A 280,154-nucleotide genomic window follows, 5' to 3' on the forward strand; every position below is an offset into this window, starting at 1 on the left:
CTCTTCCACCCCGGGGCACCTGACAGCCATCTCCCCTCCAGCATTCCCTATGAGCACGCCCGTTTGGGTGCTGGTTCCTGCTGCCTGCACCCAAGGCTGAGCTGCTGCGCGACAGCACACGAGGTCCTGTGACTGCTTGGGTTAAAAATAGGAGGCCCCAAATGTTTTGGTCCCAGCGCATCTCCTAGGGGCTGTAGTGGAGTTCAAGTGCCAGCATTCCCCCTGAGCCCCAAGGCCAGCGCACCTGAGACACCACCAGCACAGCCTCCTCTTCCTCCCGTACTCCAGCCCCACTCCCTTGCTCTCTCTGGGTGCTGGCATCCCTCCTGCTCTAACGGGCTGATGTCTCTTTGGGCAACACTGAAGCACAGCTGAGCGGAAGCCCTCCTCAGAAAGGGGATATATATATAGATAGATAGATATAGATGATATATCTGTATATTCCAGCCTCAGAGCCATGCTTCTAATATCCCATTTTCACTCTTCTGCCAGAAGAAAGCAAATTCCTTATGTTGGCTGTGCCGCAGTCTCACCCCCCCGCCTCAGCCAGCCCTGGCTGCCAGCCCCTGCAGGCAGACGGTGAATGCAAGGATCGCATCCCCTCCACACAACCCCTTCTGCTCCTGCATCCCCAGCGCCGGTCGGGCTGGACCAGGCACAGAACCCTAAGCAGATTGAAGATATTGCCCTGCACTGAGCACCATGGGACACCCCAAAAGACCCCCTGTGGGGGGGAAAGGTGACAGGTTAGCTACCACCGGGTCACCCTGAGTGACATCCATCAATCACTGCCAATAAGCTCTGTCTCAAAGCCACCGTCCCACACACAAACTGTCCATCAAGCATCACCTGCGTCAAGCCAAGCTGTACTTTAATTCTAATGCCTGTTAAGTGTTTTGGCTTTCAATTCCTGTGCAGCCCCATTCAGTTCAGCAGTGTTTCCCTGTCTAGACAGAACAATCTTGTTGTCAGTGTAACAGATTCACCCTGACATCCCATGGCACACAGCGATGCGGTTGCTGTTCTGGAGAAAGGATGAGAGCTAAGAAGCTCTTTCTCTTACAGTTTTGAAACATGATTCCCATCCATTCAACTTCAAACAAACACCGCAATAAATAATCCTGCTGTCTTTGATGTCATCCGTCTCTGTTAGGAGGCGGCACGGATGGAGAAAGGGGGAATAGCTCAGCATCTGTGCAATGCGGTGCCTCCCAGCGCTGCTTGCAGCCCTGTGAGGAAGGGATTCATTCCTGTCCTGCTCTACCTGCTCTGGCTCTCAGCTCCAGGCTGCAGAGTGAGGGCTGCAGTTTGGAGATCCTATGGCACCCTTCTGCAACACCGAGATCCCTGCTCCCAAACACAGACCTTGGCCACAGGACAAGCCTCAAGTCATTGTCAGGGAGATGCAGGCAGGGATCAGCAGCCTGAAAGAGACGTTAAACCAAACCAAAACTCGATTTCTACAGATCAGCTTTGACCCCAGGCCTCTGCCAGCATGGGAGACTGCAAATGAGAGACTGCAAATGCTTCTATTACGATTTAAAGAGCTCTTCTCCCCCGTGTGAGACTCGTGCACCCAGGGAAAGGGAAACCAGAGCAAGCGCTTGGCAATACTCCGTGTCTTGTTCACTCTGCTGCAGCCTATGGTGCTCAGAGACAAGAGGCCAACCAAACCAAAACCAGCACAGTTCCCCTTTTACTCCATCAGTGACCGGTCCTTGACACCTGCAGCAAAGGGACAAATACCCATTGGGGACCTTCCCATCTCCTCTCCCAGTAATACACAGCCCCAGCACTGAGCCCACTGGACACGCACACCATTGCACAGGAACAGAGGCTCCTCCATCACAAGAGCTCAGCCCCAAGGATGCCTCTTGGGGGTACTGGTGGTGAGGTGCGGGTGGAGAAGAGCCTGAATGTACCAAGAGGCACATGCACAGCACTGCAAAGGGCCGTATTACACAGCCGGGCTTATTCCCCTGATGCCTATGGACCCAGAAGCTGCCTGGTTCAAAGCAGACTCTATCAGCACGCTGACAGCAACATTTAATCCTAGCGCTAGAGCATCACACAGTAAATCAGCTGAAGCTGTACTATAGAGAAAGAGACACTTGCCTCTAAATATTCCAGCAGAACAATGCCTCTACTTGTTCAAACAGGAAAAATGGAATCAGGAAGCAAGGACTTGCTCTTTGCACGTCCAGCAGCACAATGGGGAGAGAGATGCTTCAGGCCACCTTCTGCATCATTTATAACCTCATGGAGTCATCCTTTCCTGACCTCCACAGAGGTGTTAACCCGCTCACAGGAGTAATCAGATGCTTCCCCCTGGTCTGCCCTGTAAGGAGAACCCTGCCGGCGTGCCTGCTTCTGTGCAAGAGCCAAAGCTGCTCCTGGCGCAGCCCCAGCACCTCCACCACCAGCCAGGAGCTGCAGCAGATGGGCCGGGGATCCAGAGAGACAAGGCAGGATCTCAGCATCCTGGGGACGTGCTGTTCAGAACCAAAGGACTGACTGTACCAAGGGAACAGCACTAGGAAAGCACAGGGAACAGCATAGAGGTATCGGCCCTTCCCTGGGTGCACTGAGAGCATCTGACACAAGGTTCTCCACAAGCACATAACCTGATGCCATAGGTGGCTGGAAAGCATCCTGCAGCAGCAGGTTCCACCTTGTGCTCTGTTCTTACCTAACAGCATCATTTCATCAGTATATGATACTTTATTAGTATATTTATAATGGTATTATTCTATCTCTTTATTTCAGTGAGAAGGTTTTGCCATGTCTGGGGTACCAGGAACTGCTCTTTTAGTCAATCCTGTATCTTGAGCTCCCTGGTGATGGAGAACAGAGCCAGCTTTCTGGGAATGCAGCTTCTCTCCTCACCCCCTCTGCCTGCACCAGTGCTGTTGATGCCCAGATGCATAATAAATGGGAGTTACAGCACCAGCAGTGTTCACTGTCCTCCTGGGATGTGTTAATGCAGGGGCTGAACTGCAGGTGGTGAAAAATGATGCACAAAAAGCCTCATTATCGCATCCGTAATAGCCCTGAAATGGCTGTGAGGGTTCTGTCAGTTCTCCTCCCCCTGGGTCATAAGGAGCCCTTCCCATCTGTCTGGCAGCAGGGCCCAGGTTCCTCACCAGAGCTGGTGGCCATCCAAGCACAGCGGGCACCTCAGCACCTCTGCTCTAAAGCAACCACCTCCAGGAGGGGCCACTGGTGTCAGGCATCAGGTTTTACTCCTATACCCTGCAATAGGTGGCCCATGCCTCGGCTTCCCACCTGTGTGAAGGAGCTGTGACATCTCCCACCCACCTCGGTAAAGATCCTTTGGTTTCAGCTCCTGTTGTGCGCTCACAGAGCTGCGTCAGGTCCTTCCCAACCCTGACCCATTCTGTGATCCTGGGTCAGCTCTCCAACACCAAACAGCTCAGCTCTCAATACAGGTTTGACTGAAGGAGCAAAGACCTGGGGCAGAACCTTCTCACCACGACATCGCTATGGGGAAAGGAGGAGGCAGCAGGCATTAACAGCGTGTCCCGTGTCACGATGGAGGCATTCAGCCACAACAGAGGGGCTGCACCTTTAAGCACTGAATCTCAGTTCCACTTTCCATGGCACCTGCACTGAAGGGATTTGATGACTCCCAGGAAATGCCAAGCCAGGAAGCTTTCAAGAGCTACTGAACTGCTCTTTTAAGAGGCAGGGGACACGCGCAACCAATCCAGTCTTCAAACTAATGATTTAATTTACCTTAGAAGCAAATCAGCATAAATTAATATCTCCCAGTAGTATAGCACAAGCATGTTGTATCTGGAGATGATGTTGATTAAATCATCAAGTGCCATAATCTTCCTACCTCAATAAGATGGGGAAAGGAAAAAACCACCCTAAAAACATAGACACAGCTTGTAAGCCACAGGAGGGAACTGCACATTCGTCTCCAAGCACTCCCCTTCCCCTCAGCAGAGCGTGCACACAAGACTTGCCACCCTGGAAGAAGCTGGTGTGGCGCTGAGAGGTACAACGAACCTGTGTGTTCAGAGCTGAGGAGATGCCAGGAGATGGAGGAGCTCAGGGGCAGTACAGGAGTTACACTGATGGCGTTTCACTCTGCAAGCGTACCTGAAGAAGTCGGATCTTTCTCAAGGTTATCTATCACCAAGGCCATTAGTCACACAGGCTGGAAATGGAAGTGCTTTAGATCCACCATGTGGGAGATGTGCCTTGGGAGAGCGGAGGGAAACAGAAGCCCATTTAGAACATCTTCCTCCCGCCTCCCCAGTGCCACATCTGCTTGTGCCTCCTCTTTTGCTCTATGCTGAAAGAGAGGACAAAGCCACCTGCCTTGATGAGTGCATCACCAGGACCTGCCTTGACTTCTCCCAACAGAGCTGTCACCCGCTGAGGGCGGCTTTCCAGACAAAGCCCGTTCCTGCATCCTTCTGCCAGGTACCCAGAGGCACTTCACATCCCTGCCTTTGTCTGCGGGCTGTTTGCACCGCAATGGAGTGCTCTGCAGCCCCCGGGCAGGGCACTCCAGAAGCACCCCCCCTTTCATTCAGAGCCAATTCAAAACCACAGTTGCGAGCTTGAAAGCTGCTCTGGAGGATAACAAAGGATCTTGTTGAGCTCGTGGCAGAAGAAAAGGGATCAAAGGCCAAAAGGGAGAATTCTTGCAACAGAAAGCTCACGAAAAAGGAACATTTATGAAAGAAGCGGATATTGTGCAGGAAGGGCAATGAGCAGAGGTGGGTTTATTGGCTTATTGGAAAGCTGGGGCAAGCAGGGAGCTTCTGCCCTCAGTGCTGAGCATGGGCTGCAGCAGCTGCAGTCCCCTGCCTCATAAATGGGATGGTCACTTGCCCTGGGTTATGCTCCTATTCCATTGTTCATCTCTGTGGTCCTGTGATGCTGCACAGTGATTCACAGAGCAGAGTTTCAAACTCAGACCCAAGCCCCTTTCTCACCCAGCAGCAATGCACAAAGCCTTACAATATAAAACTGGCTTCCATAAAATGATTTGGGTGGAGAAATATCATTTCAGAGCAATTCTTCACATCCTTCTGATGCAACTTTGCAGTAGAAATAACCTGTCCTGACCCTCTTCCTCCAGTGTCTCTGCCTTCCCTGCTGTGAACAGCATCTCCCTTCCGGGCTTTGTGACCTCCTCAGTTCAATTCAAAGGGCTCCTGAGAGGCTGGGGACTTCAGGACTGCTGAATGAAACATCTCCAAACACACAACTGCCACTTGTGTTCTGCAGGACCCCTGCTCCAGACACGGCTGACATTTTGACAGCACCGTCACAATCGTTTTCCCCCAGTCAATGCACCATTACCCAAAGTCCCATTTTTAGGTGGGCGAGAAAACCTCTCCCTCTGAGTAAACACCAGACAAACATCCACACACGGCATGGAATTACACGTCAGGCCACTCAATAGAAACAACTTGTCTGCCAGGAACAAGCCTGACAAATCCTTGCTACAGATGCCTTTCTCCCCCTACTTTAAACTGCACACGGAGTCCTCACAGTCTGGAGGAAGGGAGGGCTTTCCACCCATTGCTCATCCTGCCAGCACCATCACTCGTGCTTCACCCTCCTGCTGAGATGCTGCCTCTGGGAAGGCAGGTTTTGAGGAGATATAAAGGGAAAAGCGATGTGAAAAGCAGGCACAGATGCTGCTTTCCTTCTGCCTCACACACAGGGCTCCAGGGGCACTGGAGATCAAGCGCTGCATGCAAACACCACCTTGACCGTGTCTCCTGGCTGCGCAGACCCAGGAGGATGCTCAGCTCCTCAGTGACACCGGCCATCGGGTCACACCATTCTGCTGCTGCTCACTCGCAGCACCTCAGTCTTTTCTAAGGAGAAATCTCAGTTGAGGGGCTTGCTCATTACTGCAGCGCTGCTGACAAACCAGACCTGCAAGTGCCTGCTGCTTTGAATGCCTTGCTCCTCTGCCCAAGCTGGGGGCACGAAGTCTTTACAGCAGATCGAAGCCTAAAGGAAGCTTTTCTTCCTTCCTTCTGCAAGCCCTTAGCTCCATGGTGCCACAGGAAAGCTGAAGGTGGCAGGCAGAAAGCCTGTGATTCCCTAGCAAGATGGACTTCACTGTCTCTAGCTAGTGAGACCCACCTTGCAGGGACAGATCCTCCTTTCCAGGGAGCTCAGGGCCATCCTGAGCTGTCTCACACAAACTCCTGCTGGAATCTCTACAGACGCCATCGTTCCACACCTAACATCCTGCGGAAGCAAATGATTAACTGATCCCAGTGAGCTGCCATCTGATCATGGACAGCCCTGATGAACAGCCCAGCCCCGTGTTCTCCACCTCCTGCAAGGCAAAACAAACTCTTCCAATGGCTTATGCTGACACATCCCTACTGCAAAACTGCAACCAGCTTCTCATGGTTGACTACTAAAGGTAGGGGTAACTCATCCAGATGTCTTGGGTTCATCTGCCTTGGCCTGTCCAAGCTGGAAGAGAAGAGACAAGAAAGTAATGCTGAAGAGATTCCCGATGAGAGGTGTGGACGAAGTTCTGACACAGCTGAAGCCCTAGAGCAAAACCTTAAGGAAGGTTAAGTTGCCCTGAAGTCCAGAGAATAAGCTAAGTTATGGGAGGAGAAGGGTATTTCTGGCTGAGTAACAGACACCGCTCTCGGTCTTTGGTAGATCATTGCACATCTATGCCTCAGCCTCCCCCAGTGATCACTATGTTCTCATCCACTTGTCTCTATAGAAACCTTCGATATCTGCATATCAAAACCATTATAGGGGTAAAATCACTGCCAAGACAGGCAGCAGCAGGCACTGGATGCCCTTCACAGCACTGACCATGTGGGAAAGCAAGATGCTCTTGCACTGACCCTGGATTCTCCCCCCGCTTTCTGCTCAGCAGCAGTCAAGGTTCCCACAGCAACAGGAGATGCAGGAGGAAAATACTTTCCTGCATCTTAGTGCTTTTTAGTGGCTTGACATAAGAGTTTGTTTACAAATACGTCAACAGCATGTCTGTGTGGAACTGGGAATGAGAGCGGATGACAGCACAGTGAGCAAAGCACAGGGGTTGAGGAGATGAACCACGCAGCTTCCCCGAGCGAGGCGCAGATGCAGAGACCCGAGGGAGAATATGCAGGATCTCAGCATTAATCAACTCCATTGACCGAGCAAAGGAAACCCTTTTCACTAATGCAAACAGCCTCCTGGTTGCTGTCGGGGGGCTTGAGGAGCCTCTGCCTCCAAAACACCCACAAGCTGCATCCTTCTGTGTTCCCCTAAGGAAGAAAAGACCACAGCACCTGTAACGGCTGCTCCACTTCCCCACTGCTGCTCCATCAGCACAGCCACATAACCAGGCAGGAACAGGGACAATGCAGGAGACTGAGGTCTGCCCCTAAGCGACTCAAGAGGCTCATCAAAGCAGTGCAGGAGCACTGACACCGTGCTGCAGCATTTCCAGTGCCCTTTGCAACAACATCCCAAGAGACTTGAGCACCAAGCTTGGGCACTGAGTGGCATCTCAAGAGCTCACTCAACCAAGCCTTGCCAGAGGCTGGAGAGCAGCCCCTCCTGGGAGAGCCTGGTCTCCCTGTTGAGCAAGGTGAGCAGGCAGGTAGGTACAACTGTCCCTCCTCCACAGCACCCTGTTACCTCCGGCACATCAGAGGGCATCAAGGGACAAACCTCCCTCCATCATCATCCTCACGCAGTACGCAGAACCACACTCATCTTCGTCTGAGACACCGCGCTGGTCCAACAAGGTGTTTGGCAATAAGGATATCCAGAAGCAGGGAAACTGCTCACTATAATAAAATCCTTTTAAAAACAAGAGGAGTAGCAACACCTCAGGATTGCAGTAAATAAGCAACAATAGCACTGACACAGGGTGCTGTAACAAGGCACAGTCGGCTGGAAGGGCCATAAGGAGACTGACTCCCCTTGGCTGTAGCCATCAATTAGATCCCCATTACACGGAGGAAATGCACCCAGCAGAAGCACCCAACTGCTCTGTCACCCAGCCCAGGAATGTGACAGATACACCTCAGCTCTTCGGTGTAATTGAGATGAAGTGGCTGTCAGGTGCTCCGATGGAAAGGGAGAAACTCCTCTCTGCCCAGAGGCTTTGCAGATTAATACTTTTAGTTACATCAATCAACAGGAACTTGTTTGTGCCTTATGAAGGCTACAGCCAGTATTTAAGGTCGTTCACATCCATTACAAGGCAAGTCTACTGGTATGTTCCCCAAGGTCTTTAGCACTTGGGGAGCAAGGGCAGCCACATGCAGAAGACACTGTGACAAGCCAGTCCCAAACACGTGCTGCTGCATCCTTTATGCTCTCTGTGGCTCTCAAAGTATTTCAGAGCAAATTAAACCCTTGGACTCCTTTGAGCAAGTCAGCCTCAGAACAGAGAGGGGCCAAACCTTGCTACCTGCTCCAGAAACTCCTATTACACCAATCCCAGCCATTCCTTCCAAGAACAGCTCTCACAGATCCATCTTCCCACAAGCCCCACTTCCCTGGCCCAGACACACCCCAGCAGTGGTCCAGGGAAGAGAGCACCAACACAGCAGCTTTGCACCCCAGAATATCTGCTAAATACTCCCCTTCGCAGCACCTGGGAAGGACAAGCAAGCACTCACATCTCCTCAGACAGAAGGGATCCTCAGTGAGCAAAGCCCTGCAGTGGCATTGCCCCTTGTTGGATTGCCAGTGGGTTTTCCTCCTCAAAACAGCTATTTTGATGAAAGGGGAACCAAGTCAATAGTTTGGAATTCTATTAGGGGAGAACAAGGCCAATGGAATGAGCCAGGGCTGGTAACTACCCTGCCAGCTTCACCACGTTACTGCCCTGCCCTGCCCTGAACTGCAAAACTTCATACCTGGTACCAAACCAGACCTAATCAACACTCCAGTGCTGAAACACTATTATGGAGCATGCATTCTCGGGTCCCAAGTTACATGTGAAGCTCTTCTGCCATGTTTTACTGTCTTCAGGAGAGTCTTACAGCCAGGGCTTTAGTAATTCCTGAGGCCAGTGGATCCTGTGTTCGAGCTAATGTTGTGCAACTATATGATGTGATTTAGTATCGTCAGTATTCAGCCTTCCCCATTTCATGATGCCTCATGCTATATGAGGTTTGGAACATTGCTTTCCAATCACATCAGGAAAGTAGTCCTGTGACTATTATGCACCATTACTGAGATGCCAGTTATGGGCAAAAGGATATTTGTTCCCCATAATGAATAATTCTTCAATATGGGGAACCTGACATGACCAGCAGCTACCTTCACCTATTCGTTTCCAGAGAAATCAACTCATTGCCTATGAGACTTCCATATTTTTCCCCTAAAAACCCAACCAATCAAACCCAAAGCAACAACAGAACCTCACCAAAACCCTCCACCTACCTCTTCATTCAATAACTGAAACAGACCCGAAGCTGCATCCAGCTGTCCTGTGCCAACCACACATCAAACCCAGGTTAGTCAGGGCAATCAATCTGCTCCCTTCCGTCACCAATTTCAAACAGGATTTGAACCGTCCAGCAGAAACCTTGATTTAAAGACACCAATTTTAACCTTCATTTGCATTCGTATTTATTTTCATTAAAGATCACTGGCTTTCATTAACTGGGACAGCCATTACAATAGCAGAGATCTGTGGGCAGTCATCACTGTCAATACATTCATTCCCAGCTCAATAAAACCAAGGAACATTAATAAAGTGAAATGAGAAATGCGTGTTTCATCCCTATTCTGATTATTTTTTCCTCTCAAGATTAGGGGCAGAACACATGGATGCAAATTAGAATCAAATGAAATATGAAAAAGCTCAGGAATACAGGGCAACTGATAGGTTTCGTATTTAAGACTGATTAAATAGCTCAGTAGCTGCTTCCTATGGGTTAGATCTCCAGGTTCCAAAGCCCTAACCCCAATTGGCTTTGCTCAAAGCATTGCTATCTTACAAACAAAGGCTTCAGTAACTCTTTCCTTGTTGCTGTTTCTTGTTCCTACAAAAGGAATTGAGACACCATTGGAAAGATTTTGCATTGATGCCTTTTGCCACCTAAATGTTATTTACATCTTGGTCCCAAGGTTTCTCAGTGAGGTAATATCAACCCAAACAGTTCTCTACACCTATTAACAGGACTGTAACCAGCATCAGAGAAAAGCACTCCTGCATATAAAGGAGGGATGGAAATAACCAGCACTGGCTCCACTGTACTTAAGGCATTGCAAGATCATTGTGGCACCCCAAAAGCTTGAACTGATCTTAAAGGTGTTTCCCAGCTTCAGCTTCACATTAAAATAGTGGAATCAGCCGAGTGGATGAACCACGATGTTTTGGTGATGATGGGTTTTCAATAAAACACTGAAAAATTGAAACATTTCCTTTGTTTTCTAATACTGCAAAATACATTGAACTTTTCGTTTTAGACTTGGACAAACTGGAATTGGTAACAGCAAACCTTCGACACCCATTCAGATTGTCTTAAATCATTTAGTGTTTGCTATTTGCTTCTGGGGCACAAGAACCCAAAAGGTGTTTTCAGTTCTGAAAGAGGAAGAACCTCAGCTATTCACAAAGGCCACGGGAATTTCTTGCTCTTTTAGGCTTTAGTTTTCTGAATTCCCCAGAGATGCCCAAAACCTGCAAAGAATCAAGACTGCTGCTGGTAAATCACTTTATCCTTTTGAGCTCACGTGCTTTGTCTGGAATACTGTAATATGAGTCAATAACCAACTACAATTTAACGCTCAATAAGTCTAATTTGGCAGATGTTTCACCTGTCTTTAAAATTACTCCAAATGGGGGTTAAAACCATTTCTTAAATGTACTTTAAATGCTGTTCATAACGTGGATTAAACCTTTCCATACCTGTAGCAAAGACGCTTCTGTTCACTGAGGGTTTGAATTCTTGATGAGGCTGACGCTCAGCAGGCAAACAGCAGCCCCAAAAAGCCAATTTTCTCTTAGCATTTAAGCAAGACCTTGCCCATCTCCTCAACTAACTTGTCTCTATTTTCCAGCCAGTGGCAGGAAATCTTCATTTCCACAGCTGATGTCTGTGCTCTTGAACTCCACATGCGTCATCCTTGCCCCAACACATTTGGAGCATCTTTCTAGGATTAAAATGTACTGCTTCCCCAAGCGCACAATAAGGCACTGCAGTTTTATCACTTCCAGCCTTGTAAATGGCACAGGCCATTACAGAACAGCCTGCCTGAGAAAAACCAGGGTATGACATTCATGTACTTTGTTAGAGGAGACAGATCTACTTTTTATAGTGATCGACAGCAAGAGAAGACTTTGACAAAGAAACTAAGGATGAAGTAGCTTTTAAACAAAACACCTTCAGTTTAGTAGCAAATTTTGAGCAAAGCCTGTCACTCAGGACTGTCAAAAGCAGAAATCATAGTTCAAAGGTTGGTCCAGGTGTCCTGGGTCCAGCAGTAGGAGCCATTTTTCTCCTTCTTTGTAGCTGGTGCAGTGCTGCTTTCAACTTTCAGCCTGGGAACAACACTGATAACACTGATGGTTTTAGTTGGTGCTCAGTAATGTTTACTCTGACCAAGGACTTTTCAGTCTCATGCTCTGCCAGTGAGGAGGGGCACGGGAAGCCAGGAGGCAGCAGAAACACCTGCCCCAAACTAACCAAAGGGGTATTCCATCCCACAGCACGTCATGCCCAGGACAGAAACTGAGGGGAGGTACCCGAAAGGCCCAGATCGCTGCTCGGGTCGGGCTGGGTATCAGTCGGTGGGTGGTGAGCGATTGCATTGTGCATCACTTGTGTTTATTGTTTTCTTTTCCTTTTCCCCTTCTAGTTCTGTATTTTCTTCCCTTGTTATTTCTGTTATCATTATTCTTGGTGGTAGCAGTAGTGGGTTCGTGTTATACCTTAGTTACTGGACTGCTCTTATCTCAACCCATGGGATTTATTCTCTTTCGATTCTCCTCCCCATCCCTTGAGAGCAGGGGGGAAGAAGAGAGAGGAGCGAGCAGCTGTGTGGTTCTCAGTTACCAGCTGGGCTTAAACCTTGACACAGGGGCACTGGGGAACCTGGCAGTGGACAAGGAACTCTGGCAGAAGGAAGTTGTACAAACCTCAGGCACCCTCTATGTTGATCCAAGACCGGTGTGAAGAGTTTGAGATCAGGTTTGGCAACTTCCATGCTGAAGCAGTGCCCTCAATCAGTATCACTTCACCTAACCCCTCTCCTCAGTCACTACAACAGTACACTTCAATTTCCTCCTTCTCACCCTGACCGCTCACTGGCCTCATTCTTTCTCAGCTTGTTTTCTCCCACGTCAGCTTGCACGCTCCTTGATCATCTGCAACAACACAAGATGACTCCTCATGATGACAGGAACCTTCTCACCAGCTGAGGCTCCACAGGGGGGTTACAGAGGAGGGAAAAGGTGCAACAGTCCCACAGGTATTCGCCTCCAAGGTGTCCTAAATCCTGATTATGACATGAACCAGGAATGTGTGTCCCTCCCCATCTCCCCTTCCAACACCTGCAAGGTAAGACCACAGCTGATGGGAAGACAGGCTTTTGGCTGCAACAGCAGCTATTCTTTCCCTGCTTCTGACAAAGTATAGGTACGGTGAGCAGATGATGTTGATCCACATTAAGATGTGGTGTTGAAGCTATACAATTAAGCTTACACAATGTGCGTCTATCCCTTGCTTGGCTTGAACAGGGCTGCTGCACTTCTACACTTCTACCATTACTTTTAAAGTTACCCCACACCAGACATCACCACAGCAGCAGAGATCACCAGGCTGGCAAGGCATCATCCCAACACTGAACAAGCTGCTTCCCCAAACATATAGATTAATAAAATGATACAGGGAGGAAAGTAAATCCTGCTATTTACTTAGCACTTTTTATTATAAGAACTATGATGTTCGTTTTAAGGCTCAGTGACAAATCCCGTTTGGTACATCATCACCTTGTTAAAAACCTGTCACACGTGCAGAGAATGTGAAGTTACATTAAGTATGCTGTTAACTTGACAAAACACAGCCTGCTGCTTTCCACCTGACTAACGCTGCAGCAAAGGTGGCACATTTTGAAGGGGTGGGAAAGAGACACCCTCTCCTTTCCTCATCAAAGCTTCAGATCCAGTTGAAACTCTAAACACTGTAAAAATAGGTGCCTCAGCTGCAAAGGCAACACATCAGAAACTCAGCCATAACACTCCACTCCAGACCCACGTACATGCATCAGTTATCGGGATGTGACTGCCACCCAACTGCAGTAAAGGAAAAGAAATGGAAGCAGTCATTTCAAATACTCCATTTATCCACATAGGAAAGAAAGGCTCGACTGACACTGAACAAATCAAAAAATGCCTCACAGTGACACATGTTGAGAAAGCCAGAAATTACAGTTTCTTGTCCAGGAATCAAAAGGAGCACAAAGTTCTTTCGCACAGAAGGCAAAGATGTGACAGCACTGCCTGTGAGTGCACTGTGTCCTTTGTGCCAATGCAGTCACACATGGTATTGGTGGATTCAGTCATCAGCAAAAGACTGGGAATAATGAAGGAATGACAGAGTCAGATCTTTAAACATCTTGGGAGTACGTTTACATCATTACTTGAGTGTTTTCACTTGTGCTATTGGAGGGCAAGTGTAAACCCAGTTATCTTTAGTATTTAAAATACCCTTCAAAGGGAAACCTTTGTGTGGCATTTTAGGGAATGAAGATTTCAGCTACACACCAAGAGCATGTCAATGCTGCTTCCTACTTTGTAGCAGGCTCCTTTGGAAGATGCAACAGATCTGGTATCTTCTGTCAGCAGGATTCCAGCATAACCTGTTACTCTAAGTGTCCGTGAAGAAAGTGGAATTTATCTTTCATCTCTCTACATATGCGAGTGATTATACTCATCCATATAGTTCATACAGTCTCACTATCTGCAAAGTCCAGTCAATTAATCCTTTGGTTTACACTCATCTGCCTATTTCAGGTAACTGACTTCAGCAAACAGACATACTCTTTGCTTGTTCATTGAAGGGTTTTTTAATCTGAAGAGAAAGGGAAGCTTCTGATTAACTAAGTGTGGCTGCTTAACCACACTAAAATCAACTGGACTTGCAGCAGTTCTAAGCTGTTCACACTCTCCTAAAATAGCTTCAACACTCAAGTCTTTAAACAGTTCATCCAATAAAGCTGATGTCAGACACAAGGTATTATGGATGCATCTTAGCTGCAGCTGAAACCTGTGAAGATTAATCTCTTTTTGCTCAACATCCCAAGCCTTGAAGGATAACAAACCCAAAACCAGTACCTAACCGCAGGTCTTGACAAGCAAAGCTTCTTCCATGGTCTGATTCAAAACATAAATGCGACGTCTTCAACATACGAGTCCCATCTGCGCACCATGAAACAATGCTGAAAAAAGTATGAGGCAAAGTCTTCTTAAATAGCCCAACTATAAAGAAAGCATACAGAAGCTTGATGCAAAAATCCAGGTAAGAGTCCAGGGCAGTGCTTTTGTATCACTAAAGATTTAAGGACTACTGGGGATTATGTGGCCAGCCACAAACTGTCTTGTAAGAGGTCATGACAGTGTCCTCTGCTGCTGAGTGGACAGACTGCCATTCCCCATCAGAGGTTTAAAAAAGAAAAGACCAAGGAAGAGCAGAGTCATGCAGCCGATCGTCGACGAATGACAAAGACTCCTCGCTGCAGCTGTCCCAGATAGATTCTCATCTTTGTGCTGTCACTGGTTTTCCTCACCCAGATCTGCATGAAAAAAAAGGAGGGGAGGGAGGAATAAAGGCAGCAGGGAGATACATTGTGGGGAGAAAAAGGGAAAATCCACAGTAAGCAAGACACAAATAAGTCAAGGCATTCTTATCGTCAGATCTCTCTTACTCAGGGTGCCCAGGATGATTTAGCTTTATCCCTTCTCCCTCCACACAAGACATTTGTAACCTGAGTAGACAACCAAATAAGGTTTCCAACTTTATCACCTTAACTTCCTGCTCCAGTCATCAAGAAATACTACTCTTTCCAAGCATCACAAAATCACCAGAAAAGCAGGTTTCCTTCTGTTACAGTCAGCAACAGAACTCTGGCATTAAGCTTCACCTAATCAAGAAGTCCCTCTAGATCCACAGATCATAAAATTATCTACCCTGGGATTTGCCCAGACAAGTAACTATTAGTCAAATGCAAAGCTTATTCTGCTTTTGTTCAGTGAAGCATTTCTCACAGTATATGGAATAAATTGTATCTGAAGATAAAAAGGCCTTTTTCTTTTTAACACCTGCATGGAAGAAGTATTTTTGTTTCCAGTATTTCCTACTGCAAAAAATTATAAAGTGAATGTTGGCATGTGATGTGGGGATTTTTTAGATATATTCAGATCTACCCAGATACATTGGCTACAGGCCTGGCGCAGTAGATTTGATTTAACTCTATTTTAATTATAAATTGACTTCACCAACAGAAGCCCTTAACATATTTAGTATTTGCCTGCATTTGTACTTCAGTTATTTCCCCAGAGCAATCAAAATCCACAGTCACTGATAATCATCTCCCTACTGCAACACTCCCAAGACTTTGGTATGTTTTACTAACCAGAATTCCAGAACCTACAAACTCAGAGCAGCTGTACAGAACAACCACCATGTACAGTCTGACACTGTACTACTAAACCAACTGTCCCACTACAGAGTGGAATTAATGCAATGCTAATTAACAGATTACATTCCCCTCAGGTTTCAGGTAAGATGCTCCCAAAAGATGGAGTTTTCATGTAGTAAGTTAAAAGTGATAACTCTGATCCAATTAGGAGTACTACAGCTTTAACACATCCACATCCATTAGCACACCACTACTACTTTAGATAAATAATCAAGCATTGATCTTAACAACTGTTACTGCAAGGGGAACAGTTGTGGTACAAAGCATAGCCCATATGCAACCCATTTTGTTGAAAAGAAAGTATTTTCCCTTAGCTGCCAAAACAAATTAAAGTTACTTTACTGGCTGATGGAAGAGAAGTGCATTCAAGTCTAACATCTCTTTCCTTGAAGCATCTGGAATCTGGAAGCAAAGAAACTGTTCCCATTGCCTGACTGATGCACTGCTTGAGGACTGAGCTTCTCTTGTAGCCAGATTCGCATCAAGTTTGGGCACGCACCTCCCTTCACCTGCTCTTCTAAGCTTTAATCATTAGCCACAAGGCAATTGGCTCAGAGCAATGACTCACCTGCCCTAGCTCCCAAGTAGGTGATGAATGCTGCAGGTTTACAACACAAGTACTCAGGTTAAAGGAAGAATTTCCTCCACTTGTAACAACTAAATTTGGTGACAACGTTTTTCCTAACTCTCTTCTGAATTCCCAATGGAATATTTTATATTTTATTATTTTTGCATGAATAACTGTATGTTCTTGAAATAATGGAAATGGAACTGATGGAATGTAGTGCCAATGAAATGCAGCGCATCAGTTCTCCCCATTTTTCCTGCCTGCCAAACAACTACTTGCAAAAGTAGAAAGAGAGCAAGTCTCCTCCCATCTCAATTGCTCAGCTTGGTTTTATCTTGGATTTAGCTTCTTTACACACCAGCCAGCTACGCCTTTTCTGAAAGCAATACTGATTTAATCTTTGTCCTTACCTACCTGCCCACACTGACCCACCACACCTTTCCCCACTCCCATGAAAACCAAAGCAGCCCACTACCTCATTGGCACCCACAGAACTGATCACACAGCTGATCTTAGTGTTCTCTTTAGATTCCAGGTAAATGGCCTGGCTCTTGTGGTACCTGCAAAAAGAAAGAATAAAAAGCCCAAAGGAAACACACGAAACCATTAGTTGTCTAAAGACCAAGAAAAAAAACAAGTAGTCAGATTGATAAAGCTAGGATTCTACAAGCATTTGGATAGAGTAAATATGAAGTCTGTCTTTCCACACCACTTGCTCCATCTTCACAATGTAGCGGGTTGATTCTACACACACTTTGCATTTATATGATACTTTGAAATACATGAAGCTCTCAATTCACAGCCCATTCTATATGCAATTATTGAAAACAGATTTCACATTGAAAGAGGGGCAGAGCCCCAAACCCCAAGACAGGAGAACACTCACTGGCAATAAGCCCATGATTCAAGAGTTAATCAAACTGGCCTTTCACATTTCAGACAAAGAACAGATTTCAGAAGGCAACTCCATATTATGCCTGATAAGACAGAGCATATCACAGATGCTCAAAAGTTACCTACATTCCCCAACACTAAGTTACTAGTGCACCACCACCTAAACGAATTTACTCAATGAAGTCTCTGTATTGTTTAAACAGTAATACTGTTATATTTTGTGAAAACACCCCAAAATGTGAGTGATGTGTAATTGGCTCTGTAAGAAGCTGTATATACCTGCCATATAGGAGGAGGCTGTGTCTAAGCACATGCATTTTTGCCCCTGGTATGTATTTCTCTTGGTGTTGTTTTGTATAGAACAAAGGAAAAACTTTGAATCATTTGATTTCAATCGTGCCTTCTCCACAGACCACGTTTCTGGGAAGTGCTGCAAAGTGTGCTGGACAAAACTGCCCAGTCTCACTTTCTTCTGTTCCATAGGCAGAACTAATTACACTGAAACGAGCTCCATAATCAACAGAGCACCAAAATGCTTTATAGTTATAAAAGCAGATTTCCACCTTTACCCAAATGATGATGTGCTTCAGATTTAACTGAGCAATCCAAGTTGCAGAGTCACTGTACACATAACTACTCAGTATGCAACTCCCTGCAGTCTGATTGGCTTAAAGCCACATCAAATGCACAGATTTGCATAATCTTTACCATCATTCCTACAAAAACCATGCTGTAAATATGGAATTCTTCCAAAAGTTTATTCCACAATCTCTTCCTACTGGCTCATCTACTCACACTGTTTGCCAGTTACAAGAAGGATAGAGGCAGCTTTCAGTCTTCCAAACACACTAATTACAATGGGCCAGGTAAGGTAATGAAAAACACCCCAAATCCTGCTTCCTTAGACACCTGTGCCCAACCACAACCCCTTCTCCCTCATTTTAACAGAGAGGATGTCAGTGGGATTCAGGACAATGCAATAGCAACGATCATCCAAGCCAAAAATCTGTTTGCTGAGCCCAGATATCATTAATGCATCTTAAGGAATGGTTTAAACTACTACAAAACCCAGACCTCACTAAGACATAAAAGTCTCAGCCCAGCAGTGTCTTACACCATGCTGTGTGTGCTTAAGCAAGGAGAATTGATGAGCTTGATACCATCAGCACACAAGCTGCCGAGTGCAGAAGATACCACTGCAAACGACAACTCTCCAGTGTTATCTGTGCCTGCACAGTTAATGAAGTAATTCTTCCACTCAAAGCTGTGAATCCCAACGTTAATGCAGGATCTCACATTACAAGTTACAATCCCTCAGTATATGTGTTAGCTGTGGACAGCAGAGGCAAGGTAACAAGTTGGTTCGGCACTCTTTCATTGAAAAGCTGTATTGGGTGTCTCTGTGCACACAGAGATGGGTCAGCTGAAGGTACAGCAGCCTGGTCACCTCAGTTGCATGTTCTTGTCTCAGCCTTTTGCCATGTTTGCACATACAAGGGGTACAGAGGAGTGGAACTAAGGAGAATATTTCAGATGAAAAATGTAATGGAACTGAAGTTGGCTTTCAAGAGCAGGAAAATGCCAAACAACTCTTGCTTTTGCAGCAGATAAAATGCACTGCAATACTGAGGCAAGCGGAATAATTACACTTTCTGCTACAAAATAGTTTGGTGAAAGGCCAGGATTTTCAACTGCATCTCCCTCAGAAGATTGAAAGAAATCACTCTGCATCAGTGCACGCAGACAAAGCTAAAAGCAAAACGATAGTGAACTGTATTTCAGGATCTGTCGGGGGGCATGGAGCAAACTGAGGATAAAAACCCTGAAGTCGAATTTCACATCCATCTGAAACTCTCTAAACAAAGACTCCACTTTGGAAACATGGCTGTCAAATGTCCCTGCAAGACCTTGGCGAGCCCATTACTAGCCTTAAACATTCACTGTTTTGAGATAATGGCCCTTCATGGCTAACAGAAAGTAGTTGCTCCTGAGCTGTCAGCTTTATTATTGCTGGTGCACGGCAGCAACTACAGTCGTAATACACGTTAGTAAAAATTACCCTTCCATTATCAAGAGTTACTTCATTCTTTTAAATTACCAGCTACTTTGCACAAGTACTATTGCTATCAATCAAAAATAATCTAAGCAGGATTATTACAGCAAAAAAAAAGGTAAAATACTTATCTTAAACCAGCATAAGAAGAAGGCAGACAGGAAAGCTACTGACTGGAAATTCTGGTAGTGAGACCTCCCATGACAACTGAAGTCAGCAAGGTGAAAATAACTTATGTGGTTTATGTTCCAACTGCCTACCTTTCAGAGAGAGGTGATGTTACTGAGAGATTCATCTGGGCTTAGTGAAGCTGTCCCAGGTTTGAATTTGGTGTGAGTTTTACTGACAGGTTACTTCAGATTCCATCTTTCCTTTTCTTTTTAAACTAGATTAAGTTTTCACTTATGCAACACTTTTCAGTACTGCACATACTTAAAAGTTCTAAGGAACAGCTTAGTCATCTAAATGACTTTATGCACGCACACAAACGTATGAAAGCTAAAAAAGAACTTCATGAGTTTGTAAAACAAGCAGCCCGTTCAGTTCGTGTCTGCTTTATGCTTCATGAAGTTTAAGCTCCACGCAGCAGCTTCTCTCAGAGCTGTATACATTGAGCCCTTGATGAAACTTCACTATCAGAAGATTAGGAGAAGTTAAAACTGGCCAAATGCACAAGATGGCTGTTGTGTAGAAAACAAGCTTCACACCTGACACAGCCTGTGATAAAATTACAACCTTGTTGCTTCTTGTTTTGGGGTATTAGAACATAAGTTACAAATAAGCATACAACTTGCAAATGGCTTCCTGCTCAAGGAGTACTACATTGTCCCCTTGATGATCCAGTTTTGCATGTCTCGAGTTTAAAACCTACAAAGATTTCTCTGCAGAAATTAATATTTTCCTTGCATTTTGTGAGGCTTGCACAGCTATATGCCCATAACATTCCACAGAGCTAAATCCAGCCAGCAATTCTGAAGCTGCTTCTCCCATATGGGTTTGATCTTTAAAGGTTATTTGGATTTATTAGAAACATTTTTCATTCTGCTCAGCTGGTGCATGACATTTCTTCTGCCACCTCGTGGAACGATGGGCTGCTGTTCTACAAAACTGAGCAGGAGGACTGCAAATTCATCACTGTACCTGCAATCACAAAGTATCTGTATCACAGCTGAGTGGCTTCACTGCTGCATCGTGCCGCGTCTGCTGGTACCTCTCTTACCCAACATTAGGTTTGACAAAAACACTTCCCAAGCACCACTGGCTCCATGGAAAAGATTTAAGTGTCCTTTTTTTCAAGCCTGTAGTTATTCCTGAAAGTCTGTGAGGTCTAAACACTCCATTATCACTTCTGATTTACCAAAGTCACAATGGTTAGCCCTCAGAGGAAGTAGCTAGCCTCTGCCCAAGTGTTTTGTCCTTAACATTCTTTTATTAAAGCAATTTCTCTCTGCAGTCTGTGTCTCCTCACTACGCAACACTCAGACTGATAAACCAGAACTTACCATCTCTTATCATAGTAGAGTTTTCCATCTTCTATCCGGGCCTCAAACCGCTGTGCTGGAGACTCAGCTGGTGTAGCTGGGAGGTGTTCAGGAGAGGAGGGAGAGGCTGAGAACAGGAGAGAGACTGTTTAAAGACCACCACACAAGCAGCATAGCCGAGTGCAGAACTGCAATTAATAAAGTCATATTAAGCGGAAATAATAAGCCATAAACTCAAATTTTCCATCAGAAAAATATTCTCTATTAGGATGAATACTTCATCCCAACTCTGCCTTGAATATACAAATGATAAGTCACTGAAATGTAACATTTATCTGAACAAAATGTTGATAGAGAGATGATAGATATCCTTGCTTTTAATTCTCATCTATAGTAGTTACATAGGGTCAGACTTACTGAGGCAAGTCAGTACCACCGTCCTGAAACAGTCTAGAGACACATTCAGAGAGCTAAAGGCATGGAACCCAAAGTTCTCAACACCTCCAGCTACCTGACCAGCAGGCAAGCTGTCCAAATGCATCCAAATATAATGGAAACACCTCTTTACACACATTGTTCCACACCCAAATGTTTCAGCCACTAAAAGATACACATGCCTCCCTTCCCAACCCTGACAAGCTTCAGAACAGAAGAGACTTCACACAGCATCCATTTACTGCAGTAGCTGCACAAAGAACAGCAATTACACAGTCAAAACAATTATACAGTCAAATTCCACAGTCAGCAATTATATAGTCGAACAGCCTACAATATAGTTGTCTGTTCAACCGTGAACAAGTTCCAATGCAACTGCTAACTCACCTGGTCTCTTGGGTGACTTAAGCTACATGGAAAGAGAGCAAAGAAGTGTTAGAGATCTGATATGAGCCATACAAGTCTGCAGTTATAATTTCAGAAAGCCTTATTTTAAATGCCTTTTAAAATGTATCATTAAATGACATAACAAGAACAGCACGCTGTGAACAGCCAGAGGTGTAGATAATCAGTATCATGATACAAAAGGTCTGTAAACTTCAGAGGATTCAGATATTCCACTAAAGACAAAACCAAACCCATCTAACACTGTTTTTTAACATGATCCAACATTTCTCAGGGTACATGAAATACAGGAGATAAATCACTAGAGACACCTCAACAGCTGGCACAAAGCACATGCTCCACCACCATCTTCAAATACCTCTATTAGAAGAAATTAGATAAGCCTTAAAGTGGTTAGCAAGAAAGCAGTAAGTTAATCCAATCCAGAAAAACTATCAACTGCACTGGGTGCAGTTTGCTGAAGCATTGTGACAGTGGGGAGAAAAAGGAAAACAGGAAAAACCCACCCCACACCGAGGCCTGGAACAAAGGCAGCCTCTGATCATGAAGAGAAACACAGCAACATCAGCTCAGCCATGCGGAGGAAGAAGCTCCTTAATGCAGCTCATCATTTGGCTCAGACAAAAGGTAACATTTTTAGATGGCAGTCATTTTAATTAGGTTAATTAAACCTCTTGAAGCAAAAGGGAGGAGATACCATCTTGCTAAATCTTTATTGTTACTTCTGAAAGCCTACTGGGATGAAAAAGCCCCACATCTTCAGGAGGAACACAAACCAGAAAGCGCTGTTCTCTTCAGGAGAAGGCATTAGCTTTCTCTTTCAAAGAAAGAAACCCAAATCAGGCCATCAGCCCTACCTTGTTCAGTGTTCTCAGGTCCTCCATTATTTGCTCATCAGTCAACAAGTAATTTAGCTGAGGTATCCAGAATTAAGGTTCCCATAAGCTCTTGACAAGCAAGGTTAAAATTAAAGGTCAATGACATTCATTTCACTTGACTAAATGTAAGCCAAAAGGATTCCCTAAAGTTGCATACGATTGTAGCAAGTGTCATATTAGAGCTTTTTTAGTCATATGAGTTAATAAAAGTTCATCTCCACAGAGCTTCATATTTAGCAGCAAATAGAGTGCAAAATCATTTTAACTTATTCAGACATAACCATCAACGGAAAACCTTTAGTGCATTGACATTTCCTTTATGGAGGCATCATTACTAGTGTTTTCCATGCGTTTCCTCTTGCATTTCTGCAGAGAACAATGTGGGAGCTGGAACAGAACAGACTCGCTTCAGGTTTTGCCCAATTAAGCCAAATCCCACCCAAACCTGGGAAAAGGAACTTAGCACTTCACAACTCAGCATGCAGAAATAGAGAGCTAGGGAAAGAGGGGAAAGATCCACCAGAAAATAAGAGCCAGAAAATAAAGCCAGGTGTAAAACACATCCTTGTGTGGATGAGGATGAATAGGAGTCTACCACTGACCTGAAAACAAACCCAAAATCTCAGATCACAGAACTTACTGCATTTAGAGCCTTATTAGAGCTCTGCTGACATTTTGTGTACTTGCACACTCACATCTTCCTTCATTTGTCTGCTGCTCCTCTGTCACTTCCACACTAGGAGAACCTAAGTACACAGGAGGAAAACACCACCCAGCAGTGGACCCTCCCTCCAGCTTTAATCCACAGTGTTTCTTCAAAACAGCCCTTAAGTCAAAAGTTTTCAAAGTATTAAAGTTAACAATAGCTGGGCTGCATTTTAAGGCTTTTAGTTCTGATAAGACTTTAATCCTCCCCTCATTGAGGAAAGGCAGATGTTGTTTCATGCTGTGGCTGCTGTATCACGCTCCATTACGAAGTCATGTTCACTGGCAAACTCATTTATTTTGGATGAAATAGGGGCACTAATAGATTGATTTTGGGGTTTGCTGAAAGAGTGAACAGAATCTCCAACCAGAAAGAGGTTAATTAAAACTGGAGATGCTTGTGAGCACCCCACATGAATGGTAGAGTTCAAGGTGTGATACTGCCACTTTCTAAGTGGGAGTCACTCAGAAGTTGTAAGATAAGGTTTTCTTAATCTGATTTAAGCCATACAAGTTTGGAAGCTAATAATAAGCTTCTGAAAAGCAAATATCATTGCCTTCCTCTCCAGGTGAATTTAAAATACAAAGAGAAAAAGTGCCTAGCATCACAACGAAGCTAAAAACATACTTTCAGAAGCTAAGGAACATTTATTTCTAAGGAACATGCAGTAAAGGCAGCAGGATTACACATACGTGTTTCTCTCTTATGCATGATACATAAAAACAAGATGGATTTTCATCCTTCTTTATTCAAAGAACAAAGCTAGTAGTCCTTGCTTTTGCTATGCATCTCTCTGGATTAGAGATCTGAAGCCTTTATCAGTAATGGAAAAACTAGTTTGATATGACAAACATGAGCTTTCTGGCAAACATTCTGTCACATCTTGAAATGAGAAAAGCTTTGCCTCATGTGAAAAGCCATTTACTATCAATGGAATCCATTACCTCAGCATTTATGTATAATGCTCTTTTAAAGTTTTTCCTTTGTGAAAAGAATTGCCTGAAGAATCAAAAGTATTCTCACTAATAAAACAAATAATCTAATAAAATAAGTTATCTCATGGCACTGTGAAGTTTAAGGCAGGATACCAAGTGATCTCCAAAGACTGCTTGTGTTATAGTAGTTTATCACACATTATACAGGACAAATTGTGCTTCAGTATTTCCTGGATTAAAATCTGATCCAAGCACCTAATTTCGTTTTCCTTCCTGTACAAAACACCAGAGGTGCAGTACAACAGCCTCCAGTGGCGCTGTGAAAGGATATCAGGGGCAGGTTTCCTCCTCTTGTCTGGGATAGGAACTGGATCATTTGGTCGCCGCCTCAGTTTCCTTGTCATAATAGGCTTCACTTCCATTGAGTCTGTAGAGTAATGAAGTTGGAGAGCTGATAAGACCAAAGGGAAGGGACTAAAAAGCAGCAGCTTTCTACACAAGGCACTAGGAAAATAAATCTTTCCTCCTTCATACAGAAAACTGATTTTTTACTTCTGTGATAGCGTTCAGCATCCAGGCTGGAACTGCTGAAAGCAAACACAAGTTCTCCTTCACACTAGGTAACTGTTTCACACACTGCAATGCCACGGTTACAGTTCTCATTTACAGGCGTAGACAAAGAGCACAATGATGCTACAAGGATTCAGGGCAAATTTCTTTAAGGTTAAGTTGCTACTTGCTTTTGAACACATCATTTAAAAGGCAAAGCTCATGGAGTCCTTTGATAACAAAACTTGGACAGTTAATAGCATGGAAAACATTAGCTACAAATCCATTGCGCTTTTTCTTGTCTTCAAGCTGGAAAACCAGCTTTTTATCCAAGGAATACAGATAATTACTGCCTTCAAGCCTGAGACAAGTCTGCTGGAGTCATTTTAAACACAAATAATATTTCAATTCAGATAATCTGAAAATGTTTCAAATTATGATTAATGAAATGAAGCTAATTAATAGCATGCAGAGCAGCAGTTGACAGGAACTAAACTGTAGCATATGCACTGGGAAAGAAGAAAACATCTGTTTAACATTGGAACACAAGTCTCATCACCAAGTAATTATGTGAAATTACAGTTTGTCCAAATGTCTACAGGCAGTCTTAACTGAGCTACTTCAACCCTCACAAATCATTCCTTAATTTATGAAGATATCTTCAGTTGGCAACCAAGAGACCACATCTTAAATGTTAAACACATCATCTCACCTCTCTATGTGCTGAGAAGTATTTGCTCATCTTGAAATACACCTGAATCACATCCTAAGCAGCACTTAAGTCTATGAAGCCTCTTTGGCTCCCTCTAGGTGCTGAAACCTTGAGCAGATACATATGTTCAAAATACAGCAGATTGGTTTTTTTCCTTATGGCAAAGGTGAACAAGAATGACCACACTACACATCAAGGGAACAAAAGCCACAATAAAAGCTTTAAACAATAGTAAGACGAAATGCAACTAAGTGTATGCTAAAGGAAATCTGAACTCTAGGATTCTAACTTGAATTTGAAAAACACTGAACATGAACAGCCCTGCAAAACACTCACTTCGTTGAGTTGAACATAAACCACTCTCCCCATCTCTTAAGATCAACTTACAAGGGCCTAAGAAGAGGGGTTTAAAGCATGTACTCAAGGTGATACACAACCAAGTCAAGAAGGTTTTTTCCCCTTCTTAAAAACAAGTTTCAAATGAGTTGTCAAAGAGGTTCTCTGTATTGCTTAAAATGTGAATAAGGCAGAGATGTTTTCTTCTTTATCTCAGCATCCTGTATGTTGAAATTGTGACAAGTCAGCTGAAAGTCAGCACCAAGCAAGCTTTCAAAAAAGTCACAAAAAAAACCCTAGAGCTTGAATGTCTTACATTTACTAGTGACAATTTGCAGAACTTCAAGAGTCGAGAGATTCATCACAACCTTCTAAAGGAACTTTTGAAGAGTGACATCAACAGATTTAACCTAAAACACAGCCTTGCATGAGGCTTAAGAGTTAAGAACCACAGTATGTAATGCTCCAGAACGGCAGGCAACTATTGCAACCTAATGAAATTGCAGTGCTCCCCATAGTCACAGAAGAGCCTCTTCATTAAACTTCATTAAGTTTAATGGGTTTAAACTTAAACAGGTGAAGCTCAGGTTGGATATAAGGAAGAAGTTCTTTACTGTGAGAGTGGTGAGGCGCTAGAGAAGTGGTAAATGCTCCATCCCTGGCAGTATTCCAGGCCAGGTTGGACAGAGCTTTGGGTGACATGGTCTAGGGTGAATTGTCCCTGCCCATGGCAGGGGGCTGGAACTGGATGAACTTAAGGTCCTTTCCAACCCAAACCATTCTACGATTCTATGATTCATCAGGTTGCTAACTTGCATCCTTGCATATCCTGAGCTTCCATAGGTTCTAAAACCCATCAAGTCCACACCAGTCTCAGTAGTTTTATTTCCTAGCCTCCACTGCTTGTTCACACTGCACTTCTGCTAGTCTGGAAGGAAGGAGGTGAGAGAGGGCTACCATGCAGAAAATGCACTTCTTCTCCACAGTTACTTACCTGCCTTTTCCTAGAGCTGTATTTGATGAAACAGCTCATCTCTGCAGGACACATTTCCCTGAAGAGGATTAACCTGGTCCCCAAATCACACTACTAAATACTTCTTCCTCCTCAGTCTCCCTTTAACTCTGCAAATCCAAATCCTGATGTTAACAACTGACGGAGAAACTGAATTCCTTTAGACTTCGAGAACACTGGTATGCACATTTCCAAAGGCCAGATCTAGTCAAATTCTGATCTGGAGAACCTTTAAAGCCTTCACACTAGCTGTCCGTATAAACCAGCATTGCTACCCTGATATCTTTCTTTCCTAAGCAGTAGCAGAGTGGACAAGACAAAAGACAGAAGCCTCTCTGGTTTTTACCTCCTGTTAATTCCATGGTTAGCTTTTCATTCTCAATCATCTTCTTCTTCTCTTCCAACTCTGCAATCAGGTTTTCCTTAAGCTCAATTTTCTTATCTTCAAACTCCTTTGCTGCTGCCTTCTTTTCCTTGACATAATTCTTCTCCACCTGATCTGTCTAACACAAACCAAAAGAACAAAAAGGTTAACTAAGGAGCCACTGACAAGTTAATGATACCACAACAGCTTCCTTCAACTGCTGCATTGATTAGCTTTTCAGTTCAGAACCGTAACCAGTTCTAAAGATTATCTATATTCATAATCAACAGAAAACCATCTAAAAATTACTTAAGTGAGCAGGACTATATTGGCAAATGAATTATTTTAAGAAGAAAACATTTTGATGTTGTATAACGTAGAGCCTCTCACAGAGCTCTTCAGATTTATAAACAGCACTATCATTTATCACCTGAAACAAGCAACATGCACAGCCAGCACACAACAGCCCAAAAGCAAATAATGCTTTTCATTCGATTTTAATTAAAAAGTACAGAAATTACCCATGGTAATACCAGAAGTAGACTGTAATACACTGCAAGTGTAACAGTGATAGCTAGAGGAAGATTTAAGCCTTCTGGGAACTAGGTGATGAAAGAGGAGGTTGATACCTCTCCCATCTAGTTCACATTGATTTTGATAAATTAAGAGTACTTACTTCCAGCTGGAGGAATAGTTCTGAAAGACAAGACAGACATTATTTATTATCTTCAAAGAGGCACAAAATGACTTGCCTAACATTTTAAGTCATCGAATATCGCAGCCAAGAGCGGCAGTGAACCAATTCGGGTACATACTCATCCAACCTCTACTCTCACTTGGCAGTTTTAGGCTGAAAATAAAGTAACTATGAAAGAATTCCACAAAAATACGTTGCTAATTGAAGTTTTCTACTGATTGTCAAGCAGATTTGCAAAGCTTACACTGCAGTGTTCCATACTACTCAGTTTAGCTACTATTCCCAGCAGTACTAAGCAGATAGTCCATCTTTCTTGCAGTTTAATTACAATCAGTTATTACTAGATACAAACCCCACACACAGAAACTTGAATCATGGAGCTGAATGTGTGGCTGGGAAAAAAGTAAAATCATAGTTTAAGCCAACTGCATGAATTTCAGCAATGACCAGCTCAGAAATCATCCTGCAGCTGCTGGAAGATTCATCTACTCAACTCATGTCTCATTTCAGGCTGCATATCACTGAAGATTAAGTTCTAACACAGGGCAATGATTAGTTTAAGTCATACTTATGGATGAGGCAAATGAATTTCTGGTGTGAAACAGCCCTGCTATTGATGGATGTGCAACTCCTACCAACTTGAAATTAAGAAGGACGGGACCTTTCCCATGTTTCCTGGATAATGCCCAAAATAAATGCTTTCATTCAAGATTGTGGCAAGAAAAGCCAACTAAGGCACCTGATCAGTCCCCAAGGCACCATATTTCGCCAGCATATTAAGCTTTAGCAAAACCTGAACTAGTAAAAACTTCCATGAAGATCACAAGCTTCAGGCATCTTGGTGCTACTACAAAAGGCTGTAGTAGCAACACCATACTACCATGCCTGTTTACATATAACTTTAAAAACCAAGATCATAGATATCAAAGATGATAATGGCCAAATAAAAAAAAAAAAATCAAACTTTGTTTGCAAAAGGCTCTATAAATTGAGCATGGAAGCAGTATTATGGAGGTAATCATATACAGGTAAATCTGAATCTGTTGCTTTATATCTGTGAATTCTCAAACCAAACTCAACATCAAGCCCAAAACACACACAAACAAAAGAAAACGACAACCCAAGCAAACAAAACCAAAACAAACCCAAAAAAGCTCAACATGGGAAGAACCTAAGAGACGGTTCTTCCTGCAGTACCAGGCAGAAAGTGATCCTCACCTGCCCTCCTGTGGAAGAAACAAGGAGCTGCAGCACTGGTCTTTGCCAGCCAGAACTAAAAGTTAAGACTTAACTGCAAACTTGATCAAAATAACCCAATCTTGCAAGAACGCAGCTCAAGGACACCAGGAATTAATCTCAGAAGAGATATTTCTGTTAACAAAAAGTAGTTCAACTCACTTCAATTCCTCAAGCAAATATTTTACCATCACAGGTGCTTTTAGAAAGACATAATTGACACTACTCCAAGGTTGGAGTATGTTAGCTATCATAGAACTGCCATTGCCTCCCTGTCCTATTTACCAGAATAATGGCCCAGGCATTACAGGATTCATCCCTTTTTCTAAAGGAGGAACAGCTACATTTCCGATTTGTACTTAACAGCTTCTATAAAACGCCCTGCTTCAGTACCTGAGAAAAGAAGCTACTGGAAAGAGAACAAGAAAAATGGAGAGTGAGCAAATGGATCTGATTTCTATGCAATTTCTCTCCAGTAACACAATAAAGGCTACCCAGAAAGGCTGAGATTTAGGCACCTTAACTTAGGCCTTCACTCCTGAAACAGAGCAGAACACAAAGTGCAGGCAGCCCAGTCAATGGCACAGCTATACAGACTAACAGTTGCAGCAGCAGAACCTCTGCAGTCACTGTTCCAGGGCACAAACTCTGTCTTTGGGAAAGCATGTAGTCCTAACCTTCCATCCCGCACACTGAAAGAACAGCCCACCCGAAGGCTTTTGACAAGCTGCACAAAAGAGCAAGCTAAAGAGGGGGACTAAGTCAGGCACAGTGCCAGATAAAAACAAAATCACTGTACTTGTGCTTTTTCACATAAATGAAGACTAAAACTCCTTATCAAGCATTTAGGAAACAGTCAAACAATGCTGATGAAAGGTAAAAAACCCCATCAAGATAGATCCAGTGATGCTCTGTACACTCAAAAAGCCCTACGTTATACCCTCAGAAGCAGAATCACCCTTTGCTCCACTAAGTTCCTTTTCCTTGAAGGACAGAATCACCATGATTTTCCTTCAGGTGTTATAAAACCCATTACATTTGTGTACAGCATCTTAGAAGAAAATTCAGCTTACCCGCATTTCGTATCCTTTCTTTGTACTGCTGGTCCAACTTCTTCATTCTCTTCTGATATTCCTGAAGAGTACCTAGTTGAAATCAATTTGTTGGAAGCAATGTTACATTTTCTCAAGGGGCCATACACCACTTGAAACACAAATACTAATGTCTGGAATCAAGAAAACTAAAGTTCTAGCTTAACTTATGTTGATAAGCACATTCCCTGTTTTCTTGATTCAGAAAGTGAATTTTAAGAAATGCTTTAGTATACAGAGACTTAACTACAAGTGTTTACAGGGCAAAAGGATGAGAAGTGGCAGTCCAATATCTGAAAGGGACCCGCAAGGATGCTGGGGATGGACTCTTCATCAGGGACTGTAGGGACAGGACAAGGGGTAACGGGTTCAAACTTAAAACAGGGGAAGTTTAGATTGGATATAAGGAAGAAATTCTTTACTGTGAGGGTGGTGAGGCACTGGAATGGGTTGCCAAGGGAGGCTGTGAATGCTCCATCCTTGGCAGTGTTCAAGGCCAGGTTGGACAGAGCCTTGGGTGACATGGTTTAGTGTGAAGTGTCCCTGCCCATGGCAGGGGGTTGGAACTGGATGATCTTAGGGTCCTTTCCAACCCAGACCATTCTATGATATTTTCACTCAGCAGCATGAAGAGAGACACCATTCACTGAAGGATCCTGCTTACATCTTTCAACCCTCTCCTCCTTCTATGACCTTTGCAAAGTGCTGAGATAAGTTTAGAAATAAAAAAGCTCCCAACTTCAAAGCTCACCTTCCTGCAGTTGTTGTAACTGCCTCTTAAGAGATGCCAGTTTGTCCTGATACATCCTGCAAAGAGAGACAGCATGCAGCTTTACTCTGAGAAACAAGCACAGAGAGCTTATTTCACCGTTTAAGTTACAACATGTTTACATGGAATTAAAAACTTTTCTGGAGAACTTCAGGAAACAAATAACAACTACAAGAATACGATTCAAAAGAAAGGTTAACATTCTCTCTACAAACCCTGCCAACCCCACTGGCTTTACAATGTCCCCAACCAATTATTTTGGGAGCAGTTCAGGGTAAAATAGGATTTTACTTATTCATTTTTTTATGTTGACAACTAAAAGGACATTTAGATCTACAGATGCCAGAAACTTTACACCAGAATCAATCTGCCACTTTGTCAAGCCTTAATATTTTGTGTGTTAGCTCCCTACTTATAAAACAGAAGATGTTTCCTCACGTATGTCTTGACATTATAAGAGACCCCAAAGCCTATTCCTGGTGCTGTTGCAAACTTGTGTTTCCTTCACCACATACCCATGCTTTAATATAGGCCAAGTCTTCCTGATCTGTCTGAAAACATGCCTCTGCCAGCTAGCAAGAGCACAAAATACTGCAAATACACCTGAATACCAAGAGAAACTATTTCAAGTCTCCCAAAATCCCATCATCTTGGACAGCATTCTATTGTTTAAGAGGTTTTAATAGGCATCTTGCTTTTTGCTTGGCTTATATAAAGTAGATACGTTATTTTATTTAAAGGATCTGTCTGCAGCAGGATGCATTTGCAGCAAAACTCAGCTGCTCCCAGAAACTGCTGTTCCTGTATCCAAAACAGCAGCAGCACTTAGTTTCTTGAATACATATAGCACAGAGAAAGCAACTGAGAAGATACACAAGTATATGGACTCGTTAGCTATTGCATTGGGCTAGGCACTTAAAAACCCTAAATCTTGGCCCAAAACTTTGCAAAGTTGTATTAAAAATAAAACCCAAACCAAAACCCATCAACCAAATAAACAGATTACGTTACTTTTGATTACAATGGGTTACTTACTGTTCTTTCATTTCTACAAAGTCCTCTTCCTCATGCTTTGCCAGGTCGGTTTCACTGGCATCCTCAGTGTCTAAATGAGGTAAAGAAATGACTTGTTAAAAAAAAAAAAACCAAAGCAGTTTCATTTACAAACAAACAAACTCCTCAAACCTCAGGCAATTTAATCTCAAATACACAACCAGATAGGTGGGCCTCTGGAGAGGTGAATTCAGAAGTGAAATGAATCTTGTCTTTCCTGGAAGGTAACCAATCTAAATCCCCTGGTAGCTCTGCAATGAACTGTTACACTGAGTCTAAACTACTTCTGCTTAAGACAGTCTGGCAATTTCTTTGTGGTTTAAGACAGCAGGTTCTACATTAAGGCTCACACATGCAAATGTGAGACAGGAACAGTCTGAAGACTCTGAAAACCATTTCACAGGCTTCTTCCTATAGTTCCACCCAACATATCTGAAAGGCAATGACTGAAACAGCTGTAACTCATTCTGCATCTTGACCTGGACAAACATACTCCAACTAGATACTGTTAGGGTCGACCACAAAGGTCTCACTAAAGGTAACAAAGTGACTTGCTGGGACCTGAACTTGGCTTCTCAGCTACACATCACACAGAATTACTTCAACATTTATACACAAAGACAAGCACTACCATAAAGATAGCCCCAATTCTATGAATAGATAATATAAACTACAACCAAATTAGACCAGCATGGGACTGCTAGCTTTCTGCTATGCCTTCTCAGGCTTCTATTTATAAGACATGGATAGCCATGAATGAATTACTTTTCCTCCCGAAGGACAAATCTGTGCCTCCAGCTTGGAGAAGTTGTGGTAGGCAGGGTACAACTGTAAAGCCTGAACTACAGCTACATTCCCTACACACAGACAAGGGGGACTGGCCCCTTAAATCAAACCTTGCTTGGTTTTCTTTAAAGCTAGGAACAAATGGGTTTAAACTTATAAATATTATGATTCTACTTTATACACCAAAGATAAACCAAAAAGTTTTAGGTGCAAAACAAAAAAAAACACTTAAATGTCCAGATCACCATAAAGGACTTTGATTTATTCCCCATGGAGCTGCACACTGCTGTCCTTCAGAGAGATCAACAGGTCTGGCTCTGAGACCTCATTCCTGAATGTCCCAGACACGGAGGAGGACTGGCTGACAGAGCAGCAGGCACCTCCCAAGGGGGTTCTTCATCTCCCTTGTTATTTTATGCATCCCCCACCACAGGATACTCCGGGTTTTACTTCCATTCCCTCTTCTGCACCGCTGTCCTGGTTCTTCTACAAAGCCCCTCTTCCCTCTAACATCTTGCACTCCCTTCTCTGCACACCTTAACTGCCTCCTTTCCCCTTCCCACCACAGATACATCCCCAAGCTCCACATCCCGGACTTCTCCACCCCTGTTGTCCCACACCCCCAGTCCTGCCTTCTCAGCGCTCTCCCCTCCCTCACCTGGGAAACCGCTTCCATCCCACCTCTGCACCCGCTTTGCTGTTCTTCTCCTCCACAGGCAACCCCAGCAATCTAACCCTTCGCGTGCTTTCCAAACCGCTTCCCCGCCGCTCCCACACCCCGCCAGGGCACCACAGACCAACCCGCCGCGCTACCAACCCTCATCGGAGTCGCGGGCCCGAGCGCTCCGTTCGCCGTCCTCCTCCTCGGCGCTCTCCAGCTCCTCCTCCTCGTAGTAGTCGGGGCCGGGGGGCATGGCGGCAGCGGGCGCCCCAGGCGGGGCGGGGGCCGGCGGCGTGGAGGACACCAGCCCAGCCGCGCTCATAGCGACGGGACGAGGCCGCCGCCGCGGGGCCGGCGCTCTGGTAACGCCGCCACGGCCCGCGCCGACACTTCCGCTTCCGGGGCGCTGCAGACCGGCGAATGCGGCGGGCACCTAAGGCGGTCCTTAGGGGTTGGAGGGTGTGAAACTGGTGGAGACCCTGGTTCGAGACCGGGCCCGGCCGGCCGAGGGCTGACCCGCGCTCGCTGCGGGCTCTTGGTGCCAGGCTTCGGGATAACGGGGTTTTGCCCCGACCTCCGAGGCCGCGTTCTCCCGTTTTGCCACCAGGATGGCCCCATCTGCTATGAGAAACCGGTACTGCGGGATGCAGACCCCCGCCAAGGATAAGGACATTTAACTCCCCTCCTGCCAATTTCTTTTAATACAGCAATTAACTCCTGTGCCTCCGCTCTCTCAACAAAACCCCATCACCGTTCTGTGATCTCGTATTCACCAGGGGAAGTAGCAGCTTAATGCCAAGAAGCAGCAGCTTTTGCAGAAGCAGGAACAGGTTATCTCCCCGATGAGGCACTGCCACGTTTAAGGACCAAGATACAGATCCTGCGGGGAGATTCACACAGAGGAACTCTTCAAACCAGGATCGCACCCCATATGTAAATACCCCCCATTGATATTTCAGGCTGAATGTCTCATTTAGCCCATTTTCTGAAGATCTAAGTCACCAGGGAGGAACTCAGTAGCCTTGCTTCCTCCAGCAGAGCCATGCTGGAACTTCCCTTAACAGTTGTGAGGTGCCTTCCTCAAATGAACAACTTGCTCACTGAGACATTAGAAACACCTCACCAGGGAAAGAAAAGAGGGTTTATCTAAAGCAGGGCTGAGCTCAAAAGCATTGCCATGCTTTTACAGGCTCTCTGAACCAGGCGTTCAGCAGCTGCGAGGAGCTCCAGGTCACACTCCTTGTTCTGGAAAGACTCATAACACCACAGTGGAGGCACTTTGCTTCCCTGCAGCTTGCCCCAAAGATCTGTTTGCCCTGACTGATGATGCTTAACTCAGAACACTCTGCCAAGCATGGTCAAAACCACCTTGTTCAGGAGAAGAGGCCAAAAGCCAACACCACTGAGAGCATCTCCCAGCACTCAGTGTCCGATACAAAGCAAGCCTTCACCTTTCCCTTTGCTCAGGGCTGCCTGCAGCCAACGGGAGAACAGGAAAGGGAGTGGTGGCAGCTGCCACGTGGCATCAGTGAGCTGACTGGATGCCCACACTGCACCCAGTGCCCATGGGGTTGTCCTATCCCCACCTGGCTCCAATTGTTCAAATAACCTTCCCAAGTCATACAGTCAGTCACAGTTAAAACCAGCGATGGGACTGGCTAAAGCCCTCTCTCAAAACTAACCAGAGCCCTCTTAATGCTTTATAAACACTATTTGCCCCAGGTCATCCCCATTTCCTGCCTGCATCTCTTCCATCTTTCCAACAAAAGAACATGGAGCTGTTGGAGCAAGTCCAGAGGAGGCCACAAAGATGCTCCTGCAAGCCTGGTTCGCACCACTGTGGATACCAAACCAGTTGCAAGTGTGTCTGAACTAAGGCTGCCCTTGTGAGGTTAATTTACCCCACATGACACTGCCTCAGCACTCTGCAGAAGTTGATTTATCCCTTGAGAGCATTCCACCCCTCACACATCACATAAAGGACTGGTGTATTTACTAATGGGAGGGCACACAGGAATCCTTTGAACCGAAGGAGCTGTGTGCAGCCAGTGAGTAACAAACTGCACGCAGCTGCTGATGCAAAGGTTTTAGCTCATTCTGTGGTCAGAAATGGAACTGCAGTTGCTGCTGCTCCCTCTGGACTAATTCCTCATGTTTAATATTAGCCTTCTGGAGACACCCTCTACTGTCATCTCTCAGGCATCCAGTGGGAACCCAAGGGAGGAGGTTCAGCTTTAAGGAATGCCCTGTTTCCCTTACAAATGCAAAATCTTAACTGTCTACACCTCAACGAGCTATCAGGGGAAGTTGGAACTTCTCTGGCAAGCTGTTGTTCTTGGCTCATGTTTTCATCAAAGCTGGTTCTCTCATCCCAACTTGTTCATTGTTTTATATACATTCAGTCTGAAGAAAGATTCCTGCCTCCTGCTTTGTCAGCAGCAGCTATTCACAGAGCAGCTGACCCAGAAGTCACAGTCACTGTCTTTTTGCTTCCATTTGTAAGAAACAGAGAAATAAAAGTTACAAAGCTCAGCTTATAAACAGAGATCATGGCAGCTCATTTATTGTATAAATTAGATGACTGCAATGAGGAAACACGTAATACAGTACCTTGGCCTTTGAAGCACAGAATGTATACCAACACCCTTCGCCTGGAACACATAGCTTTCAAGTTTCTGTACCTTTAGTTTCAAAGGGCTGTATGATGATGGTGCTACGAGAATAGCTGTTAGAACCAAGTTAGTAGAGTGAGGTTGCATGAGGTGCTGATGGAAGATAAAGATCTGCTCCTTCAGTTTTGTTTAGCAAAAAAAGGCAAGCAATTAAAAAAGAACTAAAAGGGAATAAGCCACTGTGAGTCTCTAACAGCTATAAAGAACTGTTTGCTTCTAGATTCAGAGGCTGTAGAGGAGCACAGTCTGGCAGAAATAGCATTAAACCACCTTACCCTGTCTCTTCTTTGAGCTAAAACCAGACCTCTTAGCCAGTGCTAATGCTCCTTCTTCTCCTTTGAGGCTTTTCCTCCTGAAGGCAACACCACTAAGTCAGACCAGAGCTTTTGGGGTGGGACTTTTGTTACTAGGAGTCTCTGCCTGCTGGGATTCACCACAGCACCCACAGTCATTGCCGGAGCTCCCTTGACCCTCTTAGCAAGTATTTAAAGCCTCAGGAGCGGCCTTTTCACTGCGCCCACCACCACCCTTCACACACCTGGTGCTCCCAGAGGCCTCTCACACACCTGAGCACGCTGAAGGCCCCAATACCACCCCCCCCACACACAAACCGGCCCCTTTATAAGCCCGGACACCGCCCGCCGCAGACCCTGACGGGACTCTTCTGAGGCGCGCCCCCATCGCGGCCGTTAACAGCCGGCCCAGGACAAGCGGAGCGTGCGCAGGCGGCTAGGTCGAGTGCCGATCCCTCATCGATGCGGCGGTGCCACTCTGCCGCCTCCCCTGCGTAGCCGAGCGCTGATGGCTGCTCCCTCTCCTCCCCTCCCGCCCGCGGCGGGCAGGCCGTGGAGTCGATCGCCGAGTGGTTGGGCGCGCCTGGCAGGGGGAACCGCACCTCAGGCGGCGGCGGCGGGGCCGTGGCAGGAAGCGGCGGGACGGGCACAGCCCGGCGGGCGCGCTCCGTTCCGTTCCTGTTCCCTTCTGCTCTCCTCACGCCTCTCTCCGGACGTGTCCGCTGCCGCTGGCCGGCTCCAGGTGAGGCGCAGCGCGGAGGAAGCCGCGGACACCGGCTGACAGACGGGTCCCGCCGGGGAGGGTGGGGGGGACAGTGGCTTTTGGGGCTAAAGAACCACTTTGTTACTGCTGGGCTAGGGGGGGACCGGGTGTCCGGCGGTGCCTCACGGCGCAGCTCCCTCAGGGGTGTGCCCGCGATGGGGTCCCCCGGGGCTGCAGGCTGGGCATGGGGGGCAGCGGTGGTGGCTGCAGGACGAGCGGCTCCCTGCAGCGCTGTCCCGGGTTCGCTGAGCGCTCCGGGAGCGCTGTGGGAAGTTGGAGGTACCGGACAGCAGAGGGTAGACGTGAAGAGAGGGGGGGAAAGCGTTTCCTTCACCTGCAAGCGGGGGACACTGCCCCAGCTCGGATAAACGGCGTTTGTTCATTGGGGTTATCCCTCGGATGTGTTCCTGGGCGAGGCGTTTGAACGGCGCTGCTATCGGCCTAGTGAAACTCCAGCGCACAGGGGAGCGCGGTTGCTGTCAGCTTTCTTGAGGCTGAGTTGGAAGTAATTGCGTAGGTCTGGTGCTGGCAGATGTGTCTGTCCTTTTAATGACATCGAGAAGTGATTTGCTGTAGGTGCTGGATGTCATTTAGTAGTACTCATGTTTGTGTGGAAGGAGAAAGGAGGAGGACACTAGGCAAGTACTAAGCCCTTAGTATTTCGTTTCATATATATCTATATATCTTCGTGTCTTTCCCCAGGAACGTAAGCAGAATTAACTCCCTGATCCTATAGCTGATACTGCTCAAACGTAGTAGCCCCTGAGTAGTAGCTTTGAGGCTTTCCCTGGTCCCTTCCTCAGCCCGGGCAGAGCAGCTCGCTGTGGGGTTTGCTGTCCATAACCAGCGGCCTCCCTTGGGCTGTGCGCCAGCACTCGAACCCTGAGCCCACAGGTGTGTGAGGGCTCAGCTCAGCACACATCCAGTGCCAGCTGCCATGTTTGCTTACAAACAGCCGCGCAGGAGGTGCTGGTGTGGCCTCCTCGCAGGGGTTCACCCATAGGAGAGCTGTGCTCAGTTCCACTTTGTGGCCGAGAGGCTTTCGAGCCGCCCCCCGCCGTACAGGGCAGTGATCTGAAGCAGAAGCTGGGGGCTGTGGATGGATGTGGGACGCCCCTCACCTCTCCTGTGGAAGCTATTTTAATCACGCAGCCTCATTAAAAGTGAACTGGGTAAGAGCGCGGCAGGGCTGCAGTTTGTGTTGCTCCTGTTTGGGTGGGGGTAAGTGGGCTCCAGGCTCCAAGGTCTGTTTATGCATTTTCAATGGGTGTTTAAAATGCTGCAGTGTCATGTAGCTTATTTTGCTAGTGGTCATTAGTTTAATGTATCTTGTACTAGATTTATTGGTGCACACGTGTTGGTATTGCTGCATTGATAATGGGTTGTTTGTGAAGTAATGCACGACGCTTGTTCATCTCTGTTTATGTCTTGAAAACTATGTTGTTTCTGGTAGCTAGCTAATTCTGAGCTCCCAGGGCGTAATGTAACAATATAGAGTGCTTTAAATCTAAGTACCTGTTCACAAACCCTTCTTTAACATTGGAATTCATACAAATATCTGACAGATACCTTTTCTGCAGTCACAGTGAGGCTGCAGACTGTTAATGCCTGCATTAATGTGTGGTTTGTAGTTTGTCAAATCAAGTTTTCTTATGTGTAACTTCCTCTGGCATCTGATTCGAGGAAAACTTGAGCTAGGCTGTTTCCATCTTCCCAATAGGAGGCTTTTCAGGTTGCAAATGAATTCTTCTGTATGTGTATTCTTTACAGTGATTCTCTGTAAGTACTTTTGCTTTGTTTCATTCATTATCAGTTAAATAGGATCCTTGTGAGTCAACACTTCAAAATGAGCTATTTCTCCTTGCGTGCATTCTCAATATGGACCTTGTGTCAAGAGGCTTTTGCTGTTCAGTGTGCGTTGCAGGATGGGGTGGTTTCTCAACAGAAGTGGGCTCTCTCTCTTCTGACTCAAACCAGCTGCCTTAGAAGAAAACCTTGGTGTGTAGCTGGGCTGACAGAGGCTGCTGAGGAACCCCTGAGGTGGGCGGGAGAGGGGCAGAGCAGTGTCTGCTGCACAAGGGGTAGGGTCAGTGACTTTGGACCAGAAACACAGATTAGTTGTTTGCTCCATTTACGGGCTTTTGCTCCAGGTTGTTCTGCAGCCTCATGAAACGCTGCAGCGTTCAGGCTCTGAGAAATGACAGCGGAGGAGATGTTCATGAAATACTTTTCCATTTTACTTATTTGTTGATTGTACAGGAAAAAAACCTTAGTGTCTAAGGTTGATGTTTTTAAATAGAAAAGTGACCGTTTGCTCTAAAAGAGAGTTCAGATTCTTTCAGCAGCACCACTCTGTGGTTCAGGCACAGCATTTACAGCAAACTGTGTTTGAATAAAAGTACAAGTTTGATATCCCAGCTATTCAAATAGTAGATTTTTATAGAATTATACTTCAGCACGTGCTCAGCTTTTTTAACAGATGTGTTTTTACACAACAGAGGGGGGGAAATAGAAGAAGTAAACCTAAAAGAGTGTGTTTTAAGCTTACAATTTTCAAACTACTTCCTTATTTGAAGATCATTGATTGAACCAGCCTGATTTGATTGCCTCTGGCTTAGTGCTGTGTAATAAACATTGAGCAAGTGCATTTCACCTGCTTGTTCAGGAGTTCTTTGCAGGGCAGCTCAGGGAGTTTTCCTGACACTGTCTTGTTATCGCTCTATGAAATCGCTGGGTAGGTTTGTTTGACTTTGTTCATTGAAACATACTGTAGAAAGTATTGATCTGATAAAACTGGGGTTCCATGGATACTCTGGGTACGAAAGAGGAAATCTCTCTTCCTATTTTTCCATAGGTAGGACACATTCTGGTGTTTCACTTGGATTTGCTGCCTGCCTTCGCAGCACATGCAGCGCGATTGTACAGTGCACACTACCTAAAATCATCATGGGCATTGCACACCAGGAACTGTGATCTGTGTGAACCCCAGCTCCTGATTAATGAGCAGGACAGTTGAAATAGAAATTAAAGTAAATTAATTGGGTGTGGTCATCCAGCTCCTGAGCTCCTGAAGGAAGCTGGAAATCCCACTGCCCTCCTGGTTAGTTTTGATACTGTGGCAGCTTCTGTTGACTCTTTGTAAAGCTTCACTTAGCATCATTAAAGAGCAGTGCTTCTAACATGACATCTTCTCCTTATTCTGTAGAGCTATTACATCAGTTTTTTATTTCTACTTCCCATTGGAAATATGAAATTTTTATGTTTGCAGGCTAAGAACGTTGGGGTTGTTCAGCCTGGAGAAGAGAAGCTACATGGAGACCTCAGAGCAGCTTCCGGTGTCTGAAGGGGGCTACAAGGGTGCCAGAGAGGGGCTGTCCATCAGGGACTGTAGCAATAGGACAATGGGTGATGGGTTCAAACTTAAAAAGGGGAAGTTCAGGTTAAATATAAGGCAGAAGCTCTTCTCTGTGGGGGTGCTGAGGCTCTGGCACAGGGTGCCCAGAGAAGCTGTGGCTGCTCCATCCCTGGCAGTGTTCAAGGCTGGGTTAGACAGGGCTTGGAGCAAGCTGCTCTAGTGGAAGGTGTCCCTGCCTGTGACAGGGGGTTGGAACTGGATGATCTTAAGGTCCTTTCCAGCCCAAATCATTCTATGATTCTGTGTTGTAAAGGTCCATAGGTTTTGCTCTCAGATAGAAGTAGCCTGGAGTACTGCTGGTATTTGTTGGTTTGTTTTTTTTTCTTGAACTGAATGCAAAGAAGTCATTGAAATGAGGTGGGCTGGGTGGCTTGGGTAAGCTCATTCTTACTGAGGATGGCAAGGAATGCATTGGATTCAGGCAGTCTGAAAGTTGGCTTGTTTATATCCTCATCCTGGTGTTTGTGTTGCTCTTGCTGGACTTTCCCTTTGTGTCAAAAATTGTTTGTTTAATTTGTAAGGGCAGGGAAATTTCATATTTAATCTAGGCAGCTTACAAAACAAGTTTGTCTGAGCTGTTAATGAAGCACTTATGCCCTTGAACAGGTAATAGCTTGATGTGGATGTAATTACAGTTTTTTCCCCCACCTCGAATATTAGGTCAAAATGGACTCTGGTTTCTTTCGAATTTAATGAAGCCAATAGTGAAGTGGGAACGTGCAGTTGCATGTCTTCCTCCTGAGCTACAAAAGGCTTTCAAATAAGGACATTAAGTTCAAAATTAAGCTGAATTTCAGTCTGTCTTTCTGAACGTTAATATAATTAGGCATGGTTGGATAGTGGGGGTTAGTTGGGCAAAGCTAGAGAACATAACTCATTCAGCTGAACAAATCTTCATCAGGTTGCATTTAAAGTTTGCAACTAGTGAACCCCCCCATCTGCACCCCCTTTTTGCTGTCGCTCTGTTAATTCTGATGCTGGGTTGCCCAAGAGACCAAGTTATTCCTCAGAAGAAGGGCACCTGGTGACCTTGGCGTGCCGTGACTTTGATTCAGCACAAGCAGCAGTGGCTTTGGGAAGAGAGAGAAAGCTATTTGTCACTCTAAGAGTGGAGATGTTACCCCCAAAGTCCTGCATAAACTTCTCTGTAGGAAGCTATCCACTGTCTGCTGTGTTTCCCTATAGCCTGACATGCAAACTTGGGTTTGTTTTGGCGTTGTTTGGGTTTTTTACTTTTCTTACAAGCTCCTCTCCAGAATGGCTGTGATGCGAAGCGTGGCAAATGCCACGTTCCAGAGTAGCTGCTTTGCAGCACTGGGAGGAATGAATCTTGTATGTAGTGTACATATTTTCACAGACATTAAGCAGTTTAGATGAAAGGTGTTATGACTACCAGATATTATCATTTTATGAGCAGGATGTCATTATTAGATTGGAATTGATAAATGGGTGCCAAATTTTGTGCTTGGTGAGGCTGCTTCTGGAGGGATGCAAATAGTGTGCTTACTCCTACATTAAAGCTCTTTTTTCCACTTAATTTTAACTAAATGATCTGCAATTCTGGTACACAGAATCTGGCCTAAAATTGAGCAGATTTATTTGGGGTTGCCTTTGAATGCTGTGAGAGTTTAAGCCAGATTTACAGAATATAGTCACTGATGATTCATGTTGAGATGATGTTTTTCTTCCCTGTAATGGAACATATGGGACCACATAGCATATGGTGCTGCTGAAAATTGTTAAACGCAGAGCACTGATTTATTACACAGCAAAAAGGGTTTGGATTTTCAGTCTAACACTGAGCAGAAAGCTTTGTAAACAGCTCTGGCTGCTGTTGTGTGGTGGATGCACTCCTGTGTGCTAGTGGTAAATCTGCAAAGAATTCCTTTAAATGAATTAAATTGGGTTTCTTCCAAAAGTTGTGGATGTGCCCATTGCACTGGAGTGAGTATGGGAACTCACTGGGTGTTTCATTAAACGTCTAGATGGGGGGTTTTGTCTTTACGGGACTTCTGGAGGGGTTTTTGTGGTGAGGCAGGTGGAGGAAGAAAGCTTACACCTTGATCCTTCCAGCGCACAAGGGAAAGCAGTAAAGTGCAGGTACAGAGAGCATAAATACCTATTTCCTTGTGCTCTCCTGTGCTTCTTAACTATTCATCTTTTAGATGATGATAATCTCTTCAGAGCAGGCATCACTTCTGCTGTGGCTTTGTAGGTCTTACTGAAGCTCACAGGTGCTGTAGTAATATAGATAATAAACAGTTGTTCATAAGAGTACATTGAGTAAGCTTTATCAAAAAGGATTTAAGCAACAACAGGAACCTTCATTTAAATCTTAGAATGGGGTTTGTCTCTTTTTTCCTAGTAAAAACTTGACTGCAATTTATTTGTGAACACTAAAGCCCTGGTTAAAACAGATTTATGGCCAAATTTGGCGCTACTTTTCTTTCTCTTTAGGCCAAAGATACGTAATATCTGTAAGAAAGTGTGGAAACCCTCTCCTAACTTTCAGGTTTTTGCATAAAAATCAGATGAGTCTTATTTGCTTCTTTCTTTGTGACAATCTGCCTTTCAGTTCAGGGCTTCTGGTGTGTTTCTTGATGCTTCTTTTGACTGGTTCAGGTAAAGTTTATGCTGTATCCTTAAGGAAAAAAAGTATGTGACAGCATGAAAATGTGCTGTTATTTAATAAAAGGAAGTAGTATCTATTGCTGAGGGAATTAACTAATGACCTCTTGTTGCCATCGCCTTCAGGATCTTAGATCCTCCCTTCGCTTGCCTCATTCTTAGTCATAGATTGGAAAAGGAAAACAGGCTATTTTTTCTCCCCTCCCAACTCTTGAGCAGTTTCTCAACTTCAGATGAACTGATCATTGACCTAAAGCATGCAAATGAACTGAAATTGAGAAAATCCTCCCTTTCCACTTGCAGAACATTTTAGTCTCGAATGAATTTGAACTTATTTTTAATCTGAACGTTGGTTGTCATGTCAGTTTTAACTCCAAGCTTCTTTCTAAAGAAGGGGGGGAAAAACATTTCTTATCTGGCAAGTATGCGAGTGGCAGAGCAGATAAGATAATGGAGCCCTAAATGTGAGCTGGGATGGAAACAGTCTCTGTTAACAGGTCTCATCCGCTTTGCCCCAGTCAGGTGGTGCTTTACTGCATACTAATGCAACCAGTTTTGGCATCCTGGGGAGAATGCACTGAGTTTTCACTCTGCTGCTTCTGTTTTAAAAAGCCTGATCCTGAAGTGGGAAAGCCTCATGTTTTCCTACCCAGGAGTTTTTGGTCATTTGGGAAGCAGGCAGCCAAAACCAGGTGGGTTTTATGTACCCATAAAAAAACCTCAAACCACATTTTGCTGCTCCAGTGAGGAACAGAAATAAAAGAAACATTCCAACTCGTCGTCCCATTCAGGCAGCTGTTTCTTAGTTTCTTGCGTGCATTTCCGTGTGGTGTCTTTTCTCTGTGGAGGATCCCCTTGGAAGATAAGGAGCTTTCCATTTCCAGCTCTTCCCAGAGACTAAAAGATTCTGTTACAGTTGTAAAGGTCGTGTGTTTCAGCACTTTGATAATGGCCCAGGTAGGTGGGAGGTAGTAATGCAGGTATCTAAAACCAGAATAAATAACTACTGGAATAACGTTTTTAACCTCACAAAGTCTTATTTAACTTTTACTCTGCTTTTGCAATTTTCTGTGTTGTATTTTAGGGGGTTGCCTTGCCAGGAATATGCAATTTCAAATGAAGTTAGGCTCTTACAGAAGCACAGGAGAGGCTTTTTTTTGTTACAGAATCAATATTGGGCTTAGTATTTTGCTGCAGGAAATGTAGTCCAGGAGTTAGCCCTGCTGCAGGTGTTGGAAGCTGTAATGCAGAAAAGAACCTGCTTCTTTTTAGCGCTGTATTAATATGGAATAAATCAAAATACATTGAACTCATGCATTCGAGAGCTGGAGAAATTGCAAGTAAATGTGTGATAGCCAATAGCAGCAGTTCAGATCATAAAGGCTGACTAAAATGGTCCAAAATCAAGGTCTGTTGGGGACCTTTTCTGTGTTTCATGCTTCCAGCTGCATGTTACAGTGAGATTTCTGCCGGGCTGACTATGATCGTTTAGTGCCTCAGCATAAAGTAGCAGCAAGTTCCTGACCGAAGCTTGGTTCTTTTTCCTGCTACCTGAGTATTTTAGAGCAACACTGTGTATTTTTTTGAGCAATCTTCCTGTTTCTTGATGTGCTGAGCCCAAACCAGCCAGCGGTGGTCAGATGATGTTATGGTCTGCTCTGTTACACAGTTTGGATCGGATTCGGGCTCTGAAGACATCCAGAGAGGCAGAGGGACAAGAACCCCTGACTAGTGACATGTAAGCTGGTGGCTGGAGCCCCAGGCTACCAGTGCAGCTCTGCTGGTGTTTAAGGTCAGCTCCTTGCAAATATTTTAGGCAGGCTTATATTCAAATGCTATTTATAAGACCAGACTAATTTCTTTCTTCATAATGATGGCCTTTTGGCTGATGACAGAGCTGGAATCTGGAAGATCTGGATTCTGCATGGCACTAGTCAGCTGGGTATCCACAGGGAAGTCGTTTGCTAGCTTTTGCCTTAGTTTTTTATCTGTATTTAAATGAAAAGAGGAAAAAAAAAGGTTGAGTAATCCTTGCCTCACAAGGCTGTGAGAGCACAGTTAGTAGCCTCATGCTGTGAGATCTTTGGAAAACACTATAGGAATGTTCAAGGGGCTTATTATGGTTAAGGCCCTTGCAATGAGAGAACTGGTTATGCCTGGGTTATTGTTAGACCATTCATTAAGGAGCTTTAATAGCTTCAGCTGTGATAGGAGCTGTTCCTGGCTTCACCTGCAATTACCCTGGATAGATACAGGCTGCTGCAGTACTGGAGCACAGTGCTCTGGAGCAAAACTGGAGCATCTGCATTCATGTTGGAGTCTGCCTTGAGCATTTCATTTCTGCTTCATGGCTGGGTTTGCATGCAGGTCATGCTGCAGCCTGAGTGAATTTTGGCAGTTTAGCAGCATGATGATTACTTATTCTGCCACCAGTGAGCCCTTAGCGCCTTCTTGCCAAAAGAATAACTATATATTCAGCTGAAATTTCCCTGTGTATCTGCCTGGCTCTTTTAATCTGCCCTGTTTGCACTTTGTAAATTGAACTAAACATTAAAATACAGTAGGCAAGAGAAATGTTAGAGCACAGGATTAGAATCAACCATGTTGGAAAAGACCTTTAAGATCATCAAGTCCAACCTTTACCCCAGGACTCCAAATACACCACAAAACCATGTCACTAAAAGTGTATTAAAAGGTGTAAACCAAATGTTAAAAGCCTCTTAAGGTTTGGCGATGTTCAAGCTCTGGTTGTCTTTTGAGAAGCTGTGAAACTTCTCTGTGAATGCTCATGTCATAGTTGTTGAAACCTCCTTTGATGGTATCTTTATAAAGTATCTGTTAGAATTCGATCTCCTGGCGAGCAGTTAGGCAGGAAAAGGAGAAAAAAACCATTTTTAGGAAAGACACAGACTGGATATCGGGGTGTTCCAAAACTAAACCTTGTCATTAGCAGTGGTATCTCATTACACTTGTACTTGAAAGTCAAGATACAGCCTTGACAACTGAGGACTAAATCCAGCCATTTTCATTTGCCTTTGGCGTTTCCTGTCTTCATGATTGTATCAGTAAGTTGTTTTCTGTGTCTTGACAGATCTGAAATGTATTGACTGAAGGGAAAACACAAACTCTGGTTCCTGTTGAAACACAGGGCTTGAGGAGGTGGGGATCAGGGGTTTGGGAGCATGGTATCAATTGTGAATGAACAGGAATTTTAAGCTGACTTAGAACCAGCTGTTACTTTGGCCTCTGCTTCCTCCCACTGAGTTGGGTTGGCACAAACCTTTGTGCTATCAGAGTGTGATACAGGTGAGAAAACTGATCCAGCTGCAGAATAGCTACCTGTAGTAAAGGCAGAGGTCTGGGGTAGGGACCGATGGGGCTGGAAGGCAGAAGCTTCCTGCTGAGGAAGTAGGGGCAGCACCGCTCAATTACCCTGTGAGTAGTCTTTCTTAACAGAAATAAAGCACCTTCACAAAACCCACTGTGGAGTTTAAGTTAATGAGTAAACTGGCAAGTTTCACTTTCTGTTTCCTGTGCCTTAGTTGGGTCTAACAGCACTTGTGTCTTCCCCTGCACCTTGGAGCCCAAGGTGATGTGAATCACACTTAAAACATCTCCTTTCCCAGTGTTTTACCTTATTTTCTGACCAGTGTTTTAGGGAACCCACGTTTGGTGCTTTTCATTGTTTGCACATGCTTTGACTTTAAAATGGGTATTTAGATATGTGATACAAACAAGGAAAGACTTTGTGAGAGGCTGATGTATGTTGCTGTGTGTTAGTTGTTCAGTTATTTTTATAGCCCACATGTAACAATATCCCTGCCTTAAGAAGTCCTAGAAAACCCCAAGCAGAATGCTTGTCTCATAGGCGCTGAGAATACTGGCTGGAAGGTGATGCCGTGTAAGCAAACGGGTGTTGCCAGACACAAAGGTTTATTTCCTACCCAGATATGCAGTTATAAAATATCTGCTTATGGCACCCTATGACAGGAATCATGTGAAGGTGAAAAGTTATTTCTTAAGTCCTATTTGTTCTTGAGGTGTGAGAATTACTTGCAGTGTATAACCAAGAACCTACAATTAGACTGGGAAGCACCGATGCATATTAATTTTCTTCAAATGGACTGTTTCATTAATGGAAATGAGCAAAGTTTCTGTTTGCTTGCTTTCTTTTCAGCAGATCTTTAGTTGAGCCGAGCAGTACAGCAGCACAGAAACCTTCCCGAGCACTGCTGAGCTTCCAAAGCCATCCAGGGAACTGGAACCATGATGATGGCTTCTGGTGGCAGGGCCTCCCCATCCAAAGGGCATTTGCAGCTGCTGTTGGTGAAGTTGTGGGTAAAAGTCTCAAGGGTGCCTAGAGAGGAAGTCAAAGAACTTTCATGTTCATGATCTCTGTCTTCCTGGCTGCCTTAAACAAAAAGGACAGCTTCATTTGTGCCATCATTCATAAGTTAAGAACTCTTGTGAAGCTCAGCTGAGACTCTGGATGAAATTCCCTGTGCCTTTGTATTCCTGCAGCTCAGAAGCTGTGTGGGAGCTGGTGAGAGTGTGGATGTGAAGAGGTATCTTCATCTTGGCTGCCTGGCAGGAGGAACTTCCTAGTGCTGACGTCGCAGAACCACAAGTGTTTGCTAGTACTATTAGTAGAAGGGGGATGGAGGGTGGAATCTACCTCCCCTCAGCTGAGGTCTGACTTGAGAGGGCTGTGCAAAGCTCAGGATGACCTAATGGAACGAATAGCAGTCACAGGGGGTCTGTCCTGGTTGGAACAAGCAGCAGGAAGAGTGGTGGTTGGGTTGGTTTTTAAAAGCCAGGGTATTTAACCCTGGGTTTTTGCATTTTGGTGGTTAACTGGTGCCCATTCCCATGCAGTAAGGACGGTTTTGGTTATTGGTTGAGTATGTGGCACACCCTGCCCGGGCTGCTGGGCCCCATGGGGCTGTGTTCTCTCTGGAGGTGGGTTAACATGAGCTGTGTGACCTGGAGCCATCTCAGTGGGTTTCCAGTCGCTCTTTTTAGTGCCAGGGTATCAGTGGAGCACAAAGTCTTTTGAATAACTGTTGTGTGATTTATTCTGTCTTAGGGGGAAGCTGTATATGATGTAAAGGGGGGGTTATATTCCTGTATTGGTGTGTGCTGCCCCTTTGTTAGGGCAGCTCAGAGGAGAACACTGCCTTTTTACCTGAAGCTTCCAAAGATTTTGGAGGGTCTTTGCTGCTTTTGTATATCCCTCTCATGTCCAGAGCCACCTTTTGAGTGGGACATCTGCACAAGGGAGTTTTACTTCTGTATTTTCCTAGGTTTCCTGTGTTTTTTCTCCTTCACCCCCTATCCCTGTCCTCCTTTATGCTTCATGTTCAAAAACAAAGATCAAATACACCTCAAATGTTCTCCTTAAAAGGCTGCATGTTTGGAGGGGGTTGATCCCTGTGTGATGAACGTGCTGATGTTCTGCAGTGAGGTTTAATGACACATCTGGGTGGAGGGAGCAGACCTCAGAAACGAAAATTGCTTTTCTATTTTATGAGCAGTCAGGACACTTTGGCATGAAAAGCAAAATGGAAATGGAGTAAATTAATTGTCATTTTTTTCTCTCTTAACCACTTGTACCAGGAGCTTATTTTATGTAATTACTGGGGTGTGACTTTAAATCCTGGGCAGGACTTTGTGGCTTTTTTAACATCAAGTGCAGCTTCTGATGTTGCAATGAAGAAGGAAGTGAGTGTGTGTGCTTGGGGAGGGGGGGACAAAGCAGCACTTCTGCCTCGTTGCATAAGGTGGGAATTGCAGCTGCCTGGTTATTTTTAGCTCCCGACGATCTCATTGTCAATGTGAATCTTTTTGTCTTTGTTTTTTCTTTCAATCAGAATTTTTGGTAAATGGAGTTGTTGGTTACTCTTCTGAAGACTCTTTTTCATACCAAGATGCACTACACATCGATAACTTCTTCACCCCAATTTAATTCATTACACACAGAGGTCTTTTGAAAGCCCCAGAGGGGCAGGACTGTGTGATGCATTTCACAAGTATCTGTTTGCTGTTGATTTTTTACAGCTGTGCATCCATAGCTTAGAATATAAGCAGAGTAGGGGTCTCCAGGAAAGGGGAGAGCTTGTGGGTCTTGCAGCTGGAGAAACAGGAGCTTAATTAAAGGAAAAAAAGTAAAATTAATGGCTGGTTTTGATTATTTTTTATCCATTTCGATTGTTTATTATCCATTTTGATCAATGGATCTTAGTGATTTTTCACCCCCCCCACAAAAACATGCAACAACGTGTTCATAAGGACATTTTCATGGGTAGGAGGGAGAGGCAAAAGATAGCATCAGTTTCCATCAGCGTGTTTTCCAGTCACTGGCTGTAGTAGTGATTCAGTTTTGTTCAGTGGCTCATCCTGAAGAGGCACGTGCAGAATGTTTTCCATTTTAAGCTCTCCAGCACCCAGAGTCTGTTGTTTTTTGCCACAATGGGTGAGCTTTCCTTCCTGGGATCAGGTTTGCTGTGCTGGCCTGAGCTCTCCGCCCTCTGAAAGCTCTTGGTGTACTATCAGAACACGGAGGGAAGAAACTGTTCTAACCATTGAGCTCAGGGTTGCTGATCTGAAAATGCACTGTTTAACAAGTTTTCCTGGCTCCCTGCCTCTTCCACCCATGTTAGATGCTACCAGAACTCAGCATTCCCTAAGTGAAGTGCGCATCCATGTATTAGCATTAGTAGTGTCTATTCCAAGCTTGCTTAAAGAAAGCTTTTCATAGCTGGAAACCCTCTGCCTGCCACAGTAAGTACCACGAGTAGTGCACGTGTGTGTTTCTGTACCAGGTAGTATTCTTCAGCCTATGGTAACAAGAGGGAGCCTGGGATTCCCGAGTTGGCTCCTGGTGTTTGGATAGGCCCAGTTGTGTTGGTGCTGCTTGTGAGGAATAGCTGTGAACCCAGAAAGGCTTGTGAATGGCATTGGGAGTTCCTGTCTGTGTCTGCTGCTCTGTCACAACAGCTCTTCAATCTTCAATCAGAAGATGTGAAAGCTTTCTGTGTGCAGGGGAAGGTACCGTGCTATAGCTTTGGGTGTGAAGGAGCAGAGGTAGATGTGGCTCACGGTAACCTTTAATAGACAGTGCAGTGCTGGCGTGACAGTGAGATGCTGCCATATTATCATAGAATGGTTTGGGTTGGAAAGGACCTTAAGATCATCCAGTTACAACCCCCCTGCCATGGGCACTGGGGTACCATTTCCATCCTTATTTACTCTTACTGTGTTTTGGGATTACTTTAATGTCGCATTAAGCTGTCTCATGCTGTCTGACTGTGAAAGTCTGAACACTGACAATCTGGAGCAGGGTTTCTTCTCTCAGCTGAACAGGTACATTCAAGATGCTGTCTTTTCCTCTGTCAGTCTTGCTGGTTCTGCTGCTCTCACTGGCTTTGTCGTTCCTCAAGGATCATTTCATTCCCTGAGCTCATGTTAGGCTCCATCAGCCTCTGCAAATACGTTTGTGGTGGCTCTTTTGTGTCTTTGAGAAGAAGCTGCACTGAAATCTGTGTTTGATAGCAAATGAGAGGGACCTGATGGGGAATGCTTTCAATTACTGGCTGCATAAACCAGCTCTAGAAGGGCGTACAGGGCCAGGAAGCATTTCCAGGCCAATAAGTGCAGGAGTGTATGTAACAGTAGCTAAATTCCTAAATTGTAGCAATTCCAAACTCTTTTATAGTAATCTGGGCATCTTCCACTGTTTTCAGAAGCAGCTTTAAAATTGCATCCTCCCTCCTTAATTCTGTGCCAAATGATGCATTTGCTGAATTGAAACAGAAACCTCTGGTGGTTCAAAAGGGAATCTTGAACCCATGTGTAGGACTGGCACGTTTGTCTGCTGAAGTGTGTAACTTACAGCAGGTAGTTAAGCAGCTCTGCTGTCTGTCTTGGGACTGGCTTAACTCCAGATCCCAACCCCTCAAAGACTACTGCACAGCAGAGGACAAACCAAGCTTTGCTGTGCAATATGTGTGAATAGCTTCTGAGCACTGAAACATTGCTGGCCTGTAGTTTATTTTACGATGTATTTTGATTTGCTGTCACAAATGTGCTTCAGATGATTTCAATGGCCTTTCCTTTTTGTGCTGCTCATCTTGTTCCTCATCGTTAAAGTCCTTGTGCTCTGGCTGGCCCTGTTTTGGAAGACAGAACAGCCTTTTGAAGGACACTTTGGTTTCCGTGCAGCCTTTAGACTCTACCAGGTTTGTTTAGCATTTGTCTTGGGTTACCCTTTGAGATTTCCACAGCATTTGGTGTTTGTTTTGACTGTTCATTTATCTCACTTTTTTATAAGTCCTGGGTTTTGGTGATGGATGATAAGGATGGGAAGATTAGGATGTCCCTGGAGCCTCAACTTGGAGGGCTGCACTTCAAGGTGCAGGCTTGGATTCTTTTTCCGTTAGGCTTTGTGTCGAGCGTATGATTGAAAGGACTATAATGTGATGATAGAAACAAAATAAATGGTTAAATGGCTTACTTAGATGTGAAGTGCCATTGCTGCTTGAACTTCCCTTAAAGCTTCAGGGCATTGGCCCATCTTTGGTGACAAAATCCTCATAGTTCTTCTCCTGGTAGTGGTGGGGCTTCCTCTGCTCGCCTCACTTAGGAACTTCTAAGCTTGACACTGACGCTTCAGTTGCAGTTTTGAAACTATTTTACACTCTGCAGGTATAAACATCCCTGGTCATATTTACAGTGTAGTGGTTGGTTGATAAATACACCCATGGTGAGCTGTGGGGCGATTGCCTGCTGTGTTATTCTTAACATGCCATGGAAGTGCTTCTGTCTTCCTGAGTAACACTCATACAGCAATAATGTACATGAAATGTGTCTTAAAACACTTTTAAAATGCCAGTGCTCATATTCAGCTGTTGAGTGGAGTGAGGAATGATGCAGTGCTGAGAGTTGGTGGTCTTTGGATTGAGGGATTCGTGTGAATGCACTGGTTTTTGAAGAGCATTTTGAAGCTGTATGTTCTGCATGTGGATAATAGGGTGCCTGAGTGGTACTCTGTGGAGAAGACCAGCTTAAATCTACTTATTCACGCAGTACCAGCACAGGTCAAATCTTTGGGTCCTCCCTTTATCCAGACAAAATGAATATAGAGCTGCAGTGTAGGATTCCTGATGTCTGTTGGTGTCATTTATCCTAGACTTACTGAGCTCTTCCTGCATCTTGCAAGAGCCCCTCAGGGATGCTGTGCTGTGTGAGCACTGTCAGATGGAAATGACATTGGAGCAACCACATCACTAGATGGATTCTGCAGATGTTCTTCAGGTGGAACTTCTGTTTTGGTGGCTGACATCAATGTTACTGCTTGGAGGTAATGCCCAGCCTCAAACCTTCTTGGTTCTGGAAGACCAGTTCTAGTGAAGGGGGGGAGCATCCATAATTGTGCTTACAGTATAGGCACTTCTTGTACCAATACCAACTCTTCTGCATGCAGTTGAGGCTGGCATTTTGGTGAGCAGGCTTCCTGGAACAGCCACCTGTGAGCTCTGCTTCAGACTCCCAGAGATCTGTTTGACAGATCTTGGGTTTGTTCTGGTTTGTGTTTCAGTAGCATTTCCTGTAGCATAGCTTACAATCCGTTAGGGCAGGTTTTTGCCTCCCCATCCCATGTGCTTTCCTGTTGCTTTAGGGAATTTGGATTTGTGGGATAGTTTTGCAAAACAGGAGGGACCTGGGTTTTGAATGGATTTACATATGTAAAAGTTCTGGTTATAATACTGAGATTTTGTATCTTCATCTTGTCTATGTAGCACTAATTAGAGCTAGAAACAAGATCCTGGACATACTAATATAGAATCATAGATATGTTTGTATTGATATCTTTTCATTCTGCTTTGATACTGAATGAGGGCTGCTCTGCAAGTGAAGGCCACGTCATGTCTGAAAAGAGAAGAAATACTGATTCAGTTGGTACTCCTGCAGAACTAAACCCAGCTATGGATAACTGCAGTGCAGGGCTGCGCCTTTGTTACTACCAACTGTAGTGATCTGGCACTTCAGCACAAACCCTTAGTAAATATTTGTAAAGAATTCCAGCTACTTTATATCAGGTTAAACCCAGCGGATGAGGGTAAACGTCATCTTGAGGTATATCTCATGCTGGTGAGGAGGTTCTGTGAGTGCTGGCACAAGATCTGTGTGGTGTTACAGTCACCTTTATCAACTGATACAGAAGATTTGCTGATGCAGCTTTAAATAAAGTTTAGAATAAACTTTATAATGAGGTGAAAGCTTCTGTTTGCCTCTTTGAACTTGCTCTTACACTTCTCTTTACAGTGCTGCTGTGGTAATTAAACCCTTGTCAACAGCCAAGTACTAAGTAGTTCTCTTTGTCCTTGTTACTGCTAGTTCATTACAGTAGCATTAAAGACTATTCAAATGTAGTGCCACATTTAGCTAAGGAATATATATTAAAGTTCATGCTTGGAGAAATTCAGTGTAACTATTGCAGATAAATGGGGTCTGTCCCATCTTAGAATCATAGAATAGTTTGGGTTGGAAAGGACCTTAAGATCATCCAGTTCCAACCCCACTGCCATGGGCAGGGGCACCTCACACTAAACCATGTCACCCAAGGCCTTATCCAACCTGGCCTTGAACACCTCCAAGGATGGAGCATTCACAACCTCCCTGGGCAACCCATTCCAGTGCCTCACCACCCTCTCAGTAAAGAATTTCTTCCTTAGATCCAATCTAAACTTCCCCTGTTTCAGTTTGAACCCGTTACCCCTTGTCCTGTTGCTACAGTCCCTGATGAAGAGTCCCTCCCCAGCATCCTTGTAGGCCCCCTTCAGATACTGGAAAGCTGCTCTGAGGTCTGCACGCAGCCTTCTCTTCTCCAGGCTGAACAGCCCCAACTTTCTCAGCCTGTCTCCATACAGGAGGTGCTCCAGCCCCTGCTCATCCTCGTGGCCTCCTCTGGACTTGTTCCAACAGTTCCATGTCCTTTTTATGTTGAGGACACCAGAACTGCACACAATGCTCCAAGTGAGGTCTCACGAGAGCAGAGTAGAGGGGCAGGATCACCTCCTTTGACCTGCTGCTCGTGCTCCTTTTGATGCAGCCCAGGATACAGCCCAGGATCTTACTGGTGTCTTGTCTAATGCCTGGTCCATGGTTGTGCAGGAAGCTTGTGACTCAGAACTAAGTCTCAGTAAGACCAAACTCCCTCTTATGGATTATTATTTGGAGCAGCAAGTAGGTTTTTGTACTCAAATGTAACTCTGCAGCCACTCTGATGGTGAAGAGCAATTCATGTTATTCTGCTCAGTGCTCTGGTATGAGCAACTGTCCTTCCAAGCTCTTCAACCTGTTGGGATAGGGTGTTGCTGCTGTGTGGTGGATTTAAGCTCACTCCACTGACAGATGAGGATGTAACTTTCAGGTATTCTAAAAGGAGGTGGAATTTCTCTTTTGTCCTACTGGATTTTTATCGAGAGTCCTGGTAATTCAAGAAGGGCATCTTGCACACCCTCTGGCAGTGAGGCTGCTGCATTCAGTAACTCGAGGAGCCTGAAGGCTTATCTGGAAGCGTTATTAGTTTGCTACTTTCACACAGATGTTTGAGCTCTTGTTATTGTATTAGAAGTCAAACCCAAAAATGTGTCTCAGCTGGAAGTACACAGCCAGTGCTCCAACACAGTGTAACTGAGCCTTCATCGAAATCCTGTGTCTTCCCAGCTGACCATGGAGTAAAAGTGTTGGAATTGGTCAAAACAGCATAAAATAACTTCATAAAAGGTTGGGCTGGATCTTGAATTTGTGCCTGGCAAAAGACTCATCTCCTCAGTACCTACTAAAGCAAAACCAATCTTATGTTGTCAATGGAGTTGGATTCCTTCACTAGAAGGTAGTTTGACCTGACTTTTAAAGTCCTTATAGCTCTGTCTGACCAGCCTCAGACCTAGAACTTGAATAAAAACAGATTCTGCACATCCCAATTTCTCTCTTGTAGAAGGCAGTGGCAGACTGTTTGGAAAGCAAGAGAGGGAAACATCACTGGGTTGCTTTTAAGGTCAGGACAGCTTGGGGTTTACTGCTGAGGCCAATCTAGAGGCGGCTGCTGCTGTGGATGTGTCCTCGGAGGGGTTTCCATGGGGCTTGTCAAGCATCTCAGAGGAGGAGCAGAATGAACCAGCTCTGCAGCGTGAAGGATCTGGCTGTCAGCGGAGGAAATGAGCAGTGTCTCTGTGATAGGGGATGTGTGGGGACAGGGCAAGGAGTGTGCCTGTAGGAAACGAGACTTTCTAATGTAGGCTTTTGGAGTGGAAAGAAGCTGGAAGGTGAGAAGGAGCTTGGCCCTTCGTAGTGTTGGACAAACCAGGAGCTGTGGGCAGGGAGCTGAGATGATTTAAAGCTTGGGGAGGGACAGATGTGCTAAAAGATTACACAGTTAATGATGCAGTACTAAAAATGGAGGCAAGTGCTGTGGGGTGCTGTGGGATGTTTGCTTTCCTCCTTCAAAATGTCTTCAAATCCATTCATTTAAATCAGTTTTTCTTCCAGTCTCCTCTTTCCTTTCATGTATCCTGACAACGTTTATGTTGCATTCGGATTAAACTGGAATGTTTTCCCAATAGGATTTTTCCAGTTCTAAACTGCAGTCAGATGTTAAATATAATGTGCAGTTATTGATAGGAGTTATTTCTTCTCATTTGTGTGGGTGCATTACAGAGTCAGATCCCTGCTTCAGCCTTTGCCTGCCTAACTGGTTCCTAGAAAACACAGGGAATTTCCTATTGTGACTCATCTTACAAGTAGCAGATGCTTCGTGCTCTCAAACTGGTAGTTTCTGGACTCTCAATAAATACAGTTGAGTGTTGGAGACTCAAAAGCATATTGGATAGCCTTCATGATAACACAGTGCTCCTGCAGCTCCCTTTTTAACAAGGATGCTCAAGTGAGGTCTTCCTGAAGGTGTTTTCTTCCATTTCTGGGCTTTAGCACTATTGTGAAAGTGTGTTTCCACTTTGAAGTTTCATTTTCAGCCTCCTGTCAGCAGGGAGCAGCTCTGGTTTTAGCACTGAACAGGTCTGAGAGACAAGAGACCTTCCCCATCTTTTCTTTCTTTCTCTCTTTTCTTTTGCACCCTTTAACCGCAGGGGTTAAAGTGACTCTTGAGCCATAAGCCACTCACAAGCAATTCAAGCCCAAGTCCCTTATCAGAAGGAGATCGTGTCGCTGGCAGCAGGTCTGTGCTGCTCTGAAGTTTATGGGAGCTGCACATCTCAGGTACAGGAGAAGTGAGCCTGCGCGTGCTGTGCCATTGCCTCTGCAGGGCTGAAGAGCATCTTGTGCTGTAGCTTCACGTTCAGTGTGCTCATGTCAGAGTGAATCAGAGACAAGGAGCTGCTTGGGCTCCAGAAAGGAAGCTCCATCTTGTAGCAGAGATGGTGGGGATGCAGCCCTGGAACACATCCTCCCCAGTTCTGCCATGTGAAGAGGCAGAGTGAGAAGAGAGGGTGGAGGAGGAGAGGACGGAGGCGGTTTGAAGGGATATCTAAGGGAGTGGCTCTCTTGCAAGCTGAATGTGCAAGATACAGAGCCTAAGAATGGGTTCTTTTTCCAGCATTGTCCAAATAAAACTGGCCTACCTGTTTCTTTCAGTGTGGAGGCCTGGATTCCCATGCGGGCAGAGATACCACCTGGAGGCACACAAGGTGCTCCAGGGAAGCCCCTGAGTGTCAGTGGGGTGCTGTCATGTCCAGACCCAGTTTCAAATCCAAGAGAGCCATAAGGCTTGCCCTGTTCTGGGTTGAGCAAGGGTTGGCTTGCCAAGGCTAAAATGGAAAGCTTTGGAAAGCAGCTGAAGGGCAGGCAGCAGGGCTGTTAGGATGCAGGGCTCTGGTGATGCCCTTGCCTAGCTCCTTTGTGTAGGAGAAGCTATGAGACCTGGAGACACATGGCCTTCTCATGCTTAGGAAGTATTCCCTGAATTTGCTCCCGTGGTTATCCAGGACCCGTGGTATTTATCTTCCTGATATGTGTTATGAATGTATTTTAATGTGGGGCAGCTCAGGTTAGCAAGGTTGCCCATCCTTGTGCTAGTAGCTGATGTGGAGGTGGGCAGAAGAACATTGGCTGGGCTTTCTCAGCCACTGATGTTGAGTGCAGTGTTGTTGAAAGGGCAGCTCTTCTGTTCAGCAACACTAAGCGAGCACAGTGAGTACCTTATCTTCTCGAGCACACAGTGAAGTATCTAAGGAAGGGTGGAATTATGTTGTTACTTGATGGCTTCCATGTGAAACAGACATGTCCTTTTAAGTGCTTTTCCTACTACCAGTCCTGCTGAGTGGTGCCTCCTCTGGGCTGCAGAAATGGGCTTTTCCTGTAGCTGCAATAGAGGGAACAAGCAGCAGTTCTGGGTGGAAACTTGAGATTCTATGGTATATGTGTAGAATTCATGGTTGCCCTGATAATCCTTATTAAGGCATTCATTCTTATTATATTAGACCTAGTTATATATTTATAGTATATATACATTACTTAGGAAGACCCAGAAAGGAGTTTTTCCTCAGTCTTTGTGTTTAGAGGCTGCTTTCCCCATCACTGGGTGCTCCAGTACAGCCCTGACCATGGTACGAGCCCCTCTGAACTGAGTTAGGATTTTTGAGCTGGCAGTAAAACATTGAACTGTGTTGAATTTAGTAGTTAATGGTAGAATTTGTCCTTCTCTTAATTCCTGGCAATATGCCCCAGTGTGCAAAAACCCAGACTTCATTCATAGAGCACCTCAAAGATGTGCTTAAAATGAACCAGAACAAGCTAATGGGTGTTCCAAGCTAACCTGTGACTGAGAAGCTGTCCCTGATGGAACATCCTCATCCCTAGACACACAGTTATCCTCCAGTATTTCAGTGAGCTTTGAGTATCTTGCTAAATATAGGAATATGTATAGAAACATAACTGAACTATGATCTTTTGGCTGAGTTATGGGGTTGGATTCTTTCATTGTTTTGCTGCTACTGTGCCCTTCGGTTCATTATGCCTTAAATGCCGAATCCATAAAATAGGCCTGTTAATACATACATGAGGCAGCAAGAGCTAAAATAGGGCTGGAGCCTTCCAAAACCTGATAATTCCTTGATTTATTCATCAAGCAGGGAGCAGAACTGCTGAAAATTTGATCAGGTGCCAGCTCCTTCAGTAGCCACTCGAGTCAGAAACCTTTTTATAGCTGTGCTACATCTCTGAGCACTGTTGGGCTTAATGAATGTTTAAGACTCTGGAACAGAACATGTCATGGAAGGGAAAGCTTTTCTAAGGGAGCACAGGGAAGCAGGCAGGAGGCTTGCCAAGAGAAGGCAAAGGATGTACCAGCATTTGGGTAAGTTTGTGTCTATTCTCTCCCTTTAAAATATCCTCTTCATGTTGGGTTTAGAGGATTTCTGTTATTTGAGGTGTTCAGGTGATGGGTTGTGTGCAGAATCCTTCATGGGGACTTTTAAATAGCTAAAGGCAATTCTGGCATAAAAAAATACCCAGAATGGCCTTGATATGAGTATGGACCCCTCACAAAAGGCTTCTTTTCTGTGGTGTGAGTATGGCTAAAGGCTGATAAAATGGTCATGAAACTGCTCGGAGTCAGGCAGAGCATTTCCATATCTCCCACCTGCAAACCAAAATAGTACTTATATTGTCTCAAGGGTGAAGTGTGGGGACCCTTCTCTGGAAAACCGAGCATCTTGTGCATAAACCTGTTAGGAAAAAATACTCATTTTGGGATCCATGAACACTGTCGTTTTCCTGCACCAATGCCTTCAGTGCAATGTGTTATCAAGCAGCAGAAAACCTTTATCTTGTGGGCATGTTCGGTGCTGCTGTAGTGAGTTGTGTGATGTTCTGTATCAGTAGAAGACTGTATTTTCTTGTATTGAAAACTTGCTTAACAAAGGTACCAAGCACTCAAACCTTGTTCCTCTGCTCTTCCTCTTCGGCACATTCCCCCCAAAGTCTGAATTATGGATGGCAAAATATCAAATGGAAAAGAAACTAATCACAAGATAGGGATGTCTGTAGAGATGTTGGTATAAATTTAACATGGGGAAGGGAGAAATTGGATTATTTCTGAAGCATTTGCCTCAATATTATGAAGGGCGTGTTTTGTGGTTGTCTTAGATCCCTGTATCCCACACAGACCTATTTCTTAGGATTTTAAACTGTGATCCATACCCAAACAGGTGAAAGTCTGGCATCATGAACAGAGAGGAAAATGGAATGTGGGAATACAGGCGTTTTACCCAGCACTCAGATGGGAAAAGGACTTTGGTTTGACTTAATGGGAAGCAGAACTGGAAGAGACTGACAGAAATGCCTGACTTCTTCTGATTTAAGTCCAACACCATTGCCTGCAGGGGAGAGTACTCTTGGCAAAGAAGTTCCTAGTGATGAAAGCTTTACTGGGGCAGTTAAGCTTAGTTGTCTTTAGATAAAAACCTCATGTATTATTTAACCTCTATTCAGGCTCTTTTTTTTCCTCCTGGTTGAAAAGGTAACAAGTAGGGCATTGAGATCCTATCAGTGAATGAACTTTAGATGTTTTATTCAGCAAAAAGCCCATTTTGGTTTCTGTTAGAAAAGTTTAATGGCTTCATTGCATGAGATTTAAGATCGTTTTACTATACCGAGGTTCTTCTGCAACCTTCAAAGGCTGCTTTGTTTCCTGTTGCTGCCAAGGCAAGGTTTGTAGAAAAATGTACCAAAGGAGATTTTTTAATAGAAAATGGGCATTTTCCTGGCAAAAATCAGGCTCTGTTGTGTAGGCTTAAAATAAAGGATGTTCAGTCCTATCTGGTGGGCCTGATCTCCTGCAAAGACAGCCTGCCTACAGCTAAGCATGTAAATAAGCCATTTATAGCTAGGGCCTTGCTCACACAGTGATGTTAGCTTGCTATTTTACCTCAATATCCAAATAAACAAAGCTTTAAGTGCTCAAGTGATGTCTCTTGAAACCATGAGGCTACTCATAGCTACTCAAGTGGCTGTGTTTTAACCCAGAAGAAGGATGGAGCTAAGTCTGTGTGGTTTCTGTACACAGGGAACCTTGCAGCGTGTCTGCTCTTAGTCAAGCAAAGCTGATGCTGCAGGGCGAGGAGAAACAAGGTGCTGCAGTGTGGACCCATCCCTCTGGGGTGCAGCTGCTCCTCTCTGCTCAGCTCCACATCAGCATCACTTGGGAGAAAGTTGTGTAGCCTGTAGAGCACTGGGATGCTAAATCACAGCATCCCAGCCTGGTTTGGGTTAGAAGGGACCTTGAAGCTCATCCAGTTCCAACCCCCTGCCACGGGCAGGGACACCTTCCACTGGAGCAGCTTGCTCCAAGTCCTGTTCAACCTGGCTTGAACACTGCCAGGGATGGGGCAGACGCAGCTTCTCTGGGCACCCTGGGCCAGCGCCTCAGCACCCTCATAGAATCATAGAATAGTTTGGGTTGGAAAGGACCTTAAGATCATCCAGTTCCAACCCCCTGCCATGGGCAGGGACACCTCACACTAAACCATGTCACCCAAGGCTTCATCCAACCTGGCCTTGAACACCGCCAGGGATGGAGCATTCACAGCCTCCCTGGGCAACCCATTCCAGTGCCTCACCACCCTCTCAGTAAAGAATTTCTTCCTTAGATCCAATCTAAACTCCCCCTGTTTCAGTTTGAACCCGTTACCCCTTGTCCTGTCACTACAGTCCCTGATGAGTGTTTCAATGGTTTCCATTTCAAGAAGACATTATTTCTATCCTTTTAACTTTAGTGATGGTCAAATGTAGCTGTTTGCCACTGAGGACCAGTAAATGAGGCCCAGTACTGAGCTGAAGCCTTGCAGGGGACAGGATCTGTGAAACCCTGCCTTGTGTGTTACACTTTTACCTTGTTTTTTGATTTTAATGCTTTATCCATAGTAACCAAACTTCAGGCAATGACTCTTATTCCCAGACCATCCTTGGAATAAGTTTGACAGCTCCAAGGAGTGTTAGAAAGTGTAACTGGAACTTGTCCATGAGATGAAAACAAATCTACAAAAGGAAAAAGTGGCTTTTCCTTTCTTTGTGTATCTAAAAGCTGTTGCCCAGGGATTTGCCACGGAAATAATGAAGAAATGATCTGTTTCCTATCTTCAGTTGTTGGCAAATCTGAATGGGCTTTACAGCTTAAAATACACCTGGTTATAGCATCTGACTCCAGACTTCTCGTTAACCTGACCAGTAACAAAAACTGGGTTTGCCTATGGAGGGGGCAGAAGTAGATGACCTACAGTGGAGGTGCTCCTGGGTTTCTGCCCTAACCCTGGTCCTGGGCAGGCTGCAGTTGTCCCCTCACTGAGGTGGAAGTGTTCTCTGTTTTGACTGCCATTATCTGAGCTTTTAATTCTGAGCCTTGCACTCAGTATTCCAAGTCACTGAATTGATTACTTGAGAAGGTCTTGATTCTATATTCAGTCACAGGAACACTTTTTTTTATGTCCGTCTGAATTAACTGTTGTGTTTTGAAGTTCAAACTTGTCACTTTTTGGCTCTGTTCCTTGCTCTCTTCTCAGAAGGCAGAAGAAAGGGGACAGCCGTGTGTGCTCTTCCCTCATTTTGTTTAATGCATTATTACCTTTTCTACCTGTTCCCTGTGTAAGCTGGCTTTATTTTCAGTTTACCTTCATTCCCCTACATCTAATGCTTCTTTTTCTTTCTCTGCTTTATTTCTGCATCCTTTTTCATGTAGGATATTGTAGTTGGATAACACAATAGCTTTCATCCTTAATTTCTGTTGTGACATTAGGACTTTTGGCATGGCTTTCTGTCGTTGTATTTACGCATCCCACACTCCATTGGCCTTTCTGAGCGCCTCTGCACATGGAGCAGATGTTTGCAGCAAGCCCCAGGTCTTTTTCCTCTGTGGTTACAATTAATTTACAATTCTGCAGCGTGTGCAAGTAGCTGAAAATATTACTACAACTGTGTGTTACCTTGCGTCCGTGATAAGTGCATTTATCAGCTGCTGCTCTGATTCTGGCTCCCCTCAGATCTGAGCTACTCGAGCTGGACCTGCTTGGGTTTAACCTAATTTCATCACCTTTGCAATGAATGAATGTGACCTATACGTGACTGAAACCTATGTGGTGGGGGTAAATGTGATGTGTATACCTCTATGTCATTCCTATAGATGCCTACTCAAAAAATAGCAAACAACTAAATGGCTTTCTTGGTGGCAATTCACAATAGTGAATTATCATTAGAGCAAAAATAAACCTCGATCCTATCTTACAGCAGTTTCCCAGTGGGCTCTTCCTATGCAGTGTTGCCCCAGAAGCCTGGGTTTTGTTGCTGCTTAGTCATTGAACACACAGATTCCATCATCAGCTGCCAGTTCCTTGGCTGCTGCTCCTACAGAAATATAGATATTTCTAAATAGTTGCTTAGGTTATGATAGTTTTTCATTTTCTTTGATATCCTTTTTGTTGTATTTTCTTGCTTTAGTGATGTCTCTGACCTGAATTTCTCTTGTCTGTCCCTTCCTGCCCTCAGATGCCTGTGTAAATGTCTTGTCGTTGCCACCCAGAGCAGAGACCTCTACGGAGTGCTCCTTTGTCCCTGCAGCCACCCTCCCAAACGCTATCACCTCTTACTCTTGTGCAGATGTGCAATACTCTGCCTTGACTGGGGTTCTCTGGGTAGGTGTTGGGCCAGCAGTAAGTCTGACCTTCCCCTCATCACCCCTTTCTCTCACTGACTGTGTGAGTCTTCAGATGTCTTCATCAGGCAGCCCAGCCACCAGAAAGCTGAATTTAAGCCATGATAATAAGTTCTGGTTTTGATATCCAGTATCAGCATCAGTTTTTCAGTATCAGAAATGACAGCAAACAGAAATGCACTCCCTGCTTTTGCTAAAAGCTTCTCTAGTTGGTGCAGGAGGAGTGCTTTTTGCCTTATCTGTTATGTTCATAGCACATTGCACTACTGAAGCATCTCATAAAATACTCTGTTGCCATGGTGATCGACCTTCCCTTTGCCTAAAAGGACCCAGTAGGTCCTGGGAGACTGAGTCTCCTTTCTTTGCCTGTGAGAAGATGAGTCCCATCCCTTATTTTACCCTTATTTCTACCTTGTTTTCTTGAGAACAGCAACCAGGTTTTATTTACTGATCCTTTTCTTTACCATTCAGAAACATTAAATCTTAGTTGAAAGCTCAGCTGTGGGTCTGCCTGTACAGGAGGAGGCAGTGCTGGAACTTGCATTTTTTTATTTCACATGGGGAAAACCACATTTAATCATTTAAAATCAGAATCAGTGTCAGTTAAAACAGTGTATTGGTCCTCCCTGACTGCATGAAGAGTATGCTGAGGGGACAGGCACTTGCCAGCTTGTATCTCCTAGCCCAGGTGGCTGCTTCTTTTCTCTTCTGCCTCTGCTGGCATCCCTTGCGTTAGAACCAGCATCTTTGCCTGAGGAAGGCATGTGCAGCGTTGGCTGTTCAGCAGCTGAGTTGACTTCAAACATCCCATTCCATTGCCCAGTGAAGCAAACTCCTCCATCCTCCAGTTCTAGTGTAAAGCTTTTCTTAGTTAAAGCTGCTAAAAATGTGCATTAAAGCAGCATTAAGGGCCTGTTCTGACCCAAGAAAATGAGACTTATGGCTGAAACACAGACCTGGACCTCTCCATTATCCGGTTATTGAAAGAGTCTGGGTGCTGTCATTGTCATGAGGATGTTAAAATAGCACCAGAGAATGGTGGGACAATGTGCTGGGATGTCCTTTCAGTGTGACCCAAGGATTGCTTTATCTGCTAAAGCAAGATAGTTGCTTCAGTGCAGCAGTTTTACTCTGGAACTTGTAATTGATGTGCTTGACAATATACTGAGCTGTTGGGAGATTGTGTTTTTGTGTGATCTCCATTATTCTCTCCCAGCTGGTAAGGAGTGCTCATCATTCCTGGTTATATCCCTGGCTGAAAAGTGGCATCATTCACTGCAGGTTTTCTTTCTGCCTCAACAACCTGCTCTGCAAGTTGGAGAATAGAGGATTTCCAGCTTCAGGGTTGTCTTTGAGGCAATTCATGTACCCTGGTGTTTTATACACTAGCAGCCCATTAGCAACACAATTAGCTTCTCAGCTTACTTGTCCAGTACAAGCAATGAGGAAAAGGTGGTAACAGTATTGGTTATAGGAAAATACAGTTGTCCCCTGGAGGGGTGACTGCAGCACTCCAGAACTGAGCTGCCAGAGTCATCAATAACCACCCAGGAAGCTCCTCCTGGAGAGGAAATGAAGTGTGAGAAGGCTTCAGGATGAGGGATTGAGTTAATTATACTTTGATAAATGGGTGGCCAAAAATTGCCACTTTTCCTGAAGGCCTCAGTGACTGAAACCTGCTGGAGATGCTCTGGTAGGAGCTGCTTCAGCAGCGTTTGTCTGATGCTGAGGGTACTCAGGGATGAGTAAATCACTCCTGCTTGCAGGATTGAGGTCCTGTGGAAATAAATAGCTTGGAAAGACTGCATATATTTATACACTTTATACACTTGCTTGGGTTTATTCAGATCTTTAAGAGATGTAGGGTGATTTATCCCTGCATCATGCACCAAGCAGCTGTCAGCTTCCCTGAGCCTGGGAAATTCAGTGCCTATGGATGTGAAACAGTCTGTTGGATCCTTTCATTAGTGTAAAGCTGGATGCTCTTAGGGATGCTCTTAGTGTGCATGGTGCTGTTCATGAATGGTTTACTGGGTTATGGCAGATAAAAATGCATTTGGTACTCTCATGGTTCTATGATGAGTGCTGCATGTCAGTAATTGCTGTCATTGTGATGAGATGTTAAAATCATAGCACCAGAGCATGGTTTGGTGTGGAAGGGACCTGAAAGCTCATCCAGTTCCAACCCCCTGCCATGGGCAGGGACACCTTCCACTGGAGCAGCTTGCTCCAAGCCCCTGTGTCCAGCCTGGCCTTGAACACTGCCAGGGATGGGGCTTGATCCTTCAAAATGATCCTGAAGAAGAGGTATCAGCAAAAGAGCCATCTCAGAAGCACATTCGATGGCTGATAGAGCAAACTCTCTCTTCTCTTTGGGTGTTCAATATTAGCAGCACACTGCCTTTTCTTCTTCCTGGATTTTGAGCCATCCAGTGCTCTTTGCATAGAGGATAATCATTCTCTTCTTGTACAGAAGTTGATAATAAGGATGCTTTGGACATTAGACATCTGTATTTCACTTCTGTGTGTCTTTTTCTAGCCATAAAAAATACATATGCTATAAAAGAATCAACTTAGAAAACCAGTGGGTAACTCATGTAATATTAATGACTGCTTCTTTCTCAGCTGCTATGTGTTGGATTAAATTTGTCGTGTTTTAATAACAGTATTCCCTTGAAATTGATTTTTTATGGATTTTTCATGTTTAATTCCACTCTTGAAGCACACTTGGAACACCTGAAAGTGGATGTTTTTAGCAACGTGTGGAAGACATTGCTGTTGTACATGGCAATGGCTGCAGTTGTGCCTGTAAATAGGTCAGGAAGAGAACTGGATGTGCTGGAGTCGCTCTCACTGGGGGTGGACCAAGCTACAGTGATAAACCCGAGTAGACAAAAAGGCCATTTCCCTAAGTGTTATCTCTGGCTGGCACTAAGGGGCAGGAAGGAAGGAGCTCTGTAAAAGAAGTGTGTGGTAGGGAGGGATTCATGGGGCAAGGAAAGTGTAACCCAGTGAAGAGTGGACTTTTTGAGGGCAATCCAGTGGAGTGCTGGGGCTTCTGAAACCAGCAGCAGTGCGAGGTGAGGGTTCAGAAGCCGTTCTCTGTAAACACTGTCAATGGAGAGAGCAAACGTGATGCACTGTGCGACTCTAGAAATTAGGAGGTTGGGGGTTTTGATAATAAGCTTATACTGAAGATCCATGGATTTGCTTAGAGTCATGAAGAGCACGCATCCCTGTTGGCTTCCCCTGTCTCTTCAAACAGAAGGAAATCATTAAAATCACAGTTTGGTTTCTGGTGAGAGATGCTCTGACCCCTGTCTGCATCCATTCCCTTACTTACTGCTAAGGACCTTTTTGGCCGCTTCTGTTGTCTTCTATTGTCCAGAGGAGGCCATGAGGGTGATCAGGGGCTGGGTGATCAGGCTCCTGTACAAAGACAGGCTGGGAACACTGAGGTGTTCAGCCTGGAGGGAAACAGCATGGAGACCTCAGAGCAGTTTCTGGTGTCTGAAGGGAGCCACAAGGATGCTGGAGAGGGACTCTTCACTAGGGAGACTGTAGTGATAGGACAAGGGGTGATGGGTTCAAGCTGAAAGAGGAGAAGTTCACGTTAGATCTAAAGAAGTTCTTTACTATGAGGCTCTGGCACACGGTGCCCAGAGAAGCTGTGGCTGCCCCATCCCTGGCAGTGTTCAAGGCCAGGTTGGACAGGGCTTGGAGCAAGCTGCTCCAGTGGAAGGGGTCCCTGCCTGTGGCAGGGGGTTGGAACTGGATGATCTTAAGGTCCCTTCCCATGCAACCCATTCTATGATTCTACCATTTTATCGCAGTGTAGCTTCTGGAAAGCTACATTCAGAATCTGAGTTACATTTTCATGCAAAAAGAGAATAAACAGGTATTAAACAGAGAAGTACTGTTCCAAAGGCAGGCAGCTGGCATTGGGGCTGAAGCTATGTGGCTACACTAGGACATTGTGACACAGAGGATCTCCCTCATTCTTGCGCTTACACAATGAAATTGTTTCTTGCCCCAAATGATATCACAGGCTTTTCGTATCTAAATGTCCCTGCACTGAAACACACCTTTTCCTTGGGTAGCACCAAGTAGCAAAGTTACACATTAACCTGAATTAGTTAAATCTCTTCCCTGCAGTTTTTGATGTGCTCTAAGGAACAAATCAAAATCATGGCATCTAAGCTAAGGGTAGCTAAATTCTAGAATTAGAATTACATAGAATCATAGAATTACAGCAATTCTTCACTTTCTTGTTTGTGTTCAGAGTTACTGGAACAGTCACTTCCTGTGTTTCAGGAAAACTGAGCTTGAAATGGAGATGGAGACATGCTGCAGCCTCCTGACATGTTTACTATTGAAATAGTAAATGAAATAGTGATTATGTGATGGTCAAAAAATAAACTCTTTAGAGATACCCAAAAATAGCTTTCGACCACAAAATGGATACTGCTTTTTGAGAGCCATTACATTACTAGGTAGGAAACTCTGAGTGTGCTGGTGTCTCTTCAGGCTTTCATAAACAAATTTGATGACTTATTTTTGCCTCCAAGTAGCTCACAACATAATACTTACGAATTTCAGGTTGTCTGGAGCTGCCTGTCTCTTCAGCAACGTGATGAAGAGCCTGATAAAAACCCTGCAGAAAAGATCTGATGCAAGCAGGGAGGCAGTTTCCTCAATGTCATGACCCAGATGTGATGTTTCAGAGATGCTTTGATGAGAGGAGCTGATGGGGTTGCTATTTCTTGGTGTTGTGCTATTTGAGCTTGTGTTACATTCGGGTTTAAAATGATTCATGTCTCTTTCCTCCCTTCCAGAGGCACTGCTGAATTGTTTCAAGTGTGCCTTGATGAAATACTCGGAAATGTTGTTCAGAGCAAGAGAAGTGTTCTTTCCTTTTTTAACTACTCAACATTTGTATCATGACTTAAAGTGTTGAAACTTGTCAAACCTGAAAAACCCATAATAATACAGTCTAGGTTTTATGATGGTCTAAGAGATGTAATAGAATCATGGAATCACAGAGTGGTTTGGGTTGGAAAGGACCTTAAGATCATCCAGTTCCAACCCCCTGCCATGGGCCGGGAGACCTCACACTAGACCATGTCACCCAAGGCTCTGTCCAACAGTGTTAATTTTCATTTCTCCTTAAACGAAAAAAAGGGCATGCATATTTTCATTAAATTGCTTAAAATTTAACTGCAAAGGCATTGGGAAGCATCCCCCAGTGTCTCTTGCTGTGAAGTTTTGCTTTTTCATTACATACCTAAAGTGAAAATGATGCTATTTGACTTCTTAAATAAAGCCCAGGCTCTTGGGTAACTATTTTAGACACATTTCACAAAGAGAGAAGGTAAAGTTCTTGCCTTTTGCCTATAAGACACGTGTCCATGTACTAAGAGATACCAGTATGCCTTTTATTTCAGTTCATTCTTAAAGTGTCACTTGCAGACAACGTTTGGGAGGTATCAGCTTCTCTGATGTTTTTGGCTCTTCCAGTTGTGCCCATCACCTGAGGCTTTAACTCATTCATAGTTTCCTCATCGTTTTGGCATGAAAGTGGTTTGCTCACTTTTGAGTTCTGTGGGCATTAGGGCAATGCTGCCTGATACTGCCTTGTTAGGGGTGTTCCTTGAAGAGAAAAACCAAACCAACCCCTCAACTTGTGATCTATGGACAATAGCAAAGCAGGGCTGTTCCTGGCAGTAGTTTTGAAGCTCTGTTGGGGAACCTCTCTAAAAAGGCACAGGAATTTTGGACTGGAATAGTGTCTGACACCACATTTCCTTCTGTTTGTGCTGTTCCTATACAGTGAACATAGCAGGGAATGTTTCCAGTATCAGGTAATGAAAAATACTGGAGTTGTATAAAGCCCTTAGTGTGTTTGTTCATCCAGGGGCAAAAAGGCTCCACTGTTACAACATGGGGCATGTTATTGGGTAAGACTACTTTGGTTGTCAGGTTTCTTTACCTGCCTTCAGAGGTGTTTGTGGGTCAGAAGGGGTAGTTACTATAGGGAAAAATTACAGATACCCTTCTTAAGCTGGGTTTAATGCTTCAGAAGGGCTACACAGTGTTCAGAAGTAGGTGTGAGATGAAGATTTATGCTTGTGTTGACCTAAATGACTGTATCAGAAGCATCATAACTACGTCTCCTTGTCTTTGAAGAACCATTGAATGAAAATGTAAAAAGTAACACCTAAATGAAGCATTGCTATTTCCCAGGCTTTAAAATTCCATAGAGTTGCATGAAGCAAATTGCAGTAGGACCAACAGTGCTGGTCCTTATGGAAATGCTCATTGAGTTGTGCACTTTGGATCAGGTGCTGAGTAAAGATGGCAGTTTGCCTTTGAGCAGCAGGTTTGCTATCAGGGTGTTACCTCCGTTAGCTGCTAACCTGTGACACAGCTTATGTTCAGAAAGGATGTAAACTTGCTGGGACAGAAGCATGGTGTCAGGATTTGGGGGATCAGTGGTCGCAGCTCTTCATGGCACAGGCTGCTGCTTGCATTTGTATTGGGGTCGCTGGATTCCTGTGTGTGGTGTTTAGTTCCTAGGGTATATCCACAGCACAATTTGGAGTAATGCTACTCTTAGGAAGTATATGACACTTTCCCATAGGATGTTCATAAACAAGAACATAAACTAACTCTTTTTAATTGTAATTGCTATCTGGCTGCAGGTGAAGGTAGATCAGTGCTGTAAGTGCCACTAGTTCCTCTCTTCAGTGCTTGAGCATCATTCTGCAGCTACTGGAGCTTAATACATCAGCCATAAGGTCTTTTTGGAGGGCAAGGAGAAAGTGTATCGATGGTTTTGATGCATTTGCATTCTGCCAGGTCTTACAGTATCCCTAAACTTGCAGTTGCTGGTGTGTCTTTGCCAGTGGATGCAGCTGGTACTGATACCTTCAGAAGCCTGGCATGTTGCTTGACTTCATACTTGTAGGAATGTTACCTATGACCAAATTGTTTCTTGACTTTAAGCCCATTGGTTTTATGTTTTTAGGTTTTTAATGAGTTTATAATCTTCTCATTACATATAAGATGTAAATACTGGTCATAGAGGAGTTATAGATGGAACATTTCCTTTAAAACTACTGCTTTTAATGGGGGAAAAAAAGTTGCTTCAAGGAAGGTGTGTGTCTACAGCAAGACCTGCAAGTTATTAATTGAATTTCATATCCCAGGGGCACTGTGCACTGGGATCACCTTAGTCGGTAAAGGTCTGATTCAGGGGTTTTTATTGGCATGAGTAATCTCATTTGTTAACACTCCACGACCTGATGCTGGAGAGCACTGACTCAAAGTACGGCTGTGTCGGGATGATACTCCAAATGGAATGCTGAGCGCACAGCATTCTTGCAGTTCTTTGTAGAAGTTATAGGTAGTGAAGGGCTGTGATTGGTTCTATGATATCTGGATGCACAGACTGGTTTGGGTGGGAAGGGACCTTAAGATCATCCAGTTCCAGCCCCTCTACCATGGGTCGCTCGAGGCTCTGTCCAGCCTGGCCTTGAACACTGCCAGGGATGGAGCATTTACCACTTCTCTGGGCAGCCTGCTCCAGTGCCTCACCACCCTCACAGTGAAGAACTTCTTCCTTAGATCTAACCTGAGCCTCCCCTGTTTAGATTTAAACCCACCACCCATTAAATATTATTCAAATGTTAATAAAAATGGAGCATGGGATTGACTTGAACATTCTGGGAAGTGATTTGTTTGAAAAGCAGAGCAGAAAAAGTAAGGTTTGAGGAACTAGCAGGTGAGCTTCAGCTGCTAACCATGTATCTGGGCATCTTTTGTGCTTATGTTCCTGTTCTGTTATCCAGCTTTCCTAGCAGACTGTGTCCTGATTCCTGAACCTGCTCCCCCGGCTGCGTGCCCTTGGGGAGAGCGATCCTGATTTCTGCTGAGCGCTTCCAAATGCTCAAAACCTATTTTCTCTGCTGCTAAAGGTCACCTTCCCTTTCTGTTATGTACAAATTGGATCATTTGGCTTCTTAGCAATTGCAGAAAGGACATGAGAGGACTTGCTGCTTCCAGACCAAAGTGCAATCTTTTGTGAGTATCTTGGAATCGGTGGTTAATTTGAGCGAGCAAAGGCTGTACCATACACTGTCAGCTAACTTGTAAGTAGCTGGAATTAATATACCAGGTACGTGTATCTTGACTGGTTTAAGCATTAAAGTAAATGAAGTGTTAATATACTAGGAAAAAACATGTATGGTGCTTTGCTACATAGTGGTAGCTGGAAAAGTAATTCTTAGCAGTCAAAGAGCTAACAGAGAAGCTTAGAATACAGAGGTTGAAGAGTCTGGCTTCAAAAGCCAGAGTCCCACAGTGATGGGCTGCAGTCTGCATGCGAGGGAAGTAGCTGCAGAAGCACTTGGATGGAGGGGTTGGGTACAGCCATGTTAGCTGCCCAGATGTGGCTGTTAAAGGGAAGGGAAAAAGCTCCTGCTACTTAAAAACACACACACACACATCCCCCAAATCAAAGGAAAGAATATAAGCTCCTCTGTGAGGACTGCAGTGGAACTTGAGCATGTGCCTGCTTGGAGCTCAAATGGTTTCTTATTTGGGACAGCTTTTATCAGTTGAATTGATGGGATTATTTCCTTCTTAATGTTGTATTCCAGGTTTCTTTGTCGAGACTGAACTGAAGAAAGGGGATTCTGTGTTTGTTGTGCTTGGAAAAAAAGGATTTTGGTGTAAAATTATTCCCCCAAAATATCAATCTAAAAATGAAGGTGTGATTCGTGTTGCTGCTCCTATGAGTGGAATCTGCTGCCGTTCCACCCTACTTCCTGTAGCTTGTTTTTCTGCTTGAAGTGGAAAACTTTGGTCCTTGTTTTGGGAAGCTCCCTGGTGGTGTTAGGAACTCCAGTGAATTCTGTGTATTTCTGTAGGCATTTGAAACAGGCCCATGGTGCTGTGAGACACAAGTTAGGCTGTGTTTTACACACACTTGAGCTTCATGGGAGGGAAATGGAAATGCTTGTAGGGAATGGAAACTGTGCCATGTATGGAATCATTGAATCATAAAATGGTTTGGGTTGGAAAGGACCTTAAGATCATCCAGTTCCAACCCCCTGCCATGGGCAGGGATGCCTCACCCTAGACCGTGTCACCCAAGGTTCTGTCCAGCTTGGCCTTGAGCACTGCCAGGGATGGAGCAGCTACCACTTCTTTGGACAGCTTGTGCCAGTGGCTCAGCACCCTCACAGCAAAGAACTTCCTCCTTATATCTAACCTGAACTTCCCCTTGTCCAGTCTGAACCCATCACCCCTTGTCCTATCGCTACAGTCCCTGATGGAGAGCCCCTCTCCAGCGTCCTTGTAGCCCCCTTCAGATACTGGAAGGCTGCTCTGAGGTCTCCACGCAGCTTCTCTTCTCCAGGCTGAACAGCTCCAACTTTCTCAGCCTATAATGTCTTAGCTAACTGTGTGTTGAATGTGCTGTGGGCTACAGATGTGGAGCAGGTTCCTGGGTGTTTAGTGAACTTGATAAAGAAATACCTTGACTCTTCTGATACCGTGCTCTGTGAAGACATCTTGTTAGCAGCTGCAGAATTGGGCTCCTTTCTTCTCAAGTATAACTACCTTCTTATACGCGGATATAGCTTTAGGTCCATGGGATATTTGGAAATGTGAGTAATTCAGCTGCTCTTAGGGGCACTTCCAGTTATGTTTTGTTGCTTCCTTTGTATTCAGGTCAAGGTCTTTTCTGGTGTTACTAATACAGCACATGGAGGTCCTAATTGGTAGCAGGAGGATTTTTATACAAACCTATGCAGGCAAAGCAGGAATTCATTGTTTGTTAATGTGAGGGTTGCTTCTGAGTGAGGAGACTTTGCTCTTCTGTCAGCTGTTGGAAAAACACTTGTTTGCTGTAGCAGTGAGGCCTGTTACAGGGCTCAGTCTATGAGTGGTGCTCACAACACATCACTAGTGTGTCATTCCTCATTCCCTGCTGTACCTGCTTCCAGGCATGGCTGTCCCATACTCTCTACCTTCATTTTCTGGTGAAACTCCCATGATGAGACCTGCTGTCCTCTTGCCCCAGCCACTCAAAGCCTCACGTTATTGTGCTATTTAGAGTAAGTGAACAGTAGCGAATCTTTAAAACACCATGAGATGATGGCAGTGGGCCAGAACCATGGCAGAACCAGCACACTCCATCAAGAGGGCTTCACTGGATTTTGCTTCTGAGCTGCTGTGTTTGAAGGAGGGGAAAGGAGGGAGCAGTGAGGCAAACTGCTCCCAGCAGAGCTGCTGTGGTGGTTTAAGAACATAATCCCCTTGCACAGGTAGGGTTCAGTGCAGCATTTCACTCCTGCTTCGGGCACTTCTGTGCTGGGCAGGCCACAGGTTGCCTGGTCATTTCCCATAACAAACTGGATTTTCAAGTAAGTAGGGGTTTTGCTTTCATCTGCCTGTGCCATTACTGGGAAGCTGAGATGTTGCCATATAGATGTGTCTAACGTGACAGTGTTTTCCCAATTACAGCTGGTATAGTTGTAGGCCTTTAGGAAACTATTTGCTTTCTGTTTATCACAGTGTGTTCTTTAAGTCTTCATTAGAGAATCTTTCAAATATTCTTCTTAGTATCATTTCTGCTGCTGAATTTACTCTCAAGAATTTAGCTTGGTTTTCCTCTTGCAGTAGCTCAGAAATGGGGCACAAGCACTTTTTCCTCCAAGATGGGAATTTCTCACTAGGAATTGTGGATTGAGAGCTTTCATGTCGAGCTGAGCAGTTTGGGGCATCTCCAAATGGCATTGCCTGAACTAAATGCTGATCTCACAACTCTGAACACATTGAGTCACTCATCACTTCCATAGCTCACCACCAGTGTGATTAATGCTGTTCTCACTGGAGAAGATGCAGAGCCTCAAATGCTGCTTTAGGTGCTTTTGCAAGGATGAAGAGTAGAAATCAGGCTTCTGGTAGAAATTGTTTCTTGATGTGTTAATTCGGTAGTTTGGTGACTGAAAGAACTTGTTTGAATTGATCGTACCTTGACCTTGAGGTGCTTTTCTAGTGATAGTATTCGACTCCTGTAATGCTCTGCCATTATCATAGAATCCCAGCCTGATTTGGGTTGGAAGGGACCTTAAAGCTCCTCCGGCTCCAACCCCTGCCATGGGCAGGGACCCCTTTCACTGGAGCAGCTTGCTCCAAGCCCCTGTGTCCAACCTGGCCTTGAACACTGCCAGGGATGGGGCAGCCACAGCTTCTCTGGGCACCGTGTGCCAGCGCCTCAGCACCCTCGCAGGGAAGAGCTTCTGCCTAAGAGCTCATCTCAGTCTCCCCTCTGGCAAGTTCAAGCCATTCCCCTTGGCCTGTCCCTACAGGCCCTTGTCCCAAGCCCCTCTCCAGGTTTCCTGCAGCCCCTTTAGGCACTGGAGCTGCTCTGAGGTCTCCCTTTCAGGAGCCTTCTCTTCTCCAGGCTGACCCAGCCCAGCATTCTCAGCCTGGCTCCGGAGCAGAGCTGCTCCAGCCCTCACAGCATCTTCATTTAAACATCTTTGTTTCAGCCTTCACATACCTAGAAGAGAGTTGTAATATTAAGAACTTGTGACCTTGCCAGTGTGCCTCAGAGGGGTGGGATGTTTCACGCTGTGATGTGGTTGAGCAAAGGATTCCTAGTGTTGGTACCAAGAGGCACTGCAGGCGCTATGGCATCGTGTGGAGGGGTTGGTTCATGTCCAAATCAACAGGACTCAAGTTACTTTTGCTACTTTCCATCCTAGGTTTTCCTGATAACCATTACTGGGAAACAACAGCCCTGCTGAGATGATCTTCTTATCATATGGGCTCACTCTATGTGTCTCTCCTAACGGACCTTCTTACTAAGGGCATAGCTTTTAAGTATTGACACTTAAGTTTCCCATTTAAAATACTGATTTATCCTGGAACATTAGAGCTGCCCAGACTTTGTTTAAGGCAGAGAAGTTAATTTGGCTGGAGATGGATAAATTGTTTTCTTCATCAGTTTGGTTTTATTGCTCCAAAGCCAAATGCGTTTTTCACTCGCCTGAAGAACGCCAGACCTGAACTGCTGCATTCTTTGCCCTTTGCTGCAGGCATGGCGTAAATATAGCACCTTTGGGTGAGGCCAATCAACTGAGGATGAATAATCGTGTCGTTCATCTGGCTTTTGTTAGGAATTGAGATGGGGTTTTAAGCTTAACGTTGTAGAACTCTTTTTCTGGAGCTCTTCAAATAGCTTCTGAACAGCTCAGTGGGTGCTGTCCTGTGTGGAGAGCAGGAGACAAAAATACCTGGTTTTGGTCTTGTTGCCTCCTAGCAGGAAGACATCTGCTCATGTATTATTTCCTAATAAATGAGTTAACCTGTTTGTCATGAATTCACGATTTTGGCAATATAACTATTGCAGTGTACTTTCCTTGGAAGCATTCCTACTGTAGATGTGGCTGCATGATAACTACATCCGCTTTTCTCTGGGGGCAAGCTCATCTCAACTCTGTTTGAATCCAGTGAGAGGACAGCTCTGGCTGCTGGGGGTCCCTTGCTTACACCAGTAGGAATGAGTGAGTACAGTGAGTTGCCTCCTTAGCTGTGAGCAGTCTAAACCTGATCTCAGCTGATGGAGCTAACTGATTAACCTCCTTTGTCATCCTTTTCGTTGCTCATTCTCTCCCTGGTTCAATCCAGCAGTGTTTGAGAACCAGTGCTATGCCTTGTGTCCTGTTTTGTATGTCCTCAGGTACAACATGCTGAGCAAAGTGATAGACTCAGCTTTGTGAGGTTTGTCCGTCTTATAGGCAAAGTGTAGTCTGAGAGCAAACTTTCCTGCTCCTCCTATGTCTCAGGAAGTGTAAGAGTATGAAAGTCAAAGAACTTTGGCATTTAACCTCTTTTCCTGGTTTCCTATCATACAATGATATATAGTCCAAGGGCTACGGAACACTGGGAGTATATGCTTCACCTGAAAATACACCATTCACAGCCAGTACTCCTTTAAACTCTGCTTTCAAATGGCACCTTGAGAATTGATCTTTTGTAGCTGCAGTATTTGTGTGTATTACAAGATGTAAAACTTACTACTTTCTCTAAACTCTGGTACTTGTTTTCCTTTGCAGAATAAAAGAGTGCAGAGTCTGGAGGGACAGGAGAAAGAACAGGACGATGCTGCTGAGAGGAATCTGAGCCACAGAGCATGCTTCGTGCTGCGGGGACCCAGGTACGCTCCAGCCAGCAGAGCACCGTGCACCTCCAGGGAACCAAAGCTGGTTGTGCTTGGTACTTACCCTGAGCTAAGGAGACTGTCTCAGCAGCAGGCCAAAACTCTGCCCTGATTTGATTGTGCCATCTGAATGGCACTTGCAGTCTGAAACCTCCTAAAATAAGATTGCAAATAAATGAAATTTTGGGGATGAGTATTGAAAAGCTTTGTTCAGATGCAGCTCAGTGCTGCCTAGTTATATGCTTATGCTAAGAAAGATACCGAGGAGGTAAAGATCTGCCTTATGTGATGGAGTCTAGGATCTTTCAGAAGCAATGCTATGACCTGGGAGCCATCCCAATCCAGTCACACTGGAGCTATAGCTCTGAATAAATGGAAATCAAATGACTGTGAAGTGTTCCTGTGGAACAGAAGCTAACTCTTCTGCGAGCACCAGCTGGCAAGTGGGAGTAGAGAAACAAAGCAAACTGCAGAGAAAAGTAGGAGGGACAATGGTGGCAGTCTGAAAACTGACACATTAGGAGACCAGCATGAAGAATAACAAACTCGTGTCACAGGATGTTTTGCATGGCAACAGGACTCTTGTCTGCAAGTGGACTTTCGTGTAGCTGCAGCACTTGCTTCCTGTATGAGATAAAGAGCTGTTGTACTCTGAATGCATTTTAATCTCTCTATCTAAATTGGACTAATAATTAAAAAGAACCAGCTGAAGGAAACGATAGTGAATTCTATTGCTCCTGAAAGTGTTTCCTTTGATTTTGCAGTCTGAGGAATGAGAACAGAAACATGCCTAAAGGAAACGGATTAAAGGTGAACTTTTTCCCCAGGTGCTGAATGCTGTCTACAAACTATTTTGTCGATGAAGGAAGAAACTGATTGGGAATTGAAAGCACAAACTAGTTTGTGATCCTGTTCAACATGCGCAAAGGGGTGCCAAAGGACCCGGAAATAGCTGACCTCTTCTACAAAGATGATCCTGAAGAAATATTTGTGGGTTTACATGAAATTGGACATGGAAGTTTTGGAGCCGTTTACTTTGTAAGTATAGTTCTTGACCTCCTTTGTGGAAAACAAGAAAGCAGTGCACGTGTGTTTTGAGGGATAACCATACAGTTCCTTAATGTGCAATCTGGTAGTAATGATTCTAAACAGGAGGAAGGGGGTGCGTGTCCTGCTCTGGGGATTGATGACAGTGGCACTTCCAGATGTTGGAGCGACATGTCGGTGAAAGTATAATGTTAAATGTACTATGTGCGTAAGAGGATGGGGCTGTAGGACTTGCAATGCATGTTGAGCCACTCCATGAGAGGAGCAAGCAGGTTTTTAGATGGAGTAGGGAGGCACTAGCCAGTGTTTTCCAAAAGCAAACAGTTACGCTTTAGGGTAAAGGTGAAGTAGTGAAGCTGCCACCTTCATCATCCAGCTTTGGTGACCAGTTCCTCATGCTTCCAGGGGAAGCGCACGAGGTGGGTCAAAGATCCAGCCTCCCAACAGCTTACAACTGAGAAGCCACTATGGTTAGGTAGAATACTTGTGATTCCCCAGTGCTTCTCTTCCTCCTTTCCCTGGATGCTTTCTTTAACTGGTCCATGCCTTGAACACCTTGGAGTATTTAGCCAGACTGCAGCTCTCTGCAGTGCCCTTGCAGCACTGCATCCTCCAAGCCTGATGGTTATTGCAGTTATGCTTGTAGTAATCTTACTGTAGTAACACAGCAATTAGATGCATCACCACTTTCCTGTGATACATCCACACCTCTTTGCCACTGTTCAAAGCTTAAGCTTTCTTTCGTGTTGCAGGAAGCACTTGGCATCCAGTAAATTGTTCTTTGGTGTCTTATCCCAGAGTCCATTCTTTCACCTGAGGAAGGCCTCTAGCTCTACCCTGCTTTCTATGGGTCAGGCCAGAGCTCTTCTCTGGCATACTGGGATGCTGTCCACCTTTGGTTTGGTTTTCCTCCTTTTAAATGGCTTTTGTAGCCTGTCCTACATCTTGATTCTTATGCATCTTATACATCTAAGGCAGGGGCTGAGAATACGATCTCTGATCATCATGGCAAGATTACAGGGATCCTGATGTGCTTGGAATCAAAAGAGGAAAATAGGTTAAAAAAAAATCACCTTTGAAGGAACAGGGCTTTCTAAATCATCCAGAAGAATGGGGAAGAGGCATCAGATGCATACAAAGGGGCAGGGCAGGGATTATTATGCTGTTGCTGCATCTTGTTGCCCTTTCTCTTTAGATTGGTACTGACACTAGTATAAACAGCAGATACATAGATGCGTATCTTGTCACTGCTGTTGTGGATCGATGCGATTATTCTAGTATAAACTTCAATATAAGCTCCATTTTTGCAAGCTGTTTTGTTTTCCTGTGTGCTATTGCCAAGGCTTGGCGAGATGGTTTGAAATTGCCTGTGTTGCTTGAAAGAAATACCTCACATAGCAGAGAGCTAAGAAGGGAATACATTAGTCCTCAGAAAGTTTTAAAGCTGGTGATGACTTGCCTTGAAATCAACTAATTTCAGATTTGACTTCAGAAAAAGAGTTTTCCTCAAAGCCAACCTACTTATGTCCATGTTAGGGATACAGAAGAGTGATAAAGCAGATGAGGGCAGTGGAAAGGAGGTTTTGCAAGCAAAATGTGCTTGTTTTCTGCCAAGCTTTTCATTAAAGATCTACAAGTATGGCCAAAAGCACTTCAGCAGGTGGATATTTCTGTCAAGTGTGCTTGTACAGCCCTTTGAGTTATTTCAGCCAAGAGGATCCCAAGCATTTGGTACAGCAGGAAGTTCGCCCGCACCTATGAGAGCATGTAACAGCCAGAAATACTTGGAAATTCCTTTGGAATACCAGCATGAAGTCATCTATTTGAGTAAAATACTCCTGTTCTTTTAGATACTGAATCAAGATGGTGAGTGGTTGGGAAGGGTTTTGCCTTATCCAAAAGTTACTTGTTTTCAGCTTTCTCTAACTCATGTGGGGAGGAGTGTGCGCTGGCAACAGTGTGTTAACACCCTCTAGTAATTCCTGAGCTCTCTTGCTTCAGCCAACATCATTTTTCTTTGAAGTCACTGTATATATCATGAAATGTCTTCCATTAAGCCATTACTTGAAAGTGTAGTACTCATCCTCTCAAGCAGTTGAAAGAAGGATTTACCACATTTAGCTTCTGTTGTATTCTAAGCTTTTAACTGTCACTGTCTTTTTGTCCCCAGTATGGTGACAGATTGGAGGTACAGGGTTTTCAGCAGCTCTTTAAAGACTAAAACCTTCAAGTTTTCTGTCCCTAACATGCAGAAATGAGGGCAGTGCCAATCCAAGCAAGTAGAGCTCATTCTAAAACTGACTTTTCAGCCTTCTGTCATCATCCCTGTATCATCCAGGCTGTAGAAAAGTAGGATGATAGAGGCAAATTCATTGCAAAACTGAGATCTGCTGAAAGGAACGTTGCTTCTTTGAACTGAGATAAATCCCATAATGAGGCATCCTCTTGAAACTGAGAAGTCAAATAGCTGTGTAAGAATATCAGTGTTATACGAGGGTTTGGGATGAAATGGGGTCAAATGACTTTGATACACACCATATTATTTGTTTCTTTGGAAATCACTTTCCCAAAGGTTTATCTAAAACTGTATTTACTGCAATTCCAATAAAACTGTGCTTTGCATGTTCTCAGGATGCAAACCAATATTGCAGACCAAACTGGGCCTTGGTTTGGGTGTCAACACAGAGGTAGCAAGTGCAGTGAGGGCTGAGGGAGGAACAGTAGGTATGGACAGATGGGTAAAGTCAGGGAAAAGTGTCCTAACAGTTGACTGTTGAATCTTATCACAAGGAAGATGTCTCTGAAGTGGAGAAGCATGTGGGGATGCAAGGGAGGAGAAAACAGCCTGTGCTTGCCAAAGGCACAGCTTGCTCCATGGGAAGGACAAAAAAGAAAGTTCTTTCAATGTGTTTCTTTCTCCCTTTTCCAGGCTACAAATTCCCACACGAACGAGGTGGTGGCAGTCAAGAAAATGTCCTACAGTGGAAAGCAAACGAATGAGGTAAAGAGGAATGAAGACAATTGTGAATGCAGAGGCTGTTGTAACCATCATGTCAATCTGAACACTGAAATTAGCTGCGTATTTCATGTGACCGTGGCAGGACAGTGTTTTAATGGGGGAGTGTTGCTCTCTTCCATAGGAAGCACGGGGGGAAAATGAGTTGATGCAGATTTTGACAAGTAGTTCAGTTTAAGGCAGGGAAGGGGAATTCAGAATGCTGCTATGGTGGTTTATGCAGTAATAATTCCATTACTGAGTGCATTAATTGCTGCTGGAGCCATAACCACAGCTCTCCAACTGAAATGTTCAGCTGACTTGAAACGCTTTTCAGGATCTATGATCTAAAATTGCATAGACCTTGTATTCAGAGTATCAGGCTCACTTCAACTGTTGCTTGTTAGATGCTCCCCTTATTTTTATGTTGTGGTGCTTTGGACTTGAATTGCCCCTGTTCAGTCAGACTCTGTTGATATGCTGTGGGGAATGTGTTTCTTAAGAGCAAACAGGGATGTTTAAATTCATTTTTCCTTGCTTACCTCTTGGTCTCCCACATGAAGGTGTTAACACCCTCTAGTAATTCCTGAGCTCTCTTGCTTCACCCAACATCATTTTTCTTTGAAGTCACTATATATATCATGAAATGTCTTCCATTAAGCCATCCCTTGAAAGTATAGCACTCATCCTCTCAAGACTGCCAGTGGCTTTGTGCTGTGCTATATAAGGAAGAGAATAGAGGGAGTGGAAGAGTACCATAGGGATCCAGACAACTGATGTACAGTTGTGCTTTTGCAGCTCTGACTCGTACCATCTTCATGTTGTCAAATAGTTTTAGGGCTGCTTTTCAGACTGTACTACAGTGTGTTGTGTATGAGCATGTAGGGGGCTAAGCAGAGAATGTATTTATATCTTTCTGCCTTTCTGTTTTACTAGAAATGGCAGGATATCATCAAAGAAGTCAAGTTTCTACAACAGCTGAAGCACCCCAACACCATAGAGTATAAGGGCTGTTACCTGAAGGAGCATACAGCATGGGTGAGTGATGTGCCATTTGGAGGCCTTCATGAGCAGGAAATGCACAGCACAGCAATCAAATACTCAGCACACACAGTGCTTTTTGCGTGCAGCAGTAGTCATCCCATGCTGCCTGTAGTCCCTTTCATCTGAAGAAGCTTCCAGGGAATTTAAAGGGAGTAGATACTTAGGATACAGGAATAAATCCTGTCTTCTCTGAGGCTGGCCTCTGTGCTCCTGCAGATTAAATAAGTATTATGGGACATCTTTGCAGTATCTCACCACAAACTTGTCAGTGCCTAAACCTTTACAAGAATGTCTTTACAAGGTGGAATGTTTGGAGCATTTCATTTTGTTCATCACTTGTTGCATTTCTTGCAACTTCAGGTTTGATTTGCTGCTTCTGTTTGGCAGCCACTCAGGTAGTAACTGTTTAAGGGGCAGTGTCTACCCTGTTGTTTAAAAGCATGCTTTTTCTTGCAGCTGGTTATGGAGTACTGTTTGGGATCAGCTTCTGATTTGCTAGAGGGTAAGTTTTATATAGTCTTTGATTCTCTGTTTGCTGGTGCCCCTTCTGAGTATAGTGGGAGGCTGTTTTCTCACAGACTGGTATTGTGCAGATGGTAGAGGCAGTCTGTCTGCACTACTCCATTCTGTTGCTTGAATGCCTATGTTTGTGATACTGAGGGTAAGCTGAGACTTTCTCAGGAGGCCAGTGCTACGTGTAGTTGGCATGCACATTTATGTGTTGTAAAATGAAGGTGTGAATGTATATAGCTGTGTTCCTGTAATCTGTGCCTTCGAGATGACTGAACCAGACTGCCTGTTTTCGGAATATCCATAACAAAAACCTGCAGAGATCACTTTTGTCCTTGCCTTGCAGTTTGGAGGAATAATTACAGATGGGTTTATGGAACAAGAGACTGATACAATCTCAAAACTAGAACAGCAGCACCTGCAGAGGAACAGGGAATCTAAGCCAAACTAGTCCTCTTTGTGAGCCATATCTTTTGTATCAAAGATGTGGTCAGCCAAACACACGTGCTGATCATATTCAGGCATATATGGAAGCTTTGGGACATCTCTTTTATAGCTGGTAATCCTCATTTTTCTGGCTTTTGGTTACTGGGGGAAAGCCAGTGGGAAGTTTTCCTTTCCTAAGCATCAAATGTGAGCTTTTCAGATACATTGGCAAGCTGCACTTAGCCATACCTCCCGGTATTAACAGTTGGCCCTAGCAGGAATGTGAAGAAAACCTTGGTTTCCTATGACGTGAAATGCACAGGCTGTAGTAGACTTGAACTAATGGCCTTCAGGAAACTAGTCTGGTGATGATGCTCACCTCCTGGCTGCAAGCTTGGCAGGGTTTCTTCTCTTTAAAAGCACTTTCTCAATAAAAGATCACTCCTACTTATGACTTTTCTTAATCATTTTCCCCCTAGTTCACAAGAAACCACTTCAGGAAGTGGAGATTGCTGCCATCACCCACGGTGCCTTGCAGGGGCTGGCCTACCTGCACTCTCATTGCAAGATCCATAGGTGAGCCTAGAGCTTGGTGCTGCTCCGTGTCCTTCCATCTTCTCTTCTCTGGAGTCTGCAAATTGCTCTGCTGTGTTTAAGCAACTTTGGTAAAGGTTATTCTATCTAAAGTTTCTCTAATAGGCAAGTCAGTACTCTTAATGCTAGGGTAGATGTGTAGCTAAAAGCAGTTCTTAAGGAGTGTGGCTGTGTTTGTTTCAGTAATTGCATTTGGCTATATCTTGTGCTGAGTTCTCTTCCATGTTAGCAGTTTTTCTGTGCAGACGCTAGGAACAAAGCATACACCTGAATCTTGGCAGCAGACACTGACAGGAAAATATCCCCCTCAATCTGCCAAATAAAGAGGAATGATAAAGCTGGTCTGGTCTTAAAACTGGACATTGCGAGAAGCTTTACATGGGAGTAAGTAAAATGTTTTGCTTTTAGAAATCAGTCAATGAAAGCGTAAGTCAGAAGTAAAACCACCGTGGGAGGAATTGGAGCACACAGGTAGAAGATTCACACAGGAGGCTGCTCATGGAGGCAGTTCCCTGATTTGTCTTTCATAATGGGGTGTTTCTGAGGAGTTTGGCTGTATTTTTTTTAACTGCTATGTCAGTAATGTGGCACCTTGTCATTTTATGGGGTTTGTTAGTTTGTCTTTGGTTTGTTTGGGTTTTAGTCTGATTTGGGGTGTATTGGTGTGTCAGGGCCTTGTGGAATGCGTGAGAACCAGATTAGTGTAATGAGTGGGGGGGGTCATCAGAATCAGGCAACTTGAGACTAATTCATGGGGCTAAAGGCCTCTATAGGCAAGCTTGAGACAGAGAACTGGTATATCTGAGGCTGAGGTGAGGGATTTTGAGAGACACAAATTACTTGTCACTTGTTAGAATAACTATTTGGGGCATATTGACACATGGTTATGAAAGCATTTTTAAGTGAAACACTGATTTAAACACAAATGCCAATTTATAAAATTAAAATAAGATGATTTTTGAGCAGCCCTTTGTGATATCTGCCCTTATTTAGCAGGAAAGTACCTGGTCTGAAGTATCTTACATGCTTTCAAAGCGCATTGAATTGTTATCTATAGGAAATGACTCCCTGTATGGCCACTGAGAACTGTTTTTTCTCTATACTCATTAGGACTTTCTAACGTGTGTTGTAAATTCAGCTGCTTCACATCCTGAATGCTAGCTACTCTGTGGAACTTTCCTGTAGCATGCTTGCTGCATGTTGGAAACAAAGCTGGCTCTTTCCAACTGGAACAAGTCACTTCACTATTGCTGCTTGCAATGTAAGGACAGTCACTGCTAGAAGCACCATGCACATCTTTCCCATCTAGCAACTTTCCTTTCAAGGGGTTTCCTGCCTGTTAAAACTTGGTGAAATGGGATGGCAAGCCCTGTCTTTTAGGAAAAGAGGACCATTGAGAGATTCCTAGTTTCCTGATAGAAGTTATGCCTTAAAAAAGAAAGGTGAGAGTGCCCTTTTCTAGCTTCCTAGTTTGCTCAGCTGTGCTGATGGCAGCAGCTACAGAGACAAGGTCCAGCAGCACTAAGAAAAGTAAAGTTGAATGAGAAGGGCTCAAAGCTGGCAGCTGGGACAGCTTTGATCTCCCTGCCCCACAGCAAGGAAGGTGAAACGAGGACCTGGAATGGAGGGACACCTTGTGGAGATGCACGACAGAGCAAGGCTCTCAGCTCTCCTGAGCTCAGTTAGCTCCAACGTCACGCTCTGGAATGGCAAAGGATGAGGTTATGTTGTTTAATTGCAAGCACAAGACAAAGGAAAGTTAACAAGTATGTTTGCTGATACCCAGCGTGGCTGCTGAGTCCTTTGTAGATTGCTGTACAGTGGAGTTGATAGCAAAGGGGATGCCTGTGCTGTGTCTTTTGTACTTTTGAGGTGTTCATTCTTGCATATACAAGACACCTCTAGCTCTTGTCCTCCAGCAGAAGTGACAGATGCACAGACCCAAACCATGAAGACACGTCAGGATGTATTTGAGTAGCAGTAATTGCATAATGCTAGTTTTGAATGGGAGTGGGGGACTGCAGTTTCTTACACTGGTTGTGCTGCTGCTGTAGTGTGAGTACATGTCTGTCTCTGTGGCTCTCTTTGTCCCAGCTTTTCCTATCCTGTGTGCTGCCCTTTGGAGACAAAGGCACGTCACCAGGGTTTGTATTGTGTTAAAGTGTCTTTCAGCTTAGCTGTTCTTTCAGTCTATAGTGATACCCAATTTGTGTTGGAGGCACAAATCATCCTGCTTCAGGAGTTGTTTGATAATCCAGCATGGGCTCTTTCTCTGCAGCCCATACAAGACAGCTTTGGTTGCCTTCCCATTTATCCAGTTAGCTCACTTTACACAGGGTCACAGTACAAGTGCATTTGGCAATACACAGTAACTTGCTTGTGATCTTGAGGTCCGCTACTACTGATAAGTGCCTTTGGTGTTTAAGGACTTAAGTTGAATATCATATTTGTAAGTCTGCGTGGAGACCTCATAGCACCCTTCCAGTATCTGAAGGGGGCCTTTAAGGATGCTGGGGGAGGGACTCTTCATTAGGGACTGTAGTGACAGGACAAGGGGTAACGGGTTCAAACTGAAACAGGGGAAGTTTAGATTGGATATAAGGAAGAAATTCTTTAGTGAGAGGGTGGTGAGGCACTGGAATGGGTTGCCCAGGGAGGTTGTGAGTGCTCCATCCTTGGCAGTGTTCAAGGCCAGGTTGGACAGAGCCTTGGGTGGCATGGTTTAGTGTGAGGTGTCCCTGCCCATGGCAGGGGGGTTGGAACTGGATGATCTTAAGGTCCTTTCCAACCCTAACTATTCTATGATTCATACCAGAAATGAAATTAATCTTCATACCAGGTAAGAAAAGCTGATTTTTTTCTTTATGTATTTTTTGTATGAAGATCCATTGTATTTTTGGAAAAGATGGCAAAGAGACATTCCTGACTGTATGATGTATACAGCCTGGCTGACAGGAATCCCTTACATGTGTTCCATTTATGCTGAGGATCTGCTTTTGCAAAAGCCAATATCTTTCCCCATGTAAAGGCATCTGTGGTGTACCTCGTGTGCAGTTGTCCCTTTGGTGTTGAAGTGCTGTATCAGGTTCATAAGGAACTTTGACTATACTGTGATTTGCAGCTGGCAGTGTGTAGGTAACTTGAATTCCTTAAAGCAATCACTGTTCTGTGTCAGATGTTTTGGATACAACTGACAAGTTTGTCTCAGACTTTGAATAGGGGCATTGCCAAGTGCCTTGGAAGTGATGAGTTCACAGTTCTCAGCATTCCATGGGTAGCTAATTTGGAATTATCTCACTCACTGCTGGAATTGGCAGACTTCTGGTGCGGAATGTGTTGTGCCTTTTGTATTTTAGTAGTGTCATTCCTGTTAGTCTCTGAAAGGAGGGAATTACCTGAGAGCTCTAGGAAGGCTCATGCATCATTTGAAAGATGAAAACGACATCTGGTGCTTGTTGTTTAAGGGTGTTGCAACTGGGGATTAGGATACAGCTCTCCTGGATCTCAGGTTGAAGCCACAACCTTGCAACCATGGTTCATCTCTTCCTTCTGCCCTTCTCGGGTACAGCCAGGCTTCCATTCCCCAGACCCCGTGTATCTGATTTCTCCAGCTTTCTATAATATTAGACTTCTGAATATTCTCAGGTTCTTATGATTGAGAAGAAGTCAGTGGACTTCTCTGGGATTGAAAATCTTTGACTGTTATTCTACTGTAACCAGAAGTATACTTTTCTCTTTTCTTTTAAAGGGACATTAAAGCTGGAAATATTCTTCTAACAGAACCAGGTCAAGTGAAACTAGCTGATTTTGGGTCTGCATCTATAGTTTCCCCTGCCAACTCTTTTGTGGGAACGCCTTACTGGTGAGTCAAGCCTTCAGTACTTCACTCCTTTACAAGATTGCTCTCCCATTTCCAGTCTTTCCCAACCTGAAAATCGTATCTGGCATCGAAACTTTATTAACCAAGCGGATTTCTTAAAATCCCTGTGTCCAGCTCTTCAGGAAGCGTGTTCTTCCTCAGGGACCATGGGTAGAGGCTGTGCAGCACTTTGGAATGGCACCAGTTATCGTTTTGACTGGTATAATGCCATTGGCTTAAAAATCACTAACACGTACCATAGGTAGTGGAACTACGACATGGAGAAAGGGAATCCTGTTAATCTGGCACACTGGATCTACTGAGAATCATAGAAATCAGCTGGGTTGGGAAAAAACCTTAAGCTCATCAAGTCCACTCTTTACCCCAGCCCTGCCAAGGCCACCACTAACCCATGGCACTGAGGACCTCATCTCCACGGGGCGTGAACACTTGCAGGGATGGTGACTGCAGCCCTGCCCTGGGCAGCCTGTTCCAATGCCTGAGCACCCTTTGGGGCAGGAATTGTTCCTCAGTTCCATCTAAACCTGCCCTGTGCAGTTTGAGGCCGGTTCCTCTTGTCCTATTCCTTGTTACTTGGGAGAAGGGACCGACCCCACCTCACTACAACATCCTGGCAGGTAGCTGCAGACAGCAATAATACTCAAATTCTGTTTGGGAGAAACTTGCTCAAGGGTCACTGCAGTTGCTTGGCATTCCTCACATCGTGGACCAGCATAGCTTTATGCTCCATTTATTCTGTGGCAGATGCCCTGGGCACTGATGGGAGGTCACCAATTGCCTGAGCTCTGAACAAGCCCATTTGGCAGGAAGCCTCCTTCATCGTTGAAGAATAAAAGTGAAGAGGCTGTATTTTTGCAGCCTGGACCCCCTGCTTCTTTCTCCCCCATCCCATTATCCTGGACCACCGTATTTCCCCACTGTTCCAGGTTTCCCTGTTCCTTTCATAGCTACACACAGGCTGCATATATCTGCTGGAAAATTCTCCTGGTGTGCCAGTGGAAAACCCACCGTCTTTGGTGAGAGTACAAGTGATGCCTTTAGGCCTCTCCCTGCCCTTGCTGTCTGCCTGCAGGTACAATGCCTTTGAAATTGGCCTGGGTCTCCCATGTGCCAGCATGTGCTAACCCCAAGATGGTCAGGTTGGCCTCTTACTTTCCTTTCTTAAACTGCCTCTTGGAAGAGATGCTGGTGCTGGCAAGCCTTGTTCCATTTCGTCATGGCTTTACTCAGCTCCCTCCTGGCTCTTTAAGTTCTGCTGAAGATGATGAAACCAGCTCATTTGAAGTTATGTGCTGGGACTCACAGTTTGTACCCCCTAACCCCCATGTTTTGCTCTGTGCTTGGTAGGATGGCACCAGAGGTGATCCTTGCGATGGACGAGGGACAGTACGATGGAAAGGTGGATGTCTGGTCTCTTGGGATCACGTGTATTGAGTTGGGTGAGTAAATACTTGGATAATTCACTCTCTGCAGTATTGATTAAGAATCCTGAAAAAACTGAAGATTCTTATTCCTCATAGGTTTGTTTTGTTTTTTCTTCATAAAGCCTGACTTGGGAAGCACTGACAGTTGAGTTAAATCTTCTGCTCACTGGCAAATCATGAGCAAGTCAATGCTGCTGTGCTTTAATGTTAATCTAGTGTGCTTAGTTATTCCCGAAATAACTAGAGGATTCTAGTCTTGTGTGAGAGGAATCTGTGTATTTTCCAAGCTCGGTTTTGAGAAGGATGTTCCAGCTGTTGTGTCAAGGGCACTGCTGTCCTAAGACTTGTGTGTCACAAGGGCCCTACATTGATTTTTCAATTCCTTTTACTTCCCCACTCTCTGAAACCAAAGATCTTCCATCTCAGCTGAAAGTTTTGTGACATGAATCAATGTGAACAGGTTCTTTACATGAGAAGAAAAGCAGTGCAAAGGGCAAGTGATAGACATCCACATAACCTGAAACAGATGCAGATGTGAATAGCAGGTATAGAGAGCACACGTGTGCATTTTCAGTTTGACTATTGACATTGCATGTGCTGAGCAGGTTATATTCAGAAATAGGTTTGATATGGATTATACTTACCTCAACAGCAGTACATCAGGATCTTATTGTGAGGAAAGTGCACCAAAAATGGTATTTATAAAGGTTTAAGCAGCAGAAATACATATAACAAAGAGGGGAACATACAGAATGTTGACTCCAATATGGAGATGTAATGGTGCAGATGAGCAGTAACTTCCAGTGTTGTTTCATGTGCCAGCACTAGTGCCTTGCTGACACAGTCTGTATTTTGATTGGAAGAATACCAAAATCAGAAGTTTTAAACCTCTGTTCTTCCACAGGATGTTTATTTGTGTGTGTGTGTGTGTGTGTGTGTAGTTCAGGTGTGTTACAGCCTCTCAAGGAGTAAATTACAGTAGTAGAACAGATATTACACTACCCTATGTAGGCACTGAGTCTTGATAGCAGAATTTCAATGGCTCTTTTCCATCAAGAGCCTCAGAGCCATTTTATATAGTTGAGGGGTTTGCTTTTTAATATTGCCCTTTTGAGAAGTATTAAACTTCTTCTTTTGAAAGAACTTTAAACTTTGCCTTTGCATGAGTGCAAATCTGAATATGGAGTCAGGTAGCAGTGGGAGGAAATCTCTTACTGAGCACCACTTGGCTTTCTTTCAGTGCTGATGTCTTAATTTCTTGCATAGCCAAAAGTAGTGTTTAAAGAAAAGAAAATGTGGTGGTTTGCATGCATGCTGCAGGTCAAGGCCAAGTGATTGCTCTGGCCTGACGTGACCTTAGAAGTCCTGGCATCGTTGGCTGATGGGCATGACTGACCTTAGATGGGGAAAACCAGCCTTTCTGCATTTCTGTGTGAGCTCTGCTGCACCCCTGCAAGGTCAGGGGCTGGTAGGGACGTGGAAGGACTAGGAAGAAGTCAGTTAGGGGGAGTGGATGACACATCTGGCAAACTGCCCCACGTGCAGGTGACTGCCAATGCCAAATGAAACAGGCAGCCACTCTTACCCCTTAATTCAGATGCTATAGCAGCGCACCAGAGATCCAGAGGGATTAATACGTACATTTCCTAGCCCTGATGTGCTGTGTGTCTAAGCTCTGTTCTAGTCAGCTTCTGCTGAATTTACCACAGCAGCTCAGGTATGAAACGTTGCAGTTAAGGTAAAATTTACTGGAAACTTTTCCTTACAATTTGCATCCTGTTCTCCTTAGATTTCGTCATCCCCTCTTCAAGTGAATAGCAGCTTTCCTGCAGTGGTTGTCCTGGTCTAACCTAGAGTATTAAAATAATTAGCTTAAATGTGATGACAACAGTAATGAGCTACTCATTGATTTAGCAGTGATACCCTGCTTATACTTCCGTATCTTTCTCCTTTTCTTTCCAGACTGCCTTATCACACCTTTCTCTTCTCTTTCTAGCTGAAAGGAAGCCTCCACTTTTCAACATGAATGCAATGAGTGCCTTATATCATATAGCCCAGAACGATTCCCCTACGTTACAGTCTAATGAATGGTAAGAGAGCTATTACCAGATATTCTTTGTTTTATTTCCCTGAAAAAGCTCTGTGACACTCCGCATGATTAAAGTCTGACAAGAAAAGTGTTTGTTGCAGGATAGTGATTTGACTGCGTTCTCAGTAATGCTCTTGTGTAGGCAGGTTCAATTTTGACCTTCTGTCACTTTGGCTATGCTACAATCTAAATGTGTGGAGGTGTTAATTATGGGGCTGTAGATGCTGTAGGAATTACAATCTTCTTGGATGCATTAAACCAGCTGTAGCTCAGCATCAGCAAAGCTCCCAGCTGCACAAGATCCCTGACAGAATTGTTAGCATTGTAGTGCAGCTTAAATGTGGAGAGAAGGGAAGAGGGATGCAGATTATAGAGGTAATTAGATTTCTTTCTTTTTTTTCAGTGAGTGACTTCAAAAGTCATCAGAGCTCTGTGGCCAGTAAATGCTCCCCATGCTACAGGCTTGGTCCAGAATGGTACAAGGATGCTTTGTTATTGTGTGGGAGCCAAGGGGTTCCCTGATTCCTGTTCTCTGTGCCCAAGAGGGGAATGTAACTATGGAGTGATGCTTGGCAGAGTCTGCACGTGGCTTGAAGCAATAGCTCCTGACGAGGTGTGGAGTTCCCCCAGTTACACTGCTAGGCAGTGAAGCAGCATAATTATTTCATTGCTAATCATTTTCTCAAACCCACTCTGCTTCGGTTTCCTTATTTCATCATCTCTGTTTTGTCCATTCTTCAAGAGTCAAACAACTTGGTCTCACATCAGCACCCATGTTCTGTGCAGAATTTGCAACGCAGAGTAGAGGCAACTTGTGAATACAATGTGAGAATCATACTCTTGATTGCAAGCAGTTTGGGTAGATTCACCTGTTTGCTATCTGTGGCTTTGAGAACACAGGGAATAAGTAAGGTGCCTTTTATGCTCCTTCAGAGTTCAGTGGCACCTAGATCATCAGTTTTCTTTCTAGTTGGGATACTACCTCATATATAGCTTAAAGTCATGTTAAACTAGGCATTGTAGCAAGGTGCTGTAGCGAGTCAGGGTTACAAGCAGTGGGAAGCTTCTAGAGACTGGAGTGCTAAGGTAACAAACGTGTTTCTGGAGTTACCAACAACTTCAGTGCCATCTATTTTTAAGTAGTCAAAGTCAAATTGAAACCAGTGACTGGTATGCACAGTTCCTGCTTGCTTTTCAGTTTGTGGTTGGGGATAATTGGACATTCATGGTTGTTTCAACAGTCTTTAACTGGTGAGAGAACTGACGGCATCGACTTACTTGGAGTTTAGGGAAGTCCAGTCGATTTCTCTGCCCTAGAACTAAAGAACACATCAGTCCAGGTTTTTCTTTTGCTTTGCACTGATAAGTTTGTGTCTGTTCCAGCTCCTGAGCTGCTCTTTCATTTAGAACTTTTGTTTCCTTTATTTGTTTTGTTTCTTTTTGATTTACAGGTCAGACTCCTTTAGGGGATTTGTTGATTACTGCTTACAGAAAATACCTCAGGAAAGGCCATCATCCACAGATCTCTTACGGGTAACTTTTCATGTCTTTTCCAGAAAGTTGGAAAACAAACCTGTTTGTGTGCCAAAAGAGTTATAGAGATGGGGAACAAATACTTACCTTTTCCAAAAGAAAGATTGTTTGGCTTGCTTTCAGTTGAATCAAGAGAGTTTTGGGATCTTCTAAAGTGTATTTTGGGCTGAAGTAACTTCATTTCCTGACTTTGCCTGTTAGGGAAATCACAGTTGTCTTTATAACGTGATGCTTGAGTCAAACTACTGGGAAGACTGGAGCACCTCCCGTATGGAGACAGGCTGAGAAAGTTGGGGCTGTTCAGCCTGGAGAAGAGAAGGCTGCATGGAGACCTCAGAGCAGCCTTCCAGTATCTGAAGGGGGCCTACAAGGATGCTGGGGAGGGACTCTTCATCAGGGACTGTAGGGACAGGACAAGGGGTAACGGGTTAAAACTGAAACAGGGGAAGTTTAGATTGGATCTAAGGAAGAAATTCTTTACTGTGAGGGTGGTGAGGCACTGGAATGGGTTGCCCAGGGAGGTTGTGAATGCTCCATCCCTGGCAGTGTTCAAGGCCAGGTTGGACAGAGCCTTGGGTGCCATGGTTTAGTGTGAGGTGTCCCTGCCCATGGCAGGGGGGTTGGAACTGGATGATCTTAAGGTCCTTTCCAACCCTGACTATTCTATGATTCTAAGAGTAGAGGTAGGTTATGTGGTAGAACAGAGACACTCTGAATGAGGAGTTACTCGGGGTAGCAGCCCAACACCCTGCTCCTGTTACACCCCAGAGATCTGCAGAGCTGATACCTGTGTTAGAGAGCTTGCAAGCCTCATGGGATACTAGTGTGAGTAACAGAGGGTTTTAGCTGAAGGAAGGACCTGTCAGCATGAGGGGATAGAAGGACAATCCTGTACATACTTTACCCAAAAGTCTTATCAAGGACAAGCAGGTCCAGAACTGTGTTAGTTCAAGCTGTACAACAGAAGCGAATTCTAACCAATAGCTTTCTGTGAAGGCAGGATTGAGGAGTGTGTTTCCTCCTGCTTTGATGAAGGAGGTTTGACCAGCCTCTCTGCTACACTGAGCTGTTAGTAGGATGCCCTGAGTTGTGACTGTGCTGCGCTATGTGGTCTCTGGAAAAGCAGACAGAAATAAGGGATGAAACTGCAGGTGACCCCATTTGCAGGGCAGAGGGAGTGAGGAAACTAACTTGGTGCAGCCTGTGTGAAAGCCAAGACCCTTTTGGAGCAGTTACACACTTCGGTGTGCAGTAATGTAACTACTAACTTGCTAATGCTCCTTTCTATGTATTCTTTAACCCTGCTTACCTTCTCCAGTAAGGAAGAATGTTACTTTTCTCTTGTGTAACAGGCAATACTTGCTACCAAGCTTATATATAATTAAGCATTATTATAATTACATTATATATGTAATGTACTACAGGCTTTCTGTGTGGAAGTGATAGAAAACCCAAAAAGGCCTTTTAATTGCTACTTAAAGTCTAGACTTAACCAGGCTTCACAAGATGCCTGGGCAATAGCAGCTCTTCTGCAGAGCTGGTAGTACTTGGAGCACTGTGTTCCACACGAGCAGAGGATTGAGCTCTTAATAAAGATTTACAGATAGTGGCTGATTATTTAAAGGAACGTGGGTATTAGAGATGGGAAGAGACTTGATGAGTTAAGTTTATCTCCTGGCAATGCAGGATTGTGCTGTGTGGGGTGCTCTGAACTGCCCTATCCTGTCTTTTGGGGGCTTTTTATAGGGGTCTCTTTTGACAGCCGCAGGTGATGTTCAGGAAGGTTGTCTTGGCCCTTTTCTCTAGTAATGCTGATGTGAACATGATGAATTCTTTATTCAGACCTTTTGAGTATGTATCTTTTAATGATTCTCAGTTCAGCCCTTGGTTTTGCTCTATTCTTGTAAATCACTCATTTAGGCCCTTCTGATGCACTTTTTGGTTTAGTGGGGGTTTTGTCTATAGTTCCTCAGGCTACACGGGTGCTTCTGGCAGTACTCTGCAGATAGTGAGCTGGGACAGGCTGGCTCTGCTCTGCGCTGTTACAGGAGGAGGTTCTGATGCTGTGTTCTTTTGATCGCTGCCTGGTGCTCTAGTCCTGACTGATTTATTGGTTAGTGCCAACTGTAGATCCCTCCTCATATTATTAGTTACCAAACATACTCTGCATCTATCTTTTTGCATCGTGTGTTTCCGGGCATCACATTCTTTAAGCTTCTTTCTAGTCATGTAGCATTGTATTTCCATCTGTGTTTCTGGTCTCCATTTTCCAATGATTTTTTTTGTCCTAGATGCATTTTGAGCAATTCCTCTTGATTCATTAACATCCTGTAACTTGCTTCTGTTCTCTATTCACATTTCATATTTAACTGTTAAAAGTATCGCTAACAGTTTAGGTCTAGGTTAACATCTTCCCCTAATCAAACCACCATAAGCAAGAGTTGTTCATATCCCATTAATAGGTTCTTTACTGAACCAAATTAATTAGAATTTGGTTTGACAATAACTGTATGGTTTTGGAAAGTGCCTCGTACAGGTTCATAATAGCCAAGAGCATGTAGGAGGGGGGACCTGTGCTGGGACTGCCAAAGCTTTGTCAGTGGATCATGAACAAGTTCCAGTTGAAGTCATTTGGTTTCAGTTTACCTGAGAATCAGAGAATCATAGAATGGCTTGGGTTGGAAACAACCTTAAGATCATCCAGTTCCAACCCCCTGCCATGACGTATAGGAGCTGCTTATAACTCCAAGCGTTTTGTGTTAGGGAAAATCAGGAGGTGCCTTCCATGAGAAGGTGGGGATGTGTGAAATCCCATCCAGCCCCTTTTCCATCAGGCTTTAAGTGTTTCCTTTCTTTAAAATGGATGAGTGGCCCTGCTGTTCGTCTGCTTGCTGCATGGCGTGCTGCTGTTCCACACCAGCTAAACAGCAATCAGAGTTGCCTTAAACACCTGAGCAGAGGAATTGCTGCTTCCATTGGGCGTTTCGCTTCATTTCCACAGTAGGTTAGATTGCTGTTCGGTGTCTACCTGACAGCCTTTTCATGCTGATTCCTGTTCTAAGGCTACCATTCAGCCTTTGTTTTATGGCTTCTCTTGTTGCTCTTTCAGCTCAGTAAAATGCATTTTCATGGATGCTTCTGAGGCTCTTGAGGAGAGAACTCGAAGCCCTGTGCTCTTTACTGAACAGCGAGCTGTGCGCTCGCTTCTGTCCTTGCTTTAAGCCTGGACCACAGGGAATATTTAACACTCAGGCCTTCACTCTCCAGGTAAAGGCTGATGAACGAGCTCATTCGTACTCTCTCTTCAGCTCCTGGTGTATTTCTTGTCCTGTGATGCATTTGTGCTGTGGCACAGCACCAGCGTTCTGTTTGCTGGTTCTGCTTGCAACACCCTGACAATCCTCTGCCCAGCTAATAGGTTTGTGTTGTGGCTTTCAGGAATGATTCATTCATGTGGATTGGCAGCCTCTCTGCTCTCTAGGAACAGTGTGAGTTCACTGAAGGATATGATTTCATGAGTACCTTAGGTTGGAGCCTGTACAAACAATTGGGGCCGAGATCTTTAATCATGCATGTTCAGTCTTTTTAGTTGGTTTTAGGTGTTCAGAACAGTAGCCAAGATGTTCCCTCCTGCAGTAGCTCTCCCTAAAGCTTCTTAGATGAGAAGATTCATGATGGTTTTGCCCTCTGAGGGCTTCTCACTTGCATGCAGTAAATGGGGATAAAGCAAATTTGGGGGGGGGGGACGACACCTTTTCTTAAAGGGAACTGAATTTTAAATGGTGTGTTTGAAAATTAATCCCATTTCAATTCCCTGTCCTGGATGGAAACAGTCAGATGGTTGTAGTGAGATTAAAATGCGGTTTACATTTAAAAATCACAACCAAAAACTCTCACTAATGGTTTTCACTTTTAAAGTTAAAAGCAATTGTAACCCTTGCATGAAACACTTCTTTTTCTCCTCTTTTTTCTCAGCTTGCATGACATTCCCAAGGGATTTGTTTTAGTCACTCAGCCAACATAGGATCACAGAATGGTTTGGGTTGGAAAGGACCTGAAGATCATCCAATTCCAACCCCCTGCCATGGGCAGGGACACCTCACACTAGCCCGTGTCACCCAAGGCTCTGTCCAACCTGGTCTTGAACACCGCCAGGGATGGAGCATTCACCAGTTTCCATGTGGTTCATTCCAGTCTTGAGTAGTGTTTGAATATGAAGCAAATCCTCTTTCCAGTTAAATGAGTATTTACACTGTTAAAGAATACACATAACCAAGTAGACACTGCACATATAGGATGGATTTAAGTACAGGGTTGTTCATCCAAATGCATTACTGCTTTCTAAATATTATCTATAGTGAGATAAAGCTGAATACCTTTTTCTAATCATAAATAAGCTGTGGATTGTTGCTCTTTACAGAGAAATAAACGCTGATTTATCTGCACTGGGGAGCAGAAATGATTCGTTTTGTTTCTGTGTGAAATGATGTTTAGAACTCTGAGCTACAATTCAAACATCAACACCACCACTGCTAGCGAAAAGAAATGGCTAGAAAAGGCTAGCAGCCTTCCAGTATCTGAAGGGGGCCTACAAGGATGCTGGGGAGGGACTCTTCATCAGGGACTGTAGTGACAGGACAAGGGGTAACGGGTTCAAACTGAAACAGGGGAAGTTTAGATTGGATCTAAGGAAGAAATTCTTTACTGTGAGGGTGGTGAGGCACTGGAATGGGTTGCCCAGGGAGGCTGTGAATGCTCCATCCCTGGCAGTGTTCAAGGCCAGGTTGGATGAGGCCTTGGGTGCCATGGTTTAGTGTGGGGTGTCCCTGCCTATGGCAGGGGGGTTGGAACTGGATGATCTTAAGGTCCTTTCCAACCCTAACTGTTCTATGATTCTATGATTCTATGATTCTATGATTCTACAAGGGACGAGCTGTCCCCATTAGCAAAACAGTCTGAATTCATTTAAAAGCAAGAAATAAGCCTGTGGCAGAATACTTTCCATGCTTATTTACAAATCATTGCAAGATCATCAGCTCCTCCCTTTAGCTGCTTTGTACGCCAGACTCCTGGTCTTAGGTGGGCTGCATTCATGGAGTGGTTACTCCAGCTACTGTTGGATGTATCAGCTCCTCAACTGGAGGGATGACCACACGTTGAGGGTAGAAATGCTTTTCCCTGTCCTATGAGACCATGAGCACACAGAAGAGCTGTGAGGCCAAGTGGCCGGACGTGACCCTCCTGACCCTCTGCACGTGGGGTCCAGCTACTGAGGCTGTCTAGCAAAAGGCCATTGGAGCATGTACAGTCAGAGTAGAGAACAGCTTTTTCCCACCCTTTCTCTCTTTCATTGTTCATGTTTCTAGAAATGTGCAGAAGATGTTTGTGCTTTAAGGCTGTCTCACATGGTACACACTAGGCAGCATCCCCAACTCTACTGATACCATGTAGAAGATTGGCAAGTGTATGCTTGGGCTGTCTAATCAAGTCAGAGGTTAAATGGGAAAGCTGTGAGGCTTTCATACTCTATTGCCAGTTGTACAGTGCAAGGAGAATGTGTGTCATAGAGAACAGCTTTTAATTGTGTATTTTAATGCCATTGAAGAATTTATTGTTAAGTCTGCACCTAAAACCTGGGCTTAAAGTACATCCTTAGCAGTTCTATCCTTAGTACATCCTTAGCAGGATGTACTAGGAGTCAGGTAAGAACCTAACTTTAACTCTGCCTGCAAATTATACTTCAAGTTATATATAACTAAACCTTGCAGTCTTCTTACTGGTTTTATGTATGAATTGGGATAGATAGATGTAGGATAAATCTCTGCATGTAGCTTAGGCGGGTAGACTTGCATACTTAAGATTGATCCTTCTTTGTCCTTCACGTGTTTTGTTCATTCTAAAGTCCTTTGTAAAGTTTGAAGCGGCACCATCTTGTACCTACTATCATAAAATCATAGAATGGTTTGAGTTGGAAGGACCTTAAAGCTCATCTGATTCCATCCCCCTGCCACAGGCAGGGACCCCTTCCACTGGAGCAGCTTGCTTCTAGCCCCGGTGTCCAACCTGGCCTTGAACACTGCCAGCGATGAGGCAGCCACAGCTTCTCTGGGCACCCTGTGCCAGTGCCTCAGCACCCTCACAGGGAAGAGCTTCTGCCTAAGAGCTCATCTCAGTCTCCCCTCTGGCAGGTTAAAGCCATTCCCCCTTGGCCTATCAGTTGCTTCCAGTGAATGAACTCAGGAAGGGACAAATCAGCTGCATTGCCTGGAGAGCTCAGAAAACCTGACCCTGCTCCAAACTCTTCTACCTGAGACAGGAAAGTGAACTGGGGAGTCAGGAGTAGAGGGAGCTTGCAAAGGGTCGGCCAGGTCTCTGCCTCTCCATCCAGTACCCAGCTTCTCCATGTTCTCCTCTACACACACATGAGTTTCAAGCAGCAAACTGATTTTTGCCTTCACTTCTCTGTACTCTGCCTTTGGCTTCAGTTCTGTGCTTAAGAGATCTGAACCAAACATTCTGCAGCCCACTCTTCAAAACTCGGTGTGTAGCATGATCAGTTTGGTTATTTGATGTAGTGATGAGCACAGTCAGTGTACTCAGTGCTCAATGTGTTTGGGCTCTTTCTTCGTGAGTATTAGTAACTATTGAATATGAACAGCCCAATTACTGAACAGGAGCTGTCATGTCAGGTGTCTCAAGTCACTGTGTTCCTGTTTTGACATCAAACATACCTGTGCCATGTCTGAAGCGATGCGTTTTCCTTTCATTCAGCACGATTTTGTCCGCCGGGACCGACCACCGCGGGTGCTCATAGACCTCATCCAAAGGACAAAAGATGCGGTGCGTGAGCTGGACAACCTGCAGTACCGGAAAATGAAGAAGATCCTTTTCCAGGAGACCCGGAACGGGCCCCTGACTGAGTCTCAGGAAGAGGAGGAGGTACTTTGAGTTTGTTACCCCATTTGCACTGTTAGAAATAATCTCCAGGCAAGTGAGATGTTCCTTAATGAGGCAGAACAAGCACAGCCTAGGAGAGGCTGCAATCCGTGTTGTGTTGGAGTATCACCTGGATAGGCAAAGAGACAGCATAATCTGAGTTAATAGCCCTTTTACTCACTGTTAGCTGTACGTTTAATGGCAGCTTTGAAACTCTGGATGTTTTTCAAGTGGTGGCCTTTCTTCTGAAAGCTTTAGGGAAGAAACTCATCTGGAGGGAGCAGAAAGTGGCTCACAGCCTGTGTGAAGGAGGGTCTGCGACAGCCCGAGCTTTCCTTTCTCATAAGCACAGGCAAGGGCACTTGGTTACTATTTTTTCCCTTGCCATAACTTTACTGTAAGGTGATGGGTCTCTCAGGAGCTGAAAAGCAAATCACCAAAATAGCAAGACTTCTTTTCTTAAGTTCTTTAATGTTAAAGAAGAAGGTTAAAGATGTAAAATTTAGTTTCAGTTTAAATCTTGTAATAACCAGCCCACTTAATCAGTGTATGATAACTGACACTAACTGTGGCTTAGAGAAGGAAACCAGTCATTTTACAGTGTCACTTCATGCAGGCACGTTGGATAAATAAATCTGTGCCTGCTTCTCTACAGACAGAATTGACAGGCAAATTGATGCTTGTATTTCTTTCTGCTCAATATGGCCAGATAATATCCAGTGAGATGTCCGAGCTCAGCATATATTCAGGGACTTGGTTTTGAGGTTTGTGTAGGGCAGTTGTTCCTTTAAAGTTAAACTAGAGCTCTGGTTTAAGAGGTGGGTGAGCCTGGGTGTCAGATGGAGAAGGAGGGGACTGGCACTTAGCACTATCCTTCACTTTGGAGGAGATGCCCAGAAGGAGTAAGAACAGCAACCACTGTGATTAAAGCTACAAAGTGCTTCTGTTCTAACCCTCCAGATAGCCAACTTCTAAACCTCAAGCTGAGTTGTGGGATGGGAGGATAGGCAGACTTCTGCACTGAAACCTTCAAGCTTTCTCTACCCATGTGTGAAAAGCTGGGGGGGTGGTGACAGTATGAAAGCACAAGGGAATGGATTTCCCACTTGGTTGTTGATCCAAGCTCAACAGCTAAGTGGGATACATGTGGTAGTAGTTGACTTCAAGATGTATTTTCTTCTGTTCTTCCTGTCCCTGCCCCTCAAATAAGAGGGGGGAAAAGATATTGTATCTCCAGGAATTAACTCTAATGAAGCTCACGCTACTCTGCATGTGCACAGCATGCTCTGCACTGTTTTACCACCAAGCTTGTGTACCATGAAAGGTATGCTCATGTTTATCACTAACTTGGCAGTGAAAATGAAACATAGCACGTGCTTCAGTTACTACTTAATGGGTTAACAGAAGCTGCTGAGCTGCAAATGCGATGAAACAGTGCCTTTTTCTACTTCAGGCTTTCTAAGGTGGGAAAGGAGCATTACGAATCTGTAACACTTAAAACATTACTAATGCTTTCCTCAGAGCTCTTGCAAGAAACTTAAGGTCATTTGGAAAGGCTTCAAGTCAGGAAGCCAGTGTTAAGGTCGAACATGCCATCTCATCCCTGTCCTTTGTGCATATACACTCATCAATTACAGAGCCATATCCTCATCTTGGATGCTTGGTTATTTCTTCTGCAACTTCATATAAGCATCCTGGAAACACTTTAGTTCTCATGTGGCCGTGTTCTCTATAAAACAGTGCTCTTGGATTTGAAGTACTGTCACACAGGCTCTGGTGATCTGCTGATTGCTTCAAACATAATCACACAATCAAATTCAAATCTGTCAGTTTGAGCTTTCTGTCAGTCCCCAGTGAAATGAGTTCCCTCTTAAGTGATTTGTAATGTGATTCTCCCCAAGCTCACTCTGGAGGCCAGGACAGTCTGCGTGCAGTAGCAGGCCATTCATTTTGGTGAGTTGGAGCTATTTTGGGCCTGAAGGATGCTGAAGGATGGTTGGACTTCTCGGTCCTCACTGTGAATTCCTTGCAAGCCTCTTCAGTGCCACTAGTTAATCACAGAACTCCATAAATTCTCCTAAATCAGTCCAGATTAAGCGCATACTCTGGGAATACTGTACTTGTATGAGTATGCAACAAGAAGAGAAGCTGCTAACTTCTGATGTTTATCTGTACAATCAAAGCTATATATATTTACAACAGTTTCAATGCAGGCTCTTCTGAGTGAGCTGCTTAAAGGTGGATGAAGAATTTATCTTGGCTGAAAAGACAAGGCTAAAGGGGCTTTTAGCGTGACGAAATGTAATTGCTGACTGCTTGGGACATGGAGGTTAAAACCTCTACGCCTGTTAAGCACCATGTGCTATTTATCAAGTAAGAATCCAAATGGATTCATTGTCTTATGTGTTTTCTGGTGCACAAGATGTGTTGTAGCTTGTCCTGACTTGGAATATTGTTTTAATACAAACTTAAATCACTCCTTTTAATTATGAGACTCCTTCCACCAGCCATCCAGTATTCCTGGATCTCTCCTCTTCAAGCCAAAAGCTATGCCCAGACTTACTGATACATGGAAAAAACTGGCTTGAAGCCTGATGCAGTAAGATTACAGGGGAAAAGGCAAAAGCTAACTGTCCCACGTGGAGTATTTCATAACCCAAGCAGCATTGGGAAATGTGGTTGCTGAAATAATGACTTTTAACTCTGCAGAGTCACCTGTAAAAGAAGCTCTGGGCATTGCAGGCACGTGCTGGGCAGGTGATCTCCTGCAGTGTTTGTAACTGATGCCCCTTGTTTCATAGGACAGTGAGCATGGATCAAACCTGAGTAGGAAGATGGACAGTCTGGGCAGCAACCATTCCATCCCAAGTATGTCTGTGAGCACAGGCAGTCAGAGCAGCAGTGTGAGCAGCATGCAGGAGGTCCTGGATGAGAGCAGCCCCGAACTGGTCATGATGCATAGTGATGAGAGCACAATTAATTCCACTTCCTCCGTTGTCCATAAGAAGGTATGTTCTCTGGTGCTCTCTGTAGCTTCCTGTAGTCCCTGCTATTGCTTGTGTTGGCTCACCTGCATAGTGCCCAAGCATCAGTGTGTTGTGGTCTTGTGCTGAGCCATCTGCTGGGAGCAGGAGCTGGTGTTGGGCTTGCCAGAATCAAGTTCTGTGGTTGTTTTTTTCCTGTTTAAAAGCTAAACTCTGTTTAAATAACCTCTGAAAGTAAAACAGAGGTCACTAATGAAAGGTAGTGCTCTCAGTGTCTAGGCAGGGGTCGCACAGACTTACTGCATGCCTCCTTACCCAGCCCTGCATGTGCACTACTTCAGCTCTGCTTGTAACAACAGTCCTTGTTTCCTTGTGAGTGATTGTACTGTATTATGTAGTATGGTGACAAGTGCTTGTAGCAGCTAAGCTAACTGTTTGCCAGTCACAATGTATGATTAAAATCTCCTTGCACTTGGATTCCCCTCATGAGAAGTGGAAGTGTGCAGAGCTTTGGACCCTTCCCACGAGGTATGTTTTGGTCAAGTTCCACTCAGTGCCTTTCTGCTCGTTTGCTGCATGTTGTGATCTGTTGCCTTTCATTTCCTTAGTGCTAGATAGCAATCTGAAGTTGTCTAGTTGTAAGTTGGCATCTAATCTAAGGTCATTGGACTAAAATAGTTTTGGCTTGGCCTTAGCGGTGTCTTTGCTAGCGGGCAGTAAAATGTAAGTTGTTTGTGTGATTGCATATGCAAAGAGCCTCAGAGTGTACATGTGCTTTTTGCCAGAGGAATTCAAACATTCCAGCAGCAGGAAAAGTATGAATTTCTCATTTGTAAGGTTACAGTAAAACCTGGCTTTAACTAACAAGATATTTGGAAGCAATTTTTCCTCCTGAAACATTGTTTGTGTAATTGAATGTTGAAATGCTTAGAAAAGGGATTACTTTTTTACCAAAAGCTTCCCTTTCATATTTAAAGATCCTGGCAGATCAGCTGCATGCTTTTTTGGGCTTTACATCTTTCTAAATACACTTGTAATAGCATTTTCAGAGAAGACTTTATTTCCACCTGTCTGAAGAAAACAGTGTTGAGTCCAAACTGCCAGCCCGACACCATCCTAAATGAAGAGCAGTGCCACTGACTTGATGTTCTGGGTGATGGTAGCTGGAGCTCCTTCTCATTCTGTGTAGGCTTCAGAAACCCACATTCACTTTGATTTTACGTTGTTGAGTAGTCATATGCATTAAAATAGAAGCTTGCGGGACTGATTTACACAGGAGTCATGCATTGTGCTGTTTCTGAGTGCTCAGTATAGCACTGATCAGTGTCATGCCAGTTGATGAAAACAAAATGTGAGGCACTCCGATCAGACATAAATTGTATTTGGGAAAGAAGTAGAGTTCCTGCTTGTTTTAAGGGTAGTATTTTGCTCCATAGTGGTTGTATGACACTTCTAAAGTACAAATACAGGGAGATTTCTGAGGCTACAAACTCAGGCCTCTTCAGCTTCTGCGTAACTGCTGTTTTCTTGAGATTAATTGGACATGAGGAGGAAGTTCTTTACTGTGAGGGTGGTGAGGCACTGGAATGGGTTGCCCAGGGAGGTTGTGAATGCTCCATCCCTGGCGGTGTTCAAGGCCAGGTTGGATGAGGCCTTGGGTGCCATGGTTTAGTGTGGGGTGTCCCTGCCCATGGCAGGGGGGTTGGAACTGGATGATCTTAAGGTCCTTTCCAACCCAAACCATTCTGTGATTCTATGATTAAGATGTTCAGTTGAGGAAAATGCATCAACATGTCACCACATGGAAGCTTTTGTCAGCTGGTGTAAAAAAACAGGGTCTCCTGCACACTCGAAACTGAAGTATTGTGAAAGAAATCACCTGTGGATCTCTTAACACAGGTTTCTTAGGGTAATTTTGGGAGCACAGACCCCAGTTCTGCACTGATGGCCTTTACAAAACAGTTAACAGCTGGCTGTGATTACCAGTTCCTGCAGTGGAGCAGGTACCTTCTCAATTGGCAAATGTTACCTTCCAGTGTATGGATGTGTAGGGCAAATTTGGACTATGAGTAGCATGATATATTCCAGTCTGTAAATGTATTGTTTTAATTTAGTATGTGCTTTTTGTGTTTTATTTATTCTCTGTTACTTTGGGGAATGCCATTTTAAATGGAAAATTGCTTCATGTGTTTATTAACACGCATGAAAAGCCTAAAATCGGAGCAGGACACTTGAGGGGATTTAAATACACATACATCCCACTCTGGTTTTAAGGTGAGGGTTCTTATTCTGAAGACATTTCAATTTGTGCTTGCTTTAACTATGGTGGAGCTGCTCCACACAACTTGGTTTTGTTCTAGCAGGTGAGGAGCAGGGAGTTTGGTAGCACTCTGGAGCCTAATCCCAAACCAAATGGGAAGAACCTGAGGTTCAGGTTTAAGTTAAGCTTTTGATTTGTATTTAATCAGCCTTTAAAAGCTAAAAGGAAAACACTGATGCACATACTTAGTCAACTGTTTGCATTATGTGGGCGTATTGGTGATGATGCTTTGATTTTTGCCTGATGGAGAACAGTATTTGTGATAAATCATCCATGAAAAGCAGGTACAGCCTCACCCGTTCCACAATACAAGGCTTTGGGGCAGCAGTAATGCTCTATGTTTCTAAACTTGTACTTAGAATAAAGGTGATGCCCACCTATCAGCAGAGTAGAACTTGTAGATGGGAAGAAAAATCACTGGACAGAAAGAAAATACTCATAAGGCATAAGTGAATGTGTAGCTTTTTATATAACCTAGTTTATAGCTATGTCCTAAACTCCTGGGAGGAAAAGAATTGCTGTAATGCCTGCTGCTGTGGCAGGGAGCCTGCATCTTCCCTTTCTGGGATCCCAGCCCATCCTTAGGATGTTTCTTCAGGAGGATGCCTTACTCACCAGCAGGTTCTTTGCAGGAAATTCAGGTGCCCAGACTGAATGAGCTGTCCTCCTACCCTGCTCAAAGCTTTTCCTTGTCCCTTGGCAGGTTTCAGATTGGTGACCTCCTCCATGTAAGTCCCAATATGGTCAGTGTAAGAGCTCTGGTTTTCTAACATTTGTCTTCTGAAGACAGTTAACCATGCTCCTCCATCCAGGGATCATCTTTCCTATGGACAGACATTCTCATGTCCATCTCCTGTTGAGAGCTAATTCAGCTACACAGGTTGAGAACTGAAGAGTAGATGAAAGCTCTAATGCAAACCCAATTGTATCAGAGAGCAAAAAAACCAAAGACAAAACAAGGCAGGGACTTAATCTCCAAATACACTGTGCTTCGAAGACACATAACCCACCTTTAAAAGCTAGATAGGTATCAGTTAATTCATCTTAAAGTGAGGATGAAGATTTTGGCTCCCTAAGAGTATAGGCACCAGTTGATGCATCACAGGTAGCTTGCCATCTGCTTTGTTCAACTGCTGGTACATGCCAGTGGGTGTACAGGTGGCTTCCCAGAACTCCTGTTTTGTTGTCCTAAATGAATACGCCAAGTGGTAAGATTGAGAATTCTCCCCCATTGTGTCATTTTGTTTCCATAAAACTTTATACTACTAAAAAGGTCATTCTCCTTTACTCTAAACAGAGAGCCACTGTGGTATGGTTTTGTTCAAATGCAATACAGTCTTGTTGGAGTTACTTCGACATTACAATGATCACTACTTAAGAGGATGAAATTTAGGCAATAAAAATGTCAGGGAATCATAGAATAGTTAGGGTTGGACAGGACTTTAAGATCATCCAGTTCCAACCCACCTACCATGGGCAGGGACACCTCACACTAAACCAGGTCACCCAAGGCTCTGTCCAACCTGGCCTTGAACACCGCCAGGGATGGAGCATTCACAGCTGCCTTGGGCAACCCATTCCAGTGCCTCACCACCCTCTCAGTAAAGAATTTCTTCCTTAGATCCAATCTAAACTTCCCCTGTTTCAGTTTGAACCCGTTACCCCTTGTCCTGTCACTACAGTCCCTGATGAAGAGTCCCTCCCCAGCATCCTTGTAGGCCCCCTTCAGATACTGGAAGCTGCTCTGAGGTCTCCACGCAGCCTTCTCTTCTCCAGGCTGAACAGCCTCAACTTTCTCAGCCTGGCTCCATACAGGAGGTGCTCCAGTTGACAAGTTCCATGTCCTTTTTGTGTTGAGGACACCAGAACTGCACACAATACTCCAAGTGAGGTCTCACGAGAGCAGAGTAGAGGGGCAGGATCACCTCCTTGGACCTGCTGGTCACGCTCCTCTTGATGTTAGGGAATCCTCTGATTAAAATGTAGTTTAGAACAAAAAGATGGAAAGAGGATTTTCATAGAATGGTCTGTGTTGGAAAGGACCTTAAGATCATCCTGTTCCAATGCCCTGCCGTGGGCAGGGACACCTCACACTAGACCATGTCACCCAAGGCCCTGTCCAACCTGGCCCTGAACACTGCCAGGAATTACAGTTGATCATCACAAATTCTTGCCCGATGTCTGTCATACAAACATACTTCTGTAACAACTGTTGGGTGTTGAGTGACTTCCCAAACCCACTGAATCAACCTGCATGTGTCACCTATCACTGCTGTAGTTCATGTGCAGCACTTGCGCTGAGTTGGAGAGGACGCTAGCACAGCAGCTCTGCACAAGTTACAGCTGAGGCAAAGCTGAGGGTGTTTTCCTCTGTACCAACGCTTGTGATTCATACATGCAAAAGATGTTGTTTTTGTGAGATAGAAAGCAGATTTAGGTAATGACGTGGTGAGTTTTGGCTCACGTGTGCCAGCAGTGATGATCCTTCATGGACCTTCTGGAATGATGTCAAGCAGGCTGGTGACATGAAGCCTTTTCTTGAAACACTCCCAATACTTAGACCTCTCTGTAGATTATCCAGGCATTTAGTGCCATGTGTTAAAGTGAGCAATAGCACATTGTTGTTTTCCTTGCTCTTTAAATCCTTAGAAGGAAGGGATTTGCTGCAGTTCCGTTAAAGTCCTTACTATGGTTCAGAAATTGCCTTTCCTGCTTGTCTAGGAGACTGGCAGCCCTTTCCTGTTAGGGAATCCTCTTGTGTAAACAGTGTTTGTGATGGCTTTTCTTTGGTGTGCGTAACAGAAACTGCAGTGTGCAAATGAATGTTGCCTTTGAGGTGGAAGTTGAGATGTTTCAGCTTTGGGATAGTCCCATGTGGTCGGAGCTTGAGGTTGAGGTGTCTAAATCAGCTGCTGAAGATGATGGGACTCCTTCCTCTGCTTTGTTAACTTGTGTTTGATGCTCTGTCCATGCAAAGAGTCGCTGCAGCCATATGACAGTGTGATGTACTGAAAAAAATGTAAATATCAAATGCAATTTATAGATCTGTCTGCCTGGTTTTGCTGTGATGAAAGAGCCAAAATACTCACTGCTTTTCCCATAGGAAAACAAGCAACTCCTATGTACCTACTGAGATGTTTTCTGGTTGCTTCCGTAGCTTGCTTGTTGCAGTTGTCCTCTGAGCAGGTGCTGTATTCACCTAGGAGGTTTTGTTGAAGCAATGTGTTTGTGTGGGGTGGTTTCCCCACTAAAATTCCTTGGAACAAGCTACATCTTGCTCTGAAATGAAACCCCCCAATTCCCTGCTCAGTGTAATTATTGAGTGTTATCAGGAAGGAGTCTGGTCAGAATATCTTGAACATAAAATGAAAGTGCTGTTGGAACATGCTGTTAGTGTTGCTCTTACAAATGCACGGCAGTGGTGCTGAGCAGATCTTCCTCGAGTGCTGTGCTGAGGGCAGGACCTGGTGAAGGCCTTTTTCACCAACGAGGATGGAAAGATGTGGGGTAGAACTGGCATAGGACTCCAGGGAGGAAAATCCAGGTTCTTACTCTGTAGACTGACGCTGGGGCAAGACTCATGGGTTTGAGCATCTTCCATGTGCATTGGAAGATGCTCCAACAATGCTCCAGCAGTAGCCATTTAGATACTAGGTGGCAGCTTTTATATCCAGCTTTTAGATATCCAGGGATTAACTGCCACAGGAACAGGTTTTAGTTATTTGTTTATTTTAGCTTCTTAATCCACAGTGCATGCAGGGGCACATGGGGGTTTAACTGGCTTTGAGTGACTTGCTCTTTAGCATCACTTAAATAACTGGAAGCTCCCCCAGTGCTCTGATCAATGCCTAAAGGGATCTATGAGAAACCTGGAGAGGGGCTTTGGACAAGGGCCTGTAGGGCCAGGCCAAGGGGAATGGCTTTAACCTGCCCGAGGGGAGACTGAGATGAGCTCTTAGGCAGAAGCTCTTCCCTGTGAGGGTGCTGAGGCGCTGGCCCAGGGTGCCCAGAGAAGCTGTGGCTGCCCCATCCCTGGCAGTGTTCAAGGCCAGGTTGGACACAGGGGCTTGGGGCAAGCTGCTCCAGTGGAAGGGGTCCCTGCCCGCGGCAGGGGTTGGAGCTGAATGGGCTTTAAGGTCCCTTCCAACCCAAACCAGTCGGGGATTCTTTGGATGTGTGTGTCCAGGTGAGAAGCAGCTGGAAATTGAGGACAGTACAGAGGGAAGCAAGTGCCTGTGGAGAGGGAAAGGAGCATCAGTGTGACAGCAGTCATGGTAGAGATGCTCCTCCATATCAGCTGGTTTCTCACCATAGGGATTTCTGACCTCACTGATGTCTGCTGTGGCATGGCAGGGTGGCAAAGCTGCTTCTGCTCACCTGCAAACCCCCAGTGCACAGAGGCCACGAGGGCTGGTGACCCTTTGCCTTCTGACATAGGCACTCGCAGCCTTGATCGTGCACCTCTGGCAGCTGGAATCTTGATTTCATTCAGGGAGGATCTGGTTTTTGTCGCGTTGTTTTAGGAGCTTGAGGATGGGAGTCACGCAGCTGCATGTGGGAGATGTGCCACTGCTGGGTACCATTGCTGCTGCCCCATGGAGCCCACGCGGCTGGGCTGGCTGCGCGTGTCCAAAGGCTGCTCCATCCTTAAGGGGTAACCTGTGGGTGCGCTGACTTCTGGCAGTCACCATTTGAACCAGGAAGCTGGTGGTGGTGTTTTTCAGTGCCCTTTGTGGTCGGGGTCTCTCCTTTCTGTGCCCGGTGAGAGCTTTGTTCCGTTGCAGAGCTGGTTTGGCAGATGCAGAGCCGCTCCTCGCGCTGCTGTGCAGCGAGCAGGAGGCAGGTTGCACCGGGAACCGTGCCTGCTAAAACCTGGGAGCTGTTGCTTTAAAAGGGGGGAAAAGAATTAAATCCTTTGTGGGCTGTGGAGAGAAAGTGCTAGAACTGTGCAGGATCATGACTGGAAAGCAGGATCCCTGAGTGGTCACGGAGGCTTTCCTGGTGCTCTCCAGCCTGCCATGCGTTTAGCCAGAATGCTCGTCCTCCACAGCAGATAGCAAACAAGAGACAAAGAAACCCTACTGAGGACGAAGCACTCGGCAAAGGGAATGAGGCAGAATGTTGCTCTGGTGTTAAAAGGGAACAGCACCTTCTTTGCTAGACATGGGAATCACGTTTGTGCTGGGATCGCTCGCTTGCAGTGCTTGAACCCGACCTCTCCGAGGAGTCCGACCGCCCTGCATCGCTTCCCGCTTCTCCATCCTTTGGGGCTCTGCACCTATGTAACCCTGGAGGGTTAGAGCAGACCCAGAGCCCCACGCCAGCCCCAGCGAGGGACTCGGAAGCCTCCCGATCAGCTGACGTGCCGAGCCTGCAATGTGTTGCTTATTCATTTCGTACGGTGGGAGCTGCCGGGGCTAGCAGAGAGCTGAACTATGCCTCTCCAACCGCCGCGCTTGTGCAGACAGAGGGGTGAGAGCGAGGCAGCCGCCGCGGGAAGAGCACAGCCGGACTTTCTCCTTGTTTTTATCCGTTTCTGCAGGATCATGTATTTATAAGGGATGAGGTGGGCCACAGGGATCGCAGGCCTGAGGTGCGGCCTACCCAGTCAGTGCAGAATCAGGCCCTCCACTACCGGAACCGAGAGCGCTTTGCCACAATCAAATCAGCATCTTTGGTAAGCAGCCACCGCACCCCACCTCCCCTCATCCCCTCTCCCGCTGCAAACGGGTCAGCGATTCCCTGGCTTTCCTCTCCTAATATGTGCTCTTTCCCTGTTGTTGGCATAGCAACGAGATATTGCACTGAAAGATGCTTTAGCTCTGTGTGTGTGAGATGTAAAATGTGATATCTGTCTCGTTTCCCTGTGTGTTTCCAATACGCGCGAGAGAAGCCACCTTCCAGGGTGAAGTTGATATCTCCCCACCCTCCATACCCCTTCCCACTTATCCCTGTTTGTTAATGTGTTTATTTGCATGTGCATAAAGTGTGTCCCTGTGCTCGTGTGGAATCTGCTTCGGTGCCGTGGGGATGCAGATGCCGGTGGGGTTTGAAACAATGAGCTTGCTGCTGCTGCTGCCGCCTGGGTTTTCATTCATTCATTTCTTTCCAGCAGCTCTGGCTGCATTTTTGAGCTGGATCCCTAGGAAGGATCCCTGGGTTGGGATAAGGGAGCGGGCTGTGGGCTTACAAAGGGGGAGGAGGGGGATGGGGTGAATCCATCAGGATTTGTACTATTGCAAATGTGATTGCTGTGGATGCCTTTGTAGTAGGGAAAGGGGTGTGTGCCGGAAGAGTTAGTTGCCGTGCCGCCTCCCCTCGGCACGGGCTGCAGTCGGCGGCAGCCTTTCGGCAGGGAAAGGAGTGGAAAATGGCTTTTTAAAGCAAAAAGAGCTGTCATGGTCAATACTTGCGGGTGCTGGGATTAGAGGTCAGATGGACGGGGAGCGGCAGAAAGTACCCACGGCTCGGCCATGGCACTCGCTCAGTGCTATGACATCATCCCAGACCAACCCCGAAACTACACCAGCAAGCCCTCCCCTTCTTGTCTCACCCTGCCTCGGCGCTGGGGTGTTTCCTCCTCTACCACCATTTCTCCAGCCCCCAAAGCGCTGCCCGTGCCTCCATGCACCAGGCACGGTGTGTGCGTGGCTGTGAGCGGAGGGGAAAAGGCAGCGGCAGTGCCAGAAGCCCAGATTTTCCCTGTGTGGTTTTGCTGCTGATGCTGTGGCATTCGGGGGTCTGGGCAGAGGCTTCCATTTGAGTCCTGTCTTTTATTGCAGGTGTACTTCTGGGTTAGCTGCACCCTGAGTGCTCCTCAGGCTGCTGTCCCCTGCTCCCCCTTCCCTCCCCAGCTTAAAGAGTGACCTAGAAACGTGTGCATTAGAGGGCTTGGTGCAGCAGACCTGACACAGGCAGGATCCTTTGGCTCCTGGAGACCCCCTGCCTTGTGTGTGTGTGTATGTGTGTGTGCATACACCCAGTGCAGTGCCCACACTGCTGCCTGCACTGAGCAAAGAAGTGTCAGATCCAGTTAGGTTGACTGGAGGGAAGAAATGATGAATGACTCAAGTATTGCACTCCAAATAGATACACAATGGGATTGATAAGCAGATATGCGTGTTGAATACATTCATATTCTCTTATTCCATGTGGAAAGCTGCTGCACCTTCTCCCCTGCCTTCAGCAGCGGAGTCCATAGCTCCTGTTTTCCTTGAACATGTCTGCTTTGGTGGCTTGAAGGTGTTGCATGGCAAAGGCCCCCGGGGAGCTGATGGGAGGTGTTGCTGTGAAGGTACGGACTGTGAGGTCTTCCTGCACCTCTGAGCTCTGGGGAAGCCAGGTGATGTCCCAAGGTCACTCCTGAATCCCATGGCAGCCTCCTGTGGGGCTGGGACTGGGATTTAATTCCCTACACACTTGGACTTGCTACATCTGTTAGCTTCAGTGACCCAATACTGCTAAAGATAACCCTAATACAGGGTGGGGAAGATGGTTGGCTTCTTGGAGAACTTCTCTTTTGGGTTTCCATGGAACATGCTCTGATACGAAGCGTGTCTGGGATCGTGCTGGCGGGGCTTAGGGTGAGCAGTACATGCATAGCTTTGGGGGGAGAGGGGAATCCCACCCCTTAGCTCACTGTGTCAGCCAACAGGCCTTTGGAGAAGCACGTGGGGGGTATGTGTCATGTCAAAGCTCTGTTGTCCTCAGCCTGTGCTCACACATCCTCTTCCCAGTGTAGTGGGAAGTTCCACAGCACCACCTTGGTGTGCTCCAGGAGGTGTTACCACATCCGCAGGCTCTAAGGTTATGTGCTGGGGAAGAAGTTTTCCCTGTGTTTAGAACAGAAATGTTCCATTCGATGTCAGTGAACCTTGCGATGGGCCTTCCCTTTAATAACCTTTCATTCCCACCTCTTCGTGTGCCAAAATGGAAATCTGGGGGTGAGGGGAAGCTGATTTGAAACCTATTGCCCAGGAGATGAACACCACCGGGGTCTGTGCCTGGATTGAGTGCTGGTGTGGCTGGCTGACACTTTACCACCATGCATTCAATACTGGATGATGCTGGTGGACTTCTCCCATGCCTGCCCCCTTAGCACCCTTGGGGAGGTAAGGTCAGCCATGATACAAGAACCCAAATGTGTCTGGAATTTATAGGTGAGACCAGAAATTCAGGCTTTATTTACCTCTCTGTGTTAATTTACTCTTTCAACAGCATCTTGAAAAGAGTAATCCTGTAGGAATGTGAGCTCCAGAGCCCACAGTGTTCAAAGCTGAGCAAACCAGCATGGTCTGATGTTCCCAATGTTGTTGCTGCTGACCATCAGTTGGTTCCTCAGCAGCTGGGTGCTGCTTCCTGGCCACAGATAGGGTATGCAGTTGAGAGCATCCAGTGATTTGTGTGGCAGAGAATCAGAAAGTGGGAGTTCTGGCCCCAAATTCAATGGTATGAAGTAATATTTGGGTGGAAAAGCTGGTGTTTGTGGGCTTTGCTGAACAACCCCCCTCAACGTGAGAGCAGGGCAGGGCACTGAGGTTAGGGGCCGGGGCTGTGCGTGTTGCTATTCTTACTGGTGGAGTCCAGAGTCTTGGGCCCTTAAATCCTCGTTATTCCCCCTTAGATCAGGATGCTGCAGAGTGGGGAGAGGCTGCATTGCTGGAAGGATGCTCTCAACTCTGAAGCTGAGTCTCTTTCCAAAACCAAGCTTGAGTAGTTCCAGTGAGTGCAGGGGTCACAGGAGAACTCCATCAGAAGCTCTACACTGCACATGTCCCAGTGGTTTTTCAGTGTGATTCCACTGCCCTGTTGCTCTGCAAAAGCATCATGTGAATAATAAGGGAACCAGACAGAATTCCAGATGAAATAAGGTGGGAATGTTCTTGTCTTTCAGTGATGCTTTGGGGTTACTCCGGTTAAAACCAATGGTAGTGGCAAAATGAGCACATGTGGCTAAGAAAGGTGAAGGAGCTTACCTCTGCTCTTCAGTCAAGCAGCAGTTTTAATAACCACTCTTTTCTGGACCACCTTTCTCTGCTCTTTGTGCACACCAGTGTCTCCTCCCCTCTTATTCCTCCTTGGTTTATGGCACTCCTGTGGCACTGGTGATCATCACTCCCTGCATGTTTCTGCTGTTGCAGGGGAAGTTGCTGTCTGAAATGGAGATCAGGTACCTGCTACATCTCCATGTTGTTGTGCAGACTCTCACTGATCCACCCATTGTAAGCTAGAAACTAGAAATCTAAGCCTTGGAGCTTAAAGAGTTGTTGAGAAAGAAAGGTGCAAGTTCTTCTGCGTGGTAAGACTGCACCTATCAATGTTTTTAAGTGAAAAGTGTGTTGTAAATAAGTGCAGTTTCTGGTTGTCTTTCATGCTTTGACCCCTTCACTCCCCACCACCTCATGCGTTTCCTCAATGGCTGCTTTGGCAGTTCTCAAATGAAATGATCTCACAGTTAACGTTTCATAGGAAGATCAGGCAGGGTGGACTCTACCAAAGGCCTTGGCATCCTCTTTGACATCCACATGCCAGCAAGAGAATTATGTGATCTCCTCCAGGATCCACAAAGCCACATGTCTAGGTTGGTGTAAGCAGGCTGCTCTGCATGTGGCCCTGAAGAGGACACCAGAGCAGTCTGACTCCATAACCAGGTACATCCACTTGATGGCTGTGCTCTTGCACCCTCTCCTCCTGAAGCAGTGACAGTTTATTGCAGATGGTTGAGTTTCTCCCAATGGACTCCCCTGGCTGCTGCCTTTCAGTGTTCTGAAGGTACTGACTTGTTCTTTCTCATCTCAAAGTTCTTCTCTTGCTGTGAGAGGCTGCTGGAGGTGTCTCCCTCAGTGCTCTGCTTCATCCAGCCAAGAGGAGCTCAGTGTTTCATTTGAGTATGGAGAGGTGAGAATAACCATCCTATAGGCAAGAGGTCAGTATCCTGGTTAAACAGTGTAGGGAAAGGAGCTCTGAGGAGCTGCTGGTTTGGAGAAGCTAAACCCAACTTCCTTACGTAAAGCAAAACTCTCGGAGGGGTGGAAGGGAGGAAGTTTGGATTTTATGGCAAGTGAACTGCCTGTGGGAGTTGATTGGAAAAGACATCTCTCTTCTCAGTTCTCTGTGTGCCAAAGGCAGAGAGGTAAGAAGCTGAGAAGACGTCATACCTCAATAAAACCCCTTCTGTTTGGTACAGATATTTTGGGTCTGCTGATAACCTGATGGATTATTGCCTGCTGCAGATAGAGCTGCAGGAAACTGCAGGGTTCTGCTTCAGAGCATCCCAACATTTTCCTGGTGATGTGGACAACGAATGTGCAGTGAGCAATTCTGTTGTTGTCTTTCTTTTCCATGATAACCGCTGGGATTATGTTTGTGAAAGGCTTCATAAAGTTCCAAGTACCTTTGTCCAAGAACAAACCGGATCACTGGAACTTACCCACATGCTTTCTAACATGGTTGCTCAAGCTGTTCAGTCATTGGGAGCTTGGTCTTTACCTCCATAGTCCTTCCTCCATTCATGTGCTGCCATGCTCAGTCTCAAGTACTTCTGTGGCACTGAACTGCTCATATTCAGTCACTAAAGTTAATTTCTCCCAATTTCCTCCTTGCCCTGAGATCATCATTTGGAGACCTTGTCCCAGGAGATGGAGTTCTGAACAGTCTTGGTCTTCATTGGAGATAATGGTGATAAATGAGGTCCGTAGCTGTGCGTGCTGAATGCAGACATTACAGCTACACGATGCCCACCGAGTCTCCTGTTCTCCTTCTCGCCTCTTTGGGAATGAAATGCTGCTTTTGGTTTTCCTTTGGCTTTTTCATGTCCCAACTTCTTCTGTGACTGGCAAGTTTTACCAGCCCGTGTTGTAAAGAGTGATTGCATCCTATTGTTGGAGATAAATATCCCAGGCCAAGCGTGAAACCTTTCAAAGGTGGAATTCTTGTCATGGTAGGGATGAGCAGAACTGGAAGCGAGATACACACTTTGGAGCAGCCAAGGCCAGCAAGGGTAAAAGTTGAGTGATGTAAATAAAAGGTGCACATTCTAAATCTCATCAGAGGTGAGACCAAAGAGCAGAACGGCAAAGTCACTGGTGGGTTTGTACATTCAGCTTTTCATATGCTCTCGCTGTTTGCTTTGTTCTGCCAACGTCTTGGGATGGAGCGTGCCCTGCAGGAGGTCCCATGGCTCACAGAATGGCTGCAACATGCACATCCCAGGAGATCACATCCTGCTGCATGGTGCTGACTGCACCTCCATGTCCCTGACCAAGGCTGTTCTCTCCAAGTCGTGTCTCATTCAATATAGGAAACTGCATTTGTGGAATGCTGGGGGTTTGCCTTGTCCTGGATGACTTCTCAGAGGAGCTCTCATCACCTGGAAGCTTCTGGCAAAGAGCTTACTCTTGCTGAGCTTGACTGAAATGTGTGAGTTCAGGATAGGTGTCACTGGTTGAGCTACAGCAATACACAGGGCTACTGCTGGGCATGCTCTCTGCAGTCACTTCTACAACCTGACTTACCATGGTATCAGTCTTAGATCTGTTTGATTACCTTGTCTCAAGCATTTGAAGGCTGCTCTATCACCAGTTGCTGAGGTGTAGGTATGTATTTAACCCAGGTGCCTTCAAAATAACATCCCAGCATTCCGTGTACAAGGAGGATGTGATCAGTCCATGTTTGACTTTGCTGATGTGGTGAACCCACCGTCATCCCTTCCTGGTGCTGGAGTCAGACACAGCAGCACTGGAGTCAGGCTTTGGAGTCAGATGTTCCCTTTGCTCTCTGGGGTTGGCTTTGGAAGGGGCGGAGGGAAGACAGAGCCTGTCCACTTCAGTACCTTCATCCTTTCACGTCGTGTTTCTGCTCTGGGCTCCGGCTGTAATCTTGGTTGGAAACCATTTACTGTAAATTGCTGTTAATGTGTTTCAAGGTGAAGGCTCTTCCTCACCTCTCTTCACACTGCTCCCAAGTGCTGGTAGTCATGGGAGCTGAGGCAGGAGGCAGCATCTCAGCATGCAGCCTGCTTGGGTGAGCTTAGCTGCTGGAGCTCTTGATGGCTGCTTCCTGTCAGACACTGATCCCGAAGCTGCTGGTGAGTGTTGAGCTTGAGGTCTGTGGGTACATCCCATCCTGCATCTGAACCTCCAAGAGCTCTGACGAACAACCTTCCAATGCCTGTGGTAGGGGCCAGTTCCTTCTCTGGGCTCTCATGGAAGGCTTTTGCAGGTCTGTTGGTTCATAAAGCTTCAGTGATCACCCTCAAAGGGCTCAGCTCTTTGCTTCACACTCAAGTGTGAAAGGAGAGACCCACACAGAGTCAGGGGCTGCAGCTCCGCACATGTTCTATGGCTCCAGCTTTCGGCTCCCAGGACCATCGCACAGGAGATCAGATCTTTATACGTGAAGTTCCTGGCGCTGCATGAAAAAGAAAACCCAGTTTTGGCCCCTTTCCTTCTGGAATGGGAGCATTCCCGTTCAAAAGTCTGACCATTCTTGGCACAACTTAACCGGAATTTTTCCTTCCTTTCACAAGGCCGCACTTGAGCATGGAAATGAACATGGGAACTTGTGAGTTTGTTTCAGCTGAGCAGGGTTTAAAGCCTGCTTAAACCATCTGATCAGTCTTGTTGAGAGCACCCAGCTCCAGGGCGGTGTTCCCATGTTAGAAACCTTCCAATTCTGGTAGGGAAGGAGCTCAGCTGCCTTCCCCTTGGATTTTAAGAAGCCATTTTTTAGGAGGAATGCAGGGGATGGGTACTGAGGGACTGACTTGGAACTGTGGGAGGGGTCTTAGAATGGATGCAGGCTTTAAGTCCATGTCACCCTCAGGATGTGAGTCTGGGTCCGAAGAAGGTTGTCCAGCAGCCACCTCTGTTTCCAGATCTCCTCCGGTGTTTCCAGCAGTGGTCAGTAACCTGCTGCTTCCTTTAGTTGTACCAAACACACATGGAATCCTTGGGACAAGACAGGGGTAAAGATCAGGAGAGGGAAACTGCAGTGGCCTCGTGGGTGATGTTGAACAGCAGCACCCTGTGACACCTGGAACAGCTGGTTCCTAGGGTCTGGTTTGCAGGTAAGCAGTGGATATGGAGACACCGTGTCCGTGACGAAGGCCATGTAGCACTTGTCCCCCTTTTCCTACCATCAGGTTACAAGACAGATCCATGAGCATGAGCAGGAGAACGAGTTGCGGGAACAGATGTCAGGATATAAGCGGATGCGGCGCCAGCACCAGAAGCAGCTGATCGCCCTGGAGAACAAGTTGAAGGCCGAGATGGACGAGCACCGCCTCAAGCTGCAGAAGGAGGTGGAGACCCATGCCAACAACTCGTCCATTGAGCTGGAGAAGCTGGCCAAGAAGCAAGTGGCTGTGATGGAGAAAGAGGTGAGGAGGCTCCTTAAGCGTACATGAAGGCAGGGGGAGAGGGGTGACCCAGGGCTCTAAGAGAAGGCAGTGGAAGTACTGCTTAAAGCTCCCTGCATGGTCACTGTGTGGAGCTGCCTTGGCCAGTTTTGTGCAGGAGCTTCCCAGCTCCAAGCCTCGTGGCTCCATGGGCATTGACTGATGCTGCAGCCAAGTGATGGCTAAAAGAGACTGACAGGCCCTGTGGGGACCTTGGAGGGAGCTGCTGCCTCCTGGCTGAGGACAGGTCAAAGCTTGGTGCTGTTACTGGGCCTGTTTAAAACTCAGCGTGTGAATCCATATGGTAAAGCAGTGGGGTTTCACCCTCTGGGCTGGTTTTGGTGCAGAGAGGTAAGAAGCATGAGAGAACTCTTAAAGGGACTGGAGCACCTCCCGTATGGAGACAGGCTGAGAAAGTTGGGGCTGTTCAGCCTGGAGAAGAGAAGGCTGCGTGGAGACCTCAGAGCAGCTTCCAGTGTCTGAAGGGGGCCTATAGGGATGCTGGGGATGGACTCTTCATCAGGGACTGTAGTGACAGGACAAGGGGTAACGGGTTCAAACTGAAACAGGGGAAGTTTAGATTGGATCTAAGGAAGAAATTCTTTACTGTGAGGGTGGTGAGGCACTGGAATGGGTTGCCCAGGGAGGTTGTGAATGCTCCATCCTTGGCGGTGTTCAAGGCCAGGTTGGACAGAGCCTTGGGTGCCATGGTTTAGTGTGGGGTGTCCCTGCCCATGGCAGGGGGTTGGAACTGATGATCTTAAGGTGCTTTCCAACCCAAACTGTTCTGTGATTCTGTGATTATGGGGGTTTTGTGCAAGCAGCTTTCATGTGGCTTTGTCTAGCACAGTGCTGGGAGAATGGCAGCCCATAAAGCACCACAGAGCACTGATTTGGGCTGGATTCCTGACCTGCTTCCTCACCCTTTGTGGTTTCTTCTTCTTTTCCCCCCTCTCTCTGTGCCTTGCAGGCAAAGGCAGCTGCAGCAGATGAAAAGAAATTCCAGCAACAGATTTTGGCTCAGCAAAAGAAAGACCTGGCGACCTTTTTAGAAAGTCAGAAGAAGCAATACAAGCTTTGCAAGGAGAAGATTAAAGAGGCAAGAAGCCATCATTTCCAGGGCTGCCGGGGTGTGGAATGAACATGAACCAGCCTTTCCTTCTGATAAACCTGGGCCAGCCCAGGGGTTTAAGGGACACTGTCAGGCTTGGAAGCAGATTTAGGTTCCTAAACCAGTCCATGAGTGTGTGCTGGAGGTGCCTTCACACCCTGCTGTAGAGCCAGAGCTTTGGAACCAAGGGAAAATGGGACTTCACGGAATTCTTCCTCCTCTTTTTCCTCATCTGTTTTTGGGGGGTTTGGGGCTTTTCTGCTCAAGCTGGAAGTGCAGAGCACCCATTCAGGTGCCATTTGTTTAATGGTCACTTACAGGAATCAGACAAAGTAGTAATTAAGTTTGTAGCTTATCTGTCCAAAACTGCATCACTAAAGTGCAGCATCCCAGCACACACAAACCACTTGCTGTTCAGAGCATAAAGGTGGGCAAATGAACAGCAAGGAGCCCCAATAGAGAACTGAGCATGAGTCCTGGTGAAATAAAGCTGAAGCCCAACTGGGCTCCTGCATAGAACAGGGGCAGAGAAGGGAGGGGAGCCCTGGGGTCTGACCCAGCCTCTTTCCTGGACAACCAGAGGGTGTTGATGCTGTTTTGCTGCTGCCCCTGGGATGTTTAATGGCCACTTCCTCCTCCTCCTCTTGCATTCGAACACAGCTGTGGAGGCAGCAGGGCTGGGCATGGCCAGGGATGAGTCTGCTTCTGCTGGTACCTGGTGGTGTAGTTGGGGTTTTAGTGTCCTTTCATGACCAGAGGAGAGGCAGTGAGCGAAGGTCTCAGTCCTGTGTCATTGATCCTAAGGGAAGTCTTTTTATTGTGGCAGGAAATGAATGAGGACCACAGCACGCCGAAGAAAGAGAAGCAGGAAAGGATATCCAAACACAAGGAGAACCTGCAGCACACACAGGCTGAAGAGGAGGCCCATCTTCTCAGCCAGCAGAGACTCTACTACGACAAAAACTGCCGTTTCTTCAAGAGAAAAACCATGCTCAAGAGGCACGAGATGGAGCAGCAGAACATTCGGGAAGTAAGGCACTCCTCCCTCCCTTCCCCGGGCACTGCGTCAAGGGGTTTAGCTTCATGGCTGCAAAGCATGGGCATTAGGTTCTGGGGGGATCCTTCTGTCACAGCCCAGAGCACTTTGTGCCATGGGGGCTGCCACCCGTGGGGAATGGCTGGGAAGGTACCATGGGATGGAGTTCTGCTTGGTGGCTGAAGAGGACTAACACAGGTGAACGTGTGCTGAACCAGTGACAGTGTTAAGGGTGCAGGAGGAAGGGCTACAAGTGTCAGAAGTACCAGTTCAGTCCTGTGTGTCTGCATCTGTCACCCTCGGATAATGAGATCTTCCTTTTCCACTGGGCTCTGCTCCAGTTGCTGCACAGAATGGGGATAGCTTCTAATGGGAAGCCGTTCATCATCCTGCTTTTCCTCATCGGTTATTCCCCCTTGCCTCAGAGGCTGCCTGCAGTCAGAGGCCTCCTTGGAGAAGGAATTGTCGCTTGTAGTGACATCCCCATAGTGTCTCAGTTCTTCATTAATGTTGGGTTTGGATAAAGACTGTTCTAGTGAAGGCTGAGGATGAGCGAGTGGTCACGAGCCTCTCATGATCATGTACTTGGTCTGCCACCATCCCATTTGCCTGCATACACCTGACACTGCCTTGTGTTTTACCTGCTGGGAGCTTTGCTGCCCTTGGCTTCAGCTGGGCCTGGGGCTGCTTTGCAAATCCCATCCTGACATCAGCTCAGACACCCTGAAAATGAAGGACTCTGAAAAGTCAGATTTGGGCACCCTTCCCACAGCGCGTGGCAGGGATGAGAACAGAATGCAGGTACCTAACATGTGCTTTAACCAGGAAACACTCCCCTGAGCTCCTGCATTGAAGCTCTTCAAAGAGACCTGATGTTCACAATGATCCAAGTGTTTATTTCCTGAAAGTAACACCCCTACTGACCTGTTCCAGCTGGATCAGACACCTGAAGTAAATCACAGCATCCCAGCCTGGTTTGGGTTGGAAGGGACCTTAAAGCTCCTCCAGCTCCAACCCCTGCCACAGGCAGGGACCCCTTCCACTGGAGCAGCTTGCTCCAAGCCCCTGTGTCCAACCTGGCCTTGAACACTGCCAGGGATGGGGCAGCCACAGCTTCTCTGGGCACCCTGGGCCAGCGCCTCAGCACCCTCACAGGGAAGAGCTTCTGCCTAAGAGCTCATCTCAGTCTCCCCTCTGGCAGGTTAAAGCCATTCCCCTTGGCCTGGCCCTGCAGGCCCTGATAAACCCCAAACCCTTTTGAAAGCCTTCTTTTTTTCTTGCTGTTTTAAGCAATCCCAGAAGTTCTTTTAGTGCAAGTGGAAAAGTGTTCCGAGGGCAGTGCCCCTGTTTGTTCCCCGTGTGTGAGCAGACACAGTGTTCCCATAGAGATTGGCACGCGAGAGGCTGCTGCCCTGCCATAGGTGAAGGCACACATGCCGTATCTCTCCCCATGGGCTGCCTGTCTTGTGTGCCTCTGTGTGAGCAGGGATCCATTCCAGCACACCAGCAGGTCTGATTTATGATCCAAGGTGGTGTTTTGCTTGAAAGAAACGTGTGCAACATCCTCATAGCTGAGAATAGAGACAAGACCTGGCCCTGTCTCCTTCCCTGCCCTCCTCCCTAAACCTCTCACAGGCACAACAGCCACACGGGCTGAAGAGCCTGCTTGCAGGTGCTGTTGATGCTGAGGGTTACACCAGGATGACAACGTGCAAGCAGCAACGCGGAGTAATTACACCTTTGTTAGCTTCTACTCATTAGACTGAGGCAGCACGGGGCCTTCGCTGTGCTGGGCACTGTGTGTGTGCGAGGCCTGTCCTGTGTCACTGTATGAATACATGGTTTGTGAACACTTCCAGGGATGCTGATCCCACCACTGCCCTCATCCTTGGCTTGGAAGGAAGGGTTTCCTTACCCCATGTGGTGAGCTGGGGCTCTTCACCTCCGCTTTGGCCATTCCAGTTCAAGTGATAGGAGGGAAGCCTCATCTCCAGCGCCTCGCAGGGGTGATTTACAGCAGGCAGCCAGGAGCCCCCAGACAAATACATGATCCACACAGGATGTGTGTGTTAATGACTGCTGACCCCCAGCAGTCACAGAGGGCTCATGTGTGGTCCCAGTGCCACCTGCTGGGGACTCCCTGGGGCAGCCAGGAGCTGGTTACAGGGATACAGGGATGGATGGATGGATGGATGGATGGATGATACAATTAACCAGGTTGGAAAAGACCTTTAAGCTCATCAAGTCCACTCTTTACCCCAGCCCTGCCAAGGCCACCACTAACCCATGGCACTGAGGCCTCGTCTCCACGGGGTGTGAACACTTGCAGGGACGGTGCCTGCAGCCCTGCCCTGGGCAGCCTGTTCCAATGCCTGAGCACCCTCTGGGGCAGGAATTGTTCCTCGGCTCCATCTAAACCTGCCCTGGTGCAGCTTGAGGCCGGTTCCTCTTGTCCTACTGCTTGGGATGGATGGATGGATGGATGGGTGGTCATTTACCATTCCCATCGTGCTGCTGGGTTTGTTTCCCCATGGCACATGGAAGCCCTTGGTGTTGTCTGGACACCAGCTTCACAAACGCCACCACTGCCCCTCGGGGCAGGGGGAATCACTGCTGAGCTCTCTCCGTGTTGTGCTGTGTGCAGGAGCTGAACAAGAAGCGGACGCAGAAGGAGATGGAGCACGCCATGCTGATCCGGCACGACGAGTCCACGCGCGAGCTGGAGTACCGGCAGCTGCACACGCTGCAGAAGCTGCGCATGGACCTCATCCGGCTGCAGCACCAGACTGAGCTCGAGAACCAGCTGGAATACAACAAGCGGCGGGAGCGGGAGCTGCACAGGAAGCATTTCATGGAGCTCCGGCAGCAACCAAAGAACCTGAAGGTGCTGGAAGCTTTCCTTCCCCCTCTGCCAGCCCCTGTGCCTGCTGCCTCCTGCCTGGCATCCCTCTCCTTTGCACAGGGCCTCTCTGGGAGGAAGTTGTGAGCTGTTAGCACAAAGCTCGCTGAGGACTTTCAAGTGCTGTGCTAATTGAGGCTGCTGGGTATAAATAGGCTCATCCCCAGCAGATGGTTCAGTGCTTGCTTCTGATGAGCTGAGTTTTCCTCAGGCGCTGCTGGTATCAGCCTATAAACCTTGATAGGGAATGGGGCTGGGGGATGCTTCCTGCTTTCAAAGGGAAAGAGAGCATGGGTGTGCTGAGCGCTGTGCTCTGTCCCAGTCTGGCTCCAGGTGGATTAGAGCCCTCTGAGCTGCTTGTTGTGGGGATGTCTGTGCCTCCTGTGAACATCCCAAAGGCACACTGCTTCTGTTCACTTGTCTCCCCCTTGCTGGCTGTCAGCTCCACACCCTCTGTGTAGCCCAGGGCTGAGGTGGGGAGACAGCAAAACGGGAGGCTTTGGGGAAGGGAACACTTTTGGAAGGCAGGAGGCAGGGTGATGGGCTGGGAACCAACCCAGCTGCTGGGATGTCCGGTAACCTCTCCATTCCCAAAGCTCTTCACACCGTTCCTTCCTTGGCAGGCTATGGAAATGCAGATCAAAAAGCAGTTCCAGGACACATGCAAAGTGCAGACGAAGCAGTACAAAGCACTGAAGAATCACCAGCTGGAAGTAACTCCAAAGAGTGAGCACAAGACAATTCTGAAGAGTCTGAAGGACGAGCAGACGAGGAAGCTCGCCATCCTGGCCGAGCAGTACGAGCAGAGCATCAACGAGATGATGGCCTCACAGGCGGTAGGTGCAGCATCCTGGGCAGGGAGGTCTGATGGAGGTGGGTACAGTCAATCCATCGCTCCTTGCAGCACATGGTGTGGTTGGATTGGTAACAACTGCTTCATAGTGCATCAGGACACGCTTTCCCCCTTGTAACAAGCACCTCACAGAACATACATCCATTCCCAGCTGGGGATTTAGGATTGGCTCTGCTCTGAGGCTCCTGCCTCTGTGTGTGTAGTAGCTGCTGTTATGAAGCCCTTGCTGCTGTCCTGTACTGCCACCAGCACCAGAGGCTGTTGAGAAGGAAGGGGCACTCTGAGAAGGCAGAGCTGCGTGTCCCTGCTGTCAGAGCAGGGAAGTTACAAGTGGCGATTCCAATGTTGTTTTCCCAACGCTCCTACAGCTGCGGCTGGATGAGGCCCAAGAAGCAGAATGCCAAGCCCTGAGACTGCAACTCCAGCAGGAGATGGAGCTGCTCAACGCGTATCAGAGCAAAATCAAGATGCAGACAGAAGCACAGCACGAAAGAGAGCTCCAGAAGCTGGAGCAGCGAGTGTCGCTGCGCAGGGCGCATCTCGAGCAGAAGGTACAGTCTGGGGGTGCCTGGCTGTGGACGTGGGGTCGGGGTGGTTGTGCTGTGCTAAGGGGCTGCTGCCTCTGCTTCCTGCAGATCGAGGAGGAGCTGGCAGCCCTGCAGAAGGAACGCAGCGAGAGGATCAAGTTTCTCTTGGAAAGGCAGGAGCGAGAGATTGAGACGTTTGACATGGAGAGCTTGCGGATGGGCTTTGGGAATTTGGTCATGTTAGAATATCCCAAGGAGGACTATAGATGAGATTAGATTGCTTTATGCCATTGGAAAAAAACCACACACACAAAAAGACAACAAAAAAGAGGTAAAACCAAGTAAGGAGCAAACTTGCAAACCCAACATTCCCCATGTCACCGGGAGTGCTCTCTCTCTTTCTGTCTCTCTTCCTGACATCGTGTCGGACTTAGTGCCTGTATCTCCTTCCGCCACCGGGGCCCGTGTCCCAGCCCGGTGCAGGACAGCTCCTGGTGGTTCTTCTCCATAGTATGTCCCAGTATTGATGTCTCTGTGCAATGATTCAAAATGTGACAATTTTAATGGCAAAAAAAAAGCAAAAAAACCCACAAAAAAAAGGCTATCACCCCCCCCACCCCCCCCAAGTGGATGTTTGTTGCTTCTGAGCAATCACTCATTTTACCACCAAGCGATGAAAGTACAAGCAAAAAAGCACCCAACTCGATTCTAATGGCAAGCTCCAAGCCCAGGGGGAGAGAGACAAATCCGCAGCCTTACCTGAACCAGCTGCTGCATAATTTAATTTTAGTCTTTATTTTTTTGGTATTTATTCATCAGGAATAATTAAATAATAAAAATTTTATTAAAGATTGAAAAAAAAAAAAAAAAAGATTTGATACATTTTACAGGACAAGGAAACCACACAAAACCTTAACTCCTGCTGTACATATCAGTGGTGACATTGAGACTTGGGGCACGGGACGGGGGGGGTAGGGGGCAGACGTGGTGATTTTTAGCAGCACCGAGGCGGGGACGGGGCCTCGCTCCTCGGCATCAGCTCTTTGATTGTATCATAAATCCTTTTCTGCTGTCGCAGAGAATGGGAATTGACACTTACAAAAGGAGCCCACAGGATTCCCGGTAGCACAAATTGGGCTTTGTCAAATCGTGTATTTTGTGTATAGAAGGAAAAAATTTAAGGAGAGCTTTTACTTATTTTCATATTGTATTTTAACTGGGTCTCTGATCAGAACTTTTTTTACTTCTTTCCCCCTTTTCCCCTCTTCCGCTCCCAGCGCTCGGGGCTCGCCCCCGTCCTCTCGGCTCATCCCCAGCCCCTTTCTGTTCTCTGCTTTACTTTTGGCTTTCTTTGCTTTAGTTCTTGGGTTTTCTTTCTTTGTCCCTGCCCCCAGCCCACCCCCCAACCCCCCTGATCTTGGTCACGAATCTTGCATTCTCCACACTTTCAAACTGTGTATTTTCTTACAATAAAAAGAGAAAAAACCAAGGCTTTACTTCTTTTGCATGCACTTTAAGAATAAAAGAGAAGAAAATGAAACAAAAAAACACCCCCCCAGCGCCCCCATTTTTCAGGTTCCGAGGAAGAGCATGAATTAACTGTCAGAGCTTTTACTTATATTTGTAAATAAAAGTGTTCATCACAACGTGTGCCTGTGTCATTGTGGGGCCCGGCCCAGCGCCATGGATGGATGGATGGTGGGAGTGCAGGGAGGTCACCCCCCCACCACGCGGGTGTCCCAACCCCAACCCTGCTGTTCCAGGCTTGGCCCAGGATGGATGAGCTGATGGGCCCCTGCTGCCTGATCCCCTTGGTCATGGGGATGCTGGGCTGGAGCAGGCGGGGATGTTTCCCATCCGGATTACCTGGTTTAATGGCTGGGTTGAGAAGCTGCCTTGGGGCAGCACCCAAGCCCCTTCCTCAGTTTGAGACTCGCTTCCTTTGAGGAAGGGACCAGTTTAAAGCTTTTAGCTCCATGAAGTAGAATTATCACAGAATCCCAGCCTGGTTTGTGTTGGAGGGGACCTTAAAGCTCCTCCAGCTCCAACCCCTGCCACAGGCAGGGACCCCTTCCACTGGAGCAGCTTGCTCCAAGCCCCTGTGTCCAACCTGGCCTTGAACACTGCCAGGGATGGGGCAGCCACAGCTTCTCTGGGAATTACACTGGCCTCATGTTTTAACCTTTCAAAGATGCCAGACTGGACCAAAGGCTCGTTTTCCACTTCAGGCACTCAGGAGGCACCACCAGGCCTCACTGCTGGAGCACCAGGAGGACAACCAGGATGCTGGAGCCTGGCTGCAGGTCAGTAAAGCTGGTGGAGCCTCTTCAGTGGTGCTGTGGGCTCCCGTTGGGTGACGAGGCCTCCGGTTCTGCACCCATGTGGGACAGCCCAGGGGTCACCTCTGCACATGGAGGGGCTCTGCTGCAGCAGCCCAGGCCCATCAGCTGCAGAGGTTCAAGGCTGGTGACAGAAGGTTCTCGGGATCAGTCACCCTGCTGATGAGTTACAGCAGCTTCAGTAGCACCCTGAGAGGTGCCCTCTCTGCAGCTGCAAAGCCAGCCTGCTCTGTTTGCTGTCACAGCAACCTGAGCCTTGAGGTGAGTGGATTTAAATGGATTTAAACAGGGTAAGTTGTTGGATAGGACACGTGCTGAATAGGACGTGGCTGCTCAGGGCTGCACTCCTCCAGACCACACTGCCAGGAGGGTGCACCACCACTCCCTACACCAGGAGGAAAGGAACGGTGACACCAAGCTGCTCCCGTCCACCCCCAAGACAACAACCACACCGTCCACCTTGGTACGTTTTTAATTGCACTGTGAGCAAACAGCACATTGACATTGGGTCACAACACAACTCCAACAAAGGAAGTGGTCTCTCAGCTTCGAGTGGCAACAGAGAACAGAAGGCAGTGCTACAGATCAGCTTAGCTGCACCTTCACTACTTCAGTGGTTCACTGCAGTGGAGGCACTGGCCAAAGGCTTGAGGGTAAAAGGAATACAAGAAAGAACTGAGGGTTTCCCTTAGCCTGACACCTCCTCTCCTGGAAAAGGGAGACTACGCCACCAGCACCACCCCAGAAGTGGTTCTGTACCCACACCACCTTCAGTACAGCAGGGACACTAACGCAGGTCTGGCTTCCCTTGAGCAGGTCAGCCTGCGGGTGGTGGCCCTTACAGTGACCACCTGGACGTGCGGGAGCCAGCAGAAGCACAGCACGGGCCTGGAGCAGGCTCAGGCAGGACAGGGGCAGGTTACAGCTCCAGTAAGGGGAGCAGTTAGGTTCAATCCACTAACGAAACACAACTACAGCCACGCACTCCGACCAGCCCGGTCTCTGGGGTGCTGCACAGTGCTTCCTCACCGCCCCGCGCCCTACTTGCCCGAGAGCTGCTCGTACAGCTTGGGCACGCAGTCATCCCACTCGGCCTGGTAGCACGTGCCAGCCACTGGCACCCCCAGCTCGTACCTGCTGCGGAAAGAGGCCACCTTGAACTTGCCTCGCTTGTCCCCGGAGCGGTTGGAGAGGATGGGCTCGTTGCAGGACAGCGGCTTCGGCTGCTCGTACACCAGCCACACGTAGTGGTGCAGCCCTGCGGGGAGCACACAGTGTTACCCCTGCCATGCACCTGCGATTCCCGGGGCCAGGGCTGCTCTGAAGTGACCTCAGGGGTGCTGGGGAATGGATGCCTGCATTCCCCAGGCTTGAAACGCAGCCTGAGTACGCTGTAACTGTGATGGCCTTGACCACCACCAGGCCCCATGACCACGTGCAGCCACAAGCTGTGCCGTGTGGGCCATTCCTGCAGCATGGCATGTGCCAAGCAGGCAGCCAGTTTCCTGCAGAGCTCCCACCCTCCTCTCTGCATCTGATCCATGCAGCACCACTGTGCCTGGAACATGGGAACTGCCACATGGAAGTACCAACCTGTCCCTTTGGGAGGTCCGGAGCCGACGTAATCGGACAGCACAGTCCCACTGCTCACGTTGTTGCCTTTCATGTTGGTCACCAGGAAGTGATGCCATTCCCTGGAAGGAGAATGGCAAAAACCAGTGAGGCAGCATCACAGCCCCAGCAAGACCCTTCACTGCCCCAAGCTGCTGCTTCTCTGCAGTCAGCACAGGGTAACTGCAGCTGAAGAGCTGCCACTCCTCCTTTGCCAATCCCAGAGATACCAGTCCCAGAGCAGGGTCTGTCCTCCTGCTCTGCGGCTGTGTGATACCCAGAGCCTGGCTTGAGAAGGGTGAGCTGGCCCCAGGTTTAAGCCTGCACTGCCACCCCAGACAGCCCTAATTCTAACTCGCACACATGCCAAATTAAAGCAAGCAGACGATGCTGTGCTTCTCTAAGCTACCACAGACCTTCAACCACCCCTGCAAAAGCAGCTGCTCCTCCCCATGCTGTCCCTGTCTCAAGGACAGATACAAGGGCACGGACTCACTGCTGCACCTTAGGTGGAGCACGTTCCTGACCCCCTGCTCAGACCAACAGGGATGCTCCACTTTCCCCAGTCACCCCAGGGAGCTGCCCCGTCCCCGTTACCTGAACTTTGGGTCCTCCCTACTCTGGGTCTGTGAGAACCAGGGTGTAAAGCTTTCTGGGGATCGCAGCCATCCCACTCAATGCTGGTGCGGCGATTCTGCACCTGGAGGGACGCCAGCGTTAGCAGGAGCAGCCAGCTCCACTGCACGCACGTCCGCCCATCGCAGGCACCTGCACCCGCGCAGTTCAAGGCCGTCCGTACCAGCTCACGCCCAGCTTATCCGAGCCGCCGGGATTTCTCCCGCAGCACGGAGCGGGGCCGGACCGCGCCGCCCCCCTACAAGAGCCGGCAGCACCGCTCAGCACCGCTCTATGACTCCCGCACCTGGTGAGGCTCCCACAGGAGCTGCCAGAGCGGACACCCAAGAGGCCCGGCCGCCTCCCGCCATTTCGCCGCGCCCCCTGCGCCACAGGCCGGGCCCTCACCTGAGTGGGCGTGAGCACCTTGCCCAGCTCGTCTATCTCCACGGAGCCATACTTGACCCGCAACGGCTGCGCCGGCCTTCTGCTCCACCTCGGTGAGGCTCAGCGGCCCGCTCCACAGCTCCAGGTCCACGGGCATGGCTCCGACGGCACCGCGCTGCGCTCCGCGCACTATGCCCCGCCGCCCGGCCCCCCGCTCCCATTGGCGGAGGCGCCTCCACGCTCCTCTCCCATTGGTGGAGACGCTCCGAGAGCCGTTCGCCAGCTCCAGCTGTTAGGGCGCCCCCAGGCGGTGCCGCCCGGTGTTGGCGCAGGGCGGGAGGGGCCGAGCTCTGCTGCGTGAACCTGTGTTAATTAGGTTATTAATGATGAGGTGCGGAGCTGGTCGTGTTGTGCCCTCCCCAGGCGGTCCTGGGGGAACCTGAGGACACAGCCCTTGCTGTGGGGCTCAGAGAAGTAATCTGTGCATTGCCACACAGAAGTTGCAGTGGTAACACCAGGCAGCACCATTGGGGTCACTTGGCATCGGTTAGCACAGAAACCTACACGGGGACGATTTCTCCTCATGCATCCACCGCTTTCATTTAGCAGCACTCTGGCTGTGCTGTGTCACCTTCACATCAAGGGACACCTTTAAACATGAAAGCAGTCGATCTTTCCTGGTTGCCTGTTTCCTTGGAGCCCCTCCAGCTGCACAGCAGCTCATCCTTCACCCTTTCCACCTGCTTCCTCCTCCCCATCCTTCCTGCTCTGCTTCTATCCAGTTTTGCCTTAACCTGCTGCCTGCCCCTTTTTTAACCCCATCCGCAAGAACCACACAGTTTGTGGCGTGGCTCACAGCCATTTACCGCTGTGCTTCCTGCTCCCGTTGCTCTTGGGGTGTCTCTAAGCAGTTGAATTATGGCAGATCCTCTGGGTGGAGGGTTTCGCTTACTACCTCTGCGTCGGTTTGCTGTGGAAGCACCATCCTCCTCGTGTTAACCATCCCCGACCATGGGGCTGCGCCCGCGGCCATAACCCGGCTCCCCGGGCAGGAGAACCGGCCCCGGGCCGCCCTGAGGGGGGTACCCAAGATGGCGGGCGTGGCCGGGGGGCGCCCAAGATGGCGGCCTCTAAGATGGCGGGCTGGGGCGGCGGGGTCTTATCGAGGACCCCGTTCCCCGGGCAGCGGAGACGGAGGCGGGCGGGCCCGTCCGGAGCTGCCCGCCTTCTTCCCCTGCCTGCTCGCCGGAGCGGAGGCCAGAGAGCGCCGCCTCCCCGAAGCGGGAGGCTCCTTGCGTCGGCGATGCGGTTCCCCGGCAGGACACCGCCAGCGCGGTTCTTCCTCGCCCTTTGTGTGTGGAGGCTGGTGCCGCGCCGGGACGCCACAGGTAGCGGGGACTGAGGGGAAGAGAGCTGCGAGCGCTGGGCGGTGGCCATGACAGCCCTTACCTCAGCCCGGCACGCACCTGCGGGGAGCTCCGCGGCTGGCCCCGGTGCGGGTTTCTGGGTTTAAAAAGTACTATTTTGGTGCATAAAATAACACCATTCCCGTTGGAAACAAGCGGGGCAGATGCTGAGGGGGGTGGTGGAAGGGGGGACTGCTGCAGGGGGTCCTGGTGCCATTTGGCAGGGGAAGGTAGGAGAGGTGAAAGGGGGATATCAACAGTTCCTCAGTTTCCCATCAGTTTTCCAACAGTTTCCCATCTTCCTCATCACCGATATTGGGGTGGATTTTGTCTCCTTTCCGGAGCCTGAGCTCTGCAGGGATGCGGCTACGTGGGCAAATGTTCCCCAAAACATGGACCAAGCGTGGCCATTGCTGTTCACGATGTTGGTGCTCGAGCGCTGCTCTCCTTTGGGTCGCTGTTGGCCTCCTGTGTGTCAGAAATGCTTTGTTCTTGCTTTCCTGTTGGGTGTTTTAAGCTGTGTCCCTCCTCTTGATCCTGTCTACAATGAATATTTGTAGTTGCCAAATGGACATTGGGGATAGTTTGGCAGCAGGGCCCCCATCAAGCACCTCAGATGGTTGGTGTATATCACAGAGACCTGGATAGATACCACGTCTTTGTGTGTATATATATACAGGTCTTTGCCTATAATATATGTCATATATATATACACACAGGTCTTTGCGTATAATATGCATCATATATATATGTACAGGTCTTTGTGTATAATATAATATGTATATGTACAGGTCTTTGTGTATCATATATATCATTTATATATATACAGGTCTTTGCGTATAATATATATCATATATATATACAGGTCTTCGTGTATAATATATATCATATATATATATATAAAAAAGATAGATATAGATACATACAGGTCTTTGCTGGCAGAAGGGGGCTTTGCCAGTTCCCTACATCCCTAATGCTGTCCCTTCTGTTTTGCAGGAACAGAGGAAGTGGTCTTCGGGAAGGTTGGAGGAAGCATCCTCCTTTTGTGCCGCAATGTCTCCAAAGAAGCCACCGAGGTGCTGTGGTTCCAAGGGGATCCACGCTCTTTCCCCCCACTCTTCTCCTCAAGGGTCGCCTTCCCCCCGGATGTCCGCTTCTCCCTGGTTGACAACAGCTCTCTGAGCATCACAGAGCTGCGTGCGCAGGATGAAGGCAACTACACCTGCAAGGAGGTGCTGAACAAGACAGATCATGAGCACAGGGTCCAGCTCCTGGTAGCCAGTAAGTTTGTCCTGCGTCTCTAGTGCCCTCCCCTCAGTCCCGCAGGAGCCCACATTCATTTGCAGTGCTGGAAAAGCAATGTCACGTAGGGCAAGGTGGCCACATCGTGCAAAACCTGTGGACAGGCTGGTACTGCTCAGTTACAGGTTCACTCACAAGCACCAAGATGTGTATCTAAAAGGTCTGTCAAGGATCAGTTGTGTGTGATGCTGAGGATGAAGCGCCAGCAGTGAAGTCTTCACTGTGTCTCTTCAGTTCCTTCCTTGTTGGTGATGATGAACTAATTTTTGGACAGATCTTTCATATCCTGTACTTGGTCCTGTGCCTCAGAACATGGCTGACTTGAGCCTTCATGTATCTTAGGATGGGGGCTGCTGCTCACTGCCTTAGAGACTGTTTGAAATCGGTGTGCTGTGCTGTTCATTTCCGTGGGAGAATGGAGGGACCTCAGCTCAGAAGTTGTCTGTGCCAAGTCTGACAGCGCAGCCTTCCGAATTTGATGGAAACACCCCATTCCTTAAATTTACTGCTGGGAGCGTGCCAGCGCAGGCCATTCTTTCAGCCTTTTGGTCCTGGTGTTTTGGTGCTCTCTCCCATCTCTGTTTCGTTCGGTCATTCCCTTCGAACCCTTCACAAGCACAGGCTGGAGAGCTCTCAAGTCACTTACATTGCACACTGCTGGTGCAGGACTGTTATCCTCCTTGGATGCCTCATCTCTTCTGTGCAACAGCCCCATCCAGATTAGGAGGTCCTGTGGCTGGTGCTATTCTTGGACCCTTCACCAAGTCGAACCAGCTGTGAGCTGGGCTCTAAGCTGATGCCCTCTGTACCAGCCGAGTCCATGTTACAGGGTTGAGGAGAGCAAAGGGCTGTTGTCAGTTTGCTTGTTTTGGTGACACTCTGTGCTCTCTCAGCACCTTCCTTTCATGCTGGGCTTCCCGTCAACGCCTGCTGTCTGTGAGAGGTGTTTTCTGTTTGCATTCAGGGTGTTCCTTCCTCCTCGGTGTTTGTAAAAGTTGTGCCTGTTCTGTACAGAGTCAAGCACGGAAAGGTCACGTTCATTCCTGTGTCAAGGCACTTGCAGATGAGCTTTGCAGGGTCACAGAGAGCTGCAGTGAAGGATCCAAAGCCCAGGCTGCTTCAGAGAATGTATATATGTAGGCACACTCCCCCTAGCCCTCAATCTGGAGCACTGGTGCCAAACCCACATGAGCAAAAGATACCTGTGGCATGCCAAGTGTTGGTGCTGCCTCTGAGCTTCATTGATTCGCCTGGAATTAATGTGTAAATTCATTTCCAAAGGTGATCTGGGACACTGGTGTGCCCTGAAATAGGCAAGAGAGGTGTTTCTGGTGGGGCTTTAGATCAGCAGAAGCAGCATCCGCAAACGCTGGAGGTTGAAGCTTCTCAGCCGTCTCATGGGTTGTACTAAAAGTTCTCTGTTTGCTCAGCACTGCATTTAAAACCCCCACAAGCAGCAGAGTGAACGTTCTAGCAACACAACAAAGGTCCAGCCCTGCCTTGAGCTGCTGATCTATGTTTGTTCTGTACGGGAAGCACATGGTGTGGTGCAATTGCATGCCTCCAAGGGATTCCTTGGTATGGTTGTATCCAATGTGATACAATCTGCTGTGGGCTTTTCTGTGGGCATGAGATCCTTTCTGCTGGTGTTTTGTGAGGGTTTTTGGTTGAGGGAGGTTGGAAGGGTTTAGGTTTTATGGTTTATTAATGCTTTGGGAACAGATCTCTGTTAGCATTTAGGCACTGGATTTGTACTGGAAGAGCCTGGGAGTCCAGGATGTAAAGCACCTTCCTCCTGTGCTGTGTCTGCCTCTCAAAGTGGAGCAGTTTGTGGTGGTTCAGGCTGACACGTTGCTGTTGTTATCCACAACCAGGGTTTGGGGTTGGTTGTGACCTTCCCCAGAGCTGAGACAGAGGAAGTGGTGTCGAGAAATTCCTTGCCAAAGCTGGATGGTTTCAAAGATTATACGAGCTGTGTGTCTATAGTTCCTGCAAAGCCAAGCCCCAGGAAGGTATGAGTGGAGCTCACCGGGGGTTTTGCCATGATGGTGACTTGTTTTCTTTGTCATTTGAAAGTCACTTGTATAAATGCTCCACAAAATAAATCCCAGGCATCCCTCTGACACCTCCTGTGTGGGGCTGAGCTCTCAGTGGTGTCTGCTTGGATCAGGTAAGCCAGCCACAGGGGCACAGTGTGCTACTGCTGCCTGGATCAGAGTCCAGAATCCCTGTGGCTGTTAAACGGCCACGTGTGTCTGTCTGAGCATGGGTGTGTGCCTGTGAAACCATCCCATGGGAGACACTCAGGAGACACTCCTGCTGCATAAAGCCCTGCTTTGCCTGAGGGCTTGCTCTTGGGTTTCTATTGGCTTCTGACCTGCTCCTGACACCGTGCCCTGGTTCCTGTATTTAAATAACAAACACAGTCGTTGGGGTGATGAGGTGGCTCTGGCACAAGGCCAGTGGTGACTTACACTGCTTCTGTTCTCTGCTGGAGTTTGTCCCCGCTGCTGTAGCGTGGTGTGGGCACAGAGTGTGCTGCATGGATGAGCAATACCATGTGGCAGTGACAGTGGTGGTGGGCAGGAGCAGAGCACACTTGCTTTGGCTTCAGTGGCACATATCTGTGGCCCTGCAAGCTGGAGTCACCCTGTGGGCAGAGCATCTTGTACACCAGGAACAGCCTCTTCCTTCCGCATGGACTGCGCGTGCTGGGGAAGTGCTCCAGCTTGGAGCTGGTGGCTCTGAGGAGCTGGTGGCTTGTCCCTGAGCAAGAGCCGTGATGCTTTCCATGTTCCCTTGAGAAATCTTAATGCTGGTCTCAGTGATGGGGACAGGTAGAGCCTTGTTCTAAAGCAGTGTGAATCGGTGTCACCCCTTTGTAGCTCAGGCATGAGGACCAAGGGCAGGGTGGAGATTTGGTTCTCCCACTGTGTTTTTAGGTGCTTATCTTGTGCTTTAGGTGCTCCATTGGATAAAGCTGTGGCAATGATCTTTTTCCTCCCTGTGCGATAGTCCCTCAAGGCTTGGCTGTGGCTGCTGTGACAGCCCTTGCTTGGTCACTGTTGGCTCTCATTCAGAGCTGTGCTCCCCTGGGGCTGTGGAACACAGGTCAGGGAGAAGATAAGCAGAGAAACCAGGAAGGTTTTCAAGGGGAATGATGTCAAACACCAGCACCTGGGGGAGTTCCAGCCCCTGAGACACCAAGAGCTGTGACCTGAAAGTGTCTCTAACCACGTGCTGTCCTTTTTGATAGATCCACCACAGTCAACCCCAAAGTGCTGGGCTGAGACCTCCTCGTCGGGGCTGATGCTGCAGCTGGTTTGCAGCTGGCCGGGGGGGTATCCCCACCCCACCCTGCACTGGAGAGAAGAGGGACAGGACCTGGAGAACTCGAGCTGGGTCCTCAGCTCCACGAGCTCCTCAGACACCCACGTGGAAACGCTCAACAGCTCCCACCTCTCCCACCGCAAAGTGTTCAAGTGTGTGGGGAGCCACGTGGTCGGGCAGGAGCAGCCCACATGCACTGTGGAGATAAGTGAGTTCTCTTGCCCACCTTAATGACCATTCATGAGCCTGCTGATGGTGGGGCTGGCGGGAGCCCTGGTCATCCTCTGCCTTCCAGAGCACTAAAGCAGGGCTCAGGCAAGAGAGGCTTGCAGTCACTTGCCTGCTGCAGGGGGAGATGCTAACAGAGTAGCAGGGCTGGGCTTGTGCAGAGGTGACTGCCTGAGGCATGGAGGTCCTGCAGCTGAGATCCATCAGGGCACAGATACATCAGGGCACAGGTGAGTTGTGTTTTGGGTACATCTTCAGGGGCTGAATCGCCCCACATGAAGCTCTTCACCTGTGCAAGCACTGTGTGAAAGCGGGAGGTGGTTTTACTGCCTTGCTCAGCTTGACATTAAGTTTGGTAAGGCTGGGCTTAGGGGAGGAAGGTCATGGATGTCTCCAGACCCCCATCAGGCATCTGAGGGATCTGACTAAAGCTGCTTTGGAAAACCTGAGCTGTATTTATCCTCCTTTGTCAGAGCTACACAAAAGCTCTGCTGATCCCAAGGAACAATCCTGGGCTGCCTTTCTCCTCTCTGCTGTCTTCCCACTGGCAGATATAAATCTGTATATCCCACTGGGGATACAAAGATGGGTGTCAGAAAAGCAGTGTGAAATTGCTCAGATTGTCCTTGGGAGGCTGCTGCAGTCCTGTGAGTGACCTGAATGCCAGACCCTCAGTGCTCAACCCCAGACTCCTGCCTGACCTCCTCCTGTTAATGATTATCCATCAGTTAGATGCTGATTGCTCCTTCTGTTAAACTCCTCCATTCCCTCCCTGACTCTTTCCTTGTTCCTCTTCCCCTGGGGCTGCTCAGAGATCCCTTCACTGGAATCAGATCCCCCAAAGACCTGCTTTGTGGGTGACAGCGTGACCCTGACGTGCCGAGTGACCGAGGGCACCCCATCAGCGAGGCTCACGTGGCTGCGGGGCATCACCCAGCCAGAGGCAGAGATCCAGCCCGGAGGCAGGTACCTCATCACCCAGGAAGGCAACGTGTCCCGCCTCACCATCCAGAACTGCTCCCAGGCCACCGATGGGGGCTGCTACGTCTGCAAGGCTCAGAACCCTGTGGGGCTGAGGGAGCTCTTCGTCTGCCTCACAGTGAAGCGTGAGTGGGGATTGTGGGGACACAGCTCACTGGGGCCGTTTGCCACTAGAGTCTTCTTTGCATCCTTTGATGTATGGAGCCGTCCTTTGATGCTTTCCATGCTCTTGTGGCAAGTGTTGATGCAGGACTGGCTCCCTTCAGCCCACGGTGAAAAGGACCAATTCCCCTCACCTCAGAGTAATGGGCCTGAGAGATACATCCTTGATCCCTCCTGGGGGTTGAGAGCTCAGAGGAGCACCTCCAAGAGCCAAGCTACTTGAGGTGCAGTGGGCAGGGGTTGATTTGCTGTCACTAAATGTATGTGGGCACAAAACCAGTGGCTGCACTGGTCACTTCTTTCTGAGTCAATGAAGCTTGAGTGGCTGAAACCCTCACCCTTTGTGCTGGGGTGGGAAATGGGAGCTGAGACAGCACCGGGATCTGCCCTGGTACTTGTACTGAAAATGCCTCATCTATCCGTGTCCCTGACAAGCTGACCTCCTGTGTCTCCTCTCCACAGAGCCAGTGAACATTGTTGGGGTCGTGGGTGCTGTGGTGGTCCTGTCCCTGCTGGCTGTCCTCACTGTCACCGGGGTTGTCTTGTACTACAGTCCCCTGCTGTGCCTCAGAGGTAGGAGCTCTGCTCTGCACAGGGAGAGGGTTGGTCTGGTTTTATCCCCAGCCTGCTTGTCCTTTCTGGTGTGCTGGAGTGAGCCACTGATGATCACCCCAGCCCTTGGGCCTCACCCTGCTCCTGGTCAAAACCCCGTCGGATGGGTTTGAAACAGAAGCTGTGTTCCCCTCACCTTCTCCAGGGAGCTGTACTGTGATGGGCCTTCTCCCCTTTCCTTGTGACCCCTCTGATGCTCTCGTTGCATACATGGGCAGGTCACCTTCATGTCTGAGCCTCCACGTGTGGCTGCCAGAGACCATCCTCCTCCAGGCAGGATAGACAGGGCTTGTGCAGTAAAACCGGGACTGCTCTGGGGCTGGTTTCTAATGCTCTTTTCCCTTCCCTTCTCTCCCATTCAGGTGCTGCATTCAGGTAAGTGCTGACGTTCCTCAGCCCAGTCCAACAAGGCCTCACTAGTGAGGCTCCTGTCAGAGGAGAGGGATCCACCTCTGAGGTAGGAGCCATTCCCAGAGCAAAGCTGTCCTTACCTGGGAGCTGTGCTCCTGTGGAAGGGAGTGGTGGGGCTGGCATGGGTGAAGGAGCCAGAGGTTGAGAGGAGAGAGTGGGACGCATGGCATCAGAGCAGGAGCAGGATCCCATTCACTTGGGGATTGCACAGGGACAGTGCAGTCGCAGCACTGTGGGAGGAGTAACCAGTTTGCACCATGTCCTTATCCCCTCAGGAAGGATGCACGTGAACAAGTGCTGCCTTGGGGTTTGGGTGCACCTGATTTCTTCCCCACTTCCAGCTTGCACTCCTCCTAGCCCTGCTCCTTCCCTTGCCCCTCTTCCCACAGCTGTGGAGCTGCAGCATGGGAAGTCTCTCTTCCAAGTGCCATCATTTCCCCATCCATACAGGAGGGAAGATATCTCTTCTCTGGAGAGGCTGGTGCAGTTTAGTACATGAATGTTTGTGAAGTAGTTGGAGGACTTGGGAAGCTAATGGGAAGCAGTGCAGAATGTGGTGATGGTCTGAAACCAGCTGGTTTTGCAGATGGTTAGTGCAGGATTGGAGGAGTCCCTCAACATTGGTCATTTTGGGGTAGAGGCTGGTCAAAGCCCAGGGGGCACAGGCTGCAGGGAGAGTCAGGACAGGCTGTCCTCAGCCTTTTAGCATCTGTGTGCTCTGCTCCTCACAGGAATCAAGACTCAGGTGATGTCCTAGTGCTGGTAGACTCAGATGATGATGATGGGAATGGGGAAGAAGAGGCCATGGGCAGCTCTGCAAAGCAGGAGGTGCTGGCACTGGTCAATGGGAGCAGCGTGCGGGCTCCTTATCTCAACTGCCTTATGGAAGGTGAGCCCTGGTGCCTCCTGCAGCCTCTGCCTGCTGGGAGGAAGGAATTCCTGTTCTCTGGCTCCTTGGCTCCTGCTGAGATGCTGCTGCTCTGTGCCCTGTGTAGGTGACGATGGCGAGCAGCACGGCAGGGGCTCTGCAGAGGAAATGAGGGGAGGGGAGACACAAGGCTCATAGCTCCATGAAGCAGAAGCACACAGAGCTCCAGCTGGATGCCCAGCACCAGGCACATCCTTGCTGTGTGGCTGAGCACAGGCTGTCCTCAGCGGGCTGGATCGGTCAGAGCATCCCCACTGCCTTCTCCACTCACCCCTTCCCCAGCTTTCCCTCTGTCCTTCCCCAGCCACGTGTCTCCATTTCTCCTCTTTCACCTTCCTCCTTGTCTCAGATGCCTTTTGAGCAAGGTGGCACCCAGTGCAGGCAGAGCTCACAAGTGGGTGTCTGTAGCCTGCTCCCCTTGATGGACTCAGATACCAGTATGGGGCTGTGGCTTGGTCCTCATGACCAGTGCTGGGGTTGCAGGAGTGTGATGGAGAAAGTCACTGCGGGGCCACAATGGTCCTGGGATGACAGAAGAAACAAGTGGTGCATGGGCAGGACATGGGTGCTGCTGACTATAGGGGCCTTTATTGGTTTTATGATAAACATTTTTCCCCTAATCCTTCTGGAATGCTGCTCCATGTCTAAGTTGGGAGTTACCTGGCAGTGGTTTTGAGGGGGATGCCTGGCTGTGGTGGGAAGCACGGAGGGAACTTACACAGGGAGGGGATGAGGGGAGCAGGATCCGCATGGAGAGGAGCCAGAGGGCTCTGCAAGAGGCGCCCAGCAATAATCAACTGTGTGAAGTGGGGATGATGGAGAAGGGAGTGCGCAGAAGGGACCTGAGGGGGGGTGAAGGGTAATGGGGGATGAGGGTGATCTGATGGAACATGGGGGAACGAAGGGGATCTGATGGCACGAAGCATTCCTGGGCACACAGAGAGGAGGTGAAGTGTGCTCAGAGCAGTGAGAGACGGAGGAGAGCTGAGGAGGGATGGGGACACCCCTGAGCGCTCCGTGGGGCAGTGGTTGGGATCTGTTGATGCGTGGTGCTCTCTGAAGGGGTGATGGAGGCTGGAGCAGGGTCTGAGGGCTGGGGGGCTGCAGTGCAGGGTGGGTTTAGAGAGCTGCAAGTGTCCCCAGGAGCCTCGGTGCAGTCCCTGTGCTTGGAGCCAGGCCCGGAAAACCCCGGGGAGCTGCCGGAGCCTCCGGCTGCCCCTGGCAACGGTGTTGTGCTGCCGCCATCGCGGCTGCCTGCGTCCTGCGTGCTGGGGAGGCAGCAGGAGGGATGGCCCTGGACCTGGAGGAGCATTCGAGCAGGGCTTTCCGGGACAAGCTGCGGCTGCCGTGAGTGAGATCCCTTGGGATGGGCAGAGGTACTCCCGGGTGGCTTTCACACCATTCCCCCTGCTCCAGGAGCAGAGCTCCTGCTGCCTCCCTTGGAAGCAGGGGGCTGCGGTGCTGCTGCCCTACTGTGGGCTATGGGGAGGCAGAGGGCGATGCCGCAGGGTCTAGTCGGACAGCTGAGGTTGTGCCAAGATGCCCATCCCATTCCTTGGAACGCTGCTCCAAGTGGGGTGAGGCTGAAGCGGGGAGGGATGGGCAGGAGGGAGGGTGGGTGATAACCAGGCAGGCAGGGATAACGCTGCATGGTCACCAACAACTCCTGCATGGAAGAGCAGGCCTGGCTCCTGGTGCTGAGCCCCGGCAGGCAGCAGTGGCCTCTGGGGGTCCTGCTTATGCCATGGAGGTTGGTTCCCCCCTCCTGGGCACGGTGAGCTGCTCACAGCCCGTGGCAGGATGGTGCTGGTGCCGGGCGGTGTCGCGCCGCGGCCCTCCACGCGCTTGCTGCTGAAGAGACGGGAGGTGGCGGAGGTGGAGCGGGCGCTGCAGCGGCGGCGGGAGGTAAGAGCAGACCCCGGCCCCTCCGTGTGTCCCCTGCCCGGGTGCTGCACCCCTGGCACAGCACGGGCTGTCCATGGGATGCTGCCATCCCCGATGTTCCTGCAGGAGGTCTGGCAGAGGATGGAGCGCCTGGCACAGCGCCGGCAGCAGCTGGACCAGAGGGAACAGCGGCTCCGGGATGTTGTCCTCAAATTCACTGCCTTCCTCAAGGTGCGGGGCAGGGGTTGGGGCTGGGGCGGCCATGGGGGTCCTGCTGACCCTGTCCCCACACCACAGGCTTCAGCAGCGAGGCAGGAGCGGGTGCTGCAGCGCACAGCAGAGGTGCGGGCACAGGCAGCAGAGCAGGATGCTGAGGCCGCCCGCCTGCACCAGCAGCTTGCAGGGCTGCAGCGGCGCAGGGACCGCCTAGCCCAGCGCCTCCAGAGCCTCCAGCGCTTCCACAGTTGCCTGCAGGATGTGCTGGCCAGGATGGGGCAGGTGAGTGCATCCCCAGGCCCCTTGTGTGGGGCCAGCCCCATGGGGTGCAGCAGCCCCCCTACCCCTGCAGGCTCTGAGCCCCCTCTCGCTGCCCAGTTCCAGGACATCCCGTCCATGCTGGCCCATTTCGAGGCACTGCTGGCCCTGCGGGCAGCACTGGCGCAGGAGGCAGAAGCGGGGCAGGAGCGGCTGGCACGGAGCTGGGCTCGGATCCGGGGGTACCGCGAGGAGACCCCCAGCAAGCTCCTGTGCATCGCCACCGAGCGGGCCCAGCTCCGCGCGTGCCTGGAGGCTGCCCACCGTGAGGTGCTGCAGGGGGTAAGGAGGGACATGGGGTGCATAAAGACCAGGAGAGGGGCAGCAGAAGGACCCCAATACCTGACAAAGAGGGGGATGCCCAATGTGGTGGTGGTGGTAAGCTGGGTTGCATCCCCTGGGCTGAGCCAGCATTCCCCATGCGCCCATAAAGCAGCATCAAGTGCATGGGGGAGACACAGCCAGGACCCCCGGTGTCCCTGTCCCATCAGGGGAGGGGTTGCAGGGGTTGTGGCTGGAAAGGAGGGCAAGGGCTCTCTTGTTCTGTGCCCAGGAGTCCTGCTGGGCCCATGCCCAAAGCATGGCCACAGAGAAGACCCTGCTGCTGGCGCAGATCAAGCTGGCAGTGCTCAACCTCTTCCATCTCGCCACTGCACCGCTCAAGGTCCAGGCAGACGTGGGCCTGGAGGACACTGAGGCGCAGCTGGACATGGTCAGTGCAGCCTCTCCCCCGGGCAGGGGCACACGGGGCTGGTCCTGTCCTCGCATGGCTGTGGCATCAGGCTCCTGTCTGCAGGTGCTGCTCTGCATGCAGGACCTGGCTGCCATCTGTGCCGAGCTGCACCCCAGGCAGCCGGGGCCGTGTCCTGCAGCCACCAGTGTGCATCACAGGGGTGCCAGGGTGCCACTGAGCCACGAGTAACCCCCTGGGACCACCACTGCCATGGCCAGCATGGAGCCACAGCACTGGGAATGGAGGTCACTGCTTGACACGTCTGGGAACCCCCACAAGAGGCAGCGCTGATGGCAGTGGCACAGACACAGTGGGGTGGCACTGCACTGGGGCAGGGGATGGGGCACCTCAAGGCAGAGCCTGACCCTCTGGGGTACCCTCCTACAAGTGGGACCTGGGTACCACAGAGAACTGGGAGCTGCTGCTCATGTTCAGGCTGCTGCTGCCTCTGAAGGCATCTCCCATCACAATATTCCCCATCCCTGGCAGTGCTCAAGGCCAGGCTGGACATAGGGGCTTGGAGCAAGCTGCTCCAGTGGAAGGTGTCCCTGGCTGCGGCAGGGGTTGGAACTGGATGAGCTTTCAGGTCCCTTCAACCCAAACCATTCCATGATTATAACCCAGACGTGTACGCACAGCACTTGCTTGGTTTACGACTGCGCCGGGTGGTGGCCCAAAGCAGGAATCACCCCAGGCACAATGCTTTTAGCAAGGACAAAGAGGAGCCCGAGTCCTCCAAACCAGCCACGTATTTAATACCCGCTGCCCCGGTGCCCAGCCCAGGCGAGGGGGGAGCCGCCGGGGCTCAGCCCCTGTCCCTACACCCTCTTCCTCATCTTGCCCTTCTTGGTGCCCGGCACCCTGCGCCCGAAGGCCATCTGCCGCAGCTCCTGCACGCGCTGCCGGTTGCGGGCCTTGAGGCGCTTCAGGCCCCCGCTCTGCAGGAACCGCTGCTTGGCCGCTCTCTTGCGCTGCTTCAGGATCTGCTGCTTGTTCTTCAGCTCCGAGCGCACCCGGGCCGGGGCCTGTGTGGGCCCTGCAGGGGGGACACAGCCGAGCTCGGGAGGAGGCAATGGGGAGGATGATGGGGGGGGGGCTTCACCCCTTGCTCCGGGTACTCACCGTGCCCGCGCCGGTGCTTCCCACGGAACTGCTCCCGGCTGCGTCCCTCTTCCTCATCCTCATCCCGCTCATCAACCTTGTACTTCTGCTTCCACTTCTCATAGCTGGGCCGGTGCGTTAAGGGGATGTGGGGTGGCTCCCCATTGCCCGACCCACTGCAGTGTCTGACCGGCCTCCCCCCCACGCCGCAGGTAGGGGATGGCTCCCCAGGAGCAGGGCACAAAGCTCGCTCTTGCTCCGTCACAGGCAGGATACAGGTTGTTCTTGTAGGAGCTGCTGATGTAGCGCCCGCTCTCCGTCTTCACCTTCTTCTTGCCCTCCTGGCCCGTCTGCCCCACGAAACGCTTCTTCTTGCGGTCCCTGTGAGAGAGGGGAGGGTGGTGAGACCCCCCCCAGCCCTGATCCCCCCACCCCCCAGCCCACGGACAGTCCCCACTCACCACTTGAGCAGCTGCTTGCTCTTGTTGAGGTTGTGGTTTTCATCGCCCATGAGATCCAGCACGGCGCCAGCTGCCTGCTGCTCAAAGGGGCTGCCCTCGCCACCAACACTCAGCCTGCAAAGGGCGGGCGGTGAGAGCAGCCCCGCTGGGGCAGGGCAGCAGCAGGAGTCCCCCAAGACTCACCCCCTCTCGCTCTCGAAGTCCTTGGGCCTGTATGGGATGTAGAAGTCCTTGTCCTGCTGCACCGACTGCTGCAGCTTCTTCCTGGGGCCGCCTTCTTCCCCTCGGCCCTGTTTTCGCTTCTGGCCCGAGACGTTGGAGAACACGTCCTGGAAGGGATCAAGGAAGGACCCTGCAAACCACTGCATCAGCCCCCAGCACAGCCTGGAGCTCCTGGTCCATGTCTCCAGGGCCAACCCCCATCCCTGCCCCATTACCTGGAGGTCTTCCTCATTGTCACCTTCTCCTTCTCCCTCAAGTGCAGGGGGGACTGGGCACAGCCCCTGCCCTTTGAGAGCTGCCGCCCGCTTCTCCTGCTGCCCGCGCTGGTACTTCTCAATGAGGGCATGGTCGTGGCGCCGCTTGGAGCGCATCACGGTGCTGGCCAGCGTCCGGGATGTGGCGTTGATCTCAAAGATGGTCTGATCCCAGAGCGGGAATGGGATGAGCGGCATGGACCTTCCCTCCCACCCAGCTCAGACAGAGAACGGGTCTCAACTCACCGCCTTGGACTTGTAGGTTTTAATGCTGTCCACAAACTTCAGCCTCTCCAGCTCCGTGTCTTCAAAGCGAGCACCTGAGGAACACAGGGATGGAAAGGGGCACAGATCAGCTCCCTGGTGATGGGAATGGGGGTCCCCTCCCTCAGTGTCCCCAGAGCAACTCACTGAAGAGTGGGTGGATGCCAAGCTGGGACACATCCATGTCTTTTGCCCTCTTGATGGACTCGGGTGAGGGACCGGGCCGGGATCTCAGGTACTGCTTGTGGGCATTGTCAGCCACACGGCGCAGGCTCCGCAGCTCTAGAGAGCCCTCGTGGTCTGTGAGCAGCAAGCACTCCTCATCGTCCACCAGGCTCTGGGGGACACGGCCCAGGACCCCACCAGCATCTGCAGTGCCAGGAGACACCACGTCAGCTCGCTGGCACGGCAGCAGTGTAGGATTTAATAGAGCAAATGACCATGGAGAGCTCAGTGGTGTTAAATCAGCATCCCCAATGTGCTTGGGGAAACACATCCCTCCATGAAATGGATAAAACCAGTGTCCCAGTTTGGACCTTACCAGCAGGCATCTCCTGGGTACCAGCAAGGACAAGCGGGCGCCCCAGGAAGAGATGGAGGTCAAAGACATAGGGCATCTCATCAGGAGCCACCAGTGAGTAGGCAGTGCCGCTCCGGCCGGCTCGGGCCACACGACCTGGAAAGGAATGGAGGAGAGTGGGAAACCAGAGCCCAAGCCTGATGGAAGCCCAGCAGGGACTTACTGGTGCCACTGGGAGCACATGCATGTGACATTTACTAGGTGGGCATGGGTGGCAAGGGGCTGTGCGTTGTTGGGAAGGGGGAAAAAGGGGAGCTCATCATGGTGCCATCGTAAAGGGAAGGCAGCAGCCCTGCTCCAAGAGTCCAGCAGGGAGATCAGGGATGTTCCTGACACTGCTTAACAGGCAACAGGGATGGGAGAAACAGGGGACAAGGGACTCGCACCCTCCTTGTCACCGAGGGACCCCCGGCTTGCAATGCACCCTGCGCAGGGCACCAGCACCCACCGACACGATGCAGGAAGAGCTTGGCCTTGGCGGGGAAGCTGTAGTTGATGACATTGTCCAGCATGGGGATGTCGAGCCCGCGAGCGGCCACGTCGGTGACCAGCAGCACTGGGCACTTGCCCTGGGAGAACTTGGCGATGTTGATCTTGCGGGCGGTCTGGTCCAGTGAGCTGTAGATGTGTGTGCAGCGGATGCCCTGGGCCGTCAGCAGCTGCGGAGTGGGGAACAGGGATCAGATCCCACCAGGGAACGCACCCACAGGCAAGAGAGAGGGCCCCGAGAGCCCAGGGTGCCCACCCAGACCCCACATCCCGCTCTCTCCAAGGGGTGAGTGGATGCAACGCCTCCATGGTGTCACATCCTGGGATTTCTCCTGCAACCCAGCAAAACAGAAGCAGAGATTCCAGCAAGGACATGCCCAGAGAAGTGGTGAATGCTCCATCCCTGGCAGTGTTCAAGGCCAGGCTGGACAGAGCCTTGGGTGACACAATCTAGCATGAGGTGTTCCTGCCCATGCCATGGATTGGAACTGGATGATCTTAAGGTCCTTTCCAACCCAAACCATTCTGAGTCTATGCCCACCAATGCAGACCCCATGTGGGCCTGGGAAGGGGTCCCAGCACCCTGCCCTTTCACAGGGGTACAGGCTGGGCACCCCCAAATGCCACTTGCCTCCTTGAGATACTCCGTGTGGTGCTTGGTGGCCACGAAGACAACCGTCTGGTCCTGGGGCTTCACCACAGTGCGGAGCAGATGGAGCAGCACGGCCGGCTTGTCATCCCCGCGCACGTGGAAGAAAGCCAGCTGCAAGGGGGGCACAGCTCAGCCCCATTGCGTCCCCACACCACACACTGCCACCCTCTGTCCCCTCCTCAAGCACCACAGGCTGCCTGCAGGGGTCTGGGGCACAAAGCCCCCCCCAGCCCCTCTCACCTTGAGCTGCTCGCTGAGCTTGGACTCCACATCCAGGCGGATCAGCATGGGCTCGGTGAGGCCTGTGGGACACGGTGACACACAGGACACGTGTCACACCTGGGATGCGCTACCAGGACCAGCCCCACCGCTGGGCTCAGGGACACCCGCTTGGCCCAGCGCTATCCCAGCTCAGTTTTGGCAGTCCTGGCCCCAGCCCAGCTGTGGGATCACGCCGTGTCCCTGTCCCGTGCTCTCACCAGCCCGGGCGAACTCCACGAGCAGCTTGGGCAGCGTGGCGGAGAAGAGCACGGTCTGGTGGCAATCCGGGAGCCGGGCGATGATCTCCTGGAGCTGCTCGGCAAAGCCCATCTCAAAGAGCCTGCAGGGAGGGGACACGGGACATGGCAGTGCCTGTTCGGTCCCTCTGTGCCCAGTGTGGGGACCCCCCCGGCCCCGGGGACCCCCCTGCGGACCTGTCGGCCTCGTCAAACACCACGTACTCCACCGTGTGCAGCTTCAGCTTCATCTCCACCGCCACGTGCACCAGGCGCCCAGGAGTGGCAATGATTCTGCAGGGACAGAGCTGCTGATGGGACCGGGTTGGGGGGGAACACTGTTCCCACTCCATTCCGGGCGCAGGGCCCAAATCCAACCCAATACAGACTTCACTGTTCCCTATGGGGAGCACAGGAAGATGCTCCAAGGGAACACCAGGATGCATCCATCAGGCATACTGGCTGCAAGCACCAGTGATGTCCCTGGAGGGCTCTCGGGGCCGCTTCCCCATTGTGTCCCCTCCCTGTGGCCCCACTCACATGTCGGGGTTCTCATGCAGGGCAGCGAACTGGTCCTCCATCCTGTGGGAGTGGGGAGAGGCTGGGACATACCGAGTGGTATGGGGCAGCTCAGCCCCTCGCCAGGCTCTGGGGAGGCTTTAGGTGGGGACATGGGGACAACTCACTTGTCTCCTCCCAGGATCAGGGCTGTCTTCAGGCCTGTGAACTTGCCCAGCTGCGGGGTGAGAAACAAACGTGTTGGAGGGGGGGTAAAACCAAACCCATTCCCCTCGTTGTCCCCATTCACCCCATTGTCCCCATTCACCCCGTTGTTGTCCCCATTCACCCCGTTGTTGTCCCCATACCTCTTTGGTGAACTTGAGGGTCTGCAGGGCCAGCTCTCGGGTGGGTGACAGGATGAGGGCACGCGCCCCGGCCTGGCTGGGCACCTTGAGCCTCTCGAACATGGGGATGAGGAAGCACGCCGTCTTCCCGCTGCCCGTCCGTGCCATCGCCACCACGTCGCGGCCGCGCAGGATGGCGGGGATGCTCTGTGGGACACGGCACCGTCACCGGCACCGTCCCACCGCCACCGCCCCACGGCGGGGACCCACCGCGCTCACCTTCCTCTGGATGGGGGTGGGCACTTTGTAGCCCTTCTTCATGATGCCCTTGAAGACGGGGTAGCTGAGGCCTGCGGGGATGGGGACGGGTGAGGGACGGTCCCCACTCGGGTACCGCAGCCCCAGGCCCCGCACGCACCCATTGACTGGAAGCCACCGGATTTCTTCTTCTTCTGGTTCTGGGCCCGCACCAGGGCCCGTGTGTCCGGCTCGGCATCAGCCTCGGCATCATCCTCCTCCTTAGTGCTGGGGAAGGCAGGCAGCGGGGATACAGGGACCTGGGGACAGCGGGGACACGGCTGTGGCCACAGTGGTGCCAGGGGCTGCAGCTCTGCATTGCCAGTATGGAGGGCATGGCCGCTGGTACCGGGGACATTGATACTGGGACAGCAATACTGGGGTTACTGCCACTGGGACACCAGTATGGGGGACATCAATACTGGGACATTGATACTGGGGATACTGACACTGGGACACCAGTATGGGGGATATCAGTACTGGGACATTGATATTGGGACACCAGTACAAGCGACACCGGTACTGGGACACTGAGACACCAGTATGGGGGATATCAGTACTGGAACATTGGCACTGGGACACCAGTACAAGGGATACTGGTACTGGGACACCAGTATGGGGGATATCAGTACTGGGACATTGGTACTGGGACACCAGTACAAGGGACACCGGTACTGGGACACCAGTATGGGGGATATCAGTACTGGGACATTGGTACTGGGACACCAGTACAAGGGACACCGGTACTGGGACACCAGTATGGGGGATATCAGTACTGGGACATTGGTACTGGGACACCAGTACAAGGGACACCGGTACTGGGACACCAGTATGGGGGATATCAGTACTGGGACATTGGTACTGGGACACCAGTACAAGGGACAGCAATACTGGGACACTGGCGCTGGGGACACCGGTACCAGGCCCAGCAGCACGCGGGGGACGCTGGACACGCGCACCGGACACACGTGGCGCGGTACCGCCAGCGAAGGGGACGCGGGGACGCGGGAACGCGCGCGCCGGGGTCTCCCCCCCCCCTTCCCCCCCGGTACCGGCGCGTCCCGGGTCTGGCGGCGGGCGCGCGCCGGCGCCATGTCGGTAACGGCGGCGGAAGCGGAACTACACCACGCATGGCTCCTGCTCCGCTCCGTCCCTTCCGGAACCGGAAGCGGCGGAGCGGAGCAGGGGCCATGCGTGGAGCGGGCGCAGCCCCGGTGCCGCGGGGTCGCCGCCGCCCGCGGGCATCATTCGTGGACGAGTCCCTGTTCGGGACCCCCGCGGCCGCCCGCGCCCCGCCGCCCGCATTCGCGCCCCCATGGGCCGGGCCCGCGGGTCCCGGGTCCAGGCCGAGCAGTCAGCGCAGGTGAGCGGGGCCCCGGGGCTGCGGGTGTCGCTCTGTAGGCACAGTTGTACCCGTACCCCCCGTATTGCGGTACCGGGTGCGTGCGGGATCGCTCCGAAACGGTTCACGGGTGATGTATGTTCATTAATAGACATAGGCGTTGTAACGCCGTGGGATGCCCGCCCGCTCCCGTTCCTCCGTCATTCGGGTAAATAAGGGCTTAGTGCGGGTGCTGTGAATTTGAGGAGTGGTCTCCGGGGGTCGTTTGGGGAGAAATATCCCGATGTTTCTGTGGAACTCCGTTAGTTAAGGACATCGGGACGTGTGTTTGGGTACAGAGTCACAGCCTGGTTTGGCTTGAAGGGACCTTAAAGCCCATCCAGTTCCAACTCCCTGCCACGGCAGGGACCCCTTCCACTGGAGCAGCTTGCTCCAAGCCCCTGTGTCCAACCTGGCCTTGAGCACTGCCAGGGATGGGGCAGCCACAGCTTCTCTGGGCACCCTGGGCCAGCGCCTCAGCACCCTCACAGGGAAGAGCTTCTGCCTAAGAGCTCATCTCAGTCTCCCCTGTTTCAGTCTGAACCCATCGCCCTGTGTCCTGTTGCTGCAGTCCCTGATGAGCTCTTGCTAGATTAACTGCATGTCCTTGTGTGGGCTAATTTACGACCCTGAGAGGCTCCTTGAGGTGTTTCTTTCACAGCCATTTACCTATTTCTAAGGCTCATCAACAGGAGGACCCTACACTGGTTTGAGAGAAGACACCTGCTCCTCGTGTTGCAGCTCCTTCTCTGTGTCCTCTATACACAGTAAAGCCCTAGCTCAGGAATCCTTGTAGCCCTGCCTGAGTCTCTATATTCAGTATCGTGGGTGGGAGGGTCCTGGCTGACTCTGATGCTCCCCTGTGTGCGGTGGCCGGTCCTGGTGCATGGTTCCTGTGTCCCGCAGGCTGAGAGGCCACGCTCCATCTTTCTGCGATGAGTCCCTGTTCGGCCCGGCCCGCGCCGCTCCTCGCATGACCCAGGAAGATGTAGCCAAGCTCCAGGCGCTGCTCTGGAGCCCTCCACCCGCCCCCCGAGCCCAGCCTGGCCTCTCCCGCTGCTGCAGAGGCACCCCGGTAAGAGCTGCCCACCCGCCGGCGGCAGCGGGCTCGGAGGTGTCGCAGCGGGACACATCCTGTGTGTGGAAGCGTCCTGAGAGCGAGCCTCGCTCCACAGGCAGAGGACGACCCCAGTCTCTGGGCTGGCCGAGCACCCCCTCGGATGGACCCTGCCGGGCTTTGGACAACCCCAAGCCAGGAAGGTGTAAAAACGGGGGTCCCTTGACAGCCCCCCCGGCCCCCCGAGGCCCTCCAGGGCTGGGTCGGTCGCAGCGTGTGTCCGGACCTCCTTTGGCCAGGAACAGCAAGGCAGCGGGTACCTGCAAGGCCAGGCCTCCCTGGAAGTGAAGCCAGATGTTCCTCTGGATGCCTCCCCAAGACCTCCTGATGGCCAAGTCCATGGGGACCCTGCGACTTTCCATGGTTGGAAATGAAGGATGGGGCTGCTCTGTGCTGGGAGCCGTGTGTGCCCGCAGTGCCAAGCGGGCAGTGACCTCCCTGTGCAGGGCACACTCCTGCAGCACCAGAGTGGGACAGCTTTGATGGTGACAGCAGCTTCCATTGACTGCCCAGTGGTCATCAGAGGTGCGGTAATGGGTCAGGTTCCTTCTGACCAGGAAGTCCAGCTGGGAAGTCGGAGCAGCAGGAGACTGGACTGCCTGCAGCGTGGAGTCCAGGAGAAGGACCAGGCACAGGTACTGCTACAGCGGAGCGTGGAGGGGACAGGCAGGGATGGAGCTGGGTGCAGCGGGTGCCACAGGGGCAGGTAAGGTCTGAGGGCCCTGATGGGGACCTCCACTGACCAGCTCCAGGAGAGGAGTCCTGCTTCGTCCTCCCTCATGTGTACAGTCACAGCATCGCTCATGCTTGACAGGCCTGCAGGAGATCTCTAGTCCAACCTGCTCAAGCAGGTGACTGGGCTTGGGCTGCTCTCCTGTCACTGAGGTGTGGAAAGCCTCAAGGACAGAGGGGCAGGCACAACCTCTGACCCCTACTTGACTGTCCTTGGGGCGAAAAGTGTCCCTTGATACCCAGGCAAAGCTTTTCTTGATCCGGTTTGTGTCTGTTCTCGTTCTGCTCTGCACAGAGCTTGGCTCAGTCCTCATGGTCACCTCCTCTTCACAGGTACAGGCTGCTCTGAAGCCCCCCAGAACCATCCCTGCTCCAGGCTGAACGAGCCCCAATCCCTCAGCCCCTGTGCACAGGACGTGCTCCAGCCCTGACCATCGTGGTGGCTCTCTGCTGGCCTTCCATCAATGCTTTAATGGTCTCCTCTGGCAAGGAAGGAGAAGGTGAGGACTGGCATCACCCTGCATCCTGCTGCTGGGGGGATGCCCCTGGACTGGATGGGGTTTGTGATGGAGAAGGATCTGCCACAGGGATTTCAGCAGCTTCTGGTGATGAGGACGTGCTGAGTGAACGTGTGATCCTGTGGTTTGTACTGAGGGTCACGAGATGATCTCGCAGCAACACCACGCTCATCACCAAATAAATGGTCCAAGGCAAATCTGCAGGGCCTCATGTTTGGACCACGAGCTGCTGCTGTGTGATCTGCACACAGGTAGTGTGTCCAAAGGCTGTCCGAGCAGAGCAGCTCCTCCATGTCCATTCCTGAGGTGGGAAAGTGCAGCTCGGTCTGAGGGAATATGGGTAGGGAGGCACATAAAGGACATGGGCTGGGTGACCGGGGGTCTGCTCCCCTTGGCAGGGAGGATGCAAGGAGGTCACTGGGAGTTTGGTAACTCCCACACAAAGGGAACCATTCCCTCAGATTCACCCAAGGACAAACCCAGCCAGGTTAAGGGCATCGCTCTGCCCCCAGGAATGCCTTTATTACCACCTTGAGCAGCAGGACTGGGGTTAGACCCACCTCAGCACACAAAGGACACTGCAGCTTAGGCAGCCAGCTAGGGGCCTGTGTTTCTGGTCCAGCTTGGTGGCAAGAAAGGTTATTCTTGCTTTTGAAAGGTAAGAGAGGTCAAGGTGAAAGAGCGAGTCGTGTTGTCATGCTGTGGTGTCCTCCCATCCAGCCCTGGCAGGCTCTGCCTTAGTGCAGGAGCTGTCCAGTTGGGTAAAGACTGCAGGGACACGAAGGCAATTTGGGCCTTCTCAGGGGATGCTGATGGGGCTGAGGCTGTTCAGCTTCATGTGGATGTCAGCACGGTGCCAGACAAGCCTGCAGGTGTCTCAAGTGGGCTGGGAGAGAAACCCAAGTGTGATTTGGACACTAGATGGAGACAAGAGGGTTAAGGATTGCCACAGGAGCCAGAACCCTGTTCCCCAGCAGCAGGTGGATGAGTGGGATCCATTGAGGGGAGTCAGCAGCAATCTGGGGTAACCACCCCAAAATCTAAGCCATGGATAACTTCCTCACTGTTTACGCCACAAGGTTGCTTACAATATAAATGGGGTTCTCACTCACATTTGACTCTTTACTGCTGCCCTGTCCTCTTGTTCTACCGGAGCTGTGCATCCATCACGTGAGCTTGGTTATGCTGTGGGCTGCCCTGCCTGCAGGAGGCTGGTGCTTGTGTGCAGCCAACACCAGATGTGCATAAAATGAGGCTGGGGCTGGAACTAGGTGACCTTAAGGTGCTTTCCAACCCTAACCTATGATCCTGTGATTCACATTCACCCTGTCCAGTGTCACTGATGCTCAGTCATAGCTGCGGTCCTGCCTGCTGCTGCTGCTCTTAGTTCTCACTCCCCATCTGCTCAGCACCTTCTCCACCTCTGACTCAACCCTGACTCCTTGCCTTGTGTCTCCCAGCAAAGGACCAGTCATCCTGAGGACTGCTTAGCTTCCCAATCCAGCTGTGCTGCAGACAGCTGTAACAGACGGCTTTATGTGTGGTCACTGTTACCTGTGCTCTCTCAGCCTGCACCAGCTCCTGTGTCTCTCAACACGCACCTCACCTGATCCGCAGCAGCCTCACTGCTGTGTCCGGTGTCTGCTGGCCCAGTGCTTTGCAGAGAAGGTTTCGAAGCTGGCCCAGTGGATGGGGAGGAAAGGTGATGCTGCGAGGAAAACGCCTGCTCGCTGGCTGCAGCTGCGTTGGTGGAGGCTGCTTTCCCCTCAAATCAGCACTGTAACAAACAGCATGTGCAGCCTGCGGGAGCTGGGTCATTGCCCTTAGAGTGGGCAGCGGCCTGACATGACAGCATGGCGACCGGTTTAACCTCCTCCTCTGTGGGCCCGGCGTGGCGCCCCACCGTTGCTAGGCGACCGCTCCTCGGGGTCCTCAGCAGAGCCAATGGCGGCTCTCCGAGAGCCCGCCCCTTCCTCCCACCGGCACCTCCTGGAGCCAATCAGCGTCCCCCGCTGGCCGGAGTGACAGCTCCGCTACCCAATGGCGAGACCAAACGCCCGTGGGGGGGGGGAGGCGGGAATAATTCAGCCCCTGTCGCCGGGGCCGAGGGCCGGCGGTGGGCGGGGCGAAGCGCGCTCGGAGCGTGGATTGGATGGAGGGAGAGGCCCGCGCTGCTCGCGGCCAATGAGAGGCGGCGGGGCGGGGCCGCGCGCGCCGGGCGCTGAGGAGAGGTGTCGCAGAGGGCGCCGGTTCGGCGGGGCCGGGTTGTGGTGTACCGGGAGTCGGGGCTGTCCCTGAGGTCCGGCGGCGGGAGGCGCTGCCCGGGGTGGGCTCCGCAGGAAGGCGGGGAAAAGGAGAGGATGGAGCCGGTTTGCGCGGGCCGGGGGCGGCGGGGGCCTCGGGGAGGGCTGAGGAGGGGAGCGGGGCCCTCACAGCGCGGTGCCAGCCCCGTCTCGGTGTCCCTGTTTCCCGCAGGCCGCGGTACCGGCAGCTCTGCCCAGCCGCGAGTGTCCGCCGCGAAACCGCACGTCCGGTGCCCCGGGGGGGCTCGGCCTGTTGCTGAAGGGATGCGGCCTCCGCCGTGACGGAGATGGGAGAGTGACAGCAGCGCGGAGGCACCGGTTGTGGAGAGTCCTGTGACGTTGTCCAGGCCCTGCTTGAGTTTTCTTTTCCTCCAGCTTTTAAAGAGACCCCGAGACCTTGTGCCAGTGGCATCACCCAGTAGAAAAGCCCCCGGGAACTTCATGTGTGCGGCCTCAACCCGGCCTCTTTCCCCTCCCCACCTGGAGCTGAGGCACTTTGGCATGGCAGGAGACAGAGCCATGTGTGATGGTGACACTTAGCATCATGCTGGCTCTGGATGCGTCACTCCCGCTCGCTTCTTGCTCCGAGTGCTCAGGAGTTTGTCAAGAAGCACTTTCTTTTGCTTCCGTGCCGCGCTGCGAGCTGTGCGCTGACAGGAACACCCTGGACCTGGCTTTCTGCGTTTAGCTTTGGCATAAATCCTGCCTTTGGGTCTGGTATCCTGTGCTGCGTTTTGAAAGCAAATCACTAGATCCTTTTTGAGCTGTGATCTCGAGAAATGGGTCCCCATACCTTTGTATTCTTACGTATAGAAGACACCCCTGATGGAGGAATCCCTGGGGAGAGTTTTTGACATCAATGTTACAAGTGGAATTGAAACAGGCATCGTTTAAAGTGCTTGGAGCAGGAGCCTCTGAAGGGAGAGGATGGCTGTGAGCATGGATGATGACGTTCCCCTTATCCTCACCCTGGATGACAGTGGAAGCAGCGCCTCAGCCCCCCTCGATGATGCGGACCGGGAGGAGCTGCCTAATGAAAGTAAGATCACTTTGTCGTTGTTTCCTGCCTGCTGTGCTGGCCTCGCTGCTTTCCCTCTTTGTGGTGGCTGCTCTTTGTAGTGCTTGCCAGGACCTGAACCTCTGGGAGCTGTCACTCAGCGTCCCGGCCGCCTGCCTGGGAAAACCAGATCAGGAAGTTGCTTATTGTGTTGCTTGTTTACTCCCAGCACTGAGGCGAAGGACACTGGGTAGACAGGTCCTTTACTAGCACACATTTTTGTGGTTTCCATGTAATAGCCTGGGACCTCATTGTCCTTAAGCTCAAACCTCCTTTCCTGCACGCTGGCATCTCCTTTTCTGAGCACTGGCCACTGTGCTGTACCTCTGGCCTGAGCTGGCAGATACAGCGGCTCTGATGATGTTCTGGAGTATTTTCCTATTCCTTTGCAGTCTCTTGTTTTGCCTGTTTCTAGTTTACATTCTGGTTTTTGTAGTCAGGAAAGTGATCTGTGGTGCTAAATCACTTTAACATCTTTAGTGTGTTCTTGTCAAAGAAGCTGGAGTACTTCTGTACAATACACTTGTGTTAGCCCCCAAGTATTTAGTGAGATAGTGCCAGGCTGTGTGTGTCAGGAGGGGAGGAAACAAGAGCCCATCTCTTGGAAGCATTGCTTTCTCCTCAGCGTATCTTTGTCAAAGCCAAGGCCCTGCACTGGGAGAGATGGGAGCAGCAGATGTGGTTGCGCACATTCAGTGAATTTCTGGTTTATTTTATACCTCACTGAATGTATTTGAGCAATTCAGTTCAACACATCCTCTAACTTCCAATCTGCATTGCAGGTGTATGCACAGGTCTTGTGAGCCTATTCAAGCCCTTGCTGCCACGAGCTTCACATTTGTAACAAATAAATAATTTCCTGGGTTGGCTTCCCTTTTTCCTCCATTTACCTCTATTCCACGCTGCCTCTGTGAGCCTCTGCTGTGATTTCTCTATCACAATCATGTGGCTTCCCTCAGTTTCCTCCTGCAACTTCCTGAGCCAGGGGCCGGTTCCTGGCGATCAAGATTCCTTCTCCCTCCTCCTCTCCTACCTCTGCAATACGCATCCCTGGCTAAATTGCCCAGTTGACTTTCTCTTAGCTCTGCTGCATCTTTGCTCCATTACATCTCTTTGTCTTTTGAAGTTTAGCTCTCTAATTTAAAGTTAAATGGAAGAGAGAATGCTTCCTCACCCCACTGGTGTATTTTTAGGCTTTCTTGTGAGTAATTTTAATCCCTCTTCACTCGTCTTTTTCTTCCACCCACCTCCCATATCTTTAACCCAGTGATAAACCTCACACAACTTCTTTAAAGCCACCATGTTAAAGCACAAGTGTGAGAATGAGCACATTAATAAATAAAACTGTTCCATTCTGCTTCACTTGAAATACAGGGAAACTGTTTAGGGACCAATTTTGTGCTGCTTAAAAGGTTGCTGTGTGGTTTTTGAGAATTCATTTCCTGGGATTCTTTGCATAAAGGGTCTTTGGGCATTGAAGAAGTTTTGCTGTGTTTTAATCACTGTTCGAGTTGAATTTGCCTAGAAATTACAAAGCTTATTCTATGCAAGGAATACTGAGTGATACAGAGCCCTGTGAAGTCAGGGAGTACTGGGAGAGGGGGCTGATAGATTAGAAGGGGAAAGCTGGAGAAACAACTTGAAAGGCACATTTATTTATCTCTGAGAAGCGGGAAGCTTGAATTAGTGAGTGAACAGGCTGATGCCACTGCTTGCAAAGTAAGCTTGTTTAGGAAGCAGGATGTGTGGTCCAGCTTTCCTCTCTGCCTGCAAAAGAAATCCACTGTGAAATGCACAATGTCCCATGGAGGCTGTGAGCAATTCAAATGTTTCCCTTCTGTTCTGCCTCCACTCCTCTGCTGAGGACTGAAATGGCATTACCAGAGCTGTGTGATTTCATGGTTTTATTCAGCTTGTCTTTTTCAGGGATGTGAGAAGCCCTTTTCAGGAGAGGGAGTGCTGCCTGGGTGATGATGAAGGCATGGGACAGGGCAGCTCAGAAGGCTGTTTCCTTCTTGTTCTGTGTTCCTTATGCCTAAACTGTCATGGTTCAGCCAGCATTTGGAGGAATAGCTCACTTGTTACTGTGCCCAGCCATCAACTGGGGATGTGGTGGCAGGTGAAACACAAAGCTGTTATTTGAGTCTCTTCCCAGATACCAGCTGGGACTGTTTGCAGTGAGGGACCCACCAGCCTCTTCCCAGGTGACACGGAGGGAAAGACAAAGTGAAGTGGGTGTAAAGGTGTGAAGCTGGGTTAAATCACACACCCAGAGCTGATAAGAACCAAGCTGTTTTGTGTTGCTGTGTCAATGAACCTCTCTAAATATTGATCCACATTCCATCCTGAGCACTGTGTATCTGTGTGATTTCAGTGTCTCAGCTCTCATGAGTTTTAAGGAAGTTCTTGTGCTTTAAAAGTCAAACAAACAACTTGATCCATAATGTGGCTTTGTTACAATTGGGTCCTTGGATAAATGAATTTATAGTCTTGGACTCTTGGTGTTGATTGTCAATGCAGACAAGTTGAAATAAGTAATAACAGGGCTTTTTGAAAACAAGTCTGTTGTTGGTGTCAAAAGAAAGGACTGAAGTGCGAGAGTGAGCCTTGCAGAAGAGTCCTCTTCTGGGTAAGTGAGTGTCTTGGGTTAGAATAAATGAAAGCTAAAGGAGAAAACTGGGTGGAAAATTACATTCTTAAATTAAATGTCCAGCTGCAAAAATTAATCTCCCTAATCATACTTAACAGAAGAAAATCTTTGCATGGAGAGGAGTAGTAAAGCTCTGCCTTGGTTTGTGCTGGAGACACCTCTTCCAGGGAGCTCCCATTTACAGCCACAGCAGAAGGTCAGAATCCTGCAAAGGTGATGAGAGTTCAGACCACATCCAGAAAACCGTGGCCCTTGTGGTGCTGATGGGTTTCTGACTATAACACATAGGACTGTGGTGCTGGGTAGTTTTCCTTTCAAGCTCCAGCAGCTGAAGGAGACAGAGGGAAGTGCTTTCATCACTTGAATCCATGCTAATGATGCTGCCCTTCCCTAATCCATCCTACCTGAAAATCCCCAAGTGCTGCACACACTCTAATTAAGCTTCCCAGCACCTCTCTGAGTGAATGACTAACAGGGACTGCATTTCTTTAGAAGGCAGACCCAAGGGGTGCAATCCTTGTGTGACTTCTCCCAAAATGATGTGCTGAAACCAGTGAGAAGCAGCCAGGGTTTAGTGACTCCCATCCCTCACCCACACTCCTGGGAAGCATTCAGATGGGGTTCTCAACAGATCTCCAATGTTTTCCCTAGACAAAGGCAGCATGGATAGCCTTGAAACTCTAGGACAGTGTCTCTCCTTGAGCTGATGGGAACTAGAAGCAATAAATGAGTGCACATTGATTTAGCCTGTATTAGATCAGATACAAGATCCTTCTTTGCCTCCCGCATGGAAATTGCTGTAGCCTCAAGTGGAGTTTCAGTGTGCTCAGAGCAGAAAGTACAGCTCAAAGTGTCATACAGGGAACAATAGAATATTGTCTGTTTCTCCCACACAATGGATTATGGCAAGTGGAAGAAGTCATCTTTAAACTCTGGGTTTTTACAAGAAAGCAGCTGCATCTGCTGTTGAGGTAAAAATGAATTACTGGACATGAGGAGGGGAGGGAGCAACTGCAGCAGCCAAGTGAGATGTTTTCTAGAAGGATTGTTGGAACATGGGAAGTTAAAACTTGGAAGGCTGAAGTTTCAGCTGAGCCTGTGTGATCTCAGGGTCTGCTGCCTGAGGAGTGAATTGTCAGGAGGACTAGAGCCAGCCTGGCCTTTTGGGTAGAAGGAGCGTTGTTAATGTGCATTGCTGCGGAAGAGCAAGAGGCCCAAAGTCCTTGGTGAGGAATGTGGCTGTGGGTAAGGAAAGCAGTGACTGCCCCGGAGGCTGTGGGTTGTGTCTGTGGAGCAGTGTGTGCTATGTGCTGTGCTGTTGGAGCTGCTGAAGGAGGCCTCCCCCTCGCCTTGCTTCTGCACCTCGGCCCCATGCCGTGATGGGATGTGTGAAAAGGCTTCAGCAAAGCTGTTCTTTGTGGAGTTGGCTGATGGAAAATCATGTTTCTGAACACAGAGTCAAATTACACCATTAACGGATGCTCTATACAACAGACAATTCATTTCCCAATCCACAGGTAGGCACTTGTTCTTGGATTGGGGGCAGTTAATGTTGTTCTTTTGAGACATGGATATTTTGACATGTGCAGTGACCAATGCAACCTGGAGTGGTATAATTCTCTTCTGTGTTGGATCAGGGGCCAGAACATGTTTGCATCAGCGGTGAGGGAAAGTCTGTCCTGGTAACTCGCAGCTCATTTGGGCAATGAGTCCCTGCTCCACAAACATCCCTGTTACCTTTTTCCTCCCACTGCTTCCTATAGTGCCATTCGAGGATGAAAGGGATTTCCAGGTGTAAAACAAGTGTGTTTTCTGATGGACTGAGGGAACAGAGCATAAATACCTGACCTCTGGGGAGATGCTGCAACCACATAAACTCAGTAGCTGTGCTTGAGGAACCACTTTAATTGCTGTGAAAGCATCCTGGCTTTGCTGCGTGTGAAGGAGAACAGGCATTTTAAATGTCAGCCATGTAGTAGATGTAATGAATCCTTCAGGATCTTGTGGGAAAGTGAGGATTTTGAAACTTATGTGGACTTGGGCTCCGGTTGTGAAATGCTGCAGCTAATTGGTGTGAAGAAATAGGGATGAGGGAACAAGTGAAGGCTTGCAATGGAGCTGGCAGATCCTGAGATCTCTCACAGCCGGGCTCTCCAGCAGCCTCTTTGCTTATCTGGCTTTCTTGGACGCTGGGCAGGATATTTTCCCCCCTCATGGCTCCTAGGCTCGACTGATTTGCCTTTAATTAGTTCCAGTAGCAGTGCTTCCACTGCTGCCTGTAGGGGTGAAGCATGGCCAGAGCACAGGACTGGGATCTCAGTTTTGGAAGCAGTCTAGTTCTGCTGTTGAAGCTGCTCCTCCTCATACCTAGGTATGTCGGTTAACGTCAGTGTGGTCAGCGTGTCTCATCTGTAAAGCACAGATGACACCTCCCTGGAAGTGGGCAGGAAGCCTGGAAGTGGGCAGGAAGCCTTCATGACCTGGTTCTGACAAGGTTCTGCTTTGCATTGCTGTGCATGATTTGCTTTTCTTAATATATACCTGCTTAAAATGTATAGAGAGAGGAATTTTCTACTGAAGCATAAGTGATAGCTCAGTGCTGGATTGTTATTTATGCTTCTGAAAGTCTCATTTCTCTCACCTAACAGCCTTGTTGCATTTTGCATCTTCTGCCAGTGCTTTTCTAATCCTTCCCTGGCCTCGATGACTTGTAATGAATGTTTTAAGCAAGCAAAATGAAGCAGAACTGCCTCTGAGATGAGTGAGGGGTGAAGATGTTGGAAAGGGATGTGAACACCCAAAACATAAGGAGATTATTGTTTTCTCCTTCAGTACAATTTGTTTCCCTGGGTGATGAGCTCTGGAAAGTCAGAGGAAGGAGGTAAATGCTGCTTTTTTAGGTGTTGGGTATCTTTCAAACAATGTTAGAAATATGGAAAATGTCTTTCTGCTTTTAAGTTCCAAATGCATCACCCTCTGGAATGTCATTTATCCTGAGAATCTGGGGTTTTTTAAGGCAGGACCAACCACCTCAGCTGTGCTTTGAATACTTGTACAGAGAGGGTAGAGCTGGTACCTATGATGCAAGAGAAACACCACGGTGTTGTCCAGACCTCACAAAAGTATTTGTATCGAGACCTTCTCAACAGGACTCTGTGAATGTGGTACCTAGAGAAGGAGCACAGTAAGGTACCAGGAGGGGTTGGGGGCTGCAGCCATCATGTGTGTGTTTTTTCCAAGCCTGCCTTGTTTTCCTAGCCCTGCAGGAGATGGGTTGGCACAATGCACACATTGTGGGTTTCACAGTAGGAAGTTTTGTCCAACAGAATCTCTGCACTGTTGACTCTTTGGTGCAGTGAAAAATAAGAATTCCAAGTGATTTGGTCTTGAATGCCCCATGCTGTTCAAATGTGAGCGAGTAAAAGAGGATACAAGGTAAAGAAGACTTGGGTTAGTGTTCTATTATCCTGCAGTCAAATGGTTCTTTCTCCTTTGTCATCTCCCAGAGCCCTAGCAATGGATATCATCCTTCAAACACGCTCACTGTAAATTAGGGAGGCTGCTGTGGAGTGGGGCAAAGAGTCTGGAAGCTGCTTCTCCTTTTGTGAACGCAGGAGTAATGACCTTGATGCTTTGAGGTGGGAGCCCCTTCCTTTTGTGTGCCTCTTCTGTACTACACAGCTCACATCTCTTTGGTGTGAGAGCAGAACAGGCAAAGCCAAGTGTTTTCTCCCCAATGTGATGGCTTTAGTTGGAAGATGCTGGGATAAGGGCATGTGCTGTGGCGTCGGAGGGCTCTGCTTTTGGAACAGGCAGTCCTGGAACTATGAAAGATGTTAAAGAGCTTGCAAGTGTTCAAGCTGCAATTTGAAATCCACAACTTTCCAGCTCTAACCGGTCACTCCTCAGCCACCACAGCTGACTTGGGAACATTTGGCTCGGGAAGCGGAACAACAGTTGGAAACAAATAGTGATGAGTTTTTTCATGGCTTCCCAGGGAACGCATCAGTTTGTTCATTTTGGTGATTCCTGTGGATTTTTAAGGCACTGTAGATGCAGGATGTTCAGTTTAGCCAAGCTTGCTTAGTGGCAGATTAAAATGAGCAAAGGCTGAGCACGCTGAGTTCACTCATCATAACCAATATGATGCTTCTCAGAACTTCCTTTGCCCTTGGTATCTTCAGCGAGGAATCCTGCCTGCTGCCGTCAGCCCCCCTGCGTTGAAATCCCATTTTACCCATTTGAATGCTGTAAGAAGTGCTGTATAAACTAAACAGGAGCATCTGTGAAGTGGTTAGAGTTGTTGTTGATTGCCTTTTCCTTATTGCCTTCAGGGGGATTTAAGCTTGAATTTGCTGGAAGTAGAATTTATGAGCCAGAACGCTCCATTTCTGATCCTTAAGCTGGGAAAAGTGCGGTGAATTTGATAGGTCTTTCTCTTGCCTCCAACATCTCTGGGCTTTTGATCTGGACCTTGCAGGGCTCTCCCTGTGTCTTTAGCATAATTGCTTTTTGCATGTGGAGATGCCTGGTTTTTACATGGCTGCTTTCTTTACAGGGAGCTTTAGGAGTTCATCCATCTGCTGCCAGTGAGCGGTTCAGCCGGAAGCTCACGCACCGCCACTGCTGGTGTTTGCATCTGGGAGAGGGGGAGGCAGGAAAGGTGTGTTCATGTTGATCCACCACAGCACTGTGCAGCTGACAAAAGATCCTGAGGATGACAAGAGGAGCCTGATGTGATTCGGATCATAGCAGGGTGGGTTGGAGCTTGTATCCAGAGCTGCTTTTATAATAGAATCTTAGAATCCCAGCCTGGTTTGGGTTGGAAGGGACCTTAAAGCTCATCCAGTTCCAACCCCTGCCACGGGCAGGGACACCTTCCACTGGAGCAGCTTGCTCCAAGCCCCTGTGTCCAACCTGGCCTTGAACACTGCCAGGGATGGGGCAGCCACAGCTTCTCTGGGCACCCTGGGCCAGCGCCTCAGCACCCTCACAGGGAAGAGCTTCTGCCTAAGAGCTCATCTCAGTCTCCCCTCGGGCAGGTTAAAGCCATTCCCCTTGGCCTGGCCCTACAGGCCCTTGTCCCAAGCCCCTCTCCAGGTTTCCTGCAGCCCCTTTAGGCACTGGAGCTGCTCTGAGGTCTCCCCTTCAGGAGCCTTCTCTTCTCCAGGCTGCCCCAGCCCAGCTCTCTCAGCCTGGCTCCAGAGCAGAGCTGCTCCAGCCCTCACTGCATCCTCGTGGCCTCCTCTGGCCTCAAAGATTATTGATTATTATTGTGATCAGTAGTCACAATCTGGTGGTGCCTGCTTGGAACAAAAGGCTTTTCCTTTCCCAATTATGTGGGGGAATAAAATTTAGGATGTACCTCTCTGCAGAGCCATGTTAAAGCCCCTCATTCTGTGGGGCTGGACTCTCTTGCATTTCCTACATGACTGCCTCACACACATGTGTGTGCATACATTGTCATCTGGGAATATCTCATCATCTGTGTTTTATTCCAACTGTAACTGATTTTCTGAGAGCACTCTCGCTATCCTCAGTGGGTTTGGGAAAGTTCAGTGTACAAAAGCAATGTAGCTAAAGGTTTGCACTAGAAGGCACAAATGCATTCCTGCTTTTTGTTAACTAAATGAAGAAATGCCTGTAGAATTAAGCTGAAGTGATCAATCCTGCAAATGGGAGCACTGAGCACTCCTCAGGGTCAAATTGTACTGGTGACCTGGCCATGCCATTATAGGATAATCAGACATGGGAGGAGAAGGAAGGAATGCCATCCTCCAAAGTAAGTGCTTTGAGCCTGCTGGCTGGGGGTATGGGGCTCCAAAGGAAGTATTTCCATGTTCCATCCCCTTTTTCCTGTGGCACACTCAGCCTGCCTGGGGGTATCTGTGCCTGGTGAGAGGCACAAGCGCTGCTGTGTAATCCCTCTTGTCAATGCAGTGTTCCTGCACCACCTCCCAGTGATGCCCAGCTGGTTATTCACTTAGCTCATGGTGAGTCACTGCAGAAATAGGAAAACACTGCTGGGTTTTGACCATGTCTTTGTTTTCATGGTGCTGAGGGGAACATTGTTTTGCCAGGGTGCTGAGCAGAGCACAAGTACCGGAAACGGGATTGAGGAGAGGAATTCTTGCTGACTGCTTTGCTCTGTGTCTCTGCCTTACTACCTGCAAGTAGTAGTAAATGTTGTCCTTTTTCTGACCTGCTGCAGGTGCTTTGGTCCTGCCAGTAAATGCTTCCAAGCAAGTTCCTAAGGAGGATTTTGGCCTCGGGGTCAGGAAGGGGGAAGTGAGCAAGGCAAAGCCCCTTCCTTTCAAACACAAAGCTGGTGGCAGGGCCTTATCTCTGGTGATTGCAAAGGGGAAGGCTTCAAAACATGGAAAGTGATTCCTGTACTTTGAGAGAGCACAACTAAATGCTCATGGAAGCTTTAAAGCTGTTGGAGAGGTAGCAAAACATGGTACAGACATGCCTGTGGTGGCTGCCATGAAAGCAGCTTCACTGCTGTAGAGCAAAGGAAGAAACAGGAACTGGGAGTGGAGGAAAATCGTGGAGAGAAATGGGAAGTTCAGGTTGGATGTAGGGAGGAAGCTCTTCCCTGTGAGGGTGCTGAGGCGCTGGCACGGGGTGCCCAGAGAAGCTGTGGCTGCCCCATCCCTGGCAGTGTTCAAGGCCAGGTTGGACACAGGGGCTTGGAGCAACCTGCTCTAGTGAAAGGTGTCCCTGCCTGTGGCAGGGAACTGGAACTGGGTGATCTTAAGGTCCTTTCCATCCCATTCTGTAATTCTGTGACTTGAAGGTGCTTTAAAGGACTTGAGAAATGTGAAGTGATACTGATCTGGTAGGAATTCAAGGTTGAACACTGATCAGTAATGGTATGGGGAAGCTCAAGATATCCTCTATGTAGTGTGTGTTTGTTGAGAAACCAGATAACCTGGTCATTGTGTGATCTGTGCTTCTGTTCCTGCAGTAAATAGAGGTTAAACAGCTGAATCTAGAGGTAGGCATTTAAAAGCAGCAGATCGCTTGTTATTCTCCCTTAGGGCTGCAGCTGAGGCAGTGTGAATATTGCTGTGATAAAGACTTCCTTCTAGCCCCCGAAGAGATTTTGCACCAGGCAGGACATTGCAGCCAAACAGGGTTTCCAGGCAAAATAATGGGAAACCAGCAGCAGCTCTTCTAAGATCTGGACTTAAAGGGCAGTTTTTCATGTTGGCCAGGGGGGGTTTATGGAAAGGTGAGTGTTAATATGGACCTGAACCCATGCTCTGACTTATTTGGTGAGGTTATAAGAGAGCTTGATGCTGTTTTGAGAAGATATTTATTTTGGCACCCACGCAGCATTTTGATTGAGGAAGTGAACAGTACAAATCAACACTGTGTAGGCAGTGACTCTGCAAAGAGGCTGAGGGACAGGTCTTAAAATCCAACTGGTTGTTGGGACTGGTTAGTGAATAGGGATGTTACTAGCAGGGACTGTCACAGGGGTGATGTGTTGTCCCTGTGCCAACTGCAGCATTCCTTTCACGGTCAACTGAGCGGGAAGTGAGCCTCTGGGACACTTGTCCAGTGTGTATATGGGGTGTGTATTCCTCAGACCTTACAGTAAGAATAATGTTTAGGGTAGGTAGGTGACAGTGCCATCCGTGCTGGCTCTAAAGTAGTCAATGTATTCATGCTTGGTGTGTTTCTAGTGCCCTTGCTCCTGCTCATCCAAGAGCCATGAGGCTTAGAGGTACCTTCAGTAACTGGGTAACAGTGAAATTGTGTCTGTTGGAATAAGCACATATTTGACAGTGTTTGGAATCACTTCCTGAGAGTTGGAGAGGGTTCTGCAGTGCTGGAAGACTTTAGACAGCAAAAGTGTCCCTTTTCTGAAGATAGGGTTAAGCATGAGAACTGTAGGACTTGGAGTAAGGACCAGTTGAGGGAAAGCCCCCTGGCTGCTGGTTTGCAGATGTTTAACTCCTTCCTTCCTTCCTCTACAGCCATGTAACCTCTTCAGTTCCTGCCACATGTGCAGAGATCTCTTACTGGAGAGCAGTTACACAGCACCAGAGACTGGAGGTTTCCCCATTCCTTTACGTGCAGCTTCCTCTGAAGTTGGCGGCTTCTCCTTCCTGGCTGAGATACGATGATGAGGCAGAGGAGATGTGGTTGTGTTATAATTCAGAACCAGTGTGGTGGAGTCTTGTTCTGACACCACAAAACACAATTACCTACTTCTCCCTACTGTACCACAACAAATAACTGCCATCAGTCTCAGCCTGTCATGGTAAGGCATTGGAGTTTTGCCATAATATTGTTATTTAACTGAATTTATCTCATTTTCTTGCTATCCCTCTCTCTTTAGGGTGGCATGGCACATACCTTATTGCTGCCTACTCTGTTCTAGTCCTGCTCCAGCTCTGCGTGGTCATGCAGGAGGTTTTTGCCCAAACTAATACCGGTTTCCTCACATAAGGAAAGTCCTTCCCGTTGCTAACTGTGACTTCCCTGGAGGGCTGGAGCTGGCAGTGGGACCTGGCAGCACACTGCTTTGGGTAAAAAGGCCAGATTGCAGCTTAATCAAACATCTTTCCAAATGGCATCAGGCAAATCCAAAGGCTCTGCTTTGGAGAATTGAAATGAGGAACGTGCTTTTAAAATGCTGACATTGTGTTGTTACTGGTGCTAAAGCAGATCTTTTAACGTCTTAAAACCATGAGGCATCAGTTTCCCTTTTTGGTACAAAAAGAGGAAATCCTTTCATGTAGCAGGATATGTTAAAGAAGAGATTCGGATATTGTCTCTTTCCCTTTCTGTTGCTTCCTCCTAAAATATGCATTAGGAATTGTGTGTATTCCATGTCTGGCTTCTCATGAGCCATAGCCTTTGAGCTTGTCTCTTTATTTTGGGGGGTGGTCAGTAAACACTTTATTATATCCAATTATTTTTATTCCATTCTAAATCAGGTGTCTCACAAAACCCCTCAGTGGCTCGGGTATTTAATTCCAGTTACAGAAGAATTCTATTCCTGTGTCTGTAAAGCCTTTGTTGCTGTGATATGATCAGTCTGACAAGATTACAGCGCATATAAAATGATAGGTGATGTAAGGCTGTAGATGATCCTTCTGTTGTGGCTTTGACTTCTCCTTTTTGTGGTATGGAGGTTCGCTTGTGAAGATCACAAATAAAGGCTAGGAAACAGGCAGCAGTTTGCTTTAACACACTAGCAAGATTCTTAATTGTATTTTCCTAACACAACCTTTTATGTGAGTATTATAGAACAAAACTGCTTTGGTTGGACTTTGCAGCTCTGTTAAGAAGCAGGTACTCTGGTGTTACACAGTCTTAGACTGTGGAATGTCAGGTTCTGGCTCTCTTATGGTATTTCGTGGACTTTCTCATGCAGGAGGATTTAGTCACACATCTGGCAGAAAGCAGCTTTGTGGAAGAGGGCTTATGCATGCAGTTTGTGTGAGCTGCTGGAAGAAGATGCAGCTGAGTAGCAAGAGCTGGTAAGGCAGGTAATGTTATTGCAGGATGCAGCTCTGGGAGACAAGGAGGGATCCTCCTTTGAGGAGGCTTTTGAGCTGTGTGGTCTGGTGTATCAGTGAGCTATGGGAGGCTTAGAGGGGTCAGGGCTGGCCTCTCTAAGGGTGACAAAGCATCCATCAATTCATCTCCAGCCACTGAAGCCTCTCGCTAACCTGAGTGTGGATCCCAGGCATCCCGAGTGGGAGGGATCTGTCCCTCTGCCTCTTGCTGCTGCATATCCAAGAGTGCAATTGGGCAGCAATCAAGCATTTTCTGGTCAAAACTTCCAACATAGCAAGAGGAAAAAGAATCAAGCGCAGAGTGAATCAGGGTTGAGATCAAAGGAGGGTGAGTGCCCTAAGAGACAAGGCAGTGAGCTGCACAGATGAGGATCTCCAACTAACTGATCCCTTATCCTTATTTTCTTAGAAGCCTTCTACTTTTTCTTCTTCCTTACAAATGTCCCTTTTTTCCCAGTCGGGTGGTGCAGGACGTAAATGTCCAAGTGAATTGTCATAGCTTGTCCCCCATTGAATGGTGAGCAAGCTGCAAAGCAAAGGGTTAACTATTGGCTCTGACTCACTCAGAGCAATTGCTGGCTGGAGCCGTGGCTTCTGCTGAGACAAAACAGTTTCCTCCCAAGCTTTAGCTGCTCTGTCCTTGTGTTCAGCTTGTGCGTCAGGGTTTTCACATGTGTACAGTGCAGATGTTAGCAAGGATACAGTGGTCCTCTAATTAAACAGCGCGGGGCTTAAGTTGTCTTCGCTATAAGACGATAGGCAGCACAACTGCTACGAGGCAATAATAGATAAGAAGTGGCTTACCATGCTGAGGGACATCTGCTCATCCTTCATGTGGATTCAGCTCCCTGGAGTGTGGTGGATGATAACATGAAGGGAGCTCGTGTTGGTGCTGTAGGAACTGACTGGATTCTCAGGGGAAGGTGGGGTCGGTGCTTCGGTCGCCTCGCGCCACTGACAGGAAGTGGCAACATCCATATTTTTACCAATAAACTTTTCTGTGTTAAATAGGAAGCAGAAGTGACTTTATTTGTTGAGCTTCATGGCAAGTGAGTGCTGTGAGGATATAGTAAGACAAAGAGCCCTGAGGCCTTTGCATATGTTTCTGCTGTGCAGTCGTCTCGAAGGAAGAGCGTGACTCAGTTACGCTGACTTGAAATACTCGCAAGTAAATGATTTCTCTTGCAGCAGAAGGGCTTGGCACTGTACTCTGGAGCTGCCCTGCTTTTCCTAGGCAACAAACGGCTAGTAAATTGTTTCGACTTCCCCATGGCTGTTCAGTTCCTTCCCATAACATCTCCCGAAAGCAGGACAGGCACTGGGATGTGTTGAGCTGCAGAGCTCACTCCTGCGATGCTGAACTGGCAACCAGACACTGAAGGCAGTGATTTCGCTGCCTGTATCTCTCACCTCTGAGATGTGTGGCCAAATGCCAAACCAGCTGCGCTTTCCAGGCAGCTTCCAGCTTTTGTTCCTCCTGGGTAGGTGAGTCTGGCCTTGAAGAAGCCAAATGCACACATGTTCATGCTTCAGCACTTGAAAAGGAGCAGTTTCTTATCAGCCGCAATGGAGCGGGGATATAAATCCTCTGGAGGTGAAGCTACATGGCATATAAGCACTTGGAAGGGAAAATGCCATGGTTGGTGCTGGTACCACTCCAGCATACTTGACTAATATCTTGGCTTTGGGACTGCAGGCGCCTGTACAGCTTGTGTTGAGGAAGGGTAGGCATCTACTTCATTTCCATGGTTTTTCATGGATTTGTATCTTCTGTGTGGGCATCTCGTGCAGTTCCTGGCTTTCCAGGAGAGGAGTGCTGCTGCTTGTCTTGACAGATAAATGCTGTCCTCCTCCTGCAGCCTTCTTCCTCCTCTCTGCAGCCTCAGAGAGCTGGCAGCTTGAGCCAGCATGGGGATCCTGCACTGGGACAGGTCAGGAGGTCCAGGAAAGCATCTTTGATCCTGTTGGGATCTACCTTCTTCCATGGCCTTCCAGCATTGCTGAGTGCCTGGTTGAGTTTCCTTTTAACTGAAAGCTTGAGCTCTGTGAATTAGGGTAATTGGGTACAAATACAGTCAAGAGGGATGGTGTAAGGAACAGAGGTGGGATGATGAGTGCAAAGCCTGAGGAGAAACGGTTAAATGGTGCAGCAGTGATGTTGATGAGGGACTGAAGCTGGGTCACTCTCAGCCTGCTTCATGCCCTTTCCCTGCTTGCAGAGAGGTTCAAGCCTCCCAGTGAGTCCTTAGTGGTGCTTACACATCCATATGGACTCTTACAGCAAGCTTGGGAAGTGTTTGCTCAACTCCAGGGGGCCACATTTGCCTTGGACAGCCTGCACTCTTGGAAGTGGGTCCCACTGCAACAGGAAAAGGCAGTGCTCCTGGGGAAAAACAGCTGGCAAGTGTGTTCCCTAAGAGGGTTCATGAAGAAGAAGTTGTGACTGTGAGGGTAGGGGTAAATGCAAGGCAGTTCTTACAAACAAGGTTGAAGAAGGAAAGAAAGGACAAAGTTGGTACCAGATTATATTTAATGAAGAAGGGCCACAGAGATGCTGCGAGGGCTGGAGCAGCTCTGCTCTGGAGCCAGGCTGAGAGAGCTGGGCTGGGTCAGCCTGGAGAAGAGAAGGCTCCTGAAGGGGAGACCTTAGAGCAGCTCCAGTGCCTAAAGGGGCTGCAGGAAACCTGGAGAGGGGCTTGGGACAAGGGCCTGTAGGGCCAGGCCAAGGGGAATGGCTTGAACCTGCCCGAGGGGAGACTGAGATGAGCTCTTAGGCAGAAGCTCTTCCCTGTGAGGGTGCTGAGGCGCTGGCACAGGGTGCCCAGAGAAGCTGCTGATATCAGTCTGAATGACAGATTGAACTATAAGGATATTTTTGCTGCATTATGTCACTTGCTCTGCCTTCCACACAGCTTGCAGAGTTCTGTTATCACAGGTATACGTGCTAAAATAGCATTATCGTGGCAGGATGGCAGTGAGCAGCTCCATCAAGACCTTCCTCAGCCTTTTAGGAGAAAGCCCTGGTGAGTCCAGTAAAGGCACATGGCTTTGGAGGCAGGCGAGGTAATTAGAAGCATCTCAGTCTGTTTCAGTGCAATGCCATAAAAAGCGTGTGCTATCTAGAAAGCAGAACATCTGGCAAACAGGCTAATGAGAGCCAGACTGGGAGAGCTCGGAGGCAAATGGGAGAGCTACCCTGTAGAGTTTGTTTATAACTCTTTGAATCTCTAGGAGGTTACTAGTTTGGATTAAAAAAATACATATATATTATCGATTAAAACAAATGCAGACACCAAAGAGCAAACAATGAGAGTCTGAACTGACTTCAGTTGGATGCGTAATAGCCTGGCTGGGGGGGTGGTTTATTCCTGGGAATGTTTTCTGTCCCTTCTTCCCCTTCCAGCTCTGCTCTCAAGATCCCCCATGAGCATCTCCAAACCAGAGGAGTATATTGGCTGTCTGAGCCAAAGGAGACTTTTCCCTTCCCCTAAGCAGGGAATTTGTTTTGCAACGGGAGAAGTTTGGGCTCTGCAAAGTTTCTGCTCCTGCTCCTTTTTCTTTCTCTTTTCTTGGGTTTTTTTTTCTTTGTGGTTTTGTTTTTTATGGTAATGATGACATATGGAAACTATTTACACAGGAGCATGCTCTGCTGCACTGAATGGGAATGTTGGAGTCCCGGCAGTATCGTTCCGGATGCCTTGTGTAAGCAGCCAGCTGGTTTTGCTTTTCCTTTTTTTGCTCCCCCCTCCTCTTTTCTTTCCCTCTCTCCCTTTTCAGGGAATGCCTGGGATAAGTTACACCAGTGTGGAAGGAAGCTTTGCCATCTGTGAGCAGCTCAGTTCGTTTACTTTGTCATGCCCCTTGTACTGTGAGCTCCACAAATAGCTGTTTTCTTTGCTTGCCGGGGGCACGGGGGAGGCTCCTCACTGTGAGCAGTCAGCACTTGGAATCCTTTCCCGTTAGCTGTTCACGTGCACTGGTGAGCAAGTTCTTGCTCTATTCCAAAAGAAGAGAGCACGACACACGAAACCTGGCTTCCCCACCACGGTCATGCTTAAAAGCTCCTTGTCCCGCAGCTAAGCCTTCCAACAACTTGCACTTAGAAACATCCTGCTGCTTAGACAGCGATAGGGAAACGATTTAACTGAAGTCTGAGCCACCTTCCTCAGAGGGGAGGGGAGAAAACGTTTAGTTCTGCAGAGAGCAGAGGAAAACCTTCTGTGCTTTCTGTAGCTTCTTCAGGAGAAAGCTCTGCAGCTCTTCCCTTGAAGGAGCTGCGAACTGAGGATCGGCGTTCGGAGGGGAGGGAGGGAGGAACTTCACATCTGACTTGTCTCCCTGTCCCCATCCCTGAAGCCAAGCGTGCCTGCTTCCCGATGTGGGAGCTGCCATGCAGTGGAGAGAGCAGCCTGCCATCTACTTCGAGGATTACGGGAGTCCTGTGGAGAGATCCTCCTATCTCATTGAGCTCCATACTAATGGTAAATGCCGTCGGGGATGTTCTGCAGCACGAGCGGAGCAGAGTTGGAGGTTGCATTAGTCTGTGTCATTGTTATCATGGGAGCAGCTGAGGAAATTAGCTAGCTGGAGGGCTGCCAAACAAACAGGCAGAGGGTTGCTTTTCAAATGTATTATTATTTTTATTATTATTTATTATCCAGATGATGCTCTTGCCTCAGGGATGCTAGATCAACCTTCTGGTACCTGATGGGGAAGGAGCTGAGCCACAAAATGCAGCTCCCCACTTCACCAGTACATTTTCTGTGCCTAGAAAGATGATGCCTGGTTGAGACAGGAGGAAAACATCTTGGGTTTCTAGAGTTATTTTTTGTTCCTGATTTGCATCTCCGAGTGCTGTTTTGTATTCACAACCTTGATCTCATGGGACATCTCTTCTGTTTCAGCTGTGAGTCCTCTGTGTGAAATGCAGAGAGGGGGCCTGGGTTTTTACTGGGGTGTCTCTTTTCCTAGTGTTGATCCTTTTCAAAGAGAGGTTGGTCTTTGTGAAAAAGGGTAAAGGTGGTTTTGGCATCTTTTGATTTAGTGATAATTTGTTTAATGCTACAAACCTTCGCTGATTTGACCACAGTGTGCTTTGATGTTCTACTGTAATGCTCCAGTAACATGGTAATATTGTAAGGACCTGCTTAATACATCCCTCCTCCCCAGAATTGCTGGTACAGCCAAGGTATGGATTCTGTGCTATTTCAATGCCTCCTGAACGCCCCCCCCTGCAGTCCTGATCCAGCTCTGGGGCAACAGCACAAGAGGGACGTGGAGGTGTTGGAGCAAGGCCAGAGAAGGTCATGGAGATGCTGCAAGGGCTGGAGCAGCTCTGCTCTGGAGCCAGGCTGAGAGAGCTGGGCTGGGGCAGCCTGGAGAAGAGAAGGCTCCTGAAGGGGAGACCTCAGAGCAGCTCCAGTGCCTAAAGGGGCTGCAGGAAACCTGGAGAGGGGCTTGGGACAAGGGCCTGTAGGGACAGGCCAAGGGGAATGGCTTTAACCTGCCCGAGGGGAGACTGAGATGAGCTCTTAGGCAGAAGCTCTTCCCTGCGAGGGTGCTGAGGCGCTGGCCCAGGGTGCCCAGAGAAGCTGTGGCTGCCCCATCCCTGGCAGTGTTCAAGGCCAGGTTGGACACAGGGGCTTGGAGCAAGCTGCTCCAGTGGAAGGTGTCCCTGCCTGCGGCAGGGGTTGGAGCTGGGTGAGCTTGAAGCTCCTGTCCAACACAAACCAGGCTGGGATTCTACGATTCTATGACAGAAGGAGCGCTGAAAGTGCAGAAGGGTTTTTGCTGTCAGGCTGCAGTCTGTCTCTTTGAAACACACACGTGGTAAAAGCCTTATAAATACTAATATTTCAACTTTTTAGAGCTCACTATATAATGCACGTTGCTGTCGTCTTTGAGTTACAAAGCAAACAAACCCAGAAGATTCCAGTCCTGGGCATAAATAAAAAGCTCCATCATTCACTTTGTTCAAGCAATGTGATCATTCAAGGTGTGAAAGGGATGTGGGCGAGGAATCAGCCTCATCCAAACACTTGTCCAGATTTTGAGTGGTATTTTAAGGCTCTGGGGGAAGCAAGGAAGAGAAACAGGCTTCATGCTGCAGGATTCTCAGCAATCTGAGCATGCAATCTGGAAAGGCTTCACAAATCCCAGAGAAATGTTTTCTTCCTTTGATTTGAGGGTGGAAAAGGCAGCTGGGGCTCTGCATTGGTGAAGGGGTTTCTGCTTGCTTCCCACTGCCTGCCTCTGTGCCAGGAGCACGGTGGTGCTGTTCCTCTTGGTGGGGGTAGATCTTTTTGGCATTGGCATTTCATCCGCTCCGGAGGGTGTTCTAAAGAGACTGAATCACTAATTCAATCAGGATTATTTTGTCCTAGCAAAGAGATGCAGCAAATCTTCAGCGTGCTATCACGAGGGAGGAAAAGAACCTCATTGTCATTTTGCTCCCACCCTCAGATAACTTCTCATAAGACAGAGAGAACAAGCTACCACATCACAGCTTCTGTGCTCATAAAAAGCAGGAAATCAGCACTTCTGCACTGGCAAGATCCATTTTACATGGGCTGTCTTTGGGAACATGAGACACCGGAGGAGGGAAGTCTCTGCTGAGAGCAAGAACTGTGTGCTTTGGGTAGTGATTGAAACTCTGGAACGCTGAGTGCCTGAGCAGCTCACCACAGGTTTCATGCTCAGTCCTGAGCAGGTCTCACTGGGGTTTACTCTTTGTCAAAGGTGCAGAATCCCAATCCCAGAAGCAGCAACCAGGTGCCATTCCCTTTCTGAACAGTAATTGTCTTCATGCCTGGGTTTCAGGTGTTTTCATTTCTTTAATGAAATCTTTAGTTATGAAATCTGGTGCTAGTGTTCAGTAAAGCAGTTTCTGGTAGGGTTTTCCTGGTGAGACTTGAAAGTTCCAACATCAATCTGTTGGATATGAAAAGAACTAGGAAGAGAAACTCTTGCTATTTGTTTCCATCAGAGGGGTAGTGATATTAAAGAGGATACTGTCTCTTGCTGATCTTCTGGAAGCATTCTTGTGCTGAAATGCAGGGTTTGAGTGTGTCTTTTAAGCTCCTGCATGCAAAGAATCAATTTGTCTGTGTACAAGCTGCCAGTGTCCTGGGTACTCTGCCACCTCTCGATGCTTGTCTCTGGTCCCGGTGCCTGCCTTGGTTCATGCCTCCTGATCAATCTCAGCTTGCTTAATTGTCAATCAATGTGTCTCTTATTCTACTGCTGCAGATGGAGGTAGCTATGATGTTATTAATGACGCATCCAGCCCTGCTGCGGGGGACTGCTGCGCGCAGCAAAGCTCTGCCCGACACAACTGGGAAATGAACTACCAAGAGGCAGCAATCTACCTCCAGGTGAGCCCTGCTGTTGGGGTGCTGTGTGAAAAATGGACTCCTCAAACTCTGGTGGTGCTTGATAGAAGAAACATCGAGCTTCCATCTTGAGGTTAATAGATTGGCTCCTTGTGAAGGAATCCGCTTGAAGAAGAGAAGCTGCATGGAGACCTCAGAGCAGCTTCCAGTATCTGAAGGTGGCTACAAGAATGCTGGAGAGGGACTCTTCATCAGGGACTGTAGCAACAGGACAAGGAGTAATGGGTTTAAACTGAAACAGAAGTTCAGGTTAGATCTAAGGAAGAAGTTCTTTGCTGTGAGGGTGGTGAGGCACAGGTTGCCCAAAAAAGCAGTAAATGCTTCTAGCCATGGCAGGGAGTTGGAACTGAATGATGGTCGTTTCCAACCCAAATCATTCTGTGACTCTATGATACTAAGAGCGGGGCGATGCTGGAAGCACCTTCACATGGGCTCTGGCAAGTCATTTGGAGCAACTGAACAAGGTACCCACTCTCTCCCAGTGTCACGTACTGTAGTAGTTGAGGGATTCAGTGTGTGTTCAATTCTGCCACCTTGCCATGGAGATGTCTGTAACTTGTCCCAGATTGTCATGTCATCTCTTCAGTCATCATAGGGTGAATGGTCAGTGCTCTCCTGGAGACATCTTGTGTTCTGGAAGTGCAGGTCCTATTCCTGCCTTGGTTGCAGGTTGGATGGGTGGCCTTGGGATGTTTGTTTAGCATCAGTCAAGCCCTGCAAGTCCTGTAAGACACGAGAGCAGCACTGACAATGCACTGGTAGCTCCAGGCCCTCCCAGGCTTTTGTTTAAACTCATGATTCTTGGAGCTGCTCTGCAAAGGGTCATTGAGTTGCTGCAGTGGCTGATGGTAATGTACACAGCAGGCTTGGCCCTTCACATGCACATTATTCTTGCTGCTGCCTTGACCAATGGTCATAATGACAATGTCCTTGAACTGAAGTAGGCAGAACTTAAAGAGCATGCAGCTTGTTTATTTGAACCAGTAGCTGCAGGCAAGAGTGTCTTATCTGAATAAGAGGACTCTGTGTCCAGCAATGTTTTGAATTGCTTGGCTACCGAGAGGCAGAATTGAGCCTGGTTTTCATCCTGCAAGTGTGTTTTGTCAAGCATGAATGAGGATGCCCTGCTGCTGGGAGCTGCAGCTCTCTTGGAGTGAGGGATATGGAGCTCACTGCTGGGTTCTGTCCTGCTCGCAAGCTGGCTGCCTGACCTGGCAGCGCTCCCTTGTTCTTCAGCAGAAAGCAAGATGAGTAAATGAGAAATGTTTGAAACCCTCTTCTGAATTAGTCTCGAGAATGCTTCACTTCTTAGAAGAGATCCTGTTTCCTGACCTTGTTACCCATTTGCAATCACAGTTACTCGCCTTTGATAGCAATAGCTTGCTGTCCTTACAGTAATTGCCTACCTGGAAAGATGTTAATTTAAAAACCCGCAAACAAACCATTTCTTGTGCATCTGAGTGTCCCAGCTGGTCTCTTATGATGGTTTCCAAGAGGCTGCAAGATTCCTGTGAGTAACAAAGGCTCCCTTGCTTAAACCACTGACTCAAGAAAGAAAAGAAGCTGTTGGGTGCTTCTGCATGAAAAACCTCTAAATTCTCCCCAAGCGAAGTTTCATCCTAGAGGTAAAGAAGGCACTGATGTAGCTGTGTAAAAATCAGTTGCAGGCAAATTGCTAAGATGGAGCATCTGACCTTTTCCTGTTAATTAAGCTTTCTAGTTAAGAGGGAGTGACAAATACGCATTGAGGCTTGTTAATTTTGCATGGAGTCCGTCTTCCCACATTCCTGAAGCAGAAAACGCTGCGTGTGCTCCAGTGTTTTCTCCCAGCCATTTTGCAAGGCCAAGATAAGGAGGAGCCACTGTCAGGCAGGTGCCCTGGAGTTTATCTCTGTGTTTTCCTGTCTGTCCTGGAGAAGTTAATCAAAGCAGTGTGTAAACATGTGGAAGTGAGGGCAAGTGCGTGCTGTATTTGTGCTGGGGTGTTGACTGAAGTTTCTTTGCCTACCTTTATAAACTCTTTCAGCACTCTTCATTTTAAGGCTTTCTGAAGCAGGAGTTTGTGGATATTAATGAGTTTCATTACTGAAACATGCTTATGAACAGAAGTGTGGGTAGAGCTCATTCCTCAATAAATAGATCAATGTTAGGCTGTAAAGCGGGGATAGTCTGATGGGAATTGTAAGTAATCCTTTTGAAAGTCTGTGTTCTTCATGTGGAAAGCTCTGTTACAGTACCAAGAGTCACTAATGCTGTTCTCTTCTTTATTCCTCCTGCCCTAGGAAGGAGAAAATAATGACAAGTTCTTCACTCATCCCAAAAATGCCAAAGCACTTGCTGCCTACCTCTTTGCACACAATCACCTTTTCTACCTAATGGAGCTGAGCACAGCACTGCTGCTCCTGTTGCTGTCTCTCTGCGAAGCGCCGGCTGTTCCCATGCTCCGTCTTGGCATCTTTGTAAGTACTTCTGGGCACAATGAAGAAGTCTGCCTGTTCTGCAGTGCTGGGTGCAAGGAAGAAGGTGGCTAAGCATAGAGGAAGAAGGGAGCAGTAGCAGGAAGAAAGCCACCTGGCTTGTTCTGTAAATTGGTTGACAGCAGAAAAGCCAGCCAGCAAAACATCCTTTTTTCATCTGATGGGCAGAGACCCCAGTGAAAGTATCATTTATGTCATATTCTCCATTTGTGCGGATGAGAAGTGTGTGGGCTTTCCTTTTTCTTGTGCTAACTCAAGAATCTGTGTGCTGTTAAAGTCATTTTCAGGGTTAGTGCCCTTAGCTCAGCACCATCACTGGTTCCTAGAATGCAAACAGATCTCAGCCTGGGACAGGTTGCTAAACCTCCTCCTGGCCTCTCCTCCCAGTGTTGTGAGCACTCTTTAATGTGTGACTTGAAGTTTTATGTCTAACCTCCCCAAAATGCAGGCTGAGAGAAGGGACACGCAAACTGATGCGTGCTGTTGTCAGTCCACAACCGCTTCATGAGGTTACCACTGTCAGGCACAGTGCTAGGAGCTGCTGTTGCTGCTGGAAGAATCTACATCTGCTTTTGGGGCTGTTAATGGTACTCTAGGACATGCCAGGGGTGTAGAACAGCTGTGACAACCTGAGGTCAGAGTAGTCCTCAAGATGAGGCATGGCTGCATAACTCAGTTGGGTTTTGAGCAGTGACTAAAGCTGAAGTTGTAAGAAAATTCTGTTGTCTTCTTTCTGCTGCATTTTGCATATTTCAACAGAGCCGGGGTCCTTCAGCACTGCCTAAAGCAGCGTTCTCTTCCAGAGCTTGATAGGACCCTGTCTGTGGTTGTCCAGAATGTCTGGATCAAGAGAAAACCTTTCCCTATGGAAATCCTCTCTGCCCAGCAGCTCTTCTTCCTGCATTACACTAGAGCCCTTCAGTCTCAGTCTTCTGAAAATGTTTCTGCTCAAGTTACTGGTGTCTTGCCCTTTTGTTTCGAATGTATCAATGCATTTTTGGATGTGTTCTTCAAGTCCAAAAGGGATGTGGATTTCAGGAAGTTCTGAGCTCATACTGATCAGAGGACAATAATAAAAGCACAAAGCAGATCAGTGCTGTGTTAGCCTTGGGTTTTCCTGCATGTGTCAGAGCTGTGCTCAGACTATGGTCAAACCCATGTGCTTCTTGAGAAAGGAAGGGCAGAAGCTTGGCCTCTGCTGTGCTGCTGCTTTTAACCAGAAGCTTTGCTGCATTCTGACAGGTCCATGCAACCCTGGAGCTGTTTGCGTTAATTGTGGTGGTCTTTGAACTCTCCATGAAGATGAGGTGGCTGGGCTTCCAAACCTTTATCAGGCACAAAAGAACTATGGTAAAGGTAAGCTGTGTGTTTGAGTGTTACTGTTTCTCCTTCAGCATCTTCAGGAACCAAAGAACCAGGTTAAATATTGGCCTATGCTGTAGCAGAGATGACTTAGCCATGTGTCCCAGCTGCCAAGTGATTCATGTGAGATCTCTTAAGCTGTCAGGGACAAGTCCCATGCTTCAAGTGTCCAAACAAATGGGTGGTCAGTGAGAGCTTTGCCTTTGCCAAAAGGAGACTGAGCTGTGCCTCTCATTAACCCTTTCTTTGCAGACTTGTGTGCTCTTTGTACAGTTTATCGAGGCCATCGTGGTGCTGGTGCGCCAAACCTCGCACGTGCGCATCACCAGAGCTCTGCGCTGCATCTTCCTGGTGGACTGCCGCTACTGTGGGGCTGTCAGAAGGTGAGTGGGCAGCTGGCTGGGCTTTCTGCTGTCATGTCTGCGACTGAGGGGGTAGGAAAAGCACCCTGATCCTGCAGGCATCTCAGGATGTGTCTTTAAGGGGCATTTTGGATCTTGTATCAATCTTTTGTAATCGTGACTGAAGTGTACCTGGTGTCTTGGCAATGCAGGGAAATTTCATAGTTAGTAGCTTTGGATGTGCTCATAGAATCGTGGAATGGTTTGGGTTGAAAAGGACTTTGAGATCATCCACTTCGAACCCCCTGCTATGGGCAGGGATGCCTCACGCTAGACCGTGTCACCCAAGGCTCTGTCCAACCTGGCCTTGAACACTGCCAGGGATGGGGCAGCCACAGCTTCTCTGGGCACTCTGTGCCAGGGCCTCACCACCCTCACAGTAAAGAACTTCTGCCTTACATCTATCCTGAACTTCCTCTGTTTAAGTTTAAACCCATTACCCCTTGTCCTATTGCTTATGTGTACTGTCCTCAGCTGTATAAACCACCTCAGAGAGCACACATGGCTGTATTGTTTCTGGCTCCCAGGTTTGTCTGTATAAACCGCACGATGAATCACAGAGCTTGTCTTTAGTCTGGAGCAGGAAAGTTGACAGGGTGACATTGATATTGTTTGCAGTACCTGAGAGCTGCCTGCAAAGGACAGATAGGTAGCTTGGAAACAATCTTAGCTTTCTACTTCAGATCCTTGGAGGGAGTGGGAAGGAAGTCCTCAAGTATGGTGTGTTGTCAGGGTTTTTTTCCCTTGCCAACCTGGAAGAGAAAACATGCAAGTTTTACTTCATTGCTGTTCTATCTTGCAGAAATCTGCGACAGATCTTCCAGTCCCTCCCACCATTTATTGACATTCTTCTCCTCCTGCTTTTCTTCATGGTGATTTTTGCCATTCTGGGTGAGTTGTATTTATGGAAGCTGAAGTCATGCTCTGAAACCAGACACACAGCCTGGATGAATATATAGCTGATCAGACTCAAAGTCCTGCCAAGTTCTTCCATTTATCCCATTTCATCTGCAGTCATCTGGAAGGCAGAATTAAAGATCCAAAAGATCTAGAAGCTGAGTATTTGATTTTGAGACAAAGGTCCTTTTGACCTCTGCTAGAGGATAGCCTGTGCTCTGTGTTTGTGGTTCCATCAACTATCCCTCAATCCTTGTAAGTTTAGTCTACATTCCCACAAATACATATATCTGTAGTGTACCTGTTACAAGTCCTATACTCAAACCATCCTCAGAAAGTTTGCTTTCCAAAAGGGTTGGTGAAATGCCAATGTCATGTATTGGCAAATCTGTATGGAGAAGGCCTTCCAGATACTCTCCTCTTCATGGTTTCAGAGAGGGCTCACTCTTAGTATGACCTTCTTTTTGGGAACAGAGACTCACTAATGCGTGACATTAAACAGACTGGTTTTGTTTGTTCTTTCCCCCTTTCTTCTCTCCTCCTCTCCATTCCTTACTGCTTCTCCAGGTTTTTACCTGTTTTCTCCTAACCATTCGGATCCGGTGAGTATCCCTGATTCTTGCAGCTGAAACTTCAGTCCCAATTTAACAGGCTGAAGAATCAAACGTTGTGTAGACATAGCCTGTTCCTGGCAGGCCAGATGCAAGCTGGTCAGAGGCTGCATGGCAGTGTTACCCTGGTTTGCTCTCTGCTCGGAAGGAAGACAGTGCAGAGAGCTTCCTTAAAGACAGGATGTCCCAAAGGGAACATTCACAGAGTTGTTCCTTGTTCTTGGTGCATTAATTCAGTCAAATGAGCCGCCTGCCACTGTCCCCAGGGGAGGAAGGTGTCTGGGTGGCAGCCTGTGGCTGTCAGAGTCTTAACAGCCACTGCTTCCTGCTGCTGTGAGCCTGTAACTTGTTGGGAGTAAGTACTGCAAATGGATGAGCTTTTAATTGGTTTAACTCTTCACATGCCATCTGTTAGAGACCTTTAAACCAGATCAGTGCTGAAGTACCCTTTCCCTAGGGGAGGCATCAGGGAGCTGCAGAGCTGCCTGTATTGAAGGGAATGGGGGGAAGGTTGGTTGTTTTGTGAATGAAATGTCACTGTGAAATTCTGCTTGCATTTTGTCATGGGAGTGTTTTCTTTCAGTACTTCAATACCTTAGAGAACAGCCTCGTGAATCTCTTCGTGCTTTTGACCACTTCAAAGTAAGTTCATGCCTTCCTAGCTCAGGATTTCACTTTGTCCTTAAGGAAACCTGGCAGAGCCGTGAGTTTGTTTGCAGAAATGCTCCATCTCTTTTCCTCTGCATGAGAGGGAGATTCCCTGGGTCAGCCTCATGGGAAGAGCTGGTATTTCATTTGGGCTTAGGACACTGTGACCTCAGGTGCACAGTTATCTCTAAGCAGCTCAGCCCACATCATCACTGTGAAGGCAGTAAGTGGGGAAATGCCTTTACTAGGCCTTGCACCAGGAAGGGAAAGTTTCTCTTTGTGCTCCTTTGCCAGCCAACGGTTTGCTGTTGGGAAGTAACTTCCTATTCCTCTGCTTCAGTTCACCTATCTACTAGGAAAGGCAGATAACAGCAGTGGGTAAATACCGATCCACTGTGAAGGAGAGCTCTGAGGGTTAGGAAATTAGCAAAGGATGGAATAAATCTTCAGTTGTAACCCCCTCACACCGAGGGTGTGCTGCTGTTGTTGCTACATGTCAAAGCACAGCCCTTAGCCCCGTTCCAAACCCCTTTTGCCCATTTGGTTTTTGGGATGTGCAAGGAATGTGCTTTTCATATTGATGTTTTTCACCGTGCTTCCACGTTCCTGCTGCTCGTTGCTAGGCACAAACCTGTGCCACGAGCAGCCCTGTTAGGCAGAAACGTGCAGTTCTTCAGCTGTGAGATTACACACACCCCTGTGCCTCTTGCCTTTGTAGTGGGATGTGTAGCATGAGCTATTTGGTGCTTAAATCTGTGTCTTTTTTAAATGCAGTTTCCCTGATGTGATGATGCCATCTTACGCCCGGAACCCCTGGTCCTGTGTCTTCTTCATAGTGTATCTCTCCATTGAGCTCTACTTCATCATGAACTTGGTGAGTCCCGTGATGAAGCACTTGAATTCTCTCTGCCTGACTTCAGAGCTCATTACCCAGCAGAGGCTTCCCCATTCCCAAAAGTTCTCTATAATAACCTGAGACCCTTTGGCAGAATACTCCTAGAAATGGCAGCTTTGCTACAGACAGGACTCTCTTAATGTTTAACCACAAGGAATTGAACTAAATCACACAAAATCAAAATGATATCTTTCAGCTTCTCTCACATTAATATCATGCTTGGAGTGACATACTCGGTTGCATGAAATTTATTGTCCTTTTCTGGCATAATTATTTATCATAAAATGGCATTTTATGATCTGGCCTTGCCTAAAATACTTTCTAAATCAGTCTGAAGGAGATGGAATTACTAAGGATGGCAGGACTTGAGTGCTGAGAGCATGGCTGCTGTGCTGGCTCTGCTTCTTGCAGCATCTAGGGCAGGGCCAGGACCAGCTCAGGGCAGGATGTGAGTGGTGGAAAAGGGCTTGCCAAAGGAGTTGAGGAATTCTGCAACCCAAGGTGAGTGATTTGATGCTTGGTGTTCACTGCTGCTGGCCTAGATGGAGAGTTAACTTTGACATGGGTTGCCAAAGGAGGATGAATCCAGAGAGAACCCTCGAAACCTACTTTCCAGGAAGAAATCATGACATTTTACCAAACCTTTTAATACTGTTCTGTTGGCATGTGTGAGGTTTAGCCTTAGCTCCCAGAGCCACTAGCAAGTGTATGGGAGGCCTGAAACATCTGGATCTCTTCCAAAAAATGGATCAGTGTGTGTGCAGTGTGCTTGGTGATCCCTTTGTGGGATCCCTTATGGACAACAGGCCCTCACTGACTCCACTTGCCTCAGCCAGTGTAGTAAATGCCTCCTGCAGGCAATGCCTCTCATTGCCTCTTTAGGCTGGATGCTGCCTCTTTGAAGAAGCACTGCCTCAGGTAGCTGCAGAATGTGAGGATCAAACCATGACTTTCTCTCTTGTCTTCTCTCTGCAGCTTCTGGCTGTTGTGTTTGACACCTTCAATGACATCGAGAAGAGGAAGTTCAAGTCCTTGCTGCTGCACAAGCGCACGGCCATCCAGCACGCGTACCGCTTGCTGATCACCAAGCAGGTACAGGGCTCTGCAGGCACTGGGGTGCAGCAGGAGGGAGGTCAGCAGTGTTCGAACACCACCAGTGCTCTGGAGAGTTTAAAAAGCATGTTCCAAAAGAGGTGTTTGGGGTTTGTTGCCTGTAATCGCACCAAGGGCTACTGGGTTTTTTCATTCATGTAACTTGTGTGTATCTGTTTCTGGAGGAAAACCAAAGTAGTCTGAAATTCAGTGTGCGATCATGGAAGTGTCTTGATAAAATGAGTGCAATCTGTTCTGGAGTGCATGCAGGCATTGACTTCTTTCTGGTTCAATGTGGATCATTGGACTTGCCTCTCAAGTACCAGTTCTGAGAGGAGGGGTGGGTCATACAGGTGAAGATCTGGTACAGCTGCTGGGTACTGCATGAGTAAATGATTCAGAAACAGAGCTAACACACCTACAAACAGCTCTTTACGAGAACAAAACACTTGGGGAGAGGGCTGATTTCTTGCTTAACTGTGGAGCAGCAAAAGAAATAAAGCCCAAAAATAATAACCCACTTCTAGTAGATTAGTTCCTGTTTAGGGCACGTAGCTGATAGTCTTAAAGAAGTGCCAGTAAGGGGATCTATTAGGCTGCCTCCTAATTTCCCAAGAAGAGGGGTTCAACTCGGTTGCTTGAGGTGTCTGGTTGGACAATTTTCCCATGATAGGGCAACAGGGAAGAGTTCTGCATTTGCTGGGGGGGAGCTGATTGCCAGGAGAATTCCTGATCTCTGTGCTCTGGGATTAGCTCAGCATGTTGAAGTAATAGCTTAGGGTTCTTCTGGGGCTTAGTTCTAATGGCATCTTACAGTGATGGAGAAATCCTGCCTAAACCAAATCCAGAGTGAGAATTCAATCTGTCAGCCTCTGTGTGCTTCTGCCTGATGTTGCTGCTTCTGACAACATTCCTTTGTTTCCAGAGGCCGTCTGGAATTTCCTTCAAGCACTTCGAAGGGCTGTTGCGGTTTTACAAGCCTCGGATGTGTGCCAGAGAGCGCTATCTCACTTTCAAAGCACTGAATCAAAGCAATACTCCTTTAGTCAGGTAGGATGGGGTCTTCCTGCTGCACCCAGAGCAGGGAGGTTGCTTTACTCTCTGAAGCTATAGGCTGTACTTCGGAGAGGATGGCTGGGTTTACGGAATGAGCATTGAGATGTGGGAATAGAGTTAAGTGATTGAAAGGCTTTGCCTGGAAAGCAGCTTGGAGGGGTGGGTACCCTGAGAGCTGAGGTTTTCCTTCGGAGGCGATGGAGTTCCTGCGTGCCCTCTTGTGGATACAGCGCTCTGCTGGCAGCCCCTTTCCCACCTCCCCTACCAGAGCAGAGCAGGGAACTGAGGAACAGCATCAGGGCCTGCGAGGAGCATTTCTGCACACAGTGCAGCCTCGCAGCTTAACAAGTTTCTGTGCTTTACCAGCAGCTGGCTGCGTCCCCCAGGGCTTTGCTGATTAAGATCTGGTTCTGCTGGTGCTTTCAGGACTGCCATCCGCTGTGTTATGAGGCAGAGAATTACCATCCTGGTGGGTGGATGGGGGCAACCAACTCCAGCCAGCATGGAAGTAGAGGGGAATAGAGCAGGAGACCTTCTCTTCCTTTTCCTTTGTTCTGGCCACAGATAGGCTCCAAGTGAGTCTCCCATGAAACTGGTGCTGATGCTTCTTCTTAAAATCAAGTGCCACAGAGAAGTATTGAAAAGGGCATAGGAAGAAAAACTGATTTTTTAAATGTAGGCACCTAAGGACAGCAGTACAAGTCTGAGAAGTTCAGCATCCTCACTTCCAGACAGCTGAAAGCTGTTACGGGCCTGACCCTGAGCACCTAGACAGGCACTCATGGTTTATGAGTTTCTTTGCTTTCATGTCCTTGTTCAAATACCACTGTTACCTTGAAAAGAAAATGTGCAAAGATGATAGAAAAGGACTGTACAAGACATCAAGACAGTCCAAGGCTTCTTCAGGAAGAGTAGTACGAACTCCATCTCTTGCAGTTTGCCGTCTAAGCCTCAGGACTTCCCTCTCAGTGGTAGAGTTCTGGAGATGAGCAGGGTCAGAGTTTCCTCTAAGAGCTGTAGCAGAAGAAGGTTGGCTTTGCACCCTCTTGTGCCTATTGTCAGTCAGTAACCCTTAGCCAGGCTGGGAAGAGCTCAGTGTTGAGTTCTATCAATCAGCTGTGGTTCAGCTCTAATAAGGAGTTAATAACTTCCAGGGACTCTGTGCTGCTGCTGCCTGCCAAGGAGAGTTAAGGATGTAACCAGCTCCAAGGCTCTGATCAGATGCTTCTTTCTGTTTTGCAGTCTGAAGGATTTTTACAATTTCTATGAAGTTGTTGGCTTAAAATGGAAGGTGAGTATTTACTGGGTGGAAAAGAGGGGAAGTGTGTGTGGGAGGCCGGTGGTTAGAGAGAAGGTAGGTGGGAAAGCAAGGCAGTCTAAAAGCAGCAGATGCTGGGGATAAGGTGGGTGTCCATCACAGCACATTTCTGTATGGATGTAGCATCGACTACTTCTGATTGTGGCTGTTCTGCTTCCAGGCAAAACGAAATCGGGAGCACTGGTTTGATGACCTTCCAAGGACAGCATTCCTTATTTTGAAAGGTAACAGGCTGTGCTTTCATGACAGCATATGTTCAGCTAACAGGAGGAGCGTTTCTTTACAATGACAAAGCCCTCTGAAGGGATCTTCTCTTATGTCCATGGTAAACCACTGAATGAAGGCCTAACCTACCCTCTGTGTGTTCAGAGTCTCCAGGGAAGATTTCTGTCATGTAAATATTCCCTGTGCTCTGTCCCTGGCTTCCTTAAAACAGGAGACTTCTTGGCAGAAGCAAACCCTGAGGTCATGGAGGGCTGTGTTCCTTTTTGAGCACAGAGGTTAGGTGGGGATTTATGATTCCCAAATCCAGTACTTCGTATTGGTGCTCCATACCCCAGGCAGCAGCTCACTGCAGTGACTGTGGAGTGGGATTTGTGTGTTCACAAAACTTGGGCTTCCTACTTCCAAGCTGTGGTTGCAGCGCTCATACAAGTCAAGTTGAGGTTGGAACTGCATGAGCTTTTTAAGGTGCTTTCCAACCCAAACCACTCTATGATTCTATAAGTGCAGCTGCTCAGGAAGGGGAAGGAGGTCTGAAATACCCATCAGTGTGATCTGTCTTGGTAATGTGATTTCTCTCTCATGTCCCAGGTTTCCTGATTGAGTGTAGTCATTCACAAATAAGAACTTACCTGCAATTCTTTCTCAGCCTTGCATGCTAGTGGAAGACAGTTAACACCATCATGATCCAAACACACAGCTGCCCTCTCTGCTGATGCACTCAACCCTCCTTGACAGCATGTGTGTTGTTCCAGTGCTTCGGCAGCTGCATTTACCTCTGTCCACACCACAGAACTACGATATAGAGAGGGGGGAAAAAAGGCATCTTGGGGTTAAGGATAGTGAGTTCATTGCTGCTAAAATCCTAGAGGAAATTGGAACTTGGTCCCAAGAGGTACAAGTTAATAATCTGCTAATCTGTGTGGCTTCAGTGCTGAGGATTAGTATGAAAAATGTCTCTAAGCAGGTGATAGAGGAATCTGTGTGAGGTCTGCAGGATCACATAAACATGTGTTTTGTCATACTTTCCTTCATGCAGGCATCAACATCCTTGTGAAGTCCCACGTGTTCCAATACACTATGTGTAAGTAGAAGTAACAAACTGTCTCTGCTTGGCTCCCTTGGGCCCGGTATGCTGTGTCTGCCAGCCCTTACAAGGTTTTCAGTGTGGTGAGGCCTGGTTTTCGCTCTGAGCCATTGCTCAGGTACAGTTTTGGTAGAGAAGGAGGGACCTTCATACTTGTACCAAGCACTACAGCAGCCTGGACTCAGCTCTCACTGTGTTGAGTTTTCTAGGGAGGCTCATTGGTTCACTGCTTCATAACACACTTGTGGGTCTGAGTCTGCAGGAGTCAGCTGCTTGTGCTGAGGTAGGTTGGTGGGATCTTTCACAAGCCTTGAGGGGTTTATCTTGCTGGGTAAGGAACTGCCTTGTCAGTCAAACACCTTCTTCTGTTTGTACTTAAGAAGGTGCAAGCATCCTTATTGCTGGAGGGATCCCTTGGCAACTGCAGGAATGATTGTGTGCTCCTCTTCTCTAGAAGAACATGGCTGTGTTCTGAAAGATCTGTTCCTGCTCAGTCATTCGGAGGTTTTGAATGTTGGAGGAGAAGGTTTTTTGTAAATTGGGGTACTAAACTGAAGAGGTTGGGTGGAATGAGGAGATCTGAGTGAAAAGGAGAGGTCCTGCACCTCCAGTTCTCAGGATCTGAATGTTGGGGAGCAGCGATAGATCCAACAAGGCTTTGTCCTGCACTGTTGGAGACTCAAAGGTCCTTGAGATCTTCTTCCAGAACTAGGAGGAAGCTGAAATACACAGGTAATAACATGGCAGAATGTAAGATAATGATGAGTAAAAATTATTTGAGCTGATTCAGACCATTGGTTTCTTTTAGTTTTGTTTCCTTCTCAAGATAAAGGTACCACATCTGTTAAAGACCTGGGAACACTCAGGGTGCAAGAGTCTATAAGTGTGTTGGATAGGAAACAGTGACCCTGCCACTTGTCCTATACTGTGCTCTTTTTATTAGCCTAGGAAATGTATATCCTCTGCTCCAGCAGTGTTCTTGCTCTGAGTTTTTACTTTGTTTTCCAGATACTGTGGTGGCTGTGAATGGAATCTGGATTCTTGTTGAAACCTTCATGCTGCAAGGTAGGCAACCTCACAGCTTGTTTCTTGACTGTGGTGCTGGGGTTTGAAAACCAGGGAAGGCCAGACAAAGCTCTTCTTGTGTCTTGCAGGAGGGAATTTCTTCTCCAGAAACGTGCCATGGAGCTACATAGTCTTCCTCACAAGTAAGCTGATGGTTCCAACAGAGGGATGCCATTTCAGAAGGAGTTGGGAAGGGAACAGAGAGCTCTGTTCCTATGTTCACTTTGAAGTACAGATTCCATTTAGAGCAGTGCTGTGCCCGGCAGGGATCGTCAGCATCCACACAGACCCCTGTGAACTCTGCTGCAGCTCTGCAAAAGCTGCTTTCTTACTCCTCTGGCTTCAGCCCTGGGAGCAGAGCAGCCTCATTTGTTAGGCACAGTGTGCAGAGTGATGAGCTCTTCCAGAGCTGGAGCTGTGTGGAGTTGCTCACATTGCTCTGTGCTGCACTGGCTATTCCAGGAGGCATTACCAGCTTTGCTGTGCTGCAGATCTACCACACAAAGCAAGGCTGAGGAGGATACTGAAAGGACTAGGTAAACTAATTGATGAGGTTTCTGATTGAATGCCATTTATATGGTACAAGCAATTGCTTATCTTCATGTGCTGGCTCATTGCACTGCTGTAGAACTCTCCAGTGATGTGAATTCACTTCCCTTCTCCTGCCAGTGTCTCTCGCTTGAGGAGAGGCAAAGTATAGCTCCATTTATATTCCATTCAATGGAATGAAAATAGCATGAAAACTGCAAAAGGAAGTTCTTTGGAGAATCTAGGAGAGGTTACTCTAAAGGATAGCTCTAGTTCCCTGCCATTAGGCTTCAAAACACTTGTTAGGGAAGTTTGAAGGCAGAGGCACTCTGTAATGCTTCTTTTAACAAGGATGTTGTCATCCAGCTCTTCACTTCTCTCCCACCACCCTCCTTGGAACCTGCAAAGAAGGATTTGGGAGTGACAAACAGGGTATCATCATGTTGTTATGGTGTTCTTCAACATACAGGCCCACAAGGTGCTGCCAAGACAGAGGGTGAAAGTAGAGCAGCTTCTCTCTGAAAGCATCTCTCCCTGCAGGTCAAGGCTAGGCTATGGGATGTCGATATGTTCCACTGAGATAGAAGGAAGTGAACAGGTGGGACTGAATTCCCTGCACCACTTTCTGGCCTTTCCAACAGGAGCTTGTGCCTCAATGTTTATAGCATGTCAGCCAACTAAGTGGTTTGTAGACTGCTCTGAAGAGAAATCACCATGAATACAGGGAAATGCATTGATTTGGAGGGAAAATGTCTCTTTGGCATCACACAGAGAATAAGGAAGATGGGTGGGGGTCTGTTAAACCTATGTTCAGAAGTCCTGTACTTAAAGCACCACACATCTTTGAGGGCAAACCTTTGCATAAGCCCTCCTTGTGATGCTGCTCGTTTCTGACCATGGCTGTCATCTTGTCTTACAGTCTATGGCGTGGAGCTGCTCTTGAAGACCACTGGGCTGGGGCCTGTCGAGTACCTGTCCTCAGGTTGGAATCTGTAAGTGTGCACTGATATTGTTGAGAGAGAGGTGGTCAAAATGCTTGGGTTAGAAAGACTGACTTCTGAGATGAGTTTTCAGGCCTGTAGACGAGGCCAGCAGCAGGCCTTGTGTATCTTGCTACGCTGGAGCAGCACCAAGTACCTCTTCTCTGCTGAAACACTAGTGCTAAATCATTGCTCTTGTTTTATTGTGGTGTTTGTTCCGTTTTTCTCTCCAGCTTTGACTTCTCAGTCACCCTGTTTGCATTTTTGGGGCTCATGGCACTGGCGTTTAACATGGAACCCTTCTACTTCATTGTGGTCTTGCGACCCCTTCAGCTGCTGAGGTGAGATGGGAAGGCTGGAGGGGGGGTACAGAGGGGAGAAAACAGCCAGGCTTGTTTTCCATCAATCCAGTTGAGGACAGAGCTCCTTACCAGGAGAGGGCAAGGACTGCTCTGTGGGTACGTGATGTGGCAAGCAGGAATTGCGTGGGGTAATGAGATTAACCAGAGTTACCAAAATGAATGATAACAAAAACTTGGGATGGCATATGAAACCCCACGCTTTGGAGCTTAAGCTGATCTCTAATAGAGATCAAGGGATTTACCAGGGGCAGATTATCCTGCGTCTGCCTTCGTGGGGTTCTTACACCTCCTCTAAATGGTCTGATGCTGTTCAGAGGAAAGCTTGTTGTGTCAGGGTGAGACAGCCTGAGCCACTTTAATAACTTCCATTGAATTACCAGAAATTACAGTTCTCAAAGGATGCTGCTTTCCAGGGTGAAGTGCAGCCCTGCTCTCACTGCATCTCACACACCTGAAGCGAGACTGTGGCCTGTAACCTCCGTGCAGCTCAGTTATTTGGGTCTGATTAACCCTCTCGTTTCGAGGCTGTTGGGACGTACCTCTGCAGAACAGTGCAAGGGCCACAGTGGGAAGGCATTGGAGGCAAAATGTTGTTCTGTTAAAAACAAACTAATGTGATTTAGCTCTTCAGTGAGGATTTAAAGAACACTTTATGACACTCAAGGGGGGGGGAATACTGTTTTCTCTGTTGCTGCCCGGCCAAAGGCTGTGTTTGGCAGCTGTGTTTCTCTGTAGAGGCTGATGGAGTTGCCAACTCTTACATTAGCTCAATGTAGTTTTCTTTCATCAATTTTTATTGGGTCATGGGGGAAGCACAGAAAGGAGTAATGAATCCTGACCCTGTGCACGGGACTAGTTCAAATTCTTGCAATTTATTGTGGGTTAAATCACTATTTATGCATCGTGCTGTGTAAAAAGACCTTGACTTTTCCTTGAGATTCCTCAATCCTGTGAACACGTGGTTGAATGTGCCATAAACATTCAGATGGCACAGTGGGACAGCGTTAGGTGAGCAGAAAGAGCAGATCCTGTGAGTTTGATGTCAGGAAACCTTGCTATTCGTTGACCTGGGAGGTAGAGAGAACTGTGATACCACCACAGCAACCCTGCCGTGTGTAGGTAGCTCCTCCTTTAAAAGCTTCTCCTTTAAAGGCTTCTCCTTTCAGGCTGTTTAAATTGAAGAAACGCTACAGAAACGTGCTGGACACTATGTTTGAGCTGTTCCCCCGGATGGCCAGGTACTAACTTCTCCTTTAGTGATGGTAGGGAGAGGGCAGTGAGGGTTTAGTGTCTAGGGCTGGAGTCTAGGATAGGGACCTGTGAAACGTGCTCAAGATTTGATCTGTCTGCTCTGATCTGTCCGTAGATTGTTACTGATCCTTCCGTGTGCTGCAGTGGGGTGTTCATCTTCCAGTTTCTTGGAGCAGTGTGTGATAAGCAACACTCCAGCACCCTGGGCCTCCTCCTACTTTTGTGTTAGGAGCATAACTACAAGCCAATGCTCAATTTTTCTCCCCCACCCCAGCCTTTGATGAGAAGGGAGGTCCATTTGGGAGGAACACTGACATGAATATACTCAGCCTCTGACGTTTAGTACAACCACTGAAGAGCATTATTGTGAAATGGTGGGGCAGAAGGAGCTTGGTGTTTGAGTGGGGCATCCTCAGACTTTATTCCCTTGAAGGAGGTCTGAGCAGAGTGTGTTAGTTAGAGAGCCCTGTTCTTGGCATGGTCCCTGCATCCAAGGACATGGAGAGGTCAGAAACAGCGTGTGTTGTTCTTCAATAAAGAAACTGGAGAGGCTTTTGTTTACCAGAAAAAGACAGACTGGGAGGGGATCCAGGCTGCCCTTTACTTTCTCTTTTCAGTGAGTGCCAAGCTCCTTGTCCTAGGACTTCTTGAGTGAGAGCAGGCAAAGAACTGCAGAGCCACAGCAGCAGGGAGGGTGGTCTGGGGTTCCCATCCATTGGAAATGCCTTCCAGAGCAACCAGCCTGTGAGTGTTTCCCTGCCCTAGCAACTCTTCAGTAACACGGTGCTCTTTCTGTTTTTGCCTCCAGCCTAGGTTTAACCCTGCTGATCTTCTACTATTGCTTTGCCATTGTTGGCATGGAGTTCTTTGCTGGCGTGGTCTACCCGAACTGCTGCAAGTGAGTAGTACAAATCTTCCCCTCTCTGCAGTGGTTTTGGGGCACAGGCAGTAGCAGTGAGCTTTGGCAGCTTTACCTCCCTGTGAGAAGAGGCCAGAGAATGGGTCTGAATGGAGTTTTGCAACTAAGGCTGTGAAGATCTAGGAGCCACTTCACTTCTCTATGTATGTAAGATTGGATGAAATGGCTTTTGAAAGGATTTGGAAAGGGAGAGGGTTCTGTAGTAGGTTGGCTGTTTTTAATGAGCTCTAACTTGCTTCAGGGAGCTGCACTGGGAGGACTTCTTCACGCTGCTGTGACTGGAAACTCTGGTAACTCTGGTAACATCTGCTCTAGAGTGAAGTTAAGATTTCTATCTTGATGCCAGAGTTGCTTGTCCAGACATGTTACATATTTAAGGCGTCACTTTGTACCAAGTTAAATTCACCTGGTCTTGGAAGCTAAGCTGTCCTGTACCCTTTTTACCTTAAATGATGGCATAGCACTTGGAAACGCCAGGCTTTAAGGGTGTGAGCCAAGGCGTCTAACTCAAACACTCAGTTTCTCTGCTATAATATTTGCTGAATGATTAGAAAGTCTCACGTGCTCCCTAGGCTTGTGCTGAACTGTGAAGGAGAGAGGCTCTTGCTTTCAGAGGAAAAGGCAAGTGTTGGCCAAGAGGCAGAAACTGCTGCTCAGCGCTTTCAAAGTGTTTTGGTATTTATAACCCTTGAGATTTGCCTTGCCTTTCCAGTCTCATTCTTTGTCCGGGTTTCTCCAACCAGCACAAGCACAGTTGCAGATGCCTACCGCTGGGTGAATCATACAGTTGGCAACAAGACGGTTGTGGAGGAAGGTTATTACTATCTCAACAACTTCGACAACATTTTGAACAGCTTTGGTAAGGGCAGTTTTGTCTGTAGCAAAGATTATTCCTTAGTGCATCTGTGTTCCTGCAGAGCTGGATGGCAGGACTGGAATGCTCATGTAAGCCTGGGACTCTCCCAGAGTCCAACTAATGCAGCTCAAACACTCAGCATGCTGCTTGCTCTGTCTGGAGAACTCCAGCTGGCTAATTGTGCCATGACTGTTTTGCAGGGTAAGCCATAGGGTCTCTTAAAAGCCAGCGTGAAGCCAGCAGATCTGGACCAGACTTCCAGAGATGTTTAAGGAGGGTCTTTAAGTCACTCCCTTCTAAAGAACCAATAGTGATGCTAATGCATTTATTTAAACCCACTGATGAAGAATAATGTGAATGTGTTGATTACTCTCCGTGGCTTTTCTTAATGTACAAGCGGAGATGGTTGTCTGCTGGAGATTTCAGAGGTCTCTGTGCTCTCAGGTGGAAAAGGTCAGGTCTGGTTTCTGATTCTTTTAAGAAATACAGATTAAGCCGTGCTCCTGGTCTGTAGATCCAATGCTCTTTGTCTGAAGTAATAGCAGTGATGAGGGTTCTGCCTCTGGAATTGCTGGCCGTGTTTAAACTTTCGTGTCTTGCCTCAGTCTTCCCTGTCAAATACTTTGTCTAAGAATCACTGTAAAGTAGGTCAGGATGGATAAAGCAATTGTCTGTGTTTATCTCCCACTTGTATACAGTGACACTGTTTGAGCTGACGGTCGTCAATGACTGGTACATCATCATGGTAAGTAAACCATGTGTGTATAGACAGCTCAGGCTCTTGGCCACTTGAGTTAGATCTTTCAGGCCATCACTGCTTTCTTCCCCTGGTGACTGGAGACAGGCCCAACATTGTCACTTGTTGCCAAACATCTTTTGGTCCTGATCACTGGCTGGCATTTGAGCTCTGGCATGCTGCTGGGCATGAATCTTGAGCAGCCTTCAGGCCACGTTTCTTTCACAATCTGCACAAATGAAGTCACTCTCTCTTCCAGCTTGTCACCCTGCTGTCCACGATGTGTTCTCGTAGCAGCAATGTCTCTCACAGCCTCAAGCTTTAAATGTTCTGCGTGTCACATACAGGAACCTCTCCTTGTAGCTTGGGAGGCAGATTAGCTGCAGGGACCAGTTGGGACATTGAGCATTGTGAAGGCAGTTCCAGGGTTAGCTATGGAGCCATGAATGAGAGAGAGAGTGTTTATGCTGCTTTATGTCTGTTGGCAAGCAGTTAACAGCAGACTCTCCCTTCTTTTGTGCACTACTGACCTCTTCCCTCTCCTCTTTAGGAAGGGGTGACATCCCAAACCACTCACTGGAGCCGTCTTTACTTCATGATCTTCTATATTGTGACCATGGTAGGTTTCTCGACATGCTTCATGCATCTAATAGTGGGAATGAGGAAGGGAGACAGCTTTTACTGTGTTCAGAGGGAGCTTCCATCCCTAAATGAGGACAGCTTTGCTCTTCTACCTAAACATCTTCCAGAAACAAGTGAGTCCACATCACTTGCAGGAAGTTGAATTTATGGGCATTGACAAAGCTGATGCCACACAAATCTGGGCCTGGAGTAAGGACTAGGGCAGCATGTCCCTTTTGTAGCTGACTGTTAGTAGTTTACTCACAGGTAGATGTGTGATGTGCATCTCCTCTGCCATGGAGGAGCATAGAGTTGAAGCACAGACCAAATGCTCAGCTTCCCGTTGAATTGGACTGGAAGAATTCTCCCCCGCAGCAGCCTCCTGATCCCTTCTGTTCATGTCTCCTCCCAGGTAGTGATGACCATCATCGTGGCTTTTATTCTGGATGCTTTTGTCTTCCGCATGAACTACACTCGGAAGAACCAGGATTCAGAAGGTCAGAACTGAGGACTGGTTGACCTGCAATGTTGTGTCTGCTCTCCCTGGCGTCTTATGTCTGTAAAAGACAGTAAGATTGGCCAGCAAAGATCAAATACTTGAGCCATTTAAAGCAAATTATTTGCAGGTAGAAGTCTGACACATTTCAGGAAAGGAATCTAGGAAACATTAGAGCACTGATGTAGCAGAGCTCAACAAGAGACCTTATAGGAGGAGAGGGGATTTTTTATTCTCTTTAAACCAATTTCCTTCCTCACTAATACACCCACTGGCACCAGAATGTGTCTCCGAGTGGCTTGTCCAGCATTCAAGTACCAAAATGCTGTATCCAAGTGGTTTACCAGCACTCTCTGCCGTGGCATGGAGGACAATGGACTCTGTCTGTCCTGTTATTTCCGCATGTCCCATTTGCTGGTGAACTACGTGCTCGTTTTGGACATGCCTTCCTATCCCCTTTAGGAACTGGCAGGCACTGGGCTCTGCACCCCCTCACCCCTGTGAGTCATCAGTTTTACTCACTGTCCTTTGTCTCCTGAGCTGGCTTTCTGAAACTCCATATAACTCCATGACCGGCTAATTCAGGTGCCATAAACACATTAATCTCTTACAGCCCTTCTCCTACTAGTCCTTTAGGTGAGCTACACCCAGACTTTCCTAGTCATTCTCCATGCAAACTAATCGTTATAATTCTTGACACTTTTCTGCAGGAAGGAGATTCTGTACTCATATATTTAGTACCAGAGAATCTACCACAGCAAAGTGATGAAGGCCGCAGCCACAGGAGTACCTTTGATCAGCCCCTCGTCCTTAGGTGCCAGAAGATCAAATCTGTGTGCCACAGGCCTACAGGCACCAGGCACTGTTAGTTACAGCAACACTTCCCATAGTGATCCCTCCTGCACCCCGTTTGAAGGGTGCAGTGAAAGACATGGATTAGCACTGAACTCCCAGGCGGAGTCAGGCAGCTGAAGGTCAAAAGGCAACAATTCCCCTGTGATTATTTGCTTTGCTACTTAATTTGCAGGCAAACAAATAGCTACAAGATACTGAGGAGCATGATGGTTTATAAAGCTTAGATGCTTGCTGGCCCTGCACACTAGTTAACTTCTTCCCTGCCTTGTTGCAGGACAAGGACATATGTGTTCTAGTCACAAAAGCAGGTACAGGCTATGCCTGCCATCTGGCTTGCTCCTGTGTGCTGTTAAGCTTTGTCTTCCAGGGTTAGAATAGTGGCTGATGAAGCAACGTTCATCTTGGAGACTTCTTTTCTCTCTCTTCTTGCCTCTCCAGAAGACAACGGCATTGTGCTGGAGAAGGAGATCTCCAAGGAGGAAGTGGTTGGTATCATCGAGCTGTACAAGCGGATTTCAGGTGCCAGTGAGACAACTCAGCTGCAGAAAATCGTTTTGCAGATGGACAAATATGGGGTAAGAGGAAACACTGAGTGCAAGCTCTCAGCTCCAAGGGAGGGAGGCATGCCAAGGCCACAAATGCTGTCTTGAGAGACACTGCATGTGTCTTTGTAGTGTTGAGAGCTGAGCTACCAGAGGGACTCTGCAGCATGGGCACAAAGTTCTGGTGCTCTAGAGAAGTAGCAGCTGAATTTCCCCAATGCACTGAATAGCCTCAACAAGGACAAAAGCTCATTGCTGTTCTCTGCAGACTTTGCTTAGAGAAGTCCTGCCCAGTATTGACTGGAAAAAAGTAGGTTTGTTTTTCCCTAAGGAAGCCACTGTCTTGTAATTCTGCTTCCCTCTCTGTGCCGTCATACATTTAGGCTTGGGCAGTCCAAAACACTGTGCAGCAATATGGTGGTATTGATTCCAAACACCATGGCACTGTTTTAGACCAGGATGGACAGTTTGGAAAATGAGCTGACCTCTTGCCTCAGAACTGTTGTCTCATGCATCTGGGAAGAGCTTAAGTGGTTGTTTTAATCATAGCCATTATATTCTTGTATCACCACTATAAAGCACAGGTGCTCCGGTCTCTTAAATGACCTTTATTTGCTTTGGTTGGCTTGGTTAAAGGCTGAGCTCTTGTTCACGCAGACAGAATTCAGAATAGCCATGATGATACTGCTCAGAAGCAGTTTTCAAGACAATAAACCAAAGGAAGACGCTGTCCTCAGCCTTGCAGTGGAGTACAGAATGACAATAACATCTTTTGCTTCTCAATCCTGCACATGTAACTTACGTGGTCAGAGGGTAATTCAAATTTCAGCTCTCTGTGCACACGATTTAAGACGTCCAGGCCTATGAAGTAAATAGTGTGGTCTAGGCAAGTGGGATCTGAGATTGTTCTTAGGCAGGATCTTACTTGGAAGCTTGAGCTTGAGGCCTTGTTCCAGACACTAAATGAAGCACCATTGACAGACACATGTCTGAGCCCCAGCTCCCTCTGCAGTCTTTGGGGATATGCTCAGTGCGATCTGGCTCAGCCTGCAGTAGGTGCCTGCATTTGTTTAGGTGATGTGCCTCCTAAAACGCCTTTTTCCCATGAGAGCAGAAGGAGCCCAGGATAGCCTGAGCTCCTCAGTGAATGATGGGCGTCAGCATGAAGGATGCCTTTCCAAGAACTGATCAAGTGAGCTGCTCAGTGACTAATGAATGTCTTTTCCTTTGTTTTCTCCTCCTCCTTCCCCCAACATTTTAGCAAATGTCAACAGTGTTTCTGGGACGCAGATCAAGGACCAAGAGTGACTTGAGTATGAAGATGTATGAGGAGGAGATCCAGGTATGTGGGCCTCAGCTGGAAACACCAGGCAGACATTACCTAGAGGAACAAACCGTCCTTTTAAACATTAGAGGCCTCCTTCCCCCGAGACCCAGGCAGCCATGGAGGGTGGGCAGTAGATGAAGTGTGCTCCAGATTGACCAGTTCTTGTGCTCAGGGGCTTCTTTAACCCCCAGAGCATGTCAGAGCCTGCTCAGTGTGCCGAGGTGCTCAGTGTGGTGTGTGTCAGCCCAGCTCCAGGCATTCGCAGGGTGTGTAGGCTCTGAGCTTGGACTCACCCAGGTAGATGTGTCTGCTGGGGCTATTGAGCACACGTGTGCTGTGTTGCTGGGGCTTGGCTGCTGCAGGTGAATTTGTTAAGCCACTGGAATGTGGTTGTGTTTGAGCTTGGGTGTGTCTGGCTGACAGACACGGTGTTCTCCTGCCTGGTTTTCCTTTAGCAAGCTAACAAAGATGGAAAACACTTAAATCAGGTCATTCTCTAGATTGTTTAGGGGATTCTTGCCAGTGCCCTTAGTGGTCAGGAGCTTTATGCCATGGCTTTGGTCACTGTAGTCCTCTCCAGATGTTCACCTCCAGGTTGAAGGTCATGGGCTAATGTAATGTAATGATTAGTACTGAAAGAATTAATCTCATTCCCATTTAAACCTGTCCTTTGTCCCTGGGCAGCTTGCTTGGGGATTAATCTTCAAACCCCTCATAAAATGAAACCTGTTATTTACCATGGAGCTGGATGGAAATCTGCAGAGAAGCTCCCCACCCATTCAGCTTGGTCTCTGATTCATGACATACTGCCCAGGATTGGGAGCAACTCCACAAATCCCAAACATCCCACAGACATCAAGGCTAGAGATGTTCCGGAGAGACATCCTGAGAGAGGGATGTTTCCTTGCCCAGGTTTATCAGTTCAGCCAACTGTAGCTGGTGCTTCCTGCTTGGACTGTGGGTGGGAAGGTCTTGGTGCATCCATCACAGCCATGCTGCAGTTCACCAGGTTGTTCCAGGAGGTCAGGCTGTGTCCAGGGCTGTGGAAGGAGGTGGTGTGCCCTCACAGGGCAGAGCAGCCAAGCACCCTGCCCTCGGGGTCCTTTGGGGGGCTGCAGGGCCAGTGTGGGGCGCAGCCTGATCTCAGTGTGTTTGATCTCCTCTTGCAGGAATGGTATGAGGAGCATTCCAGAAAAGAGGAAACTCAGACACCGTTGCAAGAGCCTGCATCTGCTTCCAACAGCTCTGTGAAGCCCTTGAGCCTCCGACAACGATCCCAGACTGTCATTTAGGCCTAGCTAACGCAAGCCACCTTCTATGCAATAACCTAGAGTATTACTTCACAGCGTATATATCGGGATGGTGTATATAGATCTGTTCAGTGTTTGGCTTTAGGGTTTCAAGCTCTTTCCCTAGGCAGTGAATTACTGGAAACCAGAGGCCCAGGGGACTCTGTGTAAGGCTGCTACACACAGGCTGAGCATGATGGCCATACTCAGCACAGAGCAAACAGCTCGGACAGGGCAGAGACCTTCTCCCCCTGAGCCACTTCCCAGGCTCCAGCCTGCTGTTTGTCTTACCACTAACAGACCTTGGGGAAAGGGATGTGTAATCCATTAACAGCAGGAAATGTGCTGGAGCTACCTGCTTAGTATTAAAACTTTTGCCCTTTTTGAGAGCTCTTTTGCTTAAAGGGTACCATTAACCTAGGAATAAGAGATCAGGGAGTGAGCTTTTCTTTCTTCTCCACCTTTCCTTATGCAAAAAAGGAGAGGTTGTGTGAAATTTCAGCACTTTGGAAGAGCAGTCTGCCTTCCCCCTCCTTTTTGGCACAGTTAGATGCCATAGTAGATCCAGCTCTGATGATTGGATTTGGCTGTCCCTGAGCAGTTCTGTGGCAGAGGGCCAGCATCTTACCATGTTATGACCATGGGTTGGACAGGAGTTTGGGGAGACAAAGTCTGTCTCTGCTGCAGCTATCCAATATCTCTCTGCATTGCTGCTGGTCAGTTCAGTGGTACTGCCCAGGATTGGGATCACCCCTGGAAACCCCAGAGCTTCTCCCTCTTCAGAGGGGATCCTGCAGGGTGATGGTGGCTGTTGACCTCTGCCACTTAGTAGCAAGTCTCTGGCTGGTCCTTACTCACATAGGTGACTCGGAGAAAGAAATGAAAGGTTTTGCACCTCCAAGTCTGACTTATTTCTGCTTGGCTCTGGGTTAGGAAGAGCTTACAAGCATCAGCTAACTGCCAGGTCACTGCTTTGTTCATACAGTGCAGCAGTGCTGCTCCTCCCTTGCTCTCCCCTGTGCAGAGATGTTCCTCAGGCTGGCAGATGCTGAGTGAGTCAGAGCTTAGGAAGATCCACTGAAGAGCTTTACTGTTCCTCTGAACGCTGGATGCAGGAGGAACACGGGAGACAGCGATTCTTTTCTGTGGCTGGCAAGGAGGCTGCCAGACCTCATAGCTGCGGGGTGGGAAGGAAGGGGGAGAGGGATCCCTTCCCATTCTGCCACGTTTCTTCTGTGATCATGGCAGGATGCACCACTGCTCGTGTTTCATTGCCCACAGCGTGACAAGAGCCTGTTTCTTGTAAGTCCCTTTTTCTTCTTCCTGACAGCACAGAAAGTGAGGCTGTCCTTGCCTCTTGCTGTTTGATCTTTCCTCAGGCTCAAACTAAGAGTAGAGCTTGCAGGGGAGGCTTTCTCCTTCCTCCAGGCAGATCAGGCAGTGGGAGATCTGTGTGTCCCCGTTCCCCGTGTCCCACATACCTGTGTTTTCCTTGGTAGCCTCACAACATGGCACAAGGACAGCGGGAGATGACTGATCCTGCCCAGCAGCTCAGGAGCATTCCCCGAGTGGATGAGCCTTTCAAAAGTAGGGAAGAACAGAGCTGCCTCTGAAACTCTCTCCTTGCACAGAGCACAGAGGGGAGCATCTGGGCTCTGGGACGGAAAGAGCCGCTTTCCAGGCAGCGGCTGCTCTCAACCCCTGCCAGATTCCCTGGGTGCCTCAGGGCAGCTCTTGTTTCCTTTCTGTGTACTCCAGGTATGAAACTGCTCCTGAGCTGAACCGAGAAGGATCTTAAAGGGCTGTTTTCCAAACCATAAACTCGACCACAAATTAATGAGCAGTGCAGTTGTTGCTCTGCATGGAGCCACAGCCTGGGAGCCTTACCCAGGTCAGTCCTGGGGCTGGGGGAGGTGGTGTTTATTAAGTTGTGGGCAGAAAGAATGAGCATTGTGAAGGTGAGGGGGGAAACAAAACGTGGCTGTGTTTAAGCACTGCATTCCCCTACAGCTTACTTCTCCTCACAGGGCTGTCAGGGATGGGTTTTGGGGCTGTTTTCTGGGTGTGAAAGGAGCTGCAGCTTTACTGAGGGGGCACTAACCTACTTGCCATGCAATAACAGGGCTGTCACGGAGGTGGGAATGCTTGGATGGGGTTCAGGGCTCAGGTGCTGCTTCCATGGCTCCTGAGGTGTTGAGCTGCCCCCATGTACAGACTGTCTATTTTTGTAAACCAAGGAGGGTCACAGTTTACTTCTTCCATATGGTTTTGGAAGGAAACAAAGTTCGAGTACGGGGCATCCCCTTCTATTTCTCCTCCTCTCCCCACCTGACACGCAGACTGACGACAGAGACAATCATGCTGTAGGGAGCGAGGGAGGAAGCACTGCAGGGTTTTGTATGCTGGGGTTGTTTAGCACATGATTTTATGGACACAGCTGTAAAATGTTCTCTAGATTGGGGTTTTTTTTCCAAGCGCACTAATAAAAAGCATCCTGGGCTTTGTAAAGGCAGCGGCTTCCGTTCCTCCTTCCTGTGGTATTCCACAAGTGGGGCTCGGCTGCAGCTGAAGCACTTGAAGAGGTGTCTGCCCTCTCCAGTGGTGACTGCTTACATGGGCACATTCCGCATGGTGTGCCCTGGATTCTTGCTCCTGGACAGTGCAAAGCTTCCCTTTTGCCCTCTCCCTGCCCTAATATTAAGGTAATCCCTTCAACCTCCTGCTTTTTAAAGCTACCCCAATGCAGTGTTTAAGGTGAGAAGGGTGCTCTGTGACCCCATGCCTCTGCACGGGTACATTGGCTGTGGTTTGGATTGCCTTAACCTTGCCGTGTGTAAGGAAGTGGGGCTCATCTCCTGCGTAATTCCAGCAACTGCTTGTAACTTGTGAGCAGGTTCAGGGCCGAGCCAATGGCTGCAGGCACAGGGAGCGTTACCTGCTTGTGAAAGCCTGTGTCTGGTTAGAGAAAGGAGGAACGCTCCAGGAGCAGGAACCAGGTCTGGCGGTTGCGCCTCTTGCGAAACAGCCCCTCATGGAGCACAGATGCGGTTGTGTCTCTAACGGCCCTTTGCTTTCCAGCCCTGCTTCCCCAGGCCCTGGGGCCACCCCAGCGCTGTCCCCATCCCGGGGAGCAGAGCAATGTCCCGTGTGGACCCGTGCCAGGACCAGCGTGACACCACAGCTCCGCTTGGGAACGGCCGAGTCAGGCACATGTGACTGCTGTTGGGAAATCAACTGCTGGTGAACCCAAAGGAAACCACTGCTGCTGGCTCAGCTCCAGAGGGTAAGGGCTGTGTGACGCTCACCCTGAGCAGCAGAGAACACCCTGGACACAAACAGCACGAGTCGAGGCTGGGTTTGGGGGCTTTATTGCAGTTCGGTGTCGTTTACAGTGCTTAAAGGCCAACACTGTGTGTGGAAACCTCCCAGTCCTGCCCCACAGCTCTGCTCACCCCCGCAGGAGGGAATTAAGATCTGAAACTCAAGTTGAAAAACACAGCTTAAAAAGACAGGGGAACCCAGGCTCCTTGGGTTTGGTTTTGCTCCAGCTTTGCTTGCACTGCCCTGGAGCTTTGGCTGACCTTAACCCCATCTCGCTCTGCCTCAGCTATTTCAAACCTGCAGCATGAACGCATCTTCTTTGCAGTGACAAAGTTGTTCTCAGACCTCCAGTGTTACCCCGTGGAGCAGGACTGCCCTGGCCCAGAGCAGCCAGGCTGGAGATGGGGAAGGGAAAGTGAAGTGGTTGAAGAAGTAAAACCTCTCCTGTTGTGACCATGGGCTGGAGCTGCCTTCTCCACCGAGACCAGTGAAAGCCAAAGTCTTAACCTGCTCAGAGCCACCTTGAGTTAAACAAGCTTAAACAGAGCAGGGAGAAGACATTGCTAATGACTTCACAGCTCCTTTTCCTTTCCTACAGCCTCCAAGGGCTGGCATGTGATGCCTCCAGCAGCACAGTTGGGATTGAGGTGCCCTTATCCCCCTGGCAGGGATGGAGAGAGGGGACAGGATTCCCAGTGATCCGGCTGGGAAGCAGAGCTGGATGAGCACCTCCTGCCAGCAGTGGGGCTGCTCACACTGCAGAGAGCCGGATCACCTTGAACTCAGTGAGCAGGGCCACGCAGAGGAAGGCCAGGTAGTAGAGGATGAGGCAGATGCCATAGGCCTTGCCCAGCTGGAAGCACTGTGCGGGCACCCACACGAAGGAGAAGACCAAGCTCAGCCCCAGGGCCCCGGCCAGCACCCACACCAGGAGGCTGTCGGGCTCCAGCTGCCGAAGAGATGGGCAGTGATGTAGGGTGACACCAGCATCCTGCTGCCACCCCGACCCGTGCCACTGTGTCCCTGCAGCCTTACCTTCACCACCAGCTGGCTGCTGGTCATCTGCAGCAGGCACCCGAGTCCCACACCAACCAGGATGTCTGCAGCATGTTCAGGAGGAAGACAAGCAGAGCAGGAGACCTCGGGAGTGATGGAGCTGGCTGCACCCCATGGCTGGTGCCCAGCCCAACGCATTGCCAGCTCGTGGCAAACATAACCTGGAGCACTCAAGGAGGAGAGGCTTCAGCCTGGTCCAAGGGACCAGCCAACGCCTGCTAGAGGCTGGCACAGCTTCCTCTCCTTCCCTTTGGCAGATCCCAAACCTGCCAGTTCCAGCCCTACTGGGGCTGGGATAGCAATGGGGATGCTGCTGGCTCCATCCTTGCAGCTCCTTGGTTCAAGGGTACCACACTGGGAAGGGCACAGGGAAGGCTGCCAGCATCCCAGGGATGGATCCTGCTCAGCTCCTTCCCAGGAGCCTCAAGTGCCGCTACCACCTTCCCCTTACACGCAAAGGATACTGAAGATGATGCCCCCGAAGCAGGCAGAGAAAGCCATGCGGGGATAGCCCTGCCGTGCCATGGTGAGGTCCGAGAACGTGTCTGCAGGGGGACAAAGAGAAACCTTGGTGCTTGCCAGGAGGATGCGAGCTCATGGGGTGGCACTGGAGCACAGCAGAGCCCTCACCCCCGATGCTGTTGCCCCAGGCCAGCAGTGTCAGGCCCAGCACGGTGTTGCTCAGCTGGAAGATGATGCCCAGGGTCTGGAGGATGTTCACCAGCTCTGTGGCTGCGGCGTTGATCCACATGGCGCTGGCCAGAAACCCAAGGAAGGCAAATACCTGCCCAGAAGAGGGGCAAGCTGGGCCCTGGGTGCATCCCTTGGGACCCTGCACGGCTCCAGCCAGCCATGTCCCCCCTGGGCACACGAGGGGCTGGGAAGGAGGGCCTGGCTGGTCCCCAGTGCGCACTCAGGGCTGGGGGACACCTTACGCAGTGGTACTTGGGTGGCTCCTCGTTGCTTGTGGTGATGAAGATGATGATGGCCAGGACAGAGCCAACCAGTGTGACCAGTCCCCAGACTGGGAAGACACCCTGGATCTGGTACAGCCCGTCTGCACATGGAGGGGAGAAGGAGCATCAAAGTGGGCTGGGGCAGGATCCAACCAGGTTCATGGTAAAAGGTAAATCCTTACCCCTTAAAGCAACCTCTGCCTTAAGCTCTCATGGGGCTGCTCCCATTTGTCCCCTTAGGACCTGGATGCTGGGGGCCCCAAATCCCCATCCCTATGGGGAGAACAGAGCCATCCCCCTGCAAAGCAGGGCCCCCAGCTCGGCTCTGCACTGTCCCACCCTCATCTCACCAAGACTCCAAAGGGCTCCTACAGTCCCCAGGGCTTTGGTGGCCATCCCAGCCCCATCCTATCCTCTTTTGGGTGTCTGAGGCTGTTCAGGGCTCTTACATGTGCCCGACTTGAGGGTAAGGATGCAGAGCAAGGGGCTGGTGACGATGTGCAGGCAGTTGAGGGGTCTCTTCCAGTTCAGGTCATCCTTGTCAGGGTCCACAACGGGAACGGTGAGCAGCAGCACCAGCTCCACTGGCACCTGGGAATGGTGCACAGCCATGAGCAGGGGACCCCAAGATGTTCCATCCCCAACCATCCCCATCACAAGGCCCCCCCCTTGAGGGGCTCCTCCTGGCTCCTGTCCCCAGTTACTCACCTTGAGGACCTTGAAGAGCCGCCAGTACCAGGGCTTCCTCCTCCACTTGCGGCAGTCCAGGGGGCTGAGGGCAGTGGTGAGGATGCGCAGGGAGGGCTCCCGCGAGGGGAGCAGGGGCCGGTACTCCTCACCTGCATGGGGATACGGCAGCTGAGCGGGATAGGGGCTCCCCAGGCCCCCCAACCCTTCTATACCATGGGGCTGTGGTCACCTGCGTGGCCCCTGCACCCAGCCACGGCTGCCTCATGGGCTCAGTCACAGCCTCAGGACAGAGCAGGGTCCATTGGGAACCACATACCATAGTCCCCACTGTTTGTGCCCGAGGACTCCGGCTCTTCAGCATCCGTCGGCATCTCTGTGGGGAAGAGGAGAGAAGAGGAGGGAGCAGTGGCTGGAGACCTCAGCACAGCAGGGGTCCTGCTGCCATGAGCCTTACCTGGCTCCCAGGTGCTGGGGGGACCCGGCCCATCGCCCCGCTGCCACCGGTGAATCCACGTGCACAGCACCACGGTGAGGACATAGAAGATGTACAGCCCCAGGTACCCTGGATGGGGACCCAGTGCGGGTTACAGCACCCCCAGGATGCTCCCGCCACCCCCCGGCCTCAGCAGCACTCACCCAGAGCCTCTCCCAGTGTGATCCTGCCGAAGTAGAGCACCAGGAAGGTGAGGAAGACGGCCAGCATGTAGAAGATGACATCCCTAAGGAAGGGCCTGGAGGCGGCTGTGAAGGGCTTGACCAGGGCGATGCCACCAGCCACCACCGTGGTCACGAACACACCGGCACCTACCAAAGCAACAGGTCCCTGTGAGGGGCAATGCCCCACAGCGATCCCACCCCCCTGGTAACGGGGTCTCCTTACCAAAGACAGCCCCAATGGCCAGCCCTGCCGTCCGCGGGTTGGAGAAGGCCACCACGGCACTGAAGACATCGGGTGCCCCATTGCCAAAGGCCAGGAAGGTGACACCATGGAGAGGGGACGTCAAGGAAAAGACCCCTTCCCGTGGGGACATGGGGTGTCTGTGCCCACTCTGTGCCACAGGACTCCATCCTGGAGCCAGCACCCAACCCCATGGCTCATGTTCTGCACGGGTTTCCCTCGGCACGGTGCTGAGGGGACACAAAGTGACCCCATCACAGCATCCCCTTCCCCGGCCATGACGTGCCAAGGATACTGCCACGTTGTGGGACAGCCTCAGGGTGGTGGAGATGGCCGACAAGTTGGGGCAGAAGCTGGAAAGGCAGAAGAGGTGGAGAAGGGTGATGGGGCAGCCCCGGGACACAGGGGTCCCCCTCACCCCATGGACCGTCCCCTCTATGGGGCTACTCACAACTTCTCTGCTGTCACTCCAAGGATGACGAACAGGTACAGGAGCCAGAGAGCCTGGGGGCCAGAGCGAGGGGTCAGTGCCACCCCGTGCCCCTAACGCAGAGCATCCCCCATTCCCATCCTTACATAGAGGGTGACGGCGAGGGGCAGCAGCCGGGGGGGGAAGGTGCAGAACACCCCCTCCAGGTAGCTGAGGAAGCCGCCGTCCAGCCGGCAGTCGGGGTTGCTCCGGATGAAGCGGCACCACTCGGAGCTGTTGTGTTTCCGCACCTCCCAGCACTGTGGGGCAGAGCAGGGGGGCTCAGACCGACCGGCCCCCAGTGTCCCATCCCCACAGTAAGGGGCACCGCTGGTCACTGCCAGCCCTGCCTCAGTTTCCCTTGTCCCCATCCCTGGGCCCGCAGGGCTCCCATCACCCCCATCCCACCGGGAGGAAACCCTTATGAGACCCCGGCTGCAGGAACAGGACCCGGGCAGCACCCACATCCCCCCCGCGCCCCCCAAACCCTGCCTCATCCCCCCCGCCCCACACTCACTCACATCCAGGTCCCGGCCGTGGCTTTGCGCTTCCCCCCCGGGCGGGACCGTGCGCTCCGGCTCCAGCAGCAGCGGGGGGGGCCCGGCCGGCTGCGCCCCGGCCAGCCCCAGCATCCCGGCCAAGCCCAGCACCCCGGCCGGCCCCACAGCACCCTGCCCCATAGCGGGTTGGGGGGCACCTACCGCTGGTAACGGCCCCCAGGGAGGGGGAACGGGGGCAGGCTCCGGGCCCCCATCCCCGTATCCCCGGGCGGGGCGAAGGAAGGGTTAAAATAAATAATTAAAAATCAAATTATTATTAATAATAATGAATTAAAAGGAAAAGAACGATGAAAGGCGGCGACACGTCCCCACCGGGGGGGGGGGGTCAGCCCCGAGCGCAGCAAAAGGGGGGGGGGGGGCACAGGAATAGGTTCGGGTTCAGGCACCCCCAAGGCAGGAGATGGAGGCCCCGGGGGATGCTGGTGGTACCCAGGGTCCCCTCCCGCCCCGCGCACCCACCGTGGCGCCGCGGCCCCGCTGCTGCGCGCTGGCAGCTGATCCCCCCCCCGCCCCGCCCGCGTCTTAAAGGGGCCGCCACCCTCCGCTCTTAAAGAGACCGCTCCTCCGCGGGCTGGGCTCGGAGCTCCCTCCTCATCGCTGTGCCCTGTGCGGGACACGCACCCCGCGTGATGCGCCCCTGTTTTGGGGGGGGCACCCTCTGAGGCCGGGCGCGCTCATCGCAGGCATGGTCTGAGGATGCTGCCCCGCTGGCCCGGCTGCACAGGGCGGCCCTGTGGCCGCACCGAGGAGCTTTGGCTGCTGACACAGGGGGTGCCCAGTGCTCCCCCGTTGCGGGTGCGGGTCTGGGCCGCTCGTACAGCACCGAGCACAGGGATCTGGGAGCGGTGGAACCGGGAACTGCTGGGCCTCCACCCGTGCAGTGTCTTTGGGGTGCTGCCCAGCCCGGAATAGCCCCGAGCATGTGGCGCCTTTTCCAGCTGATCCAATAAAGAGCATTACTGATGCTGCTGGGCACAGGGACACGCTCCAGCCCGGCAGCTCCGCATGGACCCGCACTGCGTGCCCCAGTTTAACCTGGGCTCCGGAGCTGTGGGGTCCGGCCCCATCCGTCCCTCCCCGTGTTCCGTGGCACGGCACGAGTGCACCAGGCCTCAGGCAGGAACCTGCGGTGGTGCTGGGGGTGACACCGCGGTGCACGGCCGAGGCGTGGGGACCCCACGGGGATGCTGGGGGGGCTCCGAGGCCCCTGCGCCCGCCCCACCGCGCCCCAGGGGGACTTTGCCCGCAGTAAACAGGGATTGCGCAAGGCCGGGCTGCGGCGCCGCGGGGCACCCACACCCCGCGCATCACCCCAATGGGGTCCCCACAGCCTGAGCCGCTCCCCACGGGCTGCCCCGGTGGGAGACACATGGGGGGGACCCGCTTGTGCTCCCCAACGGCGCGGCATGGCCGGAGGCGGGGGGCGCTCACCCTGCGCACATCGGCCCTGGGAACGGGGATGGATGGGGGCACCCGGGGCGGGCAGCGGGACCCCGACGGGGCGGTGCGGCCGTCGCAAGCCCCGCCTCTGTCCCTGCCCCTCCGCTCGGTGCCCGCCATGGCGGTGTCCGCGCTGCGGCCGCTGCTGCTGCTGTGCGCGGTGTCCGCGGCCCTGCCCGGGGCCCCCCGCGCCAGGACGAGCCCCGCTCCCTCCCCGCCGCCGCTCCGCAACGTCTCGGTGGTGCTGGAGCCGGGATCGGGGCTCCGCGTCCTGCCCGGCCGCCGCCCCGCCGCTGTCGCCTGGGCCAGCCTCGACGACCGCATCCCCGCCGTGGGGTAGGGACGGGGCGGGACGGGGGCTCGCAGGGAGCCGCCGGAGGAGGGGATGCCCCGGTTCTAACCCATGTCCCCCCCCCGCAGATGGGCCTTCCTGGAGGTGAGCACCAACGCCTCGTACAGTGACACCCTGCAGGCCTATGCTGCCGGGCTCGCCGAGGCGGCCGTGTCCGAGGAGGTAAGGGGGGACCCCTGCGGGATTGGGGTCTCTCTGGTTCCCGAGCGCCCTCGCTGAGCACCGCCGTGCCCCGCAGCTGATGTACATGCACTGGATGAACACCATGGTGGGCTACTGCGGCCCCTTCAAGTACGAGAGCGAGTACTGCGAGAGGCTGAGGGGCTACCTGGAGGCCAACCTGGGCTGGATGGAGGAGCAGATGGGGAAGGGGGAGGACCCCGAGTACTGGCACCAGGTGAGGAGGGGGTACCCCGCGCCCTGGGTGACCCCCTACATCCCCCCTGCTAACATAAGGCCAGGTTGGACACAGGGGCTTGGAGCAAGCTGCTCCAGTGGAAGGGGTCCCTGCCTGTGGCAGGGGTTGGAGCTGGATGAGCTTTAAGGTCCCTTCAACCCAAATCAGTTGGGGCTGTGATGGAGGCAGAGGTGCCTGGGTCCTGGCTGTGCTCCCTGCAGGATGACAGGGATGAGGATCCTCCTCCCCTGGATGAGCAGATCCCACTCGTGACTTTCTCCCCACACGTGCCCCTGTTGGGGTGCCCATGGAGTTGCTCAGCACTGCCTCCCCCCCCCCAGCCACCGGTGCTGAGTCACAGCCACATTGATGGTCATGCTCCCCCTGCGCCTCATCCTGCTTCTGCAGCAGCACCGGACCTGCTGTGTCCTCCAGCATCCCTCTGGGTGCCCCTGTGGTACCCAGCCCTGTCCCTGTCCCCATAGGTGCGCCTGGCCCTGCTGCAGCTGAAGGGGCTGGAGGACAGCTACAATGGGCGCCTGGACTTTCCCCGGGACAAGGTTTCCCTGTCACCCTTCGGCTTCCTGTGAGCTCCTTCTCAGGGGTGATGCAGGGTGGGATGAGGTCGGGTGCTGAGGGATGTCCAGCCCTGGCCCACTCAAACACCTTGCCCTCTGCTGCTGGGGCAGGATGGAGCCAAGGCTCCTCCGTACACCATGGGCTGGGTGGCGGGTACCCCTCCGAGCCTGCTTCACCCCCTGCCTCAGTTTCCTTCCCTCCCTGCTGAGCACTGGTGCCCGTGCTGGGGTGCGATGGAGCAGCACCCCCCAGCCTGGATATTGATGTGCAGAGAGCTCCGGATGGCAGCCCTGCTCCGGGGTTGCGGTGTCCCCCACTCATACCCCGTGTCTCGCTTCCGCCCCCCAGCCTGCTGCAGTTGGGGGGGGACCTGGAGGACCTGGAGTCAGCCCTGAACCGCTCCTCCCCACGGCGCGTCCTGGGCTCGGGCTCCTGCTCTGCCCTCCTGAAGCTGCTGCCGGGACATCGGGATCTCCTGGTTGCCCACGACACGTGGACCTCCTACCAGTCCATGCTGCGCGTCATCAAGAAGTACACGCTGCCCTTCCGCACCTCGGGTGCTGGTGAGTGAGCTGGGGGGGCTGCGTCTGACACCCCCCTCCTGATGCTCCCTTGCTCTCACATCCCCTTTCCCAGGCAATTCCCAGATCCCTGGCAGCGTCCAAGTGTTCTCCTCCTACCCCGGCACCATCTTCTCCGGGGATGACTTCTACATCCTCAGCAGCGGGTTGGTGAGTGGGGTCTGGTCCTCGGGGACCCCTCCATGGTCCCCGCCACCTTCCCAAAGCCTCCCTTCCTCGCAGGTCGCGCTGGAAACCACCATTGGGAACAACAACCCGGCGCGGTGGAAGTACCTGGAGCCGCGGGGCAGCGTCCTGGAGTGGCTGCGGAACATCGTGGCCAACCGCCTGGCGCGCAGCGGTGCCCAGTGGGCCGCCGTGTTCCGGCGCTTCAACAGCGGCACGTGAGGATGCGCTGGGATCCGGAGGCTGGGGCCGCGCGGAGGGATGCGGCTGGGTGCCACAGGGATGCTCCCTCCTCTCCCCGTGCCAGGTACAACAACCAGTGGATGGTGGTGGACTATAACGCCTTCACGCCGGGGAGAACAAGCCCGCCGCGGGGCGTGCTGACCGTGCTGGAGCAGATCCCGTGAGTAGCCCTGCGTTGAGCCATGGGGGGATCATCCCCTCTCCCATCCCCATGGGTTTGGGAAAGCCGCAACTGCCCCTACCCAATGGGTGGGAATTGGGTGCTGGGGATACAAATACAGGCAGGAGCTGCCTGTGCGGCTCTGGGATGAGGTGGGAATCCCGAGGGGGGGCTGCTTCCCCTTCCCAGCGTATCCCCATCCATCCCTTCTCAATGCTCTTCCTCCCCACACAGGGGCCTGGTGGTGGTGGCCGACCGGACAGAGCTGCTGTACCAGCAGGGTTACTGGGCCAGCTACAACCTGCCGTGAGCTCCATCCAGCCCCCATCCCATCCCATTAAAGAGGGGCACAGCCGATGCTGGCCTTGCCCCCCTGCCCCAGCACTGGGGGTGCTGACTCCCCCCCCTAAACCGCAGGTACTTCGAGGAGGTCTTCAACGCCAGCGGGACCCCGGAGCTGGTGGAGAAGTACGGGGACTGGTTCAGCTACGACAAGAACCCGCGCGCGCAGATCTTCCGCCGCAACCAGACGCTGGTCCACGACCTGGACTCCATGGTGCGCCTGATGAGGTGGGTGCTGGGGCCACCCCAAGCCCTCCGGGGGTCCCCCACAAGGGTTTGCAGCCCTCGGGGTGGTTGTTTCGTCCTGGGCTGCGTCAAAAGGAGCAGGTTGAAGGAAGGGATCCTGCCCCTCTGCTCTGCTCTGGGGAGAGCCCCCCTGCAGCGCTGTGTGCGGTGCTGCTGTCCCCAGCACAAGAGGGACATGGAGCTGTTGGGGCAAGTCCAGGGGAGGCCACGAGGATGCTCAGGGGCTGGAGCAGATCCTGTGTGGAGACAGGGTGAGAACATTGGGGCTGTTCAGCCTGGAGAAGAGAAGCTGCGTGGAGACCTCAGAGCAGCTTCCAGTGTCTGAAGGGGGCTACAAGGATGCTGTAGAGGGGCTCTTCATCAGGGACTGTAGCGATAGGACAAGAGGTGATGGGTTCCAACTGAAACAGGGGAAGTTCACGTTGGATAGAAGGAACAAGCTCTTCCCTGTGAGGGTGCTGAGGCGCTGGCCCAGGGTGCCCAGAGAAGCTGTGGCTGCCCCATCCCTGGCAGTGTTCAAGGCCAGGTTGGACACAGGGGCTTGGAGCAAGCTGCTTCAGTGGAAGGGTGCAGGAGTTGGAACTGGGTGAGCTTTAAGGTCCCTTCCACCCCATGCTGTGTCTCTGTGATGCGCGTTCCTCTCCCTGCCATCACCCTCCTCTCACTTCGCAGGTCCAACAACTACCTGCAGGACCCGCTGTCGCGGTGCAGGGGCTGCGACCCCCCCCAGAACGCAGAGAACGCCATCTCCGCCCGCTCTGACCTCAACCCCCCCAACGGCACCTACCCCTTCCCTGCCCTGCGCCAGCGCTGCCACGGCGGCACCGACATGAAGGTGGGAGCCAGGGCCCCCCTCGGGTCCTCTCTTTAGGGGTGCACCCCCTCCCACACCCCTTTGCTGATGTGTGTGTGTGTCCCCCCCCCGTTTTCTCTCCCCCCAGGTCACCTCCTCGGGCATGGTCTCCACCTTGGGGCTGGTGGCTGCCAGCGGTCCTGCCTGGGATGATGTGCCCCCGTTCCGCTGGAGCACGTCCCCGTGCAGCGCCCTGCTGCACATGGGCCACCCTGACCTATGGACCTTCCCCCCCATCAAGGTCCGCTGGGACTGAGCAGGCACCGGGATGAACCCGTCCATCCATGGGCATCCCTGTGTGGGAATCCCTCGTGGGGGCTGCAGCGTTGCCCCTGTGCCCACGGGACTGGTTTGGGTGCAAGGGGGGGTCCCCTGCACCCCAGGTTCTTTCTGCTTCTGCCTCTCGCTGCTGTGTCCCCGTGGTGCTGAGCTGCACTGGGACCGTGTCCCCTCCCAACCGTGGGGCTCTGGGTCCTTTCCCTGGATGCTGACAACGGGTTTTGGGGGGGCTCTTCCCAGGAAAGGGGGACCCCCCCTTGGGAGGCTGGTGCTGGCCTGCAGGCAGAGAGCAGGGGAGTGAACTGGTTTGGCCGTGACAAATAAAGTGCTCTGCGTGCAGCAGAGGGGGTGGCTGTGCTTTGCGCACTTCTGAGATTCTCTGGTGTCTCGTATAAGGGTTGGGCTCAAGCAACGGCTTTCTCCCCCCCCCCCCCCCCCCCCCCCCCCCAGCATTAACAGGATGCTCCCTGCTTCTTGGTGGTTGGGTGCACAGCTCTCCAGGCTGGGCTCTTCCGGGGTGCTGAGCTTTCTCTGGGTACCTGGTGTGGGGCTGAAATGGGGGGGTCCCACCACTCACCCCCCCCAGGATGGGGTGTCCATCCTCATCCCTTTTGCCTCCCCCTCCCTCTGCCACCTGTGATCCCCCAGCCCCAAAACCCCCGTTGCAAAATCCTCTTAGGGCAGCTCCCTTGATCCCGCTGCTTCGTTAGGAATAACGAGGTCATTACCGGGGGATTAATGAGCTGCTGCGGCTCCGCTTTGATGGCTCCAGGTTCCCACCGGGCCTGGGGGGCCCTGCAGCTCCCTGGGGGCTGCATGGAGCCGGGATGCAGCAGGGCTGGTACCCCTAAAGCTGCGATGGGAGCCCCGGAGCCATCCCAAGTCCCACTGGGATGGGTGCTGGGGGGGATGGCAGAATCCGTGCCTATGTCCCTGGTGTGGGGGCTCCCTGTGCCTCAGTTTCCCAGGGTAGGAGGAGAGCAGTGAGGAGGGATGGGTGCATCCATGCTGAGGAGGGCTGAGCTTGGCACCAGCATCCTCCCTATGAGCAGCGGGCTCTCCTTGCACCGCTTCCCAGCGCTGCCACCAATGGTCCCATCTGCAGGGAAGCATCTGCGGTCCCTGCGGCCACTGTGAGATGGGGGGGCTGGAGCTTGTGTGCCCCCATTGAAGGAATCCTCACCATATCCCATATTGCGAGTCCCCATGTGCCCAAAGCAGCGTGGTGTGGCCCTGCCTGTGATGCCCTGCGCTGCTCTGCGCTGTTCACTCTGAAGCCTAATGATGGTGGCAGGAGCAGGGGGTTGTTCCATTGCTGGGCAAGACCAGCTCCAGTTCGGATCCTGGGGCTGCAATCCCATAGCATTCCAGGTCTGTGACAGTGGGGTAGAGCCAAGGAGTGGGGGGGGTTCCCAGTGCATCCCATTTGGCTGTGTCATGCCCTATGCCAGCTCATGGGCAGTGAGTCCCCAGTTGGGACCTTCATACCCCCTGACCCCTGCTGCCACACAGGGGCTCATTCCATGGGACATGAGGCTGGGAGGGGGGGCCAGGGCTGCTGTGGGGCTTGGCAGGGCTGGCATAGGGGTGCAACGGCTCCTTTGGGGGCAATGGGCTCAGGTCGAATGGGCAAAGTCCTCCAGCCTGCTGGAACATGGACCAGAGGGCTTGTGCTCAGGTGCAGGGGTCTTACCCTTGGGGACCCCCAAAGTCATTTGGGAGCTGCCTCTCCTCTTCCCCCCCCCCCCCCCCATCTCCTGGCCTCCCAATGTCCCATCTGCTTGGCACGTGAAGGCTGCTGGGACTTGGCTGATCCTGGGCCACCGGCACCGTGCCCGTACCATGGCCAGGGTGCTTTTGGGCACGGATCCAGTGCTGTGGGTGCCAAAGTCCATCCGGCTGTGAGCAAACAGCCAGGGCAACGTCAAACTGCTGCCAGCTCACATGGGGACCGGGGACATCGGCACGGCCCCCCCAGCGTCACTTCCGCTGTCCCCAGACGCTGCTGTGGCTGCGGGCGAGGAGCTGAGCACACGCAGTAAGGACACGGGACATTGGGTAACCCCACCGTGGGGGCTTGGGAACATGGGGGGCTTGGGAATGCAGGATGCAGATGGGGTGGCCCCGCTTGCAATGGGGCTCCACAGGGAGGACCCGTCGCTGCGGTGCTGGGGACAGCCTTGGGCTCCTGTGGCCCCTATGGAACCAAGGTGGGCAGCGGGGCTGTGGGGAATGGGGGGAACCCATGGGGGGCAGCCGGTGCCTCACCCCGCTCTCCACGGCAGAGCATCCGTCACCACCGAGGCCATGGCAGCCCAGCCCAGCAGGGCCCAAAAGCCCTTCCACATCGTCTCACCTGTCCTGGAGAGCCTGCCCCTGTCCAGGGCCGCGGGTACCAAGGTGTACATGAAGCTGGAGAACGTTCAGCCCACCGGTTCCTTCAAGATCCGGGGCATCGGCCACCTCTGCCAGGAGGTGAGGGTACCCGGGCGCTGCTCCTGCCCTTAAGGGGCACAACGAGGGGGTAAAACCCATCCCTTCCCCTCCTTCTCTCCTGCCTTTCAGGCTGCCAAGAAGGGCTGCAGCCACTTCGTTTGTGCCTCAGGTAACCGGAGCTGGAGCAGGGGGCACATTGTGAGGGCTATGGGGGGGATCCAGCCCTTCCTGACCCCCGCTTCCCGCAGGGGGCAATGCGGGGCTGGCCGCAGCTTACGCGGCACAGAAGCTGGGAGTGCCGGTGACCGTCGTGGTCCCCAGCAGCACCGGCCCCGACGCCGTGCGCAGGCTGCAGGAGATGGGGGCAGAGGTGGAGGTCTCAGGACAGGTACCGCAACCTGGGGGTGTGTGGGGAGCATCTCTGTGGTGCGCGTGGCAAACCCCATCCTGCAGTGCCCCCCTCCTGCATCACCTGCACCCTGGCACTGCAACTGGTTTATGGTGATGATGGACCCATTTCTGGGGGGGGGGGTGAAGGCTGGATGTGGCCCCTCTGAGCCCCTATTACCTCCCCAGGTATGGGATGAGGCCAACAGGAGAGCCCTGGAGCTGGTGAAGACCAAGGGCTGGGTCAGCATCCACTCCTTCGACCACCCCTTGGTGTGGTGAGTGCAGCCGGTGCTCAGCTCCCCATCCCCATCCCCATGGTCGGGATGCTCTGGGCTGCATCCTCCCCTCCTCACGCCGCAGGCAGGGCCACGCCAGCCTGGTCCAGGAGCTGAAGGACTCCCTGGACTCCCAGCCAGATGCCATCGTGCTGGCGGTGGGTGGTGGGGGGCTGCTGGCGGGCGTCGTGGCTGGCTTGTGGCGGGTGGGCTGGCAGGACACCCCCATCATCGCCGTAGAGACGTGGGGGGCTCACAGCCTGCACGCGGCGCTGGAGGCCGGGCGGCTCGTCACCCTGCCCGACATCACCAGGTAAGGCTGAGCCGTGCGTGCGATGAGTTGCTGGGTCTCAGCCCAGCTCCGTAAAGGGTCTCAGGACCACCCCATCCACTTCTATTCCTTTCTATCCCAAGCGTGGCCAAGTGCTTGGGAGCCAAGACCGTGGCAGCGCGGGCGCTGGAGTGTGCCCGGGAATGCCACGTCATCTCCCAGGTGGTGGAGGACGCGGATGCTGTGCGGGCTGTGGAGCAGTTCCTGGGTGAGCCGGGTCGCTATGGGGATGCCACCGGGAGCAGCCTGTGCTGTGTTGGTGGCTCAGGGTGGCTCTTGTCCCCGCAGAGGATGAAAGGATGCTGGTGCAGCCGGCGTGCGGCGCTGCCCTGGCCCTGCTCTACACGGGGCGGCTGCAGCGGCTGCAGGAAGAGGGGCGGCTGCGGGCCCCGCTGGCCTCCGTGGTGGTGGTGGTGTGCGGCGGCGGCAGCATCCGGCCCGCACAGCTCCGCGCCCTCAAGGACCAGCTGGGGCTGGAGTGATGTCCATGAGGAGCGGGGCACCGCAGAGCCCGTGTGGGGTCCTCTGCCCTTCCGGAATCGTGGAACGGGTTGGGTTGGAAAGGACCTGATGATCACCCGGTTCCAACCCCCTGCCATGGGCAGGGATGCCCCGCGCCAGACCGTGTCACACAAGGCTGGCCTTTAACGTAACCCAAATAAAGCCTCTTCCCTGAGCTGGAGCCGCCACCTCCTCCTGCAGTCCCTGCCCAGCACACAGCATCTATAGAGGATGGGGAAACTGAGGCACAAGGGGTGGGTGAAGCCAGGGCTCACGCTGCAGGCAGGGATGGAGCCAGGGCCCTTCCTGCCTGTCCGAGTGCAGGACTGGGGTACACACACCCCTCTTTGCCCTTTGGATGTGCTCCTCCTCTTCACCCCCTGCTCCCTGTTGGATGCAGCTCCCCACCCCAATTAGCAAGCACTCCCTCTCTGACTAATTACTTTGTGACTGTCTTTATGCATTATTATTCTAATGATTATTAGTTATTACAATCTTCTCCCGTTCCTTCCGCTCTGTCTGTGGTCAGAAGGGAACAACACACGCAGACCCGCTTGTTGCAGTGATCGATTGGTGGAGCTCCCTGGCTGTGTTTAACACCCATGGGCTCCAGGGTGCACTGATGTGTGTGTGTGTAGACCCCATCCTGGAGCCACAAGATCCCCCTTTCCTCCCATAGCACTCTTTTTCCTATTCCCCCTTTTCCTCTAGGCTTTTCTGCTTACCTTCTCCTGTTATCAGTGCACCTCCTGTGGGGTTTTATGTCCCTCAATAAATTTCTCCCCTGTCCTTCCTTTCGTTCCTGGGTGATCATGGAACGATGGAATCCCAGCCTGGTTTGGGTTGGAAGGGACCTTAAAGCTCATCCAGTTCCAACCCCTGCCACGGACAGGGACCCCTTCCACTGGAGCAGCTTGCTCCAAGCCCCTGTGTCCAACCTGGCCTTGAACACTGCCAGGGATGGGGCAGCCACAGCTTCTCTGGGCACCCTGTGCCAGCGCCTCAGCACCCTCACAGGGAAGAGCTTCTGCCTAAGAGCTCATCTCAGTCTCCCCTCTGGCAGGTTCAAGCCATTCCCCTTGGCCTGTCCCTACAGGCCCTTGTCCAAAGCCCCTCTCCAGGTTTCCTGCAGCCCCTTTAGGCACTGGAGCTGCTCTAAGGTCTTGGTGGTGCCCCCGTTCTCCCCTCGGAGCAGAGGGGGCTCAGCCCCTGGGTCACCAGCAGCCCCATGAAGCCCTTTCTCCTGGCCAGGCCCCCCCAGCAGCACCTTCCCTGCCTCTCCCCATATCTCCCGGTGTCCAGGCCTGCTCCCCAGTTGCCTCTTGAAGGCCAAACCCCCTTAAATCAAATCTGCCACTCCATCGTGGCAATATCTTATGTAAAAAGGTGTTTCCAGGGAGCACCAAGGGCTGGAGAATCCTATTACAAGACACTCTATTAATTATAAGGAGTCAGCCCAACCTACTCCAGCTACTTTTTATCCCGGGTCCAAAACCTGATTATTTTCCACCTTCAGCAGACTTTCCCCTTCCCTTTTCCCAAAAAAAGGAGGAAAAGTCAGAATACAATATCAAATAGCAATGATGCTTGTCCAAAGGCTGGAAAGGGGAAAGGAATTTATCCCCAGGACTAAGGATGCTCTGCTGGGCCTGGGGGAAGCCGGGGGCTCACAGTGGTTTGTCCCCAGCATGGTCCCATGGAGGGGTTATTGACACAGGCTTGACGCTGGGTTTGGGGTGACCCCAACAGGGAGCTTTGCCCCCTTCCTTGCCTTGAGGGAGCATTTGGTCTTTGGGTGCCATCGGGGCAGGATTGGGCCAAGGCAGGGACAGGGGGGTGCAGGTTATGTAGGGGACATCCCACTGCGGGTGGCGTGGCCGCACTTGGTATCCCTGTCTTGGCTGTGATGTTGCTGTGGTGGGGATCCCTGCCTTGGCTGTGACTTGGATGTGATGAGAACCCCCATCTTGGCTATGATGCTGGACCCTGACCCCAGCTGCAGCAGGGACTCTGGCTGTGATGGAGACCCCAGCCCTGGCTGTGGCTCAGGGGCTGAGCCCAGCTGCTCCCTGTTCCGTGTCCTGGATCCAGCCCTTTCCATGACACCAAGCCGCAGGTGGGTGCTTGTGGGGATGGGGTGGCAGCAGTAGCCGGTGGCCAGTGAAGCGGGGCCAGGCTTCGCTCCTGCACCCAGCTCTGAGCTGTGGGTCCCAACTAGAAACACTCCTCAGTGCCAGTGGGTCCCTGCTTGGATGGGTGCTGAGCCCCAGCCTCGTGCACGGGAGGAGGCAGCTTGGAGCATCCCAAATCCCTCCCGCAGGCTGTTCCCTGTGGGTCCCAGGGATGGGATGCCCAGCAGCCTGCTGACAGCCCTCCAGTGTATGCCTCGGCTACAGTGATAACAATGATCATGATAATAGGCAGCACGTTCACCCACTGAATGACCTTGTGCTCACATTTATAACCCTCAAAACGATGCTGGGAGGGAGCTATTTAACAACGCAATGCCCCATCCTTATAACTAGCCCTGATCACCTCAACCTGGCAGGGATGGAGCAGAAGGGAGTGCCCAGCTTCAATCCTGCCTCAGTTTCCCCACCTTTTAAAAGAGGGGGAAGATGCTTTGTGTGCTGAGTGGTTGTGATGGTCTTGGGCTGAGGGATTCCTCAGGGCTCAGCCCGGCTCGTTTGCCACCCCATTATTAATGCTGGTAATGGCATAGGAAGGATAAATTCCACCACTTGACTGAACAGAGGGGAATATGCAGAGCAGCGGTTGGCTTTTCATAAATCATCAGTGCTCCGTGCTGCAACCCAGCCAGGACTTGAAATTCAGGTCAGGAGAGAGGGACGCTGCTAAGCCAGGCAGAGAAGGTAATTCATTCTGTTTATATCGGTTTCCTGCAAGCCAAGGGAGGGGGGAAGCTCTGCCATGATTGTGCATTTTAAATATTAGCTCAGAGCCGCAGCCGGTCGTGGGCTTTATTTGGTTTGGGATCTTGGAAAACAAGAGAGGGAAAAGCAGGAGAGATGGGGATGGACTGGGATGCTGGTGGGGACGCACTCCTCTCCTGCCTGCCCTTGGTGCCTCCGTGGTGCAGGTGGGGTTCAGGGACCCCCCCCGTGATGTGCATCCCAGTGTTCCTGTAGGGGTGCAGCATCCCATGGTGATGCTCTGCCAGTGTGGCTGCGGGTGCCTCTGGGCTGCTTCGGTGGGGATTTTAGGGTGTCCATATAATCCCTTCCCCAGGAGAATCATGTCCCAGGTTCTCTGCTGTGGGGAAGGTGCTGAGAAGGGGAATGTGCCCCCCCCCCCAGTGATGGAGAGCTGAGAGGACATAGGTGTTCTGGGGTACCAGGTGGGTGATACAGCAGCACTGAGGTGCCCATGGGACCCATCCTATGCAGGGGAGCTCTGGTGGTGGCTCCCCCCGACCCCACATAGTGCTGGGGGGGGACAATGGGGGAGCCCAACCAGCACCTCCCGTGGCCTTGCTTTTCTCTGAAGTGATCGCAAAACGAAACGAAAGGGACCAGGTGACCGAGCAGTAGGTAACTAAAAGGTTCTTTATTCACATTGAACAACAAGAGCCATTCACACTAACAGCCTCCGCAAGAGGCAGCGGGGACAGGAAACCCACGGCGCTTTCAGCAAACAACTTTTCCCCTTGCCTTTTCCATTCTCCTTCCTCTTTATTTTGTCATTCCCACTCTAGATATCCCCCCCCCCCGGCGCCACCCCCTCCCCGCCTGCGGAATAGAAAACCCTGGGAGCCTCCCGTGACTAAAAGTACAATAAATAATCAGTAAACACAAAACCATACTTTATTTGTTTCTCCTTTATACAAAATAAAGAAACTAGAAGCAAAAACTATGATACATCCGTAAATCGGCGGAGCCGCTGGGCATCGCTGGGGTGGAACTCGGTGGTGAGGCTCAGGGTTTGATTTCTGCTGTGGTGGTGCTATTGGGTTTGTCCTGGGTTATTTTCCTGGTTATTGTGGGGGTTCGTTTCCTGTTATTGGATGGGGTTTTGCCTCTTTCTGTCTTTGCCACCGTGTGGGAGCCCAATCTCAGCCAGTCACTGGGGCAGCCCTGGACACCCCCCTCCACACCCCCTCTAAACCAAAGACCGGGTCCAAACCCACCTTCTCCTTGGGGATAAAATGCGAACAACGAAAAATCAAGGCAGGGAAGGGGCTGGGGGGAGGGGGTTATTCCTGCTTTCCCCCATTTCCCCCCTGCTGCGATGTGGTAGGGGATAATTAAAAAGGATGCTAATGAGCAGGGGGGAGCCCTGCCAAGCGCCCCCCGTCCCCACCCCCAGGAGCCGCCGGGGCGGTGGGACCTGTGTGTCCAGGCAAGTTCAGCTTTGGTCCGAGAGGCGGGGGTCCCGCTGCCAACGGGGGTCTTCAGGGCTGGGCACCATTCCTTATTCCCCCCCCCCAGTGCTGGGGGGGAAGGTGCCGGGAGGGGGAGGTAGTGGGGTGGCCCCAAAGTCCCATGTGGAGGGAGGGATCTGCAGTGATTGGAGGGGATGCAGGGATGCGTTTTGGCATCGGACTGGGGTCTTCATCCGTGGGGTGGGGGGGGACACGCGTGGGGTGGGGGAACACGGGGGTGTTTTCCCCCTCCCCACACACACACGTGCCCACACCAGGCCTACCACACCGCTGCCTCGCTGAGCTCCGGGTTGGGGTGCGAGAGGGCCCCGCTGTAGCCGCTATTGCTGGACATGGAGAAGGGTGGGCTGGGCCCCCCGCTGAAGACCTCCCCTGGGATGGGGTGCAGCGAGCCGGTCATCCCCGGCTCGGGGCTGGGGGTGTCGGGATGCGAGATCATATCCGTGTACCTTTGGTTTTCTGAGGAGTGGTGTCCGCTTAAGGGGGGCTCCAAGGGTCCCAGGGGTGTGGAGCCGGGTCCTGAGTTCTGAAGGTAGCTGGAGTCGGCCGGGGACTGGGCTTGGGAGGGCGGCCCGTGGGGGAAAAAGTCATAGTTGCCTCCCGGTCCGTAGTAGTCACCTTGGTAATCTGCGGGGAGGGAGGGAGAAAGATGGAGCTGGTCCCCCAGGGATGAAACCTCTGCTGCGCCCCATTCCCAACCCTGTCCTCCCCGCTGGGCACAAATCTGGACCCGCATTGCCACCCATGCCGAAATATGCTGCTGGCTCCTGGGGCTCAAAGACCCAACTGCAAATCTGAGCTCAACCTAAGGGAGAAATAAGCCGGTCCTCAGGGCTGCAGTGCTCACCGTCCTCTCCCTGCCTGGCCTGGAGGGAGGAAGGGGATATAGGAGGGCAAGGAGCTGGGGCAGCTCAGGGGGAGGATGGGCTCAGTTGGATGCTTAGTTAATGCCCTGAATAATATATATGTATATAAAGGGAAGGGGGAAACGATATATATAAGGGAATGGGGGAAAACATATATGGGAATGAGGGAATGGATGTATAGAAGGAATGGATGTATAAAGGGAATGTGGAAAAACATATATAAGAGAATGGGGAAAAGATATGTATAAAGGGACACGGCCCTCAGTGATATGGTTTAATGGACTTGGCAGTCCTGGGGTAACGGTTGGACTTGATGATCTTAAAGGTCTTTTCCATCCTAGTTGATGCTAGGATTGTAGGAATGGGGAAAACATATATATACGTATATAAAGGAAGAGGGAAAAGATATGTACAAGGAGAATGGCAAAACCCATATATGTATAAAGGAACAGGGAGAAGGTGTATAAAGCGAATGGGGAAAAAACATATGTATAAAGGAATGGGGAAAAACATGAGGGAAAAAGAGAGAGGTATGTATAAAGGGAATGGGGAAAATAAGTATTTAAAGGGAATAGTAAAAAACATATAAGGGAATTGGGAAAACATGTATATATAAAGGGTATGGGGAAATATATATATATAAGAGAATGGGGAAAAAACATATGATTAGGGAAGGGGAAAAGATACGTATAAAGGGAATTGGGAAAAAAAATATATAAATGGAATAGGGAAAAAAACTCCAAAAATACAAGGGAATGGTGAAAAATATATGTGGTGTGGGAAAATCTATATAAATAAAATGGGGTAAAATACATATAAATGAGGAAAAAAATAATATATATATATATATATTTAGCAGCCTAGAAGGGATCTGGAAACTCACTGAGAGCAGCAAGGGGTGCGTGGAAAGCCCCTCATAGGAGGGGAGGCTTTGAAAATGCGGCTTCGGGGGGGCTCTGCACGGAGCGGGGGTAGAAAGAAGGCGGCGGGGCCGCCCCGCTGCGCCCATCCCGTCCCGTCGGGGCGGCGGGGGGGGGCCGGCCCGTCGGCAGTGACCTTCCATATGCTGCGGGCCCGGGAGGTAATTGGAACAAATGCGGCCTGAAAGGGGCACAAAAGCCCCGCAGCTGGGGCTTTGTTCGGGAAGAGGAGCAGCCGCAAGGCCCGGGGAATGGGCGTGGGTGCGAGCCTGCGTGGACGTGTTTGTGCATACGGCGGGGAGCGTGTGCATGGACGTGAGCACGGGGAGAGCCGGGATGCTGCGGCGGCAGCGTCGTCCCCCCCCCCCTCCCGAGAAGCGGGATATGGGAGGAACAACGGGAAAGAGGGAGGGAAGGAGCGGGGGGACACGGGGCAGCGGTCCCTCACCTCCGTAGTACGTGTAGGGTGTCGAGCCGAGCATCTCGGACTCGTCGAGGCGGCCGCCGAGGGGCCGCATCCTGCGCGGGCTGCGGAAGAAGGCATGCCGGCGGGCGCCCAGCGCGCTCAGCTGCTTCATCCGGCGCTCCTTGGACCGACGGTTCTGGAACCAGACCTGCGGCAGGGCCAGCGTCAGTATCCAAAGGGAATGTGGGTACCAGGGACACCCCCTCCCCATGTTTGGCTAGGAGTGGCTGGAGAAAGGGATGGAAATCTTGCACCCACCTGGTGCAAAAACCCACATGGGTTTTCCCATGTTTTAATGACAACCCACCCCTCCTGCTGCTAGTAACCCCAAAACATGTATGGGGGTACACACATCCCCCCCCAAATAACCAGGCTGCATCTCCCTGCGCACATCCTCAGCCGATTTGTGTCTACAAGGGAGAGGGCAGCCAGAAAATACGAGAGGGAGAATTTTCCTCTATGGGTAGGAAGGAAAAGGGAGGAAAAGCGGGGAGGAAAAGGCAGGGAGGAACTCTGGATGGCGGCAGAAAGCAGGCTGCAGGGAGATGAGACCTGCTGCGGCGGGCAGGGAGCCGGAGGAAAAGCTGACCGGTGGGGATGGAGATAACAGGGAAGGGGAAGATGCAGCCGACTCTCTACGGGGCATCGTCTCATCCACGGCACAGGCCACCAGCCTGGTGCGGTGTCTGCATTATGGCCCCTCTCCCCTCTGTATCCCCCGGGATGGGGCAGCTCAAGGGAAGGAGCACATCGCGCTCCTCCGGGGCCCTTCTCCTGCTTCCCTCTGCTGGGAGCCGGGAATGGCAGCTCTGCTACGGGCAAAGCCGGGGAGTCCTCCCCTATTAATGCCTTTATTAAAGCCCATTAATCCCTGTATTTCTGCAGGGATTTTCTTAACGGGGGCAGTGCAGTAAGGAGGTGCCGGGCTGCCTGCAGAGAGCAGCGACTTCTCCTTGCTTTCCCAAGGCTGGAACATCCATCTCCTGGGCACGCTGGAGAGTCCTGACGTTGAGGCCTCAGACTGGCTTATGTTTTGGGATTGATTTTCATCTCTCCCCATGGGATCGGTGCATTATAGCACAGAATGGGGGATCCCCGCTATCCCACTGGAGCGTGGGGTGGGAGCAGAGGTGTGATGCTGTCAGGGGATGAACGGGATTTGCCTGACCCCGTTTCCAGAGCTCATGGGACCAACCTCAGTGTCCCAGCCCCTTCCCTGCACCTGGGGGAGACCGTGACGGCCTTGAGCTATCAGGGCTCCTCCAGCACCCCTTTTCCTTCCCTTCCTATGCGGGATTTTTCCCTGCCATGAGAGGAAACGGCCCCATGAAGGACTGGTGTTGTTCTATGGTGGGAATGATGCCACATCACGCCATGGGGCCACGGGCTGGGGCTGCGCTACCTGGATGACTCTCATGTTGAGGCCGGTCTCCTGGGCCAGCTGCTCTCGGATGTGGCGGGTGGGTTTGGGGGTGGCGGCGAAGGCAGCTTTGAGGGTCTCCAGCTGCTTGGCTTTAATGGTGGTGCGGGGCCCCCTCCGCTTGGTGCCCGAGTTCTGCTCCTCGTTCTCGTTGTTGGTGGTCTCCTTGTCCGAGGAGGTCGAGTTGTCCGTCTCCTTCGTGTCGTCCTGCATGGGGTCCTGGAGATCCGGGGACAAACTCCTGTCTGTACATGAGGACACTGTAAAGGAGACCCAGAGAGGAAGGGGGGGGGGGGGCGGATGACTTAGGGGAGACATCGACCCCCCTTCTCCTCTGCCCTCCCCAGCCCGGCTGCTTTCCAGGAGAGGGGTTGGGGGGTGCTGGAGAGCAGCAAGGGGTGCAGATCGCTTCTGCCCCCCTGGTACCCCGAAAGCATCAGCCCCCCAACATCACACAGAGCTCCAAGTAAACTCCGCCCGATCGGGCCCTGTGCACCAGGTTGTGCTGTCCGGGGGCAGCTGGGGAGGGGGGGATCCCCCGAGCCCCCCGCGCTCCCACATTCCCCCCGCCTGCGCCTTTCACACCGGAAAGCGCCGCAGGGAAAAATGCGGCCGGTCCCTGTCGGGGCTTGGGGAGGTGGGGGCCCAGTCGCTGCCTTGAGCCTGGCTCACCCCCCCCACGCAGCCACCCCTCCTCCCGGGGCCCCTGATGCCAGCACCCCCCAAGGCCATGCTCTACTCGCCTCGCTCACAGCAGCGGCCCCACTGACTGACGTGGCAGGATCCGGCCCCGGGTGCTGGACGGAGAGAGAGCCCACGGAAGGGGGTGAGCACAGGCGCCCGGCATGGCTGGGACAGCGGGAGTGGGCCTGATCCTGCTGTCCTGACGCAGAGACAGCTTCCAAGGAAGTCAAATGGGAGCTTTGCCTCTGGGTTGAAAGGAGGCGAAGGATCAGGCCCGCGGCGCGGGGGTTCCGGGCACACTCGCAGGGGGATGCTTCCGGGTTGGAAGGGGGGGCATCGGGCTAGGCCGAGGGGGGGGGGGGTCCTGGTTCCCCATCGCCGGGGGCAGGAGCCCGGGGGAACGGGAGCGATGCTGCGGGGCTGCACCTCTGCCACCGCTTGTCCCATGCGTGTCCGCATCCCTCGGGGGGTGCGATCGCAGAGGCTTCCACCCGGATTGAAGGCTTTCACCCCACATCCCTCCCTCTCCCCGCGCATTAACGATGGGGGTCGGGCTGGCTGCGGGGTGCAGACCTTTATCCCCCCCAAAACCAAAGCTGCGGGAGGGGGGTCCCGGCCGGTCCTGCCGGTGGCCGGGCGGTGCGGCGGGCAGGGCCGCTCGTACCTGAGTTGAGGCTTCCTTCCTTCAAACTGGGAGAGTTCAAGTAATCCTCTTTGCAAACAAACTTGTTTTCGTCTATGATGTAGAGCTCCTCGCCCGTGGAGAGCTGCTTGTTGCAGACCATGCAGGTGAAACAGTTCAGGTGAAAGACTTTATTCCGCGCTTTCCGGACGAGGTCGCTGGGGGAGATGCCCTGGGAGCAGCCGGCGCATTTGGTACCAAACCTCCTGCGGAGGGGGAAGAAAAGCGAGAGCTGGGAGCCCCGGCGGCGATGGGGTTTCTGTACCGAGCCCCCCTGCTCCAAATCCCACCGCGGGAGTCCGAGCCTACAGCATCTCCCGCTGGGAGATTTGGGGGAACAGGCGATTCCTTCCCCCCCAACCCCGCTGTCCCTTTTAGGGGGAGGATGAGGAGGGAGCATTCACCCCGCAACGCGGAGGGTGCGGGCTTCGTTCCAACCGGTGACTCCGGGAAGGGAACGGGAGGTTTCAGGTGCCGGCCTGAAAATCCCGGCGAAGAAACGGGAATGGTGGCGGCCGGAGCGACGGGAAAAGGGAGCGGCGGGTTCGCGGGGCACCGCGCCCCCAGGACAGAACAACGGGAGGCGGCGGAGGAGGCAGCTCCGCTCCCCAAAGTGCCCCCGGGGCCCGGCGCCGTCCCGTTCTCCAGGGGAGGGATTTTTCCTTGGTCGGGAATGGCGCTTTGGAAAGCTCCGGTTTTCCTTCTCTTGGCTGGAGGCAGAGCCGGGTTTGTTGCCTTGGTTTGGGGGTTTTTTTTGTTTATTGATTTTTTCCTCAGGAGATGCTTTTTTAAAAATTAAAATCAATTCCAGGGAATTCGAACGGGCTGGGAACGGTTCCGCGAGGAAATAAACCCCCCAAAACAGTAAAACAACCGACAAAAAACCCACAAAGGAATCACCCCAAAACCGCCAGCCAAAAATAAAACACCGCAAACAAAAAAACCCTCCAAAACCAAAACCCCCGAAATCAAACAAAACCCAAAGCCAACAACAAACTACCGAAAAAATCTCAATCAATGAAAACAAACCAAACCAAACCAAACCAAAACCCCCCAAATAATAATAATAAAAAGACCCCAAAAAATCCCAAAACAAGCAAAAAAAGCAAAATAAAAAATAAAAATAAATAAACCAACACAACCCCAGACCCCAAACCAAACAATAACCCCCCCAAACCATGGCGCGGGGCCGCCGCTGGCGGGTCCCCGACTGCTGCCAGGCCCTATGCAGGGTCCCCCCCTTTTTCCCCTCGGGTCGTGCACAACTTCTGCCTCCCTCGCTGCTCCCCGTGACGTTGATGTAGTGGGAGCATTAGGAGTCATAAGTCATCGCCCCCCCCTTCCCTCCCCGGCCCCTAATTTCCTCAGGGGAACCTTATCGCAGTCATTAGCGGCGTTTAAGGACCGGTAAAAAGCGGGGGGGGGGGGAAGGTTTTGGCCACCGGCTTCACCGGGGCCTGCTGTCCCGGGAACGGGGCGAGGAGCGACACCGGAGGAGCGGGGCCCGGTGCTGGTGGAGGCAAGGTCATGGGGAGACTCGGGGGGGGCACGGCCTCGCCGCCCCCCACCTTCCGCTGCAGCAGCGGCCGAAGCGCAGCCCCCCTGCGCTTCCCCCTCCGGAGCGGGTCCCCGGTGGAGAGCGATGGGCAGGGATGCGGGGAGCCCCCCGCAAAGCTCCGGGAGGCCGCGCACGGTGAGAAGCTCGGCACCGTTCGGCGAGGTGCAATGGAGAGGGGGGGATTCTCACCTGAAAAAGTCATTTTTGCAATAGAGTTTGCCTTCCCTGGAGAAGCATTTCTCGGTGAGGTTGCACTTGCACTCGCAGCACTGGACGCATTTGATGTGCCATGCCCTGTCCAAGACGTTCAGCAGGAACCGGTCCAAAATCGGCCTCTCGCAGCCCGCACAATGCACCATCATAACCTCCGCCGGGGATGGAGACGCGCAAACGAGAAGGAAAAAGGCAGGAAAAAAAAAAACCACCCCGTCGCCGGCACACGGCGACGGCTCAAAAATGCAGGAAAAAAACCTGGATAATGGTCAAATCACAGAGAAATAGAAGAGGGGATAATGAAAAGATTTAGGGGAGGGCAGCGAGGCGGCTGTCAAGTTCTTCCCCTTCTTCTCTCCGGAGCATCGGCGGCGGGAGGGGAAAAAGAATGTGCCCCCCTAAAAATAAAAAAAAAAAAAACCAAAAAAAAAAAAAAAAGGGGGGGGGGAAATTTCCAAATCGCCCCCGAGAAATAATAATAATAATAATAATGATAATAATAATAATAATAATTAGAATAAACCCCCCAACCCAACCCCCCCCCTCGGTCCTTCCGGAGCGTCCCGGGAGCCGGCGGAGCGGCGGCCGCGCTGGTGGCGGGCTCTGCGGCAGCGGGCGCGGCGGGAGGGGTGCATGAACCCCCCCCCTGCAGCCGGCAGCCCCGGTGCCTCGCTGAGCTCCGCCGCCGCCACTCTCATGCTGTCCCCATCGCCAGCTTTGTCCCCCGCCTTAGTAATTCGCGCATCCTTATTCAGATTCGGTGACGTCGGGGTCCGCGTCGTCCCGGCCGCGGCCAATGGGAGCGCGGTCACCATGGCAACCTCTTAATTTATAGCATATCTAAATTGGCTCCAGCCTTGTGCTTGGCACAGAGGGAAAAAAACAACGCGCCTCTATTGTTGAGGGTGGTTGTACCTGGGCCGGCAAGTGAGTACGCACCTGGCTGCGCCGGGGGGGCCCCCCGCGAACCACGCTTCCCCCCAAAAAAACCTTTTTCTTTGCTTGTTTTCCTTTAAAAGGGGGGTTTAGGGGGTCCCGGGGCAGAGCAGCGCCAGGTTTGGGGCTTGATTTAGTCTTTTACTTTGATTTAATTTTAGGGTTGGTTTTGGAAGAGCAACAAGCGGGGAAAAGCGGGAGGAGGGTGGATTTTGGGGGGGGGGGGGGGAGGCGGCTACTCCGCGCAGCGTGGCAGGATGAAAAGTTGCCTTGGCTGCGCGCTGCGCGGAGGTATGCGCACCGCCCTCCCCCCCCCCCCCCAACAACCGCCCCCTTCGGCCTTTGTCCCATGGGCTTTCCGCACTCCGCGTAAGTCGCTGGCGACCCCCGGGGGGAGGCAGCGCCTCCGACACCGTTGTTTCTCCTTAATTCCAGGTGCGGCGGAGCGGTGGTGCCGGAGGGGACGCATGGAAGGACTGGAGCCGGCACAGCGGTTTTGGGGGGCTGAGGAAGGGGGTTATGGGGGTTCTCCAGGAGCGGCGCGGCCGGTGTGCAGGGCAGCACGACCGCTTCCCCGTCCGGTTCCCCCGGGGTTCGGGGAGGAAATGGGGCTGCCCTGGGGGTCGCGGGGGAGGTGAAGGCCGGAGGAGGAGGAAGGCGGCGGGGCAGGTGAAGGCCGGCCCTCCCCTTCCCGTCCGTTCCTCCTGCCGAAATACCTAAATCTCTAATTGTTTGTGCTATTTTCCCCCCGCGGAAACGTGTCTGGTAACGCCAAAAAGAATCAAAAAGAGGAGAAAGAAGAAAACCCACCCGCCGCGATGCGAGGAGATCGGAGGGGAAGTGGTGGAGGTTTTGTGTGTGCCCTCGGGTTGAGGGTGCGTGGAAAGAGCGAGAATCGAAATATGAAAATGCAGGGAGAAGAAGGTGGTGGAAAGAAATAAAGAAAGGAAAGGGAAATAAGGAGAGAAAAATAGAGACGGAAAGAGAGAAAAAAAATTAATTTAAAAATAAAAGGAGAAAGGAAAGGAGAGAAAATGAGCGAGTGAAGAAAAATAAATTAACGAAAACGAAAAAACAAGAAAAGGAAGGAAAGAAGGATAGACGGAAGGAAAAACGGACTGAAAAAGAAGGAACAATAAGAGAAAGAAAAAGATGGTAAGGAAAAAGAGATAAATGAGCGACAGAATAAATAAAGGGAAATGAAGAAGGTAAGAAAGAAGGCGGAAATCAAGAAAAAATAAAAGAAGAGGAAAAATGAACAGGGAAAATAAATAGGAGGAAATGACGGCGAGAACGGAAAAGAAAGGAAACGAAAAATCAAAGCGCGAAGGAGCGAGCGAGGAAGAAGAGGGAAAGGAAAGGAAACAAAGGCAGGAGGAAAAAGAAAAGGAAGGGAAGAGGGAAGGAAAGAAATAAAACAGGCGGCGAGTGCATTAAAAGGGGAAGAAACGGGCAGGAACGTCGAAGGGAGGCAGAGGGACTGCACCGGCGGCCGATCGCGGCCGCGCTCAAGCCGCGGCTCTGCCCAAATTTTCGGGGCCAATGTTCGGGGGATTCTGGGGCCGCGGAGCGGGGCCCTGCCCGCTGCGGACCCCGGGTTTCGGGGAAGGCTCCGAGGGGGTCCGGTAGCACCGGGGCGGGGAGGTCCCGGCCGGTTCAGCCCCGCTCGCAGCCGCCGTGAGTCTTTCATTCCCGCGGAGAACCGCAGCCCCGACGGCGGGGCCGGGAGCAGCGTGCGGGGCCGCGCCGTAACGGGCTCCTTGTGGATAACGGTATGGATCGTGTGCGGATGAGGTTCTTGTCCCCACGCACACCCTCAAGGCCCTTGCTACCGGTTGGTGCCTGTCCCCTGTGGTGCAGGATTGGGGAGGCGATGCCAGGGGGTCCCGCTCCCCGCTGCCGCGCTCAGCGCCCTTTTTCGTTTGGAAGTAAAAGAATAAATAAAGCCGAGGAGGGGGAAAAACCCCAAAGCCCCAAATAACCCCCCTCCGAGCCCATCAGCCACGTTCTCTACGATACCAGCCTCATCATATCCGCCTATATGTAACTAATAAACCTATTGTGTTTTAACAGGGTAACGCACGGAGAAGCAGCGTCGCTTATGCGAGATGTTGATGGAATTTATGTATTAAAAAAAAAAGAGAAAAGCCCCTTTTCAAGAATAAAGTGTATCAAGTTACAACCCAGCAGACGGCAGAGGGATAAGTGAAACAGACAAAAGACAAACAAGATAATAATCTGTTTCCAATCAGTTAAGCCCTGTAGAATTTGTAATACGCGGTTTGCATATTCCCCCTGTGTTTTGTAATTAATTATCTATCTGCTAGGATGCTCCGCCGGCGACTCGGGTTGATATTTCCAACTCTTTTTGGTTGTAGGCCGGGAAGCGCGGAGGAAACGCGGAGCAGCGCGGAGCGGGGCCGAGCTCCGCTGCTTTGCCCGGCCCGTGGAAGCCGAGGCTGGGCGCGGTGGGAGGCGGAGGTTCCGCACCGCTCCGCGCTCCTCCACGGGGCTGCTGCGGGAGGGAGCGCGTTTGGGGAAGGACGGGGCTTCTTCTCCCCGCGTCCCCCTCCTTTCCCCTGGTAGGAGAGGGGGGACGGTGCAGGTTTTAACATTAAACAAACCCAGCAAGCATCTCCTCGCCGGGCCATAGGCGTTTCTGAGTGACTGCGTTACAAATTGTAAATTTAAATAGCTCACAGGATTCATTACCTCCCGCGTCTGATTTCACCCAGCCGTGAAAAATTGTCCTGGTGTACCACTGAGAAAGGGTTTGCTGCAAAGAGCCGCAGCCTAATCACCAGCTTTCTCTCGCCAACAAAAGTGTAATTATTTTGTTTTGGGTGTAAATATAACCCACGGTACAAGAAAAAAAAAGAGAGAGAAGAAGGAGAAAAAGAGATAAACCCCCAGCAGCGCCTGCATGCATTATAGGGGCGTTTAAAAAGATCCGTCCTAAATTAATACCAAGGTTAAAAGGGGAAGGCAGCTGGGACATGGAAATTTCCGTATTATTGGGGGGAAAAAGGGGGGGCGAGGTGCGTGTAAATGTGTGTGTATGTGTGCGGGTTCACCCGCGGCAAACAATGCTCGGAGCCCCACGCAGCCCCCCCAGGGCCCCCCGCACCTTCTCCCCTCCATCTCTCGCAATACGGGGCCCCGATGGAGGGGTTCTGGAGTGTCCCCCTCCATCACGGGTGCTGCGGAGTGGGGTTGCCCCTCGGCAGCTCTTTGCTCCCCGTGGGTGTTTTTGTAAACGGGGGTGGGTGAAAAAGAAAGCAACCAACTCCTCCCCCCCCCCCCCCCCCCGACGACAACCGCGGCCCAAACGCAAACGAAGAGCGAGGGGAACGGTGGGTTTATTTATCCCGCTTTTACTGTTTTAAACGAATTCGTGGTTTCCTGCCCTCCGAGCTCCAGGTCGAGGGTTCGGGGGAAGAAACGGCACCAAACGAAAGGTGCTGCTGATGCCGGCGGCGGGGTGAAGCCCCGGGAGAGGCAGCAGAAAGGGGAAAACCAGACCCGAAATACGGGGTAAAGAATCCCACAAACAAGACCGAATAAAACCCCGGCTGCTGCCCTCGCCCTGCTCCCGGCCGGGATTTCCCGGCGGTTCCCTCACAGCCGTTTCAATCAGTTCCTTTTTTCCTGCGGACGGCGGTAATTGGCGAAGCTTTAATTGCCCCCCTCCCGCCCCTCCTCGCTCCAGCCCCATCCCAAGCTCTGTTCTCCTTGCCCCGAGGCTGACTTAGCCCCGTGCATCCCATCGCGGCCCGAGGGCCCCGTGGCTGCCACTCGCTGCGGTGCCTAATCGCGGGTGGGCGAAGCCTGGCTGTGAGCAGCGTGCGTTTGCGATAAACGAACCGAAGGCAGCCAAACCCAAAGCTTCGGAACTTATTGACTGGAGAAGGGGGAGATGCGCTGAAGAACTCGCTCCAAATTTCCCCGGGTGATCCCCGGCCCGCTCCAGCCTCCCTCCGAAGCGCCCGCCCCCCCGGAGGGGCTGCTCGAGCCGTTCCCACCCGCTCCCCCCGCCGCCTTGCCGCTAATGAGCGTGTGTGTTGACACGGCGAGGCGATGCCCCCGTTTGCTTTTGTTTGGGAGGTGTGAAAGAGGGAATCTGCATGAGAAAAGCCGGCGGCAACCGCGGAGCTCCGCATAGCAGCGGCGGGACAGAGTGAGCCGGTGCGTGGGGAGTCCGCGCTGGCGGGGACGAAGCCCTCTGAGCGGGGGGGGGGGGGGACGGGATAGGAATGAGGGGGGTCAGGTCTGAAGCTGCAAAGGGAAAGGGAGCTCGGCCCGGTGCTCCCTTCGGGGGTCGGGGCTGAAGCGAACGCTGCCGGGGGTTTTACCCTCGGGGACCCCCAAAGCTGGTGGGTCTCTGGGTGTCCCTGCAGGGCTGTGTCCCCTGGATCCTTTCCCCGTCCCTTGGATTTATAGTGGGAAATAGGGAGGCGGGAGCAGAGGGCCCGCATCTGCGGGCGGGATGAGGGGGCCGGGTTACAGCTCTCCTACCTTCCCGCTAACGGGCACCGCGGGGGACACACACAGGGATGGGAGCGCCCCAAAGCCACGCTTGTCGATGGGGACAGGAGGGGCGGCGGGGGCAGCTCCAGCGGGCGGGGGGGCGGTTTGCTGCAGCAGGGCCGCCCCTGTCCCGCTCCCACATTCCGGGTGGGCTCCGAGCCCCGCTCCGGGACGGGTCCCGCTGGGCTGAGCCCTGGGATGCAGGAACCCTGCTGGGACAGCGGCCCCGAGCCGCGCAGAGCCCCCCCGCGCCCTGCCTGGCCCTGGAAGCGCGGGTCCCCTCGTGTCAGCCCCTGTCCCCTCCGGTCCCCTCCGAGTCAGCCCCGGTCCCCCTCGTCCGGCGGCGCGGAGCTCTCCAGGGTTCTGAACAGCGCGGGCCCGTCCGCTCCCGCCTGGCCCCGCGGGTACCGGGCACGACTGCTCTCCGCCTTCCCCTCCTTCTGTATCGCCTTCCTTCCCCCTCGCTCGCTCTTCCCCGCTCTGCTTTTCTCCTGTTATTTTCTTTAGTTTAAATTTTAAATATTTTTTTCGTTTATCTCCTTTTTTCCGTTATTTTTTCTTTCTTTTTGTATTTTTTAAGCCCTTTTTCTTTTCCTGTTTTCCCGTTTGTTTGTTTTTTTTTTTTTTTTTTTTTTTTAACCGATTTTCTCCTTATTTTTTTCCTTCTGGTTTTTTTTCTTTTTTTTTTTTTTTTTTTTATTTATTTTTTGGTGTTTTTCGGTTTCTTTTCCTCCCCCTGCTTCTCTCCTCTCAATTTTTTTCTCCTTTTCTTTTTTGTCTCTCAAATCTCTCCCCTTCTCTCGTTCTCTTTCTCTCTCCCCTCCCTCCTCCTTTCTCTCTTTCTCTTCCTCTCCCCCTATCCCGTTTTCCTCTCTCTGTCTCCCTCTCTTTCTCTCTTCCCCCTCCCCGCGCTGTTTTTCGTTTCCCCCTCTCATTTCACACACATCCAGCCCCGATCTCTCGGTCTCTCTCTGCTTTTCTCTCCTTTCCCGTTTCTCTCCTCCCGCAGGAAGCCACCTTTGCCAGAGAGACCGGGATTTCACGAACAAGGCGCTACCGCAAGCAGAAGCTCACCGGACATCCCCCCTCCGGTGCCGGGCAGACGTGACCTGCTCAACCCCGACGGGAATAGCGGCTCTGCTCTTTTCATTCTTGTGGGGTTTTCACTCTTACAGTGGCTGCGATTTAGAACCGAGATCCCGAGTGCCCGCCCGCCCCGAGCCGTGCAGGACTGGGGGGGACGCCCCATGGCTGAAGGGGGACCCAGGCGCCGAGGAAACGAAGCGGCAAAGCCCGAGCTCACGGGGAGGTGATGCTCGGACACGTCCTTCCTGCACGAACACCCCCATGGCCCCCCGGCACCGCCTGCCTGGAGCCTCGGGCAGGGCTCACCTGCCTACCCCAGCCCCGACACCGCGGGGAGGGCCGGGGTCTGCCCCTGCCCGCCTGTGCGGCTCTTTGTCTGCCTCGTCCTCTCCTGCACACACTCACGCCCCTTCGCTGAGCGAACCCTCGGACCTGTACGGTCCCTTCATGTGTGTCCGTGTATGTGCATGTACCCTACTCATGCACACGCTTCCCTGCACACACCTAAGCCTTCTTCCCCTCTGCCTCCCCTGCTCTCAAACACACCCCTTGGGCAGGTTACATGCACACACACACGTGCACACACAAAACCAGCCCTCACAACACCCATCTCGGCAGCTCTGCCTTCGTCATGCACCCAGGCTCTGTGGGAGCTGATGCTGTCCCTCAGCCCCACCTTTTTCCATCAGGAGATGAGGTTTTCCTCTCTATATAGGCCAGAGGAGAGAGCTCTTCCTGGGGTGGCCTTAGGGCCATGAGTGGGGCTGAGTGGGCTCCAATGCCCATTTCACAACCTGGGTGAGAAGCCAGGGGCACCTCATGCTGGGCAGGGGTGTGGAAACTGCTCCATTGCCAGAGGGAAGGGGGAGACTGTGGCTGGGACCTCCCTAACCTCATCGGCTGCCCAATGTGCAGTGAGGCTCCTGGACTGTTACCATCACCTGGGCACAAAGCCATGCTGCCTTCTTTCTCCTGTCTCTCCTTCTCCTCCATCCCCACTTGCTTCTGTTGACAAGTCCTCACCTGCCTCTAATCTTAACCACAGTCAGGACCGCAAAAGCAGCCCCACCTGCTCTGGTGAAGGGATCTCCTATCAGTACCTGGGCATCTGGGGCTTCCCAAGGTGCCAAGAGAGAAGACCTGGCAGCAGGATGCCATGTGGGACCATGAAGGGCTTAAAGGGGTGCAGGGTCCCTGTGGGCTCTTGGTTTCTTTCCACTTTTCTTAGACGCTTTTGCTGTTGTTGCTTTTGGAGCAGGGCAAAAACCATCATAGGGGAGCATAGGTTTAGCTTTGACATTGGAAGCCGCTTCTCACAGCTGGAGGTGGGGATGGACAAGGGCCAGCCTTGGAAGGGCTCCTCACCTCAGCCAGCAAGTGCGATCCAGCCTTGAAGATGCTCCTCAGGGCAGAGCACTCCCAAGGAGACCCCCATCCACCCAGGCCTTGCTGCAGGTGAGTCCTGGAGCACCCTGTGCGTGGGGGTGGTTTTAACCCTTACAGTGCCTCGGTGGTGACAGAGCCCCCTTGTCCCCAGCACTGGGGCTGACTGGGCAGTGTTCAAGACCAGGTTGGACACAGGGGCTTGGAGCAAGCTGCTCTAGTGGAAGGTGTCCCTGCCCGTGGCAGGGGTTGGAGCTGGAGGAGCTTTAAGGTCCCTTCCAACCCAAACCATTCCTTGAGTCTGTGATTCCGTGTTTTGGGCAGCTTCCTATGTGGGCTCATGTCAGTGAATTTGGCAGGGAATTCAGGTGGGGCTGATGTGGGCTGGCTTGTTATGAAAAGACAAGGTGTGTGCATGTGTATATGGAAGTGTGAAGTTACTGCACGTGTATGCACACGTATCCCCCTTTCCATGACCATTCAGGTCAAGCCTGGGGTGCAAACCTTCCCCTGACACCCCAAGTCCTGCTCTCACAGCCTGGAGTGCTTCTACCCACTTGCACACCCATGTGTGGGTGCAGAGGGAGCAGCGTGTCCCTCCTGTGCCCCCCTCAATCCCATCCCAGGGCAGCAATTCAAGAGGCCGCTTTCTCTTTGCAGTATCTCAGCCTGATTCTGCATTCAAAAGCCAGGGGGAGGATTAAATGGGGCAGTGGCAGCCTCAGGTCTTTGTGGAACTTCCCTGGACTTCAGCAGGGACCGCATGCACAGCGCTGGGAGCAGCCCCTGGCCCTGGCTCTTCCTTTCTTTGCAGTGGTGCATGAGAGATGAACAGAGAGAGCAGAAGTCACTTCGGTCACTCCTCATGCAGAATTGTGCTTTGTTTCCCCTCACATCCACACCTCTAACCCGGTGAAAACCAGGCTGCAAACTGCAGGCACCAGTCCTGTGGTGAGCCTGATACAGTTCCTGTCTTTCTTCCTCTTCTTTTCCTCTCCAGAAACATAAGGGATAAACACAATCATTTCAAAGAAGCGAAAGCTTCCCACCAGAGAAGCCAACAGGGACCTGCCGCGGAGTCCTGGTACGGTGTGTTACTGACACTGATTCAATCTGACACCCGGGTGTCTCCAAAGCCATCACATTGTGTGCTGCAAATGTATATTAACATTAGTATGCATTGGCACAATATGGATCCATTATTCCAAATGCTTATGAGAACTAGGTGCTGCATAGGAGCAGCTGCTGCTTTTTAAGCCTCAGAGCATCAATAGATTCATAGATTTTAGGGCCAGAAGGGACCCTGGTGATCATGGAGTCTGACCTCCCATGGAGCACGAGCCTGCTAATTTCTGCATCCAGCCCCATCACTCGTGGATAAGCAGCAGCTTCCTCTGTGAAAGGCACCAGCTCAGCGATGGAGAAGTTGGTGCCTCCCTCTTTTAAATCTGTTCCCTCCTTTTATCACTCTCCTCATTAATCATAAAAGGGAAATCTTTAATTTCAAGGCACAGCTTGTGTAGATCCAGCTTCCCACCACTTGGCCCTCTCAGGTCCCATCTTCCCTCCCTTTGGTACCAGAATGATGTTCTCCCCCTTTCATTGAAGTAGTGGCTACATAGGAGAAAAAAAACATTCCAGTGTCCTGGAATGTCGGCTGCAAAAGGATTGATCCGTCTTATGGAGAGGAATGGTACCTGGGAAATGTTCAAATGTGGGGTCATCCTTTGACTGTGAGTCTTTGTTGAAAAAAGTGCCAAACTGTATAAATGTAAAAGGAGCGATGCTGGAGATGGGTTTTGGGTTAAATTGCTTCTCTTGCTCCAGAAAATGGAAAAAAAAAAGAATGAAAATCCATTAAATCAAGGAAACAAAAAGAGCTGAAAGTCCTATGTTATGGTCACAAAACCCCTTCACATCAACACCTCCTCGTTGATGGAGATGGGCAGTTATCATTCAAGCCACCGCTGATCCCCACACCACCACCAAAATCTGGGATCAAATTCAGAGCCTGCCTTCCTACAGGGGTTTGTTCCATTGGTGTTCCCCCATTTCCCCTTCATTTTAGGGATAGCAGCTCTGTCCCCCGTTGCCTTCCCATCCTGATGCCATCAGATGAGTGGCTACATGTGCGATGCTGGGCTGTCTGAACAAGCATGCCCTGAGTGTTGGTTCCTCAGCCTTTCTGGAAACCACCTGATGGGACCATGCATCCATCCCCATGCTCAACTTTTAAAGCAGAAGCTAGCTGAAAGGGGCTTCTTTTTTCCAGCAACATGACCCTGTGTTTGCTGCTGAGCACGGGGGATAGGAAGGATTAACAAATGCAAGGCATTATTTGACAGCAAAAAAAGGTGTAATTTGATGATCCTCAGTTTGCCCCTCATTAGCTACCTTGGGCCGATGCAACGCTATGAGCTGAAGTCACCAGGTAGCCATGGGAGAAGAGACAACGTCACCATGGGGGCTTTAGATGTGGGGATTGGAGGGATACAGCAGTGGACACAGAGTCTGCAGGGATGGGGCAACTTCCATGTGGCTGTACGGACTGGGGGAGTGGGATTGAGGCTGGGATGGGGAGCTGAGGTGGGACAAGCCAATAGACCTCTCCTGTGCCCTTGTTTGGAGTAACTCCCAGTTCCTGCCCATGCTTCAAGATGGAAAGATGCACTTCAGCATTCCCAAGGGAATGTCTTGGCTGAGCTCAGGAGTTTTTTGTCTCCTTGCTGAGATTACATGATGATTTTGATGGCATTTCCTACATGAAACAGCTAGTAGAAGACCAACAGGAAAGCAACCCCCTTTTCAGATCCTCAGGTGAAGGCAATAGAGGCACGATTTAAGACAATCTATACTTCTTGCCATGAGTTATCCTTGGAACGTTTTGCTGCACGAGCTCAGTGGAAACTGGGCAGGCTCATAGGGGAGAAATTCCTTGAAGGATGTTAGGAACATTGAACCCAGAGCTGGCTCTGGTGATCCCAAAAAGCATCCCTTTGTGCAGGCCTTCCTCTGTTGTTCTTCCCCAGATGATGGCTCCTTGTCTCTCCTGGTAACACCATTCGGAGTGAGGTCCTTTCCTTGGTTCCTTCCTCCTTTGCTCTTAGAGGATGTCTGTTTTTCCTCCAGCTCAGTATTTTGTCAAGATTTGAGAAAATAGGGGACAATTGCATTCCTCGAAAGGATATCTCCAAGCAGGTCTCCTCCTATCCCACCTTGCATGAATAGCTTCTTTCTTGGCTGCTAAGCTGAATCCTGGTTTGCCTTTTCTGTTCCATTGCTTGGCTAATGTGACAGCAGACATATCCCTCACCTCTCATAATCTCTGACAATGATGAGAGGAAATGAAAAGAGATTATTTAGTATCATTTTTTCCCCTTCTACTGGACGTTTCATGTAGGAAACACTTTCAAAGAAGAGGGATGAATCGCACAACCGCAGAAATTAGAGATGGAAAAGACCTTTCAGGTCAGACAGTCCATTTCCCTGTGAACGCAGAAAAGCTTCTGAGTGCAGCTGGATTCTTTTCAAGGACTTTGTCCAGTCTGAACCAACTTTAGCAAGAAAGCTTCAACTGAAGTCCATCCCGAGGTGGCTGTAAGCTGGAAGAGGGGTGGTTTCCAGCCGAGTGGGATCTGAGTGCTCCTAAGCTTTGTTCCAAGGTAGACATGGATCTCTGCTGAGGGGTCCTGAGGAGATGCTGCAGAGCTGAGTGCATGGAGCAGCCGGGTGGTCTTTGCTAGAGCTGGCCCCTGTCCCACCCCAACAGCAAACCAAGGGTGATTGCATGGTGCAGATCCCAGGGGTGTGCGAGCTGTGGTAGCGTTGCTATGGGGTGATGGACAGCAGATCTGCTGTGGCTTGGTGGGTTGGAAGCCAAGGGCCCAAGCTGGGTGGCCATGGGGCTACCTTGAGCACCTTTCAGCAGCTCCATTCCTCAGTTCCCCCTTGCTTATTCGGCTGGCTGAGCTCTCTGCTGCTCGGGGCTCTGTGCATTGGGCCAACACAATTCATCCTATGAATGCCTAAGAAACCATTCCCACCATTCCTAAGCTTGGAACTCAGTATCCTAGGCCACCTTCCCAGCTGTGGAAAGCCTTCCTGGAGGTCAAGCTCCAATTAACTGACAATGCAGGAAGAAATAAAAGGGAAAAGATATGCTCAGACATTTCATCTCCACTTGGAGTCACTTCACACACAGCCTCGGGGCTCTCAGCCCAGCTCCACATGCCTCCAAACCCCCACTGATGTGTGAGCAACTGGGAGACGTGAACCCAGATGCCTGCTATTTGGGTAGCCAATAGAAAACTACAGAAAACTGCTCCCCTTTTCCATGGGAAGGGAGGGGGGAACAGGAAAAGAAAGGAAAGGAAAGGGAAATAAAGTCTTAATGATGTTAATGTTCAAAGGAAGCTCCGGTGCAAGGATTTGCTGTTGAACGCAGAATTTGGGCAGTGTGAATTTCCCCTTTTCTTCCCCTTTACAGAGTCACAGCTTTACAATGTGACTCTATAAATCCTATACTTACTGTTTTGGGGGTTGTTTTCACCAGACAGGATGTCACCGAGCACGGGATGCAGGCAAGAAAGGCCTTTCTAATTAACCCAGGAGGGAGAGCATCCTTCTCGCCTGCTCTGACCCCGCACTGTCAGGGATGGAGCAGGATTGCCAGAGCTCACCTAGAAACGGTGCCTTAATCCCGCTCCCCAAAATCCCCGACCCCTGATCTGCACAGAGACAACCATTTTAAAGAGACAGGGCCACGATGTGCCACCTCCTTCTCTTAAGTGGTCACCTGCCAGCTTCGACTGAAGGTGTAATTACCATCCTCGAGGCCTGATCCATCTTATTCCCCTTGAAGTCGATGAGGAAACCTCCCTGACTCTGCTGGAAGCAGCGTTAAGATCCTCCCCCCTCCCAATCTCTTTTCCCAGGATTTATCTCCTTGCGAGGATGGAGGATCTACCCAGTGCTGCGGCCGGGGATGGAAGAGTCCGCAGGGAAGCATTGCCTTGGGGAGCTGGTGAGAGGGAGAGAGAGAGAGAAGAGCAAACACAGGTCCATTAATCCACAGTTAGTCTGCCTTTTTTGTTAGGAAGATGAACTTGATGAGTTAATTAAGCCACAGCCTGTAAAACCAGTTTATTTGCATAGCAAACTCCTGGGCCAGTGCGCTGTGAGCGGGCATAGACATGCAGACAATTCCAGGGAAATTACAGCCTCATTAATATGCTAATCTGGTTGCAGGCCTGGAACGAGTTTTGGGTTTGCGGTGCTTGATGGGGGGGGTCCGGGGGGGGTGTTGCTTAGCAACCCTTTCCTCCAGGTAACCCTTCTCTTCCTTGCCCTTGATATCCCCCAAGGATTGCCAGGGAAGGAGGGGGGCTCTGCTGTCACGCAAGGGTGAGCCAAGTGAAAGGAGAAGATGGGGATGGGGGGCTGGAGCCTTTTATAGCACCCAGGCATGCACCCCCGGACAGTGGTTGGTGGCTCCCCCCCCCCCCCCAAATTGGGGTACGGAGGAGATGGTTATGGATGTTTGTGTGCGCACATGGAGGTGGGCATGGGGCTGGTGAGGAGAGCTGCAGCCCCCCGGCGTCCAAGATCCTGGCCATCAGTGGTCCCCAGCCGTGTGTCCTTATGGCTGCTTCCTTTTGAGGGTCCCAGTGACTTGCAGTGATCAGCCCTTGGTTTATGTTACCCAGCCCTTTGCTGAGCATCCCTCTCCATCAAGTAGTGCTTCTCCAGACTGCCCTTCCCATATCTCCTGCCAATTGCCCTGTATCCCTGAGTGTCCTCCCAGAATGGTGCAAGCCCAGTGCTCCTTGCCTATCCCAGTTTCCTGCAGCACTGGTCAGGATGGGAGCTCCAGGCATCAGATGGGGGGATGCAGCACCTCTGCCCCATCAGCCCCTGCAGCTCCTGGAGCGCTCCATAAGGCAGGAAGGGGACTGTGTCTCTGCCCCGGGTTGGCTGCACTGTTGAGACCTTCCTCCTGCACCTTAACCTGTAGTGACACATCATGACAGCAGAGTATGCCTCCTTCACCCATCACATCACCAGGAGGAGGGACATACCCTGGGTGTCCTGGAGTCCCACAGTGCTGGTGTCCACCAGCCTCGGGCCACACAGAAAAGCAGCACTACAGCTTCTGTCTTGCTGTGGAGGGGGAGGCTGGATGAGGAGATGTTCCACATCCCTTCTAGACTGCTTTTCTGCTCTGTGGTGAGCTGGGGCTCTCTGGTGGAACCTGACTGAATGCCAAAGCTTTGTGACTTTCTTCCCAAGCACTGTTGTCCATGTTGTGGTGCTTTCATAATCCAGAGGTGATGGGCAAGCTCCAAGGCTTTTCACCCGGCTCTCCCAATAGCCCAGCCTTTGCCATGCTCAGCATCTGCAGATGCTGTCCTTGGGGTGTCGTGTGGGTGCAGCCCTACAGACAGACACCAAAAGCCCTTTAAGTTAGACCCAGTGCATGCAGAACAAGGCCAGACATGGAGACTCAGGGCTGATGGAGATGTCTGGGTCAGATCCATCCAGTGCCTGTGTCTCTAGACCATTCTCCACCACCGAGCTCCTCAGTCCACATGAATCTAGGCCTAGCTGCAGTAGGAATTAGATGCCTGAACAGCTTTGAATCTGGGGGCCCTTTGCTGACCAAACCTGTCTTGTTCAATGAGAGCTTGTGCTGGGATGGATGAGGCTCTTTTCTCTCCATAGCTTTGCCTTGTGATGCTTGGAAACATCCACTCTATTCAGTCGCCAAGCCAAAGGCCCTTATATGAGGTGTGAACAAATATGCCAGGCAACAAGATTCTGCATCAGCTCTTTTCCTGCCAAAAAGCACTTCTGACTTCACCGGAGGAGGCCGATTCCCTGGATCGCTGCTGGAGACACCGATATGAGGAAGGGAACCGTTGCCTTCCTACCTCGGGAGTCCCAGTCTCCAGGGCTATCCATCCGTTAACCTTCATGAGCTCAAATATTTATTATTCTTATTACCCTGAAATGTGCTAAAAAGATGAAAAAAGGAATTAATGTGCCAGATCTTGCATCCACCTTTTAGCTTATTACAGTGCTAAAGCAGTATTAACATTTACAGTATATGAGCTCTGCTTTGCTTGTGCCTGGGGCCAGGGGGTTTAAGCCAGTGCTGAAGTTAATAGCAAGCGCTGGTTAGAAAAAGCCCATTATATCATAAAGTTGGAATTTCACTTGGGCAGTGGCCACTGGCTCTTTCCCATCGGGATGCAGTGCCATCCTCTCAATCCCTTTCTGCTCCGTTGCCTGCTACAGCTCGCTGTCCCTCTCATATTCGAACAAGAACAGAATGGGGTGGAAATGGCGGTTTTGTTCTCAGCGCTGGTGAATTGAAGGGCATCATGTTTGCCAGAAGATAATTGGTTCAGACTCTGGCCAAGAAGCCTCATTCCCTCCTGGATTGATCCTAGGAGGTGCCATGAGGTTGGAGGTATTTCTGGGTCCTGTTCCATCTGCTGTGTTGGACACGTCAGGCTCCTCCTTTACAGCTTGAACATATTGATTCATCTACCATACATGTGTTCTGCTTAAGGGTGACTTTATGAGCATCTTCTGTCTCCCATCAGGAAGGATCTGCCTGTAGAAGCATGTGAGGAGCTCTGTGGTACAGCGGCTGCGGCAGGGTCTGTTGGAATGCCTATTAGGAAGCATGGTGTTACATGGTAGTGGTGACGAGGCAGATGTGTCCCTACTTCAGAGATACTCTCCTCATACACTTTGTCATCCTGCAAAGCCTTGGCTCTTGCAACCAGTTCATACCCCCAAAGGGAGAGGGTCCTGTGGTTACCAAAGCTCACCTGGCTCTGCCGTGGACCAGTTGTCGGAGGTTCAATCTAACCAAAGGTTGAACATCCACTTGCCATACAGTATCTTTACTCACACCTCTTAATTTCACCAGGATGCAAGCAAATACCCACAGCCCAAGGAAGAACATTTCTGCTTTGGCGCACTCATCCCATTGAGATAAGTTTCCCAGCCTTGAAGGCAATGGGTGTTGTGGTCCTGTGGGCAATAGACTTCAACAGCTCTGACCAGCCTCACCTGGGGTCTCCTTCCACACTCTCTGCCCATGGGCAGGAGGTCTATTTAAGCCCAGGCCTGGGCCTTTGTTCTCTTCCTGAGCTTTGTTTTAGCCCTGTCCATGTCTGGCTATAGACCCTTTTGATGTGGACCCATGGGCTGACTTCCCAGCTTGGACCTATCTTGTCACCATGGACCTGTCTGGCAGTTCCTGGCTGGTGCTCCTGGATGTGACTTGTGTTTCCAGCCTGATGTCAAACCTGCCTCATTACCATGGACTTGCTGCTGATATGGGATCACCTTGCTCAAATGGGATGGGAGGGAGCTTGCTGTGCCCAGGTAATGGGGTATCCTCAGCTCAGACACCAGGGTTTTGAGTTTGGCACTGCTGAATTGGCCTTTGCTGTATTTGAAGCTCAGTTGGCTTTCTCTTAAGCACAAAGAGTGTTGAGGTTATTGCTGGTTTTGAAATTCCATGCTCCTCTTCTGTTCCTGTGCTTTGGGTACCTGTCCAAGTGATCTCATTGAGGAAGAGTTTGTATAGAGGAGAAGGTTTTCCCTTTAGGAAACCAAATCCTACTTCTAGCTCTCCCTGTCCTCAGTGCATGCCACAAGCCGGGGGTACCGAGTGTCCAGCAGAGGACTGGCAAATTCAAAGCACTATGTCCTGAAGAACAAGGTTTCTGGAGGGTTTGCTCTCTCCTTTCATTTAGCAGACAGCTGGTTTTGAGCTCGGCATGTGTGGAGATGTGGGATGATAGCAGGGTGATGCTGGGACAGTGAGTCCCATCAGCACAGGAGAGCTCACACCAACCTGAGCACCCTTTCCATCTCCTAGCTTGGTGCTTGCTTGCCTTTTGTAGTTCCAGCTCTGGTGATGCTCCTTTGGTGCTTGCTGGGGACCTGAGGTTCCTTGCTTAAACCCATGTGCAAAGTGCCAGCACCACACTGAGCCCACTTGGTGGGATCCAGGAATTGCACAGAGCCCTTGGATGTGGGGAGCAATGAAGAAACCGGGTCTCAGCTTTTTGGGTTCTTTCCTCTCTGTTTTCTAGCAGAGCCACACAGACTCTCAATGCAGAGCTGAGCCCTGTTTGGAATTCAGAGGGCACCATCAGCCCGTGCCATTGGCAGGGAATAAATAAATACCTCCTTTGAATGAGACAGGAGTGATGTGCTGCTAGGCTCGTCCAAGGTCACATCCGTAAACATGGGATGGAGGCAGGAAGCAAATCCAACCTGGGTCCAAGCTCAGCCCTTGCTTTCTTGCAGAGCAAACCCCCCCTGCTGCAGGCACTCACATGCAGGATAGGGCCTGGGGAGATGGCAGTGCTGGGTGCGTGTCTCTGCTCGTGTCCTTGGTGTGTAGCTGAATGGAACTCTTTGGCGGTGTGCGCAATGGGTTTTAGGGGGGTCTGATGATGTTTGCATGGTGTGTGACATCTAGGCATTGTAGGAATGCCAAATCCCAGTCTGCAGGCTGGCTCAGCACCCTTGGTACCCACCAGGTTTCAATGTGGCTGGAGGGACTTGGTTTATCTGTGTCTTTCCCAGGGAAGGATCCTTGTTTCTGGCACATCCACAGGTCTGTGGATGTGTCCAGCCATTTGCCAACACACGGCTCACCCATTCCATGCACTTTGCAGACCTCCTCCTGTACCATTCCTTCCCTCGCCCTCTTGGGTGTAAAGCTGTTCCCATAGTCCCCATGTTCCGTTTCTCCCTCCCATGTGTTTAACCTATGGGAGGAGCAACCAAAGAGGCAGAAGTCAACAAAACCCCCTCACCCTTGCTCTGGCAAGAGCCCTTTCCTCCCCTGCCAAGGCTCAGACCCCAAGTCCAAGGCTGCTCAGCTCTGTCTCAGCGGCGCTCCTCACCCTTAGATGAATCCTGGCATTTGCAAAGTTATTATACCTCATTATGGATTGGATTTTAATCTAGTGTAAATAGTCCTACCATTATAGTGTCATAAGAAGCAATTAGCCCCCCTGCTTGCTTCTATGCATGAGGGGAAAGCTCTAGTATCATGGAAATGTGAGGGCTTGATGGGGATTCAGCCTATGTACATGGATGCAGCTGGAAGGGTCGCTGTCATGGCAGTACCTGTTCTGTGCCTGCCGAAGAAGCTCCCTCTGTGTCCTTAGGAGGCCTCCAAAGTGAACCTCATTGGGATCCAGGGTGGATTTCAGTGTGGGATCTCTGCCTTTCATTGGGAGTGCTCTGTGGCACAGCTGGAAACCTTCTTCCAGAGGATGGATGTGGTTCCAAGCAGATGATAAATCGTGGTTTCCTTGCCTTGCCCTTACCCCAGTCACAAAGGGGATTATCATCCGCAGGGGTGAAAGGCATCTGGAGTCCAGTCCCTGCCTTGCCTCGGGGTGGTTATTTCCAATCTCTCCAAAGCTTTTCCTCCTTTGCCTCGTGGAGGAAATCCATTATCTGCAGCTCGTGCTTATAAAAGAAACCCACCTTCCCGTGTCACCTGGAGCCAGGCTGTGGAGCTGGGAGAGCCTGGGCGCTCACGTCAGGGCTGTCCCCACTGGGTAATGTTGCGTGATTAATAACAAGCCCAGGTTAATGGGGTTTTAATGTTCCTCCAGCAGCGGGGACGGGGGTGGTGTTCTCAGGCATAGAGCAGAGGCTTTGATCTTTGTTTTAGGGAGGGATCGGGGTGGCCTTGTGCTTGGTGCTGTCTGTGGGCATCACAGCATGCGTGGGTTGAGCATCACAGGCAGAGCCGGATGTGCCCCGCGGCTGGGAGCTGTACCATGATCGTGGTACAGTGCGTGATGGACATAAGCATTAATTGCTGTCCCCAGTGCTGATATGGGGATCCCAGCACAGGGTGGGGGATCACACAGAGCAGGGGATATGAGCACGGCTCAGCCCGAGGAGCGGTAAGATCCATTCTTACACCATTTCCAGCAAAAAGAGGCTCCCTGCACCAAGGCTTTTCTTTCCCCTCGAGGATGGGAAGGGACCCAGGCTGCACATAGAGGGGCAGCATAGCTGGGCATAGGGGCCTGAGGTCCATCCCTCCTTGTCCCTGGGGTCCTGGTCACAGACTGCCCTGGGATTCCTGCTCCTCTGAGCAGAAACCTACTCAGGGGATGGGCCTAGAAAGATACCCCCCTCTCCTTTCTTTGCCACATGGAAGGAAAGCTGCCTGCCTGTTAATTACATGAACCCTCTCATGGGCAATTGAGCTGGCTGCATGTGTGTGCATTCACACTGTCTGCAAGTTCTTGTCTGACTCATGCTCTCGGGTGTCTGAAAGGGAGGCAGATTCAACAGCAGAGCAGGGTACTGCTGGCTGTGTTCAGCTGCATCCAGGCCCTGTCCACCCAGTGAAACAGCATCTCTTCCTGCAGTGGCCACCTCCATCCCAACCAGACTCAGGTTTTGAGTCCTGTGATGGCTTGTCCCTATGGACAAGATGTCACCTTAAGGGGTGAGCATCCCTTTGCCTGTTACCACTCCAAAGAGTGGTGCTTTGGGGAGGGGATGGATTGTATCGTAGAGAGAGGGTGCTTGGTGTGGTGATCAGTGCTGCTGGGTCTGCAAGTGGACCCCAGCAATGAGCCACTGTGCTGGCTGGGCACTGTCCTCTGGTGGCAATGCCACCCTGAGGCTCGAGTCCCCATCACTGTCTCTGTCCCCTGTGCACAGGGATGCTGGTCCCTGGCTCTGCATGGTGTGCATCTGAGATGCTCCCTAAGGACCCTTCCCTCCCATTTGAGTTCGCTGGAGCTGTGGGTGGTCCACAGGGCTCACAAAGCTCTCATCTATATTCCTAAAGGTATAGATAGGAGTGCACACCACCTCTGTGCATGTATCCTGGCACAGGTTTGCTCCATACCAGCCAGCACCCTCCTGGTCAGTGTCTGGGAATGAGCTATGGTCTGGGCACAGGACACATGAAGGAACATGCCATAGACCTCCCATGGCTCTGCAGCTCCTCTTCTTCCTGCCAAATTGACCCCAACCTCTTCCACACTGCGTTTCCTTTCCAGTACTCATTGCTATTCATCGGTGCATCTGAATATTGTAATCCTTGGGGATGGGGAGGCCGGAGAACAACACGCACCCCCCTTTCCCAGCCACCTTCCCTTGCTTATCTGCTGAAGCCAGGGCCAAACTGTTCCTGGCCTCAGTGGGTGAGACAAATCATAGAAGAAGCTTAAAACACGACCAGCATCTCCCACCTTGTGCTTGGAGGGGGAAGAAGAGGAGGAGGAGGGGGGTGATGGAGGCAGCTTGTAATTACAGAGTAAGAGGCAGCGATAAAATGATAATGGAAGAGTTCTGACCCGGCTGAGGCAGTTCTGCAGAGCTGTGAAATAAATATAGCAAAGGAAGGAGGGCAGGGGGGCTGCCAGCCCGGGTTACACTGAAATGCTGGTTTCACCAACAGGATGTAAATTGGATTGCAAACATCTAATTAACCTCTCGCTTCGCTGTTGTTGGGAAAAGGCGACAGATTCCAGCCAAAGCCGGCACCGTGTCCCCGTGCAGGAGAGAATCTGGAGCAGAGGAAGGAGATTTGGTGCTTTCACCTGCTGGTTCCCTCCTTGTGATCCAGACATCACGGAAAGGAGGATTTCAAGCTCTTCTGGCCCTTCTGCCCTGTGGTGGAAGCTGTGCGGGATGGGATGCCCTTGCTGTGGGATTAGGAGGTGCTGGTGGGGCTTCTCCCCATGTTTCTTTGTTCTTCGTCTCACTTGGAGCTCTCCACTTCCAAGGGGACAGGGATGAGGCTCTCCCTTGCTCAGGCTGGCTCCGCTCGGCTGCTGCATCCCTTTGGACTGGGGCTGTTGACTCTTCTTCTTCAGACCTCTTTGGAGAGCAGAGTAAGAGCAGGAGGACGACTCTCTGCTCCCTTCCCTGGGCTCCAAGGGTTGCTGTTTATCTTCCTGGAGGGCAACTGTTCCGCATGGATTTCAGAAGCGCCGTAGCTCTACGACCCCCCCCTCCCTTCCTTCCCCATCGCCTCCCCCTCACCCCAACCTCTTCTCTTTTTCACCCCACCTTCCCCCAGGGGCATCCAGCCAGTGCAAATGGTCCCTTGGCAGCAATGATGAAGATGGATGTCTGATTGATTCTCTCTCCTCTGTGCAGCCCCCTCTCCAGCCCCCTGTCTTTCCCTCTCCCCCCCTTTCCATGCCCTTCTGGCAGAAAATTAAAAGGCTATTTGTTAAAGGGCGAAAGCCCTCAGGTGCAGCCCCCGGCTGGACAATTTGTCTCCATGAAAAGGATGCTATTATGAGAGCGGCTGGATCCAGGAGGAGGGGGAGACTTTGCCAGGGAGAGGTGGGGAGGGGGGTGGAAGGAGGCATCTCCCGGGGACAATGAGGTTGGGTTGGGAAGGGGGGAGACAGGCTGGGCTGCGTGCAATGGGGAGCGTGGAGGGGAGGGAGAGCATGTGCTGCAGGAGGGAAGCCAAGCCCCTTGTTGTGAGGCCTGCGCCCAGCAGAAGTGATGCCCGGCCAAATCACCTGCTTCAAAGGGAACAGGCACCCCCCCGAGCCTTGCTGCTGCCTCATACATGGCCCTGCTGAGCTGCTGGGCTGAGCCTGGGATGAGCCTGCTCATCCTCTCCTCTGCTCCAGGGAGGGGGAATAATGCACTGCTGTGCCTCTTGTCTATTGAATCCACCAGCCTGCACGGCCAGCCCATGGTACCCTTCCTGTCCTCCCTCCCTCCATCCTTGTTTGCTATTCCCTCCACCCAGCTCTTTATCCTTCTATTTATCTTCTCCCTGTCATCTTACATCCACTTGTCTATTGACTCATCCATTTGTCTCTGATTTTAGGGTTTAATATGAACACCTGGTTGTGTGGTCCCTGAGGACCTGCAGTGCTACACTGGAGGAAGGTCTCCAAAGGAGCCTGTGGAGCCTCCAGCCCTTTCCCTCTCTGAGATATTGCAAAACCTCTTCAGGAATCAGGCTCGGTCAATAAGAAGCCCCTGCTGTGAGGAAACTACTGCAGGAGTGAGATCTCCTTATCCAGGTTTGAGGTTGCCTCTGAACTGAAAGAGGCTGAGCATCACTGTGGACCCCTGGGAGGAACCAGGGCAAGACTGAGACTGTTTGTTCACATTGATCCCTTGTAGCAGCTAAAGCTCTGTGCAGCTCCTCGACGTGACAGCAGTGGGGATGTGGCTGGGCAGAGGGTGCTGAGGAGATGCATTGGTTGTGCTGCTGTGCCCAGTGGGATCCAGCCAGCCCAAGGGCGAAGCTGTTGGGAGATTCTGCCCTTTGCTGTTCTCCTTCGCTGACGACAAGGAAAAGGACAAATCAGGGAAGAAATGGTCACTTCACTTGGGAGCAAGCAGAAAAGCACCCATGGAGGGTTAAGAAACAGCCTGGTCTGGGATAAAGTGGCTCTGCTGGAGCAGAGTTTCCATGTGCGATGCTGCTTTCCAAAGGCTGGGTGGGAAGTTGATGTGGCAGCTGGGGAGATGGTGATCCTCCAGTTAACTCTGTGCTGGGCAGTTTGCTCTGGGGAGAAGGCACCTCTGTGATTGCTCTGGGATCTTTTGCCCAGCATCTTCTAGAGACTCATTTCTCCATTTAGTAAAGAGGAGGCAAAAGGCAGCTTGTGAATGGTGAAGGAGCAGAAGCTGTGTCCCAGTGCTGAGTTTTCCTTCTCACTTCCCACCTCCCCAAATAAGATGCCGACATTGGTGTGCACTGGTGGGATGGGGAGGGTGAGTGCTTGCAGGAAGGTGCTGTGTCCAGCCCGGGCATCCCACCTACATCTCTGCGTTGGCAAAGTAGGATTACACTAAGTGGTGGCTCATGCTCAGACCTGCTAGACCCGAAGGTGCAGCCAGGGCTCAGAACGCAGCTCAGAATCTGCATCATTCCCACCATATCCGCATCATTCCCTGACTTGGAAATCCCCCTTTTTAGTTTTAAATGTTTTTTTAGTTTTTTAATGTTTTTTAGCCTTAACTCAGGACAGGAGGAAGGCTTTTTCCCCTTCGTGCAAGAACTGAAATGGGATGGATCCACCTTGGCCACAATCAGGAAGAGCAGGGATTGCTCCTCTTTGGCTTGGGTGTTTTACTTTGGTTTTGCCTTTAAAGGCCATTGACTGCATCCACAGCCCTGGATATACATGGATGGGCACACTAAGGTATGTGTGCTTCATGGGACACGCTTGCCTCGCAAGGCTGGTGTGGAGCTGGTTTTCTGCCTTGGGCAGGACAGGAAGGATAAGGCAGTGGTGTAGCAGAGATGACAAAGCATGGGCAGCCCTTTCCCTGCTCCAGAGCCTCACCTCACTTCTCTGACTCAGGCAGTCCTGAAGCATAAGCACAAATACCTCTCCCAAATGAGATCCAAGCCACGAACCCGGACGCTGGATCAGACAGGGACCTGTAGCCCTGTAGCAGTACCAATTTTGTTTAGTTTGAACCTGAATCTAGCCAAAGCCTGCAAAAATGGGCAGAAGAAGGAGAGAAAAGGGTGTTTGGGTTCTCCAGACAGAGATGCTGCCTTCCTCCCTCCTGTGGGCATCCCTGTTTCAATCCCTGTGTGCTTTCCCAGCCACTCACTTCCAAACCCAGCTAAAACAGATTACAGCATAAGTTTTAATGATTCAGCACTTCTGTTGCCACTGATTTACTGACTGATGCTCAACTCTATCAGCAGAAGAACTGCTTGGCCATCAGGAGATGCAAAGGGAGTGAAGTAATATCTTTTGGAGGTAGAAATGGATGGCTGGAATACAGCAGCACCACTGTCCAGAGAGAGAAGGAAAGGTCAGGATAGGACCTAAGATATAAGGGAGGATTCCCCACGAGCTTCTGTTGCCTGACAACACCATCACGGGAGAAACCCATAGCCGTGCCCAGGTATTTGTTTTCTCTTTCTCTCTTTGCCAGAGGCGATGATTTGATGTGGGGATACAAAGCGATGCTTTGATTCTGTGCGAGGTTTGTGTGATGGGGAACCAAAGCCCTGCCTGGCAGCCGAGAGCCCCAGTGGCAGTGAGCTGAGGAGGGCAGAGCCCCACATGTGTTTCCTGAGCCCCAGCCCTATCCTGGCGTGCCTCACACCAGATTTGCTGGCTGGGGCTATGTGGGAGGCCCCCAAGCCCATCCAGGGGCATTCCCAGCCCAGGCTGCCTCATGGAGAGGGGTTCCTGATACCCTGGGGTGGGAAGCAGGGGTCCCAGCCATGCACCCGAGGTCCCATCAACATGGTTTTTCCCCTAATTCCAGTTTTTTCCCCCTAAACTCAGAGATGCCCAGGACATGAGACCAATCCAATCCCAAACCCATCCCACCTGCATTATCCTGTTAGGCACAGAGGTATTTTTTTGGCCAGAAATCAAAGAATTGGCTATCTCTTCAAGCCCAGAGGCCGAAGTTCTCCCCCCAAGGTCATGCTGCTGAAGTAGTGTTAGAAATAACTAAACTTCATCCTTTCTCCTTCCTGGCCTTGGGTCTCTTTTCCTGTCCCCTTCCTACCAGTGTTGTCCCCTCAGCCCTGCAACCCTAGATCTGAAGAGAGACGTTTGCACTGCCCAGAGCATCCCGTTTCTTCTGGCTAAACGGCTGGAGGACGAGATGGAGCTGGGAGGGACCTTGATGGTCCATGTGCCCGTGCCACCAGCCCCATGCATGGACAAGGAGGAGGCAAGGACGTTCTCCATGTGCTCTGCAGTGAAAATCCCTGTCCGTGGGTGCAAGGATTGATGGAGATGAGCAGGCTGAGGCAGAAATGATTTGGATTAGGAGGAAATGTTGCTGGGGATGTGTGGCTTTGCCAGCTGGGGGGACGTGGATGCAGCTGTGCCGAGATGGCAGCAGGGGATGCTCTGCGGAGAGGTTTTGGACCATCCGAGAACACAGCAGTGGATGAACAATGGATGGGTGCTGGTGGCCATCCTGAAGTACCTGGCCAGGGTCTGCTCTTTGAGGGGAGTGCTGATTGAATGAGCCTGAAGCTAAAGAACAGGGGAGAAAAAGGGGAGGGGGGGGGGGGAACAAATGGCCTGAATCCAAAGGCAAGAGCTCTCTGGAGACGGCACAGAGCTGTTGTGCAATGGTGTCTGGAAACCACAAGGAACGTGAAGCGGAAACCAATGAACCACAGTCAGCACGCTGGAAATGAGGGCTAATTGATGGACAAAAACAGGAGCAGATGGGCAACCCTGCCCACCACCCCTTTCCAGGGGTCTAATTTGCCACCAGAGCCAGGAGAACGGCCATCCCTGAATGAGTGATGCTGTGTGTGAATGCCTTGTCCTGGCACACTGCAGGAGGGGACCCTAAGGGGTCTGGCAGCACCCCACATCCACTGCCCCTATGGTGTGGTCAGGTATGTCCTTTCTGTTCTTTGCACATGGGAGTCAGGAGGATGGTTAAAACAGCTCTGTCTTTGCAGTCAGAGCTGGCTAAGACCCTGTTATTCTATTATTGCATCCTATGTATTGCATTAGGACAAGCAGGCAAACCACAGCAATCCCACCCCAAGGACCAGGCGATGCAGCCCTAACACCTCTTTAGGGATGCTGAGAGTGTGGGAGGTGTTCTTCCTTTGACCCCTGAAATAAATGGTGCAGGTCCACCTACCAGATAAACCTTATCTCCATCCAGCTCAGCCTTGCTCCATGGAGGAAAAAGGATAAGTTCCCTATGGCAGTGCTTGTGGGGCCATGGACCAAGTGATGCTCTGACACCAGATGCAGCCTCAACCATCTCCACTGCACAGCACTGCTCTCAAAGCAGGTGCAGACCCCTTCCTCCTGCTGTGACCATGGGGAAGCTTAATGAGTTAATGCTGATTAAGTACTTTCAGATAATCGGATAAAGGTGTCATAAAAGTGCTTTACAGTGATGATGATGTGTTTTATGGTGAGGAGAAACTGATGATCCCAAATAAAAATCCAAATTAAACTGGGGGGGAAGCACGAAGGTGTCTTCAGATCTGGGGTGAACTTCACATTAACGGCAAAAAACCATTCAAGCATTAGCAAAGTTCCCATCTCTCCTCACACCGTGCCTCTTTTTGACCTCCCCCCTCCTCTCCAAGAGCCTTTCTGCTCGACACCAAGATTAATTACCTCCCTTGCCATCCTTTGGGCTTCCCCCATCTGATAACGTGTGAATAAGGCTGACAGGACCTGCTAAGGGTCTCTCAGCTTTCTCTGCTCCTTGTCTTGCCCCTCAGAGCCAACCGAGCACTGGCAGCATGTCCACAGGGTCATCGCATCCCTGCACCTTCTCACTGGTCCCCAGCCTTCTACCATGGTCAACACTTGACTTGTCACTCAATTGTCAGCATCCATAGGGAGAAACCATAGGGATGGGGCTCCTGCTTGCTCTCTGTGCTGGGATAAGAGAGAAATCAGCCCCAAAGCCTGAATCTGCTCACAGCAGTTGGAGCATGCCAGGAAGACCCTAAATAAACCAGGGAACAACATTTCCCCCCCTTCAAAAGCTGGCTCCATCCGGACTGTCAGACACACCAAAGTTGAGGGACACGTGTTAAGATCTACAGCAATTAAAAGGGGCTCCAGCCTTAATGTGCTCAGCTGAAAGCCCAGGTCCCCAGGTTGTATGCAGGGAAATTGGCTGGTAATTTAGTGGCTGATGCCAACTGGCTGCATCTGTCCAGCTCTGCGATAGCCTTTTCTTCCCTGCTCTTTTCCAACCTGGCAAGCGCGCAGCCTGGGGAGGAGGCAGGGATGGCTCACACAACCGGCTCGCTCGACACGCTGCCTGGGCTTTATGGCCGTGGATGGGGTGGCACGGATGGGGATGTCACCCCTGGACCTCTCCCTTGGGAGCGATGGGACCAGGCATGAGGGATTCCCAGATCCCAGCTCATTTTGAGTGGCTGAGGGAGGAGATTCTCATTTTGCTTCTCCTCAAGGGGCTAAACCAGTTTTCTCCCCACACCAACAAAGGTTTTTCTTTGTCTCTTGAGCCGGATAAAATGTTTGGTTAGAAATAAACCACTTTGTGCTATTTGGTTTTAAATGCTTGGTTAGAAATAAGCCACTTTGTGCTATTTGGTTTTAAATGTTTGGTTAGAAATAAGCCACTTTGTGCCATTTGGTTTTAAACGTATTTTTTTCCTCCTCCATCCAAGCAAATGAAAGACCTGAATTTGTTTCGCTTCCATTCAGATGAAATGATCCAACTTTTCCAGCGCGATATTTCTGTTAGAAACACATTTATTTGGGCAAGCTGGTTTGCCAAATTTGACAGGAATTTGTAGCTAGGAGCTGAATTTCCCAGTCCTCCTGAGACAGCGTTTTGAGGAATGATGGAGTTGTTTAACCAATTTTTCCAGGCTGGAGTCCATTGGATCTTCAACCTAAAGGATGAGACAACGTTCCAGGGAGATTAGCTTCCACCCTACATAGTGCTGTCAAAGGAGAAGCTGAAGGTAGGGGACCCACGAAGGTCTCTCCCATGCTCACCTCCCTGTGAGCTGATGATAAAATCATTCCCCCATTGTACCAACAAAGCCCAGCGTGTTCCTGTGACATTCCATGTTCCTGGCTGGATATAGGGGTCAGCAAACTGCTCCAACCGTGGGGTAGCAGCTCTGGTAACACTGCCAAGCTGCCCTGGGACACCTCAGCTTGGTGCAGGTCACAGGGAGGGACCTCAGGCTTGGAACAGGGAGAAAGGGATGCAGATGATGGGAGAGCTTGAGAGCTCTTCACCACTGTCAGCCTTGGGCTGCTGTGTTGGGTCCCATCTCTACTTCAGTGTTAACTCAAATCCATTTGGAAGGAGGCAGGATTTGGGATCCTGGCACTAGCAGCATCTTGTTACGTTTTGGTGATCCTTGGGGGGACCATCAGTGCGGGAGGCAGGAGGTTTGGGACAACTCCTTGCTGCTGTCATTGGCAGAAACCAAGAGAAACAGCACTGGGAAGTCGCCTGCTTTCAGCGGCAGTTGAGGTGCTCCATGGTGCCGGCCGGAGCATGGACAAAAGGGACTGTTTTCCTCCTCCTGCCCTCCAAATGTCCTTGACCCTTGGCAGCGGAGGTCGGTCCCTCATGTGCAGCGCTCGGGACGAGCACTGGGTGACGGCTGCCCATGTGTCACCCCAGCAGTCACACCGGAGCCCGTGTGTCGCTCCAATTCATCTTTCTCCGAGCGCTCCCTGTCACCGGCAGAGCCACAGGGGGAGAATGGGAAGCAGAGTGGGATGGAGCCAGGGAGAGGCAGGCAGAGGGAGAGGCTGCTGAAGGGAAGGGGGAGAGGCAGGGTGATGGAGGTAGAGCCATCCAGGTTCTATTATTGAGGGTTGCTGCTTCCTTGCCTGGGAATTCCCACCAGCCCTGATGGGAGCCGCTGACTGCAGTGGGATGGAGGGGCCCATCCTTCATCCCGAAGCAGGCACAGTGAGCAGAGACCCTCGGGAATGTGTTTTGTGGTCTCTCAAAGCACCATAAGGCTCAGGACGTCTTTTGCTTCAAGGCAGTGGGGCAGGAAGGGTCATAGCCCCCTTAGGAGTGGAGCCTACCAGCACTGGCTCTGCTTGGTGGGTCAGGGACCTGCGGCTCAGAGGGGAACCCAACTCTGCCCCTTTCCATATTGATTCCATTTGGGAGTTGTGGCTTGATGTCAATCTGCAGGCACCCAGTCACAGCACATGGGGTGACAGCAGGGCGGACCCTGATGAGCCCATGATGGCATCCTGCCTACCACGGTAGCTGGGCTGCCTGTGTTGTATCCAGGGAGGAACACCCAGCTTTGTTCTCTGCTCGTTGGGAACAGGCAGGATGGGAAGATGTGGGGCTGAGCCGTGGGATCCTATAGCTCTGATAGGGACCATTTGTGTAACACACAGACTCACTTGGCGCCAGCTCCAAGGAACTTGGAGGGAGGAACAAGGGAACTTGGCTGCCTTTGTGCCTGCGTTTCATCTCCCTCCCGCCTGTGCTGCCTATGTGGGCTGGGGCAGCGCTCCTCGGGGTCATGTTTGTTATGTTTCCAGGAAGCCCCTCCAGAAAAAACATCCTTGAAACACAGAGGTTTCCCTTCTGCCGGCATACAAATGAACCCCAAACAGAGCCCACTTCAAAGCGGCCAGCTAATGAGCCGGTCTCTCCCCCTCTCCCCGCCCTGGCTTCAGGAGGGCCCTAACGATGCTGCGCTATTACAAAGGCACCAGCTTTGCGTTTTGAGCCTGCTCAGCGGAAAGAAATAGGGGGAAAATAGGAGGAGAGGGGGCAGGGAGCGGCGGGAAGCACGCATGCCAGCATAGACAGCTCTGGGATGCTTCCCAGTGCCCTGGTACCTGTGATGGGTGGTGGGGCATCACGGCACAGAGGGGCTGAGTGTGAATCGGGGCTGATGCTGCCCTTCAATGCCACTACACAGCAGTGCAGATCCCACTGTTGCACAGGGGAGTCTGCAGGGCACATTGCTGCGGGTTGCCCTGATGTTCTGGGTTTTCCAGGGATGAGAGGGTGATGGGGGTAGGGAAGCGGATTAGATGGAGGGAGTGGAGCATTGCTTGCACCATCCCCTTGCATTGCAGTGGGCTTTTATTCTCCTGAGCTGGTCTTTTCAGCTTTGCTTGGAGCTGCTGGTGCTGGCTATGGTGGGGGTCGGGGATTTGGCACTAACCCTGCATCGTTATCCCCATCCCTCCCTGCTCCTCCTCTCCCTCCACCTTGGGGTTCAAATCTCAGTTCAGACTAAAACCCACTTGGCTGTGCTGGGACCAGCATCACTCCCCAAGGTGGCTGCCCCTCCTTCCCGCGTGGCCCTTGTCCTGGGTACCTGGTGTGGGTCTGGAACCCCTCCAAGCCCCATGGAGCTGTAAATGCGTCCCGGAAACCCCAGCACGAATCATGCAGTGAAAGCCGGTAGCAGGTGTGGGAATCAGCTAAGAGAAAACAAGAACCACAGGGACTGTCAGCTGCAGAGCCAGAAGGAAACTCTGGGTCGGGAAATGGGGTTTGCAGTTTCTCCTCCCAAAGTGTTTTGAAGAGGAAACAAATGCAGATGTTCTCTTTGTTTGCTGTGTTCAAAAGTTCTCTTTGGTTTCTGCCTGGTGAAAAGTAGCTTCTTCCCCCCCAAAACTCCCGTTTTGCTTACAAAAAAATAGGGTTTCCTACTTTGATTTTATCCACAATATTGGTTTTGCCTGGTTGAGAAAGCGCTTTCTGCCACGGAAATGTGAAACCAAACTAACTCCTTTCTGCTCCTGAGCCATAACTATTCACAGTGCTCTGCAGTGCTCCGTACCAGGTGGAAGCTATTCCCATCCAACAAACAGAAAGGCTGTTTTCCTCAGGACCAGCTTTCCTGCATGCACCCAAGGTGAAAAGCTTTTGGTTCAGTGTCTTGGTCTTAGAGGGTTCCTATACCCAAGCAAAATGATTTTTCAGAGGAGCATCCAGGTCTCTGGTGCTGAGCTGTTATTTTTGGGCTGCCCTACCCTTAGCAACTCGTACTAGCCAGAGAGAACAAATATAATCCCATTTATGAGAACCCTCATGATTTCACATCCTCCACCCTGGAGCCTTTCCGATACTTCCATAAGAGAGAATTACGCGGACACTTTTCCCTTGAGAGGACCAGGGGTTCCTCTGGACCCTCTCTCTGTGAGTCTTGTATCTCAAGGGCCTTCCATGCGTATGGGTGTACCCCTGCAACACCAACGGCAGCACAAGCTGATGGTGTTGAGAGTTTCCCCTGCAGATTTTCCAGTAGGTCTCCGGGTTTCTTTCTTCTCTTCGGATGCTCCAAACCCCAGGCCCTAGCGCTGCTGTAAATCAGTGCATCACGCTCAGGCAGCCCCAGAGCCTTCGGTCGAGCCGGTGTCGTGCAGCAGCACATGCAGAGAGGAGGAAACTCCTCCCAGCACCCCCCATCTCCTCAGTATAAATAAATAATCTGCAATCTCAACATATTTCCACCCCCGAGGGCAGGAGCAGTGATGAATATACCCAGCCAAGACATTGCTCCACTGCTGGGTAATAACAAATCTTCGATTCCTGGCTGGCTGTTAATGCCTTCGTGGATGCTCTGCTTTGTTTAGCCAGGCTGTGGGAGTCCCTCTGGCAGCCCCTGTGGGCACCGGGGCGATGGATGGAGCCATCAGCCCCTTAGAGATGTTGTCAGTACCACTGATTGGCCCCAGCATTGATTTCCACCCTTTCCCTCCTTCTCCATGCCCTCCCATCCGTTGCTCCTCATTCCTCTCTGTTTTTCTCTCTTGATCAAGGAGTAAGTAAATAGGAACAGCAGGTTTGATGTTGCCTGGGCTTCTGCTGTGTGTTGGCTTGGGTGATTGCTATGGCTCTCACACTGTGCCACCAGCTCCAGCGCTGGCCAGAGCTTGGCCAAAACCATCACCTCTCCTACCAACCATGTCCAAGAGCAGCTCATCACCCAGCCCTGCACCCTGCGTCATCCCTGGGCAGGCACCATGATGTAAGGAGGGATCAGTGGGGCTGGACTGGGCCGGACCAGGGCAGAGAAGGCTTTCCTCTGACTGAGTGCAGTCGCTGGGATGGGGCTTGACTTGAAGTGGAGCCCAAGAGTGTTTCCAGGCTTGGAGGGCAGCTGGAAAGCAAGTTAAGTGGCCCAGTAGCTGCTGTCTGCATCAGATGACAAACAATTGGAACTAGATCCATCCTATTATTCTATAAAATGAGGATCCAGGGCTGGAGACAAGCCTGTTTCTCCCATCACCTCATGGCAGCATCACCTCATGGCAGCATCACCTCATGGCAGCATCCCCCCTTGCCCACAAAGGATCCAGGATGGATATCCAGCAGCTATGAAGAGGAAAAAACAAACACCCAGACCCCCCTCCTCATCCCTACTGCCAACGGAGGAACAAAACCCTGCAGCAAAGGGCCCTCAAGTGAGTAATCTCTCCTTCATATGTGTCCCAGCATCCCTCCGCCATGCGCCGTCCTGGTAGCCACCACTTGAATTAGCACCAAAGGATTATGGGAGGCAGAGTCATTAATCTAGGTGACAAACAGGACTCTGAAGGAATATTTGCACCCCGAAATTGAAAAGATTAGGCCATATTTGTCAAGGATTGGTAGGCTTTATCGCCTCCGGAGCAGATGCTGTTAAATATTCATGAGCTGCATAAGTGGGAGAAGACCTCGCTAGGCCTGATGACTTTCAGAGAGAGGAGGGAAGGGGGGGGGATGAGGGCGGGGGGGACACGGTGGCATCGCCATGCAGTGGTGGTGCAGGTGGGGAAGGGGACATTGCTGGTACCCAGCGGGAGGTGGCTGGGACAAGGGAGGGGTGGTGGGACCTCATCCATCCCTCCGGACATGGGGCGTTGGGTGCAGCTCATCCATGCCAGGAGTCCCTGGCCCCTGTGCAGGCAGGTTCTGCTTTTCCTGCTCTGCAATGGGGAGTGGAGCCAGGCAGGTGGGTTAAAAGCTGTAGCAAGATCAGGATTGGGATCGCTGTTGTCCCCCCCCTCCAAGCCTTGCAGCCAGCCTGGAAGTGGGTAATGAAGGGTCCCTCAAAGGACTGGATTATGAAGTGAGCTGGGCTTGGTGATGCTTGATTTTGGGCCACCAGGCTGGGGCATTGGATGTCCCCATATGCATCGCCTAACACACAAATGGGTTGTGAGATGGAGATGGAGACATGCACGAAGCATGTCTTCATGGGAGGATGGAGAGGTGGGGAGAGGAGCTGAATGGGGAAACAAGTGGAAGAATGGGGAGGAGGTAAAGGGTCCTGTGGAAGGGAATCAATAGATAAAGTCTGGACAGAGAGAGTTTTCTCCTTCACCTCCTAATCCCTGTTTCCCCTCAAGTTTAAAAACGACCTTTCCGAGAGCTCCTGTTGCAGACCCCAGATGGCTTTACCCTGCCTGGTTAATGGAGGGCTGGGACTGACAGACATCCGCCTGCAGGGACCTCAGCTGCATCCCTGAACTCCAGCTCGCTGGGATCAAACCCTCCCACGTCCCTTGGAGTTTTCCAAGATGCAAAATGGCCTCCTGGGAAAAATGGGGAGTTCCAGGTATTCCTGAAGGAACCGGAGACAGGGGAGCTGCTGTCCGCGTCTTTCCCACCCAGCACTTGGCAAGGAGGTAGGTAGGAACACCAGAGCCGTGTGCGAAGGCTGAGGGCTCCCCAAGTTCCTCTCTGTATCTTTCACACACACTTGGGTGGGTTGGATCCAATTTGAACCGAAACTCCCCGAAACCAGGGAGAATTTCAGCTTGATTTTCAGCCAGCTCTTTCCCCTCGTGTCAGTCAACTGATAAAGGGAAGAGCCAGGGCTGGCATTAGGAAAAGCATCGAGTAAGCTGCAAAACCAGCAGAAAAAGCCTCCATTGCCAGGCTGGTGGGGCGACAGATACTTAATTTAGTGCAGCCCAGGGATTTTTATAGTGTTAGTGGAAAATCCTGATTCATCAAAACCCCGGTTCTCTGACAGAACAGGTCGGTCCCACCGACGTCTTTGTTCGATTTAAAGAAACCCCAAACCAATAACAGTGAATTGGGGGAAATTTTGTACCGAAAGGGAAAAATTGCTGATGGGCAGATTTAAATTGTTTGCTGCCCAGGAGGTGATGGGTGACCATGGATTGGGTGCCTCCGAACCCTCCTGCACTGCAGAACACCATTTCCCAGGATGCTGACAACAGACGGGGGGGAATAAACCCCATAATGAGAGTGCTTGAAGATGCTGCACAACCCACTCCCCACTGCCCCAAATCCTCGTTTCCATCTCAACCTTCAAGAGATCTTCGTCAAGTTCTGGCTTCAATCTGTGCGCAGGAGCCCTGCTCTCCTCCTCCCGCGCTCCCCAGGCCCCCGCCAGCCTTTGCACAATTTAATGTCTTCCAGCTCTGTCCCTATTTGACAAACAGGTGATTTTGCTAATGAGGAATAAATGAGATTCACAGGATGAGAGCAAGGGAACAGCAGCTGTCGTGAGCGCAGGATGTGCCGGCTTTATTAAAATAATATATGGCCACATGCTTAGTATTAGGACTCGCAGTTTGAGAACTCCCATCTCATCCCTCCCGGCCTCCCCCCCTTCCCCGCTCCTGCTTCTCCATCCTCAGCCTCTTCCCTGGAACGTTTTCCAATCAGTGAATTACTGGCTGGAGAGCCTGGACCATCCCAGGCCATGCATATGAAATACATCCTCCTGCACAGCAGCCCTGGGGTTGGGCTGGAAGGGAGGGAAGGGGGGGGATGCACACGTGTGTGTGTGCACGCACGTGTATGCATGGGAATAGGGAAGGGAAAAGGAAGGAAAGAGGAAGGAGAAGGAGAAAAGGAAGGGGAAGGGGAAGAGAAGGTGCTCTGAAGGGGATTATGATGAATTCTGGTAGCTACTCCTGGAAGAGCGGGTGATGCACAGACCATGATGGGCAGAACAAGGTGCAAGGGCTCATTCAGGCATGGGATGTAGCTGGTGGCCTCATCCAGGAGGGAGGTCGGGATATGGCTGGAGGATGACTCTAGGAGGACATGGAGACCTGTTGGACTGGAAGGAGATGCTCTGGGCTAACTAGCACAGGGCAGGGCTGTGGCATTCCCAGTGTGGTTACCCTGGGCAGGGCAGGATCAGCCCAGCGTTGTGGAGCAGCACGAGGGATGGTCGGTGGATTGAATTATTTTGGAGGAATGCTGCAAGATAGCATTGGATTAATGCAAAGATAAAGCAAGTGGCAATCCCCAGACAGGGAGAGAGGGGCGGGGGAGAGATTAAAGGAGAAAAATAGATGGTGAAGGAACAGAAATCGCATGGTAAGATGGGAAAAGTGGGATACTTGGAGGGAGGAAGGCAGAGGAGAGGGATGAGGAGAGGGACCATGGGTCCCACGTGGATGAAGACGTTGGGATATGGAGCCCACTGCACCCTGTGACATCTCCCTGGTAACTGAAGAAGAAGGAGAAAAATCACTGCTGCTGCTGAACCCAGGGCACCATCGTAAACCTGCTGATCCCCCAGTTACCAGGGGATCAAGAAGTCCAAATTGTCAGCTGCAGTTTTAAACCCCTATTTCTGTGCTCCCAGAGTCTAAGATAAGAAAACAGAGATGCACCAGTGAAGAACCCGACCAGACCAAACATCTTGCAACCTCCCCTGTACTTTTAAGCTTTTACAGCGAAAACAGGAACTGATCTGTTTGTTGTAAGAATGGTTTCACAATTGTTCCTTGAAAACAATCAGCTACTTTCAATGATTCCCCAGCTTCCTGGGCAATATTTCAAGGTGATTTGTATGCTGTGTCCATGACTTTTAACTGCGTAGTTGGTTTGTGTAGTTGGTTGTCATTGCCTCCCAAAAAAGCAGCTTGCTTCACCCCTGGAGCCCTCATCCAACTCATCTTCTCTTTCCAGGCTTGAAGGAAGAAGTGAAGGGATCGTGCTCTCACTATTTCCATGAGCAGCATCACTTATCTCCAGCAGTATCCCTCAGCAGCATCACGTTGGTATCTGGACCACAAGCTGTTCTCTGCCACAACATACACCAAACCCCCGATCCGGACATGCTTCCCAGCATCCCTAAGGAAGCACAGACCCCAGCTGGGTTCCAGGGGCTGGGGCAGATATGCATCCCCTTGGCTGTTTGCTCAGGTGCCCTCCTGCTCCCTCCTGCTCCTACGCAGCAGCTCCGGTAACAGGGAGCGCAGCCCCGGGTAAACAAGTGCTCAGTGAATAATTCACTCAATGAGTGACAGAAGAATTGCCTTTAACAATTTGCTGGGCAAATATTATTTGACCATTTCTAGAGCTGCTTGAAGAGTACAAATATAACCTGGGAATAATTCATTCGACAAAAGCAGGCTGCAACTCATCAGATAAATTATTGACAGGGGATAATGCAGCCCCATGTAAGGGTGTCACAGCAGTCACCAGAGTCCTCTTGTCATAGACGCTTTGGTCCTGGCTACCCAGCTTGGCCCAGGGTCTCCAGAGGCTCTGGATGGGATGGTGGCCACAATGCTGCCTTGGCAGCCCAATTGCTCAGAGGGGAGCTGGGCCCCATCTCTCCAGCTCCAGCTGGTAATCCCTGTGTCCCTGTGTTTCAGAAGGATTAAGCTCCCATATGAATGCTTCTGGGACCCCAGAGAATGAGAGGAAGCATCTCAGCTTCTGCATGAGGGGACACAGGGGTGGAGGAGGGGATGTGCTCCAGCAGGGAGGTGGGAAACATCCCCCCTTTCAACCCCAAGGCTCAGGTTGTGGAACAAAAAGCTGGAGTTACATGAAGAGCATCCCCTGCTGAGGCCCTGGGGCTGGCGCTCCTGCCTCTATTGAGGCGGCTGTGGCATGCATGGCTCCAGGTGTTCCCACAGCACAGATGGAGCCCAAATCCTCTCCCTTGCATCCCTGCCTGGGGCACCTGAAGCTTAGCAAGGTAGTGGGGAGCTCTTGGTGGTGTGGAGGCGGCCGGGGAGGGGAATCACCCTCTTCCAGCTGGATAAATGGCATGGGAAGGGGAGCACTGAGGGGTCATCGGTACAAATCTGTGCTCTCTCACTCCTATAGGTAATGCAAGGTGTATGGTGGGGCATGGAGGGGACTCAGCCTCATCCCACCACTGTCCCCAGCACCCGTGTGGTGCTGAGCATCCCTAAGGAGGGTCCGGGCAGCCTTCATATCCAGCAGCTGTGGTGGCAAGGGGGCCATGCAGTGCAAATCTCTGCAGCAAATCTCTCCTTGGCCCAAACCATCTCAGTGTCCTCTCTGATGGGTGACCCCTGAGTTGTCCTTCCCTTGGGGCTGGCTTGATGAGGGCTGTGAGCTGAAGCCACTGAGAAGCTGTACCTTTGGCCAGTCTGTGCCTCTGTTTCCCCAGGGGTTTCCCAGTGCAAGGCTGCTTCTTGTTAACTCCTCCATACACCCCAGCTGCTGGGAACTGGCAATGATGCAGTGACCCGGAAGAAACCTCTCACTCTTCCGTGGGGATCAAGAAGTCCAAATTGTCAGGTATCGTAAAAACAATGAAACACAGAAAATAGAACAATTTCTAACTTCAAAAATACATTTAAAAGATCAGAAGTTGAGGAAGCTTGGTGGCTGGAAGTTGGAACTCTTCGGGAAGTGAAATGAAAAGCAAGCTTTGCTTTCGACCAGCAGCACCAGAGGGGTCACCACACCTCTCCCTGCTGGCTCCATTCCATTCCCATTCCACTGAGCGATTAAACCTAGTATTATTTATTTTGGCTTGCCTCCTTGTCAGTCCCCTGCTGTAAATTAAATGATTGCTGAGTTAGATTAGCAGAAAGCATATGTGGAAATTACCTTTTAATTTCTTAATTACATTGCACTCACCTGCAGCTCAACCTGCCAGTGTAAGGGAAGTGTGAAGTTAATTTCCATTGATATATTATCAGCATTCTTATAAATTAGGATCCTATTAAAGAGGAAGTGTATCAAGAATTCCTTGCTCCTAATCAGACTGTGGGACATGGGTGGGATCTGCCTTCAGGCTCCAGAGATGTCTTGCAGAAAGCAGACTGGTCCAGGCCTGTGGGCTGCTCCTGGAGATGTCACCGCAGGGTGAGTGAGCTTTCCTGCAGTGTGTAATGCCAGAAAGGATGCAGGAATAGGAGCACAAAGCCCACTGTTTCCTCACCCCCAGATTGTTGTTTCTTAGGGGTGTTTTAGCAGCAAGCTTTTATCGAGTTGCTTTAGTCACAGGTCAAGGCTAGAGAAGGCTCTGAGGTGTTTAGGGGGCACCTTCTGATCCCTGTACCAAATGAATCAGAAATTCCTATTTCTCCCAACATTTCTCTTCCTATCGGGCTGCCTGTCAAGGCAAGGATGAAGAGGCCTAGGTGTAATGTTTTACAATGACATCCAAGCCTCCTGGTCCCTCACACCACCCAAGGAAGCTCAGAAGGAGCACCAGGTCCCAGCAGTGCCCAGGCAGCCCATGGGAACAGGCTGCAGCAGGTTCAGGGTAGAACAAGTGGAGCTCTTCCAGACATGCCTCATGTTTAGGGACACACTTGGATCTCAGCTGCTTGGATCTCAGCTTGTACCAGTCCTGAGGAGCTCCAAGAGGCACTTTTTGGTGATCTATGGCTCTGTGTTTCCAGTACCTGCTTTCTGCTTCCTGACACAACAGACTTGCTTCGTTCACTCATCTGGAGGCTTGGTTTCTCTCTTCTTTTATCACATTCTGTACTCTGCAATGTTCTTCATGTTCCCTGTGCAGCGTGCATCAGAGGAAGGGGAGATAGCAAACTGATTTCCTGTGCTAAACCCATTCCTACTGTGCAACAGCTTGGTGAGGGGACGCGGTCCTTCATTGCTTGTAGAAACTATTTTGCCTTGACTTTGTGTCCCAACCTAAGCAAAGCCTGGGTGGCAGAGTGACCTGGCAAGGTGTCTGATCCAGTTGACAACCTGCGGCTACAGGATAGCACAGCAAATCTCACAGTTTTGTGTACAAGATAAGTTCCTCTGAATAGGCTCAAATGTAGGAGCAAACCGTTCAAAGGAATGATTGCCGGGGTCAATCCTTCTATTTCATCTTTGTCTGATGTTACAAGCAGACTTATCCTGGGGTCTATCGTGAAGCTTCTCCTGTTTCATGTGCTCATCATATGCAATATGTGACCTGGAGGATGAGGTGGGAAGCTCCTCACGAAGTTTCTGGGTGGTTCATCCTGCTGTAGGGCAGGGCAGCTTTCCAGAGGGATCTTGAGGAACTGGCTGGCAGGAAACGTGGAATGTTATACGGACAAATGCAAAACCCTGTTCGTGGGGTAGACTAAAGTAAATAAGTGAAAAAAGGTGCAGATAAATGAGCATGAGTTCAGGGGAGGGACACCAAGATATACAGGGGCTGGAGGGAGGAGAGGCTGAGTAAAATGGGGGTGTTGAGGCTCTTTGTAGAGGTGTATGATGGGGAGGAGGTGGGTATAAACTAATTCAGGGGAGAATCTGATGGGATATAAGGAAATACAATTCACTGTGAGAATAAAAGAGTGGTGAAACAGGGGCCAAAGGAAATCCTGGGATCCCCATCCCCGGAGGTCCAAATAGTGTCTGCACAAATCCCTGATAAACCTGGCCTGAATTCAGTGTTGGGCTTGCTTTGGCTGGAGTAGACACCTCCTGAGGTCCTGTCCCACCTGAAATACCCTGTGATTCGGTGGTGTTGCTGTGCGCAAGGGACTGAAATTGCCTCCTGTGCTCTGCCCAGCACTTCAAACACAAACACGTATTTCTGCTTCAAGCCTTGCCAACCGCACCTGAAAATCATCAAGAGGTGGCACAGTTCAGTTGCAAACCCAATAAATTCACTTCAGAGAGAAAATGTCCAGTAAAATCTAAAGCTAAGACAGAAAATGCCTGATTTTTTCTTCTCTACACAGTGCCTTACCTCACTTGACCACACTGCATTCATTTAAAACTCCTCATTCCCCACCCAGAGGTCACATCACCTATTAATCATGCTGAAGAGCCCCTCAATTATCTGAAACCATGATTACCCCAACCCATTCCACATCCCCCATGACATTTGGATAACTGAGGTTGTTCTGTATTATTATTATTTTTCAATTGTGGTAATTATTGTACATTAAACCATTAGCATTCATTACTCCTACAGTGAGTAATTAGAACAATGGTGGATGGATTGCTACCGACTCTAATGAAGATTTTATAATTGTAATTTATGGTCGTCAAATTACCTTTTTTAAAAATGAAGCCTAATATTAGCCTCTTAAGTTATGAGGAGGGGGTGGTAATTACTTCTAATTGATGCTTCTTGTTTGCTCTCCGTACAGCACAACGCCGATCCAGCCCTACTCCAGGTCTCCACCTACCCAAGGCTGGGAGGCTGCATCGTTGTAATGTAAGTTTGGGGCTGTTCAGCATGGAGAAGAGAAGCTGCATGGAGACTTTAGAGCAGCTTCCAGTATCTGAAGGGGGCTACAAGGATGCTGGAGAGGGACTCTTCATTAGGGACTGTAGCGACAGGACAAGGGGTGATGGGTTCAAACTGAAACAGGGGAAGTTCAGATTGGATATAAGGAAGAAGTTCTTACCTGTGAGGGTGGTGAGGCACTGGAATAGGTTGCCCAAACAAGTGCTGAATGCTCCATCCCTGGCAGTGTTCAAAGCCAGGCTGGACAGAGCCTCGGGCAACATGGTCTAATGTGAGAGTTCCTTGCTCATGGCAAGGTGTTGGAACTGGGTGATCTTAAGGTCCTTTCCAACCCAAGCCATTTAATGATTTCATGATTCTATAAGTTCATCGTGGCCTTTCCAATGACAGCGATAAGGGGTGAAGCATCCAAGGGAGCACAGCGGGGCTGCTGCTGGTTCAGTGTAAAGAAGGAGGTGGCAGAAGCCCTTGGGCCAACAGCTCTTGATGGATCTACAGGCTCGTTGGCTATCGGGCAGGCGTTATAAGCGGGGAGCGCTGGCCATGGTGCTGAACGGCCGCTCCGCCGAGGAGCCCGCGGGTGAGGCTGGGCTTTGCTCAAGCTCTCCTGTTCGTCTAAGTGTTGGGGAGGAGTGTAAGCCTGCCCTTTAAGTGTGAATTTTGTTGTGGTTATGAGTCAAATATAAGATGCGCTGTTACTTCCCGGCGGGGATCTGAGTTTTGCTTTAATTGCCTCCGTTTGAATCAATTTAGGCTCAATTATGCTCCTTCTTAGGTGTAATTGAGATGTTTGTGCCTATCTGTCTGAGGTAGATGCAATCATCCCCTGAAGCACAGCAGAACAGAGAGGGAGAGGACTGCGACTTGATCAGCTTCCTAATGGTTGGCCCTAGGTGAGTTCAGGAGGAGGATTCCCTCCATCAGCTCCTTTCCTCCTGATTGGGGCTAAATGTGAGCAGAGAGGCCCCTAGGCAAGTTAGGAAGCTACAGGCATTGGCACCTTTTTCGGGTTACAAAGCTCTGCAAGTGGATCATGCTACCCTCCTTGTGGAGGAGACCGACAGAAGAGCCCTCACCATCAGAAGGCTTGAAACTTTAAGCTCCACACCATATAGACACTATCAGGAACTGACTTTTAAGCAGGTGATTTTGGACAGTGCTTCCTGTACGGATGGGATGGACAATGCTGGCAAAGCTTCAATTGCTTTCAAGCTGGAATGTCCATCTCCCATCAGGATGTCCTCAAGGTGTAGGTACAGGTCTCCTGCTCTGCTGCGGTAGGGAAGTTTTGTTCCTACACAGGAGGAAAAGGTGAATTTTCACTGCTTGAGAAAACTCCAGTAACAGCTTTAAGATTGTTTCTTTCTTAGAACTATCAAAGGAAGAAAACAAGAGAGTTGAGGTGGCTTTTTGGGGGGGTTGTTGGTGGTGTTTATTTGGGTTGGGTTTTGGTTTTTGGGGTTGTTTTGCCTGCAAGAGGACATTTCACTGCCATTTTCATCCATTGCTAGGCTAGAAGATCAGGCTCAGGAGAAAGCAAAAGGCTGATCCTAACACTTCTGCTTCAGTTATTTGGCTCTATGGTCACAATTAGGGAGCTGGGCAACGGGTGGATTTTCCAGTGATTTGAAACAATAAATTAAAGCATTTATCTGTTTTTGACTGTTCTCCAGGAGGTTCACATTTTCTCCCTTGAATGCAGCATAAACCCAATACTTAAATCTAGCTCCTTTACTAATGCACTTCTTCCCCAGCTCTAGCAAAGATGGGAAAACACGGAGTGGAGGAGGATTGCTGCAAAGTGTCACTGGTGAGTAGTGGGTCTTTTGTGAAGGATGGTTGATGCTTTTCTAACAATCCTATTTTTGACTTAAAAACAGCTTACAAGCTTACGTAGAAGTTATAAACCCAAGGAGTGTATTTGCAGGTCTCCGTGTGTAGTCCTTGGTATGAAACACCACAAGTGCCTTCCTCATCCAGAGAAGAGTGCTGGTGATGGGAGGTTGGGCCAGCCTTTCCTTCCTTCCTCCTGCAAGAATCATTCTCCCGTCATCCAGTTCTGAAGTACATGAGGAAGCAGCGAGGGCTGATTAACCTCCTATGAGCAGCAGCACTGAGAAGAGTCCAAGCACTTGGGTTTCCTTAGGCTGAAAGCTGCAAGCCTAAGGGCCATTTGGTCTATCCAGTTCTGCACAGTGCCCAATACAGAGTGGGCCTGACTCTACATGGGGGCTCCAACACACCACCCTAGGCATCTCTTGCAATAGCATCCTGCTGCTGCTACCCTCTGGCTTCAGCAGGGATGTGCAACTGGGCCACCAGCGCTACTGGTCCAGGTCTGTACGTGACCAGAATTTCATAGAATCGAGAATGGTTTGGGTTGGAAGGGACATTTAAAGGTCACCTACTACAAGCCCCTGCAATGAGCAGGGTCATCTTCAATAGATGAGATTGCACAGAGCTGTGTCCATCCTGACCTTGAATGTTTCCATGGATGGGGCATTGACCACCTCTCTGGGCAACCTGTGTCAGTGCTTCACCACCCTCATTGTAAGCATTTTCTTCTTTATACGTAGTTTGAATCTAGCCTCCTTTAGTTCAAAACCGTAACACCTTGTCCTGTGCCTACAAGCCCTGTTAAAAGTCTGTCCCCATCTTTCTTATAAGCCCCTTTAAGTACTGAAAGGCTACAATAAGGTCTTCCCAGAGCCTCCTCTTCTCCAGGCTGACCCAGCCCAGCTCTCTCAGCCTGTCTTCAGAGCAGAGCTGCTCCAGCCCTCACAGCATCTCCATGGCCTCCTCTGGACTCGCTCCAGCAGCTCCATGTCTTATTTCTTATGGGCACCGGTGGTCCCAGTTCATAGCAGCAGCAGCTACCAAGGTCTCCTCACCATGCCAGCTGAAGAACCTTCCTCGCCAGAACCTTCCTCACCTTAAGAGCCTTAAGCTGGTTGGCCTGAAATAAACCCAGTTGGGTGTGCGTGGAGCACCCACCCCGTCCCTGATATAGGGCATGGATGAAAGCCCCCCTGTCCCTGCACCACCACAAAGGCTGTTGGCTTTGAGCTGCTGGCATCGCCTGGGCACAGCTCTGATTAGATCGCTGTCACCAGGGAACAGGAAGGTTAATTGCCATTCTCTTTGTGTGCCACTCGGAGAGGAGACCAATTTCAGCTCAGTAGCAACAAAGTGTTGCCTTGCTTGTGTTGGATGGGGGCAGGGGGAAAGCAAACCAAAGGGGGGAGGCAGGGAGGGAGGGCAGCGGGGTGTTGGACAAGCCGGGTAGGATTGTGCGTGGACTTTGAGCAGAGCTGTGTCTTGTCTGGTCTAGCAAAAGAGAAGTGCTTAACAAGTATTAAGAGACACAAATAATTCTCCTTTTCTCCTCTGGCCCATTCTTTTCTCTCTTTCTCTTTGCTTGTAAATCCTGCTTATCGCATCTGAATAGCAGAATGGTTTCACACCGGACCTTTAATCTGGCCCAGAGCAGCCCCCAGAGGGGCAAAGTGGCTGAGGATTACCTTTTATTTGATTTGATTTTTTTAGCTTTCCCCCACTCCTCCCCTCCCTTCTGGGTTGTTGTTTTTTGTATCCCCCCTCCCTCTCCCTTTGCTCTGCATTTGTTCTCGGAAGGAGTGAGGAGCAAAGGCTTAAGGGGGGGAAGGGGGGAAAAAAAGAAGTGTGTAGGGGGTGTTACAAACTTAAGGGGATCTGGGTCTATTCAGAGCGACTTGTCCATAGCCTTGCTGCTTTTGTTCGCCTGCCATTCTTTAGCTGATTTCTTCACTCTAGTAAAAGCGCTTTAATTCCCTTGTAGATACCGAGAATCCCTCCTTCTCCTGCTCTCCCCTCCTTCTCCTCCCGCAGCCCTGCGCACCCTCTTTCACTTTCTCAGACTCTTTATCCAGTGTCCTCCTAACCACCAACAAAGCCCAGAAATCATCAAGTTTTCTTTGAGCAGAATGAAAAGAAGGAGAAGGAGCAGGAGGAGCCAGAGGAGATGGGGAGCAGCGTGTGCGTGTGTGTGTTCACACACGTACATCTCTATGTGCGTCCCACCTGCCCCATGCTGGAGGTGTTTTCGTCCCTTCCTGACTTTTCTGATGTGGTTTTTGATGCCGGGAAGCTTTATTCATGGCCTATTCAGCTCCAGATGTAAGACATATGGCAAAGCCCTTCAGGAGTGAAGGGCTGAGGAGTCAGCCAGCGTTGGAGGATGCAGAAGGACCTCATCGCACCCTGGCTAAGGGCTGCTGGAGCTGGTCCTAGCAGGTGTCACCAGGAGAGCAGCATGGGCTGGAGACCCCACCATGGACCTGGGATGGGTGTAACTGGACCAGTAAGGTTAGCAAAGCAGCATCCCCACCAGCCTATGGACACAGAGGGAGAGGTTAGCCTTCTCCCACATTTTGGAAGGCGATTTGCCCATAGAGGGACCACCGCAGAGCACCAGGCTATGAATTGCCCTCTGCAGACACTCAAAGGAGATGCTGACAGTTTAGTGGTGGGAATATCTGCCCATGCTCTGTCATCAGCGTTCTGGGATGAAAACAGCTCCTTTGCCCATCATTTTAATCTTGATGCTCAGGCAGGCCTTGTGCAGGATCACAGGGTGCCTGCTCAGCTCCAAGTGACAATGCCAATGCTTGAGGCATTGTGAGGGCAGTCTCACTGTATGTCAGGAAGCAAACATCATGACTGAACGTGCAGGATTTCAACAGGCAATGGGGATTTCGGAGGGTGCCCTTGCTCTAGCCAAAGGTTCAACCATGGGGAATCAAAACCCAATCACTGGAATCAAGGTTCAGCCATGGGGAATCAGAATGAATCTGCTGGTGTTTGGTGGTTCTCCCCAGAGGGGCTTGTCTTTAGGACTGAACTCACAGCTGGTCACAGTAACTGGTTCTCAGCCTGTGTTAACTGATAGGAGGAGTCACCATGCTGAGCTCACTGCAGAAAGAGCAATCTCCCATCTTGGCCAAGGCAAGCTGGCCTACAGCTCTGGTAAGTGTTTTTGGATGCTCCTGCTGCCAATTGTATTCCATACCCAGCTGGCACTCATGCAGATAAGAAGCCTGGTAAAGAGGAAGGGATTGGCACCATCCATTACTGGGGGGGGAGTTGCTGCCTGTCTCACCACAGGGAGAAAGAGGTTCTGTGCTGGTTTCCAGTGGCACGTGAACCAACTGCCAGGCTCCCCGCTGGTTTCTCTCTGGGATGTATTTGTGTGTGATGAAAACCAACACTGTAAACTGGCACTAGGTCTGCAAACAGGACAGTCAACAAGAAACACTGGGACCAGCCCTGCTGTTTGTGGTTCTCTGAGCTCCAGCACAACCTGTACTGGGATGTCCCTTGTTCACCTCTCAGTCACTGCTCCCTGCTTCCAGCTCTGCACTGGGGAGATGGAACTGTGTGATGGAGCCAACATACGGCATTGGGAAAGCCTGGAGAAGACACAGGGAGAGGAAGAATAGCAGATTGACCTGTAAGGATGTTAGATAGGCTTCCGCAACGTTTCTGCTCTGGCCTTGTCTCTCTGGTACCAAAAAGGGAGATGTGCCTTTACATCCCATTGTGAACTGCAGCTGATGAAGTGTAGAGAGTATTTCCCAGTGCTGGTTCTGCAGCAGGAGGTGGTAAATTCCTTCCTCTCCTCCTATCCCACATTTTGACTTCAGTGTAAATCAGAGCCTTGGTCTCACGCTAAATACATTGCACTGAATCGCAGCCATCTTCACAGTGAGAAGATCCTCGGTGCTGTTTTAGCACTTGCCACCATCACGATACTTTGAGCTGAACAGGCTGTACCTAGCAAGTGTAGTGAGCTAAAAGCACACATGTGCCCATTGCCACAGCTCAGCTGAAGAGCTCTTGAAGAGGCTCCGGCATTGAAAGGGGTTGGGTCATCCCAGTCAATTGCCACAGGTGGCAAACCCAAATCTATGAGGGCCAGAAGAAAACTAAAGCCAGCTCATGGGGAGGGAATGGGGATACACACACAGATGAGCCTTGTCAGGGTCTTGGTTGCTCTTGATTGCCCTGACCAGCCTCTACAGGGCTACACCCCCCCTGCCCAAGGCCCAAGAGCTCTATCTAAGGGTGGCCCTGTGCTTTTCCCCTTTTCCATAGGCTGTGCTGTAGGTATGCCTGCCTCTGGCCATGCCTTCTGGATGGATCTCAGTGGTGATGGACCTACACTGTAAGAACCTTGTCTCTTGCCCCTGACTGTCCCCTGGACCTGGTTCATGCCTTTGTGTTGTCAGGGAGTGTTGCTGGGGGGTGTCATGAGCACCCTGCACTGGGGTCACTCTGGGTTCCCCTTGTTGCTATCTGATGAGCCTCTTCCCACCCCATGAGCAGTGATGGGATGCAGGGATGGGATCCAGCTGGATGGAGCTGCAGACCAAGCACACAAGCAGTTTAATAATGAATGATGCATGTATTGCCAGCAATGAGGGGTTCAGGCAGCAGTGTGTGTAGCACCTGGCCTTCCAAGGGTGAATGAGCATTAAGGTTATTCCATAAAAGCAAGTCCTGCTCTTGCAGGAAGGGATGTTTTATGGACGGAGGTGGCAACCTGGAGCTAGCGTTTTTGCAGTAGTTGGCCCGTGGTGGGAGATGATTTGTGATGCAGTTCACTGAGGTGTTGGCTAAAGGCTGGAGCAGACAGAAGTGTGCTTGGTGAGGAACATGGGAGGAGGTTTAGGAATGCCCAGGAGCAGAGAGACAAGGAGCATCAACAGTAATTGGGAGACATTTCAGGGTGGCAAGACAGCCCATTTTCTCCCCCAGTTTCTAGAAGAGATGTATCTGGACTTGCTTAAAAGTCAGAAGGAGATGGGCACCACAGGTCCCACCCTTTCTCCATTAAGCAGAATCCATCATGTTTGGTTACATGCACATAAGCAAGCAGATGGCAACTGTCAAACAGGGATGCTTAAAGATCATGCCTGGTGTACAGGCACTCAAGACCAGGTGAGATGCGGGACATTCATCCTGATGGATGTTCAGCCTGGAGAAGAGAAGGCTCTGGGGAGACCTCAGAGCAGCTTCCACTGCCCAAAGGGGCTACAAGACCCCTGGAGAGGGGCTGTGGACAAGGGCCTGTAGGGACAGGCCAAGGGGAATGGCTTGAACCTGCCAGAGGGGAGACTGAGATGAGCTCTTAGGCAGAAGCTCTTCCCTGTGAGGGTGCTGAGGCGCTGGCCCAGGGTGCCCAGAGAAGCTGTGGCTGCCCCATCCCTGGCAGTGTTCAAGGCCAGGTTGGACACAGGGGCTTGGAGCAAGCTGCTCCAGTGGAAGGGGTCCCTGCCCGTGGCAGGGGTTGGAGCTGGAGGAGCTTTAAGCTCCCTTCCATGTGTGTCCCCACAGCACCTTCAGGTTGGGCTTGGTAACTTCCAGACTGGACTGCAGCCAGGAGACAGGTCTGAGGTCAGCATCAGAACCCAAAGAGTCAAGTGAGGCCAAACCCACAAACTACCTTGGCTTGCAAGAAGCAATTCTCTGCAGCAGCTGAATCCCAAGCCTTTTGGAGCACAAGCTTCTCTGTTGTGATACCTGAGTCTTGTGTTCTGCAGTGCCCTTGGTGTCCTCATCCAGAGTGCAGCCCTTGTGCAAGATGGCAGATAGAGCCCAAAGAAATAATGCTGATGATGGGTGTAGGTTTTCTTACACAAGCCACCACTGTGCTCCCGTCTGCTCTGGGAAAGGCGTGTTGGTGACAGAAAATGCTTCTCTCATGGGAATTTCATCCCCCTTCCTCTTGGGAGGCATCATCCAGCCTCTTTGGAGCCCAGGCTGGGGAAGGAGCAGGGAGGAACAGGGGAGGCAGAGGAGGAGCTGGAGATGTTTGCTAGCAAATAAAGGACTGTGTGCTTAAACACTCTTCCTCTGCCTATCCCCACCCGGCAGCGTTTGCTCAGCAAACACTGCTAATTCGCCAGCTTTCCAACGTTTGATTCAGTCTGCAAAAGCAAACCTCGTATCCCACGTCCCCAGTGGCCCCTCTCCCTTCCCTTCCCCCTATAGATGTGCTGCTCAGCACCAGCCCTCTGCTCTTCCCAACATCGCCTGTTCTTCCCTTCCATTTCCCTAAAGGTTCAATTCAGGCTAAGGTGCACATGGTGGGCAGGGGATGCAGCAGCCTCCCGTGCAGCAATGCTCTCCTGCTCTGCTGCCAGCCCTTGAAAACATGGGAAAACACGGGAAAACACAACCCTCAGCAGTGTTTTCCTGGGATGCCACCCATGCCCAGCACCAGGCTCAAGCCAGCTGATAAGGGGTAAGCACAACTCTCACACTGGGGTTTGATCGTGAGAAGGATCATGAGCCAGGTTAGGTGGAGGTGGAAGAGGGAAAGCTGGTGTGGGGCAGGGGCAGGGATGGTTGCTCTTCCCTTTGGAGAGAGGCAAGAGGATTGACAGTGGGGCTGGAGGAACTGCAGCACTGATTGCACAAAGGGTCAGCATCTCTTGTTTTTGAGTGGTTATTTGTGACCTGCAGCCCTCCCAAAGATGGGGCTTAGACCTTGGGCATCTTCACTAGCCACAGCAGTGGGAAATGGTTTTCTTCCTTGACTTGAAGATGCCCAGTAAAGGAGTTGTTGTTTTAAGTGATCAAACTACCAGACATCTGAAAACAACCTGAATTCACCATGTTCATCCACGTTATTTAAGAGAGTCATCGGCTAACTATGAAGGTACTACAGTATTAACTATGGTTGTGGAGAGATCAATATGTCTAACAGGGAACAATCAGGTGCTAAAATGCTTTGATAACTCAGAAATGGTGAGTTTGATCAAGAATATATCATCCTTTTCATTTTGAGATGACACTGAGAATATTCTGCTGTGAAATTGTCATTCATCTGAGCTTGTGGCTTGGCCAGGAGTTTGAAAGGACTTTACTTTTGGGAATGTGCTTTATCAGCCATGCTGACCTGCAGGACTGAGGTGTTGGGACTGCATGGTTCCAGGTCTGTTTGGCCAAGAGACTTGAACCATGGTGCTGTTGCCAGATAGCTCACGCCGAGGTGCTGTGTCTTCAGTGCTCCTCCTGATCACACTTAGAGGCAGTGTTGTTAATGGTGCACAGACATTTCCCTTCTGCTCAGCCTCTGATCTAACTTAGTAGAGGGAAACACTGGTTCAGAGCCAGAATCAGACCTGGGAAAGCTTGGCTTGCTTGGTTTGGGTCTGCTTTCCATTGTGGCTTTTGTTGTAGCTGTTAGGAAAGCTGCTGTTCTTGGCCACGCTCTGCTGGCCTTCATCCTGGCAAGACCTCATGCTATGGGTGTCCAACCGTCCATCACCCATGCTTGAGTTGCAAGCATGTGGGTACTAAAGGCCACAGCAGGGAAAGGAGCTGGCCTTGGGAAAGCAATCCTATTGGCATGGGAAGCATCCTCTTGTCACTTCAAACGAACCCCGGAGCTCAGGCTGTGACATATGCTCCCTTCTCGCCTCCTCTCCTGCCCGCCTTTCATCACAGGTCCTCGCAGGAGGCCCATTAAACACTTAGCTGACCTTGGACCTCTGCCTGTGACAGCTGCCCATGAGCATGCTTCCACGCCGGAGCTGTCGCCAGTGATTTACCACGCTGCCGTGCCGGAGCCGGCATCGCTTCCATGGGCAGGGAGGGAGGGATGCAGCCGGGATGGCGTGGCGATGCCACGGGGCAGCAGCAGGCTGCTCTGTGTATCCGCTGGCCAAGCTGCCCCTCTAATGCCCCTCCGGGTTCAACCCTGTGTCTCAATTTTCCAGCTGACTGCACTCATTCCTAGCAGGAGGGGAGATGTAGATTAAACCAGTCCCAGCCTCTGGCGCTGGGGATGGAGAATGACTGGGAACGGCTATTTTTTCCCCTCTCTATGTTGTCCTGGTGGGACCAACCCTACTATGGGGGCACTTCTGCTTGTGGAGGGGTGGTGTGTGGACACAGCTGGGCTGGTTTTGCATCAGGGAGCAGAACCCCTCTGACCATCCCATACAGGCTGCTGTCCAGGGCAGCATCCTTTGGGCAGAGCATCAAGCCATTGCCACTGCAGCGTTCGATTTTGCGCCCTGAATCTGAGCCATCACCCCCCCATATCCCGCGCTGCATTTCAGATTACCTGGCCTTATCCTAAAAAGACATTTTCCATGACAACCTATGAAAGATCTTCCATGGTCTTAGCAAAGCTTGATGAATCCCAAGCGCATCCTGCCCAATCTCTGGGGTCCTCTCCACTACTGGACCAGAAAGCCCCAGAGTAGGTCCCAGGCCTACCTTCAGTATTCCTCAGGGCTTTCCTGGGATGTTCTGTTTGAGTTTGCAGTGTGAAACGTTAGGGTTTGGGAATGGGATGGGAAGCAAGGAAGAGCTGCCTCTGTCAGGCTCTTTGTAGACAGCTGGAATTGAAGAAGCCACATCAAAGAGTGGGAAGTCCTGTAAGGTGCTTCAGCCACATCACCAGCAGAACAAGGCAATGGAGAGCTGCATCCCAGTTTTGTCCTAGCTATATCTGGGGATAGCCTTAGTGAAAAAGGGTGTTACAGCATTTCTAGCTCTACCACACCATTCGTCACATACCAAGGCAGAAATACAAGTTCTGTCATCACCAACCATGCTTCTCTTGGGTCATATGTGGTAGTAATGAGGTTTTCCTGGGAGCCAGGCACCATAGAGTGAGCTACCAAAAGGAGGAGACATTCCTGCTCCGTGTCCCAGGGGAAATTAGTATACATGTGTGAAAGGCTGCAAAACGTGAATCTTTCGTCTAACTGCAGGTTGGCTGCTCAGGGAACCTTTCCAAGAGCTGGGAATGGTTTCCCTACAGACAAGCTGTAGGCACCTGCTAAATTAGAGCAACCTCCCCCCAGTGAACCTATTTTCCTACCCTGTCCTTGGGTTGTGATTTTCCAGACATACCCTTTGATTCTGAATGCATTTCTGAGTGACATGAGGCACTTCAAAGGCAGCTCGGCTGCAGCAGGCAGGCTTGCACCACTCCTACAGTATCTCTGTTGGACACAGCAGAACTTGGGGACATGAAACTGAGGATCTGAAACTCGGTGTGCCTTTGAAAAACCTTCACTTGGAGACTTTGCTTGCCATAGTGAGGAATAAAAGAAGATTTGGAGCTGTGTGGGGGCATGGAAGGAGCAGGATATGAAGGGGAAATGTTGCTCCTGATGCTGCCAGTGCTTTCTTGGTGTCTTAACTCTGAAATAAATGCCTCAGTAGGCGCTGGGATGAGGCTTGCTGTTTTATTTCTCTGCTCAGCCATGAAACCCCATCACCTTTTGCTTTGCTTGGCTTGGAAAAGAAACCCCTTCAAGGCTTTGGGGTTTTGTCTTCATTCCTACTGGCCCAATTTCATGCTACGCAAAGCTCTTCAGAACCGGACCTGCTTCAGCTGTAGATGGGAGATGCTGGATGGAGTGGTGGGATGGAGAGGAACAACCTGGTGTGGTCGTGCCCATGGATTCACCACTGTTCTTGCTGACATGGAACACTCTGCTCTTGCTGGCTGGTGCTGGAGATGCATTGCTGATGCATTGCTGAAGCTATTCAGAGTCTGGGCATCTCCTGGGGGAAGCAGGGTGAGGATGGAGCCTGTGTGTGAGCTGAGAGGAGATGGGCTGGTGCAATGGTGAATGCTCCATCCCTGGCAGTGTTCAAGGCCAGGTTGGACAGAGCCTTGGGTGACATGGTCTAGAGTGAGGTGTCCCTGCCCATGGCAGGGGGTTGGTACTGGATGATCTTAAGGTGCTCTTCAACCCAAACCATTCTGTGATTTGATGGTGGTACCCACTGTCAGGAGCATCCTGGAGCAGGCTGAGACGACCTTTTCCCCCTGGCTCTCATATGTGGCTGCTGAACATTGGCTGGAAGAGACCAGGAGAAAGGTGTTCCGGCCCTGGCTGTGCCTTTGAAGTGCGCTGCCCTGCAGAAGGACTCCTCACCCCTCCTTTGCGTTATGATTTCCCCCACTCTTCAGATTCATCTCCCTTTGCCATCCGGTGCTGTCCCTGCTGGAAAATTACTCTCACAAAAGCTCCCTCAGCAGTAATTACCTAAATGGGGGGAAGGGAGGGGAGATCCATTTAGAATCCACTTCATTGTGGGATTAGCTAATTAATTAACGGTTTCACTGACAACTCGAAGGGGAAGAGTGTGTTAAATAGGAAAGCTTCCGAGCTTGATTTATGTGATCTGACACCCGTGCTCTCTCCTTGCCAACTTGCCATCCTGCCTTCCCCCTGGCCATGGGGTCCCAGCTCACCGTCTCTCTGGGGATGCTGTGGGGATGGTCCCTTCCTTGGGGCTGCCAGAAGGCTGGGCACGTGTGCCTGTGTGTGAGGAGACAATGTGGAGGTGGATGGGAGCACCATGGGGTTATTCGCTGGCAGATGAAGCTGGAGAGGGGGCTGTGGCCACCGAGCTGGCAGGGCCACCCATCTGCCTGGCTCTGGCACAAAGAGCTGGGGAGGAGGAGGATGGTCCTGCCCTGCATCCTCCTCTGTTGCTGGGTTGTGCAGAGTTAGATCTGAGCTGCCTCCATCTCCAAACTGCAGTGGTCCATTAGTGCATGGTTGGGGATGGGATGTGGGGTACACGACCCCTGACTGTGGATGAAGCTGCTGAGTGGCCCCAGTCAGTGGATTAGTCCTCTCCTGTGCCACAGGCTCCCTGCACAGCCCTGGGGCATGTCTCTCAGCCCTTTAGTGCATCCCTTCCCTTGCCCATTGCCAGGCTGTGGTCCTTTGGCTTGGCTTCTACAGACACGGAAGGACCTTGGGAAGTGTCCTGGGTACTAAACCTGCTCCTCACAGGGCTGGCATCAATGCTGGTCCCAATTCATTATCCCTTTGGGAACTCATCCTCATCACCCTGTGTCTGGGGAAGGCCCCAAACTGCACCAAGGATGGGGTCGGCCAGGATGGCCGTGCAGAATTGAGGACCAGCACGGCTCCATCCATATGTGGCCATGCCAGCCTTATGAGGATGAGGAGCATGGGGGATACAGGCTGTTCCGGAGAAAGCTGCCTGGCCCAGGATACCCCATGCCACAGCTGGAAGGAGTTTGTTTGGTCTCAGATAGGAGTAGCTGAGCTGAGCTGGAGGACAGTGACCTTAACTCCCCCTCTCAAGCATCCCTTAGCTTGGCTGTGCTCTGCCCACCTTCCCCTCTGTCCTTCTGTGGAGCTGGGGTCCTTGGAGCGGGTTGGGGTCCAGGGCTCGCTCTGCCAACCACCCAGATTCATCCCCCTCTGCCTGGTGCCTCTCACCCACACCGGTATCTCGAGGGACAGCCAGCTGTGTGTTTGGATGGGAAGAAATGAAACTCCAGAGTTTCCAGCTGGATTTGTTAATTTGAGGCAAAGGTTAAAACGTGTATTGAAAAACCAGGCTTTTCCCCCACTCCCCCCCCGGATCAATTTGCATTTGTTTGTTTGTTTGCGTGCTGCAGAGGCTGTAATTCCCCTCGGAGGGAACAAAACTGCCAAGTTTCACACCTTCCATGGAGGCGAAAATTTCTCACGTCGGTAGCAAGCCCACAGATTGCTTTGGGGAGAGGTAGGAGGTGGGGGAGAGCAGCGGCGCTGGGATTTCTTCCACTTTCATCTGCTCCTGCAAGGATGAAGGGGAAAAATATGGAGTAACAGTTGTGCTGGGGCTGCCCCATCCTTCCTGCAGAACCGGAGGGGATGCGGAGGGAACAAGGTGGGACATGCAGCGTGATGGAGAGCCTTGAGGGCAGATAGCTGAGCTCATCCTGATCTCTCTGAGGGATGCTTCTGCCAGCACCTGGGGCTTGAGCTGCCCAAACCCTCTTGCCATTGACTTTGAATATAGTTTGAGCCACTTGAACACCGGAGGCAGGGAGTGGGTTAAATCTAAACCTAAATAAGTGTTAAATGCCAACTAAAGGCAGTTGTGGGGTGGTGTATGCCCATGTCTGGCAGGCCTGTGCTTCCCCCCCCATTCACTGTGTGTTTTCCCCCCTCCCCTCCAAGCACTTTGATTGCTTTTTTTGATGGCTTCTAAATAGAGGCGCCCGCTCGCATCTGGGAGGAAAATGAAACAGATTTCATTTTTCACACGCGGCACAATGGCCGCGCTGACAAAAGAGGAAGGCGGCCCATTGTCCTGCTCTGCATCTTCACATCCTACCTCTGTCCCCCGAATTAACCCCTTTCACCTCCGCCTTTGTGGAGACACCACTTCGGAGCTGCCGAACAAAGGCGGCAGAAAG

General features: G+C 50.1%; 12 protein-coding genes across 22 annotated transcripts; 7 read left to right on the forward strand and 5 right to left on the reverse strand.

Moving 5' to 3' along the window:
* Positions 1 to 12,909: 12,909 nt before the first annotated feature.
* Positions 12,910 to 34,248, reverse strand: SUDS3 (SDS3 homolog, SIN3A corepressor complex component). Its single transcript, XM_080629004.1, has 12 exons — positions 33,462 to 34,248; positions 31,841 to 31,910; positions 30,788 to 30,843; positions 30,019 to 30,090; positions 27,689 to 27,708; positions 26,995 to 27,151; positions 24,371 to 24,466; positions 22,378 to 22,439; positions 21,503 to 21,524; positions 20,702 to 20,807; positions 16,728 to 16,812; positions 12,910 to 14,778 (listed from the first exon to the last, which is right to left on the reverse strand). Exons 1-12 carry the CDS (start codon positions 33,625 to 33,627, stop codon positions 14,680 to 14,682), a joined length of 1,011 nt encoding a protein of 336 aa, XP_080485130.1. The 5' UTR covers positions 33,628 to 34,248; the 3' UTR covers positions 12,910 to 14,679.
* Positions 34,249 to 36,842: 2,594 nt separating this feature from the next.
* TAOK3 (TAO kinase 3) lies at positions 36,843 to 125,123 on the forward strand. 4 transcript variants are annotated; one of them, XM_080628903.1, is made up of 22 exons: positions 36,843 to 37,012; positions 75,238 to 75,374; positions 75,927 to 76,027; positions 76,858 to 77,068; positions 80,007 to 80,078; positions 81,009 to 81,110; positions 81,573 to 81,618; positions 82,532 to 82,628; positions 86,395 to 86,508; positions 87,874 to 87,965; positions 89,947 to 90,040; positions 91,491 to 91,572; positions 98,344 to 98,511; positions 101,310 to 101,516; positions 109,355 to 109,489; positions 116,954 to 117,190; positions 118,179 to 118,307; positions 119,146 to 119,349; positions 122,000 to 122,239; positions 122,878 to 123,090; positions 123,476 to 123,658; positions 123,743 to 125,123. In XM_080628903.1, exons 4-22 carry the CDS (start codon positions 76,949 to 76,951, stop codon positions 123,902 to 123,904), a joined length of 2,697 nt encoding a protein of 898 aa, XP_080485029.1. In that variant the 5' UTR covers positions 36,843 to 37,012; positions 75,238 to 75,374; positions 75,927 to 76,027; positions 76,858 to 76,948; the 3' UTR covers positions 123,905 to 125,123. The 4 variants fall into 4 exon arrangements, with proteins under 4 accessions (XP_080485029.1, XP_080485030.1, XP_080485028.1 ...); XM_080628904.1 differs by lacking the exon at positions 75,238 to 75,374 and having other exon boundaries at positions 76,795 to 77,068; XM_080628902.1 differs by lacking the exon at positions 75,238 to 75,374.
* A 653-nt stretch (positions 125,124 to 125,776) lies between these two features.
* Positions 125,777 to 128,743, reverse strand: PEBP1 (phosphatidylethanolamine binding protein 1; the record flags this gene model as incomplete). Its single annotated transcript, XM_080628907.1, is given in 7 exon segments — positions 125,777 to 127,231; positions 127,567 to 127,667; positions 128,182 to 128,205; positions 128,207 to 128,241; positions 128,243 to 128,284; positions 128,608 to 128,685; positions 128,687 to 128,743. Coding segments are annotated over 7 exon segments (555 nt in total). The 3' UTR covers positions 125,777 to 127,013.
* A 1,118-nt stretch (positions 128,744 to 129,861) lies between these two features.
* VSIG10 (V-set and immunoglobulin domain containing 10) lies at positions 129,862 to 138,084 on the forward strand (the record flags this gene model as incomplete). Its single annotated transcript, XM_080628410.1, has 7 exons — positions 129,862 to 129,974; positions 130,989 to 131,273; positions 134,551 to 134,832; positions 135,665 to 135,958; positions 136,458 to 136,568; positions 137,725 to 137,907; positions 138,014 to 138,084. The coding sequence occupies exons 1-7, from the start codon at positions 129,890 to 129,892 to the stop codon at positions 138,082 to 138,084; spliced, it is 1,311 nt and encodes a 436-aa protein (XP_080484536.1). The 5' UTR covers positions 129,862 to 129,889.
* Positions 138,085 to 139,234: 1,150 nt separating this feature from the next.
* CFAP73 (cilia and flagella associated protein 73) lies at positions 139,235 to 141,354 on the forward strand (the record flags this gene model as incomplete). Its single annotated transcript, XM_080628360.1, is given in 7 exon segments — positions 139,235 to 139,293; positions 139,746 to 140,061; positions 140,128 to 140,328; positions 140,425 to 140,646; positions 140,918 to 141,076; positions 141,147 to 141,151; positions 141,153 to 141,354. Coding segments are annotated over 7 exon segments (1,164 nt in total).
* A 521-nt stretch (positions 141,355 to 141,875) lies between these two features.
* Positions 141,876 to 147,913, reverse strand: DDX54 (DEAD-box helicase 54). Its single transcript, XM_080628542.1, has 20 exons — positions 147,812 to 147,913; positions 146,881 to 147,019; positions 146,742 to 146,812; positions 146,484 to 146,669; positions 146,304 to 146,353; positions 146,158 to 146,199; positions 145,816 to 145,911; positions 145,600 to 145,721; positions 145,361 to 145,422; positions 145,100 to 145,231; positions 144,428 to 144,638; positions 143,941 to 144,075; positions 143,547 to 143,768; positions 143,382 to 143,455; positions 143,097 to 143,300; positions 142,843 to 142,988; positions 142,660 to 142,773; positions 142,475 to 142,579; positions 142,220 to 142,323; positions 141,876 to 142,133 (listed from the first exon to the last, which is right to left on the reverse strand). Exons 1-20 carry the CDS (start codon positions 147,851 to 147,853, stop codon positions 141,916 to 141,918), a joined length of 2,475 nt encoding a protein of 824 aa, XP_080484668.1. The 5' UTR covers positions 147,854 to 147,913; the 3' UTR covers positions 141,876 to 141,915.
* On the forward strand, positions 147,890 to 150,449 carry RITA1 (RBPJ interacting and tubulin associated 1; the record flags this gene model as incomplete). Its single annotated transcript, XM_080628361.1, has 3 exons — positions 147,890 to 148,122; positions 149,047 to 149,892; positions 150,323 to 150,449. The coding sequence occupies 2 exons, from the start codon at positions 147,890 to 147,892 to the stop codon at positions 149,543 to 149,545; spliced, it is 732 nt and encodes a 243-aa protein (XP_080484487.1). The 3' UTR covers positions 149,546 to 149,892; positions 150,323 to 150,449.
* Positions 150,450 to 152,730: 2,281 nt separating this feature from the next.
* On the forward strand, positions 152,731 to 201,079 carry TPCN1 (two pore segment channel 1). 8 transcript variants are annotated; one of them, XR_013957965.1, is made up of 32 exons: positions 152,731 to 152,806; positions 152,983 to 153,849; positions 161,076 to 161,273; positions 164,506 to 164,792; positions 173,305 to 173,429; positions 175,730 to 175,906; positions 177,167 to 177,280; positions 177,539 to 177,669; positions 178,490 to 178,578; positions 179,152 to 179,186; positions 179,779 to 179,837; positions 180,618 to 180,717; positions 181,714 to 181,830; positions 182,756 to 182,880; positions 184,129 to 184,177; positions 184,365 to 184,428; positions 185,466 to 185,510; positions 186,522 to 186,578; positions 186,668 to 186,721; positions 188,026 to 188,098; positions 188,320 to 188,427; positions 189,615 to 189,686; positions 190,508 to 190,597; positions 191,362 to 191,477; positions 192,173 to 192,219; positions 192,761 to 192,829; positions 193,244 to 193,328; positions 194,621 to 194,757; positions 195,986 to 196,066; positions 197,221 to 199,231; positions 200,419 to 200,623; positions 200,987 to 201,079. XR_013957965.1 is itself a non-coding variant. In XM_080629045.1 (28 exons), the coding sequence occupies exons 2-28, from the start codon at positions 153,738 to 153,740 to the stop codon at positions 197,341 to 197,343; spliced, it is 2,454 nt and encodes an 817-aa protein (XP_080485171.1). In that variant the 5' UTR covers positions 152,731 to 152,806; positions 152,983 to 153,737; the 3' UTR covers positions 197,344 to 199,812. The 8 variants fall into 8 exon arrangements, 1 of the variants encoding a protein (XP_080485171.1); XR_013957967.1 differs by lacking the exons at positions 161,076 to 161,273; positions 164,506 to 164,792 and having other exon boundaries at positions 197,221 to 198,927; positions 199,099 to 199,231; XR_013957968.1 differs by lacking the exons at positions 161,076 to 161,273; positions 164,506 to 164,792 and having other exon boundaries at positions 197,221 to 198,642; positions 199,099 to 199,231.
* A 285-nt stretch (positions 201,080 to 201,364) lies between these two features.
* On the reverse strand, positions 201,365 to 205,499 carry SLC8B1 (solute carrier family 8 member B1). Its single transcript, XM_080629047.1, is given in 13 exon segments — positions 201,365 to 201,610; positions 201,697 to 201,761; positions 202,182 to 202,262; positions 202,348 to 202,501; positions 202,653 to 202,774; positions 203,123 to 203,264; positions 203,382 to 203,512; positions 203,680 to 203,736; positions 203,818 to 203,925; positions 204,000 to 204,167; positions 204,244 to 204,831; positions 204,834 to 204,990; positions 205,252 to 205,499. Coding segments are annotated over 13 exon segments (2,130 nt in total). The 5' UTR covers positions 205,411 to 205,499; the 3' UTR covers positions 201,365 to 201,412.
* A 1,349-nt stretch (positions 205,500 to 206,848) lies between these two features.
* On the forward strand, positions 206,849 to 210,904 carry PLBD2 (phospholipase B domain containing 2; the record flags this gene model as incomplete). Its single annotated transcript, XM_080628362.1, has 12 exons — positions 206,849 to 207,066; positions 207,151 to 207,244; positions 207,321 to 207,479; positions 207,965 to 208,065; positions 208,407 to 208,621; positions 208,695 to 208,789; positions 208,862 to 209,022; positions 209,112 to 209,207; positions 209,442 to 209,513; positions 209,625 to 209,777; positions 210,468 to 210,630; positions 210,737 to 210,904. The coding sequence occupies 12 exons, from the start codon at positions 206,849 to 206,851 to the stop codon at positions 210,902 to 210,904; spliced, it is 1,695 nt and encodes a 564-aa protein (XP_080484488.1).
* Positions 210,905 to 213,234: 2,330 nt separating this feature from the next.
* On the forward strand, positions 213,235 to 214,841 carry SDSL (serine dehydratase like; the record flags this gene model as incomplete). The annotated part of the gene is made up of 7 exons (XM_080629046.1): positions 213,235 to 213,402; positions 213,493 to 213,532; positions 213,612 to 213,751; positions 213,940 to 214,028; positions 214,114 to 214,341; positions 214,443 to 214,567; positions 214,648 to 214,841. The coding sequence occupies 7 exons, from the start codon at positions 213,235 to 213,237 to the stop codon at positions 214,839 to 214,841; spliced, it is 984 nt and encodes a 327-aa protein (XP_080485172.1).
* A 4,680-nt stretch (positions 214,842 to 219,521) lies between these two features.
* Positions 219,522 to 226,791, reverse strand: LHX5 (LIM homeobox 5; the record flags this gene model as incomplete). Its single annotated transcript, XM_080628832.1, has 5 exons — positions 226,048 to 226,791; positions 224,283 to 224,506; positions 222,917 to 223,194; positions 221,497 to 221,662; positions 219,522 to 219,889 (listed from the first exon to the last, which is right to left on the reverse strand). Exons 1-5 carry the CDS (start codon positions 226,218 to 226,220, stop codon positions 219,522 to 219,524), a joined length of 1,209 nt encoding a protein of 402 aa, XP_080484958.1. The 5' UTR covers positions 226,221 to 226,791.
* Positions 226,792 to 280,154: the final 53,363 nt, after the last annotated feature.

The sequence above is a fragment of the Psittacula echo genome, assembly GCF_963264785.1.
Source record: "Psittacula echo genome assembly, chromosome: 13".
In the NCBI taxonomy this organism is placed as follows: Eukaryota; Metazoa; Chordata; class Aves; order Psittaciformes; family Psittacidae; genus Psittacula; species Psittacula echo.

What these genes read in the sequence shown, in the direction of transcription:
- SUDS3 (XM_080629004.1), bottom strand. Translation starts at nt 33,627, where the DNA reads ATGAGCGCGGCTGGGCTGGTGTCCTCCACGCCGCCGGCCCCCGCCCCG. An exon ending in AACCATGGAATTAACAGGAG is followed by an intron (nt 24,467 to 26,994) that starts GTAAAAACCAGA and finishes ATTACTCTACAG; the next exon opens with ACTCAATGGAAGTGAAGCCT. An exon ending in GTTCTGTGGGTGCCAATGAG is followed by an intron (nt 14,779 to 16,727) that starts GTAGTGGGCTGC and finishes TTTTTCATGCAG; the next exon opens with ATCTGGGTGAGGAAAACCAG.
- TAOK3 (XM_080628903.1), top strand. Translation starts at nt 76,949, where the DNA reads ATGCGCAAAGGGGTGCCAAAGGACCCGGAAATAGCTGACCTCTTCTAC. An exon ending in CATCCACAGATCTCTTACGG is followed by an intron (nt 91,573 to 98,343) that starts GTAACTTTTCAT and finishes CCTTTCATTCAG; the next exon opens with CACGATTTTGTCCGCCGGGA. An exon ending in TGGCTGTGATGGAGAAAGAG is followed by an intron (nt 117,191 to 118,178) that starts GTGAGGAGGCTC and finishes TGTGCCTTGCAG; the next exon opens with GCAAAGGCAGCTGCAGCAGA.
- DDX54 (XM_080628542.1), bottom strand. Translation starts at nt 147,853, where the DNA reads ATGGCGCCGGCGCGCGCCCGCCGCCAGACCCGGGACGCGCCG. An exon ending in CCCTCAAGTTCACCAAAGAG is followed by an intron (nt 146,354 to 146,483) that starts GTATGGGGACAA and finishes CTCACCCCGCAG; the next exon opens with CTGGGCAAGTTCACAGGCCT. An exon ending in ACACGGAGTATCTCAAGGAG is followed by an intron (nt 144,639 to 145,099) that starts GCAAGTGGCATT and finishes CCCACTCCGCAG; the next exon opens with CTGCTGACGGCCCAGGGCAT.
- TPCN1 (XM_080629045.1), top strand. Translation starts at nt 153,738, where the DNA reads ATGGCTGTGAGCATGGATGATGACGTTCCCCTTATCCTCACCCTGGAT. An exon ending in TTGTTGGCTTAAAATGGAAG is followed by an intron (nt 184,178 to 184,364) that starts GTGAGTATTTAC and finishes TTCTGCTTCCAG; the next exon opens with GCAAAACGAAATCGGGAGCA. An exon ending in TGCAGATGGACAAATATGGG is followed by an intron (nt 194,758 to 195,985) that starts GTAAGAGGAAAC and finishes CCAACATTTTAG; the next exon opens with CAAATGTCAACAGTGTTTCT.